General features: G+C 41.0%; 1 protein-coding gene and 1 long non-coding RNA gene across 4 annotated transcripts; both read left to right on the forward strand.

Annotated features, from left to right (window-relative positions):
- The first annotated feature begins 6033 nt into the window (after window positions 1-6033).
- LOC149451104 (transducin-like enhancer protein 4) lies at window positions 6034-230429 on the forward strand. Of its 3 annotated transcripts, none has more exons than XM_089691104.1 (21): window positions 6034-6745; window positions 9697-9794; window positions 11362-11425; window positions 11617-11661; window positions 64004-64066; window positions 81322-81396; window positions 116219-116423; window positions 116548-116564; window positions 175590-175709; window positions 178129-178182; window positions 178317-178469; window positions 180415-180544; window positions 183576-183766; window positions 187941-188017; window positions 192823-193072; window positions 195280-195527; window positions 214796-214943; window positions 216107-216257; window positions 217467-217543; window positions 222106-222566; window positions 229684-230429. In XM_089691104.1, the coding sequence occupies exons 1-20, from the start codon at window positions 6701-6703 to the stop codon at window positions 222211-222213; spliced, it is 2319 nt and encodes a 772-aa protein (XP_089547230.1). In that variant the 5' UTR covers window positions 6034-6700; the 3' UTR covers window positions 222214-222566; window positions 229684-230429. The 3 variants fall into 3 exon arrangements, with proteins under 3 accessions (XP_089547230.1, XP_089547231.1, XP_089547232.1); XM_089691105.1 differs by having other exon boundaries at window positions 116222-116423; XM_089691106.1 differs by lacking the exon at window positions 81322-81396.
- LOC149451105 (uncharacterized) lies at window positions 17952-19287 on the forward strand. Its single transcript, XR_016315159.1, has 2 exons — window positions 17952-18201; window positions 19073-19287. It is a non-coding gene; the product is annotated as an uncharacterized LOC149451105 (long non-coding RNA).
- Window positions 230430-288358: the final 57929 nt, after the last annotated feature.

Consider the following 288358-nt stretch of genomic DNA (forward strand, 5'->3'; position numbering starts at 1 on the left):
AAAAAAAGCTACATTCCTAGCACACCAGGAATGTAATTGTCACATTTTGTTCTGCTGGAAACCAAACTGTCAATTCGCCAAATGGCTGGTGTCATAACTGATCACATGTGCAGCACCAAGGCAGTTGCAAATCAAGCAGAGGTTAAGTTTAGGGTTGCCACCTCATCCCTTTAAAACCGAACACATATTAATAAAACAGGGTCTGTGGCTGAACTAATTCAGATAAGGCACCATGTGAGTTTAATAAGGGATGAGGTGGCAACCCTGCTTGCTTATACATCCCGTATGGCAAACAGATATTCTGACAAGTCTGCAGGAGACCTACATGGCATCAGCAATCTACTGATCACTGGTGTAATGCTTTCCAGGCTCCTTTGGACAAAAATAACATTTTTTTTACCTGCAAAAAAATGTGCATTTATTACTTTTGTCCAAAAGGTGAACTTATCCTTTAACTGGTTCCGCGCTGCCCTATAGCAGAAATACTACTACAGGGTAGCACAGGTGCACAAAATCAAGTATATATATGTGATTTTGCAGTTCCGGGTAGGGAGTGCGCATGCCCTACCCGCGCCGCCATTTTCGGCCTTGGCTGTCAATCACCGGGTCCCGGCTGGTGATTCCATGCCGGCACCTGGTGATCGCCGGGTGTCTCCGACGGGGGAGAGACCTGCGTATAAACACAGATCTCTACCCTGTCAGCTCCATTACATTGCTTTGTATGTCTCTGCTTAGCAGAGCTATACAAAGCAGGGTGCTTACAGTGAAACACACACACAGCCCCCTTAAGCAGGCCATACATGGGTCGAATTCCGAACAATTTTTCGATCGAAAATCAAAAACATTGTTCGTTCTGTAATTCGATGGTGCCCCCAATGATTTCGAAAATCGGTTGTTTTTCACAAATTTTCCAGCATGCCTGATAAACGAAACCATGAAAATTTGCCAGTAACATTGCCCCACCAAAAATCGGCCGATTATTCTTAGGTCTGATTTTTGAACGAAAAATTGTTCGAAAATCGACCCATGTATGGCCAGCTATAGTGAAACAGCACACAGTTAACCCTTTGATTGTCCCACATGTTAACCCCTTCCTGCCCAGTCTCCTTAGTACAGTGTCAGTGCGTTTTATTAGCACTGATCACTGTATTGGTGTCACTGGGGATGTCAGTAACACCAAATCAGTTCCCTCCAGTGTCAGAATGCCCACCGCAGTCCCGCTATAAGTCGCTGATCGCGGTCATGAATAGCAAAAAAAAAATAGAAAATAAAATTTCAGCATCTATACCGCCATTTGTAAACGCTATAACGTTCATGTAAACCAATTAGTTTACACATATTGGGATTTTTTTTTTTTTTAAAGACATGTAGCAGAATACATTTTGCCCTAAATTTATAACAAAATTTTATTTTTACATTTTTTTTACTGGACATGTTTAATAGCAAAAAGTCAAAAATATTGTTTTTTTTTCAAAATTGTCGATCTTTTTTATGTTTATAGCAAAAAAAAATAAAAAAACGCACAGGTGATCAAATCTCACCAAAACAAAGCTTTATTCGTGAGAAAAAAAAAAAGGACGTATATTTCATTTGGGTGCAGCATTGCATTACCGTGCAATTGTCAGTTAAAGTAACGCAGCGCCGTATCGTAAAAAAAAAAAAAAAATGGCCTGGTCAGGAAGAGGAGTAAATCCTCCGGAAAAGAAAGACATACATTTCATTTGGGTGCAGCGTTGCATGACTGCGCAATCGTCAGTTAAAGTAATGCAGCGCCATATTGCAAATAAAAAAAAAATGGCCTTGTCAGGAAGGGGGGTAAATACTCTGGGAAAAAAAGGACATACATTTCATTTGGGTGCAGCGTTGCATGACCGCGCAAATGTCAGTTACAGTAACGCAGTGCCGTATCGCAAAAAAAAAAATAAGCTGATCAGGAAGGGAACTAAATCATCTGGAAAAAAAAAAAAAAGGATGTACATTTAATTTGTGTACAGCGTTGCATGACCGGACAATCGTCAGTAAAAGTAACACAGAGGCGTATCGCAAAAAAAAATGGCCTGGTCATGAATGGGGGTAATTCCTCTGGAAAAAAAAGAACGTACATTTAATTTGGGTGCAGCGTTGCATGACCCCGCATATGTCAGTTACATTTACACAGTCCCTAACCCTCAAGGGGTGTACAATCTAAGGTCCCTAACTTACATTCATTCATACACATACTAGGGACAATTTAGACAGGAGCCAATTCACCTACCAGCATGTCTTTGGAGTGCGCGGTCAGCGTTGCATGACCGCGCAATCGTCAGTTAAAGTAATGCAGCGCCATATTGCAAATAAAAAAAAAATGGCCTGGTCAGGAAGGGCAGTAAATCCTCTGGAAAAAAAGGACGTACATTTCATTTGGGTGCAGCGTTGCATGACCGCGCAAATGTCAGTTAAAGTAACGCAGTGCCGTATTGCAAAAAATTGGCCTGGTCAGGAAGGGGGGTGGTAGATCCTCTGGAAAAAAAAAGGACGTACATTTCATTTGGGTGCAGCATTGCATGACCGTGCAATTGTCAGTTAAAGTAACGCAGTGCTGTATCACAAAAAAATGGCCTGGTCAGGAAGGGAAGTAAATCCTCTGGAAAAAAAAAAAGGATGTATATTTCATTTGGGGGCAGTGTTGCATGACTGTGCAATTGTCAGTTATTTATTTCAGGTGCTTATATAGCCCTGTCCAGGGGCGGACTGACAACTCATGGGGCCCCCGGGCAATAGGGGGCCCCTGTGTCCTTGCCCAAACTCACAAAAGCCTATGAAAAAGGTACCAGGGGCATCTCATGGGGCCCGCTACTGACCCTGGGCCCTCAGGCAGTGCCTGAGTTTCCAAATGGTCAGTCCGGCCCTGGCCCTGTCAATTTACACAGCACTTTACATATATATATTGTACATTTACATCAGTCCCTAACCCTCAAGGGGTGTACAATCTAAGGTCCCTAACTCACATTCATACATACACATACTAGGGCCAATTTAGACAGGATCCAATTAACCTACCGGCATGTCTTTGGGGTGTGGGGGGAGTCTGGGGTGCCTGGGGGGGGCCATGCGAGCATGGGGAGAGTATGCAAGCTCTAGGCGGGTGGTGCCGTGGTTGGGATTTAGAACCCATGACCCTAGTACTACCCCAAAGTAATGCAGTGCTGTATCGCAAAAAAAAGGCCTGGTTAGGAAGGGGAGGTAAATCCTCTGGAAAAAAAAAGGATGTACATTTCATTTGGGTGCAGCATTGCATGACCGCGCAAATGTCAGTTAAAGTAACGCAGTGCCGTATTGCAAACAAATTGGCTTGGTCAGGAGGAGGGGGGGGGGGGGGGGGGGAGTAGATCCTCTGGGGAAAAAAGACGCACATTTAATTTGGGTGCAGCATTGCATGACCGTGCAAATGTCAGTTAAAGTAACGCAGTGCCGTATCGCAAAAAAAAAAAAAAATGGCCTGGTCAGGAAGGGGGGTAAATCCTCTGGAAAAAAAAAAAAAGGTTGTACATTTCATTTGTGTGCAGTGTTGCATGACTGCACAATTGTCAGTTATTTATTTCAGGTACTTATATAGTGCTGTCAAGGGGCGTACAATCTAAGGTCCCTAACTCACATTCGTACATACACATACTAGGGCCAATTTAGACAGGATCCAATTCACCTACTAGCATGTCTTTGGAGTGTAGGAGGAAACCGGAGTACCTGGAGGAAACCCATGTAGGCACAGGGAGAGCATGCAAACTCCAAGCAGGTGGTGCTGTGGTTGGGATTTGACCCAACGACCTTGGTACTGCCAGGCGGGAGAGCTAACCATTTAGCCACCGTGCTGCCCCAAAGTAATGCAGTGCTGTATCACAAGAAAAAAAAAAAAAGGCCTGGTCAGGAAGGGGGGCAAATCCTCTGGGAAAAAAAAGGATGTACATTTAATTTGTGTGCAGTGTTGCATGACTGCACAATTGTCAGTTATTTATTTATTTCAGGTGCTTATATAGTGCTGTCAATTTACGCAGAGCTTTACATATATATATATTGTACATTCACATCAGTCCCTAACCCTCAAGGGGCGTACAATCTAAGGTCCCTAACTCACATTCATTCATACACATACTAGGGCCAATTTAGACAGAATCCAATTCACCTACCAGCATGTCTTTGGAGTGTGGCAGGAAACCGGAGTACACAGAGGAATCCCACGCAGGAGTACCTGGAGGAAGCCCATGCAGGCACAGGGAGAACATGCAAACTCCAGGCAGGTGGTGCTATGGTTTGGATTTTACCCAACGAACCTAGTGCTGCTAGGAGGAAGAGCTAACCATTTAGCCACTGTGCTGCCCCAAAGTAATGCAGCGCTGTATCACAAAAAAAAAAAATGGCCTGGTCAGGAAGGGGAGTAAATCCTCTGGACAAAAAAGGATGTACATTTAATTTGGGTGCAGTGTTGCATGACTGCACAATTGTCAGTTAAAGTAACACAGTGCCATATTGCAAAAAAAATGGCCTGGTCAGGAAGGGGAGTAAATCCTATGGGAAAAAAAAGGATGTACATTTAATTTGGGTGCAGTGTTGCATGACCGTGCAAATGTCAGTTAAAGTAACGCAGTGCCGTATTGCAAAAAATGGCCTGGTCAGGAAGGGGAGTAAATCCTCTGGGAAAAAAAAAGGAAGTACATTTCATTTGGGTGCAGTGTTGCATGACCGTGCAAATGTCAGTTAAAGTAACGCAGCGCTGTATTGCAGAAAAAAAATGGCCTGGTCAGGAAGGGGGGTAAATCCTCTGGAGGGTAAGTGGTTAAGATGGCGACTTCCTTGGCTGAAAAGGAGAAGCAGGTTTAGTTCAGCTTTTAGCACTGAAAATGAAAGCTAGAAGCTGATTGGTTACTGCGCAGAGCTGCTCCACATTTAGTAAGATTGCCCTCATTGTATTTTCAATCATCAGCAAGCGTGTCGCGGTCGTTTGATATTTGAATGGCCGGTGAACGGATGGTTTGCGATGACATAACAGGTGTACGGTAGACTAGGCAGTATGTAGACGGTTGTAGAAGGCAATCATAGCACGCAGGGCGCAGCAATCCAATTGGGGTGGGTTAGGGGCTCAGCCATCCGAGCAGCATGTTGGCTCTGTAAATAGCACAGAACAGCTTCTCCCTCCAGCCAGCCCCCTCTTTTTTTTCACATGAAAATGATGCCAGCTCCAGTGGTGCGTAAAATTGGTATGAGCCAAGGGAAGTAGGTTATGGCTGATCCCTCCTCTCTGTCTTCACTTAGCATGGATTTTTCAGCACGTTGCACAAGGCTAGTCTTGTCTCTTTAAGGAGACACTGGAATCTAATTAGCCAACATTCCTTGATGTGGGTGATAGCTAACATAGGACAAGGGAGCAAGAGGAGGGAGGAGGAGGACGTGCGGTGATGTAGGAGTACAAGCACCCCTCCCTCCTAACTCCTCATGCCTCCATGCTTGTTTTCACCACAGATTGCCACACAGAGCAGCAGCAGCTCATCCACAGACTAGCAGCGAGCAGGCGACCCCACGTTACTTTGATTGACAGCCGGACAAATGTTTCCCCTGTTCGACTGCTCGTTATGAGAAAACCCCGCCCCCGCCCTCCCTCATTACACCGCCCGGGGCGGGCTTACGAGCGCCCTCCGCCGCCGATTGGATGACAGCGGGAGGACAAAGAGGACGAGAAGGAATCGGATACGTCCGCCCCCACGTGGGTGCTAGCCAGTGACACAGGCTCCTCCGGCGTAGCTTATTGGCCGAATGCGAAATGATAGGCAGTCATAGGAGAGTGGCGATTAACGTTCCTATGCTTCCTATTGGTTAGAGGGTCCTCGTCGTAGGGTTCTCGGGCGGGATCGAAAGTCGAGGGGGTTTCTGGAAGCTGTAGTTTTCTGTTCCACCAACGCCCGCTAAGGGAAGCTAACAGGTCCTGGCCGAGGACTACATTTCCCGGCAGCGCGCCGTGTTTTCCCTTCAATGTTGTGAATATGTATCAGAATGTTAATGATTTGCTGCTGCTAAATTTGGTCATAGAAGTCACCTACACAGAGCGTGTTGTTGGAGCTGCTGAGAGCGGTAGCCTGGGTTGTGTGGGATTTTCTCCCCTCCTCCTTCCTACCGTCAGTTTTTTTTCCTCTTTTTACCCCCGACGTGTGAGTGCATGTGTGGCTGCTTCGCCGAGGAAGAAGAAAGGGAGATTTCCTGCCATGGGATTTAAGGGTTGATTGGAAAGAGCAGACGGGGCTACAACAACAACAACACCAGCAGCAGTACAGAGCGGAGCTACTACCTCTCCGGGAGGAAATTACTACACCCCGGGACAGACGGACGGAGCGCCTTCCTTCTCAAACTTCTGTCCCCGTGTGGTGTCACCTGTACCGTGGATGTAGACGGGTGGCACACAATGAGAGCGGGGCCCTGACACATCCGTCTTGCCCCCACCCCGTGGAATGTGGAACGTTTCGCTCGGGGGATCACACAGACCCGCAGGCTGGCCAGCAGCAGCATTAGCATTGCTATTAACAGTGGGACCCCGGGGGCAGCAGTGTCATTAGCCGGATCACACGCTCTGCCTCCTCCTCCTCCCCTGCTCACTGGGGGATCCCCCCCTCTCCTCTCCGACAATTAGTCCATGAACCTTCCTGCTCCTGGGAGAGGCACCTAACCAGCGGCTTGGATGATTCGAGACCTGAGCAAGATGTACCCCCAGTCCAGGCACCCGGTGAGTACAGTGCCGGCCCAGGACGGGAGCACACTCCTCTCCTCACGGCTCTTTGTTCCAGCCGGGAATGGTGGCCGAGTGTGCAGACACCCCACACCTCCTCTGCTTCGCTCCCTCTCCCCCGGTCTGTCCCCCCGTGTTTCCTTCTCACACACACTGCCCCCCGTCCAAGTGTCCTATGTCAACTCTTCTCCCCAGCTTTTCTGTCTACCCCCCCAGTCTCTGACACCCCCATCTCTGTCTCTATCTGGTGGGTGTCACTCACGCCCTCTGTCTCTCTCACATACTCTTCCTCCAGTCTCCCCCCCCCCCCCATCCTGTGTCTCCTTCTATCACCCCCCCTCCCCCTCTCTCTACCCCTCCCGCACTTTTGCCCCTTTCTCTCTCACACACTCCTCCCGTGTGTCTCCTTTCTCTGTTCCCCTTAACCTCCCCCCCCCTCCAGTATCTCACACTGTTTCTGTGTGTGTGTCTCTGCTCCCCATGTCCCTCACCTCCCTCACACTCTCTCTATCTCTCACATTTTAACCCCCCCAACCCCAGTATCTCCAGTATCTTTTTCTTACCCCCCAGTATCTCTCCCTCACACTCTCTCATATTTCTGCCCCCCCCCCATTTCTCTGTTCTCCCCCCAGTATCTCTCCCTCACACTCTCTCATATTTCTGCCCCCCCCCCCCATTTCTCTGTTCTCCCCCCAGTATCTCTCCCTCACTCTCTATTTTAGTCTGTCTCACTCTTTTTGCCTTTCTCTGGTGTGTGTGTATGTCACTCTGTCCTCCTTCCTCCAGTTTCTCTCTCTCTCACTCCCCCCTATCCTGTATCCCTCCTTCTCCCCCCTCCAGTATCTCACTCTCTCTCTCTCACTGGTGTGTCTTTCTCTGTCCTCTTCACCCTGTCTATCTCTCCTGTATCTCGCCCTCTCACTCTGTTGTGTGTCCTCTTTCCCCAGTGTGTGTGTGTGTGTGTCTCTTTCTCTCTCTTCCCTCTCTGTGTGTCTCTTTCTCTCTCTTCCCTCTCTGTGTGTCTCTCTCTTCCCTGTCTATTTCTCTCTCTCTCTCTCTCTCTCTCTCTCTCTCTCTGATCGCAGTGTGGTCCTCTGTGCATTCCTGACCTCTCCCCTAATGCTAAGCTTCCCATGTCCCTCATCTGGAGCCTTCAATTGTACTTTCTCTTTTTTTTATAGCTTTTATAATCTCTCAAGACACAAATGAGTCAAATGTTTGTATTCTGGGTTACAATGTGACAATTGTTATGTAAAATCAGGGAGGGAGGAAAAAAAAAAGAAGCAGTCTTCACTGAATGAGATTTGATGGTTGCAAATGGGACAGTTGAGGCTGGAGCTGAATAAGCCATTATGTCAATGGGTGAGACTCCCCCACATGGAGTGAGCTGTAACATTTGGTCTTTGGAAGTCACCCCATTCGCCCCCCCCTTTTTCTGCTTATATTGGACAGTGCTGTTCTCCATCCCTCCCTCCCCAGCCCTTGCTTTGCTTATCTTGGATTGTGTGCTTTCCTCCTGGCATAATACACTGTGAGGTCTTTCTCATCTTTGACCTGTGTTCATCTTGCCATCTTAGCTTTCCCCCATTTTGTCTTGTGTTTTGTTTGTTTAGCTAATTGCAGAAACATTAAATCCACTTTGGCATTTATGCTCCATCATAAAATGTATTGATCAGGGGTTGGATGCTTTAATCTTTAGCCGCCAGAAAGAACGTAGGGATGTTGCCTGACAAACTAATGATGTGGCTAAAGCTCTTTCAAGTGACAGCTACCTTTCTTGATTGGGGGGGGGGGGGGGGTTACCCTGTGTGGCTGCAGGAAAACAGAAAGTAGACATTCTAGCTTCATTTCTTCTTTAAGAAGCTTAAGTGTGTCGTCTGAATCCTTATTCAGGTTGGAGAGACTAATAATTATTAAAACCCCTTTAAGGCTTTGTAGCCTGCGTTCGAACAAGTTAGGTCTCCTCGCATTTCCGGCTATTAACTCAAATGTAATTGGAACATACAGTGATCCTTTAATACACTATTGTGTAGACAGAATAGGCTGATAGGAGATTGACTCTCCCCCCCTCCCCAAGTGATCTGATCTTCTCTCTCCAGCAAATGACCTTAGTAAAGAGAAATATGCTCATGATGGGGCCATTTCCTTCTGCACTCAGACAAAACTAATCTTCAGAGGCCCTGCAATAAGAGAAGCATGATCACCCTTCTGTTTTTTTTTTTTTTTTTTCTCTGACATAAAAGTACTGCTCCTTAATGGGGACATTATATCCTGCAGCCCTGGAGGCAGTGGTGCCACATGAATCTCTGCTCACATAAATCGTCCAACACAAAAACACTTTTAATACGTGGTCTGTTAGAAAATTACTGACTGCTTTATTTGCAGCTGAATATGGAGAAAAAAAAATATACACGTGTGTAATATAAAATAAAGATATATTATTTTTGAAATATTAGCACATTGTGATAATCCTATAGTTTGGTAACAAACTGGGTAGATGTTTATATATTTACACAAGAGTGGAAGTGTTTTGTGTTGGCTTATTCTTTTAGTGTGGAATAAAGTAAAAAATCTAATTTTTAGCCTGTAGCATCCCCTCCCCTAAGGTCACTATGTAACCAGCACACACATACCTGTCTGGAGCCTGCTAAGTGTATTCAGTCCTATCTCTCACTGTACTAGACTTGGGGGCAAAGTTGAGAAATGACTTTCTAAAACCGGTCTGCTCCAAAACACCTGTGTGTGCTACAGATGGCCTTTTATTCATTTATTACCTGGTTATGATTGAGAAGCATAGCTTTTTGTCTTTTAATCTCTTTACACTTCTTGGACTTTGGTTTTGTGTTTAGATTATAATCCTTTCCTTTTTTTATAGGGCATACCCACGCCTTTCTGGCAAAGAAGACAGCCTGGCCTGATAATTTCCTAATTAATTTTTATTGTTTTAGGCTCCGCATCAGCCAGCTCAGCCCTTCAAATTCACCATATCCGAATCGTGTGATCGGATTAAGGAGGAGTTTCAGTTTTTACAGGCTCAGTACCACAGGTAATACTGTTTACTCTAGCTGATCCTTCTATTTGCTTAGCCCTTGTTGTCAGTCTATTTTTTTTCTTTGTGTACATAAGGTGTTAACTGTTGAAAGGGTTTGGCCTTTTCCTATAGGAAATACGAGTTAAAACACCTTCACTTCTCAGAGCCAAGTATGTGGCAGAGTACACCCATTATCTAGGATTGCAAGCATGTGCTTTTCTAAACTGCTGAACTGTTGCAACAATGGTACATAGGCACTGCTGAAGTTTACCTTGGGGTGATGTCACCTGTGTGTGAATTACCTCCTCTAGTGCTTTAGATCACAGGTGAGCAGTCCACAATGTTTGTTGCCTCTGCATGGGAAGACACTATTAACAAGCCTTTGTAAGCTCTACAGGCAGGGGGGCAATTGACATACTGCTGAGGATAAAGAAATATTTGGCCTGCATAACTGAAATATCTTACTGACTGGAATAAATGAATAAATGTAAAATTGCATGCCATTCGTATTACTTTGTACATGTGCTATACTTCAATGCATCTTTTATTCCATGTGTGTCCGCTTCATTTATATACATAGGTCACGTGCATTATGACTGCTGCGCACAAAAAAAGCTAGAATTGGCATAGTGAGAAATCCAGAATTGCAGAGGATTTGTGGTCTTGAAATCTTTCATTCTTGTGTGTGTTAACGATGTCTCCTTGCACCATTTAACCCATTTTTATTTGAGTGACATGCAGCGCATGACGTTTTGGTGGTGAATGGATGAAATGAATTGGGATGTGTTTTTACAGGAATGCATTCAGACTGGATGTGTTTTAGTATATCAAGCTCATGGTAGTTGAGAGAGAGAGAGAGAGAGAGAGAGAGAGAGAGTGTGTATATGTGTGTATGTTCCCAGGATTTGTCCAGTGTTTGCATGATTCTGTGTGTGTGATTTATTTGTGTGTGTGCTCAGCCTCTTAATGGAACTTTCAGTTATTTATAGGTGTTGTGTGTTAATGGAAATCTGGTTTATGTTGGCCTTTTATTAGGGCAAAGTACTGCAACCCAGAGCAAATAATGGGTTGTCACCCCTCACTGTGATTGTTATTCTAATCTATAGTGGTGAAAGATGAAATGTGGTTGCTATGGGTTAACGTGGACCATTGCTCTTTGCTCTTTTTGCCATACTCTTAGCTTCTTCTTTTTGTAGATTTTTTTTTTTTTTGTATCCTTTAAAAGACTGTAAAGACATCAGAAAGTGTAGTTTGTGTGTGTAAGCAGGACATTTATTGTGGCAATAGCTTCTGTAAATAAGGGTACCATTCTCATACTGCTGCATCACTAATCTGCCACTAGTGCCAGCAGATGTTAAGCGTGCATGAGTGACTTCTTCCAGACGTTAAAGTGTTAAGTCTATTCTGTTGTCAGAGGCTAGAGTTTAAGATGTTTGGAGCCAATAGGACAAGCTACCTCCATAAGTGCTTCACAGGAACATAAACCAGTCCTAATTCTGTCTTCTTGATGACTGCGTTCAGATGGCTGTGGTAAAAGTCAGTGCAGTGTAAATATGACCATTTTTGTCATTGCTTTGTGCAGCTTGAAACTGGAATGTGAGAAATTGGCCAGCGAGAAGACAGAGATGCAGCGGCATTATGTCATGGTAAGAAAGCCATACAGCCAGCTAAAAATGTCTTTTTGCATTTCTCTTTATAGTCTTTTACATAGCAGACTTGTGTTGCTGGAGGCAGCAGCTAGATTATAGGTTAAAGCATTGGATGTGCCGCTGTCATATGATAAAGCTTCTTGATGCTTGAAGGCTATCTAATGGCTTTTCTATTTTATTTTCTCTAGTACTATGAGATGTCATATGGGCTGAATATTGAAATGCACAAGCAGGTAAGTTAAACACTATTTTTCCTTTTGAAGCAATCCTTTCCTTGAACTCCTTTTTTTTATTTTTTATTACCTATAGTTTAAGATTTTCATTGCTTTGTATGAAGAAAGATATATTTTGCTTTTGTTAAGACTTGTGTATGTGGCATCTTGTTTTTTTTTTTTATGGTTGACTCTTAACTCCACAGCGGTTCATGTGTCTGTGATCGTTTTTATAGACAGTTGTTGTTTGTTGGGTTGTTGTGTTTTTTATTTATTTTTTTTTTGTTTTTTACCTGGAATATGAAAAATGTTTTCCCATTTATGTGTGAATCATGTGATATGAGAAATAAGCATAATGCTGTTTTTATTTGCTCTGTTAGGAGTGGTGTTGAATGTAAGCAGGTCTTTGTATGTAGGTTATATTAGACACCAATATGGTCATTTTTCTGATTTTGTGAGTATGTAATGGAGTAATTCCTTCTGTGTTGGTGAGATATAAAAGGTTTTTATGTTTGGACTATGGGATTGGCCGCTTTTTATAATGCGGTTGAGATAATGTGTGCTATGAATGATGCATGGGTTGTAAGGACTACAAACATAATTCCTCTTATAAAATACTAATTGTGCTAAAATCAAAGCAATCACACTCCCTGGTTGATTACAAATTCAAGAGATAAATGACATTTTAATTCCAAACATTGTAAGAACAATTATGTTAAGGGTTGTGCTTACACTTTAATGGGAAGTTGTATGTGTAATTATGATTGGAATAGAGGATTACTGAGGATTAAGTTTAATTAGAATATAATTTTCCATTACTGTCATTTTTGTTCAAATTAGTAATGTAAACAACCTAGTAATACTTATGGACTTCATCAATTCCTGATGGCCCCAGTGAATTGGCGCATCAGACCTGCTTTGTAATTATCAGCGTTTAAATGTGATATGAGCTCTAAATTTTGTATGTCACTGTTTTCAGCTGGAAAATTAATTAGTCGCTTTAAAGAGTTTAATGATTTAAGATTTAGTGCTTAATGTCATGTTGAATCTTGTTTTTGAAAATATGTCCGATAGATTTCTGCAGCACAGTTTCCCCATATTTATTTATATCTGTCCGCATTTTTAGAAGGGAATTTGCTGAATTTTATGAGTAAGATTATGCTGTCATATTTCCACCCAGTCCTCTAAATTCGTCTTGAGTTTTACAGCTTAAAAGAGAACCTTGGTAATCTCCCTTCGACTTCAAAATTGATCTTTATACAGCCTTCCTTAAATGCAATCTTACACAAAATCCTGCAGGCTGTTTATCGCATTAGGAACTACAGACAGCCCTGCAAAAACCACCTACTTATATATTTCCTTTTAATCTCTGCTTCCTCCTCTTTTTCACCAGAGCAGAAGAGGGAAGGGAGGGGACGAAGGGGGGGGGGGGGGGTGGCATATCCGTCTTTGTTTTCATCCACTAGACAGACGGCCTTGGTTCCTCTCAGGCGCTCATCCAGATGTACTTACTCGATACCCTTGTAATAGAAAGCAGGTTAGAATTCTGTGAAGTTGCCCTGCGGCATAATTGGACAGAGTGCTACAGATCGGGTTAGGCTTATTAGATTTATGCCTTTCAGGGTTCAAGAGCAGGGATCTCCAGAGACCATGGAAGTACCCCTAGTAATTGGCCGCCCTGCTATTTTAAACCTTCTGCGTGTTTGAAATGATTTTTTTTTTCCGTGTGAATTCTATCTTGTTTTCTTGGCCCCTTTTAGGCGTACACATATAATATTCTTTTCTTTTTTTTTTTTTTTTTTTTTTTTTTTTTGTGGGATATTATTTGATTGGAATAGAAAATGAAGGCTGTGATTGAAGCAGAACTCTGTGACTTGGCAAATTGATGAAAGGATAAACATGCTCTGCTGTAGCGATGTGGGGTCGATGTTTCCAGCCCAGCCCTTCCCTTGTTTTGATGCTCATCATCAGTCATCCAGTGTTGATTTTGATAGAAGACTATTAAAGCGAAACCTATGGGGAATTTGTCATTCTGAAAGGAAAGCTAATGTAATTAGTACCAATTAAAGTACATTTAGTAAATTGGATTTAATCTTAATTAAGCCTGTGTAATGTTGCCAATTTTTAACAATTATGTTTGAGAACATAATTAATTCAAATTTTGGTAACTGAGTAAATAGCTAGAGTCTTGATGCTCCATGAATGTATTATATATATATATTATTTATTTCTTTCTATAAAAATTCTCTTTTTTTTTTTTTTTGGAAGTTACCGAATGTCAGTGGCCAGGAGTAATAACAATGTGCATTCTTCCTGTGGTGTGTGTGTGTGTGTATACCAAAAAAAAATATATATATGTGTATATGAGAGAGTGCCACCCCCTCCTGGAGTGTAAGTCCAGCTGTGGTAAATACCTAATGTCGAACCACTAAGCATTGTTCATTATGCTGGAAATGTCATAGCTTTTTTTTTTTTCACGCGATGTGCATTGAGCCCTAGGCTGCAGAAAAGGGGTTAAATACAGCCGTGCCGACTGCAAACGAATCTGTTGCTCTTGCCATGTAAATTTTATTGCTAGACCTGGGCAACAGCCATTTTGAAGTGCTGCTGAAATATTAATTGAGCAGACATGAAAGGACTCGGCAGCCTGATAGGATGTCATAATTGTAGATGCAGCAGTCGATGGCAAATGATGATAAATGGCATTAGAATCCTTTTAGCAAACTGTAATAACTTGAAGGAGGGAGGCCGTATGGATTAGCTTTATATCTGATACCCTCTAGTACCAAGTGGATTGCCAATACTGCTTGTTTAGCATTTTCTAAGGGCTATAGGATATTGATTTTTGACTTACAAGGAATAGCTCTATTTTCACCATTGAAAAGTATTGCAGGTTGTTAAGAAGAAATTGACTTGAAGAGGGCTGACTACTGCCCATCATGGAGCAAATAAAGCAAAACTGCCGAAGCATGGTGAAGCAGCGAGCTGGGCCCTCAGCAATTTGTTGCTATTAATTTACCGTGCTCGACAGCAAATCAATCGGCATCTACTTCATCTGCTGGAGAAAATGCTGTCCAGGGCAGATAAAAGGGCCTGCGTGTTACAGTGAATAGACTAGATTTTCCAAAAGGAGGCTGAAGTTAATGTGTAAATAAGCGAAATCAAAGCCGCTGCTGCAGAAGAAGCTGTTTTTAATTAGGTTGGGCCTTTTAGCGAAGGGTCTTTTTTATTCAAAAAAAAATTCAGAGCCTTGCCGTGTAAAAGATTTTAAAGCTAATAAAGTGCAACTTTCTCACTGAAAATGTTGCGTTGCATTGCATTCTTTTCTAATAGTTGTATCTATTTTGTGCCAAGAAAGGTATCTAGCCCACTGTTGATCTGTGACAGGTTGGACGACGTGTAGAAAGAAAATAAAAATGGGATGTCAGCTCTAACTGACTGACACTTGTAATGTGGTATCTCATCAACTTTCAATTGGATCTAACAGCATGTCTCATTCATGCTGGAAGCAGTCTAATACTAACAAATTCAGGTAGATGTAATAAGCTTGGGAAATTGAAACCTAAAAAAAGTGACGCACATCTAAACATAGTAATCTTTTATCCAAAGTACCTTTTATGGGGGTTATGGTTCTTTTCATATTGACATTGTACCTATTGTAATAGCCTCTTTATCTGATTAGCATTTCTGTAAGGGCTTGCTTACACTTCAAAATGTGGCATTGGACATGCTTTTTTTTTTTTTTTTTTTTTTTTTTAAAACACTCTGGCAATCAAAACATCTGTCACTACATAAAATGGTCACCTTCCAGTCCTATTCAGATGTAGAGTTTGCTTTGCTTCCAAAATTATCCCCCATGTTGCTTTCTTGGTGCTTTATAGTGCCTCAAAAGCCTCCATAGAAGTCTATGACAAAGCTTGCTTACAACACCTGAAGCTTTTGAGGGGCTTTAATTCAGTGTTTGTTTTGGAGGTATTTCAAGTATGAGAAACCCCAGGATGCACTGGGAAACCAACAAGCGAACCGGAAAGATGTCATGCATTTATTTTTATTTATTATAGGTACTTGTATAGCGCCATCAATTCATGCAGTGCTTTACGTGTGTGTGTGTGTGTGTGTGTGTGTGTGTGTGTGTATATATAAAATATATATATATATATATATATTTGTTTTTTACTTTATATTCACATCAGTCCCTAACCCTCGAGGAGCATACAATCGAAGTTCCCTAACTCACATTCGTACATACTGGAGCTAGTTTAGACAGGGACCAATTAACATATCAGGAGGAAACCCACGCAGGCACAGGGAGAACATGCAAATTCCTGGCAGGTGGTGCTGTGGTTGGAATTCGAACCAACAACCCTAGTACTGCCAGGAGAAAGTGCTAACCATTTAGCCACTGTGCAGCAGTCGCTTCCAGTTCATGTGTATATATTCTGGAAGTGTATGGTGCAGACATCACGTGGAGCAGCAAAAAGATAAGCAGGGTCTGGACCAGATGTTCCGCTAGCAGACGGAACATGTGGTGTGCAACATGAGAACGCTATAGCAAAAGGTGTGTGGCGAAGGATCAGCAGAGCTGTGGGACCAGTGCAGGAGAAACTAGATGTCACGTGGTAAGCAGCGTTGGAGGTGAGCAGGAAATGGAGAGAGAACAAACCAGAAGATCAGCAGAACCTGGGGATTACTACTGTTTGGGGATCAGCAGAGTTGAGGGTTTCTACTGAGCAGGGGATCAGTAAAACTGGGGGTACTACTGAGCACGGGATCTGCTGAATGAGGGTACTAATATGCTTGGGAAACTGCTGAGTGGGGGTATTGCTAAGCAGAGATTCTACTGGGTCCCTTTACAACAAATAGAAAATCAACACATACAGGGCATTTGCCATTCTTCATTCAAGCTTCAAAAAAAGCATCACAGAAGAATAATAAAACACATCAAAAAAGCATGTTGAAGTGGTAGGTGCTTTAATGTGTGTCAAAGCAAGTGTACAGTAAATGAGCCCTAAAGGTATTAGTTGCTAGCAGTGTCATTTAAAGGGTGCTAGGTGAAGATGGCCATTATTTTAATATCGAGACTCCAGACATGAAATCCAAAGTCGTTTCCTTGTCAATTAATTGGAAGTACACTGACAGCAGAGGGCAAGCCTTCAAGAGTGCATTCCCTTTTCTTGGGTTCCTAGGCTCTGCTATTCTGTTTCTTATGATTAGACAGTCCCAGAAATTCAGTAAAATATCATGGTTCCTAGTATAAATTTGAAGTTGCATTTGATATTGACCTCCTTGTAAATTCTTCAACTGAACTGAAAAAATGGGAACCAATCAAGTGTACTACATGTAGTTCTGCAAATAAGTGGAGATTGAACTTCTCTATTTGTCATGTTTATTGTTCTCACCGAGAGTGAAATTGTGGGTAGTTGCCATAACAGGAATAGAGGGGGAATCTTCAAATGGGGACATTCGTTCTGGTGACAACCAGAGCTACCTTCACCTTGGAGGGATTTCCTCTTTCTGTTGTGGCTATGGGACAGGAAGTGAAGTTCCCTGGATGGGACACCGATGGCAAAAGTAGAACTGACAGGGGGTTAACTCTTCCTTACACTATCTAATATGAAAGAAAATGCCTTTTTAGTTCTACCTTAAGTTTCCTCTTCAGCCAAACTCGGACTGGGAGATGGAGGGACAAAATAGAAGCTGGTCATGTAAACCCAATACGCTTCTACTGAGAAAACTGACAAAACATTTGTTAAAAGGAGGACAGAGAAGAGTCATAACCTCATCAGCCTGCTGCTGCTCCTTCACGGTCAGTCACAGGCTGAGTTTTGGTAGCTGACCAGTATTGATTAACTGCAGTAGAGAAAGATCAGGTCATCAGTCTAGTTGTATTGTCTATAGGATTTCTGAATTCGGACACCCTTTGCCATTGAAAAATTGTTATCTATACATGCAAATTCATGTCCTAAAGGGAAAAAAAAAATAGACACACTTTAAAATAAATGCCACCATAGAAGTTTTACGACTACGCTTTGCTTCTTTCAAGCAAGGCTGTTTGGAGGGCGCAGTTCAGGTAGTCTCTCCTTGCACTGAGCTGTTAAATGAAACTACTATGATGGCTTTTATTCTGGATTGAGATTACTTTATCTTTCTAAATTTGCATCTGATATGGCAAGCAAACCAACAACCAGGTGGTGAGTTAAGCAGGACATGAGTTGAAAAATGAACAAAATTCACGTTGATCGTCAGATCCTTCGTTTTTTTTCATCATTAGTGTGTCAGCTGTGACTATCAATTTTCGTGCCACAATCAAAAGTGCCTGATCCAACAATCGTGTGAGCTATTTTCATTTTTTTACTTGTCTATGGCCCACTTAAGTATATATTTAGCGGATCACTGTATTTTCTATTTACAGGTACATATGCTAGATGCACACGTAATGGAAACTCTTCAGGCATATAGGTCAAAAATTGTTGAAGACTGCCAATCCGTAGTTAATATTGCAACTGCCAAAATGATCTGTGTCTTGTATATTTGCTGTCAGAACATATGTCTGTTGACAAGGTCAGTTGGGAGCTTCTACTGCCTGTTGGAAAGTGCTGTTAAAATCTTTTCAGTATTGTTTTCCTTGTAGGCCTCATCTTCTCACATTGTGCATAATAGTTGCCTACCTGTGAGCTTACCACAGAGCTTCTTATTTCCTTTCCTTACCAGTAGGAAAGTTGAAAGAGCCCTTCCCAAAACACAGTACATAATCTCATCTTGTATGTATGACATATATTAAAGTGTGAATATAAAGTTAAATACTGATGTCTAACTAAAAATATGTAGCTGTCTTTCCTATGGAGGGACGCTAATGTACTACCTGATTAATTTATGTTATCACAAGAGTGGTGTGTGTGTTTTGGTCCTTCTGTAACTAGTAACCACAGTGTTGTTTGCTTCTTAACATGTAGTGGGGAAACCAATATTTTGTCAGGAAAAGTGTGAGACTTCCTACTCCCTATTCCACAGTTGGCTCTCCTGTTGTTAAGTTATTTAATGAAAGGCATTCGGCAGATTGTGCCAGTCTGCACCAGAAAAAAATAACATACTGTTTGTCTGTCTTTCTGCAAGTGATGATGTGTAGGCCATGTGAGGAGAATAGCTGTACTGTATTAAAGCACAAAACCTCCTCTCTACACCATTGCAGCGCTGTAGAATGTACATGGGTGGCAAAGAAGTCAGTCGAAGTTTCACTTCTGTTAGTGCTTCAGAAATGTTCAGATCAGTATTTCCTGGAAAATAGGAGAAATGAAAATTGCTTATGTTAGCTGTGGTTTTGCGTTAAAGAAAATGTCAATAAAGTAGTCTGTTCCTAAATCCAGTTAAATGCAGTTTATTGCCGAGATAGCCATATCTTTTTAATGCCAATATTTGCTTTTACTTTTGGCAGGGAGAAGTGATCCCTTAATGAACCAGCACCATGCAATCTAAGCTACTGTCTTAGAAAACAGCCATGAGGGATCATATGTGGAGCTCTCATTTTATATAAATAAATGTGGAACATCAATATCACAAGTGTGAAAGTACTCATACACAGAGTCACATTGTTGCATTTTACTGATTCTTAATGTAAGTCAGTCTAATAAAAACAATCATGCAATGAAAGTTCTTGCAGTGTCGTACGCGTCTGGACATTTGGGATCATTTGTGCCCTAATGTCAGTTGTTTCCTGGGGATGATGCATAGATGATAATGCATGGTTACCAAACCTTCTCCTTACTGATGGGATTTCATACCTGTACTGAACCGCGGAAAAGAGACCTTTTTGTGAGTCTTTTTTCACATGATTGATCTTGTGCATCATCCTTTTAAAGCGTATCTAAACCCAAGGACATATAAAAGTAGTAGTTTGCAGCTTACCAGTATCTGTTTTTTTAATTCCATTTTTGTTTATCACCTAGTGATATTGCAAGTAACACACTTTCTATCCTAGGATGACAACACTCACAGTACTGTATCTATGGAGAAGCATCATTTTCACCCTAGTTCAGGAAGCATGTTAGGATCACAGAACACCCTCCACTTTTCTCCATAACAGGGTATACATTTTGTAGTTCATAGGGGTGTACTTGTTAGGGCTGATAACATTGTATAGTGCTTAAGAGCTTGCCAGCCTACTTGATTTCTCGTAGGATCAACAGGTAACTACTGAAATGTCAATTGCATTTCAGTCATTTCTATGCACTGCAGCATGTGTACAGTATTTATTTGTTTTTTCACTCTGCACTGATCGGCATCCAGGGCTCTGTTGCAGTGTGAACAGAGCACATTGATAACCATTATTAGAGACCTGCGTTATTTTTCTCATGCAGGAAAATGCAGGTCCTTGCAAAAGTGTGTGAACCTTAATGTGTTTATCCAGTTTGGTCTTTTAACAAACAAGTGTAATCTAATAGTTTGTCCATGGTCTGTTAACTGCTGTCAAGAGTTGAGTACACATTTATATAAGACAAGACCTCATTGCTGTTCTGATTTTTTTTTTTTGCACTTATTAAGCTGGCTTATCACACAAGCAGTACCTAAGCAAAGGAATTGGATTGTCCCACAATGTCATGAGTTCTCTTCACTATAATGATCATTAAAGCAAACTTGTGGAAACAACAAAATTAAGCTAGCCATAGACAAGTCAAAACCAAATGTTCTGACTATCGAAAGATGAAAAATGGTGCATGTAATTGTGCCATCGTTTTTGTTTCATTTTTCTTAAAAAAAAAAAACGAAAAAAAAAAAAAAACATTTATGTTGGATCAGGCACTTTCGATTGTGGCATGAAAATTGCATGTTGCAGCTGGCACACTCAGAGGTGTGGAAATTTTTAAAAACTACTTGTCTAGGGACTAAATTGGGGTCCCAATCTAATTGTCCTCATGACAATGTACTTGTCCTGGGGCAAAAAAAATTTAACCAAAACCGTATGTGGTGTTTTTTTTTTTTTTTTTTTGTAATACCTTTTTATATTCAGGGGTCAAGTAAAATACAAACATTGATCATGAACATACGGTCACTGCAGTAATAGTCTCAACTGAGTAAGCTAGGCCAAGACTGTTAGATCAATACTCCAGTATCCATACGTATCAAAGAACAGGCACCACAGCTAGTCATACGAATATTTCACTATAATGAATGACAAATACAGTAGAGGTAGCATACTCTGTGGAAATTGGTGCAGTCATCTGCCATTGAAAACAGACAAAAGAATAGTGATGACAAAAGAATAGATGAGTGATGTTGCCAGTAATTGGAAATTCTAGATAATTAGGAAATAAAGATGTGAATTAGCTGAGGCAAAAGTAATTAGGGATGGGGAGGGGAGTGTGGAATGGTGGAGTGGGAACCCAGAGTTGCCCCTCTCCCGCAAAAGGGTAGGGAAGGCAGGGCTTCACTTGGAGTTGGGCAGTTCATTGAGGTAAGAATCAGTAAAAACAGAGTAGTTCCAGGGTCTCCAGGATTCAGTACAAAATTCTTCTGTCTTTAACGCAGCGTGGTGGTAAGGTCCTCCATATCCCGGAGGTCATTGACTCTAGCAAACCAGAGAGCCTTCATGGGAGGGTGGGCACTCCAACAGATCGGAATACAGGCCTTAGCAGGATTTAAGAGTTGGATCATAAGGGAGGTTTTGTATTTTTTTTTTTTTTTTTTTGATGGGTCTCTGTGTCAAGTGCAACTTACATTACGTGTCCCCATCAGAGTGCCCCTTTACATCAGGCATCCCCATCACATTGCCACCTTACATCAGGTATTCCCTTATACTCCAAAATACTCCTTGACATCATATTCCCTGTCAGAGTGCCCCCTTGACATTGCATGGGCCCGTCAGAGTGCCCCCTTGACATAAAATAAGGGGCTTGCTGATGGGCACATTCTATGTTGTGCCCATAAGAGTGCCCCTTAACATTCAGGGTGCTCCTGTAAGACTACACCCTAGCTTGAGGGCAGACAGGAGCTGTGCTGGGATCCTTGCTGGACGCTTGTGCACAGGCAGGGAGTGGGAGCTGAAAGGAGCGGGGCGCACACGTGATGTCATGTTGCTTTGACGACGGCCCTGCTCAGTGGTGGATCTTTTATGGTGGGCTGGCAGTCTGGGTGGCAGCACTGCTGGGGCTGTTCATGGACCGTGGTCCACCATTTAGTGATTGCTGCACTAGGGGATGGATGATGTCTCTGATATTAATGGCAGAAGACTTCACTTGTGTAAATGCCTAAAAAGGTAGTCAAATGTTGCTTAATGCTAAAAACTAGAAAAACAATTGTATAAAACTTTTTATAGCATTTAATTATCTTCTCATTGTTCTCTACTTCTGGGCTGACCAGAAAGAGATGACATATTTTTTTTGCTTGTTGCAGTGGGTCATCTGTATAGCTGTGCACCTGTGTATGAACAAAATCCCCATTAGAGCTACCCTGTGCTGATGTTGTAAATGTAGCTCACTTTACCCTTGGGCTGGATATGCATACGTGGAAATCTTAAAACCCGTTTAGCTGTTTCCCATATAACAGTAGGGATACTTGTAGATGGAGACGAATTAATAAAAATGATAAATGCCTGAAGTATTCTAAATAAAAATAAAAGCCTTCCATTCGTTATTTCACAATCTACTTCAAATTTTACCTGAAACTTCTAGTTCTGTTTTGCATGATAGATGGCTGCATATATCACGTGTTGGCTTCTAATTTGTCTTGGAAGTTAGAAAAAATCCTTGTTTTCCCCAACTATCATAATGGGAAAATGGATTCTCTGTAACGTACTTAGAATGTGGTTTAGCACCATTTCTGCAGGTCTGAGTGCTTTCAATTTAAAGGCACAGAATATGCCTAAACATATATGCAGGCATTGGTTTTCAGAAAAAAATGAGGAAGGGTTGTAACAGCGCAAACACTGCAAAGTCCTGGGAAATAGTAGTATGGGGTGATGGTGGTATTAGTGGCTACTGTATGAAGAGCGTAGGATTCCGTGTGGCACTGAGAGCAAGGCTTCCAAATCAGCTATAGCAACCTCTGTAGATGAGAAAAGGAGAGAAGCGCCTCTAAGTGCAATAAGTCTTTTAATTCAAGTCTAAATGTAGAAACACTCACATGTGTGAAGTAATCATAAGCATAAAAACCGTGGTTAACAATAGTTAACGGTGGGGTGGTAACCCGGGTGAAGAGCCGTCATCTTACTGCGATGTGGGGAGGTCAGCTCTCGGCTGGAACAGCGTGGTGGCTGGAGGGGAACAGTGGTGAGTCCGGCGTGCACGTCCTCCCTCAGAGCTGGATGGAACGCAGCGTGGCCGTGATGACGTCAGATCCCAGGGTGCACTGCGACGTGTTTCGGAGCATGCGCTGGCCGTGGAGGGCGGAAGTGCGCTCCCTGTACACAGGCCGGTCACGCCACACAAGCCGGCCAGATCACTCCGCTCACGCCAATAACATAGCAGCCTGCCTCTGAGGGAGGACGTGCACGCCGGCCGGCCTCACTGCTGTTCCCCTCCAGCCACCACGCTCTTCCAGCCGAGAGCTGACCTCCCCACATCGCAGTAAGATGACGGCTCTTCACCCGGGTTACCACCCCACCATTAACTATTGTTAACCACGGTTTTTAAGCTTATGATTACTTCACACATGTGAGTGTTTCTACATTTAGACTTCAATAAAAAGACTTATTGCACTTAGAGGCGCTTCTCTCCTTTTTTCATTGGTTTTCAGAAAGTTTGCATTTGTGAAGGATATTCTTTGTCTCAATCAAATGTCAAGAAGTACAGCTGGAAACATTATGGTGCCTTTTGTGTACTGCTGTAATGATACTTGCTTGGTGCAAACCTGTGAGCCTGATGAAGGGGATAAACCTGTCTGTTTATTTCCATAGAACTTCTGTACCTCCTAAAGTACAGGGACCAGACTGCTGATGGTCATACTATAGCCTGCCTCTTCTCACTGCACTCTCCTTCCTATTAGCGATGCATGCACCATACTTTGTAGACAATAGTGCCTGGTAAACACATTAAAACGGAACTTCACTGCATCTGAGTACCACAAGTTAAGTGTTATTTAATTCATTGTTAATATTCAAAGCAAACTTGCCAGTACATCCATGTCTCCATGCTTTATTTTGCTGATAATTAATTTTGAAAAACACCCCCTAGCATTTCTGGCAGTGGCCTTCTTGAGTAGGGGGAAGAGGATTCATGTAGAATTTACTTCATGGAATCCATGTGCCCTTAGCTCAGGGATTGGTTAAACTGAGAACCTTCCCTCCCCTCCTGAAGACTTAAACTAAAGTGTGTATAAAAAAAAAAGTTAAAACAAGTAAATATGATATACTTTTCTATCTGTTTACTAATGCTAGCAGCCTAATGGTTCAAAAGAGTCCATGATGATTGAGAGTGAAGTTCTGCTTTTTTAAGGTGTGTTTTTTTTTTTTTGTTTTTTTTTTTGTTCAGCTCGGAGGGCTGAACAAAAAAAACGAGGAGGTCTCTGGACTAACTACAGTGGGGCAAAAAAGTATTTAGTCAGCCACCAATTGTGCAAGTTCTCCCACTTAAAAAGATGAGAGGCCTGTAATTGGCATCATAGGTAGACCTCAACTATGAGAGTCAAAATGAGAAAAAAAATCCAGACAATCACATTGGCTGATTTGTAAAGAATTTATTTGCAAATTATGGTGGAAAATAAGTATTTGGTCAATATCAAAAGTTCATCTCAATACTTTGTTATATATCCTTTGTTGGCAATGACAGAGGTCAAACGTTTCCTGTAAGTCTTCACAAGGTTGGCACACACTGTTGCTGGTATGTTGGCCCATTCCTCCATGCAGATCTCCTCTAGAGCAGTGATGTTTTGGGGCTGTCGCTGGGCAACACGAACTTTCAACTCCCTCCAAAGGTTTTCTATGGGGTTGAGATCTGGAGACTAGCTAGGCCACTCCAGGACCTTGAAATGCTTCTTACGAAGCCACTCCTTCGTTGCCTGGGCGGTATGTTTGGGATCATTGTCATGTTGGAAGACCCAGCCACGTTTCATCTTCAATGCCCTTGCTGATGGAAGGAGGTTTGCACTAAAAATCTCACGATACATGGCCCCATTCATTCTGTCCTGTACATGGATCAGTCATCCTGGTCCCTTTGTGGAGAAACAGCCCCAAAGCATGATGTTGCCACCCCCATGCTTCACAGTAGGTATGGTGTTCTTTGGATGCAACTCAGCATTCTCTCTCCTTCAAACAAGACGAGTTGTGTTTCTACCAAACCGTTCTATTTTGGTTTCATCTGACCATATGACATTCTCCCAATCCTCTTCTGGATCATCCAAATGCTCTCTAGCAAACTTCAGACATGTACTGGCTTAAGCAGGGGGACACGTCTGGCACTGCAGGATCTGAGTCCCTGACGGCGTATTGTGTTACTGATGGAAGCCTTTGTTACGTTGGTCTCAGCTCTCTGCAGGTTATTTACTAGCCCCCCCCCCCCCCGTGTGGTCCTGGGATTTCTGCTTACCATTCTTGTGATCATTTTGACCCCACGGGGTGAGATCTTGCGTGGAGCCCCAGATCGAGGGAGATTATCGGTGGTCTTGTATGTCTTCTATTTTCTAATTATTGCTCCCACAGTTGATTTGTTCACACCAAGCTGCTTGCCTATTGCAGATTCAGTCTTCCCAGCCTGGTGCAGGTCTACAATTTTGTTTCTGGTGTCCTTCGACAGCTCTTTGGTCTTCACCATAGTGGAGTTTGGAGTGTGACTGTTTGAGGTTGTGGACAGGTGTCTTTTATACTGGTAACAAGTTCAAACAGGTGCCATTGATCCAGGTAATGAGTGCAGGACAGAGGAGCCTCTTAAAGAAGAAGGTACAGGTCTGTGAGAGCCAGAAATCTTGCTTGTTTGTAGGTGACCAAATACTTATTTTCCACCATAATTTGCAAATAAATTCTTTCCAAATCAGCCAATGTGATTGTCTGGATTTTTTTTTCTCATTTTGTCTCTCGTAGTTGAGGTCTACCTATGATGCCAATTACAGGCCTCTCATCTTTTTAAGTGGGAGAACTTGTACAATTGGTGGCTGACTAAATACGTTTTTGCCCCACTGTATGTGAAGTTAGTACAGCGATCTCCCCACTGTGCTATGGTGTTCTGACATGCTCTTTGGCTTTTGGTTCAACAGTGTGAACATTTGACAGAAGACAGTTGTGAGATTGGCTTCTGTCAGACAAGCAGCTGTACATAGGGGCCGAAAGTCGGCCCTCTCCTACTGCACTGGTTAATTTTCAACCAGTATTCAGCCTGTGTGTATGGGGCTTAGAAAGGAGTATATATCAGAAAGGTAGGCCACTGCCCAACCATGCGGGTCTGATTTCTGTGTGCCTTGTAGTGTACCCAGGATTTTAGGTGTACAGGGGCTCCCTGGAAATAAACGAATTGTGCCTACATCACTGCATTATGATTTTGGTGGCTGGTTTACCCTTTGTCTGAACAACATGTCCACTTCAGGTAAAGGCACTTCAGCTATCATAATTATTGATATGCACCACATTAAACTGTGTATTTATGTTGTTTTCTTTTCTGGGTGGTGAGGGTTATTGAAGATATGACAAGTTAAGCTAGTCAGTTGTGGCCTTTCAATCTGTGTGGAGATCTTTAAATAGACCTGTGCTATGTTAATTTGCATTGGTTTAAGGATGAGTGCACACAGTTGGTAAGCCATAAAGACTGTGCATTTGGCCCAGTGTTTACTCAGATATTTGAGGTAGGTTTGGTCTTGTAGTCTGTTCTGGGATTCTGACTTGGGCTGCTGTAACCACAGAGGAACATTAACTACAAACTACTGCTCGTTCCCAGAACTGCTGTAACCATGAGGCATGGCAACCATGCAGATATAACACGTCTGTCATCACTTATTAATTTAACCCTTTTTTTTTTTTTTTTTATCCCTTGAGTGAAATCGAGACACTGAATTAAAACATTTTGTAACCAGGTGTGTGGGGTTTTTTTTTTGTGTTTATTCCTAAATAGAAGTATATTCACAGACCAAATGTAAATAGCAAGCTGCGATTATCTTGAAACAACTTTGTAAATGAGTAGTTCACCAAGTGTGCTACTCAGTCATTGATATGCTGGCAAGTGTCTTGGGTAAACATAATAGCTGTAATCTGTCTCTAATTGTCCAGCTACAAGCTATAATATTGTCAGAAAAATTATACATTGTCGCTCTCCTGAAATGAGAGGGCACTTTCATCTATCACTTGGATCTCTGACAATATCTGCTTTTTTTTTTTTTTTTTTTTTTTTTTTTTTTTTTCTTCTTTCAGTTTTGAGAAGTCTGGAAAATTTAAGAGACCCAGACAAGACTGTTTACTGCATTTTGGTAAACCAAAGTACTACTCGGTGGCTTTGAGCCACATCCATTAAACTGTGCAGAACTGTGGTTTTGCAGTCTTCAGCAACCAAGCAAAACATGTAGCATCTTCAGATCTTGCTTTCTGTTCCTGCTTTTTATTTATTTTTATATTTTCAAGCCTAGTTTTTAGCTTAGAAACCTGCAGAAGGTGAAATTTTGTTTGATATATGGTATGTAAATAAAGATGTGTTTTTGGATTGTGAGCTTTATTTCCTCTTAACTTCTGTAAAAAAAAAAAGTAGTTTTATACATAAATAAATTCAGTTACATGACTCCTTCCACACATGCATGGCCACAGGATGAGCAGTTTATATAGGTCACACGCTTCAATTTGAAACCTAGAAAGTTGTTTGCATAAGATGTGACCCTAATTCGAGTGTTTTTGCCTTCTATCACACACTGGGGGAGATTTACTAAAAGTGGTGCACACAGCGTATGGTGCAGCTGTGCATAGTAACCAGTCTGCTTCCAGGGCTTTTGTCAATGTTTCACTGAAAAAGCTGAAGTTAGAAGCTGATTGGTTACCATGCACAGCTGCACCACATTCCGTGTGCACCAGTTTAAGAAAATCTCCCCCAAAGTGTTTTTGTACAAACATTTTTTAAATGACTGGGGCATCAACGTGCCTCTGCTGGCTTATGCTAGTAAGATCGATAAATCAGTATTAAGCCCTGCAGTATATTTCTAATCGTAAGAGGGAACAAGTCTACTCCTATGGATAAATAGCTCAAATGGTTAATTTTAACCTACCATATTTTGTAAATTGTAAATAGGCACCAAAGTTTTTATCAAATGCCTTTTTCAATGTGGTATTTTTTTCTAATCGTGCCACTGTTTAATGTAGCCTTTCTCAACCAGGGTTCCTCCAGAGCTTTCTAGGGGTTCCTCTTGGGAATTCTCACCAGTAACCACAAATGTAAGGAGCATTCTTCCTAGTAAACATCACACTAATGTACTGTGAGCTGTAGATATAGTGATTATTAGTAGAGGTTCCATGAGCCCAGACAGTTATTTCAAGGGTTCACCCATGTTGTAAAGATTGAGAGAGGGTGCTGTAAATGCTTCAAAGCGCAAATACCCACTGTTGTCTAAAGTTGTTTTAATCAGAAAAGCTGGCCCAGTAATTACTACAGCTGCTTTCATTTGAGGTCAGTCACAAAATCCTATCCTGGTGGGGTTTTTGCGGACTGGCATTGAGTAATGAAGGTATATATTTTGGTGGGTTTAGTGTTAAAGTTGGATTCATATTTTAGGGGTAAATTGATGTAAGGTGTCAATATGTAAATACTTTTAGCTTTGCTCAATTTCTCAGGTGTATTATGTAGCTATTATTTATTTTATACTGAAGGTTTAAGTGATACCCTTTATGACAAACTTAAGTTTTTAAAGATGTATTCTTTTGGGGCGTCTTAGATCTTTTTTAAGCTTTATACACATTCTCTGCAATAATCAACGTCTAAATTGGTACAATGATCAACTACCATCATTTGTGGCACAGTAGTTTCAGCATTTTAGCAGAAAGCCAATTTTCAGAAACCTGAACCTAATATACACTATATTGCCAAACGTATTGGGATGCCTGCCTTTACACGCATGAACTTTAATGGCATCCCAATCTTTGTCCGTAGGGTTCAATATTGAGTTGACCCATCTTTTGCAGCTATAAACAACTTCAACTCTTCTGGGAAGGCTGTCCACAAGGTTTAGGAGCCTGTCCATGGGAATGTTTGACCATTCTTCCAGAAGCGCATTTGTGAGGCCAGGCACTGATGTCAGATGAGAAGGCCTGGCTCACACTCTCCGCTGTAATTCATCCCAAAGGTGTTCTGTCGGGTAGAGGTCAGGACTCTGTGCAGGCCAGTCAAGTTCCTCCACTCCAAACTTGCTCATCCATGTCTTTTATGGACCTTACTTTGTGCACTGGTCATGTTGGAACAGGAAGGAACCATCCCTAAACATGAAATTGTCCAAAATGTCTGTCTATGCTGAAGCCTTAAGAGTTCCCTTCACTGTCACTAAGGGGCCAAGCCCAACCCCTGTAAAACAACCTACATCATAACCCCCCCTCCTCCAAACATTACATTGGCACTATGCAGTCAGGCACAATGCATCACGGTACCACACTTGAATTCACTGAGCTCCTGAGAGTGACCCATTGTTTCACAAATGTTTGTAGAAGCAGTCTGCATGCCTAGGTGCTTGATTTTATATACCTGTGGCCATGGAGGCGATTGAACACCTGAATCCAATGATTTGGAGGGGTGTCCCAATACTTTATGGCAATATAGTGTAGCTTTGAAATGCAGAGGCAGCAATATACCTATTGCCATTTCTAAACCCTCTGATAATAGTGAGCTTCTATCTCTTATGAAACGGAAAGGAGAGGCAGGCAGCATTCCATCCCATTCGGTCACTTTTTCAGTAGGTCTCATTCAGACAGATGGATGGTCTGTTACGATTCAGATGCTGATAAATGCTGCATTTTGAAGGCAGCAGCACTCTGTGCTTTTGGCTGCATACAGACTGGGAGACCTCGGCCTTGGATCCAAACTGTCTACATCTAGGACAGGTCAGCATTCCTAATCTGATATTATTGCTTGGATGAGCTCTTACAAGTGAATCATGCCAGCCATTGATTTGTAAAAAGTTTTACACCTGGCAGTGCAACTGCTGGCTGCAGCTTACTGCGCATGCATGGGGGAGAGATTCTCAGCTGGCTGTTAGAGAGGCTAAATACCTGTGTGAATTCTCTAACTTCAGTATTGATGTGTAGTTGACTAGGAGGAGCGGAACCAGCCTTATGTGTTGTTAGGTTGCAGTCTTATACTAAAGATGTTACATGACTGAGTTTCCTAGATAGCATGTTTAAACAAACTGCATTCTGAAAATGAAGCTGCTATAAAAACAAGTCTGGGGCCATATGCTGGTGAAGCACCAGCTGTGTTTGGGTTATTTAAAAAGAAAAAAAAAACTGTCCCAAATCTTGAAGAGCCCCTGGGCAACCATTTTATCTCTCATAAATTAGGACACAACCCAGACCCTGCTTAAAGAAGGCCGTCCACCATACTTGGTGGCAAGTTAAGATGGTCACCACACACACCCCGGGTAAAATAAGTATTGAGCAGATCACCACTTTTTCTCAGTAAATATATTTCTAACTGTGCTATTGACATGACTGTAACAACCCCATGCAATCCATATACAGAAAGAAACCAAAACAAATACGTTCAGAAATTAAGTTTTGTGTAATAACATGGAAAGATACAGTGAAAAGGAATTGAACATGCTAACTGGCACTTATTTATACTTTGTACAAAATTTTGTTGGTAATGAGCACTTCATGATGCCTTCTGTTTGGAGAAACTAGTCACGTGCATTTCTCAGATGTGATTTTGGCCAATTCTTCCCCACAAACAGTCTTCAAGTCTTGAAGTTTCCGTGGGCCTCTTCTGACTGTGAGCGCTGACCTATTAGTTCTTTCTATAGAATTTTCCATTGGATTCAAATCAGGTGATTGGCTGCGCCATTCTAGCTACTTTGTCTTTCTTTGTAACCAATTGAGAGTTTCCTTGGCTTTGAGTTTTAGGATCATTGTCTTGCTGAAATGTTCACCCTCGTTTCATCTTCATCATCCTGGTAGATGGCAGAAGATTTTGTATCAAGAATGTCTTGGTACATTTTTCCATTCATCCTTCCTTCAATGATTTGCCAGTACAGTATGCTGAAAAACAGCCCCACACCATAATGTTCCCACCTCCAAAATTCACTGGTGGTATGGTGATTTTGGGGCGATGTGCAGTGCTATTTGACCTCCAAACATTTTGTGTATTATGGCATCCAAAGAGTTCAGTTTTGGTCTCATCTGACCAGTCTATATTCTCCCGGTATTTCACAGGCTTGTCTAAATTATTGTGTAGCAAACTTTAAACGATCTTCAACATACTTTCTTCAGCATTGGAGTCTTGCATGGTGAGCTTTCATAGAGGCCATGGCAATTGAATGCATTACTTGTTTTATTTGAAACAATTGTACTTAATTGCAGGTCTTTCTAAAGCTTTCCACAAGTGGTCCTTGGCTTTTGATAATTCTTTTCACTCCTGTCAGAAATATTGTGAGGAGCACCTGGTCATGGCCAGTTTATGGTAAAATGGTCTTCTTTCCACTTCCGGATTATGGCCCCAACAGTGCTCACTGGAACATTCAAAAGTTTAGAAATAATTCTGTATCCAATGCCATTATTAGTGTGTTTTGCAACAGTAAGGTTGCGAAGATCTTGAGAGAGCTCTTTGCTTTTACCCATCATGAGATGTCTCTTGTGTGGCACCTTGGTAATGAGACACTTTTTTTTTTATAGGCCAACCGTTGAGACCGAACCGGCTGATATTATTTTGCATTGACAAGGGGCTTTCTAATTACTGATAGATTTTAGCTGGTGTCTTACCTTTCCATGCTTTTCTGCACCTCCCCGTCACGTTTTCAATACTTCTTTTTTTTTCCCCTGTCATTCCATTTTATTACACATAGCTTAACCATTTGCCCTCCAGAGGATTTACCCCCCTCAATGACCAGGCCTCTTTACTACTCTGCTCTGCACTAATTCAGCTGATAATTGCGCGGTCATGCAATGCTGTACTCAAACAAAATTTTACATCCTTTTTTTCACACAAATAGAGCTTTTCTTTCGGTGGTATTTGATCACCTGTGTGCTTTTTATTTTTTGTGCTATAAACAAAAAAAAAAGACCGAAAATTTTGAAGAAAAACAATATTTTTACTTTCAGCTATAAAAAAAATAAATAAATGGTAAACTCAAAGTTGGTTATAAATTTAGACCAAAATGTATTCTGCTACATGTTTTTGGTAAAAACAAATCCCAATAAGTGTATATTGATTGCTTTGTGTGAAAGTTATAGCGTCTACAAACTATGGTATAGATACTGCAATTTACACCATTTTTTTGCTGTACAGCACTGCACTAGTTTAACTGACAATTGCGCGATCATGCAACACGGTACATAAATGAAATTTATTTCCTTTTTTTCACACAAATAGAGCTTTTTTTTTTTTTTAGTGGTGTTTTGATCACCTGTGCGCTTTTTTATTTTTGGCGCTATAAACAAAATATTTTTGAGGGGAAAAAAAATGTTTTTGAGAAATTTTCTCATTTCTGTCATAAATTTAAAAAAAAAAAAAAAAAAAATTGTCAAAGTTAGGCCAAAATGTATTCTGCTACATGTTTTTGGTTTAAAAACATCCCAATAAGTGTATATTGATTGCTTTGTGTGAAAGCTTTTTATAGCGTCTACAAACTATGGTATAGATAATGGAATTTACACAGCTTTTACTTTCTGACTGCTCATCGCATTTCTTGAGATGCTAAAATACCAGGACCGTAAAACACCACCCTTTTCGGAAAGTAGACGCCCTAAGCTATCTGCTGAGAGGCATATTGAGTCCATGGAAGATTTTTTTTTTTTTTTTTTTACACAAAGTTGTCATTTTAATTTGATATATATTTCTTGCACAAACCATGGGTATATGTGGAATTACACACAAAAATACATTCTGCTACTTCTACCAAGTATGGGGATGCCACATGTGAGACTTTTTGGAAGCCTAGCCACATACAGGAGCCTGAAATCCAATGACCACTTTGAAAGTCTGAAGGTCCGTAACATCCTCATTTTTACTTCCTCACTACCCATCACAGTTTCGAAGGCCCTGAAATACCAGGATAGCACATCTCATTTTTTTTCTCACAAGGTTTTGAAATATTAAAAAAAAAACTTGTGGCAACAAACGAGATCTGCAGAATACTCACCATGCTTCTTATCAAATTCCTTGGGGTGTCTACTTTTCCAAAAAGGCGTCATTTGGGGGGGGGGGGGGGTTTGGTGCTATCATGTCATTTCAGGGCCTCCGAAACTGTGATAGGTAGTCAGGAAGTGTAATGAGGAAATAAAGCCCTTTTTAAAAGCCTGAAGGTGCTTATTGGATTTTGGGGTCCTGTGCTTGGCTAGACTGCCAAGTTCATGTGTTACCCCATACTCAGGAGAAGTAGCAGAATGTATTTTGGTAAGTAATTCTACTTATTCCCATGGCATGCATGAGCAATCAATTAAGTGCCAATTTTGTGTGTGTTTAAAAAAAAAAAAAAAAAAATTTTGTTTTGTCATATTCCAAAAACTTGTGGTAAAAAAATAAATTCTTCTATTGATTCAATATGCCTCTCAGCAAATAGTTTGGGGTGTCTATTTTCCAAAAAAGGGGTCGTTTTGGGGGGTGGGAGCATTTTATGCCCAGCATTAGAAGTCTATGCCACACATCACTCGCTCTTCTAACCACCTGAAGATCAAGCCTTTTCTGACACTTTTTGTTCACATGAAAAAAATCTGTATATTTTGCTAGGAAATTAATTTAAACCCCCAAATATTATATATATTTTTTTAAAGCAAACACCCTAGTGAATAAAATGGTGTGTGCTGCAATTTTTTATGTCACATAGTACTCGCGCAGTGATTTTTCAAACGCAATTTAAAAAAAAAAACACTTTTTTTTACTTTTAATGCACAAAAACACAATATATTGGCCAATTATTTGGTAACATATAAAAGATGGTATGCCGAATAAATAGATACCAAACATGACATGCTTTAAAACTGTGCATGCCCCGTGCATTGGCGACAAACTGCATACGTTTTCAATATCCATAGGCAACGCTTTAAAAGCCTTTACAAGCTACCATTTTAGATTTATAGAGGTGTTAGAATTACTGCCCTTGATATGACGATCACGGGGATACCTCATATGCATGGTGCACCCACTGTTTACATATGATCACAGGGTCAACGCTTGTGCACAAAGGTGTGTGCATGCGCGTGGGTAGGGGGGATGATTTTTTTTTTTCTCATTTTTATTTTTTTTGATCACTTTTAATACTATCACAGGGAATGAAAATAGCCCCTATAACTTTAATGGGCATTGCCATATATTCTTTTTTGAGAAATCTGGGGTCTATCAGGCTCTAGATATCTCCTCTGCCCTTACATTATCTAATCTCACCAAGGTCGGTGTGATCAGATGCTTTCCCATTTTACAAATGGTGCTTTTTATATCCTGCAAAACTGAAGTGATGAAATGCTTATAGCTTTTGATTTCTTAGGTTATAGAGATGATTGGCACCATTCCGCTCTCCAATCTGCTCTATGGTCTGCTGGCAGAAACACCGGCTGCATTCTCAGGTTCCCCCAATGGCACGGGACTGCCTGAGAAGGCTGTGGAAGGCTGCGGGGGAGGGGGCATCAGCTCCCACTGCTTGTAAAGGCAATCCTGCAGCTAATTGGCCACTAGGATTGCTTTTACATGAAAGCTGATCGCCGGCTGAAAAAAATTATACCAAGATACCTGCAGCTGTAGGCATCATCCTGGTATAACCATTCAAAGTCCAGTGATGTACCAGTACATTGCTGGTCCTTGTTGGGTATATGTGCTATGTGTGTGTAATTTTTTTTTTTTTGTATGCAGCCTGTGGGCTGAATGCAAAAGGGAAGAAATCTCTGCCAGAAAAAGTGTGTGTGGTATTGGACAATTGTGTGTGGTGGGCCCATTAGAATATACCACCCTCCATCCGCCCACTTCTAATGGTGGGCACACATTAGGTTGCACAGTGCCATATGCGCCAATTCCAAGATTGTACAAATGTCTAAATAGTTGCACGCTTGAATAAAAATTGTCCACTTATAAGTGGTACCCCATATGGAAAAAGGATGACACCAAGTCCCAAACTATCTTGCCACTACTCCCCATGTAGTCTGGGCATCCGGGGGGCTCCACATGACTATCTTTTCCCTCGTAAATCTGAAACTTATATGTATAGCCTGTTGCCCTCTCACAGATCTTCTACATCTTGACCCCATATCTGGCACACTTGCTGAGGAGAAATTATTTGAATGCAAGGCGGCCAGAAAAATTATTGAGGGACTCAACGCAGATTTTTTGCTGGGGAATATAGACATCTGCAAATTTTTGGTTAATGTGATTTTACATGGGCTGAATTTTGTGGAGCCGGTCAAATTCAGGGTCACCTCGAGGACGACCGTGTATTGTCATTGAAATGCATAAAACACATTATACTCTCATATCCTATGCCTGGGTATGGCAGCAGAGAACATGGACATATGATGAATTGGATCTGTGGACCAATACATCCGCAATTTAATTTTTTTTTTAGTAATGCCCATGTTGAGGGTAAGGTCCAAAAAAAAATTTAAATTTGGAAACCTTAATGGGTTTCCATGTGAATGGTCTGGCAAGGTTTGAATTTGGGTTGGCGGTGATAAATTTGTTGTGCATATAAATTGTTTTGATCCACAATCAATGCATACAGATATTCCGTGAAAAACGGCTCCAAAAAATCAAGGGGAGTAGTTAAATTTGCTGTTTCCACCTGAATTCTGGGTTGGGCAGTGAATGGGGGAAGTACGGGTACTGCAGAATTTGTGGGCTGCCAATCGGGATTTGCAAGCACATCTGGAAGGATACTTGGGGCTCTACGGGCCTGTGTACGAATTCTTGGTGGTTGAGGGACAATACTTGTACGCCACCGCACCAGCTTGTACTGCACTTATGGGACTCTCCACGTCTCCAAGTGATACGTGAAAGACCAGGATGTACTAGGCCACTGGTGCTTGCCAGTTCACCAAAAGGTAGCGTGGCACTAGTACTGGCACTCTGCTGCATATGAGAGTCATCAAAATTTACCGGCAAGAGAGATCAGGCCTGATTCTGTAAACACTGCGGTTTTGTGTGCAATGTATCAAGTGACAGTGACCTACTGACACTGCACTTGCTGTGGGAGAAGGGGGGGGTAATCGTAGGGGTAAACGCAGGTGCCATGGCTGATCCTGCTAATGCTGCATTTTTAGTGCTGATCTGATCAAATATATTGATCCATTCAGACACTATACTAGCAATGGAGGTCTATTGTGCATGAGTGTGCTCCTGGCAATCAAGGGGTTAAATGTGAGGACTGGTGTACTGACGGGCAATCTGACGCTATCTGATAGGGGCGTGAAAACCATGGGAGCGCAAATCACATGTGTGTGTGTGTGTGTGTGTATGTATATGTATGTGTGTGTATGTGTATATATGTGTGTGTGTATATATATATATATATATATATATATATATATATATATATATATATATATATATATATATATATATATATATATATATATATATACAGTGGGGATCGAAAGTTTGGGCACCCCAGCTAAAAATTTGTATTAATGTGCATAAAGAAGCCAAGAAAAGATGGAAAAATCTCCAAAAGGCATCAAATTACAGATTAGACATTCTTATAATATGTCAACAAAAGTTAGATTTTATTTCCATCATTTACACTTTCAAAATAACAGAAAACAAAAAAATGGCGTCTGCAAAAGTTTGGGCACCCTGCAGAATTTATAGCATGCACTGCCCCCTTTGCCAAGCTGAGACCTGCCAGTGTCATGGATTGTTCTCAATCATCATCTGGGAAGACCAGGTGATGTCAATCTCAAAGGTTTTAAATGCCCAGACTCATCTGACCTTGCCCCAACAATCAGCACCATGGGTTCTTCTAAGCAGTTGTCTAGAAAACTGAAACGGAAAATAGTTGACTCTCACAAAGCAGGAGCAGGCTATAAGAAGATAGCAAAGCGTTTTCAGATGTCAATATCCTCTGTTTGGAATGTAATTAAGAATTGGCAGTCATCAGGAACAGTGGAAGTTAAAACAAGATCTGGAAGACCAAGAAAAATATCAGACAGAACAGCTCGCAGGATTGTGAGAAAAACAATTCAAAACCCACGTTTGACTGCACGATCCCTCCAGAAAGATCTGGCAGACACTGGAGTTGTGGTACACTATTCCACTATAAAGAGATACTTGTACAAATATGGTCTTCATGGAAGAGTCATCAGAAGAAAACCTCTTCTACGTCCTCACCACAAAAATCATCGTTTGAACTTTGCAAATGAACATATAGACAAGCCTGATGTATTTTGGAAACAAGTTCTGTGGACCGATGAGGTTAAAATTTAACTTTTTGGCCGGAATGAGCAAAGGTACGTTTGGAGAAGAAGGGGCACAGAATTTTAATGAAAAGAACCTCTGTCCAACTGTTAAGCATGGGGTTAGATCAATCATGCTTTGGGGTTGTGTTGCAGCCAGTGGCACAGGGAACATCTCACGAGTAGAAGGAAAAATGGATTCAATAAAATTTCAGCAAATTTTGGATGGTAACTTGATGCCATCTGTGAAAAAGCTGAAGTTAAAGAGAGGATGGCTTCTACAAATGGATAATGATCCTAAACACACCTCGAAATCCACGGGGGATTACATCAAGAGGTGTAAACTGAAGGTTTTGCCATGGCCTTCACAATCTCCTGACCTCAACATAATTGAAAATCTATGGATAGACCTTAAAAGAGCAGTGCGTGACAGACAGCCCAGAAATCTCAAAGAACTGGAAGACTTTTGTAAGGAAGAATGGGCAAAGATACCTCAAACAAGAATTGAAAGACTCTTGGCTGGCTACAAAAAGTGTTTACAAGCTGTGATACATGCCAAAGGGGGCAGTACAAGATATTAACTCTGCAGGGTGCCCAAACTTTTGCAGACGCCATTTTTTTATTTTCTGTTATTTTGAAAGTGTAAATGATGGAAATAAAATCTAACTTTTGTTGACATATTATAAGAATGTCTAATCTGTAATTTGATGCCTTTTGGAGATTTTTCCATCTTTCCTTGGCTTCTTTATGCACATTAATACAAATTTTTAGCTGGGGTGCCCAAACTTTCGATCCCCACTGTGTATGTATGTATGTATTTTTATGTGTGATTTTTTTTGCGCACCTGTGCCACCCTGTAGCAGTATTTCTGCTATAGGGCGGCCAGAAAGTGCGATCACGCAACGCTGCACCAAAATTAAATTTCCGCCTTCTTTCTTTTTTTTATAGAAAAAAAAAACCTGACAATTTTGAGAAAAAAAACAGTATTTTGCAGTTTTTGCTATAAAATTATGTCCAGTGAAAAAAATGTAAAAATCAAATTTCATCATAAATTTACTGCGGCAGACATTCTGACACTGGAGGGGAACTGACTTGGGGTCACTGACATCCCCAGAGACACCAATACAGTGATTAGTGCAAAAAAAAAAAAAGCACTGACACTGTACTGATGGCACTGGGGAGTAAGGCAAGCAAAGAGTTAACTGTGAGGGGAGTGTTTTACTAGGGGGCGGAGGGGGATGTGTTCATCACTGTTACACACTGATCTGGAAGGCTGTGATCAGCAATCTGGAACAGTGTGCTGAAAACTGACAGGGAGGAGAGCTCCATTGAAAACAATGCAGCCTTCCTCCCCGTCAGTGTTTGCCGGCAATCGCTGGGCTTCGGCGGGTAATCACCGGCTGGGACCCAGTGATTGACACAGGCAGCCGCGATTGGTGCCAAGGGTTGGGCGGTTGTGCGCCCTCTACCCAGAAATGCAGGATCACGTTTATATACGTTATCCTGCACACAGGGGCTGCCTTGTAGCAGTATATGTACTGTGGGTGGTCCCCTAGTGGTTAATTTGTTAAAACTTGTTTGTTTTAGTTTCTTTGTATGTATGGATTGCATGAGTTACTGACATGAACATTTTTTAATGTCAATAGCACCTTTATAGAAATCTATTTACTGAGAAAAATAGAGACGTGTTCAATATTTATTTTACCTGCTCTGTTTGTTGGACAAAATTATGGAAATACCAGGTAAAAACAAAATTGTTACCCAATATGGTGTTGGACCGCCTTTGGCATCCAAGATGTTCTGCTTCTTCTGGGAATTGACGAATGCAAGTCTTTGATGGTGGATAATGGAATTTGATACCACCTTTCATGCAAGAATCATTTTGGTTCTCCAAAATTGACCATAGTGGCTCTATGATATTGAGGTTCGGCAACTGCTATGCCCACAGAAAATGGGAGACTTTGTCTGCATGCTCATCTAAACCACGATTTCACAACACCAGCTGTATGCATTGCAGCATTATCGTCCTGGTAAATGGCGCTGTCTTCTGGAAACCATGTCTGCATCATGTGGTGCACATGGTCTGCCAAAATTTTGTGCATGGTCTCTGGCAGTGACTCTACCTTTCAAAGTAATGACGGGGCCTGCAGAATACCAAGGTATGGCTGCCCAAACCATGATTGCACTGCCACCATGCATTACCGTTGGCACAAGACAGTCCTGGTTGTAAGTTTGGGATGGTGTTTGCTACATGTAAACCTGTCCGATGGTTGGGAACAGTGTGAAGCTCGATTCATCGGACCATATTACAGTCTTCCATTGATCGATAGCCCACGATTTATGGGTGTTGCACCACTCTCTCCTCGTTTGGGCATTAATATCAGTCACTAGTGATTTGTCAATTGCAAATGTTTTGCTTTTGGAGTTCCCTCCGCACAGTTTTTTTGAGGATTGAGATTAAGCTCTGCAGTCACTTTTTGCAGCAATGTTCTTATTCCGGGTCACAATCCTCCACAAAGTCCTTTTTTGTCTCTTTCGGTCAGTTGACCATGTCGTCCATGCTTATGCTTATTAGGCGATGTTTTCCCAGAAACTGTATGCTGTCATAATCTTTGATACTGTAGCTCACGACACAGCAAATAAATTGGCAACTTCAATCACAGAGGCAACAGCTAAGTGGGCACCAACAATTTGCCCTCTTTTGAAGCTCTGTAAGCTCTGATACCACTCTGTATTACTAGCAGCGCATGCCGTGAATGACTAAAGCGAGGCTTCCCACCTGTTAGCTAGGTGTCATCACACAGCGAAAGCAAAAGTGTGGTACATCACTTCCGCTTTCAGTGCAAAACATGCCATCATTTTCACACCTGCAAATCATGTAGTTTCCATATTTTTGTCCAACCCCTGTATATTATATGTGTATTTATTTTAATACAGGTGAAAAAGTTGGTTTTGACAGAAATGGTTGTCAAAATGGTCTTGGTGTATTATGCGATAAGCATGGCACAAGTCTTTTCCTGTGTCTTCATGATATGACAAGGCATTCCTGGCCATTCCCTTGTAGTGATTTGCAGCTTTGCCAGAGGGATATCTCCATGTTTTGCATAGGTGGAGGAAACATAAATCTAAATGTGACAGGTTCAGCTAGTCCCTGTTTTTTGTTGCATTAGCTACATCAGTGCACTGCAGGCAAATCTGATAGCAGAGAAATTAATGAAGTGTAACGCTTTTTATTTATTTTCAAGGTGACAGGACAAGCCATTTGCTGTTGCCATTTTACACAGCTGCAAACAGATCTTTATTATGCATGTGATAAGGCTGCCTGCTTCCTGGTTGCATTATTAGAGTCTTCTCTCGTTCTAGTCCTCATGCACACTAGGCATTTTTACAGCTGCTATTTTTGCCAGAAAACTCCCCAGCATGTTATCCTATGTGTCCATGTACACATAGACTGTAATCAGCGTTCTTTGACAGGGGCGTTTTTTGGATGCAACCCCCTCCCGAATTAGTGGGTTTCTAGAGGAGTTTTTTAGATGTAAAAATGTTCTAACGCTGAAAAACGCAGTAAATTGCGGCAAACTACATTTTTGGACTTTTTTTGACCAAAAAAAAAAAAATATTTTTTGATCAAATAAAACTTTAAAAGACACAAACACGAAAAAATCCAGCTAAATGCTAATACAAAAACACTAAAACTCACATTTTTATTGTGATTTTACACAACTAATGTTACCAGCATTATTGAAACGCCCAGTGTGCATGGAGTCTTTGTTTAGCTGTGGATGAGGTTTCAGAATATCCTTTTTGTTGCTCTTTTGGTTCAGTTGCACCTGCAAAATGCTTGTTTCTATAGGGTTAAAGTAGTAGTAGTCAGCATGCCCTTGTTTTTTAGGCTTCACTTGTTTTTATTGCTGCACTTAGATGGCGCTGCTTCTCTTCTTTTTTATATTCCTATAAGGGCACTCCTGTGTGCTGGATCCTGAGCTGTGCTGACTCTATCCATAGTGTGGTTTGGCCCTGCCCCCTGTTCCCTCATCACAGAATTTGATTGATAGTAACAGGAGCCAATGGCTCACACTGCTTCCTGTCTGTCTTGTAAGAAGAGAGAGATGCTGCTCTCGGGCAACACGCTGGTTTGAGGTCAGACTCAGGTAAGTATAAGAGGGCTGGGGGGAGCTGCAATCTGAAGGGTTTTTTTTACCTTAATGCAGAGCATGCATTAAGGTAAAACAAAAACTTTTAAAGGCGGAAAAAAATAAGTCAGCAGCTACAAAAACTGCTTCTGCTTCCCATCACCTAGGTGGTTGCAGTGGAAGTGGGAGAGGGTGCCTGGGTAAAAAACGGGTACCCGCTCCCCAAAGGTGCCAATTCCTCACAGGGAGCGGGTACCCATTACTTAAAACAGAACTTCTCCTTTTGGGTGGAGCTGTACTTTAAGCCTTTAGGACCACTTTAATATTCAGCCAGTTTGACCTTGTATTAGCAAAGATAGTCCAACATTCTATAGTCCTTAACATTGATAATGTCTTATATTAGGCGCTCAGTCATGCTTGATCTATTGTAACACTGTTAGGTCTTTTTCTGCACCTGCAGTTTAAAGGATGTATTATAATAAAAATAAGATGCAGCAAATGAAAAAGGTACTTTTACTCTAAATTGTATAGGTATATAAAGACTTCTGGCATTTGGCGTGCTGAGTATACTCTTGTAAGTTGGAGGCATGAAGATTTGGATTTTTTTCCCTGCACTGATTACAAGCGCTAAAGTATTTTCATTAAGTCTAAATTTGACATTTCTATTGAAATACAATGGGGAAAATAATTACTTGATCCCCTTCAGATTTTGTAAGTTTGATCACTTACAAAGAAATGAAGGGTCTATAATTTTTATCATAGGTGTATTTTAAATGATAGACAGAATATCAACCAAAAAGCCAGAAAAAAAACATGATACAAATGTTATAAACTGAGTTGCAGTTCAGTGAGCAAAAGGTATTTGATCCCCAAGCAAAACTTGACTTAGTACTTGATGGAGAAAGCGTTGCAGGCAAGCACAGAGGTAAGATGTTTCTTGTAGTTGGTTACCAGGTTTGCACACATCTCAGGAGGGATTTTGGTCCACTCTTTGTACAGACCTTCTCTAAATCCTTAAGGTTTTTTGGCTGTCAGTTGGCAGCTTGAAGTTTCAGCTCCTTCCACAAATTTTCGATAGGATTAAGGTCTGGAGGTTTGTTAGACCACTCCATGACCTTAATGTGCTTCTTCTTGAGCCACTCCTTTGTTGCCTTGGTGGTATGTTTTGAGTCATTGTCATGCTAGAACACCCATCTTCAGTGTTCTGGCTGAGGTAAAAAGGTTCTCGTCCAAGATTTTACAATACATGGCCACGTCCACTGGCCCCTCAATGCTGCAAAGTTGGCCTGTACCTTTTAGCAGAGAAACGGCCCCAAAGCATAATGTTTCCACCTCTGTGTTTGACTGTAGGTATGTTCTTTAAGGTCATAGTCAGCATTTTGCTTCCTCCAGACATGGAGAGTCGAGTTATGCGGGCCATAGACTGGTCGTTTATCGGCCGAATTTTCGTCCGCACGAATAATCGGCCGATATTCACGCCGTTAGTGGGGCCAGCCCGTCGGCTGGTTTTTCGTGGATCTTTTCGTTTAGTTTTATCGGTCATGCTGGAAAATCCACAAAAAACATGGACATGGGTGGCAGCATCGGCAACGGGGCCGACCGATTGTTCATTTATCGGCTGAAAATTCGGCCGATAAACGCCCGTTTATGGCCTGCCTTAATGCCAAAGAGCTCAATTTTGGTCTCCTGACCACAGCACTTTCTCCCAATCCTTCTCTGAATCATTAAGATGTTCATTGGCAAACTTCCGATGGGCGTGTACACGTGCCTTCTTGTGGATGGGGACCTTGCGGGTTCTGCAGGTATCAATCCATGGTAGCGTATTGTGTTACCAATGGTTTGTTTGGTGACCGTGGTCTCATCTGCCTCGAGATCATTCACAAGCTCCTCCCACATAGTTCTTGGCTGATCCCTCGCTTTTCTCGTGATCATCTGTACCCCATGAGTTGAAATCTTGCATGGAGCTACAGACCGAGGGCGATCGATAGTTAGTTATTTTGTATTTCTTCCATTTGTGAATAATCACTCCAACAGTTGTCTCCTTCTCACCAAGATTCTTGTTGATGGTCTTGTAACCTATCCCAGCCTTGTGGAGATCTACAATCATGTCCCTGACGTTTTTTTACAGCTTTTTGGTCTTGCCCATGATGGAGATTCTGAGGACCGGAGTGTGTTGTGTGTGTTGTGTGTGTGTGTGTGTGTGTGTGTGTGTGTGTGTTTTTTTTTATTAAATACACATAACGATTGTCGTTAGGAGCGCCTCTTTAAATTGACAGGACTAATCTGTGTTCCACATGAGCCAGAATAACTGTTGGTTGGTAGGGGATCAAATACTTATTTTACTCACTGAACTGCAACTCAATTTATAACATTTGTATTGTGTTTTTTTTTTTTTTTTTTTTTTTTTTTTTTTGATATTCTGTCTCTATCATTTAAAATACACCTATGCTAAAAAATATAGACCCTTCATTTCTTGGTAAGTGGGCAAACTTACAAAAGGGATCAAATAATTTTCCCCACAGTATATTCAGAATGGTCTGGTAAAATTTCCCTCTTCTAAGCTGTACTGGGCAGACAATACGACTAACTGGTGAATCTCTCACTGAGAAATAGCAGTGAAAGGTCTGCCCGTTCTTGTCACAGGCTGCCAGGACCTTCCACTTTAGTCTCTCTGACTTGGCAGACGAATGCTTCTGGGACAAGTGTGGAGAGAGGTTCTGAATGATCTGACGGGAATTCTGTGTGTGATAGCAATTGCTTCTGACTCTTGAAGAGCTTGTTATCACTTTGTTAACTCCTGCAAGCCTGATTATTTCAAGTGTTGCTCAATCTTGTAGCAGTCTCGGTATGTTCCTCAACAGCAAGGATGGTCTCTCAAAGCCTAGTAAATCTAATCGATCTTACTTTTTTTCCTTGGGTAAACAGTGTTAGATGACTTGTGGTAGTGTGATATGGGCTCTATTTGGTGATAGTAAAGCGTTGAAATAATGCTGATTAACAGTCACAAGATCTCAACAGTTATAAAAAAAAAACTAAAACAAAAACCTGTGTTGAGAGAAATATGAGGCTGCCAGCGCTGACCTACTGAAAATGCTACTTGCCTGGGTGTCAGTCTTCGATAGTTTGTCGCTGGACTGCAACAAGCATTTGGTAAGTCAGACATGCTTGTTCTTGGTCTGTGACTTCAAGTTTTTTGAAGCTTTTAAATATGAAGACAAGAGTGTGAAATTTTTGAAAAAACTACTTGTCCAGGGACTAAATCGGTGCCCCAATCTACTTGTCCCTCATGACAATCTACTTGTCCTGATAAAAAAAATTTTTTTTTAACCAAAAACATATTTAAATCTGCTTTAAGGAATGTCTGGGGCTTTTAAAAACAAAAGAGGCGTTATGGCGACTTAAACATTTAATATTTTTAACATTGCACTGTTTATCTCCTCCTCCCCTCCCTGCCTGTCTCCAGCACCGCACCTGGGGACTAGCAGGAAGGGAGAGGCCTTGCAGTGTAATGAGCACCGATTGGCTGCTCCTCAGTAAAGGGGAGTGCCTGGCTTATCCTTTATCCCTTTCGCTGCCAGAGCCGTTTTTGCATTGTTTGCACACATTTAAAAAATCATTTAAGGCCTGAAGAATACACAAAACACCGAACATTATATATATTTTCTGAAATCCGAGACCCTAGAGCTGTGTAGAGGGTGTCCAAACTATGGCTCTCCAGGTGTTGAGGAACTGCAAGCCCTATGAGGCCTTGCAAGACTGACAACCAGAGACAGGGGCATGATGGGACTTCTAGTACTTCAACAACTGGAGGGCCATATTTTCGAGATCCTTTCCCTAGAGAATAAACATGCGGTAGTTCCAATTTTTCTATGTCACACGATATCACAAAGGTCTAGGAAACACAACATTTCAGTAAAAAATACACTTAAGTTAATTTTAGGGCATAAAAAGCAATAAATTATCCAATTTTTTTTTATTCTTTTGTAAAACATAAGAGGAGGTTGCATTGAGTAAATATATATCCAACATGTCAAACTTTAAACTTGTGCGCGCACTCGTGAAATGGCAACAAATTTTAGTACCCTATATTTTCTATAGATGACACTATTAAAACCCCTTACAGGTCATCAGAATAGCGATACGGAAGAGGTCTGGTGCTAGAATTATTGCTTTCATTCTGCATGTGCGGCGATATGCAACGTGTATCGCAATTGGGGATGCACCGAAATATCACCCCTTTCAGCCATTGGCTGAAATGGGGAAAAAAAAAGCACCGATACAAGTACCGAAAAAACCTCGCCGCCGTTGCCTTTTGGCTGCTGCCACCACACTGGCTGCCGCTCGGTAGTTCAGCCTTACCTGAGAAATCTCTGATCCCGGCGCTGGGCATAGAGATGAGTGAAGGAAAGATGGCCGCCACACAACTCTATGCCCTTGGAGGACCGGAGTAATGTCCCTTCCCGTTCCGGGCTTTTTTTTTTTTTTTTTTTCGATCTAATGCTTTACATTACAGAGGAGAGATGTGAGATCTTATTGACCCCATATCTCTCCATAAAGAGGACCTGTCACTAATTTATTCTTATCACAAGAAATGCATGCATCCCTTGTGATAGAAATAAAGTGATTTTTTTTTTTTTTTTTTTTTTTTTAAGGAACAGTGCAAAAAAAAAAAAAAATTAAATACATGTGTTTAAAAAAAGTTTTAAGTGCCTCCGTCCCCCCGTGCTCGCATATAGTGGTGAACGCATACGTAGGCCATGCTCACATATTTAAACTGTGTTCAAACCACACACGTGAGGTATCTCCACAAAGGTCAGACCAAGAGCAATAATTCTAGCACTAGACCTCCTCTGTAACTTTATATTGTTAACCTGTAGAAACTTTTAAAGCATCACCTATGGAGATTTTTAAGTACCGCAGTTTCACGCCATTCCATGAGTGTGCACAATTTTTAAAGCGTGACATGTTAGGTATCTATTTACGCGCTGTAACATCCTATTTCATATTTTTACAAAAAAATTGGGATATTTTTTTTTCTTTTTTTAATCAAAAATAAAAAATATATTTTCATTTTTAAAACTGCACATTTTGGATTTTGGCCAAGTGCATTTTGAATTTTCGGTTTCGGCAACAGAATTTTCATTTCGGTGCACCACTAATCGCTTTTGTCGTTTTCCATGCGTCCGCGCCCATGTATGCGTACATACATGGGGGTGGGGGACCTTGGTACATTTTTGGGGGGTTATGTGCTTGGGTGCAAATTTAATATTTTTAGTTGGGGGACAAAGTCCCCTATGTGATGATTTTTGGTGACCGGTTCTTCCCCCCCCCCCCCCCCCCCCCCCAACATCCAAGGCTTGCTGCTTGCTATGGGGGCACTCGTCAGGGTGGGGGAACCCAGAAGAGAAGGATCAGGGCTGCTCTGAGCAAAACAATTATAACAACATGTTTGTAAAAGGAGTTTTTTTTTTTTTTTTTTTTACCAAACACTTTAAATGATTGAATTGAGTTAACCGTAACATATCACTTCAAGGTTTTTTTATTTTAAACATCATTTTGCTCTTTTACCTCTTAGTGAGCTGAATTGTTTGTTTAAGCAAATTGCTGACCTTGTATTTTTATTGCTTTTCTTATGACATTGGGATAAATGTTGATTTTATGTAATTTTTAACTGAACTTTATGACTTGCAAATAACTGTTCATATAAGCATTGACAAAAGTTACTTGGCTTGCGTGTTCAGTTTACTTCAGCTTATCAGCCTTTTATGGTATGTTAATCTTGTGCGATTAAAGGTATGTTTTTTTTTTGTTTTTTTTTTTTCCTCCTTGGACATTGATTGACTCATAAGTAAACAAAGACAAAAGCACTTGAACACTCTTAGTTTAATCAGTTTGCTCAAGCACTCTAACAAGCTGTCAGATTAGAAAGTTAAGTTCAACCATTTGCCCTTCACTTTCCCATGTAGTTGGATCCTTCATGACACACTGTCATGCAAGTGAATATGAGAGTTTACACATTTTTACATGCGTGGATTAATCAGTAGGCCATAAGCAATATTATTCTTGCATGCAGGACAGGCATTTTTACTCTGAAACATACTAAAAAGAAAATGAATGAAAATTGTGAACTACCTAATACCCCAGATGGACCTCATCTCTGCCACTTAGTTGTGGCAGGTAGCTGACAGCATGAACTGCAAAACCTGGCCCTGTCAGCACCCTCCCACCCATGTTATCCATGATGTTCTATGATTGTTAAACTCATGATTTTATCAATCATGTTTACATTGTGTTTTGTTGTTCCCCTGATGAGAGGGTAGTTTTTTTTGTTTTTTTTTTCTGACCCCTAAAAAGCATTGGCTGTTTCTTAATACAAACTAATACATTAAATAAACTTGACCTTTTTTTTTTTTTTTATATTTGATAATCTGTTGGGGTACCAACTTAAGGGTAGCCTTGTCTGTTGTGAACAGCTTAACCTGATCCAATGAGCTCTTATATTGTTGCCCTCTCAATCCTTTGAATGATGACCTCAAAATCCCAATGCCTCTTTGATGCTTTCTCCCCATGGGAGCACCCTTCCACCCAACGTTCTTTAACTAAAAAAAAACAAAAAACTGAAGGCCCAAGAAGAAAATTATCAGACAAACAGTAGACTGTCAGATACAGGCCCTTTTTTTTTTGGAGGGGGAGGGGGGGGGGTTTATCTTGACAGCTGCTGGCGCCAGCTGTCAGATTACAGTATCCACAGAGGGAGATTCATCTATTTTGTGCTGTTTAGCAAAGATGGAGGAATCTGATTTTTTTTTCAGCAAATCTGTGTGTGTGGTCGGCTCTTCTGTTGATTGGGTAGCTTCAGCCTATTTGTCCAGATTCCACAGTACATACAGTGCTTGGTGACTGAGGTTCCTTTCATCCAGCTCAAACCTTGTCATATAGAACAAATTCCAATTCTTATGCAAATTGCAGTATTTAAAGGCCACTCTACTTGCATATCTAATTCATAAGGCTGTGGGAGCACTTAGAGACTTTGCAACAACCTCAAACTGTTTGTGTCTGTGTCCCATTTAGGGCGATCCCATTTGGGGCTATCCAACATGATCTGTACTGAAACACACTCCAGACTACAGTAGACCAATCTTAAGGGTTCACACATATTATATAGTTTTGGTAAATTTAAAGGAGATTGTACAGAGACTGTAAAATCAGATTGTATAGTATATGGCCACCTGTATACACCTAAAATGAACTAGTTGCACTTTTGTTGCAATTAACCCTTTTGCTGCCAGAGCCGTTTTTTTATTTTTTTTGCAAATGTGTTAAAGAAATAATTTCAGGCCTGAAGATTACATAAAACTCCCAAACAGTATATATTTTCTGAAAGCAGAGACCATAGAAAATAAAATAGTGCTAGTTCCAATTTTTGTCACGATATTATTGCAAAAGTTAGGAAATGCAAAATCTCAGTAAAAAACATACTAAAGTGAATTTTAGAGCAAACAAATTCAATAAGTGAGATGTCTTGGGAAGAAAAGACATTAGAAAAGGCTTCTATTTATTATGAAAGTGAAATTCTGCCTGAAAAGGTGAACTTTAGCCTTCAAAATTTGCTTGAGTGACAGAAAATCAGTTACCCTTTCACACTGAATGTTTAATGTGTACAAGTATACGAAAGTAAAGGTGTTTTACAGAAAATATTGTAATTTTACATTTTTATATATTATAATGCCATTCTTTAGCAAAAGTTTTTTCCAGGCTCATTTTTATAGAGTAATTCTGTCTACATATAGATTTTTTTTTTTTTTTCTTCTTTTTTTTTTTTTTTTTTTTTTTTTTGCTGGTTCACAATATTTATTATTTCTATGGTGGCCCTTTCTGTAAATAACTACATTTTGCTGCTCTGTGCCGATGAATGGCACTTGGAATCCTTAGGCTACGTTCACACTAGCCTTGTTAGCAAGCGGCAGACAGGCGTTTGGGAAGCGTTTTTACCGTTTCCCAAACGCCTGGAAAAATTCTGCACATTGCAGCACATAGTGCTGTTCAAACGGGAGCGTTAGCATTGCAGCAAAACGGACGCCTCTGGTCGAGTCAGGAGGAGTTGAAGCCTCCTATTCATGTCTATGGTGCCGCTCCGCAAACGCCTTGCTTGTGCGGTTGCGGGGTGTTTGTGGAGCGTTAACACCATTCAAACTTCATTATAGGTGTTTGTAGGGCGTTTTTAACGCTTGGCAAACACCTAGCAACCACGTTAAAACCACGTAAAAACGCTCCGCAAACGCCGGACCAATGCTTGTCAAACACTATAGGGGTGTTTGGCAAGAGTTGGAAAAACAGTCAAGTGTGAACGAGCCCTTAGCTAGTTAAAAATACATGACTTGTTTGGTTTTAGGAAAATAAAAATGTAGGCGGTATCTTTCATGTAGCTAACTGGATATATTTTGTGGTGCAAGCTTTTGGAAACACCTTAGTTTCCTTCTTCAGACATAGATTTCAATTCTTTTTTTTTTTGTCAATATTAGAAGGTGGGAAGGCCTCTGTCAGGAATGTACCCAAGGCTATACTTTTTAGTTTCTAACTTTGTATTAAACCTACCTCTGGTATTGGACTACACAACCTGGCATGGCCTTTGCACATTAGGATGAGTACAGACAAATAGGACTTGCGGGTGTTGCTGAAAACTGTAACTAATGTATCTGGTGATAAATCTTGAAAGGAGATTCTTGCCTTTGCTCGCAGATTTATAATATACCAAAGGTATGCAATATATTGAGGAGCAAAATTTAACAGATCGAAATAGTCCTCACAATTACCTTATTTAATATAACGTCCATGAAGTATATACCCAGAAGTTCTTAAAACATAGCAGAAATAATAAATTGTGCATCATGCAGGCAATGCAATATTGTAGATGCAAGTCCACAGTTACGCAGTTGGTTGCATTCTGAAGCTCTAATTGACACTGCCACAGACCTCAAAGGGAAAGCTCATTTGCCACTTGTGAGTGCCTTCTGCAGCGTCTTCAAGATCCTGTTGGCATGAAGCTGTGGCAGGTGTCTGTGCCTTTACCACAGGCCTTGTTCACACCTATGCCTGTTTTTTTTGTTTTGCAAAAACGCACTGCAGTCCATTTAACATGGTTACCCATGGGACACGTTTACATCTATGCTTTTTTTCAGCTGCTGCATTTTTGGAAAAGGTCAGGGACTTTTTTTTTTTTAATGCAAAACAGTGCGTTGTTTTTTTTTTTTGTTTTTTTTGCTTCAATAGACTTCAATGCAGATACTGCAGAAAAGCTTTTTTGACATGGGCAGATTAAAGAAAAAAAAAAATCAAAAAACACAAAAAAAAAACCAACAGCAAATTGTCCAAAGAAAAAACATAAATGCGCAAAACACATGGAAAAATTAGTGTGCTGAAACGGATCAAAAGCAAACTGCATAGGTGTGAACCAAGGCTAGGCGCGACCACACTACTCTGCCCACTACTCCTCTGAGCATTACATATACTATGATTCTTTTAGGTGCTGAACTCCTTATTCGACATTTTGCTTAATTTTATTCACTGGTGGCATAAAATGAAAAATTTGAAATATGAATGAAAAAAGGAAAAGATTGTTTGCGCTAAATACCAAAATTCTGAAATTGCTAATCATATATTGTTTTATATATACACAGATCAACCATAGCTTTATGACCACCCACCTTATATTGAGTAGGTTTCCCTTTTGCCACCAAAACAGCCTTTATTGCCATTATAACAATCCTGACCCATCAAGACATGGATATCACTAGACCTCTGAAGGTATGCTGTGCTCTTTGGCACTAAACCATCAGTAACAGGTCATTTTTTTAAGTCCTGTAAGTTGCAAGGTGAGGCCTCATGGAACATCAATGTTTTTCTAGCACATCCCACAGATGTGCAATTGGATTTGAGATCTAGAGAATTTGGGGACAAAGTCAACACCTCAAACTCATGTGTTCCTCAAACCGTTCTGAACCATACAGTCAGGTCCATAAATATTGGGACATCGACACAATTCTAACATTTTGGCTCTATACACCACCACAAGGAATTACAACAGTTTGCATATGTGCCTCCCACTTGTTAAGGGACCAAAAGTAATGTGACAGAATAATCATAAATCAAACTTTTTCACTTTTTAATACTTGGTTGCAAATCCTTTGCAGTCAATTACAGCCTGAAGTCTGGAATGCATAGACATCACCAGACGCTGGGTTTCATCCCTGGGGATGCTCTGCCAGGCCTCTACTGCAACTGTCTTCAGTTCCTGCTTGTTCTTGGGGCATTTTCCCTTCAGTTTTGTCTTCAGCAAGTGAAATGCATGCTCAATCGGATTCAGGTCAGGTGATTGACTTGGCCATTGCATAACATTCCACTTTTTTCCCTTAAACTCTTTGGTTGCTTTTGCAGTATGCTTTGGGTCATTGTCCATCTGCACTGTGAAGCGGCTTCCAATGAGTTCTGAAGCATTTGGCTGAATATGAGCAGATAATATTGTCCGAAACACTTCAGAATTCATCCTGCTGCTTTTGTCAGCAGTCACATCATCAATAAATACAAGAGAACCAGTTCCATTGGCAGCCATACATGCCCACGCCATGACACTACCACCACCATGCTTCACTGATGAAGTGGTATGCTTAGGATCATGAGCAGTTCCTTTCCTTCTCCATACTCTTCTCTTCCCATCACTCTGGTACAAGTTGATCTTGGTCTCATCTGTCCATAGGATGTTGTTCCAGAACTGTGAAGGCTTTTTTAGATGTCGTTTGGCAAACTCTAATCTGGCCTTCCTGTTTTTGAGGCTCACCAATGGTTTCCATCTTGTGGTGAGCCCTCTGTATTCACTCTGGTGAAGTCTTCTCTTGATTGTTGACTTTGACACACATACACCTACCTCCTGGAGAGTGTTCTTGATCTGGCCAACTGTTGTGAAGGGTGTTTTCTTCACCAGGGAAAGAATTCTTCGGTCATCCACCACGGTTGTTTTCCGTGGTCTTTTGGTGTTGCTGAGCTTACCGGTGCGTTCCTTCTTTTTAAGAACGTTCCAAAGAGTTGTTTTGGCCACGCCTAATGTTTTTGCTATCTCTCTGATGGGTTTGTTTTGTTTTTTCAGCCTAATGATGGCTTGCTTCACTGATAGTGACAGCTCTTTGGATCTCATCTTGAGAGTTGACAGCAATAGATTCCATATGCAAAAAGCACACATGAAATGAACTCTGGACCTTTTATCTGCTCATTGTAATTGGGATAATGAGGGAATAACACACACCTGGCCATGGAACAGCTGAGAAGCCAATTGTCCCATTACTTTTGATCCCTTAACAAGTGGGAGGCACATATGCAAACTGTTGTAATTCCAACACCGTTCACCTGATTTGGATGTAAATACCCTCAAATTAAAGCTGACAGTCTGCAGTTAAAGCACCTCTTGTTCGTTTCATTTCAAATCCATTCTGGTGGTGTATAGAGGCAAAAATGTTAGAATTGTGTCGATGTCTTAATATTTATGGACCTGAAAGTAGTTGCCGTGCATCAGTACACATTGGCCTGTTGAAAGGGGCACCAGCCATCAATGAATACAGTTTCCATGAAATGGTGTACGGTCAGGAACTAGGTAGGTGGAACGTCTCAAGTAATATCTCCATGAATGACGGGAACCAGAGTTTCCGCGCAGAACACTGCCCAAAGCATCAAACTCCCTCCACCAGGTTGCCTTCTTCATATAGTGCTTCCTGACACCATCACTTCCCCTAGTAAGCAATACACATGCACCTGGCCATCCACATGATGTAAAAGGGAGTTTGATTTATCAGACCAGGCCACCTTCTTCCATTGCACCATGGTTTACTTCTGGTGCTTAATATATCCCATCCACTTTCAGATGCCATTGCAATGAGAGAGTCAATATTATTCACTTTACGGCTGATTGGTGTACATATTTTGCATCTTCTCATTTTGCCGGAAAGCTGGTGTGCACCATTTTGAGCAATTACAAATGCTAACAAAAGCCAGGAGAATTCTTACATAGACGGTGCTAGATTTTGTACTGTAATCTGTTAGTCTTTCATGTGTGTTTCGTAATATAGGTCTGCATTCACTACAGAGTGAAAAATTAACAGATGTCCACACTGGGTGTGTGGTTTGCATTCATGTTTAACTGTTCAGCATGCTTTCAGGGCAGGTTTCTGACATTGATCAAGCTATACCTCTTCCCTGCAACCTAGTATTATTTCATGTAGCCGCCCCCCCCTCACCGACTACATTTGGTGTGCCTGTCGCCTCTTAATTTGGACTGTGCATCATATTAACCTGATAGCTTTGTGCACGTACATTGAATAAAGTATTTACAGAGGTATTGCTGAAAGCTTGTCAGATCCTTGTAGTCCACTAGGGACAAAAAGACAGAGGGACCATTAATCTGTGTACTTGTGATAAGCTGGAAAGCATGCTTTGTTTCAGGTTCTCTTCAGCCTCTTAGTGACAAGCCAGCAGAAACACTACTTGTTGAATGAAGATGGTCCTTATCGATTTGACCCATGCTGTTCTCATCCTTTGTCACATTTAGAGGTGTGAGGACCAGGGTCTGGATGGCTTCAGTAGTATGTGTAACAGTATTGTCATTTCCACCTATTGATTTCTTCCTCGACTACCCTTTATACACATGATTTGGTATTATGTTTTCTTCTTTGGAATGATGTATTGATTGAGCTGTTGACAGTGCTTTAATTTGGCTTTCCTTACTCCATTTTCAGGTTTTAATATGTCTGATGAAATATCATGGAATTCGCAATCTATTTTTACTTCTGGCATTAAATGATCGTATCGTTTTATCTTAATTTTTTTTTTTTATTGAAGTACGGTATATTTTTGCTTTTCTAGCCACTAGCCAGTGTGTTTATTGACCAATAAAAATATATTTTCAGAAATGATCACTTGTCAGTATGTCAGAACATCATTAGTCCGTGTTGGCAGTAGTAATTAAGTCCACTTTCCAGTTTTTGCTTACAACTCCCTGTTCCCTACATTTAGAGAGAATTGGGTAAGATGTCACTGCTGACCTCCTTCTGTAAAAGTGGGGGTCACAAGCCTAGTTTTTTGTGGATTATTGCATTAAAATTGTGGATAGCTATCCTCGGACTTTGGATGACCGTCTTTTTTTTTTTTTTTTACGCAACCTGTGAGGGATTGGGATGGGCCACTAGTTTAAAGGCACTGAAGATATGTTCGTAGTTCATGACTTTGGGTGAGGATGGGTTTTGTGTAAGTCAATAACTGGGGCCTGTTGGTTTAGCCAACAGAAAAGTTAGGGTAATGGGTCATCAGTCTGGAGGGGTGAGTGCTTTTTAGTTTTGGCTAATTTTTCTGTTCCACTTTTGTTGTGAATTCAGGGGGCCTTTGTGCACATAATTGGAACAGAAGAGTGGGTGGTACAGATTCCCGGTAACGTACTGCTCTTTATATTCCTTGAAGTCCAGTAGACTAAGGGTAAGGTGACTCTGTTATTCATGTGATGTGCTGTTTTATTCTTTAGGAGGGGGTGACAAGGTAGATACATATTGTTAATGGGTGTATATTTGTGGGCATGAACTGCTGTTTGAGATGTGGAAATGTAAGAGGTTGCTTGCCCTCCCCCTTCCTTACATATACTTTAAACCCATGCTGAAGATAGATGAAAGTCCTTACCTTGTAAAACAACCCATTCAGCTTAAAATGGAAATTAAAGGCAAAACATTTTGTGTGTGTATAAATATAAAAAAAAGTATAAACAATATAAAAAAAAAAAATGTATAAACACACTGGTCATCTAGTGAATGGCTGTGCATGGAGGGGAGGGGGGTTCAGGACAAGTCAGATCATTCGAGGAGAGCAGGCTGAGTTTCCAGCACAGCTAGAGAACTGGACACTGTGCTCTTCTGCCTAGTGTGGTCAGTTAAATAGGAAAGCAGGGGACTGGCATGAACACCAGGGATTTCACACAAAGGAAGCAATACAATGAGAACAGGGTGCTTCTTCAAACAAGTACATGGTACAGCAGGCACATATCAGGAATATGAAGTATTGGGTTCACATATTTAACTGTATCTCTTCAGATTTTTATAGCTTCTATTGCCAAAAAAAAAAAAAAGCACCAACTTGAAAATATGATCTCTATTGCATAGGATGGTACTGGCTTTTGAAAAATAATGGGAACAACAGTGAACATGAAAGGCTTTTAGCGTATTAAATAGCATTATAACTTGTAGTGAGGCCTAATAGCTTTTTGAAATGTGTGGCGGTATAAACAGACTCTTCATAAATGTATGTGTTCATGGATGCATGACCCACATAACCTACAAATTTGATTGGGTTGGCATCGACTGATGGATAGCAGATTAGACGTCCGCAGTTTTCTGGCTACAAATTCGTTGTCAAGCAAGATTTATCAGATGCAATCAGAATTTCAAGTGGTTGGATAAAAATTCCAAAACTCACAACCCCCCCTCAATTTCCTCCTGATTTTTCATTCCCTCCAAAATTTAGTTGTAAAGCTTTGTTTAAGGGTGGGAGAAAAGCGAGAAAATATATGTATATGTGATGAATCTTCCCCTCTCCCTAAAGCTGCCTGTCTGTTATTCATCAGAAAGCAGGTCGCAGTTCAGTGAGCAGAAGAAAAGATTTTAATAGAAGTTGTGCCAAGGGCTGTAATGCATCATTTTAGGGCCCTAATTACATTACAATGACAAATATCAATGGTGACAACAGCAATAACCTACATCCTTTAATGGCTGTGCTGGAAAAGGAGTTTGGGCTGTGCGCCATTAGTTCAGACTCACTTTCAAAACATAGACTATTAGGAACGTGTTTCCATAGACTTATTGTGCAATAACTGAAGCCTGGTAGTGAGACCTGTGAACGCCTTTCAAAAGCTTGCTCTCCTGGGATCAACGAGCCAAACTTGATGAGCCATAAGAAAGTCTGTTGCTAAGGCAACATTTACTGTCACTTTAAGAGCATTAAATGATAAAGGGCCCATAGACACATATCAAATAAAAATTGATGCAGGCTGGATGGTCACAGACATGACCATTTCATACCTTGGCATTTGGGGCAGAGTTGCTTCCTTTTGATTTGAAAAAAAGAAAAGCCAACAAAAGTTACAAAGTGCATCTTGCAAGGAAATAATGCTTATTATTATTATTATACAGTATTTATAAAGCGCCGATAGTTCACTCAGCGCTGTACATTACAAAGGGGGACAGAACATGTGACAGAACAATACCAATACAATGCAAAACATGAGGGGATCGAGGGCCCTGCTCTTTCGAGCTTACAATCTAGAAGGGATGGGATAGTGGTACAGGAGGAGATAGCTGTGGGGGATGGAGTGGTAGGAAGAGTGGAGGAGAACGGCAATTAGCAGGGGGTGGGGTAGGCTTCCCTGAAGAGATGGGTTTTCAGGATGCGCCTAAAGGAGAGGAGAGTAGGTGATAATCTGATGGGTTTGGGCAGGGAGTTCCAGAGGATGGGTGACACCCTGGAGAAGTCCTGGAGGCGGGCATGGGAGGAGGAGACCAGGGAACTAGAGAGAAGGAGGTCTTGTGAGGAGCGGAGTGTGCGTGCTGGGCGGTACTTGGATATTAGGTCGGTGATGTAGTTCGGGGCAGTGTGGTGGACGGCTTTGTAAGTCAGTGTTAGGATTTTGAATTTGATCCGTTGCGCAATCGGAAGCCAGTGGAGGGATTGGCAGAGGGGGGTGACGGAGATGGAGTGGCTGGAAAGGTGAATGAGTCTGGCTGCCGTATTAGTATCGACTGAAGCTGGGATAGCCAGCGGCGAGGCAGGCCAGTGAGGAGGGAGTTGCAGTAATCGAGTCGTGATATGATGAGGGAGTGGATGAGCTGTTTAGTGGTTTCTGGGGTTAGGAACGTGCGGATTTTGGCGATGTTGCAGAGGTGGAGTCTGCATGAGTTTAAGGATTGGACTTGTGGCTGGAAGGATAGGTTGGAGTCCAGAATCACACCAAGTACTCTGGCCTGCGGGGCGGGTTTGATGGTAGCGTTGTTGGATGTGATGGAGAAGTCAATGGGGGGTGGGGTCCGGGCTGGGGGGAAGACAAGAAACTCGGTCTTGGAGAGGTTCAGTTTAAGGAAGTGGAGCGACATCCAGTCTGATATGTCGCTCAGTAGGTGTGTGATTCGGGCAGAGACCGAGGGGGTGAGGTGGGGGGCTGAGAGATAGATTTGTGTGTCGTCGGCATAGAGGTGGTAGTTGAAGCTGTGAGAGTGTATGAGTTGGCCAAGGGAGGAGGTGTAGATGGAGAAGAGAAGGGGCCCGAGGACGGAGCCTTGAGGGACCCCAAGAGAGGGGGAGTGAGGGGGAGGTGGTAGCATTATAAGTAACGCTGAAAGAGCCATGTTGACTGGCCCTAGCCCTTTAAAAGAACTGTATTGAGATGACATTAGTCCTGTAAAAAGAAAACTGGCCCAACAGTTGTATGTTTTTGTTGATATCTCAAGAGATTCAGTTTGCGAAGACACTGTATCAATACCAATTACTATTTGTAAATAAAATACTTGCATACGTTACATTTTTTTTCTAGTTTTGTTTCATTTTAGTGCTGCTGATTTCTTGTATTTGTAGCCACTTCCTGTCTATATGCACACATGGCTGCATGGCATTTTTCTGGGCTGGTTTCTTGATGGTGATAACAGTGAACTATAATACTGGTGAAATAGAACATTTAGCTTTCTTTGAAGGCCTGAGTGACAGGGTGACAATGCAGGAACACATTGGGAGTCAGGGTGTTGTCACCCACCCATAACATAAAGTGCCTGAATATTTGACCTGCATGGATTACTTGGCGTTCTTATAATGAAGCGAATGATTTTAAGATTATTGGATTAGTTTCTATTTTACATTAAAAAATTTTCAGGAATTAAAAAAAAAAAACAAAAAAAACCTACACTCTACCTAGGTGGATGCAGCATCAGTCCCCCGCCGCTGCTAAGACTGAGAACGAAGTAATCTCCTCTCTGCTCTACCCCTCCAGCACTCACTAGACCGCCAGGCTGTGGAGGGGCGGGAGTAGCTGGCTCCGGTTCTCAGCGGCGTGCTGAAAGGGTGAGCCAGCTGCCACTTGGACATCTGGGTAGATCCTGACATTAAAGTCAGGATCTTTCCAGAGTTTGGACTGTCTGTGACATCAGCCAACAGTGGGCTTTAGCTCGCTGTCAGCAGAAAAAGGGTCACAGGAGTACAGAATGAAGTGCACTTCTGTGATCCACAGGAGACCTATAGCCAAAATTTAGCTTTGGCTATACTTGCGCTTTAAAGGATAAGTTCATCTTTCAAAACCTGTTACATGTTGGTGTCGGTTCATATATATGCGGATTGAATGTGGCATCCAAACCGCATGACCTGTGAAATAACACTGCTTTACATATGCTCGGTGCACTGGTGGTGTGGATTCAGTGCAGTTTGAAAGAGTCCTGTCTGATTTCTGAGCAGTGCCTTCAGGCTCAGGTGCAGATTATAGGCTGGTGACTTCTAAACCACATGTGTGAACAGGATAAAATTCTACCCTAATCCTGTCCTGAACCTGATGTATACCTGACCTGAACTACTGTATCAATTAGCTGTGCAACCTAAGCTTCAATCTGCGCCTCACGTGTGAATCCGCTCTTACACCCATATTCGGGGTGTAACATGTTATGAATGCACTGGCCTCCGCTCCCCCACTTTGACAGCTAATGGGGGATCTTCTCCCCCCTCCCTAGCTGTCAAATGTAAAAAAAAAAGCGACCATGCAGGGCTTTGCCCACTCCGGCCGCGTCACTCATTCACTATGTTGTATGAATGAGAACCTACAAGTCATGACAGCCTTAGCAGCCTGCACCATGGTAGTTCGAGTCTTCCTGTCAGTATATCCACTTGCTTGTATCTCCTATGGGAAAGCAAATATACTGACAGGTCTGCAGGAGACCTGCATGGTACCAGCGATCTGCTGATGCAATGCTTAAAGACTTCAGCAACAAATAATAATAATAAATGCACTTTTTTTTTACTTTCAAAAAATGTGCATTTGTTTTTTTTTAAGGAGAACTTATCCTTTTTAACATGTTAGGAGATTTTAGTAAATGGGTTTACATCTGCTTTAAGAGATTGATGCAACCAAATTTTCAAACTGTATACCTTTTACATTCCAATAGGTGTTGAGTTGTTTACCCTCGCCAGGACTCCAGTTTGGGTTCCCATAATGGTTACTGCAGTCCTTTGGTTGTTGGATTGCATTGAAGCCTAATATATATTTTTTGTGGTATCAGAACTGGCTAAAGACCCTTGTGGTCTGTTTGGGGTATTTGCTTGTGAAAGGTTGATTAACAATGGTCTTTGCAAAAGCATTAACGTGGTTGTAAACCTCAGGCATGAAATATTAACGCAAATCCCTCTATAGTGTGTACTTGTCTCAATTAACCACTTGCCCTCCTGAGAATTTACCCCCCTTCCTGACCAGGCTATTGTTTGCATTACTGCGTTACTTTAACTGACCGTTGCGTGGTCATGCAACGCTGCACCCAAATTAAATTTATGTCCTTTTTTTTTTCACATGAATTGAGCTTTCTTTCAGGGGTATTTGATCGCCTGTGTGGTTTTTATTTTTTGCGCTATAAAAAAAGACTACCAATTTTGAGATAAAAACAATATTTTTGACTTTCTGCTATTTAAACATGTCCAGTAAAAAAAATGTACACAATCAAATTTCGTCATAAATTTAGGCCAAAATGTATTCTGCGACATGTCCTTGCTAAAAAAAAAAAAAATCCCAATACGTGTAAATTAATTGGTTTACGTGAAAATTATAGCGTTTAAAATGGCGGTGTGTATATATACTGTGTGGGTTTTTTTTTTTTTTTTTGTAGCTTTTATTTTTACTAGTAATGGCAGTGATCAGCGACTTATAGCGGGACTGCGGCGGGCATTCTGACACTGGGGGGGGGGGTACTGACTTGGTGTCACTGACATCCCCAGTGACACCAATACAGTGATCAGTGCTTAAAAAAAAAAAAAAAAAAAAAAAAAAAAAGGCACTGACACTGTACTAATGACACTGGGCAGGAAGGGGTTGACATGAGGGGTTAACACAGCCATCCAGAGCAGTGTGCCCAAGCCGAAAAGGGAGGAGGACTGTTAGTAACCAAAGCAGCCCTCCTCTCCAACGGAGATCCTCGGTAATCACTGACCGGGACCCGGTGATTGACGGCCACAAATGGTGGTGCAGGTAGGGCTCCCGCGTACGCCCCCTACCCGGAAATACAAAATCACGTGTATATATATTATTTGTGATTTTGCGCAACCCTGCTGCCCTGTAGCAGTATATCTGCAAAAGGAGGTCAGGATGTGGTTAAGAACCCTGTCATTTGTCTGCTGCTTTTGTTTCTTTTGCTATCAGCAAGAATCACTTCTGACAAGTTTTCCTGTCACCAAGAGAAAAATGGTGATGGGAGGGAGCGCCAGCACACCTCTTGTGACTGACAGCCTCAGCTCTGTTCCTGTGTGCTGTGTGAAGGTGTGGGTGGGGGGGTCCCTTCCCTTCCGTCAGCTGTCGGAGCTCTCCTCCCTGAGCTCTGCAGTATGTAATTTCAGATCTCTGCCCCCTGTTTTCTGACAGCTAGGACAATCTTTATGAATTCTGGACTTTGAACGGATGTAGAGAACAGAAAACTGCAGATAAACAAGTACAACCTATGTAGGAGCATTTGCTTGATCTTTGTATCACCTGAGGCCAGTCATTTTACTTGGTATGTGTAAGGGTTTTATAAAGCTACACAGCCTCATTTGGATGCTGTAAGCACTGTGGTTTTTTTTTTCTTTTTGCTAAGCACAGCTACCTTTTTAGCACTTTACTTTTGGGTTTTGTCATATAGTGAGTGTCTTTGGAAGAAGAATTTACGCTTTGTGCTTTGCATGCTTCTGAAATGTTTCAGAGGTGTTTGTGGGCAAGTGACATACTGCGTGGTTAGCTGTAAGCTGTACGTTCTGTTTGGCTGTTAGGCCTCTGGTCTGACAAATTTAATGTTAAAGGCAGGTTATGGTTTCCCTTTAGTCTTTGTCGTCGTCAGTTTCTAGCAGATTTTTAGGCCCCTTTCACACTGATGCAGTGCACTTTGACGGCACTGCGGGTGAAGCGCAGTATATTCTCGGGTTTGGTGCGGATTTAGCTGCTCTTTCCTGATTACTTCTATTATCTTCTGTCGTTTTGGTATACATTCAGAAGGCACCCTAAAATTGCAGGAGATAATAGATGTCAATGGGAAGGCACAGATAACCTGCACCAAACCCTCGGGTACACTGCTCTTCACCCGCAGTGCCACCAAACCGCACCTCTTCAGTGTGAAAGACTAAAGAAGTTAAAAGATCAGATTTAAGAAAATGTGCATGTTACCGTTTCATTCTTCTGTTGTGCCCTGGTAATTTAATTCAGACAGATTTGGGGAGCAACAATGTATGTGTGCCACTTTTTTTTTTTTTCTTTAGGGCTTGTTCACACTTGACTTCTTCCCAAACGCCCCTATAGCGTTAGGTGTTTTACAAGCGTTAAAAACGCTTCCCAAACACACTATGTATGGTTTTGAAGTGTCTTATAGGAGTTTTACAAGCGTTAAAACCGCACCACAAACGTCTAGAATTAACTTAATAAATTAACACCCCGCATACATCTGCCAGGCGTTTTGAGGAGCTTCACCATAGACTTGAATGGGAGGCGTTGAAAGACTTCAACTCCTCCTGACTGGACATGAGGCGTTAATTTTGACACGAATGCTTCAGTGTGAACAGAACTGTGTGCTGTCATTTTCATAGGCTTTTGAGGGGCGGTTTCAATGCCCCTCAAACACCATTCAACGCTAGTGTGAACTGAGCCTATGAGTAGTTGGTTCTAATCTAAAATGCTTGAATACAATAATACACGCCTCCAAAGGCAGCATATATTCTTTGGTTCCTTTTAAAAACGACCACTGAAGTGTACCTGTGGTCAGACTATGTAAATTAGGGCTGAAATTAGGGCTGAAAATTCTGAATCGGCCTTCTGCATGCTGTTATATACCCTTACATCTGTTTAGCAAATTTGCTCAAAAACAGGGATTTTTGGTTCACATACATTGCAATACATATTCAAGCTGGTCAGCTGCATCAAATGCTTAATTCTTGCTTATAGCATACTTCAGTGGATTTAATGCCATTGGCTACCACTGCCGTCAGTCACAGCCATTGTGGAGGCAGTGGTGATGAGCATCGCTCTGTGTCTTATGGATATACAGAACCAGCTTCGGAGTAAACACACATGAGTGCCCTCATTGCAAGTGGCTATGCTATTGATGAGCACTTGGCAGTGGGGAAGAAGATTGGGCCTGCTCTGTGCTAAACCATTGCACTGAGCATGTATGTATGACATTTGTTATTTTGAAAACATAAAAGTTAAACCTTTACAATCACCAAATAGTAGTTCTAAAGACTGAAGGTTTTTACCTTCATGCATTCTATACTTACCCAATACTTACCAGAGCCCTGTGGCAATCCAGCAATGTGCACGAGAGCCTTCTTCCTCTTCATTGGAGAGAGGGCGGGGCCACGGCTCCATGTGTGAATGGACATGTAGAGCAGTGGCTCTGGAGTGAGCCTGTTTGGGTGTCCCCATAGTAAACAGTTTGCTCTGGGGGCACTTGGCTGTAGGGAGGTGTGTGTGTGATATAGATAGATACATATAGATCAGTGGTTCTTAACCTGGGTTCGATCGAAGGTGAAGACCCACGACTCATATGATTCGTGCAGTAAATATTCATTATTATGTTTTTGTGTGAAAATCATGTTTTAATGGTTTTGTTCTTAATGGTTTTGTTCATTTTGTGCACCTATGTATAAATATATACCTATGTTTTGAATTTGAAAAATCATATTTTATTTTTCCAATTAAGAAGGGTTCGGTGAATGCGCATATGAAACTGGTGGGGGTCAGTACCTCCAACAAGGTTAAGAACCACTGATATAGATAGATAAATAAATATATATATATATATATATATATATATATATATATATACACACATACACTCACGTTGTATACATTTTATCTGTGTGGTGTTTTTTTTTTTGTTTTGTTTTTGCTATTACATTCTAATGCCCTTGTTTCTTTATGCATGATAAATATGCTGCTAATGGATTAAGTGGTTCAGTATTATGGTGGCATTGTTTATTTTGCCCATGTGTTTTAAGAGCTCATACATGTGTGCAATCTACTAGCTACATGCTTGATCAGCTATAGATACTTGAGCAGTTAACTCATTAGATGGTGTCAAATGCCAAGCGGATATGCTCATTAATGAGTCACTGTCAAATTTCAAGGCTGCCTTGGCAAAGTCTGCAAGTTTCAATGGTCTACTGATCTAGCTGTAAAGACTTTAAAAAATGCAGATTCTGAATGGAAATTTTGGCTGCGCTTTTCATCATGACAAAAACTTTTGCGAACTGGCTTTATTAACATACTGCTGAGCTGAATGTTTTGGATGCGAGCCACTTACCTACTGCAGATTTGTGGTTCCCCTGCAGATTAGGGCCCTCTTGCCTTTATTCTCTAGTTGTTTATTTAGAGACTAGGTACTTGGTATACATAATTCAATATATCAAATGTTAATACATTCCGTCTCTGGGTAAAAAGGTGTTTTGCTTAATAAATGCTCCTATATTTCTTTTCTTTTCTCTGCAGGCAGAAATTGTCAAGAGACTGAATGCTATCTGTGCACAAGTCATTCCCTTTTTGTCCCAAGAGGTAAGGTTGCTTCATTTGTAGTCACCTAGCTAAGTAATGCCATTTAAATGAGACATGTAAGGTATTAAAACATTTTTTCACTTCTCGATTCATTTTCCTTTTTTTTTTTTTTTCTTCTCTTTGCTGCTCTGCTCATTTTTACCTCCGCATCTTATTAAATTTCCAAGCAATATAATTTAAATGCACTTATATAGTTGAAAATGTTATAATGCGCTAAGCGTAATGCAGCTGTTTTCCTGTCATGTACGCTCAGTGTTGCTAAGAATTATGATTGTTTGTCAGAATGGCATCTAATAGAGTAGATTGAAAAATTGCCAGAATAGGCATAGAATAGCACTTCTCTTGATGATAGGCATTAAATGCTAGCAGAAGTGTGGTTAGGCATATCAAACACAAGTACTGCCGAAAGTAAACAAAATGAATGCAATTGAGTAAACCATTTCTGGGATGCTATTTAGGAGGGCTGCAGTGTGATGCTGACCATAGGCAAGATCAAGACAGGAGTAGAATGGATGGTGATGTATGTAAATGATTAGTGTACATGGAAGGGTTAGAACAGGGGTCCTCAAACTTTTTAAACAGGGGGCCAGTTCACGGACCTTCGCACTGTTGGGGCGCCGGACTATAGTTTGAAAAGAATATGAACAAATTCCTATGCACACCGCACATATCTTATTTGTTGTGCAAGATAACAGGAAAAACAATACAATATTTAAAATGCACTGTACACAGCCACGCACTGTACCTGGTGTGCTCTCCTCCTCTCCTGTTGATTCTTTGGCTGCAGCAGATGAAATCCAGGGCTTCCAGGCTGCCTAGCTATTTGCTGGCTGCCACTGTTTGTCCCCCCACCCCCCGACCGGCCCGGTGGGCCGGATAAATGTGTTTAGTGGGCCGTATTCGGCCCATGGACCATAATTTGAGGACCCCTGGGTTAGAACCTCAGTCAGGTTTTGGTGCAGTGTCCTTGCTGGAAAGAGGCACCCTCTCTATTTATCCTGGTGACCACTGTTCAACTGTCTTTGGGACAAAGTATTGGGAAAAGTATTGAGTTGTTACAGGAACTGGAGTTGACGAGAAATCAGAAAACGGAAAAAGGCCGCACATCTGCTACACTTTTTTTTTTTTTTTTTTTTTTTTTAATTTAAATTGAAGGGCTCATGTACACAGGGCATTTGGAAAACTCTTCTGAACAGTGGAAACTGCTAGAAGACATAGGTTAAAGAAACATCAGGCACGTTTGTTTGCATACCACATTTATGCGAGTTTTATGCACGTTTGCGTTTAGAAGTGTTTTTTTAAAAGATAACCTCAGGAGACCCTCCCAAATGCCCAGAATGCACTGAAAAATAGTAAATAACTATTTCAGACATTTTGAGAGAAATAGAGCAGAAGCAGGGAGAGCAGTATGTTTTGAGATGACCTGTCATTTCTGGTTGTATTCACTATGGATCCCTTCATGAGCATAATGCAGCACGTTCTACCATTTTTTTTTTCCTTCACGCAAAACCTGAAATGACCTAGCAGTCCATTTGAATACATGGAAAACATGCATTTTTTAAGAAGAAAAAAGGCCCTGGACAGCATCTGGATTTGGACCTGCCAAAAAATGCGTCTAAACGTAAACACGGTTAACCGCGTTTACAAGAGTTTGGCTTTTGAAACTCCGGTAAAATCTACTCCTGACTGCAATTTTGGTGCATTCAAGAAAACGACTGCTGTAAACGACAGTGTACATGGACACATAGGAAAATATAAAGGAGAGTTCAGGGGCTGCTGAAAAAAAAACGCTCAACAGCTTCTGAACGTCAGCTTAGCAGCTGCAGGATACATGAGCCCTAAAACCCTTTTTATTACATTTCTAAAAAAACAAAATCCAACTGAAGTACATCACTCTCCACCTGGCCCCTAACTGCTACTCCTCTGACATGGTTTTCAGCCCCCCCAGTAGGAGCTTGGTTCTCTGTTTATACAAAAAAAAATATATATATATATATATAACAAAAAGCTTGACAGTATGTCCACTTTCAAGTACTCTGAAACGTGGCAGTTTTAACATATGAAGCCTTTTAGAATAGCTTGTCAGCTCAATTAATACACACATATCTGTTGTGTTTTTTTTTGTAAAATGGAAACCAGGTATCTCTCAGTAGTCTCCTTTTTTTTATTCTTGTAAGCTGGTTGTAAAGTGCTGCTAGGTTTATTTATGTCTATTATATGCTTAGTTGTGCCTGTGATCTTTGCATTATATTTTCTTCCCTAATTGAAAACTACATCTTGCAGTTATGGCGTGCTAAATGTAATTTTTGGATTGTCAATAAAACACAGGTCAAAGTCAATTCAGAACCACCTTGTAACCTGCATATGACCTCCTCCTAAGCTGTTTATGTATTCCCGTTGGCTTGAGCAGGAGAGAAGCTGTTCTTTCTTTAACAAGTTAATCGACATGGGCCCGAATAATGACACTGTAGGAATTGCATTGTGGGAATCTACCCTAATTGTATGCCAATGACTTTAATTTTCTATGAGATCTGTTTACTCTCAAATGTGAAGATAAAGGGGGTGGTGTTCTACCTTCACTTTATGGAAGGCAAAAAAGGAACTGAAGCACAACTTGGCAATGAAGAGAGAAGATATTGATGTTTTTTTTGTTTTGTTTTTTTTTTATATGTAATCATCCTTTTAAACTTTGCTTTATAGATTTAGAGACTTTTTTCAGTTCCCCAGGGAAGGAGTAATAGGCAAATTACTGCACCCTGAGACATTGCCTGTAACAATTTTTACTGTCCCATTTCAGAACAAGCCTGCTTTTTCTGATGCACATTGTATACTGGTAGTCAGCAACCTGTTGATCGTGATCTACCAGTAGATCGCAGCCAGGTGACTAGTAGGTCGCTGTCCGGGCTTGCTGACCCGCTATCCCAGAGCATCAAACAGAGTGTAATGCAGAGGGGCTACTTGTAAAGCTGGAGCTATAGTAAGGAGCAAGAGCCGCATAAGCCAATGCCTCCACTGTAGTGCTGGCTCCTGTCCCATGCAGAGTGATACCAACTGCACTCCACCTCTTATCCCAGCTAGTGGTCTCCAGAGTGGTGCCAGCAGCAGGGAAGAAGAGATCTTCAGATCAGTGTGAAGCGATACACTGGGCATATTAGTATAGGGTTGCTTTCACATTGATGTGCTGCGGTTGACCTAAGGGCTCATTCACAAGTGAAGCAGGCACTGCTCCTCCTCTGAACAGCGATCAGAGTATGCTTGATAAATGGTGAGGAGGGGATTTGTTGCCTCCTCACAACCTGATTTAATGATTGCCATGTAATGCATACTTTCGCGGCATGGTAATATGGCAATTAGAGGTTTAAATCAGGTGTGAGGAAGCGACACTGTGCCCGATGATCTTTGACTTCTCCCATGTTGTTCAGGTAGATCTCCTCCTCTTTAAGATGGCCTACTCCTGTTCTGTACTATGTTGCTGTTTATCTGGTGTGTTCTGTAATAAACTCTCCTTCTTTGTCAGATAACAGGCCTAGGTGTGCACGTGTCCAGTTATTGAGTGTTACTAATTATTTTTCCATTGACCAGTTTAATCGTTTATCTGGTCAGCCTTTGCACATAAGCTAAATATATAAACATACAATACAGTCTATCTTTTCAGTCAGATCGTGGGAGCAGTTTTGCTTCTTGCATCTGTAATTAGTTTACCCACTAATTTACCTGTGCCCATGGGAGTGCTGTCTTGTTAATCAGCAGGAGTGCCTTACATTTGCAGGCCTAGAAAAGTGAATGATGTATAGAGATTAAACCTGTTAAGATGGCAATCAATCCTTTAAGACATCTAGCGGTGTTTGGTTGCTTGTGGCAAGCAATGAAGGTGCTGGAAAGACATTGGAAAATACTGGTCTATTACAGGGCCCATAGGCATCAAATGATGAACGTAACCTTCAATATTTGGCAGGATGAGGTGACAGAAGAGGCAAACATGTGTTTTTGTGTCTGTCTGGAGTGACATCTTTCATTGGTTAGATCATTTGGAAACCCCTTTTTCCATCTGCATTTCTTTATAATTTTAGTTAAAGTACTCCTATCCATTCAAAGTGAGCTCTAATGAGGAATAATAGACTTTCTTCTTTGCAATAAACACAGCAGCCAGCAGCAAATTTCCATTGGTTAGAGGGCAGTTATTATAGACATCATAATATAAACTCAAACAGAAAGGTGATGTGTAAAATGTAGTAATTAGGAGCAGATAGCAGAGTCACATTCGCTGTTCTGAGTGTTTTCTCTAAGATGGTGACATTTCATATGCTGTAGGTAGCTGTACTTTGCTTTAGCACTGTTTTTTTTTCTTTCTGCCTTTTTAAAAAGAGCTGTGTCCATTGTTTAGCTGTAATGGTGTGACTCTGTTGCCACAGTATATAACATGTGCATAGCAGTTTTATCACTTGATCATTGGGGTTTCCAGGAATATGTAAAATATACATTCAGGGAATAAGGCTCAAGTAAGGATAGAGTCCCCCCACCCACTGAAACTATACTTGAAGTGTTACTAAACCCAAAACCGTAAAATCAGTCTGTATATGCAGTAAAGCATACTTGTTTTACGCACTGTGGAACCTAAGGGGTTACTCCTCTGCATTGTGTAAAAAGGCTATTTGATCCATTCTTCTCTGTTCCTCCCCTTTTTCAAGTGACTACCACTTATCACCAGACTGACCCGTAGGCATGCACATGCTCAGTTTGGTGTATAGTGGTTTTATTTCTTGAGAGAGTGCAAGTGATCAGCAGAGGGCAAATCAGCACTGTCCAGACTTGGGTCAGGGGATTTCCATCCTCCTATCTTCTCTGATTCTCCCCTTCTTCCACAGTCCCCAATCCGTCTGCTGATTGTACAGAGCCCTAGAAGGCACTCTGCACATGCTCTGTATAGTGTGTATTGCTAGAGTGTTTTTTTTTTTTTGGGGGGGGGGTGCATGGGATCTGCAGAGGGCCTATCTGCACTGTCAAGACAGAAGGTCAGAGGTCATGCAGCTTCATAAGACAGAGGAGAATGAAAACTCCTCTGACAAGCTTTAACCAGTGCTCAGCTGGACACTGATAGAAGTCACAAGGCTGCTATATACTGGTGATGAGAAAAGGTATTTAGCAGTTTTTACATTTGCATTTCCATGTTCTGTATGCTGTGGAAGACTGGATATAGTGAATGCAGGATCATGGGCTTAGGAACACTTTAAAGTTGCCATTATAAAAAAAAAGGCCTGCTCTGTCATTCAGGAGTAAGATTGCATCAGTAAGGGGCATCAAGCTTGTGGCAGACCATAGGCAGTGATACTGGTAATATCAAGTAACTTTATTAAGAAAACATAAGGGTGCAACAATAAATGAATCAGGCTTACATGACTCCTTGTACCCCTACATAAGGAAGTGGTGGAGGTTGTGGAAACTACTCATTTCCCAGTCCTGGCACTAGAGGGATGATGTGAGCTGGTGTCTCCCAGTGATGGATTGACTGGTGTAGGCTCGTTCCGGGTTCCGTCCGCTGGTGGGACACCGGAATTGACCTGAAGGAGCATAACCTGAAACGCCTTGTCATAGCAACAGTTTACATCCTCTCTCCCATTCTGCAAGAGGTAGCTATCCTAGTGGAGCATCTGGCAGCAGCTCTTCTCTAGTTCCAGGCTGGGCACCACATCACTTCCGGTGTCTCACCAGCAGCCAGAACCTGGAACAAGCCGACACCAGAGCAAGTCATCCTGTAGTGCCGACACTGGGAGCTGAGCTGTTTCCACAACCAGAAACATTTCTATGCTGCGTGTGTAATGTGATTTTTGCACTTCCGAGTATGGGGCGCGCGTGTGCCGCCATTCCCGACCTCGGCTGTCGATCACTGGGTCCCGGATGGTGATTCCCTGCCAGCACCCGGTGATCACCAAGTAGCGCTGACACCATAAATCGCTGATTGCTGCCATTACTAGTGAAAAAAAAAAAATCTATCTCACCATTTGTAAACGCTATAACTTTCACGTAAACCAAGTATTGGGGTGTTTTTTTTTTTTTTGTTTTTTTTGTTTTTTTTTTTTATTAAAGACATGTATCAGAATACATTTTGACCTAAATTTAAATTTATAATTTTTCTTTTTTTTTTTTCTTTTTTTACTGGACAGGTTTAATTGCGTAAAAAAGTCAAAAATATAGTTTTTTTTTTTTTTTCCACAAAATTGTCGGTCTTGTTTTTATAACGCAAAAAATAAAAAATGCAGAGGCAATCAAATACCACCGAAAGAAAGCTCTATTTGTGGGGGAAAAGTGTTTGGGTACAGTGTTGCATGACTGTGTAATTGTCCGTTAAATGAATGCAGTGCCGTATTGCAAAAAATGGCCTGGTCAGGAAGGGGGGGGGGCATAAATCCTCTGAAGGGCAAGTGGTTAGAGAATCATGGAAAATCCATCAACACACAGTTGTGTTGGATTTTTGATTTTTTGATTTTTAAGCTGTTCTGAAAGCAAAGGGTGGCTCATATTACTATGTCCTTTATGGGGACACGTCAGTCTCACTTCTTCCTTGCCATTAGCTTAACGTAAAGTTTTCAAATAAGGAAAACATTTGGGCTACAATCGCGGACCTTTTTTAGAATATACAGGCAGGTCATTGGTGATTGCTGGGCTACTCCCCCTTTTTTTTTTTTTTTTTTTTCTCCCCTCCTAAACTTGACAAGTTTATTTTAAGATTTCAAGTTAAAACGGAGGTCTGATTTCTTACATTGTTTTTTTCCCATTTCTCAATTTCCCAAATAAACAAACTTTTGTTCATTATGAATTAGGCCTCATGCACACTGGACGTTTTCTTTAAGGGGCCCATTCACACCAGAAACTGCACATAACTGCGCATTTTTGACTGCATGTTTACATACATTTAAATTGTTTTTGATGTGCGTTTTGCATGCATTTTTCACTGCATTTATCCTGCAGTTGCAAGGCGTTTTTTCTATGCATTTCATGCTTGGCTTTTTTTTATTTCCTTTGAGGTCCCTATTTCTTTGTAGTTTGTAAAGAGAAACCTGTCCCATCATTGGTACATGCAGAAGAATGGTCCATATGATCACTGGGGGTCCATGCAATCGCTGTACTTTGTTCTGGAAGACTTTGACTGATATGGCTATCCTGACAAACACATGTAGTAATCAGCTTACCAGTGTTCTCCTTTCTGTCTGTTCATTTCTTATAATGTGGGTAAATCCTTGCTGTCATTTTTCTCCCAGATCTGCCTTTTTCTTCTGTTGTCCTTTTTATAATGCTTATGTCTGTGGTCATGGAGCACAGAGTACTCCAGGACCATTGTGATTATGTCCTCTGCATTTGTGGGTGACCTGTATGCCATTATGGCTATACACTGCTCTGCACACACACCACATGCACAGATCCAGGAAGTGGAATGGGGAGACAGGTTATAATATGTAAAATAATTTTAAAGGGGAACAGTGCGGTGGAGTGCAGTGCATTTGTAGTGCAGAAAAATGCAGCATGTCCTACTTTTTTTTTTTTTTTTTTTTAACTGCACTGCAATGATGTGAACTATGCCTATAGGATTACATTGACTATGACTGTCTATGCAGTTGGAGTGCAGTCAAAAATGCAGCCAACTGCATCCTACTCTATTGGATGTGAAAGGGCCCTTACTCTCCTAGAAGCTTTCCTCCTGGCAGCAGCGTTTTGGCAGAAATAAAACCACCTGACACTTGCAAAAGTGTGTAACTTGGTTAACCGCATTTAATTGCGTCAATCATTTGGGCTTTAAGTCATTTCATTGGTCAGAATAAATAGTTTATTCTAACCATTGAAATTAATGAACCTTCAAGCTCTAAATGCACCTAGTGTTAACGTGCGGTTAGACACGTTTACACACCAAATGTTTTTTCTGCCAAAATCTGCTGCTCCTGAACGCACTGGCAGTAGTGTTTGTTTTTTTTTTTTTCCTGCCAATAAATGCCTCTGAAAATTTGTGTGCATGGACACATGGGCTAACATGCTGGGGAGTTTTGAGGCAGGAGGAAAAAAATACCAGACTTCCCTAGCTGTAAAAACCGTTCAGGGTGCATAAGGCCTTATGGATAAAAATAATGTTCACATTAATAATGGTAACTTTTCTGGTGTCCCCAAGTATGGGAAATTTAGGTGGCCTGGTGAACAACCCCTGATTAGCTGTGACCCCTGCAGATTATAAAGAAACTAGAGCTGGGTGCTACTTTAAGTGAAACTTGCTGAAGTGTGTCCCCTCTTATACTTTGATGCATTATTGGGCCCTTTAATGGAATATACCCTGCTTTTGGACATCATTTATCATTACCTCTATAGATCAAGACTTTCTTAACTTATTTTCTGAAAATACCATCTTAAAGTGATTTGTAAATTCTCACCTTGTAAAATAGAAATGAAAGGCAAAACATATTTATGCATACATATACACTCATACACTCTCACGGCTTCAACTACCACCTCTATGCCGACGACACACAAATCTATCTCTCAACCCCCCACCTCACCCCCTTGGTCTCAGCCCGAATCACACACCTACTGAGCGACATATCAGACTGGATGTCGCTCCACTTCCTTAAATTGAACCTCTCCAAAACCGAGTTTCTTGCCTTCCCCCCCAGCCCGGACACCACCCTCCATTGATTTCTCCATCACATCCAACAACGCTACCATCAAACCCGCCCTGCAGGCCAGAGTACTGGGTGTCATTCTGGACTCCAACCTATCCTTCCAGCCCCAAGTCCAATCTTTAACAAACTCATGCAGACTCCACCTCCGCAACATCGCCAAAATCCGCACGTTCCTAACCCCAGAAACCACTAAACAGCTCATCCACTCCCTCATCATATCACGACTCGATTACTGCAACTCCCGCCTCACTGGCCTGCCTCGCCGCTGGCTATCCCCTCTTCAGTCCATCCTGAACACGGCTGCCAGACTCATTCACCTTTCCAACCGCACTGTCTCCGCCACCCCCCTCTGCCAATCCCTCCACTGGCTTCCGATTGCGCAACGGATCAAATTCAAAATCCTAACGCTGACGTACAAAGCTGTCCACCATACTGCCCCGAACTACATCACTGACCTAATATCCAAGTACCGCCCAGCACGCACACTCCGCTCCTCACAAGACCTCCTTCTCTCTAGTTCCCTGGTCTCCTCCTCCCATGCCCGCCTCCAGGACTTCTCCAGGGTGTCACCCATCCTCTGGAACTCCCTGCCCCAACCCATCAGATTATCACCTACTCTCCTCTCCTTTAGGCGCACCCTGAAAACCCATCTCTTCAGGGAAGCCTACCCCACCCCCTGCTAACTTGCCGACCTCCTCCACTCTTCCTACCACTCCATCCCCCACAGCTATCTCCTCCTGTGCCACCACCCCCTCCCTCCTAGATTGTAAGCTCGAAAGAGCAGGGCCCTTGATCCCCTCATGTTTTGCATTGTATTGGTATTGTTCTGTCACATGTTCTGTCTCCCTTTTGTAATGTACAGCGCTGAGCGAACTATTGGCGCTTTATAAATACTGTATAATAATAATAATAATAATACATATAAAAATTATAAATATATAAACCAAAATAAGGTCAGTGCTAATCCAGAAAATCTGAAAGTGAAAAATATGATGTGTAGCTGAATGCAATGGATACCGATATACCAACATCCTAGAAGTACTAAAAAGGGAAGTTGACGCGTTAAACACAAAAATATTGAATAATGTCAATAAATAAATACCATCAAGTGCAAAAAAATAAAATTTACACAAAACAAAAAATAATATATATAAATCCAATGGTGTTCAAATCAGTGATGTGGACTGTGATAAACTGAATCGAATAGTCCCAATGTCCACTGTATAATAAATCTTCACCCAGAGATCCGGGAACAGACGTGTCACCTCCACCAATGGCTACAATGAAAACTCGCCAGAAGATGTTGCTGTTTAGAAGAACAGCAATAGTGCTTGTATGATAAATTCCCAAGGTACGATCCTTCAGTGTACTATCGATAGTCCTACTCATATCCCGCTCCACCAGATGTCACTTGCATGCACTTTCATCCTCCAAAAACCACGAACTGTTCTTAGTGTAGTAGTTTTAATAAAGTGCATATATGCACCGATAAAATAGCTAATTAAAAACAAACCGCTGTGTGTTCACTTGCATAAGGGGCCGCCAGACACTCGGAATGGCAGCACGTCCTCCAGCAATAACGCCTAACAAGTCAACGCTGTTTTGTGCGACAGCGCGTCCTCAGGGGTTGAACCCCAGCAGGAACATATTAAAGAATATTTAAACCCCACATTTCATATTCCTAAGTGCCATACAGTGCCTTTAGGCCCCATTCATACTTGTGAATGGGCTGTTTGCGATTATACGCAGGAGACTCTGCAGGATTCTCTGTGATTAGCTGCCGTCGGGAAGCCCTATTGAAATGTAGTCGTTCATGCCGCAATTACCTGTGGATTATGGGCCCTGGATGCAGACTGTTTAGGTGGTCATAAATGGAGCGCAACATGCTTGGATAATCTGCAGGTGAGTGTATTGTTTTGCTATATTTTTGTTTTCTATTTTTTGTAAAATGTACTGTTAAAATGACAATTTTAAAAGAAAATAACAAAAAAAAAAATACTGCCAATCTATTAGTGTTGTTTAGTAGATGAACGCTGTTGTTCACTTGGATAAGTACTTGCAGTAACAAGCTTCCCTATTTGGATGTGCACAGTATGGAGTTGTGCTATTATTGCTGTTCATCTTCTGGCAAGCACTCTATATCAGATTTCGACAGCAGACTCTTTTAGTGGGTGTCTGACAGTTAAGCTGCCATTGATGGGTGTGGCTTGACAGCCTATGTGTCTGTAAACACCCACTGTGTTGACAAGGGAGTATTATAGACATGTGAGGAATCCTACAGCTAGGTCATCTGTCTGTACAGAGCAAGCAAGCAAGCTTGTCCTATGACTTGTTTTTTTTTTTGTTTTTTTTTAAATATGTATTATTGATTGTTAGATGCTAAGCTGTGTGTTTTTGTTCCTTTCTTCTTTGTGTGTGTATTTTTTTGTATTTCACTGAACAGATTGTACCATAATTCTCCTAATTGGCCCATGCTGACTTTAATTCCGCCTCATTAACCAATACTTCAATCCCGTTGCTTCCAACTCTGATATGCTTGCAAAGCAGATAGCCTTGCAATGAGAAAAAGACACCTAATTAGAATGACAGCAAATGTGTTATTTTTATTTTATTATTTTTCCTTTACTGGCTAGAATCTCCTATGTTCTCATTTTGTGGAAAGCTTTCAGGCAGGCTGCTGTCTGTATTAATAATATATTAAAATGTCACTGTCGGGTTCTCCCCACCCTGTACAAACATGTTTGACATGCATCGCCCGCATGCTCCTTGCTGCAATGGCCAGTTATAGATTGAGGTGGTTGCCATTTGTTTGTACTGTTGGTTAATTGGTGAGGGATGCATTAAATACCTTCACTGCAATTGTGCCCTTGCTGGGTGTCCAGTGTGCCCCTGTACCTTTTTTTATGAAGGGGTTGGCTTCCTCTAGGCATACCTGCCCTTAATCTATTTATTGTTATACAGGTGAAACTCGAAAAATTAGAATATCGTGCAAAAGTTCATTTATTTCATTAATGCAACTTAACCACTTCAAGTCCAGACACATTCAACCCCTTCCTGTCCAGTCCAATTTTCAGCTTTCAGCACTATCACACTTTGAAAGACAATTGCACGGTCATGCAACACTGTACCCATATGAATTTTTTTAGCATTTCTTTGAGACAGATAAAGCTTTATTTTGGTGGTATTTATTCACCACTAGGATTTTTATTTTTTGTTTTGCTATGTAAATGAAAAAGTCCAAAAATTTTGGAAAAAAGTTTTTCTTATAAAATTTTGCAAATAAATAGTATTTTATCATAAATCTTGGCCAAAATTGATTCCATTATCTTTTTAGTAAAAAAAAAAAACTACTACTTGTGGGGGGTGATGAAGATTTTTTTTTTTTTTTTTACACTGATTGCTTTTACACCCAGGGCGCGCGCACAGCTAGAAAATGCGGGTGCCGTTTATGAATGGCAACCCGCTCCTGGAGTGCCACCGTCCTGCCATTTATAAACAGCAGGCAGACGGCAAGTGGTTAAAAGGTGAAACTAATATATGAGATAGACTCATTACATGCAAAGCAAGATAGTTCAAGCTGTGATTTGTCATAATTGTGATGATTATGGCTTACAGCTCATGAAAACCCCAAATCCACAATCTCAGAAAATTAGAATATTACATGCAATCAATAAAACAAGGATTGTACATAGAACAATATCGGACCTCTGAAAAGTAGAAGCATGCATATGTACTCAGTACTTGGTTTGGGCCCCTTTTGCAGCAATTACTGCCTCAGTGCGGCGTGGCATGGAAGCTATCAGCCTGTGGCACTGCTGAGTTGTTATGGAAGACCAGGATGCTTCAATAGCGGCCTTCAGCTCTTCTGCATTGTTCGGTCTCATGTCTCTCATTTTTCTCTTGGCAATGCCCCATAGATTCTCTATGGGGTTCATGTCAGGCAAGTTTGCTGGCCAATCAAGCACAGTAATCCCACGGTCATTGAACCAGGTTTTGGTGCTTTTGGCAGTGTGGGCAGGTGCCAAGTCCTGCTGGAAAATGAAGTCCGCATCCCCAAAAAGCTCTTCTGCGGAAGGAAGCATGAAGTGCTCCAAAATCTCCTGGTAGATGGCTGCGTTGACCCTGGACTTAATGAAGCACAGTGGACTATCACCAGCAGATGAGATGGCTCCCCAAATCAACACAGACTGTGGAAACTTCACACTGGACTTCAAGTATCTTGCAGTGTGTGCCTCTCCATTCTTCCTCCATACTCTGGGTCCTTGGTTTCCAAATGAGATGCAAAAGTTGCTCTCATCAGAAAAGAGGACTTTGGACTACTGAGCAACAGACCAGGTCTGTTTTTCTTTAGCCCAGGTAAGACGCTTCTGACGTTGTTTGTTGTTCAGGAGTGGCTTGACAAGAGGAATACGACATTTGAAGCCCATGTCCAGGATCCGTCTGTGTGTGTGTGGTGGCTCTTGATGCACTGACTCCAGCCTCAGTCCACTCCTTGTGAAAGTCCCCAACACTTTTGAATGGCCTTTTCCTGACAATCCTCTCCAGGCTGCGGTCATCCCTGCTGCTTGTGCACCTTTTTCTTCCACTTTTCCCTTCCACATAACTTTCTATTAATGTGCTTTGATACAGCACTTTGGGCACATCCAACTTGTTTTGCAATTACCTTTTGAAGCTTTCCCTCATTATGGAGGGTGTCAGTGATGGTTTTCTGCACAATTGTCAGGTCATCAGTCTTTCCCATGATTGTGATTCCTACTGAACCAGACTGAGAGACAATTTAAAGGCTCAGGAACCCTTTGCAGGTGTTATGGCTTAATTAGCTGATTAGAGTGGGACACTTTGAGCCTAGAATATTGAACCTTTTCACAATATTCTAATTTTCTGAGATTGTGGATTTAGGGTTTTCATGAGCTGTAAACCATAATCATCACAATTATAACAAATCACGGCTTGAACTATCTTGCTTTGCATGTAATGAGTCTATCTCATATATTAGTTTCACCTTTTAAGTTGCATTACTGAAATAAATGAACTTTTGCACGATATTCTAATTTTTTGAGTTTCACCAGTATGTGCTCCAACTTTGGAGCCTCTCAGAGTTTGAGTTAGGACTGCAGTACACTAGGGTGCCATGAAGTGGCCTTGCAGCTTACACATGTATTTTCAAAGGTGTGCAAACTAAGCCCCTGGTTGTAATGTGAACTGTGACAGGACAATTTGGTTTGTTGCAGGCTGTCTGGTAAGCAAGCTGGGCATTTTTCTTTGTTGTCTCATCACCTTGTGCGTGTTCTTATGGACAGATACAGCATATATCTGTAAATTGACTTTGCTGCATATCTGTGTAGCTTTGTGGAACACTGAACTCAGATGAAGTTTGGAGGCTGGCAGACCTTTATCCCCTTGCCCAAATATTCATATGGGCTTACAGCCCTGCATGCGGATGTACAATTATCCTATAGTGAACAGAAACATTTAAATATGTATTATCTTCCCTCTTCCCATAGTTCTATTTTCCACTACCTAGCTGGAGCACAGATGCCCCCTGGAAAGGCTATGTCACCAATACCTTCCCTCTTATCCTAACTGTGAGCTGCAAAGGGGGTGAAAATGTCATTTTGTATTGTGCATGACATCATCCTTGTTTCTCATATGCGCTGAATAACATTACAGTAGTCTGGGAAAAAATCCTCACACTGGCAGCTACTACAATAATTCATTCTTAGACAAATGTAGTAGCTGTCTTTTTCTCTCCTCTCCAGCTGCAGTCATTCACAACCCAAGCCACCAGCTGCTACTGTAGTACTCTGCTCTGAACTAGCTGGTGTCTGTGAGAAGAAGTGGACTCCATGTTTTATTGGTACAATGGGACCAGAGGAGGCACAGCAAGAAGTACTACAGATGTTCCATCTAGCAGCATTCAGAGTAGGCAGGGGCTGTGCAAGCTCTGTGCGCTCTGTTTGCCATTGTGGTCAGATAACAGGAAGACAGTGAGCTATCCGACCATGCTGCTCAGCAGCCATAGCACAAATTTTACCAGGGACATGTGTTCTACTCTACTGGATCCCTGGAGGATTTAACAAGTCTTTTTTTTAATTTCTAGTGAGACTTCTTTAAAGTTCACAAGAGGAACTGAAACAACTTCTTTCCCAACTACATTCTGTTGAATGCAGGATCTTGGCAGCTTGCCAGCGCTCTAATGTACACACACACAGCAGTGTTTCTGTGCTGACTGAAGCTGACCTTCGCATCCCTGTTTTAAACCTTAAAGATAAATTGCTTCACACAGCATGTAGCTAGGGAGGTCAGTGATGGCCTGTTTATAAAGCTTTTTTTTTTTTTTATGCTTGTAAAGCATACACAGTGGAATTGCATGCGTGGGAACGGTTTTGCTAATTTGTATTTCTGAGCAGCTAATCCTGTGATCAAGGCATCCATGGATAGCCAGGTTGGCGACCTGTGTTTTCTCTATTTCCTTAAAGGATCAACCAGTTCCTAGCCTGTGGTTGGATACAGGAGAAGCATCACACCAGTAGGGTCACCACCACCACTCTGCTCTCCTTTTTTGCAAACATGTTCATACTGTCAAGGCACCTCTATGTAAAGTAGTAGATCCTGATTAGCTCAGAGTGCTGTTCCTCCCTCTTTCAGCCTGAAATCTGCTTTGAGATTACAGCAAGCTGATAAGACAGTCTTGTATTTATGTGAATTCTGTTTTTTTGTAAATTAGACTTTTCAATAAATAGTTGCATTAAACTTTTTTTGACATGTTCCTGGAGATCAAACGTATTATAATATTAACCGCTTCCCCTATACCCGATAGCAGAAATACTGTACAGGGAAGCATGGGTGCACAAAATCACGTGTGTGTGTGTGTGTGTGTGTGTGTGTGTATATATATGTATGTATGTATATATATATATATATATATATATATATATGTATATATATATATATATATACATGATTTTGCATTTGCGGGTAGGGGGCACGTGCACGCCTTACCCACGCTGCCATTCACGGCTATCAATCACCGGGCCCCGGCTGGTGATTACTCGCCGGCACCCGGTGATTTCCAGTGACCCTGACGGGGAGAACTGTTTTGTTTACGAACAGTTTTTTCCTTTCAGCTCGGGCACACTGCTTTGGATGGCACAAGCACACCCCCCCCCCCCCCCCCAGTAAAACACTCCTATCACACAGTTAACCTTTTGATCGCTCCTCATGTTAACCCCTTCCTGCCCGGTGCCATTAGTTTAGTGTCAGTGCTTTTTATTAGCACTGATCACTGTATTCGTGTCACGGGGGATGTCAGTGACACCAAGTCAGTTCCCTCCAGTGTCAGAATGCCCACTGTAAATCGCTGATCGCCGCTATTACTAGTAAAAAAAAAAAAGAAGAAAAGAAGAAAATTCCAGAATCTATACCGCCATTTGTAAACACTAAAACCTTCAAGTAAATTTACACTTAATTTACACGTATTGGGATTTTTTTTTTTTTAACAAAGACATACATTTTTTGGCCTAAATTTGACAATTTGATTTTTTTAAAGTGTTTTTTTTTTTTTTACTGGACATGTTTAATAGCAAAAAGTCAAAAATATTGTTTTTCTCTTCTCCAAATTGTTGGTCTTTTTTTTTTTTTATAGCGCAAAAAATAAAAAAACACGGGTGATCAAATACCACCCAAACAAATGGATGTAAATTTCATTTCGGTGCAGTGTTCCATGACCGTGCAGTTGTCAAAGTAACGCAGCACGATACCGCAAAAAATGGCCTGGTCAGGAAGGGGGCACATCCTCAGGAGGGCACGTGGTTAAAGAAGTTGTGACTGCTGCTCATGCCCAGAACAGTTAATAAATAGAACCTTTGCAGCTGTAGACAAGGAATCTGTCTCAGTGCCAGTTGGCTTTGAAATTTTGGGACAGCCTATAAAGAAAATGATTATCAACAGAGAAAGTCTGGACTCTTGAACAACTTTTCGTGCAAATAATTGGCCCTAGTATGGGAACTCCAGCATCAGTGACCTGCTTTAGTTTTTGCTTGTAGATCAGTATGTCTAAAAATGCCTTGCAAATATTCCCCAGAAATCACAAGGCAGGGAGCAATTAAACCATTTAGTCTCTTCCCTGCTGATCTGTGGTAAACCACTTCTGGCTCTGCTATTTGATGAGGTCATGAAGGAAATTGTCCATGTGGGGACAGGTATGTTGAGCATAGTGATACAGCAGCAGGAGGATGTTTACTTTGGGTTACTAGTTAGAGGAAAGGCTGAGGTTAATGCTGATTAAAGTTCTATAATTTCCTTACAGCGAGATCTCTCCCCACACCTTGTTAACTTCAGTGAATCGTGCAGTGAAAGTGTAAAGCAGCAAACGGACATTAGTTTGTTTACACATTTCAAGGAGGAATTTTATGGAAAATGCTGCAGACGCACATACAGAGGCTGCAGTGTTTCCCATTTCCAGCAGAGTCTTTCAGATAGCCTGCAGCTGAAATGATGTTGATATATTTGACATATTTTAAGATGTATTAAAGAAGTATTCTAAAATACAGGGCAAACGTATCAACAAATAACTTTTTTTTTTTTTCATTTTAGCACCAACAGCAAGTAGTACAGGCTGTAGAACGTGCCAAACAAGTGACCATGGCGGAGCTGAATGCAATTATTGGGGTATGTTATCTTTCCTTCAAGTAAAAAATTTTTTTTTTTTTTTAATAAACTATTAATTTTACAAGTGCACATTAAATACAAGGTGGATCCATTATTTATTCTACAATTTATGGTTTACCTATATTGTACATTCACATCACTAGTTTATTACTTTCAAACCAAGGCCAATTCTGACATTTCTCACATACATGTAAAAATCTGCATTTTTGTGCTTGAAAAATACTTAGAACCTCTTTTTCTCACCCTGTAGAAGTGATCGTGTGGCTGTAGATCCATTTGGATCACTTCTACAGGAAAATCTATTGCCAGCTCTAACAATTATACCAGGATCATGGCTGCCTCTGTAGCCATGGTCCTGGTATCACGTCTTTCCAACAAGGATGTATATATGCTATTGGGAAGCAGTTAAGAGCTTAAAATCTATGGTCCCTGTCTCACATGCATATACAGTACATTCTCATACTAGTGCCAAATTAGACAGGAGCCAACTGACCTACCAGCATGCCTTTGGAAGGGAGGAAATTGGAGTACCCGGAGGAACCTGACTTAAACACAGGGAAGACCTGCAAAGTCAATGCGGGTAGTGTCCTGGCTGGGATTCAAACTGAAAATCCTAGTGCTGCAAGGCATAAGTCCTGTCCCCTTTCATGATACTTCGTTTGCAGAAAATACTGTGCTTTCTATTGGTAGTGCGTTCTTCTAAAAATCCATATCTGTTTATATGAACTAGAGACACAGACGGGTGTGTACCTTCAAGTGTGTGTGTGTATGTGTGTGTAGAGAACCAGACAGCAGGAAATCCAAGCTATTCTATTCACATTATAGTGGTAAAGTAACTGAGCAAATGTGTAAAAGACTGCCTTTAATGTAACACCTGCTAGTGCCAAAAAATATGCACACAAAATATAAAATTTATACAAAAGCACTGTAAACTCCTTTTTAAAATCTACTTTATATTTTCTTAGTCTTTAAAAAAAGAAAAAAAAATTGTAATGGAAATCCAAAATGGTATTTAAAGAAAATAAGAACATGAAATGTCCAGGTATACCAGTGCTGGGTGGTCAAGCAGACAGGCCCAAGCATTGTTACATAGGGGTGGAAGGGAAAAATCTTAACTCTTTGTTACTGTGACCTAGAACTTGGTTTTTATTTTCAAGCTCCAGCAGTGAAACAAGAAAAAATATTTATCAGCAATGAAGGGGAAGGCCGAAGGCCTATTAAACAAACATTTTTATTCTTTGTAACCCCCTTTGCCTTGTGCATGCAAATGTGATAATAAGAAAAAAAATGAGTTTCCTTCGTAGTCTGCTGCTTCTCCTTCATTGTCCAATCACTGTTGGGAAGAAGATGTACTGCCTATAGTAATACTATAGTTCTTTCTTTTTGTTTGTTTTGTTTTTTTTTAGTAAGATAGAGAGGTTTATATGTACCTGCTCTGTGCAACGATATTGCACAGGGTGATCCCTTTCCTCTTCTGTAGTGTCTCCTGCCGACACTGTCTGCATCTTCTTCTTGAGGGTGCCCCCATCACAAGCTGTATGCTATGGGGACACCTGTGCATGCACACTTCCAAGCCAGGCTGTGTGCGTCCATACACACAAATAATGTAGCTTGGCCACGCCCTCCACTTTTTCCTCACAGGATTTGACTGACAGTCAGTGGCTCCCACTGCTGCCTAAGTCTCCTTTTGATACTAAGAAGTGAAGGGAGAAGACCTACAGCTGGGCACAGTGCTGGATCAATCAGAGGAGACAGGTAAGTGTTTAGGGCCAAAGGGTAGAAAGGGTAGCTAAAAGGTTTTTTACCTTAACACAGGGAATGCATTAAGTGGTTGTAAACCTTCGACATGAAATATGAACAAAGTATATGCCTCTATAGTGTGTACTTGTCTCAATTAAGAGCACTAACTCTTGTTTCTGTCTGCTTCTTTGTTCCTCTGCTATCAGCATGAGTCACTTCTGACACATTTTCCTGACACCAACAGAAAAATGGAGACAGGAGAGGGACCTCCTTCAGAGTGACAGTCTCAGCTCTGTTCTTGTGTGTTCCCCTCCGCTCTCAGAGCTCTCTTCCCTGAGCTCTTCAAAATGTAATTTCAGCTCTCTGCACCTTTTTTTTTTTTTTTTTTTTTTTCTGAACTCTCAGACAAGCTTTTTAAATTCACTTTGATCAGGTGTAGATAAGAGGAGTCTGCAGACAGGTACAACTGTAGGAGAATTTGTTTCATCTCTATGTATCATGTGAGGCCAGTCACTTTACTGGGTATATGTAAGGGTTTACAACCACTTTAAGGTAAAAAATGTTTAGACTGTAGAACAAAGTCAGCAGCCTACTGTGCTGCATGGAAGATGTAAAACTTAAGCTGGCTATACATTGAGTGAATGTTGGCCAGTTTGTGATAAACCAGCTGAAACTAGCTCCATGTTTGGTTCTCTCGACCACCTCACACCCTCCATCCCTTAAACTGAAGGAGCCGAGTATACATTTGTCAGCTGAACAGCGCCCACATCCAATCTGATGCAGATACTGTTGGGGTATTTTGACAGGCAGCAAGGCCAGCCATGAGAATGCAATGGCTGCAGCAGGAGATTCATCACGGATATGAATCTGGAAAGACATTTGTTTTGACTGTATATTTAGCGGTTTGCATAAAGATCAGTCTTGCTTTTTGGGTAAAGTGTGGGGTGATGTCATAACTTGACATAAGTGGATGTTTTCTCAGTTAACTAAAAGCAGACAACCATTGATGAGCTTATTTGTTCCACTCTTGCCTCTTCTATGAAAAAAAAAATGAAGAAACATAACAGCATGGTCTCCCCAACAAAAGCGGCTTTTAATGGAAGCCATGCTCACATTCTGTCAGACTGTGGATCTGGCCAGTCATTTTGTTTACATTTCTGATTCAAAGTAAAGCAACAATGAAATATTGTCTGTTTCACATCACAATGCAGAGGTGAAAAATCAAGATTTAATAACACATTATTCAATCCGTAATTATACAGCTGGTGCAAGCCGCTAAGTTATTCTAATGAAGGCACTACAACTGTACTTTTCTTCTTCGCCCCCTCCCAAATGCTTTTTCTTTTGTGTATAGATTATACATAAAAGTCTTTTCCTCTTTTATTCAGTGTATCAAACACACTTTGAAATGCTAATTATTCCATTTACTTTCATTAAAATTCAAATTGCTGAGTGAAGATGTGGATAAGGGTCGCAGAATAATCAATCTGAAGTGAAGATATTGCCTCAATTATGCCTCTGTCTTTAACAAGGAAATCAGCACTCTCTGATCCTTGCTGACGGAGGTAGAGTGCAATGTTCTGATTGTGGCCTGCATTTAATGGGCTATTTCTTATTCTGTTTTGTGCCCCTTTGACCACAGGAGAATACTGGTAGTCAATTAAGGGTTATAAATGGAGAAAGAGTAACCTTTTATTTCCTGTGAAGTTCCCCAATAAAAATGACAAATCTGAGGAAGCTGTGTTCAGCCATGAATAACATTTGCTGCAAGCTCTTAGCGCACAAGTAGGCAGTGAGGAGGCTGTTGCTCTTTATATATACTGCATATATACATATGCATGCGTTCATACATGCATATGTACTTGGTAAAGAGGGAGATGGAAATAATCACGATTTCATATGTATTCTTAGATTAATTTTCTAAACTGCATTGAAAGAATAGGCTGTGGCTGAGAGAGGTATGAGTACCCTCTAATGACTGAACAGGCAACGTTAGGCCTCACTTAAGGAGAACATGCACCCGAGTACTAAAATGGAGCAGTTCAGTCTACAAAAGACTTACATGGTGAAGCTGAGTACATCTCTGGAATACTTGCAAATGTTGCCATGTTTTATATCTCGAACGCATTAAAAGTTCAGGAAAGTAACTTTTGTTGCACAGGAAATATAGTGTATTCCAGCCATCCTCTCTGACATGACAACACAGCTCTCAGTTCCTAGGCATGTTGTCAGCTCTGCCTACTTCATTTTTGAATTACTACAAAGAACACCTGCCCTCCAACCTTTTTTTTTTCTTTATAACCCCTCTTTGTGCACAGACAGAGAGCACTGGAAATAATCAGCTCACAGGATTTGTGACAAAATCAACAACTATTTTTTTTTTTTTTTTTTTGATTTATCGAATCAACATAACTTAACACTTTCAATTGTAGATTTAGCAGATTAAAAGGGAGCAAATATGAGAAGCTAGTTGTTGGGGTTTACATACCCTTTTAAAGCTGAACTCCGGAGAAAATACAAATCCTCCCTTTTACTGCCTCCCAAACAATGCAAGGGTCAAATGCACATTTTTGCCTAGGATACAAGTAAGAAGGCCTTTTTCTTGAAAGAATGTTTACTAAAAGTATAAAGACAAACAAGGAACACAATGACAGCAAACAGTCATCCTATATGACAGACACAGTAGTTACATCAATTAATCAAATATTCAGTGCAGTATTCATACAAAAGGGTACGGAAAGGAGCACTGAAATATACATCTCAAGAGGTTATACTGTTAGTATTAGAGTACAAACAAACTGGGCCACCATATAAATATTCAAATAAAAGTGGGAGTGCAGGGTAGATATTAGCAGGGAAGAGGGTTATGACTAGCAAAACGAGTCACATATCTAATAGGTAAGGAACTCTTGGAACATGAGTATTACAGTATTCATATGCTCTGTAGACAGTACCACAATTTTAGATCAAACAGTCAGTCCTTAAGCATAAACCCAACCGTTCCATACTTTGTCAAATCTTTAGGGCAATTCTGGACATTTTAAGTGATTTTATACAGAGGGAGTACTTTTATTTTTTGCAGTTTTCCACCCTTGTCCTGAGGGAATGGAGTAGATTACCACTTTATGGTGTACATATTTCATTAGTAACTCGATATACTCCTTGTGCTCACTGAAAATTCACTATATTGTCTCTTTTAACTAAGTTTTTATGCATTTTTATACTTCAGATTATGTACTTGAAATAACATAAGATCAAAGCTTTCTTATTTGCTACTTCCTTTCAACATGCTTCTACCTGGGAGAAAAACATAGGAAGTGTGCATCAAGCTTTGTTCTGTTCTGTCTGGGGGGGAAAAAAGCTCTCCCATTTTTTTTCTCTACAGCTCCAGAGCTGTTCCTGTGCACAACAGTAGAGGAGCTGGCCTCAGGTAGGTCATAGACTGTGTGCATGGTTCAGAACAGTCCATGGGAGCTCAGAGCACCTTACTACATGTTGTTTTTCTTGCTCTTCCTCCTTTGGTGACAAAATCCTGTTCTCGTACTTTTCCAGTTGTGAGGTCTATGAAGTGAATCTTCTCTATCCACTCCCTTCCTTCTGAAGGTTCCATACAGTGTTTCAGAGACACAGGAGATTTAAAAAGAGAGGCACAGGCTTTATAATGTCTGTACCACTCTTCTAAGTTGAGAACACAAAGCCGGTGATGCCTCTAATTGATAAACAGGAATGTTATTGATTAATACTCCCTTCCTTTGGTGATCTTGCTTTACCCCCTGTATTTTCTCCCATTTTTTAAAATTTCTCCATCTTCTTTCCATCTTTTATCTGGATTATATTTCCATTCTTGAAGATGGATCAATACTATATTGGTTTACATTTTATGGCTCCCGTTGATCTAAGCAGCTATTGAGCCACGCATTGCGAACATGTTTATATTCATTACTATGCATTTTTTCCTTCTTCTTGAGCCTGCAATTGGAACAGATTGCATGTTCTGCACTGTTGATTCTCATACTGCAGATCTTAAACAACAATTTGTTTGCTGGTGGTGAACAGGTTTAAAAACAGAATGTTTTCCCGAAACCTGTAAAGATTTGGCTTTTTTTTTTTTTTTTTTATAATAAACAATGCCATATCAGTACTGTAAATTATTTTTATTGCATCTTCATAATTTCAGGTAACCATTTTGGCAAAGCAAATTAGATTTGTAAAACAAATAGACCACCTTTTAAGTTATGTTAAAACAACACTCTAGGCCCATCAAGTTTTGGTGAACGGGGGGGGGGGAATATTATATTTACATATTATATTATTAATATACAGGATTTACATAGCACCAACAGTTTGCTCAGCGCTTTACAATATAACAGGAGACAATACATCAACAATACAGTTCAATTCAAGAGGGATATGAGGGCCCTGCTCCTTGGAGCTTACACATCATTGGATTCAGGTGTTTCAGTTACCTCCATAGCCATAGGTGTATAAAATCAAGCACCTAGGCATGCAGACTGCTTCTACAAACATTTTTGAAAGAATGGGTCGATCTCAGGAGCAAGTGAATTCAAGTGTGGTACTGTGATAGGTTGCCACCTATCAATAAGTCAAATTCATGAAATTTCTTTGCTAGTAAGGCTCCATGCACACTGGGCATTTTAACCATTTCAATACCGGGCAATTTTACACCTTCCTGCCCAGGCCATTTTTCACGTTTCAGCGCTCTCACACTTTGAATGACAATTGCGCGGTCATACAACATTGTACCCAAAGTAAAATTTTATCATTTTCTTCACACAACTAGAGCTTTCTTTTGGTGGTATTTAATCACCGCTGGGGTTTTTATTTTTTGCTAAATTAACAAAAAAAGACCGAAAATTTTGAAAAAAAACCCACGTTTTTCTTTGTTTCTGTTATAAAAGTTTGTAAATAAATAATTGTTCTTCATAAATTTAGGCCAAGATGTATTCTGCTACATGTCTTTGGTGAAAATAACCCAAATTAGGATGTATTATTTAGTTTGTAGGAAAGTTATAGAGTTCACAAACTATGGTATAGATCTGAAAAATTGATCAATCCTGAAGTACTGACCGCCAATCTAATTTCTTGAGGTCCAAGAATGTCAGAACAGTACAGATATCCCCAAATGACCCCTTTTTTGCAAAGTAGACAGTCTGACGTACTTCATAAGAGGCATGGCGCGTTTTTTGAAGTTGTTTTTTTTGTCATAATTTTTTGGAAAATTAAAAAAAATATTTTCACTATTTTTTTTTCTACATACTGTCACCAGTGCAGTACAGCGTCATCGTATAACTGGCATGGCGGTGAACAGGGACACTGACTGGTGACAGTATGAAAAAAAAATATATATATATTTTTCTTTTTTTATTTTTGTATTTTTTAAATTTTTTGTTACTTTTTTTAATTTTTTTTTCATATTTTATGACCAAAGTAGTACAGTGTTACCATAGTAACATTGTACTACTTAGGGGAAGTGATCAGTATTTTTTTTTTTTTTTTTTTTTTTTTTACACACAATTTGCTTATAGCAAAGAATTACTTTGCTATAAGCAAGCATTTACCAGAATGAAATCGATTCATTCAGGTTTTTTTTTTTTTTTTTGTGCTTAGCTGTGATTTGGCCACAGCTAATCACATGACATGTACATGTGACCTGCTGTGACCATTCACAGCTAGGCACTAGTATACAATGGATGGCATGAATGAAGCCACCCATTGTATACAACTGTCATGTGAGCTGCTGTGATTGGTCACATGGTACCGGCAACGGGGGTCGGTACTCAGATCTGTCATCGGCCATGTCCGAGGTACACGGCCGGTGACAGATTGCGTCGCTGTGCGGCTCTGCAACCGCGCATGTGCGGGAGCACGCCAAATGGCGTGCACCCGGAAAGGTGAAGCATTGTTGCTGCGGCCAAACGGCTATAGGCCGGGCGGCTAATGGTTAATAATGCTGGTAACATTAGCTGCGTAAAGTCACGTTTAAAAACTTTTTTACATTTTTGAATTTTGTTTTGCCACGTTTATTCACATTTGCATTTTTAGCTTTTATTTACCAAAAAACTTTCTATTTTTTTTTTGGCTAAAAAAAAACCCATCCAAAAACGCTGGTTTGCTGCGATTTACCATGTTTTTCAGCGTTAGAGCGTTTTTACAGCCAAAAAACCCCTCCAGAAACCCACTAGTACTGGGCTTTTTTTCCCCAGCCAAAAAACATTGATTACAGTCTGTGTGCATAGGATAACATGCTGGGGAGGTTACTGGCTGTAGAAAAAAAGTCAAAAGCCAAAAACAGCAGCTATAAAAACGTCCCTTGTGCATGATTTAATATTCCACGGTCAACTGTTAGTGGTATTCTAACAAAGTGGAAGAAACTGGGAACAGCAACTCTGTCACGAAGTGGTAGGCCACATAAAAAGACAGAGCGGGTTACGCACATGCTGAAGTGCACAGTGCGCAGAAGTTAAGTCTGCAGAGTCCATAGCTAAAGACCTCCAAACTTTGTGTGGCCTTCAGATTAGCACAAGAAGGTGCATAGAGAGCTTCATGGAATGGGCTTGCATGGCCGAGCAGCTGCATCCAAGCCTTAACTCACAAAGTGCAATGCAAAGCGCCGAATGCAGTGGTGTAAAGCACACCACCAATGGGACTCTAGAGCAGTGGAGACCTGTTCTCCGTAGTTATGAATCAAGCTTCTCTGTATGGCAATCTGATGGATGTGTCTGTGTTTGGAGGTTGCCAGGGAACAGAACTTGTCTGACTGCATTATGCCAAGTGTTGCTTGGCCCCCTAGTTCCCATGCAGGGAACACTTAAGGCGTGAGCATGCCAAGACATTTTGGACAATTTCATGCTCCAAACTTTGTGGGAACAGTTTGGGGATTTCCCCTTCCTATTCCAACATGACTGTGCATCAGTGCACAAAGCAAGATCCATAAAGACATGGATGGGCGAGTTTGGGGTGGAGGAACTTGACTGGCCTGCTGCAGATTCCCGACCTCAACCTGATAGAACACCTTTGGGATGGAAGAATGGTCAAACATTCACATAGACACACTCCTAAACCTTGTGGACAACCTTCCCAGAAGAGTTGTGGGCAAACTCAATATTGAAACCCTACGGACTGAGATTGGGATGCCATTAACCTCTTTGCGCCGGCACCTCCCGGCCCTTTAAGAGTTTCTGAAGCTGGGAGGCGGGCGGGAATTAGGGTCATGTGACCACGGTGATTCGCTGTCACGGCGGTCACATGATCGGCAAAGGTCCCGATCGCAAGAGATCGGGACCTTTCCGTGAGGCAAGGACATATGTGCTGGAGGCGTGCGCTCTCAGCACATATGTATTTTCTAATGGCACGCAAATATGTGGCCGCTCGGCTTCAAGGCCCAGACGCCAAGAGGCCGCATATTTGCGTGCGCTCAGCATCTAAGGGCTAAAGTTCATGTGCATATAAAGGCAGCTGTCCCAATACCTTTGAAAACCCATCTCAATGGGGAAAAATATCATGCTGGATATCTATACTGACAGACTGGGTAATGTGTTAGGAACATAAGGATGCCTCATCATTTGATGGAAATGCAAATTATCAACTTGGAGGACTGAATTCAAAGACACCCTGAAAATCAAAGTGAAAAGATGATGCAGCAGGCTTGTCCATTTTGCTGAAATTTCATTTTCGCAACTCAAAATGGTACTTTGTAGCTTGTATGGCCCCCCACGTGCTCGTATGCATGCCTGGGCATGCTCCTAATGAGGTAACGAATGGTGTCCTAGGGCAGTGGTGGGCAACCTTTTTTTTCAACTGAGCCAAATCTCGCCAAAACCACGATTGAAATTTATTTTGAGAGCCACATTTTTAAAACTGAAAATACATAGGATGGTACACTGTTTTTAGTTTCAATAAGTTTTTATAGTAATTCATCCCCCATATAGTAATTCATCCCCCATATAGTAATTCATCCCCCATATAGTAATTCATCCCCCATAGTAATTAATCCCCCATGTAGTAATTAATCCCCCATAGTAATTCATCCCCCATATAGTAATTCATCCCCCATAGTAATTCATCCCCCATATTAATTCATCCCTCATATAGTAGTAGTAAGTAAGTAGCAAGTAGTAAGCCAAGTCCCCCCTGTGTCAATTCACTTACCTTTGCTCCGCGCGTTCCTCTTGCCGTGTCCCGCGCCGTTCCGGTCCTCAGGGCGGACTGTGAGAGGAGCCTAGCTCCTCTCACGTTCGTCACGCTGCCCCGCCTACACACATCCTGACAGCCAATCACTGGCTATCAGGATGTGAGTGGCAGCAGAGTGGCCAATCATTGCATTTGAGCGCGCTGCCCTGGCTGTTTTTTTTTTGGATCACGCTGCAGAGTCCCTGCCGCCCGAGAGGAGGGAGGGGAGCGGGCGCCCGGCACACAAGAGCCGCATTAAAGCGTGTAAAGAGCTGCATGTGGCTCGCGAGCCGCGGCTTGCCGACCACTGTCCTAGGGTATTTCCTCCTTGACCTGGGCCAGGGCATCACTGAGCTCCTGAAAAGTCTGAGGTGCAAACTGGTGGCATTGGGTGGACTGAAACATGATATCTCAGAGGTGTTGTATTCGATTTAGGTCAGGTGAGCGTAGGGGCCATTCAATGGTATCAATTCCTTCATCCACCTGCATACTCTCGCTACATGAGGCTGGACATTGTCGTGCACCAGGAGGAACCCAGGACCCACTGCACCAGCGTAGAGTCTGACAATGGGTGCAAGGATTTCATCCCAATACCTAATGGCAGTCAGGATGCATTGTCTTGCTTGTAGAGGTCTGTGTGTCCCTCCTTGGATATGCATCCCCAGACCATCACTGACCCACCACCAAAACGGTCATGCTGAATGATGTTACAGGCAGCATAACATTCTTCACGGCTTCTCCAGACCCTTTCACGTCTGTCACATGTGCTCAGGGTGAACCTGCTCTCACCTGTGAAAAGCATAGGGGGCCAGAGGTGGACCTGCCAATTCTGATGTTCAATGGAGAATGCCAATCGAGCTGTATGGTGCCAGGCTGTGAGCACAGGGATCACTAGAGGAAGTCGGGCCCTCAGTCCACCCTCATGAAGTCGGTTTCTGATTGGTCAGAGACATTCACACGAGTGGCCTGCTGGAGGTCATTTTGTAGGGCTCTGGCAATACTAATCTTGTTCCTTCTTGCACAAAGCAGCAGATACCGGTCCTGCTGATGGGTTAAGGACCTTCTGTGGCCCTGTCCAGCTCTCCTAGAGTAACTGCCTGTCTCCTGGAATCTCCTCCATGCTCTTGAGAATGTGATGTGAAACACAGCAAACCTTCTGGCAGTGGTACATATTGATGTGCCATCCTGGAGGAGTTGGACTGCCTGTGCAACCTCTGTAGGGTCCAGGTATCGCCTTATGCTACCAGTAGTGACACTGACCCTAGCCAAATGCAAAACTAGTGAAAAACAGTCAGAAAAGATAAGTAGGGAAAAAAATGTCATTGGCCTCCTTCTGTAAAACTATTCCTGTTTTGGGGGTTGTCTCATTGTTACCCATCTAGTGCACCTGTTAATTGTATTAACACCAAATCAGCTGAAACTGATTAACAAACCCCCTCTGCTACTTAACTGGCCAGATCAATATCCCAGGAGTTTGACTTGACGCTATACTCTGATTAAAAACAGTGTTTCTTTAATTTTTTTTGAGCAGTGTATATACATACATAGCATTTTTTCAGTGGGAACATGGGGGAACGCAGTTCTGGCACCTCCAGCATGGAATGTATGTAATGGCTAGAAATGCTGGCGTGTGCTGGAAGGTCTGTTCTGCTGGCTGCTGGGGGATCTGTTGTCACTGGAGGAGATTCATTTTTGTGTGGCAGTCTGTTGCTGAGGGGTCAGTTGTTGCTGGAGGGGATCTACTGCTGTGGGAGGGATCTAGTTTTGCTTGCTGCTGGAGAGTCTATTGATGATGCTGGCTGATGGAGATCTGCTGTTGCTGGGGTGGTATTTTGTTGTGGATGTCCATTGTTGCTGGTGGACTCTACTGTTGCTGGGGGGGTATTGCTTTTATTATCATTAAGAAATTCCATACAAGTTACTTAGTGCCACAAAATGATACTTGGCTCTGGATTCTCTATAAGGAGCAGTACTGGGAGGTGGGCAAGGGGTGGAACCACTAGACTGCTCGAAGGTGGGTAGGGGCCAGAGACGTGAAGTGACTCGGAAGGGGGGAGTTCCTGCACCTATTCTCTGAGGGGAACAAAAGCCCTGTGTGTGTGTGTGTGTGTGTGTGTGTGTGTGTGTGTGTGTGTATATATATGTAATATAATTTTTTTTTTTTTAACTCCTGCGTGCATTTTTTACAACACACAAAGAGACCTCTCAGGAGTCTGACATAGTAATGCTACTGCTTCTAACCCAGCAGGAAATTATTTAGAAAAATTTGTGGAGAGTGTACACCAGAGTTGAACCAAGACCTGCCGTTCACAGTGGAGACCAGTCTATCAAAGACAGTGATGAAGGCCTAGAGGGGGGAAACTCTGCTTTGCTCCACCCAAGATGAAAAAAAAATAGCTCTTTGGAGACTGATAGAATTCAGGTTTTCAAGATCAGGGGACCTTTTTCCATTGACAAGACTAATCAACATGGTACCGATCCTCTTTGCTTTGCACTACCTTAGTGCTTAGCTTCTCAATGCATAAGTGATCTTATCTCTGCATTCAATGTGAATTATTTCAGATTCTAACATTTTTCTGTTAGCCATATGAAGTATTTAATATTTTTGTCCTTTTCAACCAGCATATAATGCTGTAGGCTTTTTTTCACTCAGCTCAGTAGCTCAAGCTGAAATGTACACAGAAATCAGAGCACGGCAGACTGTATATATAATATTTATTTCCCAATCAAGTAGTTTCCCATTAGTAATGTAGATCTTATTAGCCAATGACTGACTTGTCAATGTGTTTTAAAACCATTTCTGGTTTTATTCAGCATTATTTCATTTATGATGCAGCTGCTTTTACCATTCACCTGAATCCTTTTGTTTTTGCCATAATTGGCAAATGCTGAATATGACCTGCTGGATCTGGTTTATTAGACTCAACAGATGTTGGCTATGCACATTACTTTACTTTTCTTTTTCTTCTTGGACAACAACTGAAATAAATCGCCTACAAACATATCTTAAATACCAGGGAAAGTATTGTCATTGCATTCATCAATCAATGATGTGCGCTACTTCCTTTTCTAATTCCACACTACTTTCTCCATGTTTGTAGAAGACCTCAGTGCTTTATACAGCTAAAATATTCAGGAACAGATGTTTGCTTTTAAAATGCCTCTCAAAACACAAACTGTGCTAATAATGATAATTTTATATGAGCGCCTTTTTCATTTGTAACCATTGCCATTTCCAAGCATGTTTCTTCAATCTGCCTTTGTTCATAAAGATGAGGGCAGCTTTCCAAATCTTAACTATGGGTGAATGGGCCTTTGTCATTTTTTTCTCCCTGTAATATCAGAATTGTGTTGGTTTTCCAGGACTGAGCTAATGTCTCAGAGTATTTTATATACATTGAATAGACTGGAACAGGCCTAAATTAATCAGGCACGTATTATTTTATAGCAGAAACTAGTAATGTTATTAGATATATACTTGTGGAGTATCTCTTCTACTCTCAATATGTTTAATCTGGAGAACTTGCTTTTCCAGGGGTACAAATACAGCTTCAACAGTCTTCAAAATACAAATCATAGTATGTAATCCCACTGTTTCCATTTTTTTTTTTTTTATAAATTTTGAAGAATAGTGGCATACATGTAAATCGACTTTCTTGCCCAGTTAGATATGTGTTGTAGTGTCTTTATAAATAAATTAAACCTAGTGAGCAGTACAAAATAAGCTCTTACACAATCTCTAACCAATATGTTCTTCTACCACTCATTGAAAGCTTCTCACACATTACACATACTCATATTAATGTGCTATATAATGAAAATTCTAAATCTGTGCCATGCTTTCTCCTTAAAATACTGAAATACCCAAACCAATATGTGTCATTAAATTACCACGTGACTGTGTATATCCTCTGTTCAATATCACATGGATAATGAAAAAGTGAACATTTAAATAAACTAATGCTTTAAACCAAAAAGTGTCCCATGAAAATGGTGTAGTCCTTATTAATATTTCTCCAGTCAATATAGTGAGCCACCAGTCCGCTAGAAAACTAACCATGCTATGCTCTCCTGCCTAGTGTGGTTAGTTTTTAATTGCAACGTAGAGGGACTAGCAGGAACACCAGGGATTTCACACAAAGAAAGCAATACAAAAAGAGCGGGATACTTTTACATATAAGTTCATGGTACAGCAGGGACATATCAAAGAATATATAAATCCAACATTTCATATTCCTAACAACCTATATCACAAGAAGCAGCAGTCCTTCTCAGGAAGGCAGTACAGTCCATGACAGCCAGCCTTTCTTTTAAGGCACTGTAACGTGTGTGTACCCTTAACATTGAGTAAAAAATAAAAAGTGGATAATTTAACTGCGTTTTTGATGTATATTAGGCAAGGAGACTTTCGGACTGGTATTCTCTAGATTAGCCTCTATTTCTTTGAAATTATTCATGCAGCAATCACTCGGTTTTGTTTGTGCACATCAGCATTCACTGTAACGTGTTATTTTTGTCCACTGTTTTAAAAGACTCCCCTGTAGTTTAGCTCCTATTTGTTATGTTTCTTTGTGGGTATTGGTGCCGTGTAGGTCCAAAGCTTTATGCACTCTTCCTTGCATGGTGTGTGCTCTTGAATGCCTATTACAAGTTAAGTCCTCACAGTTGAGATAACAGATTCTGTCACGCCTACCTCATGAAAAAAGAAGGAAAAAAAAAACAACCTGGCCTACACTGGCCAATAAAATGATTGCAAAAAGCATTTTGGTTATATTTGCTATTTGTCTCTTGGCGCAAAAAAGCCTTTCACAAAAGGCATGCTGTCCAGGTGGGGAAGAAAGGCGTTTTAGCAACCCGCATGCTGCACCTCCATTTTTAGCAGTGACATTTTAATGATAGGAAGCCTGCAAAATTATTTGCCATCAATTGTGAAGGCAATAACAAGCCTTGGTGGTTTTTCATACTCTGTGTTAAGTGCTTTCAAAATGACAGCGTAAACTGTGTCAGAGAACTCCAAGGAAGTAAAACTGATTAAAATGTTCATGCTTGAATGCTGCTGATGGAATAGTTCATTTGGACTTTCCATACCTCCTGCAGCTCAAGCTGAAATATTAAAATTCAGTGGATTTAAATCTCTCTCTCTCTTTCTCTCTCCCCCCTCATCTCAGGAAAAAAACATTACATTTTAATAGGTTTTAAACTCATAATTCATTGGTTTGAAGCAGCACATATTAAATCTATTTAAATATTACTTAGGTGGTGACTTAAATGAATTTTGCCTCTTAATATTCCTTGTGCCACAATATAACAGAATTTGTTTACATGGAATTTTTAAAAGGGGGTGGGGAGGCTTTCAAAATCTTGTTTCAGCTTTCACAGATGGCTGTATTTTTTTTTTTTTTACCTTTTTTTTTTAATTGTGTAATACTCCATATTTTTATGCTATGGATATGTGTTTATACAGCTTTGTCTGAAATCTGCTGGAAAGTACCAACCATAGCCTGTAAGTCACCTTGCACATACAGTATCTCACAGAAGTGAGTACACCCCTCATATTTTTGTAAATATCTTTTCATGTGACAACAATGAAGAAATGACCTTTTGTTACAATGTAAAGTAGTAAGTGCACAGCTTGTATAACAGTGTAAGTTTGCTGTCCCCTCAAAATAACTCAACACACAGCCATTAATGTCTAAACCGCTGGCAACAAAAGTGAGTACACTCTTAAGTGAAAATGTCCAAATTGGGCCCAAAGTGTCAATATTTTGTGTGGCCACCATTATTTTCCAGCATTGCCTTAACCCTCTTGGGCATGGAGTTCACCAGAGCTTCACAGGTTGCTACTGGAGTCCTCTTCCACAATGATGACATCACAGAGCTGGTGGATGTTAGAGACATTGCGCGTCTTCACCTTCAGTTTGAGGATGCCCCACAGATGCTCAATAGGGTTTAGGTCTGGAGACATGCTTGGCCAGTCCAACACCTTTACCCTCAGCTTCTTAGGAAGGCAGTGGTCATCTTGGAGGTGTATTTGGGGTTACCATGTTGGAATACTGCCCTGTGGCCAAGTCTCTGAAGGGAAGGGGATCATGCTCTGCTTTAGTGTGCCACAGTACATGTTGGCATTCATGGTTCCCTCAATGAACGGTAGCTCCCTAGTGCAGCAGCACTCATGCAGCCCCAGATCCTGACACTCCCACCACCATGCTTGACTGTACTCCTCACATGGTTGCCGCCACACACACTTGACACCAACTGAACCGAATAAGATTATCTTGGTCTCACCAGACCACAGGACATGGTTCCAGTAATCAATGTCCTTAGTCTGCTTGACTTCAGAAAACTGTTTGCGGGCTTTCTTGTGCATCATCTTTAGAAGAGGATTCCTTCTGGGACAACAGCCATGCAAACTAATTTGATGCAGTGTGTGGCGTATGGTCTGAGCACTGACAGGCTGACCCCCCCACCCCTTCAACCTCTGCAGAAATGCTGGCAGCACTCATACGTCTATTTCCCAAAGACAACCTCTGGATATTACGATGAGCATGTGCACTCAACTTCTTTGGTCAACCATGGTGAGGCCTGTTCTGAGTGGAACCTGTCCTGTTAAACCATTGTATGGTCTTGGCCACCATGCTGCAGCTCAGTTTCAGGGTCTTGGCAATCTTCTTATAGACTGAGCCATCTTTATGTAGAGCAAAAATTCTTTTTTCCAGATCCTCAGAGCTGTTTGCCATGAGGTGCCATGTTGAACTTCCAGTGACCAGTATGAGGGAGTGAGAGCAATAACACCAAATTTAACACACCTGCACCCCTTTCACACCTGAGACCTTGTAACACTAATGAGTCACATGACACTGGGGAGGGAAAATGGCTAATTGGGCCCAATTTGGACATTTTCACTTAGGGGTGTACTCACTTTTGTTGCCAGCGGTTTAGACATTCATGGCTGTATGTTGAGTTATTTTTACTTTACATTGTAGCAAAGTGTCATTTCTTCAGTGTTGTCACATGAAAAGATGCAATAAAATATTTACAAAAATGTGAGGGGTGTACTTCTGTGATATACTGTAGGCTTTATAGATTCTGTATTCTTCATTGAAATGACGGTTTATAATCTTGAAGCATCAACTTCACTATACAGTAAGATGTACTGTAGCTGTACAGATCATCTGTTGCTCTGGCCATACACTTGTGGGTAGGAGGAGTCTTCACTGTGGCTGTTGTGTTTAGACAGCTGCTGCACCAGCGGATGTCTGAATACTCAGTGAATGCCTCTAATTACATGCAGTCGCTGTTCAGCCAACAATTTACAAATTGTGCATGGCTAACCTTAGTCCTTGTGCAATGGTCCTTTAAAAGTGGAGTTAAATGGAAAGCCCTTCAGTGAACTTCGGCTAAACTGGCACACAAGCCGTTTGCCACTAGCTCTGTTTTTTTTTTTTTTTTTTGTATTTGTAATGTTCCTAACTTGAAAATACTTGCACCTTAAAGGGAATGTGTAAACTTCTTTTAGTATTTTTTTTAGACCAATGTATGCACCGGTTCTCTTGCCTAATTGGTATGGTGACAATAGCATAGAATGTAGGTAGGCGTTCTAAATTTGGCTTTTAATCTTCAGTTGTGATTTGGTCATGCTTGCATAAACACTTTTAAAACGCCTAAACTGTATATAAACCCAGCCAATTAACTTCTTTAATTTGCTCACTTTTGGCTATTAAATATATATATATATATATATATATATATATATATATATATATACAGTCATGGCCGAAATTGTTGGCACCCTTGATATTTTTCCTGAAAATCAAGTATTTCACACAAAAAAGGTATTGCATTAACACATGTTTTGCTATACACATGTTTATTCCCTTTGTATGTATTGGAACAAATATAAAACAGAGGCAGAAAAGCAAATATGACATAATGTCACACAAAACCCCAAAAATGGGCTGGACAAAAGTATTGGCACCCTTAACTTAATATTTGGTTGCACACCCTTTGGAAAACATAACTGAAATCAGTCGCTTCCTATAACCATCAATAAGCTTCTGACACCTCTCACCCGGAATTTTGGACCACTCTTCCTTTGCAAACAGCTCCAGGTCTCTCTTATTGGAAGGACACCTTTTCCCAACAGCAATTTTAAGATCTCTCCACAGGTGTTCAATGGGATTTAGATCTGGGCTCATTGCTGGCCACTTCAGAACTCTCCAGCGCTTCTTTGCCATCCATTTCTGAGTGATTTTTGACGTATGTTTGGGGTCATTGTCCTGCTGGAAGACCCAGGATCTTGGACGCAAACCCAGCTTTCTGACACTGGGCCCTACAGTGCGACCCAAAATCCTTTGGTAATCCTCAGATTTCATGATGCCTTGCACACAGTCAAGGCACCCAGTGCCAGAGGCAGCAAAACAACCCCAAAACATCATTGAACCTCCACCATATTTTACCGTAGGTACTGTGTTTTGTTCTTTGTAGGCCTCATTCCGTTTTCGGTAAACAGTAGAATGATGTGCTTTACCGAAAAGCTCTATCTTGGTCTCATCTGTCCACAAGACGTTTTCCCAGAAGGCTTTTGGCTTACTCAAGTACATTTTGGCAAACTGTAGTCTTGCTTTTTTATGTCTCTGTGTCAGCAGTGGGGTCCTCCTGGGTCTCCTGCCATAGCGTTTCATTTCATTTAAATGTCGACGGATAGTTCGCGCTGACACTGATGCTCCCTGAGCCTGCAGGACAGCTTGAATGTCTTTGGAACATGTTTGGGGCTGCTTATCCACCATCCGGACTATTCTGCGTTGCAATCTTTCATCAATTTTCCTCATCCGTCCACGACCAGGGAGATTAGCTACAGTGCCATGGGTTGCAAACTTCTTGATAATGTTGCGCACTGTGGACAAAGGCAAATCTAGTTCTCTGGAGATGGACTTGTAACCTTGAGATTGTTGATATTTTGCCACAATTTTGGTTCTCAGGTCCTCAGACAGTTCTCGTCTCCTCTTTCTGTTGTCCATGCTTAGTGTGGCACAGACAGACACACAATGCAAAGGTTAAGTGAACGTCTCTCCTTTTTATCTGCTTTCAGGTGTGATTTCTATATTGCCCACACCTGTTACTTGCCCCAGGTGAGTTTACAGGAGCATCACATGCTTGTAACATTCTTATTTATCCGCAGTTGTGAAAGGGTGCCAATACTTTTGTCCAGCCCATTTTTGGAGGTTTGTGTGACATTATGTCGAATTTGCTTTCTTTCCTCCCTTTTTTTGTTTTGTCCCAATACACACAAAGGGAATAAACATGTGTATAGCAAAACATGTGTTAATGCAATACGTTTCGTGAGAAATACATGATTTCCTGGAGAAATATCAAGGGTGCCAACAATTTCGGCCATGACTGTATATATATATATATATATATATAAATATATATATAAATTTTTCGTTATCTAAATGTGAAAAAAAAAAGTTTTTTTCCAGAAATCGTGATTTCTTGTTCTCCTCTGTCTATTCACAACAAGTGGTTATGGAGATGAGGAGAGGTCTGTGGTGTTGTAATAAATCAAAAATGAAGTAGGCTGGTCTGGCAACATGTCAGTTATGTCTGGGGATTTTATTTGGAGTTATCTGTTCAAAGCTGAGGCAGTCTTTGCAAGTTACTGTTGTGAGTTCCTAGCCGGTTTATGTTGGGTTGAGGTTCCTTATTTTAACCACTTGCCCTCCAGAGGATTTACCCTCCTACCTGACCAGGCCATTTTTTTTGTGTTATGGCGCTCCATTTCTTTAACTGACAATTGCATGGTCATGCAACACTGCACCCAAATGAAAATTTGTCTTTTCCCCCCACGAATAGAGCTTTCTTTCGGTGATATTTGATTGCCTGTGCAGTTTTAAATTTTTTGCTCTATTAAAAAAAAAAAAAAAAGACTGACAATTTTGAGAGAAAAACAAGTATTTTTGACTTTTTGCTATTAAACATGTCCAGTAAAAAATCTAATTTCATCATAAATTTACACAAAAATGTATTCTGCTACATGTCTTTGCTAAAAAAAAAAAAAAAAAAAAAAAAAAAAGAAATTCCTGATGTGTAAATTGGTTTATGTGAAAGTAGTAGCATTTACAAATGGTGTATATATACTGGGATTTTTAAATTTTTTTACTTTAGTAATGGTGGTGATCAGCGACTTACAGTGGGACTGCGATGGACATTCTGACACTGGGGGGAACTGACTTGGTGTCACTGACATCCCCAGTGACACCAATGCTGTGATCAGTGCTAAAAAAATAAAAATAAAGCACTGACACTGTACTAATGGAACTGTTCAGGAAGGGGTTAACATGAGGGGCGATCAAAGGGTTAACTCTGTGCTGGGAGTGTTTTACTAGGGGGCTGTGTCAGTGTGCTTCCCTGTAATCACACTGCACAGCCATCCAAAGCAGTGTGCTTGAGCCGACAGGGAGGAGCACTGTTAGTAAACAAAACAGTTCTCCCCGTCGGAGATCCTCAGAAATCACCGGGCGCCAGTGAGTAATCACCGGCCGGGACCCAGTGATTTACCGCCACGGCTGCGAATGGTGGCGCGGGTAGGGCTCGCGCAGGCCCCCTAACCGGAAATGCAAAATCACGTGTGTCTACATATACGTGATTTTGCGTACCCGTGCCGCCCTGTTGCAATATTTCTGCTATAGGGTGGTCGGGAAGCAGTTAAAGTGGTTCTAAAGCAAATTGTTTTTTGTTTTTTTTTACCCTAATGCACTCCCTTCAAGAAGCTAAAATGTATTTTACATGTTGCTGTCCTCCCTGCCTCCCTTAAATACTTAAGTCCTCAATCAGTCCAGTGCTGTACATGACGGGATCTCTTCTCTCCTCTTCCTTTTCACACAGGGATTCTGGCAGGAGCCATTGGCCCCTGCTGCTCTCAGTGAAATTCTGTGAGAAGGCAGCTGGGGCCAGGACCAGGTTGCACTGTGTGTCTATGGAACACACAGCTCGGGAGTGAGCACACTTGCTGCTTGCAGTGGGGGCATGTGGAGAAGAGGAGTAGCAAAGATCACAGGCAGAGGACCTCCGAAGAGAAGGTTTGGGGCCGCTGTGTGCAGTACCATTGCACTTTAAGGCAAATGTTTCTGTTTTTACTTTCCTGCCAACTCCTCCTCCCTGACTGCGGATGCAACTTTAATTTTGAGAGGACACAGGTTTCCATATTCTGGAAGATTAAGATGAATGTCAGCCTATTGGGCTGCAGAGTCATCATGGGTACAAGGTTAATGCAAAGGACTTGCTTAGTCATCGAAAGTGTTGTCTCTTAATCAACATGGTGGTACTTTGTGATTTGGATGTTTGATGTGTTAAGCCATCCTGCTGAAAGGTCCTTAGATCTCGATTTAGGCAGACCAGCATTCATGGTCTTAAGATTTTGGTTTCTTTTCCGAAAAGCACACTTTAGTAGACTTGTGACTGTTTTCTTGGTTTTTTTTTTCAACATCATGCAACTTTTTCCAAATTGCAAGGCTACCACCTGGTTTTTTCCTTTTTTTTTTGTTTTCAAATTTATACCAGCTGAATATTCAGTTTCCTCTGATGCCAAACGTTGGGTCCTTGATATGGCTGTTTAGGAATAGTCTGCAGCTCTACCTCAGTTTTTTCTTTTTTTTTTCCTTGAGCCTGTTGGCCTTTTGTTGCTATGCTGCTCACCCCTTTGTTAGGCAGCATTTGGAAGACTTGCGTGCCCCCCCCCCCTTTCCCTGAAAGAGACATGGTGGATCAGTACCAGTATGCAAAAGTGTATTTACTTTGGAAGAATAAATCACCTCTAATATTCGGTGTCCTACTTGTGTGGATGTTGCTACGTTATGTACAAATTTAGTATAGTTTAATTCTTTTACACTTTTGAATGGGGTGCCTAGAGATTGTGCAGAATATTATGGGGTGCCCTGACTGAAAAAAGATTGATAAACACTGATCTAGGCTACCTGTGATAATACAGCACACTGATATACTGCAAAGATTGGACTCTATTCCTTTTTGTATATGAAATACAAACTTCAGAAAACATAATTTAGTGTCAATTATAATCTGCTTAGCTCCTTTAGATCTACAGGGCAGCTTTATATGACAGTGTATATGTGAATATACACTATGTATATATTTATTAAAATAAACACATAAATACAATTCAGCTGTGTCATGTCAGAACTACTACCAGAGTATTTTTTTGGAGCATGACCAGTCTGCCTCTTGAAGTATAGTTAGTATTAGAGGGCACTTTAATGCCTTTTCCTGCAATTCACAATATTGACAACTCAAAGGCCAGTTGAGGTCTTGTAAAGATCAGAACAGAGAAAATACTTATTAGATTCTGCAGTCTCCTGCACTAAAGATGCATTTATTCAAGTTAAACCTATTGAAACACACTGACTTGTTTTTATATAAAAATAGACCCAGTCTAATTGAATTATGGGTATTAAAAATTTCTGAATACCATGAACTTTTCTTGCAAAGACACTTATATGCAAGTTCCCTAGCTAATGCTCACATTATGGCAAACATAATGTAAGCACATGATTTAAATGGCAGTTTGAGGCATGTCACCATATAAAACAAGTTATTTGCAGAATTGTATGGGCAAAATAGAAAAAACAAACTTAATTTCCACAGAACATGCACATTTTTCATGTTTTATCCCTGTAAACATTCTCTACAGGTGAAACTCAAAAAAATTTGAATATCGTGCAAAAGTTCATTTATTTCAGTAATGCAACTTAAAAGGTGAAACGAATATATGAGATAGACTCATTACATGCAAAGCAAGATAGTTCAAGCCGTGATTTGTCATAATTGTGATGATTATGGCTTACAGCTCATGAAAAGCCCAAATCCACAACCTCAGAAAATTAGAATATTGTGAAAAGGTGCAATATTCTAGGTTCAAAGTGTCACACTCTAATCAGCTAATTAAGCCATAACACCTGCAAAGGGTTTCTGAGCCTTTAAATGGTCTCTCAGTCTGGTTCAGTAGGAATCACTATCATGGGAAAGACTGCTAGGTCCCCAACACTTTTGAATGGCCTTTTCCTGACTATCCTCTCCAGGCTGTGGTCATCCCTGCTGCTTGTGCACCTTTTTTCTTCCACATGTTTCCCTTCCACATAACTTTCTATTAATGTGCTTTGATACAGCACTTTGGGAACATCCAACTTCTTTTGCAATTACCTTTTGAGGCTTTCCCTCCTTATGGAGGGTGTCAATGATGGTTTTCTGCACAACTGTAAGGTCGACAGTCCAGAATCTATGGGGCATTGCCAAGAGAAAGATGAGAGACATGAGACTGAACAATGCAGAAGAGCTGAAGGCCGCTATTGAAGCATCCTGGTCTTCCATAACACCTCAGCAGTGCCACAGGCTGATAGCTTCCATGCCACGCCGTATTGAGGCAGTAATTGCTGCAAAATGGGCCCAAACCAAGTACTGAGTACATATGCATGCTTCTACTTTTCAGAGGTCCGATATTGTTCTATGTACAATCCTTGTTTTATTGATTGCGTGTAATATTCTAATTTTCTGAGATTGTGGATTTGGGGTTTTCATGAGCTATAAGCCATAATCATCACAATTATGACAAATCACAGCTTGAACGATCTTGCTTTGCATGTAATGAGTCTATCTCATATATTAGTTTCACCTTTTAAGTTGCATTACTGAAATAAATGAACTTTTGCACGATATTCTAATTTTTTTGAGTTTCACCTGTATATACAGTATCTCACACCCCTCACATTTTTGTAAATTTTTTATTATATCTTCATGTGACAACACTGAAGAAATGACACTTTGCTACAATGTAAAGTAGTGAGTGTATAGCCGTGTAAATTTGCTGTCCCCTCATAATAACTCAACACATAGCCATGAATGTCTAAACCGCTGGCAACAAAAGGTGAGTACACCCCTAAGTGAAAATGTTCAAACTGGGCCCAATTAGACATTTTACCTCCCTGGTGTTATGTGACTCATTAGTGTTACAAGGTCTCAGGTGTGAATGGGGAGCAGGGGTGTTAAATTTGGTGTTATCGCTCTCACTCTCTCATACTGCTCACTGGAAGTTCAACATGGCACCTCATGGCAAAGAACTCTCTGAGGATCTGAAAAACAGAATTTTTTCTCCACATAAAGATGGCCTAGGCCAGGGGTGGCCAACCTGCGGCTCTCCAGCTGCTGCAGGACTACAAGTTCCATCATGCCTCTGCAAGTCAGTAACTTCCCATCTTTGCAATGCCTCATGGGAAATGTAGTTCCACAACAGCTGGAGAGCCACAGGTTAGCCACCCCTGTCCTAGGCTATAAGAAGATTGCCAAGACCCTGAAACTGAGCTGCAGCACGGTGGCCAAGACCATACAGCGGTTTAACAGGACAGGTTCCACTCAGAACATGCCTCACCATGGTTGACCAAAGAAGTTGAGTGCACATGCTCACCGTAATATCTATTGGGAAATAGATGTATGAGTGCTGCCAGCATTTCTGCAGAGGTTGAAGGGGTGGGGGGGTGGGAGGGGCAGCCTGTCAGTGCTCAGACCATACGCCACACACTGCATCAAATTAGTTTGCATGACTGTCGTCCCAGAAGGAATCCTCTTCTAAAGATGATGCACAGGAAAGCCTGCAAACAGTTTGAAGACAAGAAGACTAAGGACATGGATTACTGGAACCATGTTCTGTGGTCTGATGAGACCAAGATAAACTTATTTGGTTCAGATGGTGTCAAGTGTGTGTGGCGTAGAAAGACAAGTGTGTCTTGTCTACAGTCAAGCATGGTGGTGGGAGTGTCAGGGTCTGGGGCTGCATGAGTGCTGCTGGCACTGGGGGGGGGGGGGGGGGGGGGGGCTACAATTCATTGAGGGAACCATGAATGCCACCATGTACTGTGACATACTGAAGCAGAGCATGATCCCCTCCCTTCAAAGACTGGGCCGCAGGGCAGTATTCCAACATGACGACCCCAAACACACCTCTAAGACAACCACTTCCTTCCTAAGAAGCTGAGGGTAAAGGTGATGGACTGGCCAAGCATGTCTCCAGACCTAAACCCTATTGAGCATCTGTGGGACATTCTCAAACAGAAAGTGGACGAGCGCAAGGTCTCTAACATCCACCACCTCCGTGATGTCATCATGGTGGAAGAGGACTCCAGTGGCAACCTGTGAAGCTCTGGTGAACTCCATGCCCAAGAGGGTCAAGGCAGTGCTGGAAAATAATGGTGGCCACACAAAATATGGACATTTTGGGCCCAATTTGGACATTTTCACTTAGGGGTGTACTCACCTTTTTGTTGCCAGCAGTTTAGGCATTATTGGCTGTGTGTTGCGTTATTTTGAGTGGACAGCACATTTACACTGTTATACAAGCTGTACACTCATTACTTTACATTGTAGCAAAGTGTCATTTCATCAGTGTTGTCACATGAAAATACATAATAAAACTGGGCAGCACAGTGGCTAAATGGTTAGCACTTCCGCCTGGCAGTACTATGGTCATTGGTTCGAATCCCAATCACGGCACCACCTGCCTGGAGTTTGCATGTTCTCCCTTTGCCTGCGTGGGTTTCCTCCGGGTGCTCCGGTTTCCTCCTACACTCCAAAGACATGCTGGTAGGTGAATTGGATCCTGTCTAAATTGGCCCTAGTATGTGTATGTATGAATGTGAGTTAGGGACCTTAGATTGTACGCCCCTTGAGGGTTAGGGACTGATGTGAATGTACAATATATATGTAAAGCGCTGTGTAAATTGACAAATTGACGGCGCTATAGAAGTACCTGAAATAAAATATTTACAAAAAATGTGAGGGGTGTACTCACTTCTGTGAGATACTGTATGCAGAAACATACCTGGTGATCCTGACAGAAGACAGGCGAGCTCCTGAATTCTTGCTCTGGGCTGACAAAGCATTCTTTTATTTCACTGATATACCAACCTGTATTTTTAGCAATTCATGAGTTCTCCCCTGCTGGACTATAGAGCTCTGCATATCCCCTGCCCCTCTTGGTATATCTGTAAGAGCTCTTTCACCCTTGCTCTATAGTGCTGTGCCCCTTTTGAAGAGCGATATGCATTTAGATCACATTTTACAGGGTATTTGGCTGGCGGTAAGGAGGTGTTGGAAATCTTCTTAACACCATATTTAACCTTATGCTGCACTATCACTCTGCAACTGCATGTAATGGGCATATTTGACAAGCTGTACCGCTTTTGAAACTCTGGACTCCCAGTTACAAATGGCGTGGCCACAGCATGTGAACAGCCATTTCCAGTTGTTTTACAGTTCGTGTGGGTGACAAAACTGTGGCTCAGCTGTACCCATTTTTGCCATGCCCCTATCTGAAAGAGCTTTTGCATTCATTATTATAATTCTTATTATTTATATATTTATTTATTTTTTGCCAGTAAAACAGACTACTGCCCAAACTGTCAATAGTCTACCCACATATTTTGTGTAAGGAAAGGGTATATGGGATATGTAGCTTTGGAGGCATGTTTTGGGGACATTTTTTTTTCTTAAATGATAGGATTCCCTTTTTTAGTTAGTATTACTAAACCCACAACCGTAAAATCAGTCGGAGTACAACAAGCATGCTTTACTGCATATACACTGTGGAACCTAAGAGGTTAATCCTATGCATTGCATGAAACGGCTGTTTGATCCTGTTTTCTCTGCTCCTCCTCTTGTTCAAATGTCAATGTCTCTTCTCCTGATAAGACACACTGAACCCGTAGCCACATGCACATGCTCAGTTTAGTGTGTATTGCTAGAGAGGTTTTTTTTTTCTTGGGAGAATGCATGTGATCAGCACTGTCCAGACAGTGGGTCAGGGGTTTTGCATCCTCCTAGAGCAGAAAGAAAACTCCTCCTACAAGCTGCAATCAGTGCTTTGCTGAAGTCACAAGACTGCTCTAACTGCTGATGAGAAAAGGTATTTAGCAGTTTATATTTACTAAAATAATTGCATTTCCATGTTCTGTGTACCGTAGGATACCAGATATAGTGATTGCAGGGTCCTGGGTTTAGTAACACTTGAAGCAATTGCTCCCCAGAATGAATGACAGGAAGTTTAAAAGTCATGGCCTTGTACAGACATTTTGCAAATGTAGAAAAAAAAAATACATCCACGGGTTTAGAGAAATGTAGAGACATTTTCTCTTCTCTACCATGTAGATGCATTTTTATCATTCATTCATTCTTCTCTCATGTTTCATACAAGGAAATGATTTGTCTGCTTCTTGAGTTTCAATCATGTCATTGTGCTAAGTGTCATGTGTCAGTGCCTGATAGCCAGCCTAGGAAAACAAAGCCTACTCTTTGTTCTAATCGACCTGCAGAGGCACATTTTTATTGTGTTTTTTTTTTTTTTTTTTTTTTTTATTGCTGTCAAGAAAAAAAGTCATCGCTAACATTTATAATAAGGAATCCTGTCAGCAAGATACAAACCTATTCAGTGACATGTAGTATATAAATGAAATACTGAGGTGTATAAAATAAAGCAGCAGAAAGGGCATGGTGGTGTGCAAAGTTCTATATTCATTAGTAACCAGTAGATTACACCAGTCATTGGTTTGGTTCTCAACCTGAGGCCATTTGGCATAGTAGTCTGTGTATACCGCCATCTTTACTCAGGCCATGGGTCAAAATTAAGAAACTTTTTTCCAACAATTAATTGGTGTGTGTGTATATGTGTGTATATATGTATGTGTGTATATATATATATATATATATATATATATATATATATATATATATAAAAAATTTTTCACATTGAAAACTGTCCATACACTGAGATATATAGATATATATTTTTTTAAACTGTCCATACACTGAGATATATAGATATATATTTTTTTTCTGATAATACACAAACAGTGGCTGCATCTGAATGGAATTTACACCTAGCTCCTCCATTGTGGTTTCGTTTTATTTTTGTTTTGTTTTTATAATCTGAGAATGTTGGGCAGGAAGCTGCCAGGAGGGCCACCCTTGAAGCAAATTTTGGCCAGTTTATCTGGATCCAACCAAATGTTCTTGTAGGCAATGTTTTCCCCCTCTTATCATTTGTATTGGATCTTGCTGATACAAATGTATATGGCACAGGAATTTTTTTTTTTTCCTTAAGTCACAGCTGTGGATGCATTTGTTTCTTAAATGGCTGCAATAGCAGTAACTCCATTATCTCTCATCTCTCTTTCAGCATGTCCAGTCCCTGACCATCTCTTGTTTTATGTATGCGGATTCTGACCGCTTTTTGTAGCAGAACATTCATTGAATATTTACAGCAATCCTTTGATGTTAGAGACCTCAATTTAGGCCACTTTTATCACATTTAGAGCGTTAAAGATGCCATTCATTATCTTTGTGACTTAGACACTATGCACAGAGCGGTTTTCCTTACAGCTGAACTCTAGACCAGCGTTTCTTAACCAGGGCGCTGTTCTATATTTTTTCACAAGGTCATGTGTTTTCATGGTGTTGGCGGGCTAGCTGTCAGCACAGTGGAAATGCATGATGCCAATCCAGGGCAGGCAGGATTCAAAGCCACCCCTGCATTCTTCAGAGAGAAGTTTGCTTCCACCTAGAACTGCTCTGCCTCCTTCCCATTGCTATGCCTCCAAAGCCAGTTTGTGGTGTAAGTTGTATGGTAGTGCCCAAATGTAAAAGGGAGGATGAGGACTCTGTGAAAGGGGAGGAACTGAGGACACTGATTTAAAAGGCAAGGGGGTGGGGGCTGAAGAGGCTGATGTGAAAGGGAAGACTCTGATGTAAAGGTGGACCCCATTTTAGATTGGAATACCTTTTTAAGATTTTTCAAAAACTGTTTGGAACCATTGCTCTAGGCCAGTTGTCTCCAAACTGCAGCCTGATGGCTGGATGTGGCCCTTTGCTTGCCTTTATCTGGCCCTTGGGGCACTATTCCACCGACGGACACTATTCCTTCCACTAACATCATCAATGGCACCATTCTCCCCATTGATACCAACAATGGGGCCTTATTCCTCTATTAAAACCAATGATGGTATACTGTTTTTTTCCTTCTGATGCCGGGGCATTTTCTACTCCCACTAGCCACAGTCCAGTTGTTGTCATCCCTCTGAAAATGCTAAATGACTGGCTATTAGCTCTACCAGTAGTTTTATTTTTTTATTTTATTTTTTTTTTCTGTGTCTCTGATGTGGACAAATATGTAGGTTAGAAAAGTGGGAGATGTCAGAAGGCCATGCATTCCTAGTCAGTGAAGCATGAGAGATGGCACGGCAATCTGTTAAGCAAGCGATCTTTGAATTGTCAGACTGTGTTTCACTTATGATAGATTTCTATTAAAATTGCCTAATTGTTTTTCCTCATTATGTAGTATATACTTAAGAGGAAACCTGGCTGGCGCGTGACTGGTGACTCGTTTTTCAGATGTTGTATCTGTATAATCTCCTTTCTATAGGTAGAGATATTGATCGAGAAACACTTGTAAAACTTCAGGATTGTGTGAAGAGTAATCAATGTTTTAGCAATCACAAGGACTATTTTCAAGATCATTACTCCATGCCCTTGAATAAACTGTTGCAGGCTGTTCTAACAATACTTCAAATTTACACATGATGATTGCAGATGGTGAAGATATTTGTGAAAGCTCTGTTTTTTTTATCAATGTTAGTAGTAGCCACTTCATTTCCTGATAACACACCATGGTCCATGGCTGCCAGGAAAATACTGCCATCTAGGGGCTTATTTATTAAGATCAGCACAATTATTGCTTTTTATATCACATCATCTTGCAGTACCCTTTTAGTTCCTACATGTGTCTGTTTATAGAAGTTTGCAGTACTTGATGATAAAAGTTGCTTTTTTAGCTTGATGATGATGATAGTTTGAACCTTTTTTAAACTGGTGAAGTTATAATAGACTTAAAGTTTTTTTTAGTCTACAATATGAGGAATTGCCTCTGTTGTGAACTTTAAAGATTGATTTCCCCATTCTGCCTTTCAGCTACAGAGGTAATTGAGGTTTTGTTTTAGGCCAGGTGAGGCTTAGGACGCACTGAGGTGTGTTTGGCAACGCATTCAGAAACAAAAAAAAAATGCATGTTATCTTGTTAATTAGCATGTGTGCACCCAGAACTAAGTATTTACATCATCTCAATATGCAGTAAAAGCACTTTTATGTGTATGATCTGGGCATGGTTTCACTTTAACTATTCACTACATTAGTGGTGTTTATGTATAGGTTAAAGATCAAATATGCTGATGGTTCATGGCTCTAGAGTGTCAGATGCAGTGTTCAGGATATGCTGAAACCCAGCTTCCCTAAATCTGGCAACAGACTTTAGACAGTGGGTGTCCGTGCATGCACAACTAAGTTGCACCTATGGAGGAAGGGGGAGGAGTGCTGCTGACCCAGTCTCAGCAGACGTGTTAGTGATCTGCCAGGAGAATCCATCTTGGCCATTCAACTTTTTCTTGACTCTGCTTGGCCAGAGAGCTTCAAGCTTTACAGAGGGAGCAAACAAATGTTCCTTGGTTAATCATAAATGGTCATATTGGACAAATCTTGTCTGTCTGTAGACACCTTTTAGCTGCTGAGAATATTTATGTAGTGTGTGTGTGTTTGTGTATGTTTGACGATCCAGATCCAAAATCTGCTTTCTCTAAGGATTCCTCGGAGTGCAGGATCCGTGCACCTTTTGCATTTCTGTAATCTGTAAAATCACCTCCAAAGTAACCTAAAAAGTCTAAATGTAGTTCTTTGAATAAAAGTATTACAGTCTATCTGGATATTGTGTTTCAGCCTTTTACCATGCATTTCTCAAGTCTACTGAAAGTGGCATCCATAACAGATTTAAATATAACCATATCAGCAGAAAAATATAACAGAAAAATCATTGTGTGTGTGTGTATAGTGTGTGTGTGTATATATATGTATGTGTATATATATATATATATATATATATATATATATATATATATATATATATATATATATATATATATATATATATATACACAGTCAGGTCCATAAATATTGGGACATCTACACAATTCTAACATTTTTGGCTCTATACACCACCACAATGGATTTGAAATGAAACAAACAAGATGTGCTTTAACTGCAGACTGTCAGCTTTAATGTGAGGGTATTTACATCCAAGTCAGGTGAACGGTGTAGGAATTACAACAGTTTGCATATGTGCCTCCCACTTTTTAAGGGACCAAAAGTAATGGGACAATTTGCTTCTCAGCTGTTCCATGGCCAGGTGTGTGTTATTCCCTCATTATCCCAATTACAATGAGCAGATAAAAGGTCCAGAGTTCATTTCAAGTGTGCTATTTGCATTTGGAATCTGTTGCTGTCAACTCTCAAGATGAGATCCAAAGAGCTGTCACTATCAGTGAAGCAAGCCATCATTAGGCTGAAAAAACAAAACAAACCCATCAGAGAGATAGCAAAAACATTAGGCGTAGCCAAAACAACTGTTTGGAACATTCTTATAAAAAAAGAACGCACCGGTGAGCTCAGCAACACCAAAAGACCCGGAAGACCACGGAAAACAACTGTGGCAGATGACCGAAGAATTCTTTCCCTGGTGAAGAAAACACCCTTCACAACAGTTGGCCAGATCAAGAACACTCTCCAGGAGGTAGGTGTATGTGTGTCAAAGTCAACAATCAAGAGAAGACTTCACCAGAGTGAATACAGAGGGCTCACCACAAGATGGAAACCATTGGTGAGCCTCAAAAACAGGAAGGCCAGATTAGAGTTTGCCAAACAACATCTAAAGAAGCCTTCACAGTTCTGGGACAACATCCTATGGACAGATGAGACCAAGATCAACTTGTACCAGAGTGATGGGAAGAGAAGAGTATGGAGAAGGAAAGGAACTGCTCATGATCCTAAGCATACCACCTCATCAGTGAAGCATGGTGGTGGTAGTGTCATGGCGTGGGCATGTATGGCTGCCAATGGAACTGGTTCTCTTGTATTTATTGATGATGTGACTGCTGACAAAAGCAGCCGAATGAATTGTGAAGTGTTTCGGGCAATATTATCCGCTCATATTCAGCCAAATGCTTCACAACTCATTGGACGCCGCTTCACAGCGCAGATGGACAATGACCCAAAGCAGACTGCAAAAGCAACCAAAGAGTTTTTTAAGGGAAAGAAGTGGAATGTTATGCAATGGCCAAGTCAATCACCTGACCTGAATCCGATTGAGCATGCTTTTCACTTGCTGAAGACAAAACTGAAGGGAAAATGCCCCAAGAACAAGCAGGAACTGAAGACAGTTGCAGTAGAGGCCTGGCAGAGCATCAGCAGGGATGAAACCCAGCGTCTGGTGATGTCTATGCGTTCCAGACTTCAGGCTGTAATTGACTGCAAAGGATTTGCAACCAAGTATTAAAAAATGAAAGTTTGATTTATGATTATTATTCTGTCCCATTACTTTTGGTCCCTTGACAAGTGGGAGGCACATATGAAAACTGTTGTAATTCCTACACTGTTCACCTGATTTGGATGTAAATACCCTCAAATTAAAGCTGACAGTCTGCAGTTAAATCACATCCTGTTTGCTTCATTTCAAATCTATTGTGGTGGTGTATATAGCCAAAAATGTTAGAATTGTGTCAATGTCCCAACATTTATGGACCTGACTGTGTGTGTGTATGTATGTATGTATGTATGTATGTATATATATATATATATATATATATATATATATATATTATGCATGCAGTGTGTGCAGCCTTTACTAAGGTCAAGCAATACTCTGTGTTGCCAATGCGCTGGTAAAAATGACTTTAACTTGTCAGCACAGTTACTGGTGCATGCATCACAGTCCCACTCAAATAAACCTGTCACAACACAGAGTCAGCAGCAAGAGAAGAGTACAAGGGCAGGCCTCTAGCTTTTCATTCGAGCATCACTAAACGTGCACAGAGTGCCCAATTATTTCAGCATTATTGAGCAAGCCTACAGGAGAACCCATGCCTTGCTACATTAGATTTTCTTTAGTAATTTGCTCAAGTACCACTGAGGACACTTATAGAGCTTAAAACGGTGGCTGCAACCAGTTCCCTTTCTGAGTTGTTAATTCAGGTTTTTGCTTTCAAATTAACTCTCTCTGCATGCTGTGTTAAAGGCCCAAAACTGTTCAGCATTAATTTGCTCAATATATCTATACTTTCTTTTTCATTGCTGCGTCTGCTACACACATTTTCTTTACACTACAGACTTTCAATTTGTTTTTGTTGGAAATCTCAGTCCTTTTGATATGATTTTATTTTTAATAATTCTTCCACGGCAAGACTTATTTTTTTCATCTGAAAAAAATGATGTATCTGAGAGACTTGCAGGTAAAGGGAATCTACTAGTTCTGACATGTTTCATTAATGCATGTGTCCCAAAATTATATACATCTGAATTACCTATTTGTCATACATTTAATTGTTCTCCTCTTATATAATAGAACATCTTGATAGAGTGCAGATCCTCTTTCACTGAATTCCCTGTCATGGAGTGCTGTTTGCCTGAAGTATAAAAGTATATCATGTATATTTTTTGCACTGACCTAGTTAGTGTTGCATATTGGCTCATATATACAATGTTACTGTAGCTTATCATAACAGAACAGTCCTTTTTAGCACTTTATTTCATTTTAGGGTGGTTTTGATGGCAATATTTTTTGGGAAGTTAAGGCAAATCTAGATGTTAAGGGTTGATCTAGCATCAAGAGAAGGTTAGGGTTAGTCAACATGTGCTTAGCTCATGCAGGGCCAAGCAACAGGTTCACTCCTGAGTTAGAGTTAGGGTTCAGGGTTTTTCAACATTTTTTTGTTTTTTTTAATATAACATCTATTTTTTTCTTTGTTGTAAACACTTTCATATACACTGTGCAGTGACTAGCCTCAGGTGATGCACACAAATGAAACAAATCCTGCTACATATATGTTGTACCAGTTTATTTGCAATCCTCTTTTCTATAGCTGTTGAAAGTGCAGAACATATACGGCATGTTTGAGCTTTCAGAAAAAGGGGGGTGGGTAGTTGAAGTTACGCTCTCTAGAGCTCAATGAGAGCTGATTGGAAGGGAGGGACCCCCCTTCACACTGCGCACAGGAACAGAGCTGAGGCTGTCAGTCACAGTCAGTGTGCTAGAGCTCCCTCACCTGTCACCTTTTTGACTCTTGGTGTCAGAAAAACTTGTCAGAAGATGCTCAAGCTGATAGCAGAGGAATGAGGCATGCTTCATTCATATTTCATGTCAGAGGTTTGCAACCAGTTTAAAGAAGTGACCACAAACCCTCAGTTGCATAAGGGGCTTGGAGAGGTTGAGGTGGAGACTGCCTCGTCATCAGGAGGCAGAGACAGCAGTACATTGATCTTCCCAATGAGGAGCCATGCGGGGGGGGGGGGGGAGAGTACGAATCTGACCATTGGAGTACAGGCAGGCAGTTCTCCTAATTAAAATACAAAGAAGAAAACTGACCATGGTGGTAGAATGTATGTTCTTCAATACCTAGCTTGGTCAATTTGAACTGGTAAAGCAGCGGGACTGGCAGGAAAACCAGGTATTTCACACAAAGGGAACAAGTATATACAAGTAAATGGTAGCACAGTCACATATCAGGAATATGAAATGTTAGGGTAATGTGCAGTTTAAGCCCAAGTCCTGATAAAGGGGAATTTCTTGGCCCCCAAAAAAGATTTGGGGCTTTTGAGAAAATTTGTGCTCTTCTTTTTTTTTTTTTTTTTTTTTTTTAATTTTAGGCTTAATGTCACTCAAGTTTGTGCGCTGCACTTTATTTTCTGTCATTCATTTTTCTCATACTGAGCAAGTTCAAGATCTATATTTAATTTCTCACAGCAGCAACAACTCCAAGCTCAGCATCTGTCTCATGGTCATGGACTCCCGGTGCCTCTGACACCTCATCCCTCCGGCCTGCAACCGCCTGCCATCCCACCAATCAGCAGCAGTGCAGGACTGTTGGCTCTTTCCAGTGCCCTTTCTGGACAGTCTCATCTTCCAATCAAAGATGAAAAAAAGCACCATGACAGTGATCATCAAAGAGGTCAGCAGAAGTAAAATGATAAAATTGATGTTGTAATCATTTTAAATATTGTGTTTTAACCAAGTTTTCTCTTTCTTTTTTTATTTTTTTTATTATTTTTTGTTGTTGGATGACTGCCTTGCAGACAGAGATTCCATAAAGGTAAGGCTTGTTTTAGTTTACCTATTTTGCTGTATTGTATGAGCAAAGCTAGTACAAGGAGTATTCATATAACAATGTGTTGACTGGATTATTTCTAAATTCAGGAAGAAAGATATGTTTTTGTAGTGTTTTTTTTTTTTTTTTGCTCATTTGCACTTAGCATATTTTGCAAAACCTGTTAGCCAACTGTAAAATTAGGATGTTCAATGTGTAATGTTACTTATGTATTTCAAGAATTGATCCTTGTCCTCTCCTCTTATCAAATTCCTACTTCAGAGCCAAATCAACTATGTCTGTATGAAAACACTTATTGGTTATGGGGTCTGCATGGTTCTAACAGTACCTGAAATGCAAAAACATTCAGTTTTGCAACATATCTGTGGGGCTCACTCTCCTTCACAGCACATCACTACAGGCAGCTCTGAGCCATACATTGCTTACCTAGAAACACAAATCTCTTTTTTTTAGCATCTAAGTGGCACTTTGTATATATCAGCTCAGATCTGCGTCTCAACTACATTTTAACTGCTAAAGAAACGTGAATATGGAAATTACTTGGTGTATCTGGGGTGAAAACATTAAATCTTAGATGTTGTTTAGCAAATTAGTGTGGTTGTTGATTTTTACCAAGTGGGCAACTTCCTCTTTCATAGCGGCTACGTTTCTCTCCTCCTCAGAACTGGCACTCTCCACCATCAGATAGGTGACAGGTATACATGGCTACACAGCTGGAGTGTCTTACTCCACCATAATGCATCACTTCCAACTTCACCCATAGCCAATATTGTTTAGGATGATCCTACTTATTATTCAGACAACAAAGGCTGCTGTGAAGTGTAGTTTTGAGGTGCCAGCAACACTGCACAGTGATCTAATTTTTTCTTTCTACACTGCAGCGAATGCTTGCAGACCGGAAATGGAGGAGAAAGTGGTAGATAGGGCTCTAATTATAAAGTGAGAGTAAGGGGCTTTTCGAGCTGTTCTCACTTGAATTTGTACCTGTCCTATGCAGCATATTGATGTACAGTATTTGAGCTTGTTAGGTGACTACAGGAGTTAAATTGTTCCTTTTAGCTCTCTTCCTTTCCCTTAATGTAGGCTGGTGTTGATTTTTGACTCCTGCTCCAAACCTTTCTCAGGATGTTCTGCTTAGCTTTAATCCTTGCCTTTGCTAATTAAATTTGATATAATGTGTAATCAAATTATCTTGGTCATATCAATGCAGAAGTCTAATGTCAAGAGCATCTACTGGCCTCCCAAGGTCCTGGCACTTGACTCTTAATGGGGTTTGAGTCCCTGTGCACTGCCTAGATCTAGCATTTGACTGCAATGGGACACCAAAACTGATTTAAAGGTTACATCAGTACTTGTATATGGGGTGTATATTATTATTATTATACAGTATTTATATAGCGCTAAAAGGTTTGCTCAGCGCTGTACATTATAGAATATAATGTTTGCACATGTTTTCTGGGAGGGCGGATTATCTTTAAACCTGTATTGTAAAATAATTAAAAGGAAATTGCTACCACCCATTGCAGATTTTTCAATATGCTTATAATGTTTCAGCTAAAAAGAAAAAACAGCTGAAAACGAGATAGGTGTAACCAAAGATAAGAACTCTGCAGAGTAACCAGTGTGCTGCAGTTAATTTTGTGTTGTGTTGCTATAAATGGATAGAAGCTTCCCTTTTAGTTGATGCAGATACATGTGGTGATTAAGAAATTGTGGTTTGACAGATTTTTCTGCTGTGTATTGTCTTTAAACTGTGAGTGGGGTTGTGTCAACATCCGAGGCTGCCTGCCAGCCTTACAAGGTGAAAGCGTTTGCTAATTTCCTTAAATGTTTGCAGCAATGCCCAGAGTAGCAGTTAGCTGCTTGTCCTATTGATCTGCCCATCCTTAGTGTGTCCTTGTTAAGAGGATTCTCCAGTTCTCAAATTGTCTAGTGAATCTGCCTCTGTCTGGGGTCCTTCCTTCTGTTCCCTCTTATAAAGCATCATTTATTCATGTAGGAGTTTGCTCCTTATCATTTAGCAGGTAATAAACCTGGCATAAATTTCCGTCTTTTAATTTTTGCCTCTCCTCCGCTCCTAACGTGCAAAGCACACAGTTTTGATATTCTAAATAATAAGTAATTTTTGGCCATCTGTCAAAAGGAAATTTCAATACAAATTTAAATTAATGGTGCCTGAAATTTTTTCACTGCTCCTCTAAAAGCCTCTAATGCGCAGAAAATTCCAAATCGGCTTCTTGTAATTAGTGTTGCATGTAATGAGAATATGGGCACTGTTCTGCGGGCCCCCGTGTAACATTTTGTTATGGTAGCAAAATCTTGATTTATACAAGACATCGAACAGGTTTAATTGTCGGAAGCACTTGGAATGTGTTTTCTTGACAACGTAGATTATTAAATAGGGCGGTTTTTAGAAGCGCTTGTAAAATGTAAATTTAAACTCCCTGGATGACTTGGGTAATTAAGCTGCATTGCTTATTGGCATAAAGGGTGCATTGCCTCTGAGCGAAGCAGAACTACTCACCTGTTTTTATAGCCTTGATTTCTTTCTGTGGAAATTGATTGCTTTTCAGTAATGTTGTTAATAAAGATTTTTTTTTTCCCCTGCTGTGTGGTTTGCATCTTAGCTATCGACATCTCTGCATATCTTTTGGTTTTGCTTGTGATTTCCGGAGAGTGGATGCCTAGCAGGGTCATGAGTACTTATTTGTGGCTAGAAGAGGAAGTGGTATCTTGTGCTCATGTCGACTGGTTGCAGTTGTAGACACGCTGTCACAACCTTCTACCACCTTCCCCAAGTCCCAAGCGTGATTTCCGCTTAAAGCACCATTCGCTTTTTTTTTTTTTTCTCCCCCCCCCCCCCCCCCCCCAGTTTATTTTGCAATATATTCTGGTGGGTTATCACATTTTAAGTTAGCATAACCTAGTCGTCCTTACTCAGTGATTCTTTAGTGTGTATTACAACATTCTAGTTACAGTAGTGGATACCAACTCGGATGGTGGCTAAAAGCAAAAAATTACTAAATTACTAGTGTTTTTACCGGAAGATACAACACCACAGATAGTAACAGATACTGTATATTCCAACAGCAGGCATCTGTGGGCTAAGATGCATACAGTATATTGTTACATAGTACATGATTTTGGCATTCAGCAGTGAAGAGTGGTAATTTTTTTGGGGGTATTCCTATTTAAATATTGGATTGCCTTACTTTATTCACAGAAAAAAGCAGCTCATATACAAAATGTTGGCATTGCGTGTTTTGCTGCAATTTTTGTGTATTTTGTCACCCGTCAGTCCTGGCAAAATCATACTGTGGATGGGGTGGCATTAGGAAATAATTACACTGCAAGCGTGTCGTACATGTTGCTGTGATTCTCAAATTTTCGATACGAGAAAGTGTGAACGGGAGCTTACTTATAGCATCATTACCTATGATGGACCACTGCCTAAGGCAGTACGGAGGAAGAGGAGGAAGGGATTTCAGCACCAAAGGATGCAATTTATAACAGGCATTTGACTTTTCTCAACACTTGTCTCTCCAACAGACCAAGAGAAGAGTTTTAAGACTTTGGGATCAATTCACTAAAGGATTTTGCATGCGATATGAAGGTCACTTGACCCACATTTCAGAAATATCGCATGAAATAAGTCAATTCATCAAAGTAAAAATATTAAAAGTAAGGTAAATACTGAAAGAAAAGGGATAAATTAAAGTTGATTCACTAAAGAACCCATAGATTTGTTATTTATGCCAGTAGACAGCATTTTAGCAGTGTACAAAATAACAATGGGGAGGACTCTGCACTGTCCAGTAAGTAAAAAGTACACAATGTACAGTGGATATAAAAAGTCTATACACCCCTGTTAAAATGTCAGGTTTCTGTGATGTTCTGAAATGATTTATCTTTGTCTCATTTTTTTTACGGTTTTCACCTTTAATGTAACCTATAAACTTTTTGGGTATGAGTCTATCAGCATGGCTCATCTTGACTTGGCAATATTTGCCCACTCTTCCTTGCAAAAACCCTATAAATCTGTCAGATTGCAAGGCCATCTCCTGTGCACAGCCCTCTTCAGATCACCGACAGATTTTCAGTCGGATTCAGATCTGGGCTTTTGCTGGGCCATTCCAAAACTTTAATCTTCTTCTGGTGAAGCCATTCCTTTTTTGATTTGGATGTATGCTTTGGGTTGTTGTCATGCTGAAAGATGAAGTTCCTCTTCATGTTCAGCTTTCTAGCAGAAACCTGAAGGTTTTGTACCAATATTGACTGGTGTTTAGAACTGTTCATAGTTCCCTCTATCTTGACTAAGGCCCCAGTTCCAGCTGAAGAAAAACAGCCCCAAAGCATGATGCTGCCACCACCATGCTTCACGGTGGGTATGGTGTTCTTTTGGTGATGTGCAGTGTTTTTGCGCCAAACATATCTTTTGGAATTATGGCCAAAAAGTTTAGCCTTGGTTTCATCAGATCATAACACATTTTCCCACATGCTTTTGGGAGACTTCAGATGTGTTTTTGCAAAATTTAGCCTGGCTTGGATGTTTTTCTTCAGAAGAAAAGGCTTCCATCTTGCCACTCTACCGCATAGCCCAGACATACGAAGAATACGGGAGATTATCACATGTACCACACAGCCAGTACTTGCCAGATATTCCTGCATCTCCTTTTAATGTTGCTGTAGGCCTTTTGGCAGCCTCGTAGACCAGTTTTCGTCTTGTCTTTTCATCAGTTTTGGAGGGACGTCCAGTTCTTGGTAATGTCACTGTTGCGCCATATTTTTTCTCCACTAGATGATGCCCGTCTTCACTGTTCCATGGTATAGCTGATGCCTTGGAAATTCTTTTTTTACCCTTCTCCTGACTGATACCTTTTAACAATGAGATCCCTCTGATGCTTTGGAAGCTCTTTGTGGACCATGGCTTTTGCGGACTAAGAAAAAGTCAGGAAAGACCTACTATAATAGCTGAACTTTATTTTGGGGTTTATCAGAGGCACTTTGTATGATGGCAGGTGTGTACTGACTCCTATTTAACATGATTTTAAGTCCTCCTGCACATTGGACATTTTTATAGCTGTTGCTTTTGGCTTTTGACATTTTTTATTTCTCCAGCTAGTAAACACCCCAGCATGTTATCCTAGGTGTCCATGCACACACAGACTGTAATCAACGTATTTTTTTTGGCAGGGACGTTTTTTGGCTGGAAAAAAAACCCAGGACTAGTGGGTTTCTAGAGGAGTTTTTTAGCTGTAAAAACTAACGCTGAAAAACGCGGTAAAATGGCACAAACTGTCATTTTTGGACTTTTTTTTTTTTAAAAAAATCTAATGCAAAAACACTAAAAAAAAAACTGAAAACCTCACATTTTTAAAGTGACTTTTCACAGCTAACGTTACCAGCGTTCTCAAAACACCCAGTGTGCTTGGAGCCTGAATGTGATTACTTAATTCTCAACATGACTACATCCCCAGTTATAAGAGGGTGTATGTACACACTTATGCAACCATATTATTGTTTTAGTTTTTTAGTTTTACTTCCCTCCACCTAAAAGATTTGTTTGTAGTTTAACTGAGTTGTACAGTTTATAGGTCACATTAAAGGTGGAAAAAGTTCTGAAATGATTTATCTTTGTCTAATTTTTTTACATCACAGAACACTGACATTTTAAGAGGGGTGTGTAAACTTTTTATAACTACTTTATCAGTGTAGAAATGTTCTATTAGCTCAGGAATGAAAATAAATTGTAACATTTCTCCAGAGAGATCGTTCTGTGAATGAAAGCATACTGGAATGTTTTTACCGTTTTTTTATATTTCTGCATGCATTTTATTTCTTTCTCTGGTGCAGTGTTGGCATGTGAAAAAAAATTTTGTGAAAAAACACCAAAAATTTTGAAAGCACAAACACTTAAAGCAGAAACACACTGCATCTATGCACCACAAACCAAAAATGTTATTCAATTTTAATATTCAACGCAAACACCCCCTTCCATCCATGTCTCCATACTTTATTTTGCTAAGAAATCACTTTGAAAAATACCCCCTAGCATTTCTAGCCTTCTGGGATGTATGACATAATTTGCCTTGGCCTTTAAAATGGGTTGTAGCTGAAAAAATATAAAAAATATGTTTGAAACAAATATGATATGCTTTTCTATCTATTTGTTAATGCCAGCAGCATAAGGAATAAAAATAGTCAATGTCAATTGAGAGTCAAGTTCCGCTTTAAGTGATAAATATCACAAAACATACGTTTTTAACACATTCAGTAAATAATGCATGTTTTTTAGTGTATTGACTAATTTTGAGATAAAATTCATGTGGCATTTATGTGAATTGACCCCGTTGTTGCTTATCTTGTTTTTGGCAAGTTTTGTTAGGTTGTATTGGATTTATAGTCACCATGCAATCACTAACTGCCAAATTGTTTGCTAAATTAAAAGCCTTTGAAAAAAATTTGCTTCGAAAGCCCTACACATCGACATCTTGTAACAGACATTTTTATAAACTTCTCTCCACAAATGCAAATAAATGCTCAAATGGGAAAAAGCTATAATTCATACCCTGAATATGGAGGAATGGGAAGACATGTGGGATAATGTTAACAAAATGTTCATATGTATCCTTGATAAAGAGAAGTAATAATAAAATTCATTCTCTGGTACCCCACTCCTGAACTTACACTTTACCCAGCATTACCCTTAACCTGTTGGAGATGTATTGTCTCATGTACTGTCTCCCACTATAATGTACAGCGCTGAGCTAACTTTTTGGCGCTATATAAATACTGTATAATAATCTATATATTTATGTGCATATATGTAAAACATGAGAAAAGCATGAAAATGTGAAGTAACAACATGAACATCATTTTACAGTATTGAAATGTGAAAGGCTCTTTAGAAGGGAATCTTGATTTTGAAGTTCATTTGTTGCTAACACACCCTGGAAGATTCACTAAAGTGGTGCACACAGAATCTGGTGCACCTGTGCATAGTAACCAATCAGTTTCTAACTTCAGCCTGTTCAATTAAACTTTGACAAAACCTGGAAGCTGATTGGTTACTATGCACAGCTGCACCAGGTTCTTTGTGCACTACTTTTAGTGAATCTCCCCCTTTTGTGTGTTTATCTCCACTATATTCTCTCTGAAATCAGTCTGGTTCAGAATACATAATCTATAATTGTGAGACTTCTTGTCACTCCCTGTAGACTCCGTAAAAGGAAAGGTATTATTTAGTGAAGTAGAGCCACATTAGAGGTTCCTCTGGGAAGCATCTTGTGTGCTACGGTTATAAGCAAGAGCTTGGGTTTGTTTGCGTTTTAACCTATTGTTTGCTTTTGGAAGAAGTTCAGTGATAATTTGGGTTGAACAAATTCCCAGTTTAGGCTTTGATGCTTAGTTATTTGTTTAATTTTTTTTTTCTTTCCTTACCGATACTGTGGGTAATTACAAAAAAGTAATCAGAATTGGGAGATCTTCTTGTGGGTTTCATGTTTTTTGTTTTTTTTGTTTTGTAATTTTTTAATGCAATAATTGAGCTCTGCTGTATAAATGACATTCCACTGGATGCTTTCTGATTATTTGAACAGTTGATAAATACCTTCCAAGACATGTCGGATTTCAGACCATTGTCATAAATCATGTAACAAAATGACACACTTTGTTTAGTTACTGTGTATAAAAGGGGGAAAAAATCCCAAATGGAAAACTTTGGGAGTGTGGTAGACATTGTTTTATTTTGCATAACAATCTACTTTTGTATTAATTTCTGATTGCACAATACAAATACAACATAGCTGATCTCTTGCGATCCTAAAGCTGGGTACACACAGACCAAAAATCAGCTGAAAGTCGGCCAAAAACGGTCTGTTTGGCAGGAACTGGATGAGTTTTGGTCCATGTACACCTCCTCGTGCACCAGAAGCTGGTCTCTAAAACTGGCTTCTGTCAAACGGGCATGCTGCAAAACTAGATATTGTATGTACTCTCCAGCACCTCAGGAAATGCACAGCCAAAAGGGAAGCCAAGGGAACCAGGACAGCGACAACCAAAGGAAATGCTTCAGGGGTGCAGCGCTCCTCAGACGGGGAGACCAGGCACTAGATAGAGAATAAACAGGAGGCTTGCACACACCTAGTGCATTATCCAAGGTTTATTGAAAGGTATGAAAAGTAAAAATATACAGACGAAGCAAGTATCTAAAAAGCATTTGCATAATGACGATGGCCACAACGGCAAGCAAGGTGTTCCACTGTCAGTTGCCTCACCAGCAAGGCTCCCATCATCCATCTACTACACATCTGCACCAGAGACTGGTCCGTAGCTCTCAGGAAAGGGATTCGTCCCCAAAACACGTCAGCCATTTGACCGCACTGACAGTTGGAACACCTTGCTTGCCATTGTGGCCATCGTCCTTATACAAATGCTTTTTAGATACTTGCTTCGTCTGTGAGTATGTTTTTACTTTTCATACCTTTCAATAAACCTTGAATAATGCACTAGGTGTGTGCGCCACCTGTTTATTCTCATGCTGCAAAACCAGCATCCGAGCCATTAGCTGCCAGCACTGAGCAGTGTGTTCTGGCGGAGAAGCAGTCCCCCTGTTGGAACGCAATAGCTCAGTAGGAAGATCACCACACTGACATTTGTTAGTATTGCAATCTGTATGTTGTTTGTTTTTTTCCTGTTCAGTCCACTGGGTTAAACGAAATAAAAAAAAAAACTTGCTGTGTGTACCCAGCAAAGAAGCCTGTGTCCCATTGGAGAGATTTACCTTCACTTCCTGTCCCATAGCCAAAACAGGAAGTGAGAGGAAATCCTTGTAAATTAAAGTAAAGAACTGGTGTCTCCATTGGAAGATATCACCTCTATTACTTTTCTGGGAACAACCCAAAATTTGGGATTTTCATTTACTTTCACTTTTAATGATAATGGTAAACAGGAAAAATGGAGAGGGTGAATCTCATTAACGGGGGGGGGGGGGCGGGGCGGGGCATAGACAGAAGTAAAAACCTAACAGGTGTTCTAATCCCTCTCCACTCCACACTAAAGTTTTGCCTTTAGTTCTACTTAATAGTATTTTCCTCTGCCATAATTATCACTTGACCGTTCTGAACTTTGCATGGTGCAATGATGATCATCATCATCTAATCTCTATTGGTACCTCACAGCAAAACTGTTAGGGCAGAACTGTAGCTACTGTCATTGCTGACTTGTTTTTAAAACATTTTAGGCTGTTATCCTAATCCTAGCTTTCCTACCCAGTGCATCTTGGGCCTCAAACAAGTATGAAGGATGGTAGTTTATACGTTTTGGACTTCAGACTACATGCTTGTTTAGGATAGAATGATTTGCAGTGGTAGTTCCTATACTTCTATCACCACAGGTTCACTTTATGTAAAGGAAGGGTGTGGTTGCCAGCCAAAAAGCTGAACTGAAGGTAACTATATTAAAAGTGTAGTTCCAATTTTGTAGCCAAATGGGATAACACCTGCTTTTAGATTTGTTTTCATTCGCCTAGTAGAACATTTATTATTTTTTTAATTTTAGTATTTCTTCACTCACCGGCCACTTTATTAGGTACACCTGTTCAATTGCTTGGTAACACAAATTGCTAATCAGTCAGTCACATGGCAGCAACTCAATGCATTTAGGTATGTAGACGTGAAGGTGACTTGTTGAAGTTCAAACTGAGCATCAAGATGGGGAAGAAAGGGGACTTAAGTGACTTTGAACATGGCATGGATGTTGGTGCCAGATGGGCTGGTCTGAGTATTTAAAAAAACTGCTGATCTACTGGGATTTTCATGCACAACCACATCTAGGGTTTACAGAGAATGGTCCGAAAAAGAGAAAATGTCCAGAAAGCGGCAGTTGTGTGGATGAAAATGCTTTGTTGATGTCAGAGGTCAGAAGAGAATGGGCAGACTGATTGCTGCAACATTCAGAGGGTAGGGTCAGAATTTGGTGTAAACATGAAAGCATGGATCCATCCTGCCTTTGTATCAGTGGTTCAGGCTGGTGATGGTGGTGTAATGGTGTGGGTTTTTTTTTTCTTGGCACTAGCAAGGTGTAACAAATTAAGTGGCCGGTGAATTTATGTATGCAGTGTTATTGGGAAAACACAAAAAAATATAGTGGGGTTCTCAAATGTGAAAGTGTAAGTTCATCTTTTCAAAATAAAGGGTTAATGAACACTGTACACCCTCCCCATCCCCCTAGTCCATTGGTCCCTGCTGTACTTGCCTTTGTCGATGATGAGCTATCAATGCTCAAGAATGTGAAATCCCTATTCTTCTCTCTTCTTTCTGCAGCACTTCTGGGACAGGTCAGAATAATGGCTCCAGCACAGAACTTGACACTGATCTGTTTCAGAAGCCTTACAGAAATGAGAGAAGAGTCAGGATTTCATATCCCGCATACAGTAAAGAGGTGTAGCTAATATCCACAGCACCCATGTGGGACTTAAAGTAAAGTCCACTAACTCACTGAAATGCAGTGTAGATCAAGTGTCTAGATAAACTGTATACAAAAGAGAACTTGAAAACAGCGATACGTAACCAGATCCAAGTAGTTTGACTTGGTTAATTTATTGAAAAATATGCAATAAAATGAATTAGAAAAGCTAAAGAGCATAAGCTAAAATTGCAAAAGACCTCCACCCAACACCAACAGTGGCAATGACAATGTTTCATTGCCCCCAGCTTGCTACACCAGGTGCGTGGGCACTGTCAGCTTGTCACTCATGAAGGTTGACAGCTCATTACCCACGGAAGCAAGTACCTCTGGTTTTTTTTCTGATAAAAGGTGCAATATTGTTTTGAAAAAGAGGAAAAACACCCCTTTTAGTCCAACATAATTTAATTTTGTTTTTAAATACTTCCAAGTGACACTTTGTATTATTCCTCTTCTCTTTTTCCCCAGCATCTGCATAAAAAGTTATTTAGAGAGGTGAAGGGTGAGATAAAGGAGCTGGGCCAGCACAGAGTAATTAGACACTCCCAGTAGAGGTGAGAGCTAGGATATGCAAGCAGGGAAGGGTCTGCAAGGAAATTGATTCTTCCTGAAGTAGTCTCGCTTTAACTAATTCAAAGGTATATTGCAAGTTTATAAGAAGGAAGAAACACTGCAAGCATAAGTAAGCATTTTAAATGCTTGATTTTTACATGCAATTTTTTAAGCTGTATCTTTTAAGTGTTACTAAGCCCACAACAGTAAAATCTGTCTGTATATGCAGTAAAGCATGCTTGTTATACGCACTGTGGACCCTAAGGGGCTAATCCTCCGCATTGTGTAAAAAAGGATGTTTGATCCTGTCTTCTCTGATCCTCTCCTTCTTCTACTGTCCCTTATCCATCTGCTGATGGCACAAAGCCTTTGGGGGAATGCTCAGTTTGGTGTGTATTGCTAGAGGTTTTTTTTGTTTTTTTGTTTTTTTTTTTCTTGGGAGAGTGCATGTGATCAGCACACGGCCAATCAGCATTGTCCAGGCAGGGAGTCAGAGATTATGCAGTCTCATAGGACATGTATTCATACAATTTGTGGAGAGCACAAAACCACATCTTCGTTCTTGGTCACGTGAGCATGCCTGTGCTACAAATGGTCATTGTACCTTGCAGTACAGCCGTGTCTGTATGAAAAAACATGGAACTGAATTAGTTGGCTGTTTAGATTTGAGCCTTAAAATGCATAAAGGGAGCACAAAGTATAAACTCCTTTTAAATGTTGAACCCCTGACCCCCTGTAATCCATTATCATGTTTTTTTTCCCATTATCTTGTGAAGCAAAGTATACTCTTTAAATACTGCTATCCTGGTCACTCCCCAGCCCTTTTCCGGGTGCAGAAACCACTAATCCACCCCTTGCAAATGTACCCATGCCAGTTGGTCCCTTTGCACTTGATCTAAAGAGGACCCTGCTGCTGGACAGCCAAAAGGAAATGTCTACATCACACAAGCAGTGATGTAGATATCCATAGATGGACCCCACCTCCTTATGAATAAAGAATGGAAGGGAAGACTCGGGACTGGAGCCTTGTTTGACTCTTGATTTAATTAAGCAAAAACTGCATTTAGATGGGACTTTTTTTAACTGCTGGCAATCAGATGGGAGTAGAAGGGCTAAGAGGGCATTCTTGTTTTGCCCAGAGTTAGGCTTTTAGAAAAGTTGTGACTGCAGTGCACCAAGGGCCAGGCCTGTTTACCCAAATCTCCTACTTAGCTGCTGAAACTTGCAGATCAGTAACTGACTTGCTGCATACTAGTTTCAGGTCAGCCGTTCAATGAGTAATAGTATAATGATGGCCATGTCAGGACCTGTAGAGGGAAATTGGTAGTTCTATGTTGGCTTTTTATCTGGAATTTTTTTTCTCATTGATGAGTTACATCTCAGGTAATTTGCACATGAGAGATGATTGCTTTTAAACATTTGAACAAAAAGACCTAATCCTACGCATTAAACCCTAATTTACCCATTTGAGCCCGATTTTACATTAATTGTAATATATCCATTTATGAGTCATTTACTTTAAAGCACGTTCATGTTCCCTCCCGTGTGATTGATATTAGTCATGATTTTCACTCTATGGGTGAAATAAAAGTTTCAAATCTATTGGTAAAAAAAAATGAAATGGCCTGTTGAAAACCACAGATAGCTTGGTGCTTTTCCTCTGCTGTCCTCATTTGAATAGCTAGGTAAATTTCAGACTTGGTTATGCAAAGTATTCCACTGTTTGAAGTGGTGTGTTTTTTTTATGGAAAGAACACACAAGCTAAGTACAAGGGGGAGAGCTAGACTTTTCTGTTTGAACAGCGCTAACCACATTGATCCAAAGCCGAGGCTTGCTCAGTCAAGTCTAACCAGAAACCATTCATAAGGAACACTTTTTGCAGATCACTTAATTGATTTAGATATACTGCAAACTTTGTTTGTATTACAATCTGAAAAGTTCTCTCCCCCCTCCTTCTCCTAACTCAAAGCTGTTCGGCTTACTGAATAGCAAAATAAAATTGGAAATGTTAATGTGTGGCAGGCAACTGGGAGAGAATGAAGTCACCATGGCAACAAAGCTACTTTCTTGATGCTTTGCTAAGATATAGCTGAACTGGAAGCAGATGTCTGATCTGAGTATTTTGCCTCCTTCAATGTAAACAAATAACTTGTAGGCAGGTGTTAGAAATAATATGGAAATCCTATTAAGAGGCACTGGGTTCCTGTCAGCCAGGAAGCCCCAACCACAAAGGGAACTGTTGTCTGAATGAGCAGCAAGTCATTTCTCATTAGTGCTCTATCTTTTCCCAGGAAATGGCTGCCTCTCTCTGTGTGTTCATTCTCCCGCAGTCTGAATGGAAGACGTTATTCATTCTGCTGTCATTTCCCCCACCTCCATTCTTCAGTGTCTTTAAAAAAAAAAGCCTTTAAGGATCAAAACGTATTTAAGAAAAAAGTTTGTGCTTTTTTATTTTAAACATCTGATTTCCATTTGGTGTACTGTTACAGGAAAAATGTAACAATGGATTTACTCAAAGGATAAGAGCAATTTTAGAACAGAGCTCCTCTAAAAAAAAAAAAAAAAAAAAAAAAAGTGTAATACCCTCCTGTATGCTCCAGCCTGCCTATGACTCTGCAGTAATTCTCCATAATTTCTCATATCGTGCATGTGTGTTGCCTCCCTGCTGTAAAGTACAATGGGCTCCTACCTCCCTGTGGATCTTCAGTTAGTTGGGCAGTTCATTATGCACAACACAGCTCCTAAAATGGTGAATTGTTGGCCCAGAAGGAGTGAAATATGACTGATCTGATGTCTGATGATATAATCAAGACTAGGCCAAGGGAAAGGCAGAGGAGGTGCAGTCTTGAGCGCTTCAATAAGAGTATAGCACAAGAAGGACAGAACCAGCAATCCTGTGCTGCTAAAGTAGTTCTCGTGGGGCAAATGCCTTTTCACCTTTTGGTGTTGAGGCACCTGTCCTGACACTGGTCATAATAGTGTGAAGGTTAACCTCTCTGAAATGCCATCTGCATGAAGATGCACCCTCGGTTGTAGAAGTTGTAATTGTGCATCAGGATAGGTCATTGAGTAATTTATCTCTCAGGCCCTTGAGTGCAGAGTATTTTCACTTTAGCCCACAGCCTATCCCCCCAATCTTGGCACCTTTTTCAGTTTTTCCCTCATTATCCCTCTCATGCTGTTGCACAAAACCTTGCATCCCTGCCCATTTCTTTTGGATTCCCCATATCCTGGGCCTCCCCTTGCCCATGTTTAAGTGGGGATATACAGTTGCAAGAAAAAGTATGTGAACCCCTTGGGATTACGTGGAGTTTTGCATGAATTGGGCATAAAATGTGCTCTGAACGTCATCTAAGTCACAACAATAGAAGAACACAGTCTGCTGAACATAATACTACACAAACATTAGATGTTGCCATGGTTTAATTGCACATAACATGTAAACATTCACAGTGCAGGGAGGAAAAAGTATGTGAGGCCCTAGCGTAATGACTTCTCCCAGAGCTAATTGGAGCCAGGAGTGAGCCAACCTTGACTCCAATCAGTGTGATGATATTGGATGTGTTGCTGACAGCTGTCCTGCCCTTAAAAAACACACACCTGTTTTGGGTTTACTGGTTTCAAGAAGCACTGTCTGATGTGAACCATGCCTCGCAGAAAAGAGCTCTCAGAAGCCCTACGATCAAGAATTGTTGACTTGCATGAAGCTGGAAAGGGTTACAAAGGTATTTCCAAAAGCCTTGATGTTCATGTGTCCACGGTAAGACAGACTGTCTACAAATGGAGAAAGTTTAGCACTGTTGCTACTCTCCCTAGGCTTGGTCGTCCTGTAAAAATGACTGCAAGAGCACAGCGCAGAATGCTGCATGAGGTAAAGAAGAATCCCAGAGTGTCAGCTAAAGACCTACAGAAATCTCTGGCACATGCTAACATTTTTGTTGACACATCTACAATAAGGAAAACATTAAACAAGAATGGAGTGCATGGGAGGACACCACGGAGGAAGCCATTGCTGTCCAAAAAGAATATTGCAGCACGTTTGAAGTTTGCAAAAGAGCACCTGGATGTTCCACAGCACTACTGGCAAAATATACTGTGGACAGATGAAACCGAGATTGAGTTGTTTGGGAAGAACACACAACACTATGTGTGGAGAAAAAAAAGGCACAGCACACCAACATCAAAACCTCATCCCCACTGTAAAACATGGCGGAGGGAGCATCATGGTTTGGGGCTGCTTTGCTGCCTCAGGACCTGGACAGATTGTTGTCATTGATGGGAAAATGAATTCCAGAGTTTATCAAGACATTTTGCAGGAAAACGTACGACCATCTGTCCGCCAACTGAAGCTCCGCAGAGGATGGGTGATGCAACAGGACAATGACCCAAAGCATACAAGTAATTCAACAAAACAATGGCTGCAACAGCACAGAATACACCTTCTGGAGTGGCCCAGTCAGAGTCCTGACCTCAACCCGATTGAAATGCTGTGGCGTGACCTTAAGAGAGCGATTCATACCAGACATCCCAAGAATATTGCTACACTGAAACCGTTTTGTGAAGAGGAGTGGTCCAAAATTACTCCAGATCGTTGTGCAGGTCTAATCTGCAACTACAGGAAAAGTTTGGTTGAGGTTATTGCTGCCAAAGGAGGGTCAACCAGTTAAGTCCAAAGGTTCACATACTTTTTCCTCCCTGCACTGTGAATGTTTACATGTTATGTGCAATTAAACCATGGCAACATCTAATGTTTGTGTAGTATTATGTTCAGCAGACTGTTCTTCTATTGTTGTGACTTTGATGACGTTCAGAGCACATTTTATGCCCAATTCATGCAAAACTCCACGTAATCCCAAGGGGTTCACATACTTTTTGTTGCAACTGTAGGTGTTGGAGTTGCTCCCTATCAGGACATTTTGTTCCATTCTCAGAAGGATCCCCTGCACTTTGGTTCTGTGCAACCCTTCATGGTACATGGTGACCTTCAGCATTTCTCCTTCTAGTGCAAAGGGCCAGTTTATTGTTCTTTAGACTTTAGGGACTGTGGCCAGCAAGAGTGTAAATTTGTCTGGCACCAGTGGAAGTAAACATCACCAAATTTGCTATTAGGTGGAGGAATAGTGCCCTATAATAGGTATCATTGAGAGGAATAATGCAGCATTGTTGTTGTTGTCAATGAGAGAATTGTCCTATTATTGTGACGAGTGTTGCTAGAATAGTGTCTTGTATCAGTGGGAGGATACATGGGGCTGAATAAGGCAAGCAAAAGGGTTGGATCTGGCCCCCGGGTCACAGTTTGGAGACCACTGTTCTAAAGGGACTTTTTGACCTGCAAGATGAGCTGAGACCAGCTTTTCCTGTTCCTGCCAAAACTATGACCTGTCCCTTTAACATATGTCAGAGAAGTTTATCATGTTCCAAACCATTGGATCTTTGTTTCATGCTAGTGCCTTTTTATGGCACCCCCATTGTGGGATGCCTAGAAAACTTCCTTTAAAGAGTCCGTTTTTAGCACTCTTACATTCAGAATTCTTCTGAAGAACTGAAAACTTGTAAGGTTTGGCAGGATTGAGCCTCAGAGGTGTCTGGTGCAGGTAGTTACAGTGAAGGAAATGTGTATTTGATCCCCTGCTGATTTTGAATGTTTGCCCACTCACAAAGAAATGATCAGTCTAAAAATCGAATGGTAGGTATATTGTAACACTGAGAGACAGAATAGTAAAAAAAATTCAGAAGAAATGCATGTCTAACAAAGAGATCTGTTGATCTCTGTTGTGGTAGTTAGGTGGTTGTTCTGGCTAGCTTTGGTGGGTTGTTGGTTCTCCTCCTCCCTCCAGATGGTGCAGGCACAGTGTTGTTCAGGTGGATACATTCTGCTGGCAGTGATCTCCTTGTCCTACGCTTCATCCTCTGTGATCTTTCCTTGGCTATAGGCAGTTTACCCAGTTTTTGTGGTTTGTTTTTTTTTTTGCTCTGCCTTTTGGTACGCTTTAGTGAGACTTTACTCAGCAGAGGACACTAGCAAAAACTGAGGTGTGCTGGATAAAGGAGGGGCTGTATGGAGTCTTGCATCTTCCTTTTGGATGGTACTATAACTACAGCATCTGAATTCCTGTGTCCCTCAATAAACTCCATGATAGATTTCATAGTAAGTGTGCAAATCCTATTTTTCTCATATTGCTTTAATTTTTATTCACTCCACTGTGTCCAAGACATTTCTACTGAGAAGTTCTAATAATTCCCTTCAGAGCTGTCCCTTCTCTATTACGGGAGCAAAAGTTCAATTACTGTCATTAATTTTCATTTTGATATCTTGCACAGAATTTTGAGCATGGAGGATGGTCTAACATTGCGACTGCGTACATCAAAATAAAACTGTTTTGTCTATCATTTTACAAACTTGGATCTTTTTTTTTTTCTTCTTTCTTGCAAGCATATCTTGTACTAAAGGGTTAACTATTCACAATCACAAGACATGGATAGCAAAAGCGTCAACATTGTAATTCAGTGCTTCTCTGCCTATGGCCCCTGAGACTTACTTTATAAAGCTAATAATGCTCTCGCTGGTGGTCTCCTGTTACCCTGGCAACAGACCATAGGGCACAAGGTATGTGAAATGCATGAACATCTGTGATTTTTTTTTTTTTTTTTTTTTTCTCTCCCTCAAACATTTTTATTTCTTGGCACTGATTGGGCCACTCTGGCTTGTGCCTGTGACATTGCGTGAGCAGGGATAAACTGAAGAGCTCCCCAGGGCCCTGCCCTAAGTGGTTGGCAGAATAGAAAGTGAAGTGAGATTTATCCAGGCAGCGCTTTCAGTGGTTGAGGGATTTGGCCTGACATTACTCTCGGTGGGATGTTACTAGCTCACATCTGATACACAAGGATATGAATAAAAAATGATCTGGTAAATCTAGGAATGATTGGGTTTATTGGTGTGCCGCAGAATAAATGATCTAGGGGGAAAATAGAAGCAATTGCATGCAAGTCCCATGTAATTTTATGGTCATTAGTTAGGCTTCTTTGGCTCCCATTGGATATCTTTAGATGTGCTAAGCTATCTGAAGTGTATCACTCATTATGGAAACAGGCGTGTCTGACACATGCATGAGGATCTCTTATTACAAACTTGAAGATGCTGCTTTGGATAGTATAAATGACGCAATCATGGCACAGCATAAGAAAATCTGCAAAACTATACTATCCGAGGGGATTTCTTTTTAACTTGGCACTTCTTAGACCAGTGCATGGACTACTGCATCCGCAGTACCTTTTTAGGTCCAGGTTTGCATCTGAACCACCGCCTACACTACCGCTTGCATGAAAACTAGCATTGCTCCTATAGATCAGGATGCACAGCAGTTCTGGGTGCACAAGAGTTTTAACTCCTCACTAAATTCCTCACCCACATAACTCCCATCACACCCAGATTAACCTGTGCTAATCTGCAAACTGTAAATTGACCTTTAAATACAATCTTTAAGCTCAACCCAACCCCTTGGCCTTTTTTTTTTTTTTTTATTTCCCTGGACACCTTGCTTCAGAAGAGGAAAAAGCAGCATTATAAACGCACTAAGGCACATCAAGCACTTGGGTAATAATTCTGGCCACTGAAATGAATAAATGTTAATGCGTCTAGCGTTTTAAGCACATGTAGGTATGTCAAGCGTTTTTTACGCTGAAACGTTGCTCTCTTGGTTGCGTTGGCCCTGTGTGGCTTTTTTTCCCCCTCCTACCTCTAATCACCTCTTTGTGCATGGGCTCATAGGTCAACATAGAGGGGCACCCTTAAAAGTGGGGTTTTTGACATCCAGTGTGCATAATGGAAAAGAAGGGTTTTATAGTAAAACACCAGTAGGGCCTCTTTTGTCATTGCTGTTTGCTTTTTAAATTTTTTTTAAATTAATTTTCTTAACTTAATTGTAACTTTTTTTTTTATTGATAAAAAGCCCTTATTAGATGGCATTGGGCACGTGAAGGGTACTTTTTATGGAGAGGTAGTCTGTTAGACTCCTTTATGTCTCCTCTGCCTTCTGCTCAGCTACATCTGGCTTCACATACAGCAGAGGAGATTGAGAAATGGATGTCCCCGTTCTCCTCCCGCTCACCATCCTGACTTAATTATCTGGGGTCCCAAGAATAGTGTGGAGAGCCAAAGAACCCCAGACAGGAAGGCCTGCTAGTAATGTGAAGTGATCAGATGACCTATGGCCGGCAGAACAAAACATATACAAGCTCACAGCCACTACTGCAGCCATAAGCTTGTTTTAAACTCTTCGGCCTCTGGATGTGCTACACACGACCAAAGAGCTGAAGTAGTTAAAACCCAAGATTATTGTGTGTGTGTGTGCATGCGTGTGTGTGTGTGTGTGTGTGTGTATATATATATATATATATATATATATATATATATATATATATATATGTATATATACAGTCATGGCCGAAATTGTTGGCACCCTTGATATTTCTCCAGGAAATCATGTATTTCTCACGAAACGTATTGCATTAACACATGTTTTGCTATACACATGTTTATTCCCTTTGTGTGTATTGGGACAAAACAAAAAAAGGGAGGAAAGAAAGCAAATTCGACATAATGTCACACAAACCTCCAAAAATGGGCTGGACAAAAGTATTGGCACCCTTTCACAACTGCGGATAAATAAGAATGTTACAAGCATGTGATGCTCCTGTAAACTCACCTGGGGCAAGTAACAGGTGTGGGCAATATAGAAATCACACCTGAAAGCAGATAAAAAGGAGAGACGTTCACTTAACCTTTGCATTGTGTGTCTGTCTGTGCCACACTAAGCATGGACAACAGAAAGAGGAGACGAGAACTGTCTGAGGACCTGAGAACCAAAATTGTGGCAAAATATCAACAATCTCAAGGTTACAAGTCCATCTCCAGAGAACTAGATTTGCCTTTGTCCACAGTGCGCAACATTATCAAGAAGTTTGCAACCCATGGCACTGTAGCTAATCTCCCTGGTCGTGGACGGATGAGGAAAATTGATGAAAGATTGCAACGCAGAATAGTCCGGATGGTGGATAAGCAGCCCCAAACATGTTCCAAAGACATTCAAGCTGTCCTGCAGGCTCAGGGAGCATCAGTGTCAGCGCGAACTATCCGTCGACATTTAAATGAAATGAAACGCTATGGCAGGAGACCCAGGAGGACCCCACTGCTGACACAGAGACATAAAAAAGCAAGACTACAGTTTGCCAAAATGTACTTGAGTAAGCCAAAAGCCTTCTGGGAAAACGTCTTGTGGACAGATGAGACCAAGATTGAGCTTTTCGGTAAAGCACATCATTCTACTGTTTACCGAAAACGGAATGAGGCCTACAAAGAACAAAACACAGTACCTACGGTAAAATATGGTGGAGGTTCAATGATGTTTTGGGGTTGTTTTGCTGCCTCTGGCACTGGGTGCCTTGACTGTGTGCAAGGCATCATGAAATCTGAGGATTACCAAAGGATTTTGGGTCGCACTGTAGGGCCCAGTGTCAGAAAGCTGGGTTTGCGTCCAAGATCCTGGGTCTTCCAGCAGGACAATGACCCCAAACATACGTCAAAAAGCACTCAGAAATGGATGGCAAAGAAGCGCTGGAGAGTTCTGAAGTGGCCAGCAATGAGCCCAGATCTAAATCCCATTGAACACCTGTGGAGAGATCTTAAAATTGCTGTTGGGAAAAGGTGTCCTTCCAATAAGAGAGACCTGGAGCTGTTTGCAAAGGAAGAGTGGTCCAAAATTCCGGGTGAGAGGTGTCAGAAGCTTATTGATGGTTATAGGAAGCGACTGATTTCAGTTATGTTTTCCAAAGGGTGTGCAACCAAATATTAAGTTAAGGGTGCCAATACTTTTGTCCAGCCCATTTTTGGGGTTTTGTGTGACATTATGTCATATTTGCTTTTCTGCCTCTGTTTTATATTTGTTCCAATACATACAAAGGGAATAAACATGTGTATAGCAAAACATGTGTTAATGCAATACCTTTTTTGTGTGAAATACTTGATTTTCAGGAAAAATATCAAGGGTGCCAACAATTTCGGCCATGACTGTATATATATATGTATATGTATGTATGTATATGTATGTATGTATATGTATATATATATATGTGTATATATATATATATATGTATATATGTATATATGTGTATATATATATATATAAAATATAATTTTTTCACATCACTATCGCTGAATGTTTAACCACTTGCCGCCCGTCCACAGTACACATTTAGTGTGAGTGGGTGGCACAGCAGCGTACCCGTACATCGCAGTGCACTCCATAGTTTTTGGGTGCACATGCACACACCCCCAGGTAACATGTGCTGTAGTTGGACACTGCTCAAGTTTGTCAGCTGGTTGCAGCCAATGATTTTGTCTCTATACCTGCTGATCAGCTGTGGCCAATCATAGAACAGAGTTCTGTGTTTACAAACACACAGAACTCTGTACACAGCGATGTAGCGGTTTCTTCACCCTGTAATAAAAAAAGCCAGATCTGTAAGTAGAAGCACACGTTACACTTGTTAGTCACACAGTTAACCCCTTTGTTGCCCCTCCATGATAACCCCTTCCCAGCCCGTGTCATTAGTACAGTGGTCACTGTATTGGTGTCACTAGCGATTTCAGTGTCAGTCAGTTACCACCCAGTGTCCGTAACTATCAGCTTGCCCACCACACTAATTCTGATGCAGCTCTGCATGGCAGCCAGTTCTAACTTCAGCTTATTCAATTAAGCTTTGACCAAAAAAACAACTGGAAGCCGACTGGTTTCTATGCACATCTGCACCAGATTTTGCACTGTCCAGTTTTAGTAAATCAACCCCAATAAATCACTGATCACTGCCATTACTAGTATAGCGTCTACAGCGGCGTAAATTCCAGTATCCATACCATAGTTTGTACACACAAACCACTTATTATACACTTAATGGGATATTTTTCCAAAGACATGTATCAAAATAAATGTTTGCCTAAATTTTATGAAGAAATGTGATTTTTATTGGATATGTTTTATAACAAAATAAAAAAATATTGTTTAAGTTTTTTTTTGTTTATCTTTTATATGATAGAAACAAAAGACCCAGGGGTGATCAAATACCACCAAAAGAAAGCTCTGATTGTGTGAAAAAAATATACATTTCAATTGGGTACAGTATTGCATGACTGAGCAAACTGCCAGTTAAAATAAGACAGTGCTAAATGGCAAAAAAGCTATTTTTGGAGTGGTAGACAAATGTGCTTGTAAACAGCAAGTCAGTAAACACATATGAACAGCTACTGTGCCCTTAAACCACCTCCCGCCCGCCATATAGTACAATGACGGGCGCAAGGCGGTTCTCTCGTTCTGGGAGGACGTCGTATGATGTCCTGCCATTCTAAACGCGCATGCGCGGCTCCAGGTGCGTGTAGTGCGGCGATCGGCAGTGCGCTGTGTCCCTCGGACACAGCGGATCACCGATCAACAGAGCCGAAGATGTCGGCTCGGTCATGTGATCAGCTGTGTCCAATCACAGCCGATTGCATTTAAATAGGGAAATGCCGGTTATCGGCTTTTCTCTCCTCACGAGCTGTCACGCTGACAGCTCGAGAGGAGAGCCGGTAATCGGCATCCCACCAAGGGGACATGTGCACTGATGATCAGTGTGCTCTGATGATCTGTGTAGCCCCAGCAGTGCCACCTGTCAGTGTCCATCAGTGCCAGCTGTCAGTGCTCATCCATGCCACCTGCTAGTGCCCATCAGTGCCACATTTCAGTGCACATCAATGTCACATCGGTGCCCATCTGAGCTGCCTTTCAGTGCCAACCATCAGTGCCGCCTGTCAGTACTGCCTATCTGTGCCGCCGTTTAAGAAAAAATAAAAAACCCAGAGGTGATTAAATCCCACCAAAATAAAGCTCTATCTGTCACAAAAAAATGATAAAACTTTCATATGGGTACAGTGTTGCATGACCGTGCAATTGTCATTCAAAGTGTGACAGCGCTGAAAGCTGGAAATTGGCCTGGGCAGGAAGGGGGTATAAGTGCCTTGTAGGCTAGTGGTTAATTACTGATCAGAGCTGTCATTGGATGGCATCAAAGGTGTAAATACACCAGAAGAAAGCTATATTCTGTATCAAAAAATTATACAGAATGTATTTAGTTTTATTTTTGCATGACAGAGTAAGACAGTTCATAGGGGGAAAGAAAATCGCTTGATTCCCCCATCAAGCCTGCCTTCCGCAGCACTATTATGTTCTGGCGGTGGGGTGCAGGGAACCTTTCCTGGCCGGCAGAATACAATGATTACTGCTAGCAACTATAGCCACTGGCAGGAATTATAGGTGAAAAAATCTGACAGGCTGGCGAAACCCAATTTCAATCCACATATGGCTGACTTTATTGTTGAACAATCACAGAACTGAAAAATGGCTTGGTAGTGAGGGGGTATTACAGGCTGGTACTCAAATGTGGGGCAGCACAGTGGCTAAATGGTTAGCATTTCCGCCTGGCAGTACTAGGGTTGTTGGTTCGAATCCCAACCCCGGCACCACCTGCCTGGAGTTTGCATGTTCTCCCTGTGCCTGCGTGGATTTCCTTTGGGTACTCCGGTTTCCTCCCACCTCCAAAGACATGCTGGTAGGTGAATTGGATCCTGTCCAAATTGGCCCTAGTATGTGTACGTATCAATGTTAGTTAGGGACCTTAGATTGTACGTCCCTTGAGGGTTAGGGACTGATGTGAATGTATAATATATATGTAAAGCGCTGTGTAAATTGACAGCGCTATATAAGTACCTGAAATAAATAAATAAAATGGTTAAACAGACACTGTCAGCATCCAAAACAATTGCAGGTAAAAACACAGAAAAATGGAGAATTGTAAATGTTTATTTGGAATTTTATTTTCATAAATTATTTTTTTTATCGACTTGCCTACTACTGTGCCTTTTGCCTGCTATAGAAAACGTGACTACTCCCAGGAAAGTCCATTCCTTAGCATAGCCTCTTCCATCCTTGCATGTCATAGAACTCTCTTCTTCTGGGAGTGTCTAATTAGTTTCTGTGCTTGCTTAACCCCTTTGCCCCTCCCTTCACCTCACTGTATAATCTTCTATGTAGCTGCTAGGGGAGGAGTAAAGGTTAATACTATAGTGTCCCTTTGAGTGACAGCTCTGAGTTTGCTGAGCTGCACTGCTGAAATCACACCCAAAATGGCAGCACCCAGTAGCTGTCTCAGGGCTTATTAGGTGTCTACAAAAGGAAGGCTTTGTTCTGGTTGCAACACTCACCACTTTTCTACTGCTGGAAGTCCTCTTCCAGGTTGAATAATGACCAGCATCATTCCACTCACTTCTTATGAGCCCAGGGTATCAGGGATGGTCGACCAGACTACATGGCTGCACACTCTGCAGCATTCAGGACCTGTGCAGTGGTGGAAAATGATGAGGAAGAGAAAACCCCTGATGTCATGAAACCAGACTGAAGAACTTCTGAAAAGTAAAAAGTTAAAAGAAAAAAAAACCCTGCAGTGTTCTCTAATTGCAGAAGTGCATGAACTTGGACAATAGTGGTGGGACTGGATACTGACACAGCATGACCTCCAATTTTTTTAAAACAGGGCAGGCACAAAAATCAACACAGTATTGCCTCCTTGTTTACAGATTTAGCAAAATTCATAATTTTAGCCCCCTCTACTTAAAAACCAGTGTTCTTATTAGGTGTTACATAAAAACATAGTTTGCTTTGGCAGAGCAGTTTAAAAGCTTTGTGTACAATCAAGATTCCAAGCTGAACACTGGGCAGAAAATATTTCACTTGTATGTTCCTAAATGGTCACAAAATATAAATCCACTTTGTGCACACTAAACCCAGTTATGGCCTTTTGTAAAGTAGGATTGACATCATCACTGTGCTGTACATGGTCTGTGCAGAGAGCAGAGCTGTAGGAGGAGGGACCCAGAACACCCGCTATAGATTGCCTGTAGAAAACTACAAGAGGGGCAGATAGAATACCAGTCTCCCTGCACAAGGAGAGGGAGCAGCAGTGACCAATCTTTATTACAGAAGACTCCCGCATACAGGTACAATGCAGTTTTGTACTGACACTGCACATCTGGAAGAAGTACACGGCACCAAGATTTAACCACTTTAGGCCCGCATTGCACTGTGAATGGGTGGCTCCTACAGGCATAGTGACATACCTGTACATCTCTGCCGGTTTCTGGGTTCAGGGCATTCCTGCACAACAGGGAGAAATGGCAAATCTATTTTCAGTAAAAAAAAAAAAAAAAAAACGGCACATAATACACACATTATTACTTAATAGGCACACATGTAACCCCTTGATTACCCCAAAATGTTAACCCCTTCCCAGCTATTGTCATTTAGTACAGTGACATTGTATAGTATTAGCACTGACCACTATATAATGTCACTGGTGATGTCAGTGTTAGTTCCCACCCAGTGTTGGTTACTGTCAGATTGCCTGCTGCACAGTCCCACCATAAGTTGCTGATCAGCTCCTCTACTAGTATAAACAAATATATATATTTACACATTCCAGTATATATACCATAGCTTGTAGATGCTATACCTTTCACACAAACCAATCAATATACACTTACTGGGATTTTTTTTTTTTTTTTTGACCAAAGACATATAACCGAATACAATTTGGCCTAAATCTATGAAGAAATTAGACTTTTTTTTTTTTTGTTGGATATGTTTTCTAACAAAGTAAAAAATATAATTTTTTTTCAAAACTTTTGGTCTTTTATATAATATAAAGAAAAAACCCAGTGGTGATGAAATACCACCAATACTTATTTTTTTCTCTCTCTCCGTCTCTATTTTGGCACAGTGTTGCATGACTGTTCAATTGCAAGTCAAGTAGTGCAAAATAAAAATGGCCTTGTTATGAAGGGGGTAAAACCTTTCAGAGCTCAAGAGGCTAAATAAAAATGCACATGGCTCTTTCAGAGGCATTTAGCCTTAAAGCTAAACTCCAGTCAGATATAAAAGATACAAATTAAACTCTACTCATTTAATACATTGCTACAAATACAGTGTGTTTTTAATGTCCTTATTTTTTTCTTTTGCATTTCACCAGCAAGAATGGTGTGTATTTTAGAATGATTTGTAGTTTTACGAATTCTGTTGCGCTTGCTTAATACGTGCAAGTTAATTAAAATCAGTTTCAAAATTCTATAAAAACAAAGCCTTTAACTATACTCCCTTACTTTTTTTGTATGTGTGTGTTCATATTTTCCTCTTTACGGTTTTAGTTTCAATATCAAACAAAAAAAAGTTATTGATTGGTGCTGTAGGACGTTGGGGAGAGAAATCTATCTTCCTGAAGTACTTATCGCTGAGCTTTCATACTGTGTCCTCGTCTCGTAGTAATCTTGGATTGTCAGGGTTTCTTCTTGTCCATGTAACTGTAACTAAGCTATAGGCATCAGCTGCTCTGCTAAAATGAGTAGGATATTGGTGGTTTCATTGGGTTTTGTTAAATTTGGAAGCATATCATATTATTTCCTCTGTGCATTGTCTATCCGGCAGTGTCTGATTAACCTTGTGATGATCTCCACTAACCACAGTGAGGTCATTAGCTGATTATTTACTCTTTATTGATTCTGCAGACAGGGATATGGTGTTCATTGATATGTCAATGAAGTAATCTTCAAATATTGTGGGAACACAAGTGTACCAGGCTTAGTGCTTCAGATGTGGCTCTAAAAGGGCACTCCACAAAAAGAGGAACAAAAATTATAAAGCTAATCATAAAAGAAAAAAAATTTCTGAATGTTCCTTTGATTTTTCTGTAGGTTAGTAGGGTCAAAATGACATTCATTTTTGATAATGGTGATGAAAAAACGTAAAGGTGGAGGATGGAAATTTTCTTTGAATGAAATTCTAACTGCGAATGTGGTTTTCATTTGGGAGAAATCTTGCATGTCGAAATTTTTCAAACAAAAGCTGAGTCCGCAAGAAAGAACTTTCCAAGAATTTGCTGATTAATTTTCGTACAAATGTTCATATGAAATTGAACTAGTGTACTATGGCTAGCATATCTGTTCTACAGACATTAGTGAATGTTTGAATCTGTCACCATCAGCAATGGCTAACGTGCACTTATATACAGTCAGGTCCATAAATATTGGGACATTGACACAATTATAACATTTTTGGCTCTATACACCACCACAATGAAATTGAAATGAAATGTAACTAACAGGATCTGCTTTAACTGCAGACTGTCAGCTTTAATTTGAGGGTATTTACATCCAAATCAGGTGTAGGAATTACAACAGTTTGCATATGTGCCTCCCACTTGTTAAGGGACGAAAAGTAATGGGACAATTGGCTTCTCAGCTGTTCCATGGCCAGGTGTGTGTTATTCCCTCATTATCCCAATTACAATGAGCAGATAAAAGGTCCAAAGTTAATTTCAAATGTGCTATTTGCATTTGGAATCTGTTGCTGTCAACTCTCAAGATGAGATCCAAAGAGCTGTCACTATCAGTGAAGTAAGTCATCATTAGGCTGAAAAAACAAAAACCCATCAGAGAGATGGCAAAAACATTAGGTGTGGCCAAAACACCTGTTTGGAACATTCTTAAAAAGAAGGAACACACCGGTGAGCTCAGCAACACCAAAAGATCCGGGCCCAGAGGAAGTCACGAGTATTAGTGACGTAACGCGTAGGCACGCTAGCACGCCAAACTTCCGGTACGCGGTGACGCACTTCCGGTGCCAACCGCCATCTTGGTATACCCAGGAAGTCCTTCTAATTACATGCAGTACACCCACATGTCGAGTCAAGAGGAATGAAAAAACATGTGAGTGGCTATATGTCTGTCTAAACACTGTCATTAAAGTGTCGTTTGGCTCTAAAAATACTGCACTTAGAGGATCTCTTTCTTTCTTGCTCACTGGATGGTGAGTAATTATCCTATAGAAGCTTCTGAGTGGGGGTAATGGAAATACCCTCAAAGTGATCCAGGACGGCAGGAGAAGTGCTGATCTCCAGGAGATAAGGATCCAGAGAGATCCTGAATGCTGTGTGGCCCTTAGGGGTCGATTTAAGGAGGTGAGGAGGCAATTTAGCCGTAGGAGGGGAAGAATTGCACTGCTGTGGAACAAGGACACATTTGTTTTGCACAATTTCTAGCATTTTTTTGGCACCTTTTTCACTTTTTGCATGTGTTTGCCACTATTTTTATGGACAATTTTTTTTTTTTTTTGTTTTTTTTTTTTTTGTTTTGATTTTTTGAGGATAAATTTGATTGAATGTGGTTATATCACCACACTTGGAGCACTTTATAAATTATTTTAAAAAATTTATCTTTTAGTTAAGGTTTTTTATATATGTGTTTTTCATATTTATGCATTTGATATCTATGCGCTCTTACACGTTGTGTATATATATGCGTTTTTCATATACTTATATGATTATGTGGACACCTTAGATCATCATTAAGTGGCACTTGTTATTTAGGTTATTTCACTATATGTGTGTCACCATTGCATGTGAGCACAGTTCTTTATATAGGTTAGTTTTTGAGCGCTGCACTATTTATGTAATTTTGGTATTCTGTCCCATTACTTTTGGTCCCTTAACAAGTGGGAGGCACATATGCAAACTGTTGTAATTCCTACACCGTTCACCTGATTTGGATGTAAATACCCTCAATTTAAAGCTGACAGTCTGCAGTTAAAGCACATCTTGTTTATTTCATTTCAAATCCATTGTGGTGGTGTATAGAGCCAAAAATGTTAGAATTGTGTCCATGTCCCAATATTTATGGACCTGACTGTACGTGTACTTGGCTACAATCATCCTAGGACATTCTCTTCTTGAATGTCAGAGGTGCTAAGGAACTATACAGATTTGTAGTGTGCATGTATTTTATTTAAAGTATTAAATCCTCATTAATTGTGTATGTGCATGGCACCATACCTCTTTTGTTCCTCTCCCCTTTCTTTGCAGCCTGTGTTTGCAGCACAATCTTTAAACAAATTCTTTGCGTTTTGGTATATCCATCTGTAGGGTGGCTCCATTGCCATACAGGGTCTCCCTGTAGCTGCCCTGTCATGCATGATCCCAGCCAGGACTATGGAGGCTGTGAGAAGATACCTCTATTAGAGCTGGCATGCATGCATGTGTGTAGTATTGAGTGGATGCAAGGACCCAGGAGCCCTCTGATGCTGATAGAGCATGCACACATGCTCATTTTTAGGTTGGGTTGGAATATTCATGGGACATTTAGTCTAAATATAGGAGACCACCTGAAACTGTTAGGCGGGCACTCATGTGCTGAGACAAGCAGGGCAAGGGTAACCTTAAGATATGTAGTCCTAAAGTAGTAAATCAGCTGACACTACAGTGAGCGCTCCCTGATCTAGAAGTTCAGGGAAGCGGCGCAAAGCAATCTAGTCACCGACATTGAGGAGTGCAAAATGTAAGTGACTGCGAGCATACATACATGCTGTAAATAATGTACCAAGGAATGTTTCACAAGCTGGTTAAAGCGGAACTGTATTAGAGCGTCACAAACTGAAAATGCTGTTTTTCATTTTCAACCACTTGCCTTTCTCTCATACATGTAATTTTTTACAGCAGAGAATAGAATGATGGGTGTTGCAACTTTCTCACACTGTATTTGTGCAGTGGTTTTTCAAATGCAAATTTTTTGGAAAAAAATACACTTTAATGAATTGTAGTGAACACAAACACAATATAATACCCCCCTCACCACTTTTTTTTGGTTAAGATATAAATGATAGGCCGCGTAAATAGATGCCAAACATGTCTCACTTTAAAAATTGCACAGGCCTGTGGAATGGCGACACTGTACACTAAATTATCCATAGACAACATTTTAAATGTCGTTTACAGGTTACCAGTTTAGAGTTACATAGGTCTGGTGCTAGAATTATTGCTCTGGCGTTTGCAGCCATACCTCACATGTCAGATCACAGTTTACAAATGCGTGCGGGACCTATGTGTGCGTTGGCATTTGTGCATGGAGAAGGGATTCTTTAATGTATTCTACTACTACTACTACTTTCGGGCCGCCCACCCGCACTGTACTGCGGACGGACGGCAGCTAAAGGACCAGCAACGTCGCTGGTCTTTTGCCAACATGGGGACGCACAACCTTACACCCCGTTTGAGGTCACATGATCACAATAACAACAAAGCTTTATGAATCAATCTGATTCATAAAAGCTTTACTTCTGTTCCTGGAGAGCTGTGAATGGTCCACAGCTCTTACATGACACATGGGGCCAATCACACTGCACCTGTACCATGTGACCAGCTGGAGCCAATTACAGATCAATATTTTGAGCTGTCATGAATTTAACACATGATCTTCATTGCTCATGCAATGCGAAGTGTAAAAAAAGAGAAATCTGCTCTCCCAGCAGTACAATGTTACCATTGCAGAACTCTGATGAAAGGTGTGTGTGTGTGTCTTTTTTTTTTTTTTTTTTTTTTTTCTTTCATTTACTTGCCACACACCAACAATGTATGGGCGAGCAGCGTCTCTGGGCAAAGCAACGTAATCTTACTGCGCTTTCTATTTCATCATATGCCCATGTTCTCTGCTGTTACATATATGCCCAACCTGGACCAGCTATGTGCTGGTACGTCACTAACATTTAAGTAGTTATACCGGGGTGATGCCTGCAGCTACAGGCACTATCCTGGTATCGTTTTTTTTCAGGTGGCGGTTGGCTTTCATGTAAAAACAATCCTAGCCGCTACTGAGCTTCTGGATCTTTTAGAAGCAGCGGGAAGGGATTCTCCCACCACTCCCACCACCTTCCAAGGTTTTCTTCGGCTCTCCCATCCCACCGGGGAACCCAAAAATGTAGCCACGCTGGCTCACAGTAGAGCTGATCGGAGACTGGAATATCTCCAATCAACTCTATAGTCTAAGAGTTCGGAAGCTACAGGCGTTTCATCATTTGTTTCTCTCGACATAAACCGCACCATTTTAAAATTTTAAAAGCACCTGATAACAAGAGGTCGAGGAGAAATGTAGAGTCTAACAGACCCCAGATTTCTCAGAAAAGAATACCTGTCACTGCCTATTGCTATCACAGGGGAAATATACACTCGCGGTGATAAGTAATGTACAGCGCTGAGCGAACTATTGGCGCTTTATAAATACTGTATAATAATAAGTGAATGGAAAAAAAAATGAAAGGTACAGTGTGAAAAATAAAAAAATTCACCCCCATCCCTGTGCTCGCGCGCAAAAGGCAAAGGCAAGCGGAGGTGTGTTAACAGAGATTGCACCATGTATGTAAGGTATCACTGCGAACATCAGATCAAGGGCTGTAATTCTAACACTAGACTGCCTGTGTAAATCTAAAGTGGTGACCTGTAAAGGCTTTTAAAAAATTGCCTGTGGATATTACAAAATATCCACGGACGTGCACAATTTTAAAGCATGTCATGTTTGGTTTCTATTTACTCTACGTAACATCTTTTATATTTTTATCAAACAGTTGAACAATATATTGTGTTTTTGTGCATTTAAATTCTAAAGTGTATTTTTTCAAAAGAATTTGCGTTTGAAAAATCACTGTGCAAATACTACATAAACATAAAAAAATTTCAACACCTGTCGTTTTATTCTCTAGGGCCTCTGCTTTAAAAAAAAAAAAAAAAAAAAAAAAAATAAAATATATATATATATATATATATATATATATTATGTTTGAGGGTTCAAAGTAATTTTCTGGGAAACAAAATGTTCTTTCAAGTAAACAAAATGTGTTTGTAAAGGCTTGGCCTTCAAGTGGCTAAGGAAGGTAAATCTTCCAGAGGACAAGTGGTTAGAGAGGATGGTGTTTGGCAATAAGCTTCTAATGTTGGCCCTGAAATTCCAGGATAGTAGAAGAACCCCCCCCCCCCCCCCATTAACCCATTTTTGGAAAGTAGACACTACAAGGTATTTGCTAAGGGGCATGGTAAGCATTTTGCAGATCTCATTTGTTGCCACAAGTTTTTGGAAAGCGAAGAAAAGAAATAAAAATGTATTTTTGTTTTTTTCTTTTCTTTATTTCAGGTACTTGTATAGTGCCATCAATTTACGCAGCGCTTTACATATATATTGTACATTCACATAAGTCCCCAACCCAAGGGCCGTACAATCTAAGGTCCCTACCTTACATTCATACATGCACATACTAGGGCCACTTTAGACATGAGCCAATTAACCTACCAGCATGTCTTTGGAGTGTGGGAGGAAACCCGAGTACCTAGAGGAAACCCACGCAGGCACAGGGAGAACATGCAAACTCCAGGCAGGTGGTGTCGTGGTTGAGATTAGAACCAACGACTCTAGTACTGACAGGTGAAATGCTAAACATTTAGCCTCTGTGCTATTCTTTTTCAAAACCCTGAGAAAAAAATTATATCTGTAAAATACGCACCATGCCTCTTATAAAATTCCTTGGGTTGTCTACTTTCCAAAAAGGGTCATTTGGGGGTGGGGAGTGTTTGTACTATCCTGGCTTTTTAGGGCCTCTGAAACGGTGATGGTTAGTGAGGAAGTGATATGAGGAAATATGCCCCTTGAAAGACTGGAGGTGGTCATTGGATTTTGGGGGAGTGTATGCGGCTAGGCTGCCATAAAGTCTCACATGTGGTATCCCCATACTCTGGAGGAGTAGCTGAATGTGTTTTGGGTTGTTATTCCACATATACCCATGTCATGCATGCGAAATACATCATTTAACTGACAACTGTAAAAAAAAAAAAAAAAAATTGTAATTTTCCAAAAATTTGTGGCAAAAAATATAATGTTCCATGGGCTCAACATGCCTCTCAGCAAATTCCTTTGGCTGCCTACTTTCCCAAAAAGGGTCAATTGGGAAGGAGGAGGAGGAGGGGGGGTTGTACTGCACTGACATTTTAGTACCTCAAGAAATGTGATAGACAGTCAAAGTAAAAGCTGCTTAAATTCTAATATGTATACAGGTTTTAGACGTGATACCTTTCACATAAACCAGTTAAAACGTGTCTTGGGATTTACTATATATTTTAGATGACCAAAGGTAAAAAATATATATATATTTTTTTCTAAATTTTCAGTTTTTTTTTTTTTCATTTATATCACAAAAAATAAAAAACCCATTGGTGATCAAAGACCATCAAAAGAAAGCACCATTTGTGTGAAAAAAAGTACATACATTTTGTTTGCATACAGCATTGCATGAGCATGCAATTACCAGTTGAAATAGCGCAGTGCCGAATAGCAAAATATGGCCTTGTCATTAAGGGGGGTGAATCTTCCGGAGGGCAAGTGGTTAATAATTTTTTTTTTTTTCCTGTACCTTTACAACCCTTTTGATGGCATTGGCTGTGACGGGTCCTCTTTTTGGAGAGACCCCCATATCTCTTCTCTGGCCTCCAAATCCCGATCCTAGTTTGATCAGACGCTTTCACAAGCTGGTAAAGATTGTTTACAAGAAACCGGAAGTGACAAAATCCTCAATGCTTTCAGTTTCTGACATCACATTGTGGGAGAAACATCCGTTCCTCTCAATGTGGCTGGGGAAGCCAATGCTGCCGGCCCAATCTTTACTGGGCTCCCCAACAGGATGGGAGAAGCCTGGAAAAAGCTATGGTTGGACCCCCTGCCTCTGCCTGTAAAAGTGATCCAGGGGCTATTTATCCGCTAGGATTATTTTCAACTGTTAGGGCTCGTTCACACTAGGCTGTTTTGCCAACGCTTGCCAAACGCCCCTATAGCGTTTGGCAAGCGTTGGTCCGGCGTTTGCAGAGCGTTATTAACGCTCGGCAAACGCTCCGCAAACGCCGCATGCGCGGTTTAGCGGAGGTTGCTAGGCGTTTGCCGAGCGTTAATAACGCCCCACAAACGCCTATAATGCAGTTTGAGTGGTGTTACCGCTCCGCAAACGCCCCGCAACCGCGTCGCAACCGCACCGCAAACGCCGGCCGGGCGTTTGCGGAGCGGCACCATAGACAAGAATAGGAGGCTTCAAAGCCTCCTGACTCGTCCAGAGGCGTCCGTTTTGCCGCAACGCGACGCGACGCAAACGCTCCCGTTAGAACAGCACCATGTGCTGTAATGTGCAGAATTGGCAGAGGCGTTTGGGAAGCGGTAAAAACGCTTACCAAACGCCTCTCTGCCGCCTGCACACAAGGCTAGTGTGAACGTAGCCTTAGGGATTAGGCTGCTGGCATCGTTCTGGTATAACTACTTCATTCTGATGATGACCTATGACATCCTAAGAGTAGGAAGTGGTTAATATTCAAAGCAAGCTCACCCATGTCTCCATGCTTGATTTTGTTGAGAAATCACTTTGAAAATCACTCTCCTCTAGCCACAGCCATCTTGAATAAGGGCGGATGATTCATTTAACATCTTGGAATCCATCTGCACTTAATGCAGGCAGGAGGGTGTGCATAGCTGAGAGAACCCATCCTCCAGTTGAAAGAAAAAAAAAATTCCAGACGTTTTCATAGACCTATGACCTATTTGCCCTAGGAATTATAGAAACATCAGGTAAAAGAACAAAATGGTTACCTTGTATGTTGTTGGACCACCTTTTGGCATCCAAGACAGCCTGAATTTTCCTGGGAATTGACAAATATAAGTCTTGGATGGTGGATTATGGAATCTAATGCCACTCGTCATGCAAAAATCTTTCCAGAAACTTGTTCTCCAAAATTGACCATAGTCATCATATCATCGTCATACAGGATTTATATAGTGCCAACAGTTTGCGAAGCACTTTACAAAATGAAGGTAGACATTACAGTTACAATCCAATTTGATACAAGAGGAAACAGAGGGCCCTGCTCGTTAGAGCTTACAATCTAGGAGTGGCTCTGATACTGAGGTCTGGCGATTGTAGCACCCAAGGAAGATGCAAGACTTCCTCTGCAAGCTTGTCAAACCACAATTTGACAACAGCTGTGTGAATCACAGCATTGTTGTTTTGGTAAATAGTGCTGTCTTTGGGAAACCATGTCTGTACTATGGGGTGCATATGGTTGGCCAACATTTGTACTTAGTTGCTGGCAGTGACTCTACCTTTCAAGATGATGATGGGGCCTGCAGAATACCAAGATATGGCTGCCCAAACTGATTGCTTTGCTACAATGCTTTACAGTTTCTATAAGACTGTCCGAGTCCTAAGCGTGAGGTGGTGTTCGCCACATTTAAATGCCTCCTCTGGGTTGGGAACAGTGTGAAGCTTGATTCATACTAGTCTTCCACTACTCGATAGTCCATGATTTATGGATGTTGCACTACTCTCTCCTCTTCTCAGCAGTAATATTGGTCGCTAGTGGTTTGGCTAATTGCAGCTCACGAGTGAATGTTTTGTTTATGGAGTTCCCTCTGCACACTTTGTGGACATGGGCTTTGGAGGACTGACACTGAGCTCTGCAATCAATTTTGCAGCAGTTGTTTTCTTATTCTGGGTCAAAATCCTGCACAGTGTCCTTTTTGTCTTTTTCGGTCAGTTGACCACGTCGACCACGCTTATGGTTATCCTACGTTTACCTGAAAACTGTATATACCGTCATAACCTTTTGATACTGTACCTTGCGACATGGCAAATAAATTGGCAACATCAGTCACAGAGGCACCAGCTAAGCGAGCATCAACAATTTGTCCTCTTTGAAGCTCTGACACCACTCCATATTACTAGCAGCACACGCAGTAAATGATGAAAGTGAGGCTTCCCATCTGTAATGTTTGGTACACACTACTTGTTTTTTCTTTTGTTCAACCCAGCGAAACCAAAAAAAAAGACAGCTCAGGAGGAGCTTCTGTACGAACTATCTGATGTTAGTATGGTGATCTCCCCTGCTGTGCTATTGTGTTCTGACAAGGGGGACTGCCCTCCTGTTAGAACACTCCGGTCAGCTTTGGTCAAACTGGCTATGGTACACACGGGCCGATTGTCTGCCGGTTTCTATTGAACTGGCCGATGCCACCCGGCATTCAGCCAGTGTGTACTAAGCTTTAGTGTCTCATCACACAGTGGAAGCAAAAGAGTGTTGCATCACTTCCGCTTTCAATGTGAAACATGTCATTTTCACTCACGCCTGCAAATCATGTAATGTTTCCATATTTTTGCACAACCTATTATTTTCTCCCCCCAGGTTTTTCACTGCTTGCCAGTGATCCCTGACACGTAGCACCTACATTTCTGCTTACAGTAAATCTTCTGAACTAAAACAGTTTTAATATTACTTAGAGTTGGTTTTAAAGCTCTCTGGTGGCACAGCACTTAGTAAATTCATCTGCCAAAATTGCCTTGTGTCCAGCTCTGTAAAATTTACTTTTTTGCACTGAATGACCATTTTATTAACCCCTTATTCCAGTCTGACTATATTACCTGTGTTGAAGGAATGTGCTTTTTAAGGTATTTTTTTTTTCTTTCCTTTCAGGAAGGGTGGCTACATTAAGTAGGGCTATTATATCTAAGAAGGGGATCATAGAATCCAACCTCCATAGACAAATTTGTAGAATGGTCATTTTTGCATATATGCTGTGCACCGAAGAGCTTACTATCGACAGGAAAGGTCAATAAGTGGTTGTGGATATCTGCAGAAGTGAGATTACCTCGAGACTTTCAGTCTGACTATAGTTTGCTGGATTTGTCAGTGATATGGCTGCCGTAAAATGGTTAGATTGATATATCAATATACTATAGATCCCTTGCTCACATTGTATTAGCAAAGTTGTCTTTTCTGCTACTGAATTCTTTGAATGCCATAAGAGAATACTAGGCAGGACTTTGGGCCAGATGTATCCACGGGACTAAACCTTCCTGTCTGTAGACACTACATTGGTTGAAGGGGGGGGGGGCTGGAGAACTCCCAGCATTGCACTGTCTAATGGTTTCAGAGCACTATCTATCTCAATGCAGCCAACATGTTTTTAGCCTTGTGCTTATCCTCCTCACCCTCTTAACCTTGTCAGTGAGGAGTTTGAACAGACATTGAGCAGCTGGAATGTGAGTGAGCAGTTCACACTCTCACCAGTCTGTTTGTAGTGGGTTGTTTGCTTTTGATTCTTGTTGAGCTGTTGACAAAGGCTTTAGGTACAAATGGGAACAAGCTGAAATGATGCTGTGCCAGCAAGGCCTGACGATAGTGGCCTTCATTCATTTCCCAACTGTTGAAAAGAAAACTCATTGAAAGAGAGCATCTTGTCTTCACAAGGCTTCCTTATCTTCCTCTTCACTGGATATGATAAATTCACCATGCCCAGCCAGGCTCTGCTTAATGTACAAAGTGTAATTAATCCTTTTACAGGCTCCAAGCTGCCAGGGTGATTGGGGTATAAAAATACCATGCCTAGAGCACTGGGGAAAATAAGCATTCAATGTATTTACTAATCAATATTTCCTTTTGCTACTGAAAATTTTTAGTTTTTGTCATGTAAGCTGTATTAAAATATTGAGCCGTGATGTCATTCATGAGTACGTCTGCTATACCAAAAATATTGTTGCAGGCTAGAACTGGCGTCACGGCAGGAAAAAAAGACTTTTAAGTTAACTAAGAAAGGCAGATATAAGCATCATTTTAAATATCAGGTTGTACATTTCATTAAGGGAAATGTTCTCTAATTAACTTAACTAGAATAAAGATGGCTTTCCTGGGCAAAAAATAGTATAGGCAGTTGTCAAAGTAATGAGTGACTAAGGATTAAATGAAATTGTATACCCTGAAATAGAATAGCCATTTGAATTAGAAGTCATTTACTGGAACATAATTTAATTTGCATTAAAGAAACTGTTTTTGTACAATAAACGCAGAAAGCCTTAGCTGTTAGGAAACAAAAAGGGAGGTGGGGGGTGGGAGAGCTTTTATTTGTGGATGAAAAAGTGCCTAGCGTTTGCTAATTGTCTCCAGCAATTAAAACATGACTTTTCATTATGAAGTCAAGGAAAGGGCACATCCTTCACTGAGCATTAAAGGCTAAGCCCTTATATGCGTATGCACATATAAATGAATATTATACAAAGGTAAAAAGGTATTAAAGGTACATCCACTTAAACCTATACATCAGTTTTGAGTGGATGCCAGTGGTTTTAATCACTCATAAGCTATGTTTCTAGATTATTCAATAAGACTGTGTAGTCGGTAAAGGCCAAAGAATAGTATCTATAGCAACCGGACAGAACTAAGCTGGTATATGCTTTTAGTAAAATGAGTAATATTGGTTGCTGTGGGTTACTGCACTTTGTTCATTGTGTGGTTTGCCAAACAATATCCTTATTCTCCAAAAATGATCCACATACATCTATTACCTAATGTAGTCTATTTTATGAAGTTATTTTTCTTACTGTGTTTTTCTGCCTCCCGAACCTCTCCTCTTCCCCCTCCATTTTGTTTTGAACATGCAGTGAACAGTATTTGGGGTCATGTTGTTGCTTCATGCACATTACACATCCAATAGTCCCCAGTTCATTGTTCCTGCAGCAGTTGGGACCATGAAGAACAAACGCAGCCACCCTGTAACCAAAAGTCAGATCACAGCAGCAAAAAAAAAAAGGTTTGGAGATTTGACTAAAACTGAGAGCGTATATATATATATATATATATATATATATATATATATATATATATATTCATTCCTAGATTGTAAGCTCAAAAGAGCAGGGCCCTCGAACCCCTCGTGTATCACATTGTATTGTTATTGTACTGTCGCATGTTCTGTCTCCCATTGTAATGTACAGTGCTGAGCGAACTGTTGGCGCTTTATAAATACTGTATAATAATAAATAAATATATATATATTGCATAGTTTGGAATACCTAATGACGACATGGCCAGTTGGATTGTGCACATACAACTGCTTTCTCATGTATATAGGCACCAGAAGTCCTTATTCTCTCTTCTTCCTCTCTAAGCTCAGCTTTTGATTTGACATCATGTTCATCCTTTGACTGTATCAAATAAAGGCTGGAATCATGGTTTAGCCCACTGGTGTATCCAAAGCTGTCCAACCATATTGGTTTTCTTTTTCTCTTTGTGTGTGTGTATTTATTAATTGTATGCGTGCTTATTTATTACCATAGGTTCCTTGTGTTTATAATTACAAGAATTCTGACACCTTTCATGGGCAGCAAACAAATTCTGATTACTTGCTAAGGAATTGGACCCAGCACATTTTTTTTGTTTCTAATAAGTTATTAGTGATAACAGATATGTTCATTAGGATGTTCCGATATCTTAAATACAAGTCACTTATGTTTCCTAGTGTTTATGTAAATACAATGGTGGAGGTTGCCAAGGAATGTGAATATTGCCTTGATTCCAATCAATGTATATTCGGCAGGTGCTGTTTGTACTTGCATGCCTCAATTTATATGTAGGTCTGAGTTACGTGGTCTCTTTCACCATATGTGCTGCAGTTGTTGGCGTGACACTGTATAGCTCATTTGTTGTTGTACAGAGCCAGAGATAATAGCAGCAAAGCTGCTTCTTTAATTTCACTAAAATACTTGCGCATATATCATTATAGCCAGAACAAAGCTCTCGACAGAATGGCTCATAGGAGCAGTGTCAGTTTAGTGTGTTGCCACAGGGGAACAGAGTGTGTCCTGACATGTCTGGATAACATGGAAGAGCGGCTCATTGTAATGTGATAGGCTTAGCTTTGTTCGTGTTTTTGAGTGTCCTTTTGACACCGCTAATGAGTGAGAATATAAAACGATACCATATTGACAAGCTTGGTCTACTCTCCGAGTAAATTGCAAAAGTTATTTGAGACGGTTGGATAATTCCTCCCCCAGTGTTTAATTGCTAGTATGAAAATTTGTATTCATTTTGTAGGCTGCTCTGGGTCTGAGGCATAGATTGCACACACTAGACTTGCAATGTGCCCATCCTCCCAGCTAACGCGTCTGTTGACTAAGTGGATGTTCCTGAATTACAGCCCTTCAGTCTCAGATTGCCACCCACATCTCTTATTGAAAGGGTGAAGGTTTTAGGGAGTGTTACAAGCTGCCAGTTATAGAGTGATGCAATCTCTCGTGTACATTGTATAGATTGGAACCGGCTGCCTCGGAATAATCAAGCAATTAATGTATTGTAGAACAGCCTGCAGTGGGATTGCTTTACTTTTTTTTTTTTTTTTTCCCTGCAGACACAGAAGTTGTCAGACATAAATACTAAGTCGTTTTTCACCACAGCATGTCATAAAAATTGTTCCCTCTACTGTAAGCCAAAATAAATGTTAAAAGTTTGTAATTTGCATACTTACTGAGCAGGCACTGATTGTAGAAACTCTGTGTATATTATCATAAATCTATATACTGTATGTCTCACAGTCAGGGGAAATAAAGAGCCCAGTTGTACTATAACACTACAAAGGTAAAACAAACCTTAAAGTGTAGGTTCACTTTTTTACAAAAATTAAAAAGGTGAACGAACATCATACACCCTTACCAATCCCAAACTATCGAGCCCCTGGTCTCCCAATGTACTTAAGTCTGTGGATAATTTGCTTTCACCACCCAAGCAGCCGGTGCAGGGTCTGGGATTTTAAGCCACAGCCTTCTTCCCCTTCCTCCTTAGGGATGCTGGAAAGAATCTGCTTTTTTGATTTGGTCAAATTGATAAGGTGCCAGGGCATGAGCAATCAGAATTGCTCCGATTTTTGTCCTGGTAGAAAGCGAGATTCAAATCTCCAGACCGTTGCATCTGGCCAGTATCGCTCTTCCTGTATTGGGGTGCCCCCACTTTGGATGATGGATCACAAAGGACACATTTTAGACAGCAACATTTTTAATCTGGGGGGGAGGGTTAGTATTAGATGTATTTGTAGGTTTAGATACACTAACAGATTGAAGCTAAACTCCAGCAAACATGTTATAATCGGTTGCAGCAACAGATGTTTCCTTTTGGAATAATGGTTTTACATAAAATCATTGTAAGCACCCCTGTCAGTAGTAAATGGTTTGTTCACCCACTGTAACTGCTTCATCTGTAGATCAGCCCCTTTTGTTGAGAAAAGATGTACTGGCTGGATCCCCAGGTGAAAATAAAAGAAAGCATTAAAAGAAAGCGAATGCAGCCACCACACCTAATTGGTAAGCTGCAATTTAATGCTTGCTTTTGAGTTTATGGTGAAGTTCCGCTTAAAATTTTCAGGCAGTGGAGCAGTAACTAGGGCTTAACTAGCGTTAACTTGCTTTGAAACTAGGAGCCAGCTAAAACAGTTAGGAGTCAGTCCATGGGACACGTCCTGGCTTTGAAGTCCATGGGACGCAGTGTGCGAACCCAGGCACCAGGACACAATTTCTGGTTGCCATGGCGACCTGGCGCCTGGGATTTGTCAAGCCCTGAACTAGGGGGGTTGCTTTAGGCTACGCTCATACTTGAACTGAGTGTCTGGTTGTTTTGCGGGCTTTTTTTTTTTTTTGTTTATTTAAGCATTTGCACATGTGTGTTTGCATGCATCTGAAGCTTAGTTTCTTCTCAGGTGTGAATGGGCACAGTTGAAAGCTAGGGTTTTGGATGTTAAATGTTTGGGAGCTTCACGCAATAAGGCATATATAGTGCCTTAGTGCAGGGGATAATATACTTGCCAGCTACTCTGTTCACACTGGTTCTCAGTTTTTGACAAGTACTTTATTAAAACAAGAAAAAAGCAATGTGGCCCAAAGTAGATCCAGCATCAATCACAATGAACTGAAAAAAAGAGCTCTACACTCATCATTTAACCCCTCCGCTGCTAAATAAAACTAAGGGGCGGGGTCACACGGTAATGTCGCTGGGTGAGCCTGCCCCCTTGTGACATCAACTGGGGCATGCTGGGTTGATGGCATCACAAGAGCGTGGGGTCACGCGGTGGCCCCCCACTGTTTCAGTTTATTTAGCAGTGACACTTTTTTGGAAGAATGAGTAGGGGTACAGTTTACCCCATACTCATTCACATGGGGGGGGGGAAGATTTGGATCTTGTTAAAGGGGCTTCCAGATTCTGATAAGCCCACCACCTGAAGACTTACACAACCACCGCCCAGGGTTGTTGGGAAGAGGAGGTGCCCCTCCCCCCTTCCTGGCCTGCCAGGCTGCATTCTTGGATAAGAGTCATCAGAGTCCCCTTAAAATAAATAAAAATTGCTGGTAATTCTTTTGTTTACTGTCAGCGGGGAAACCTGCTGACAGCTGATTAGTCATCAGCTATTAAGGATGTGGCGGCCAGCCTGCTGGCCCACTCCTGGCTGCACGCAAGTAGAAAAATGCTAATATTGAGTTTTTTTTTGTTTTTTTTTAATTTTCTGAGCTCATAGTCTGCATAGAGTCCTAGAAGTCCATCCATTGACACCTCACATACTTTCATATTTTGAAAACACACAAGATCAGTGTTTTGGCACCATGTCATAAAATGTTTTGGCCATTACGGCTTTGATATCCTTGTCAGTGCAGAGATGTTCAAATAAGATATTGAATAGGTTCATTGTGAGACTTTTTGTTTAAAAGGGACTAACATTTCAGGATGGTGCATTTGAATGCTTTGGAAATGGAAAGTAATGAAGTATCACATTCAAAGCCTCTCAACGAGTAAACTATATAGAAGTTACACATTTGCATGTCATGACTAAAAACTGTTCAACAAATGGAGGCCTAGAAGCAGTTAGTACTTTGTACAGTATGTTCAATCCATTCCTTAAGTCTCACTACAATGTGCATACATTGCTTTGTCTTTCATCTTCAGGAAGAGCTCTGCCTGTTTATCACTAACTTTTTTTTTTTTTTTTGTGTGTAATGTTTCGCTTCTTAATCGCGTATCAATGGATGTAACCCATGTCTGTGTGTTTATATTCTTTACAGTTCTTTACTTCATTTTGTATTACAATTTCTAAAGACTTATTTTTTTTTAAGTACAGTGGTTAAATGTACTTATTCAGCCTGATCTCTTTACATTAAACTTAATAGCCCTCTTAATGCGGAAGTGCAGCTTGCATTGAAATTTCAAGTATTGATATTGCTGTCCCGCTGGCTCAGGCAAAATGTAATAATCTGTTCTCCCGGGCTTTTCCAGCATGAGGGCTGTGTTAACCATGTAATGGCATAGTGCTCTAAGATCTTGTCACTTAATTGAATTAAAACTTGCACTGCTAATTTATGGAAAATGAATTTTCCATTCTTTTAAAGAGGAAGTGGTTCTAAGCTTTGCCTGTCCTCAAATTGTTATACAATCTGTCCACCTTCTAAACCAGCTCCAGATGTTGCCTCGGCTTCTGCTCTCAACTTGTATGGTGTTTTTTTTGGCATACGCAAAGTCCAAGGTTTGTTCCTTCTCACTGAAATTAAAAAGCACAGTCACATAAACTTTAAAACATGCTTCATTTGAAATTCTGCAAATCGTTCGCTAAACCTGTACAATCTAAAGGATAGAGTGGCCACCATCATATGTAAGGATAAGTTGTCCGTAAGTGCAGCAGTCTTAATCTTCAGCCTGCTTGCAGGAGGGCTAAATTTTGAACAGGTGCCCAAGTAAGACATTTTTAAAAAGTGCATTTATGCACACATTATTTGGCAAATTACTTAAAGCTGAACTCTTTCCTGTCACTTTTAAAGTGATTGTTTGGTCCAAGCTGGTCAAAGCAAACAATTCCGTCACTAACTGCTGCAGTGGTTCTATGAGTTGTATGTACTGTATATAGCTTCAGCTACATACAGTACACGGTTCTGGGTTCCAGCTGTGAGACAGACTTCCCTTCTCACACTCGGAACAAAACCGTGTCGGGCTGAGTAGTGCTCAGCCATTCATAGGCTGCTTTGTATTCTGTGAATGAATACAAAGCTTCCTCTGATTGTATGAGGCAGAGATTGTAATACAATCAGTCCGCCTCAGGCAATCGAGAGATCACCAAAAGAGCAAGAAACGCGTCGAGGTTTGACACAACATCCTCTGATGTCACATCTGGCCTATGGAATGCACGCCGCTCTGCAGCTTCCACCCAATAATAAGGCTGTGTACTCCAGTGTTTCTTTACTTATCCTTTAATAAAACATCGTACGGTTTTACACTATGGATACCCCTTCTTGCTCTTTGTGATGAGTCCATCTCAAACTTGCGGTGATCTGGAGAGAACCAACTTCATTGGGTTATGCCCCACAAGTGTAGTAGACCACTCTAGAAACAGATGGTCATCAGCTAAGGGTGAGTTTTAGTCCCCATTTGGGACTTTTATAACAGCAATTTATGTTGTATATTACTGTAATGTTTGAGTCGTATGCACATGATTATATGTATAATATTAGTGCGCTGTCCGCCTAGACCTTCACCTCCGTACATGGAATATCCCATACTTCCTGGTTCCCACTAGTATCTGGCATCCTCTGCCTTTTAACGCGTTTTATCACATGGACTTTCTCAGGAGATGGTCTTGAATGTGGCAAAGTGAATTATGAAAGATCTGTTTCGATTGATTGCCAAACTAAATGGATTTTGTCTCATTGAATTTGGTTCATAGCCCTTTATTTTTTAAGGCATAAACATTTGATAGTAGCCTAGCAAATATTTTTTATTTGATTACAATAAATTGTATTTCCTGAATGAGATTGCTTGTGTTGTGTTTTAATCTATACATAATTCACAGGAAATATTGAAGATTAAATATTTTAGATATATTGTAAAGACATCTTTGTTTTTCTTCTATTTCAGGTTGTTAAGTTACTTTTTCAACAATATACCATTTCTTATCTCCTACTGTCATATTAACCTGCACAATATGAAGTGTTTTGTTTATAAACTTGGCAGCTTGGTGCTATATTGAGCACCATTTTGTGTCTTTCTGTTCTCCTGGAAATGTGTTTTATTCCCCTTACCTGAGTCTATGGTTTTCTGCTGTTCTCTGGAGAAAAAACATTTGTTAATCCAGTGTGCCATGCATACCAATTAGTCTTGAGCTATGATTATGCTGTCTGAATGGCACCAAGCATCTTCTTCTCTTTCCTTTACCTTCGCACTATGCCGCTTATTTGGAGATCGGGAACTGACGTTCTCTGAGATCTATTTCTCCTTTTGATTCATAAGTGTCCCCAGGCTCATTCTGACATATTATTTTTCTAGCTGCTCAAATCTTTTTTTGGAACTTGTGTGGAAGCTTTAGATAACTCATCATTGAATAATATAAGTTGTTCCACTCTTCCTGCCCACAACAGCCAAGTTTAAAAGCAGGAATAGCTTACCTCAGGGATGTTATATTGTAGATTGCCTTTAGAAAGCCTTTTAAATCTTTGCATCTGGCCTAGGGAGGCTAAACAGTGGCTTAGAGGCCCGACCAACATTTCGAAATCTACAGGCAATACACCAAAATGAACAATAAATATATAAATGAAAAGTTCTTTAGCAGTGTCCTTTAGTAATTGCACTCTTTAGAAGAGGTTTCTTAAGCAGTCGGATCTATAAGAAGAACCTGAAGCATATAGGCAGCAATGTCTTGCTTTTTTGTGGCCTTTGTTCAGCGGTTAGGTATAGTGTACTTCCATCCAGTAAAAGCTTCCACTTTGTCCACTAAATACTCGATTATCAACATATCTTTACTTGTAAGCATTTTCTTTAATTTAGTGCATTGGAATAATAAAAAAAAAGAAATGCACAGTGGTGGTATACACGCAGTTTTACTATTCCAAGACCAGATCAAGCCTCATTCTGACATGTTTTACCAAATTGGGCCTCAATTTTAAACCTGAACTCTAGGGTTCTCATAATTTATTTTTTTTTTTTTTCAGATCCTCTCATCAGCTGCTATAAAACCATTGATACAGTTTAAATCAATACGCTTTTTTTTTAATCCTGTAATTCCGGGGCCCTGTGACATCATCATGCAGGAGATAAAAATCCTTGTTTCCATGCTGCGAGAGGAGACTTACTTCATTGTCATAGGTGACATCCATTTGGGTATTGTTGTTATTATACAGGATTTATATAGCGCCAACAGTTTGCTCAGCACTTTACAATATAACGGGAGACAATACAGCAACAATACAGTTCAATACAAAAGGGATAGGAGGGCCCTGCTCCTTGGAGGTTACAATCTAGGAGGGAGGGGCTAGTGATACAAAAGGTAGTAACTGTGGGGGATACCAGGGTATAAAGAACTGTGTGTCCCATGATGCTATAGAAAAAGCAGGAAGTGGTGGGAGTGTGTTTTGGGTGGAGGTTGGGCTGAGCTGAGAGCAGATCTGGAGTTGAGAGAAGAGCAGAGCTGGGTTCTGACTCTTATCAATGGGTAGTACAGACTGGGATTCTGACTCCCAAGACCTGTTTACTACACTCACCCAGAACTATAATGGCGAAGCTACTAGACTGGTGGCTGTGGGAGTGCATAATGGCAACAAGTCTTACAAAATGGAAATAACAGGGAATGAAGCCTGCAGTTTAAATAATGCACATTCTTTTTCTCTGAAACTATTGACTGAGGAAACGGAGTACATATCTGCTCAAGGTAGGGAAGAACCAGCAACAGCATGGAAAAAGGTTTCTGCCTGGAGTTCAGATTTAAAGTGATATTTTGCACAGAGCAGCCCAGATCCTCCTTTTCTCGGATCACCCACTGGTGCTTCTGCTAGAGCAAGCAGCTTACTTCTTTGGAGCACCGGAGCAGGCTTGCTCTCGAGCCACTGCTCTGTGTTCATTCACACATGGAGCATCGGGGCCCCCCTGCCCTTATTGGCTCACTATCTGTTATTGACAGTAGTGGGAGCCAATGGCTACCGCTGCTTTCTCAGCCAATGAGGAGGGAGAGATCTGGGAGAGCTGAGGCTCTCGTGCACATTTCTGGATCAAGATCTGGCTCAGATAAGTTTTAGGGGGGCTGAGGGGGCTGCTGCACACAGGTTTTTTACCTTCATGCATAGAATGCGTGAAGGTAAAAAAAACCTTGAGCCTTTACAACCACTTTACGCTGTTCATACATTTAAGCTGACCAAACACTAGCAGATTTCTCCATCCACACAAACGAGGCGTCGTTATATAGCATTGGAGGAGGCAGCAACTAAGTAAAGGTATTCCAAAGAGAAAGTTTTACAAATTAAAAATGGCTATTTTAGTACAGGAATTCTCATTTTTGGACCATACTAGACTAGTAGGCAAAGTCATTTCTGTAAATCAGGGCTGTGAGTCCCCAGTGCACAGACTTCTGTAAAACTGAAGAAGAGGGACTGTGGAGTTACTACCTAGAGCAACAATTCAGCTTTCCTTACGCAGTTACTTGTATAACTCCAAAATCATGGCTTTTTCCTGAAGACACTTCTCCACTGTTATGTTATTCCATTGCTTATTTTAATGTGGTGTTTGTTTTTTGCTTGTTCTTGTACCTTTTTTTTTTTTTTCTTCTTTTTTATCAACCTTTGACTTAAGGTCTGAATTGGATAAATGCTTCTTATTTTAGTTTTTTTTTTTTTTTTTTTTTTTTTTTTTTTAACTGTGTGCTCTGCTATACTTAATGGAGTGGTGCATATATTGTTTAACAAATTGGAAGTGGTCATTCTCAGCGTGTTATTTTATCATGTTAAATGGAGCAGAGAGACTTCTCTCTAACATGTCAGTTTCGCAGTTTCTCCAGTGGAACAATTTGACATCTTTTTCAGTCCATTATGAATAATGTTCCCTGCTGAATTATGTCACCAATACTGCACTTCATTAGACTTCAGAATTCTTTTATCAGTTCTGCAGCTTGTAGAGGAAAAGTGACAGATCGAAACTGTTAGTTTTCCATCAGCAATAGTCACTAAGGAGCACCGAATAGAATAACTTTACACATGGGGCTATTTATTAAGCAGTGAATGTGACATTCGCCAGACATTCTCTGGTGGAGTAACAGTCCCTGTCATTTGAAACATAAGGATCTGATGTATACACTTGAACAGAATGTTTGAGGAATATCAGATTCATTACTTAATAAACAGAGATGAGCTTGGATTCAGTCTGAATGTGGAAATTAGCCGTATTGGTGGGTCAATGAGCTGTGAGTGGGAGATTTTCCACCCCACATCTGCACATATGCAAAGGTGTGGGGTGCTTGTGACATTAACCACTTGCCCTCCAGAAGATTTAACCCCCCCCCCCCCCCCCCGCCGACGAGGACATTTTTTGCTATTCAGCACTGCACTATTTCAACTGGTAATTGTGCGTGGTCATGCAACGCTGTACTGAAAAAAACATTTGTTTTTATTTTTTTCACACAAATAGAACTTTCTTTTGGTGGTATTTGATCACCACTAGGTTTTTTATTTTTTGTGATAAGACCAAAAACTTTGACGGAAAAAAAAAAGATATTTTCTACTTGTGTTTGTACAAAAAAATCCAATAAACTCAATCATAAATTTAGGCCATAATGTATTCTGCTACATGTCTTTAGTAAGCAAAAAACAAAACAAAATTCCAATACGTGTATATTAATTGGTTTGTGTGAAAGCTATAGCGTCTACAAACTAAGGTATACAGTTAGGTCCATATCTATTTGGACATAGGCACAATTTTAGTTTTTTCAGATATTTACCAAAACATATTCAAGCTCTTAAGAGCAGACATCCCCCCTTTTTCAAGGGACCAAAAGTAATTGGACAATTGATTCAAAAGCTGTTTCTTGACCAGGTGTGGGCTACTCCTTCATTATTTCTTCATCAATTAAGCACGTAAAAGGTCTGGAGTTGATTCTAAGTGTGGTATTTGCATTTGGAATCTATTGCTGTGAAACTACATCATGCGTTCAGAGGAGCTGTCCATGCAAGTGAAACAGGCCATTGTAAGGCTTCAAAAACGAAACAATTCCATCAGAGAGCAGCAACTTTAGGAGTGGCCAAATCAACAGTTTGGTACATTCTGAGGAAAGAAGAATGCACTGGTGAGCTCAGCAACATAAAAAGGCATGGACGTCCATGGAAGAAAACAGTGGTGGATGATCGCAGGATCCTCTCTATGGTGAAGAAAAACCCATTCACAACATCCAGACAAGTGAAGGACACTCTCCAGGAGGTGGGTGTGTCATTGTCAAAGTCTACAATCAAGAGAAGACTTAACGAAAGCAAATACAGCGGGTTCAACACAAGGTGCAAAACATTCATAAGCCTGAAGAATAGAAAAGCCAGATTAAACTTTGCCAAAGAAAAAATTTTAAAAAAGCCAGATCAGTTCTGGAAAAGCAATCTTTGGATGGATGAAACTGTGATTAATCTGTATCAGAATGATGGGAAGAAAAAAGGGTGGAGCAGGCTTGGAACCAGGGGCGGACTGACAACTCATGGGGCCCCTGAGCAAAAGGGGATCATGGGGCCCCTGTGTCCTTGCTCAAAATCAAAAAAAGCCTATGAAAAAGGTACCAGGGGCATCTCATGGGGGCCCCTACTGACCCCGGGCCCTCAGGCAGTGCCCGGGTTTCTAAATGGTCAGTACGCCCCTGCTTGGAACAGCTCATGATCCAAAGCACACAACATCATTTTGTAAAACATGATGGAAGCAGTGTGATGGCATGGGCATGCATGGCTTCCAGTGGCACTGGGTCATTGGTGTTTATTGATGATGTGACAGAAGACAGAAGCAGCTGAATGAATTCTGCAGTATTTAGAGCTTAATCAGCCCAGATTAAGCCAAATGCAGCATAGTTGATCGAAAGGCACTTCACACTACAGATGGACAATGATCCAAAACACACTGCAAAGGCAACCCAGCAACATTAAAAGTTGAGCATTCTGCAATGGCCAAGTCAATCACCTGATCTCAACCCAATTGAGCATGCATTTCACTCGCTGAAGGCAAAACTAAAGGCAGAAAGACCCACAAACTAAGAATTACTGAAGACCGCTGTAGTTAGAGCCTGGGAAAGCATCAGAAAGGCGGTAATGTCCATGGGTTCCAGGCAGTCATTGCCAGCAAAGGATTATTAACAAAATATTAAAAATGAACTTTTTATTTATGATTTTATTAATTTGTCCAATTACATTTGAGCCCCTGAAAATGGAGGGACTGTGTATAAAAATGGTTGCAGTTCCTAAAATGTATACTTGATATTAATGTTCAACCCCTTTGAATTAAAGCTTAAAGTCTGCACTTCAAAGTCATTTAGATTGTTTTGTTTTAATTTATTCTGCTGGCATACAGAGAGCCAAAAGTGTGAAAATTGTGCCTGTGTCCAAATATATATATATATATATATATATATATATATATATATATATATATATATATATATATATATATATATGTGTATGTGTATATATATATATATATATATATATGTGTGTGTGTGTGTGTGTGTGTGTGTGTGTGTGTGTGTGTGTGTGTGTGTGTGTGTGTGTGTGTGTATATATATATATATATATATATATATATATATATATATATATATGTATATATGGGCCTAACTGTATATATTGGAATTGTGCTGGTTTCTCACACCGCATTTCAATCGCACTGCCCTTGCAATCTGCAGTGGGTGTCAGTGCAAACTTAATGACACCCCAGATGCAAGTTGCAAACATGGGCTTCAAATGTCGTATTCCTCTTGTCAAGCCGCTCCTGAACAACAAACAACATCAGAAGAGTCTTACCTGGGCTAAAGAAAAACAGACCTGGTCTGTTGCTCAGTGGTCCAAAGTCCTCTTTTCTGATGAGAGCAACTTTTGCATCTCATTTGGAAACCAAGGACCCAGAGTATGGAGGAAGAATGGAGCAAGATGCTTGAAGCCCAGTGTGAAGTTTCAGTGTTGATTTGGGGAGCCATGTCATCTGCTGGTGTTAGTCCACTGTGCTTCATTAAGTTCAGGGTCAACGCAGCCGTCTACCAGGAGATTTTGGAGCACTTAATACTTCCTTCCGCAGACGAGCTTTACGGGGATGCTGACTTCATTTTCCAGCAGGACTTGGCACCTGCCCACATTGCCAAAAGCACCAAAACCTGGTTCAATGACCATGGGATTACTGTGCTTGATTGGCCAGCAAACTCGCCTGACCTGAGAGAATCTATGGGGCATTGCCAAGAGAAAGATGAGACCGAACAATGCAGAAGAGCTGAAGGCCGCTATTGAAGCATCTTGGTCTTCATAACACCTCAGCAGTGCCACAGGCTGATAGCTTCCATGCCAAGCCGCATTGAGGCAGTAATTGCTGCAAAAGGGGCCCAGACCAAGTACTGAGTACATATGCATGCTTATACTTTTCAGAGGTCTGATATTGTTCTATGTACAATCCTTGTTTTATTGATTGCATGTAATATTCTAATTTTCTGAGATTGTGGATTTGAGGTTTTCATGAGCTGTAAGCCATAATCATCACAATTATGACAAATCACAGCTTGAACTATCTTGCTTTGCATGTAATGAGTCTATCTCATATATTAGTTTCACCTTTTAAGTTGCATTACTGAAATAAATGAACTTCTGCACGATATTCTAATTTTTCGAGTTTCACCTGTAGCTGCTTGTAAAAACAATCGGCTGCTAATTAGCTGCTAGGATTGCTTTTTCATGAAATCCGTCCGCAAACTAAAAAAAAAGAGATACCAGAATGATGCCTGTTACTTCAGGCATTATCCCAGTAGAACTACTCAAAGTCCAGAGATGTACCAGTATGTTGCTGGTCCTTGTTGGACATATATGTAACAGCAGAGAATATCTTAGATTGTAAGCTCCAAGGAGCAGGGCCCTCCTAACCCTCTTGTATTGAACTGTATTGTTGCTGTATTGTCTCCCTTTATATTGTAAAGCGCTGAGCAAACTGTTGGTGCTGTATAAATGCTGTATAATAATAGGTATATGATAAATCTGGTCTGTGGACCAATATGACCGCAACACATTCTTTTTTGTAATGCACATGTTGAGGGTTAGGCCCCAAAAAGTTTTAATTTCAGAAACTGAAATAAAAATGGGGGGGTAGTGGTTTTCTGGAATCTGCCTATTTATGAGAATTATGTACTATGTTGTCGGTCCCTATAATTAGTATATATATATATATATCCAAGCTCTGACAATATTGATGGACGTAATATACTGCAATATTAGCTATAATTCCCCCTTTGTAATGTACAGCGCTGAGCGAACTATTGGCGCTTTATAAATACTGTATAATAATAATAACAAACACAATGCTCAAAGGTCTTTTTCATTTACAAAGGAAGTAAAACACTAACAGAGAAATCTAAACCAGTTTTACAGAGTATATAGAAATAAAGGCAAAAATGATCCGTTACGTGCGTTCGTGCTCAAAGTTGAGTATCCTTTAGCTCAGTCCTGGATAGAAAGAGGACAGACAGAAGCAAGCATGGCCGGACCTGCATTTAAAAGCACTCTGACTCATTAGGAAGTGTAGTTCTACCCCAGTCATCCTCCCGGAATTATGTCATTGTCTCCACCAGGGGACACTGCTATATTGCCAAAATGCTATGACCCAGGTCAACATTTCAGTCCACATCTGGTTTCTTCTTTCTGGCTAGAAGCCATGTAACCTGTCCTTTTTAATCTTTGTCACCTGGAAATCTGGGCTGAGGCTCTCTTATCTCCATGCCCCACTGCTGGGGGTCCGTGTGAACTCCCAGGACAAGGATTTTGGTATGCAGCCTTTTGTTACACATGCCCTGTTGTAAACTCCTATTATACTGACACTCAAAGATGACATCCAACAGGCCAAATGGTTCTTTGATAACCAGGCAGTAAGAATCCATAAATAACTGGAAAAAAAAAATATATATATATATATATAAATATATTCTATATAGAGATAGAAACATGTTGGTTTCCATGCGGATTGGTTGGCAAGAGCTGAATTTGGGTGGGCAGCGATGTATTGCTGTGCATATAAATTGCTTTGGCCGGCAATCAATTTCTGAGGACAATATACTAAGGAGGCACTAGTGCATAGTTCTGTAACTATATATAATATATATACACACACACTATACCAGTAATGGCTGTGATCAATGACCTATAGTGTGCAGGCAATCTCATGCTAGCTGACCCTGGCTGGGAAGGGTGCTAACTGACCCCAACACTATCTGATGTCACTAGTGGCATACAGTGATCATCATAGCTCACCAGGAAAAGAAGCAAAGCTGTTATGAATCAGATTGATTCATAACAGCTTTGCTAACCTTTTGATCATGTGTTTGCATAGCGTTCACATGATCACTGGTTCCCGTTCACCTGGATCTTCATTCCGCTGTGTCCAGAGGACACAGTGGTCGCAGGTGGGGAGCGCTGCTCTTCCCTATGTTAGTACAGCCAGAGCGACATACCCGTAGGTCGCTTTGCCTGTAGCTGCTGCCCATGTGCAGTACATTGTGGGCAGTAAGCAGTTAAATTAATTTAGCCACATGTTCCCTCAGTCTTTCTCTTAGGCGTCTTGTGGTACGCCCTACATACTGCAAGTTGCAAGGGCATTGTAGTAGGTATACCACATGTATACTGGTACAGGTAATAAAATCCTCTATCTTATAGGTATTGCCATTTACCATAGAGCTGAAACAGTCATACTTCTTGGTAAATCTACTACATAGGCAGATTACGCATTTTTTACAGGGATGGAATCCTTTCATATTTGAAAAGAGCATTGATATTTTCAGGAGGGTCGATACTATTAGGAGCTATCTTATTTCTGAGTGGCATAGCTTTTCTAAATGCAGTCTCTGGTTTTTCTGGTAAAATTTGACTCAAAACTGGGTCGGATTTCAAAATTTTCCAATTATTGTTGATGACCTTAGTGATGGCCTTATGTTGAATTGAATAATTAGTAACAAACGGGCAGACCCTCTTTGGTTTTTGTATAACTTTGTTGTTTAACCCCTTTGCGCCGGCCGCACACAAATGTGTGGCCGCCCGGCGTCTGGGCCTAGACGCCGAGCGGCCGCACATTTGCGTCCATGTAACTAAATACATATGTGCTGAGAGCGCGCCCCCTGCGCGCTCCCAGCACACGTGTGGTACTCACGGAAAGGTCCCGGTCCGCTCTTTCGAACGGGACCTTTCCCGATCATGTGACCGCCGTGACACGTCATCACGGCGGTCACATGATTCCTAAGCCACGCCCCAACCGCCCCGCCTCCCGGCGGCTGAATCTCTTAAAGGGCCGGGAGGCATCGGCGGGAAGGGGTTAACATAGTCTCTCTATTGGAGTTACCTATGTCTACCATAACCTGGTTCAGCATGGGCCTATCATACCCTTTTTCCAGGAATTTAGCTTTTATAATAGAGGCTCATATTTTATAAATTTTTATCTAATTTATTTATTACCTAATGATTAACTCTTGCACCTATATTTAAACATATAAACACAGGGGAGATCGTGATCTTAGTATACAAAGTGTCTTCTTTGTTCACAAAGGTTAGGCACTAATGTTTTCCAACTTATCCCCGTAGTCAAATCTTCAGCCTTTTTTCACAAATAAACATTATGGTGCACTGAGATATATAGCAGCTGAACTGTCTCACTAATCTGCGCTAACTGCCAATAAAATGGCGCCGCTGTGCACGCATATCTGCCAAAGACATAGGGACATAATTGCTATTCCCGGTCTACGATAAAATGGCGCGCGGCATATCGCGCATTCGCGAAGAGTTGGCAAAATGGCAAGCGCCATTTTCAAACATAAATAGAAGGGAAAGGACGTCCCCTGCTGTAAGCCCGCACCCTATGACTAAGTGTTTCGCACAAAGCGCGTCTTGGGGGCTACAGCAGCCTAGACGTCACGCCACCGCTGGTGGCCATCCTGAATACTATTGGTCAGTGTGTTTTTTACATTTATATGTATTACTCGTTTTCTGTGGAATAAATATCACCCCTTATGCAGTATCACGCTATGTGGTGTCCTTCATTGGGCTCTCCCTGTAAGTGCCGTCATTTGCAGAGCCCATTTTAGTGATGACCCAACGCGGTGATACATACTAAGGGACCCCAGAGAACCTTGCACAGACTCGACCAGACACTGTGTTACCTGCCTAAGGACCCTAAGGGTCTATTGGAACCTGGCCTAATCCGGGAGCAGATGACCTTGAGTATACCCGATGAGACAAGATAATATCTCAAATGTGTATTTATAGAGCACTTCTGGTGAGTGCGCATTTTGTTTATTCAGTCACTTCATCTGGCACCCTTGAATCAGTTACCCATACACGTTGATTGTGATCTTGAAAGGATCCTCACGCCTTTTTTTTTGGGACAATTTATCACCATTAATTTATCACCTGTGGGTGACATACCTAGCACAGCACAATATATTCTTTATTTATTCTTTTTACAATATTTCATATGTTTATGATGATCACTTTGCACTTTATTATGGATATTGTTTTGTCTTAGCGCTGCACCTTATTTTAACAAATGCACTGTACTTGGTTAGTTACCTCAAATCCTGTCACTGCATTGTCTTGGTAACACCTTCCAATTTAAAAAAAAAAAAAAAAGAGGCAGGCACATGTTAAACCCATATCTATTGTACCCATTCAAGTAGATCTAGTTTATTTTTGTGATTGGGAGCACCTAAAAATAAGCTGTTAATCCCATGGTTTTTATCACCCCCTTAAGAACTGAAAAGAAAGCTGGACAAGGTTGAACACATGCTGCCCCTGTGATACTCTGCTTTGCTGCTGCTGCAGCAAAAATTATAAGCGTTTGGTGAACAGTACCAAAAACTAGATTTACTTGGCATCCTATGCTAGGGAAGGTGCTACAGTTATATCTACATGTTTGACCCTGGTCTCTAGAGTCGGCATATATCCACCCACAGAAGCTGGTTGTTCACATTATCCTGATCCTTGCGTAGTACCACCTATAGTGAAAAAGGAGTACCACCAGCTGAACACTCCATATTTTGCTGTAGGCCATCACGTTTGCATCCAGCAACTGGTATATACAATGGAATGTAACATACGAGTGACATAAAGTACCTTTTATATGAAAGGTTTGCGAATTTGAAATAAGCCATCTTAAGATCAGGGTTTAGGATAAATTAGGACATTAGTCCTAATTACTTTTGCACTGTTCTGTTAATTTTTGCATTCCTCTTTCTTTCTTGTACTTGGAGCTGACATGAGTACAGTGGTTTGAAGGAGTCCCAATTCAGTGTGGGTGTTTTTATTTCCAAACCATGTTTATGATCCACACATGTGAACAGCTTCTTCTGTTGAAGAATTTGTAATTCTGTACAATCACTTTTGTGATTTGTATCCACATTTGCCTGAAAAGAGCAGCTAAACTCTGATATGTTATCTGCTTTGCCCACTCTGCTCTTTCCTCCTGTTTGCATTTTCCAGGTCAACACATGTGCAAAAAGCAGAAACTGACTGGCTTCTAGTGCTGCCTCTCCCTCTCCTAGTCTGAGTGCCTGCATATATTTTTATGTACAATGAAGTGTTTTTATCACAACTTTCCTCTGGCTTTAAAGGAGAAACACAGCCAAAGCTAGTTTGGCTATACTTCTGTGGATCAAAGGAGTGCAGTTCATTCTGCACTCCTGTGACCCCTTTCAGCTGACAGTGGACTAAAGTCTGCTGCCGGCTGACGTCACTTATCCGGTCCAGGCTGGGTGGAGGAAAGGCCAGATGTCTTGATCAGCCCCTGGCTAAGCTTTTCCCTCGCGCCCTTCACAGCCCAGCACTCCGGTGAGCACTGGAAGGGGGGGTTGTTCAGATCAGATAGCAGTTCTCAGGGAGAACTTGGCGATCAGCCATGTCTGATCACTCAGTTCTCATCCTTAGAGCTGGCGAGGGACAGATGCAGCATCGGATCAATGCTGCATCCACCTAGGTCAGTGGTGGGCAACCTTTTTTTTCAACTGAGCCAAATCTCGCCAAAACCACGATTGAAATTTATTTTGAGAGCCACATTTTTAAAACTGAAAATACATCCTCCATATAGTAATTCATCCCCCATAGTAATTCATTCCCCATATAGTAATTCATTCCCCATATAGTAATTCATCCCCCATATAGTAATTTATCCCCCATATAGTAATTCATCCCCCATATAGTAATTCATCCCCCCTATAGTAATTCATCCCCCCTATAGTAATTCATCCCCCCTATAGTAATTCATTCCCCATATTGTGTCAATTCACTTACCTTTGCTCCGCGCGTTCCTCTCGCCGTGTTTTCGCGCCGTTCCGGGCTTCAGGGCGGACTGTGAGAGGAGAGGAGTTCGTCACGCTGCCCCGCCTACATCCTGACAGCCAATGTTTGCCACGCTCCGCGGGCCGGATTAAAAGGTCCGCCGGGCCGTAGTTTGCCCATTGCTGGGCTAGCTGCAGAGTCCTGACTTTTGGGGCGGCCGCCCGAGAGGAGGGAGGGGAGCGGGCGCCCGGCACACAGAAGAGCCGCATTAAAGTGTTTAAAGAGCCGCGGCTTGCCGACCACTGACCTAGGTAAATATGATTAAAAAAAAAAAAATTCTCTTTTAAAATTAAAGGCTCAGGCTTGATTTACTCCTGCGTTGCAAGATCACTTTTCAGAGAAAGACCGGTGTGACTGACAAGCACTCAGGGGGCAATAATGCCTCCTCCTGAGTGCCTGTTTCTTTGTGTGTTTAATTTTTATTTTTTTACAGCCAAGCAGGGCTTTTCATGGGGAATACTGCATTGCAACTGTGAGTTTAGTGTTTGGCTTGCTTTTGATTGGCAGTACCACTGCCACACAGGATGGGGCATAATTTTTGCTGTCCTGCAAAGCATTGTGGCAACCCTTTCTGGTTGCCTTTGCGGCCTAAGGGGAGCAGTTAAATGCGAAGTTCATTTTTAGTAAAAAGTAAAGTGTGCATTTATTATTTTTTATTTTTACACTGGAGCTCGCAAAGCCCCAGTAGATTGTGGTTGCACTGTCAGGCTCCTTCAGACACTGTTCAAGGTTCTCTGCCTGTACCTCTGTATGAGCAGTTACTGAGCTCCAGGAATTGTCAATGGACTGCTAGGACGCTGAGCAGTGTAGCAGGTGGGACTTGGTTTACTCAATCACGGTGTGGAGGTGGAGCCCACAACCATGCCAGTTTTATATGTGACATTGGCTGCAAGGACCCCTGCCAGCTACAATATGGGTGTAACATGTTGGTAAAGGTGAACCTGTTCTTTAAATTGTGGCTCAGTGGCCTATTTTTATCACCCCTCCCCCGACCACAAGTGTAAACAAGCTATTAGCCCTTACAGTTATGCTCTGAACTGTGCCATCACCTGGTTTGTACAGGCTTTTCCATATTTTTTGTATAAACGTTAAACATTAATTGTGCTTGTAATAACAAGGACCTTAAAATGATCACGCCTTATTTTATTGCAGCCTCCTCTTAGATATGTAATTGTTCTATTGTTCTTGTATGATGTTGTGCTTTGCAAACACAGTAGCTATCAATAGATTTTACAGTGTCATTTTGGCAGCGTGAGTAAAGTTATTGAGCAGTGAATGCAGAATTGTAAACCTGACCTTAGATGTCTTTCTTGGGTTTGTGTGCATTCTTCAATGAACAGTTTAACCTAAACTACATACACAAAAAAAAAAAAGTCACCTACTTTTGTCTTTAGTTCCACATTAGAGTGGGAAGGGATTAGAACACCTGTCAGGGGTTGTGTTGTTTTGTTTTCCTTACTTTCTGTCTCTCACTACCCCCCTTAGGGATATTTTACCCTCTCTGTTTGTCTTGGTTACCATTATCATTGATAGTGAAAGTAAAAGAAAATTACACATATTGGGTTGTCCCCAGAACAGCAATGAAGGGAAAATCTTCCAATGGGAACAGTAGTTCACTTGACCCTGGTGACAGTCAGGGATTCCCTCACTTTGGAAGGATTTCCACTCCCTTTTTAAGCTATGGAACAGAAAAAGTGAAATCTCCCTAATGGGTCACACGTGAAAAAAAAAAAAAAAACTAAGAGGGGTTGTACTCTCCCTTACTCTTCACAAAATAGTCAAGAAAAGTTTTGCCCTTAGTTGTACTTTACATTTTCTCTTTTTTTTTAGCCTTATTAATAGATTTGGGTGCACTTTACCTTTCAGAGCTCATCTGTGTCTCCATCTGCAAGTTTCAGAGCAGCAGAGAAGCACAGAAATTCCGCAGACTATTCTTCAGACAGCAAAAAGCAAAAGACTGAAGAAAAAGATATAGCAGCTCGTTACGTAAGTACATGAAGATAGCTGACGCCGTATTCATGGTAACAGAAGTACAAAGTAAAGTAACCTCACACCTATTACAGTAATCCTGTGTTATATTTGTGTGTTTGTTTCCTTTGTGTGTTGTATTTAAGGTTCCTGGTTGAACGTGACTGGTGACCATACATCTTATCGCTGAGAAGCAAATATGCTTTAAGGATCATAAAGAAGCATAAATATTTCCTAAGGGTGTATTTGGTTAGACTAGATGTAGTCAGGTGTTTGTTTAGTGAGATGTTAGTAAAGTTCATGTGGGTTATCTGTTTACTTTGTCATCAATATGTTGTGTGGAACATTTGTTACCTTGAACACTTTTTTTTTTTTTTTTTTTTTTTTTTTTAACTGCAGGATTTCTTTACATCAATTGAGCTGCAAAAATATTCTGTTTATTAATTGCTTTAATTTCATTTAATGAAACAAATAGAAGTGTTTATTTTGGGTCACTGCACTTCATCGACATTAATGTATCTGTTGTTTCATGCCTCAGAGAGGGTGTTAAAGTGAACTCACAGATTAGGATAATGGTTAATGCACATGAAAAAAGGACATTTATATGACTAGCATAAATCTTCATGCACTTTCCTGTGGTCGGGAAGCCGCACATGCATAAAAAGTGGCTGTATGCGACTTACTCTGTAAATGCCCATGCTTTATTGCACAGGCATTTTCCCGAGCATCCACTGTATTTCAAGAGTGCAATATATTACAAGAGTTCGGCCTCATACAGCAATCCACTTGTATGGCAGGCTGCATGTGGTACGTGTGGCTGTCTGGGCACAGGAAAGCATCGGGATGTTTTACAGTAGGCTTATAAATGCCTATTTTATTTTGTGTGCATCATGAACCTTAATTTACACTGAGCGATTGATATCACAAAATTCATAATGTAAAAAGGCAAAATGTTGGATCCAGGCTTGCTATGTTTCTAAAGTACAAAATATAATTGGCTATTGATATTAACAAATAATACTGTAAAATGTTGATCAGTGGAGGGTATTCAATTTGTCATAGAGGATCAGAAAGAATTTTTCTCCTGTTGAACCATTTGGGTCACTCACATTTTTCGTCTTCTTCTGGGTCAACTACAGCTTTAGGGTTCTGAGAATGCCATTTTTCCCTTTATTCATTTTTGTCTTTTGGTAGAACTTGATAGAAATGTGTAATCTTTTTCAACACAATGTTCTATCTAGACAGCTGATGTTGTATGCAAATCACTACTATTCCAGCAAACATTTGGGGAGACCTCTCCCAAACACATTCGCCCATCTCCTTCTAAAGTGATCAGTTGCTTCAATTGCCAGTAGGGTCAGACGTTGGCATCAGAATTTAAAAAAAAAAAATAGTTGTGACTTTTATACAACTTCAGCTGTCTTTGTGTATCTGCTGATCATTTTGACAAGAAGGTAGCTTCTGCCCATGTATATTTTGCCATGAATTTAGGTTGTATTGCCCAGGTTTGTGGGAGGTTTAATTAAACGCCTGGGATAATAAGTCTGTAGCCACAGGTGCTGGATATGCTTCCAAGTCTTCTGCATATGTATTTTAAGCCTTATGCTCCGGCAGTATGCAATTATACTTGACTGTTATTCCAATGTAAGCAATCCTTCAAGTGTAGAAAGGCTGTTGGTATAGCTATGAGCAGTCCAGCCTTCTAAATACCTGAAGAGCATGCTTAAACCATTGTGACACCCAGTGGATGTGCAGCAATGTCTGTGCTTGCATAGCTGCCCTTAAGTTTTGGCAAGTCATTAAGCAATCAAACATATTCCCAGAGATTTGAGACTTCAACAAATATGGCCCCCATTCTCATAGGAGCTTAAAATATTCCTTTTAGCAGTTTGCAGCATATAGACATCTATATACAGATTGTGCTTTGTACAGCAGGCACATGTGCATTCTTGTTTTGAAACCAGTTCTTCTTTTGCCATGTGGATACATATGCACATAAATGATGGCTTTGCAAACCTTTCCATTGTCTTCTCTCACAGTGTACAGTACTGTGCATCTTTCACAGTCAATAACAGAACATAACTATGATTGCAGCCCAGCTGTTGATCACCTTGGACAGGGAATGACCCTCTGTGTTTTGTCCGAATACCATTGTGATATTCAAATCCATCTCTGTTTGTCTATTTAGCAAATAGGTCAGCAGGGCTTCAGAGCACTTTGCAGTACTAAAATGGGATTAAAAATGACAAATCACAAAGACCTAAATAACCCTGGTCATATGAAATAGTTGGTATGCCTTGAGAGACTGATTTTTAGCTAGATTTGTCTGTCTAGAGGCATTTAAATTTTTTATTCAGTTACTAAACGTTTGCATAAACTTTGACTAGCCTCCCCTTTTGTAACAGTGCGTTTTACAAGTGTTTTCTTCTCTGTGCAGGACAGTGATGGTGAAAAGAGTGATGACAACCTGGTGGTGGATGTTTCCAATGAGGTGTGCATTCTACTTTGGTTTTGTTAGTGTATATTTCAGAGTTCATAGCCATTCTTGTGTTTAGAACTTTACACAGACCTTATACTCCTTTACATAGTAGTGTACTTAAATCATTTTTGTTTTAAACATTGAAGGACCCCTCTTCTCCCAGAGGGAGCCCAGCACATTCTCCGAGGGAAAATGGTTTGGATAAAGCTCGGCTTTTAAAGAAAGACCCTCCAATCAGTCCAGCATCTATTGCATCCTCAAGCAGTACTCCCTCATCGAAGTCCAAAGAACTCAGCCTGGTAAGACAAGATTTATGTAAAGCCTGTCTGTTAGGTGTTCTGTATGGCTTGGCTAAAATGTTTTTGTTGTATGACCACCCGGCACCACGCTGACCAGCTTCCCTGTCCCTGCTGAAGAAGAGCATCTCCACAACATGATGCTGCCCCCACCATGTTTCATGGTGGGGATGGTGTGTTCAGGGTGATGCGCAGCATTAGTTTTCCGCAAACTGTAAATGGGACTTCTTATGGCTTTCTTTCAACAATGGCTTTCTTCTTGTCACTCTTCCATAAAGGCCAGATTTGTGGAGTACACAACTAATAGTTGTCCCGTGGACAGATTCTCCCACCTAAGCTGTGGATCTCTGCAGCTCCTCCAGGGTTAGCATGAGCCTCTTGGCTGCTTCTCTTATTAATATTCTCCTTGCCCGGCCTGTCAATTTAGATGGACGGCCATGTTTTGGTTGGTTTGCAGTTGTGCCATATTCTTTCCATTTTCGGATGATGGATTGGACAGTGGTCCATGTGATGTTCAACGATTTGGATATTTTTTTATAACGTAACCCTGCTTTAAAGTTCTCCACAACCTTATCCCTGACCTGTCTGGTGTGTTCTTTGGCCTTCATGATGCTGTTTGTTCACTAATGTTCTCTTAACAAACCTCTGAGGGCTTCACAGAACAGCTGCATTTATACTGAAATTAAATTGCACACAGGTGAACTCTATTTTGAATTAGATGACTTCTGAAGACAATTGGTTCCACTAGATATTAGTTAGGGGTATCGGAGTAAAGGGGGCTGAATACAAATGCACACCACACTTTTCAGATATTTATTTGTAAAACATTTTGAAAACATCTATCTACTTCCATCCACTTCACAATTATGTGCTACTTTGTGTTGGTCTATCACATAAAATCCCAATAAAATACATTTACGTTTTTGGTTGTAACATGACAAAATGTGGAAAATTTCAAGGGGGTATGAATACTTTTTTCAAGGCACTGTATCTTCCTTCCCATTATACTTCAATGAACTACAGCACACTTTCCCTCATGTTATGGAGGGTGGGGATGTGTTACGTAGTTAAAACATACTTCCTTCCTAGGGTGGCATCACTGCTTCCTCCATAGATACTTTACGGTTAGTGAGTGTTGAGTGTAGCCATAAGGTAGAAAATATTTTACTGGTAGGATCAGCAAGTGAATATAAAGGAAACCTAGCTTGAAGAAAAAAAAAAAAAACAAATGCAGCCAGCCACCTCCTCTATGGACTGGTAAGTTGCATATTACATTTTGTTCTTGGGTTTAGAAACAATTTAAGGAGTGGAAAAGGTTATATTTGCAAAGTGGGCATTTTAGAATGAGATTTGTAACTATTAGCTATTTTTACAGTGATGCATATTTTCATTCAATAAGAGTATGTAGCCCATAACCATATTTATTGTAATTGGGTGCATGAGATAATATTTGTATATAAATAACGGGGTCCAGAAATAATTGGAATATTGAAACCTGGTAGAAATGTTCTCCTTAAACATTGTAGCAAGCTTTGTTCCACTGCACAGCTTATTCCTTACAGGCGTGTTTCCATTCATGCTGCTCTGGTTACATAGGTCTGCTGTACACTCCTATGTTATGAATAGATACTTGAAAGATATGACTGTGAAAGCACATATGTTATGACTCTTCCATTAGGGATGTTGACTTTAGCAGGGTGACTATTTGAGGTTTGCTGTAGAGTAAACCATAGAGTCAATAAGCTGTTTACTTTTGGAAGGATTCAAGTCATTTAGCATGTTGTATCCTTTCGTTCAGCTAGAGATTCATTTTGCTGGTGCCTGTGTGGAGCTGATGTAACTCTTACATGTTTTTATTATGCAAAGACAAGCATGTTTGTAGACAGGAATTTGGATTGATTTATCTATTTTACCCTTCTTATTTCACCTTTCATTCACCTCCTGGAAGAATGAGAAGTCCACAACTCCTGTTTCCAAATCTAACACGCCCACTCCGCGAACTGATGCACCCACACCTGGCAGCAATTCGACTGGACTGCGGCCTGTTCCTGGCAAGCCTCCGGGTGTCGATCCATTAAGTAAGATGCACCCCATTTATGCTTTGTCAAAATGTTCTTTACTATGCTGATGATGAATTGACGTCACAAAAGTGTAAAGTTGTCTCCTAAATATGGGATTCCTAGAATGCATAGTCCATCTAAAACTGATCTTAACATAGCATGGTTATCTAACTGTTTAGCGTTGGCACAGTAAAAGGTGTTCATGCAAAAATGTTCCTGAATGGTTTTCAAGCTGTAGGATAAAAATTTACGGGGTTCTAAAGGCTCATTTGCATGGCCAATGACGGATGTATATCTCCATGATTGCCATATTTCTACATTGGGTATGGGAAGGGGTTTCCAATCAATTGTGGACTGGAAATCTGTACAAATCAATGACAATCTGCTGCTGTTTGCATGTAATTGCACCTATGAGTGATAACCTGAAACTAGGGATGGATGTCCACCCCTGTACCTAGCTGTCTGTGTCCATGGGCACACATCTATCTTAACTGTAGGTAATCACTCCATGTGGGATTACATGTGAACCACTGCGGACAGTAGCAGCCTGTCACTGATTTGTACAGGCTTTCTGTCCATAGCTGAATATACATGCCTGGCCATACCTACAGCAGAAATACTTTTGCATGGGTGGTGAATGGCCCAAATGCACTGTGTGCATGAGCCCTAACTGAAGGTCCAACTTAAATATTAGAACTCTCAATTACAAAAATTTGCCTATGGGATTTTAGAGAGACTGCACTACTTAATCAACACCGAGTCAAAAAAAAATTCTAAAAAAACTAATTTTTATTCATATACAAATATAATTAAAAACATATTACCAAAAGGCACATCAAAATATGATGGCTAGTTGCATGATAGTGTATACACATAACAGGCTAGACAAACGATATCCTGACACTCGACTCAGGAGACCGTGATCTTCCATGGGATATCAAACCAGATACAGACTGTATAAATCGAATTCAAACATTCTTTTGTGACAAACCATTGAAATGCAATGGAGAAAATGACATGAGGCACACTCAGTCTGGGAGTTGTACAGAGAGCAGGGAGACACAAAACAAGCAAATAAAAATGGCCACCTCCCCAAGTCTATAACTGGCTTATGAAACAAGGACACATAAACAGGCATCACATAGTGAATAAAGGGGAGAGAACAATGTTCTTGGACAACTTGCCAGCCAGCTTGCTAACAACCGAATTAACCTGTCTAACAGTATACGTTTATAACAGGGGTCTAGTTAGCACACGTTTACAAATACATACGTAAGCCACAGAGCCACGTCACAGCACCCTGATAATCTGTGGTCCTAACTCTACAATTTGAGAGTCCCCATAGTAGAGGCACATGCATTTAATGGATAGATCACAAGGGCCACACTTCTGGAAAATTGGGACGAGTTGTCAGGTATGTAATAGATGTCTGGAATAGACATAAACTTCTATAGTCTGGCCTCAAAGATCCACCGTGTACACAGCCCCTGCTCAGTAAGAGGAGTTGAGAGGCTTAAATATTACTCATTTTTTATAATACATAGGTAATAACGGATTGGGTGCATTTTTCCGGTTCTCCTAAAGATATCTATAAAATGTGCTATCCTTATGAAAGCTCATTTTTTAATTTTAGGAAGCTAGTTAATATAACAAATACATGTTGAAAATACAATCTAAACAATAAGGCCGGTATACTGTATCTAATGACCTTTCTTCTACTTTACGTTCAGAGAAATATTAAAGTGTTACTAAACCCACAACAGTAAAATCAGTCTGTATATGGAGTAAAGCATGCTTGTTATACTCACTGTGGAACCTAAGCGGTTAATCCTCTGCATTGTGTTAAAAGGCTGTTTGATCCTGACTTTTTTCTTAGTTCCTCTCCTTTTTAAAGCAACCACCTCTTATCTCCTGATAAGACAGACTGAACCGTAGGTATTTGCACATGCTCAGTTTGGTGTGTATGGCTAGAGAGGGTTTTTTTTTTTTTTGCCAAAGTGTGCATGTGATCAGCACAGGGCCAATCGGCACTGGTCAGACAGAGGTCAGGGGTTTTGCATCTTTCTAGAGCAAAAAGAAATCCCCTACAAGCTTTAGCTAGTTCTGGGCTGGACATTGATAGAAGTCACAAGCGAAAGGTAAAGAGAAAAGTATTTAGCAGTTTATATTTACTGAAATAATTGCACTTCCATGTTCTGTGTACTGTGGGAGACCAGATATAATGGATGCAGGGTCCCATAGTTAAAAAAAAGTGTAACAATACATTTGTGCATAAATGAAACATTAGCGAAGGGATTTAGATGCTGCCATTTCTGATTTCTTCTGAAAATGCCTGGCCTGCTGGCTAAGCCAGTGGATTCCATACTTCAATCTTCTGATTCGGAACAGGTGCACAGATCTGACCTCTTTCTATGTGCTTAGTTTGAGCTTGCCCCTCAAAATAATGACGCTAAGGCCAGCCAGGTGACCAGCATTTTCAAAAGGAAGCCAGCCATTGCAAGCTATATACTGTATTTCTCCTTGTTATATTTCATTTAGTTTTGCTTACTGAATCTCATGTTTTAATATACTTTGTCACCAATGAGCCTTTTACATGTCATAGGAAGTGTACACAAGCAGTGAGTGTTCCTGCTGAAGTTCCTGGTCTTTGCCACTCCTCCTGCTGCACAGTCTGTAATGTAAAATAAAATAAAGAAGCTAGTCTGACCTTTTTAAAATAGTCACAGCAGGTTGGTGAAGCAAAGATCTCGTTTGGAAAGCAATGCTGCCAGAAACCTGTACAGCTTTGGAAAACTGGGGTGCTACTATTACACCAGCTTTTCTTACATTGCTGACACATTGATTTTGAGAGAGATACATCTTTAAAATCCATATTTATATTATAATAAAATAGTAAAATTAAAAAGGTGTAATAAAGTATTCAAGTAAACAAGTATTTAGATAAATCTGTTTAAGGTTTTAAAAACATAATGATCTGGAATAAATATGTCCTTTTTTGTTGGTACGTCACTGTTCTAATGTATTCCATTTTCGTTTCTATTTATTGCAGCTGGCCTTAGGGCCCCCATGGCAGTCCCATGTCCTTATCCAACACCATTTGGAATAGTGCCACATGCTGGTATGAATGGGGAGCTGACAAGTCCAGGAGCAGCTTATGCCAGTCTTCACAACATCTCCCCGCAGATGAGTGCGGCAGCTGCGGCAGCTGCAGCAGCCGCAGCTTATGGACGATCCCCAGTGGTAAGAGCCTTGTATGCTGCTAGTATTAGCACTTCTTCCTGTACCTTGCAATTAGTATATTAAATGTCAAATGTGGTGTTTACAAGTACAGCATTTGCTCTACAGTTTCTAATATAAAAATATTGTGAATGATTAAAACATTTTGTTTTATGTGAACATCAGATGTCTGTCTAATGTTGTAACATACAAATACTTTTTTTCCCCCCTTGCATTAGGTTGCTTCTTTACTCCATGTGGTCTGTTGTACACCTATAGTAGATCTACCTGACTAAACCATTTTTAAAGTTACTTTTTCATTTTTAATAACAATTTAACTTAAAAATTAAGGAAATAATTCTTGCTTCATTCTTTTCAAAATTCACAGTAAAGTGAGCACAGATGAAATCTGTATGAAATGTTGCACTTGAATATCTAACGTTAATACCAGATACAATTGCCCAATAGAAGTGTATCTTCATAAACCTTTTGGGTTATCTTTTTTGCTTGGGAGCACCTGATTAGCTAGTAAGCATTTTGCCTGGGCACTATGTCAGATCCATAAGGAACTGAGCAGCTGTCCAAGTGCTTGTATGCTACACTTGTGCTCCTGGTTTACTATAAATCAAAAGAATGCTCTTTACATGTGTCCATACGTTGAAGAATGTGCTAGTTTACTAAAGAATGTTTGATGCATTGAAAAGTAATATTTTTTTTCTATGACAAAAAAAAGACTGTGTGCATCAGGATAGTTCCCATACACTGACAACATTAGCTGCATTGTGATTTGTTTCTTTCCAGATGCAAAGTAAAAGGTGATCTGATGAGAAACAAGTTATATTTGCAAGAGTTAGGCCGGCCACAGATTACGCAGTTTTCTTTCCTTCCACCATGGGTGAAAGGAAGTCTTCCCTGTCGGCAGAACATGATTAAGCTGGTTGTAAAGGCTCAAGATTTTTTACCTTCATGTTTTATGCATGAAGGAAAAAAAATATTCTCTGTGCAGCATCCCCCCCAGCCACCCTAATACTCACCCAAGCCCCCTCTCGATCCAGCGATGTGCACTGGAGTCTCGGCAATCCCAGGACTCCCTCTCATTGGCAGAGACAGCAGCAAGAGCCATTGGCATTGAGCCAATGAGAAGAGAGAAGGTGGGGCTGAGCTGCAGCTCTGTGTGTGAAAGGACACACACAGCTGCATGCTGTGGGGGCACCCGACAGGAGTGGGGAGCCTGGAACGCTGGTGGGGGACACCGGAAGAGGAGGATCTAGGCTGCAGAGAGCAGGTAAGTATGAAGTGTTTGTTTTTTTTAATAAAAAAAAAATTAAGCCTTTAATATCACTTTAATGTTGCTGGCGTAGCCAGTGGTACTAATAGCTTGGGCAAAAACCCAACGTGTTGATAGTACACAAGTTGATTGATTGACTTGTGTACAACCAGAGTGCCCATACATGGATCGAAATTTGTCCGGTCCCTGCTGAACCAGCCAAATGTTATTTATTTTTTGTTTTTTGGACCTGATCGGACTCGGAGTTAGGCGGGTAGAATCTGACACAACTGGAAAGCTATGAAAGGTGTTACTAAGAACAGCAACACTAAAATAGAGGCTAGAAAATTCAGTAGTCCACTAATTCACTGATTAGCAGTGTGGGTCAGGTACCCAAACAAAATAGATGAAAAATACCTAGGAAAGAAACCTAGAAAACGAAGGAATTATCAACGATCCAAGTAGTGTGACTAAAAATGATTCTTTATTAGTACATGATACAGCTTTGAAAAAATACAACATTACACGGCATATTAAAAGATAAGCCAAGTAGAATAATCTCTACCCAATACCTTAAAAAGTAATGACAATCTTGTCAGCGATGAAAGCAAAAAGTCCGGACAGGAAATGACTGCACAACGTAGCTCAAAAGTTACTGTTGGTAAAATTAGTCGGTGAGAGCTCCCCCACCCCAGCATAGGGGGTATTCAACAATAACCAGAATACATTTACACCTTCCTGTCCATAGCGCTCGGGACCATTGACCTTCTGATCTGGTCCAACTGAAAAATGGACAGGCTGACCTAATCGAAATGCCTGTGTGAATGGAGCCTTACGCATTTCCGTAAAATGTTAATGTTCACTTTGATTCAAGGTGCCTTTTTTAATTTTTGAAAAGAGCTGATGTTGCTATATTCACTGCATTGTTTCAGTCCATTGTCATATTCAAAGAGAACCTCTATTGTGGAAGTTGTGCCCAAAAAAGGCAAGTAGAGGATAAACTAGTTACTGGTATTGCTTCTGGCCCACTTGCAGCTGATCTTTTCCCCATTACTGATTTGCCATGTCTCATTCCATACGGTTTCTCTGTGCAGAGGTGACTATCTTGGTATTAAAGCATGGCTTTGCAGTGTTTTCCTTGCAGTGTGTATTTTTAAAGTGTGACAGGTATTTTCAGATCAGAATAAATGACTTCCAAATTACATAATTTGCCCATGCATATATAAGGTTCCTGTCCTATCTCATAACGTTATATTTGGTAACCCATCCTTGTTAAAACAATGTCTTTTCATTGCAAACATGAATTTTTCAATCCCTCCTGATCACTCATTAACTTTTGTGCTGAAAATCTTGTCCAGATGTTATGAGATTTTTGCATAAACTTATCGGGGTGTATAGTTTTCTATGGCATATTATTTCTTTAGGTATGGTCATCAAGAGAGGGCAGAGACCAAATGGATTTGTTATAATGACTGGATTTCCCAAAATTCTAACATCCCATCTCTGTTTACTGTCCCTCAGATTAAAGTGATTCTAAAGGCATATTTTTTAATAGAAAAAATAACAAACATGTCTATACTTACCTGCTCAAAAACATGTCTGTACTTACCTGCTCAGGGCAGTGGTTTTGTACAGAGCAGCCCGGATCCTCCTCTTCCGGTGTCCCCCACCAACGCTCCAGGCTCTTCCCTCCTGTTGGATGCCTCCACAGCAAGCAGCTTACAATGGGGGCGTACGCTGCTTTGGGTGTCAATTTACATATGGAGTCGCAGCTCAGCCCCACCCCCCTCTCTTCTCATTGGCTCACTGGCTGTGATTGGCAGCAGTGGGAACCAATGGCTCCCGCTTCTGTCTCAGCCAATGTGCAGAGGGAGTCCTGGGATAGCCGAGACTCCAGTGCACATCACTGGATGAAGAGGGGGCTTAGGTGACTATGGGGGGGGGGAGGGGATGCTGAACACAGATGGCTTTTTATAGAATGCATGAAAGTAAAATCCTTAAACCTTTAGAACCACTTTAGGTTTAGAATGCAGGCATCCGCAGCAATGTCTTCACTTTGTCAAAATGCTTTTAGGTCTTTAAAGGAATGCTACTTTATGCAGAGTTTTATCAGAGAACCTTATATAATTATAGTTGGCAGCCCCCCTGACCCCCCCCCCCTCATAAAATGTCCCCATAATATTGGTTTTCGGTTTGACCGCTTCCCCTCAGCCCTATAGCAGAAGTACGTAAACTGATAATTTACATGTATTGGGATTTTTTATTTTAGCAAAAACATGTAGCAGAATATATTTTTGCCTAAATTTATGACTAAATTTGATTAAAAAAAAAATAAAAAAATTACTAGATCTGTTTTATAGCAAAAAGTCAAAAATATTTTTTTTTTCAAAACTATCAGTCTTTTTTTTGTTTATAGCGCAAAAAATAAAAAATGCACAGGTGATCAAATACTACCAAAAGAAAGCTCTATATATGGGGAAAAAAGGACATAAATTTCATTTATGTACAGTGTTGTCTGATCACACAATTGTCAGTTAAAGTAACGCAGCACTGTATTGCAAAAAATGGCCTGGTGAGGAAAGGGGGGGTAAATCCTCTGGAGGGCAAGCGGTTAAAATTGAAAGTTTAATGTTGGAGGCATAGTACAGTGATGGCCGACTAGAACGCAGGCCATACAGACTGTACAAAGGTATATTGTTTGTTTTGGGGGTTTTTTTTTTTTTTGGTTTTTTTTGTTTTGTTTTTTTTGTATTTTTGACAACAGAATAACTTGGACACTAGCTACATTTGTTAAGGCATAACACTACCCGACATCTGCTATTTGTCCAACCCAGCAGAGTACTGTGTTGTAGGTCAATCACAGATACGCATAATTGTTTTGAAATTTGTGTTTTCTGTCAAGGTAATTCTTTATTTTCACTAAATGTCTAGGTTGGCTTTGATCCACATCACCATATGCGGGTTCCAGGAATTCCTCCAAATCTGACAGGCATCCCAGGTGGAAAACCGTAAGTAGTTTTCAGTTACCTCTCCGCTTATATTGTATTCCCTATTTCCTTTTGTAAGTTTAATTGAAAATATTGTATTCACTATAATTTCTTTTGTAAATAAAATTTAAAATAAAATGCTCAAAATGGATTTTTGAATGCAACTATTTTTGGTTGAGCGGTTTTAGATCCGTCTGCCTAGAGAAGGAAGTGTGTGTGTACAGTGGATATGAAGTCTATCAAAATGTCAGGTTTCTGTGATGTAAAAAAATGAGACACAGATAAATCATTTCAGAACTCTTTCCACCTTTAATGTGACCTATAAACTCTACAACTCAATTGAAAAACTGAAATTTTTTTTTGGGGGGGGGGGGGGGTAAACATATAATGCGGTTGCATAAGTTTGCACACCCTCTTATAACTGGGGATGTAGCTGTGTTCAGAGTTAAGCAATCACATTCAAAATCATGTTAGATAGAGGCACTTTAAATGATGGCAGATGTGTGCAGACTCCTGATTAACCCCAAATAAAGGGCAGCTGTTCTAGTAGATCTTTTCTGACATTTTCTTAGTCGCATCCTACAGCAAAAGCCATGGTCTGCAGAAAACTTCCAAAGCATCAGAAGGATATTATTTTTAAAAGCTATCAGTGAGGAGAAGGGTACAAAAGAATTTCCAAGGCATTAGATATACCATGGAACACAGTGAAGACAGTCATCATCAAGTGACATTACCAAGAACTGGACGTCCCTCCAAAATTGGTGAAAAGACTAGAAGAAAACTGGTCTGGGAGGCTGCCAAGAGGTCTACAGCAACATTAAAGGAGCTGCAGGACTGTTTGTTGTCACATGTACCACACAGCCAGTACTTGCCAATCTCCTGTATTCTTCGTATGTCTGTGCTATGGTGTAGAGTGGCAAGACGGAAGCCTTTTCTTGTGAAGAAAAACATCCAAGCCCGGCTAAATTTTGCAAAAACACATCTTGGAAAATGTGTTATGGTCTGATGAAACCAAGCTTGAACTTTTTGGCCATAATTCCAAAAGATATGTTTGGCGCATAAACAACACTGCACATCACCAAAAGAACACCATACCCACCGTGAAGCATGGTGGTGGCAGCATCATGCTAGGGGCTGTTTTTCTTCAGTTGGAACTGGGGCCTTAGTCAAGGTAGAGGGAATTATGAACAGTTCCAAATAACAGTCAATATTGGCATAAAACCTTCAGGCTTCTGCTAGAAAGCATAATATTTTAGTTTTTTATTTTTACTTCCCTCCACCTAAAAGACTTCAGTTTGAGTACAACTGAGTTGTACAGTTTGTAGGTTACATTAAAGGTGCAAAAAGTTCTGAAATGATTTATCAGTCTAATTTTTTTACATCACAGAAACCTGACTTTTTAACAGGGGTGTGTAGACTTTTTATATCGTGTGTGCGTGTGCGCATGTGCGCATGTGTGTCGTTGATACCAACACTTGCTGGCACCTGTTTTGTTTACACTTCAGCTATCAGCATGGGAACCATGGACCAGAGCATTTTTTACATTTATGCTATGGACCTGTTTATTTGGCAATAATATATATAATATTTTTTTTTTTGTGAATATTGTCTTGTAACAATGGCATTTTTTTCACAATACTTAAATAATGTTAGTGCACATAAAAAGTGCACATTTTATTATATAATTTGTCCTGTTTAAAATGACACTAAAGTCATGATTCTGGTACAAAACATTGAAAAATTGTTTACAAATGAAAATTTTTTTTTTTTTCAATCTTGCGCTTTTTTTCAATGCGAAACGTGTAAATGTATGTTAAAGCTGTAAAAAGATTAATAAACAAAGCAAACAAAAAAAAAGTTTTAATCTTTTTAGAAAATAGAGATAAACAAAAAAAAAAAACTTCAGGAAAGTAATTAAATGGAGGTAGAATAAGGAGTTAATTAGGGTTGATTAGAATATATTAAGTGTTAATAAGTTAACAGCAGAACATTTAATTGGAAAAAATAAAACTAACATAAAAACCTTTTTACTTGACATGTTGCTTTTAACTGACTTTATCTGCAGAGAAGTTCGTCCCTTTGATTTGTAGATAAACAGATACAAAATGAAACAACATTTCTTTCTATCTTTCAGTTTTAGAAGCTGAGCAATGTTGATGAAGGTAGTCAGGCTGCTTTTTTTTTTTTTTTTCTGTTTTCTTTTACAGCTCCAATTGCCAACATGTTTACACTTCAGATGTCATCAGGGAAACCCCTCTGACAGCTAAATTAGTCATTGGTTGTTAAGGACGCAGCGGCCCCACTCCTTCACAACCAGGAATTGCCAGCTTCTTTTAAATTTACATTTCGGCTGTCAGCAGGATTCTCCCGCTAACAGCTGAAATGTACATTTTAAAAAATGCGTCAGTTACTGGTTGAAGAAAGACGGCAGTTACTGGTATCTGTACAATCTTAATATATAAATATAAAACTATATAGAGAGATATATAGATATAATTTTTTAATTTTAGCGCTCTTAAAATGTGTTCTTGGTTTAGGGAAGCTTTAATTTGTTTCTTTTATGATGTGCCTTGTTTAAAGAATAATTGCTGTGGTAAACACCGATGAATTGCTTATAAATCAAAACAAGAGCTGCTGTAAATGCTCAAGAGGGTCATGATGGTTAAAATATGATTAGGTAGGAATATATCATGAAAATATGAGGAGCTGTAATGAAGCACTGCTTCCTTATGAGAGCTTACAAAGGGGAAATGACAGTCAGAAAATCAATGATTTTTTTCTTTTTGCTGGACCTATTGGATATTGTCAATGGACATTCTGGCAGATTGCATATACTCATTTGGTAAATTTCAAAATAACTGGGGATACAAATTTGATCTAAATTATGGATAATATGATCATTTTCTAGTTTGTCAGAGCTTTTTCGTTGTGGAATTGTAGAAGGAGGCGCCTAAGTGCAGACAGTTTTGCAGCAGTCTAAATGTTGAGTCTCTTTGCATCACTAAACACGCTGAAAGTCAGCTGTACCAGGAGCATTGGAATCATTTGGTTGCCATTAGCTCTGCAAATATCCCAAAATAGGTGTTTACCTATGTTCCTACAAGAAACGGAAAAGAATTGCTTTTCAAGGACACTTGCTAAAATGATTATAATTAGCCTCTGGATTGCTTTTCCCACTGCCTTCCGATGCCTCGCCGGGTTCTCCCATACCACTGGGGAGCCTGGGACTAAAGCCCGCAGTTCCGCCGGCATACTATAGAGATAATCCAGTACTGGAACATCCTCAATCATCTCTCTCATTCTGTGCATGAAGATAAAAAACCTGTGTGAAGCAATGCCCCCAGCCCCCTCAATATTTACCTGAGCCCCATCGCGAACCAGAGATGTGCATGACAGCCTTGGCTGTTCCGGGTCTCTGCCTTCTCATTAGCTGAGACAGCAAGCAGAAGCCATTGGCTCATTCTGCTGTCAATCACAGCCAGTCAGTCAATGAGAAGAGAGGGGGCGGGCCAAGTCACAACTCCGTGTGTGTGTGTGTGTGAATGGACACACAGGGCAGTGGGTTCCCCATAGCCCGCTGCTTGCTGTGGGGCAATCCGACAGGAAGGAGGGACCAGGATAGCCTGCGGGAGACCTGAGAAGAGGATCCAGGCTGCTCTGTGCAAAACCACTGCACACAGTAGGAAAGTATAGACACGTTTGTTGTTTTCCAATAAAAAAAAAAAAAACCTTTTTTAGATTCGCTTAAAAAAATAAAGACAGTATAAAAATAAAACATTTTAAGGCTCCCTGTTCCCCTGTGCTTGCACACAAAAGTGAACATATACATGGCTCACATATGCATATGTAAACTGTGTGCATACCACACATGAGGTATCGCTGTGAATATTATAGCAAGGGCAATAATTCTAGCACCAGACCTCCTGTGTAACTCTAAACTGGTAGCCTGTAAAGGCTTTTAAGGCGTTGCCTGTGGAGATTTTAAGTACCGTAGTTTGTCACTATTCCACAAGCAGTCGCAATTTTAATTAGGAGTCTATTTACTTGGCGTAACATCATCTTTTATATCTTACCCAACAATTGGACGTTCTATTGTGTTTTTGTGCATTAAAATTCATTAAGCTGTATTTTTGCAAAAAAAAAAAAAAAAAATTAATTTTGAAAAACCGCTGCGCAAATACTGTGTGACATAAAACATTGAAGCATCCACCATTTTATTCTCTAGGGCCTCTGTTTAAAAAAAATTATGTTTGGGGGTTAGAAGTAATTTTCTAGCAAAAAATGCTGATTTAGTTCATGTAGGAGAGACGTATCGGAAAAGGCTTGGAACTGAAGTGCCACCTTTTGTCTTTTTGGTGGAAGTAGGATATATAAATATCATTTGTCCCCAATTACATAGTTTGTAAGGTTGAATAAAGACACTGGTCTATCCAGTTCACCTGTGGGTGTGTGTTTATGTATCTCTTGCTGCCCAAGTCTATGAGCAGATCTGTCTCTGGTTATCTTGCTGTAGGCTTGCTTTGAAGAGATCTTCTTGTCTGTGCAGAATTCTGTCGACTTCTGTCCTTAGACTGCAAGACACTCAGTCCAGTATAATTAAATGAAGATGTGTGCTGGAATGGACCTTGAAATTCAGGGTCAGGGTGTGGTGGTAATACTTGGCACATGCATTTCTCTTAAGTGCCATTCTATCTTAAGACTTCTCCTTTATTTTTGTTTTTTTCTTTAACTATCTACTTGCAATATAGTAGTAGCGTTGGTACAAAGTTTTACCTGCCTAATAATAATACACTGTTATACATTAAACATATATTTTTTATTTTTAGAGCGTACTCATTCCATGTAAGTGCTGATGGGCAGATGCAGCCGGTCCCATTCCCTCCTGATGCTCTCATTGGCCCAGGAATCCCTCGACATGCACGGCAAATTAACACATTAAATCATGGGGAAGTGGTCTGTGCTGTAACAATCAGCAACCCCACAAGACACGTTTACACTGGTGGAAAGGGATGTGTCAAGGTCTGGGACATTAGTCACCCTGGAAATAAAAGCCCTGTTTCTCAGCTGGACTGCTTGGTAAGTGGAAAGAGGGTAAATGGTAAAGCTTGGTTTGCAGTAGGTTTTCTTTATGCATGTTAAGATGTTTTAAACTCAGGTCATTGTTTGTTGCTACATAGTTCTTAAAAATGTCTCTAGCAGTTGATCTGAATCCTGTTGTGATGTCCTTGACATAGACCTTCATGTATACTGTATGGTTACTGCCCAGCCTGGTACAGACAGCCATGGTAGGAATCAATGTGTTGGTAGATGCATGCCTTCACTGGTGTTGACTGTCATGTGCCTTCCCCTCTCCCCCTCCCTCCTCGCTCTCCCTCCCTCCTCTCTCTCTCCCCCCCCTCCTTTCTCCCCCCCCTCCTCTCTCTCCCCCCCCTCCTCTCTCCCCCCCCCCTCCTCTCTCTCTCCCCCCCTCCTCTCTCTCTCTCCCTCCCTCCTCTCTCTCTCCCCCCTCCCTCCTCTCTCTCTCTCCCCCCCTCCTCTCTCTCTCTCCCTCCCTCCTCTCTCTCTCCCCCCTCCCTCCTCTCTCTCTCCCCCCTCCCTCCTCTCTCTGTCTCCCTCCCCCCTCTCTCTCCCCCTCCCTCCTCTCTCTCCCTCCCTCCTTCCTCTCCCCCCCCCCCTCTCTCTCTCCCCCCCCCTCTCTCTCTCTCCTCTCTCTCTCCCTCCCCAGTAGGCAACATAGGAGAAATGAGCCGCTTCTAATTTAATTTTTACCAAAACCAGATACTTTAGATATTTTATTGGCAACACTAATAGGGGCACTAGAATTGACAGTAAAATATAATTCCCATTGCACACAGAGGCAAAATTCTGTCTGCTGAAGCCTCCTTTTCCTGCTGCCTACCCATCATCTTATCCTGTTGGGACAACCTGACCACCACGGGAATATTTCAATCATCACAGTAACTTCATTTTTTTTCAGCCTCTTTCTCCTTTAAGTTACTTTTTCCAAGCTTCAATATTTTAGTTTTATTTTAGAGACCCTGTTGCCAGACCATTTAAACAACAATCTCTCTGCTTGTTGTTATAATAATAATACAGGATTGATATAGCGCCAACAGTTTGCGGAGCTTTTTACAATATAAAGGGGGGCAGTGCCATTACAATAGTTATGAATATGATATATGATTACATGTGCATTGAATGCATTTTAGGTATGTTGTTTATCTGTAAAAGCCTTCCTTGTTTAGATATCCAGAAGGCCTGAGACAGCTGCTACGCTCCACTATCTTGTAATAATGATGTCCTCTTGGACGCAGAGCTGTCATCCAAGTGACTCTGTAGTTTTCCCCTGCACTCTTTCCTGGCAACTACTTAAAAGTTATGTATGGAGGTCATGGAAGGAGCAGAGGAGCTGGGCCAGCACAAAGAGTAATTAGAACTTTCCAAAAGAGGAGAGGGCTTTGGCATGCAAGGAGGGAGGGGGCGTGCTAGGTAAGTGGCTGTCCTTAGTCAGGTTTTCTAGCTAGTTTAAGGACACATTGCAAGTGAATAAAACAATTATGGAATAAAAATGCTGCAAGTAAGCATTTACAATACTTCATTTGTCTGTGCTGTAGCCAACAATTCTTTAAGTTGCTTTTTTTAAGCAAATATCTGAACAGATGTTTTCATTTTCTAACCTGCACTAGTAAATGATTACCTGGAGACTGGTTGCTGTGGGCCTTGCCTTCGTTATTTTTTGCCTTCTGGTTTTTACAGATTGTCCCAGAATATCCTATATTTTCTCACTTGGTATTAGTCATTCTGTCTTCCCCTCTGAACTGTTCGTCTTGCAAACAAGTTGTACAGTTGAGCTCTAAAAACTTTGGGTTGACATTATAACTTCACATTTTGATGCTAATTAAGATGAATTATCTCACAACACTAAATTTTCTAGATCCACTTTAAGTACTTGTCTAATGTCATGTAATTTTCTGGCATTACTTCACTTTATCATTGTCATAACTGCAAATGGCTCATTAAAATCAGGAGGGAATGTTTGTGCTTTTTAGAGCTTTCCAGTGTAGTGTTTAACCCATCACCCGTGAGAATCTTTAGCTGCAGCTTGTTTTTCTGGAAGTGCAAAGGATATTTTGAAATCTTCTTGCTCTTTTACAACTCATGTTTAGTCAAGTAAATCCATAAAACACTTGTATGTGAAAGTGACGACAGGCTTTGTAAATGCTGCTTATATAGTTTTTAACTAAAGTACCGATTTCACGTCTCGGTGCCTTTTGTCTCTGCAGAACAGAGATAACTACATCCGCTCCTGCAGATTACTCCCTGATGGGCGCACTCTCATTGTCGGAGGGGAAGCCAGCACCTTATCCATATGGGACCTGGCAGCTCCCACCCCGCGTATAAAAGCAGAGCTGACATCATCTGCTCCTGCTTGCTATGCTCTGGCTATCAGCCCTGACTCCAAGGTCTGCTTCTCCTGCTGTAGTGATGGCAACATTGCAGTGTGGGACTTACATAATCAGACTCTTGTAAGGTATGTACATCATTGCTCCATAAACTTTTAAAGGGGACAAACAAAGTTTGTTGAAGCATATCTTTTGAGTTTATAATTTAGATTTTTTTTCTTGAACATTATGTATTTTTATGTTTGATATGTTTTCCTATTTAATATTTTCATAACCTATGGCTTTGTAGAGTCTCTGATGGCTACATTTATACCAGGAAGTGAGTTAGCTTTCCTGCTACAAGACTGCTGAGATGCATTAAGCAGCATAGAAACTTTGTTTGCAGGCAGTGTGAAGAGAATATAGGTTTACAATGAAAGGGAAAAACCATAAACAGAATCCCTGTGGAGAACTACTAAGCAGGATATACAGCCATCATTTGTAATGAAAAAATATGGCTGTCCATATATGCTGTACTTGCATGATTATAAAATATACATCAAAGCATGCACATTTGTTAACATTTATATTTGTTGATCTTTTGCAAATGCATTGTAAGTAAATGGAGGCACACCAACCTTGTGCAGTACCATAAAAACGCTTTAAAAAGTAATAAAATGCCAATGTATTCGCAAAGGTACACAACATAGTGCATGTAACAGAACCAATCCCAGCACAGGAAACACATCCATCTTTAGGGGTACATCTGACACGTTTCAAGGGCAGAGCCATCTTCTTCAAAATAGGTCTTTCACATGCATACCAAAGAACTAAATTCTAAAACTAGATCTAGGCATTCCGTTTAAAATGAGTATTTGACTTGCCTTAACCACTTGCTGCCCAGCAGTTGAAAGTTTACTGCTGGCTGGCGGCTCCGCCGTTCCTCTGCAGTGTACCTGTACATTGTGGGAGAACTTCCGGGTTTACAGGCGCCCACCCCCTTCAGCTCGTACTGTGATTGGACACAGCACAAGTTTTTCAGCAGGCTTACAGCCAATGATTTTGGCTGTGAACCTGCTGACAGCTGTGGCCAACCACAGCACAGAGATCAGTGTGTCAATAAACATAGATCTGGCTGGTTCTGCTCTCTGATCATACTTACTGTTCAGCGCTGAGATCATGGGGAAAAGCCAGTCAGTCTTTGAGTAAAATCAGCACACATACATTTGTTAGACACACAGTTAACCCCTTGATTATTCTGATCACCTCTGTCACCCAGCCAGTGTCATTAGTACAGTGTTCTCACTGAATTAGTGTCACTAGCGACGTCAGTTAATGTGCCTCCCAGCCAGTGTCAGTTAGCACCAGTCCCTGCCACACTATCAGTCACACTGTAAGTCGCTGACCACCACCATTCCTAGAATAGTGTATGTTCAGATCAGTATCATAGTCATGGTCCGAACTATACTAGTGTTCCCAAAAACAGTGCTAAATGTGGAGGTTTTTTTATTTTTACCAAAGACCTGTATCAGAATACATTTTGGCCTAATATTTTGTAAAGAAATTACATTTTATTTGATGCTTTTTAAAATTAAGTAGAAAATATATATATTTTTTTTTTTTCAGTTTATATAATATAAAATAAAAAAACCCAGTGATGATCAAAGTCCACCAAATGAAAGCTCTGTTTGTATGAAAAAGATTATATACATTTCATTTAGGTACAGCGTTGCATGACTGAGCAATTGCCAGTTAATGTAGAACAGTGCTGGATAGCAAAAAATGGCTTGGTCATGAAGGGTGTAAAACCTGGAGGTCAGGTGGTTAATGTGAGCCACTCTGATCCTAAAACCTGTTTAGTAGTTTGACAATTGGCAATCAGTGTTAGTTTGTTATTTGCATGTACCTGTGTTCATCTTTATTTCCGTTTTATGTGCACCTGAAAAGGCCCCTAGATCAGTAGTGGTCAACTTGAATATTATAGAGTGCCTCCTGTGCAGCTACCAACATGTCAAAAGGCTACATGATAGCGGACCACCAACACTTTAGAGGGCTGCACAATAGCAGTGTGTTTTTTATGTGTTGAGGTGCATTGCGTGTAGTATGGCAGCCCCTTCAAAATGAATGAGCAGCAGTGCAATTCATTGCCTGAAAATTTTAGTCCTGCTGCATTTTTTTCAGCCTGAAATAGTGCACATTGTAGAAAAAAGTTGGGAGTAAAGTAAGCACCATCATTGGCTTCAGTAATCAAAAAAAATAACCCACAGCAGTCATGCCAGTGACCACAATAATAACCCCCAGCTTTGCTGTCAGTGGCAGTATAGTTAACCCCACACCCACCCACACTCTGGTTAGTAACAGTTAAGTTAACCCACTCTGCACCGATGCTCACTGGCAAGGTTATTTAGCTCCTGTGCTATAGTGCAGCTGCACAGTGTGCAGTGATAGTGTTTTTTACTTATGGATTCTCCATCCTAACCATTTCCTGAACATCTGCAATCTGTTGTTGGCAAGCTTAGGAGTTTGTTTTGTGAGATAATTTACCTGGGCCTATGTATAGTGTATTGGCTTTACCTGTAATGTACTTGTGCAAGTTTCATTCTGTGATATGCATTCTGTCATACTAAACTAACAATGACATGAATGTCTTCTCTCTGTGCAGCAGCACTGCCTTTCAATGTGTGCATTGTGATCCATCTATAAAACATGTCACTGTGTTGTGGTGCTCTATTCAGTCTTTTTTTTTTTTTCCCTTTATATCTCAGGGCCAATGTATCAAGCATTATCTTCAAAGTACCTTGTGCTTCTATCTTGTGACCTCAATGGCAGCAGTAACTTATCTAAAGTCTACAACATTTCCGGCCTTTTTTTATATATTTTTTTTTTCCTCCTATGCTTTGCAGGCTGGAGGCAATATCTATCTGAAATCTATCAATGAACTTGATAACTATTGTTTGTGTCAGTTGTCATTGGTTTTGAGCAGTTATCTTGAAAGAAGTATATTCACTGTAAATGAGTTTGGACACAGATTCCAACATGGAAAAAGATCTTGCTTGTCATGTAGTGGGTTTCAATTCTTGATAAAAGCAGTTAAAGGCATTTGTCTCTTGGACACTCCAGCCTCTTCCTTCTGTCCTGCTCTTCTCAGTAGTTGACAGTCTTTCATTTCTAATTCTAAGTAGCACTTGGACGCAATGTACCCAATAGGGGAATGCATTTAATTTTTTAAAAGATAATATTTTTACTATAGATAAACGTAGTTTGATTTTTCTTTATATCAGCGCATTCCAACATTATTTTTTTTAAATTGGTAATGTACTTTAATGGCTAAGTTCACCTTTTGAAAAAAATAAATGCACATTTTTTTGCACGTATCGCAGAGCCCAGCACGGCTGTGCTGTTTTCAAATTGTGACAGCGGGTATGGGCGAAGGATCCCCCATCCACTGTAATGGGGGGTGGGGGGAATGGGGAGGGGGAAATCTGCAGAAGTGTAGGAAACACAACATTTCGGTAAACAATACACTAAAGTTAATTGGTGTACACAGATGCAATAAATTACCCAATTTTTTGGCAAACTATAAAAGATGTTGCACCGAATAAATAGATACCCAACATGTCAAACCTTAAATTTGCATGCTCCTGTGAAATGGTGACAAACTTAAATACCCTATATTTTTCATAGGTGACACATTAAAAGGCCCCGATAGGTCATCAGTTTAGCTTTATGAAGGAGGTCTGGTGCTAGAAATACTGCTCTCTCACTGGTGGGTGTGGCAGGAAGTCAGCTTGTCAGATTCACACACAAACCTGGTGGCTGCAGCCAAGAGTGTGTGTAAACCCCCCCATGTTGGGTTTTCAAAGTTTTTCTTTTGTTACTTTCAAAAGCAGCTACATCCTGAGCAGAAAAGCCTGTTGTTCCCTGCTAGTATGTGAAAGAAAGGACCTTTGCTCTCTGTGTGTAAACTGTGTTCTCTCTGTTGAGGTTTGACATGCCCTCTACTGAGTCAGACCTAGAGTTCCCCAGTCAATGGGGAGCATGAACTTTGCTAATGGGAAAGCTATGACTCAGCAGGAGGGGATGTAAGACCTTTGCAACTACTTCCCAGAGAGCAAGAGTCCTTCTCTGTACCATGCTGGCAGGCTTTTTTTTTATTCAGGCTGTGGCTGCTTCCTGAATAAAATGAACTGTAAGACATTGCACACCTTTTTTTATTTTTAATGTACCTGGAATGTATGCAGCTGCTTTAATCTGAAAGTCCAGTTGGGCTTTAAAGAAGAAATCTCACAAACAATTTTATAGTTTAAATTATTTACTGTAACCCTAAACTCAGGTTTAAAAAAAAAAATTTGTTCAAATATGCATTCTTGACTCAGAATTAGTTTTTATTGCTTTACTTCATACCTTTACTTCTCAGCTTAGTCCTTGACCTGATCATGTATGAGGGAGGTTATAGTGGCCTGTTAGGATCTCCCCTGGATGGTGCCCTACAGCTTAGCGCCTGAGGGGGGTCACAGGCTTTTTTATATCATTATATTATCATTATACCCTGCTCTGGACTACGTGTTCTATATATGACTATATGTTCAGGAGCAGCTGTTGTTGTGATCTTTATGTTTTGGTGTTTAGTGTATGAGGGAAGTTTTGTTACTTTCCATGCATCCATCCCTGTATTACACTAATACTTTCATCATTCTCATTGTATGATTGGTCTGGTGCTGGTTTAATCCTGGCGCTTATGCCTGGTCAAGTCTGGGTATAGGAGTTTTTTGTTATTTATGCATTTTTTTCTTGCCTAGAACATGTTATAGCTTACCAATGAGTCATCCATACAGTTATCTTTCAACTAATGAGTTTTCCCCAGATGGGGATTTACCTACTTGGGGCCTGTGGCGTGTGGTACTATTTTTTGTGTTTTTGTTTTATACTGTTAATTTTGTCTGTGTTCATAAAGACGTTTTCATTCGCCATTGATCACCCTCTCCTTTTGTGTGAATTATTTCTCTTGAGTATTTACAAATTCCCCATTCTGGTTGAGTCCAAAACTAGTCGTTTTTTCTGTTAGTTTCACGTTGTTATTGCTTCCAACCATCTCCAAATCTTCATATTTATGGGGGGTTTTTTCGGCTGCTGTGATCTGTCTTCCTCTTAGTGTGGCTATGTTCATTCTCCATGGTCTCACTTTATATAAAAACATACAGCGAGATGGACTAGGGATAATGGGATTTTTATTGTGTATAGAGACAGTGCACACTACCACAACTAGAGTGCCTTGCTTGTTCCAAACAAAGAAGTATCGGGGAAAAAGTAGACGTATGGGAACTCGCAGAGAACATTAGGAGTCAGAAAAGCACAGTAAGAACTATTTCTAGAAAAATGGATAACAAGACCATAAAGTAGTGGATGTGTGTAGATTCCTTTTGGAGAATAAGGATATTGTTTAGTGCCACTTTAGTTCCGTAGGGACCAAGTGCATTTAGCACTTAGTCCTGTTCAGATACATTTACCCATTGCTAAACAGCCTGGTAGGACAGTTTGCCCTCCTTTGTCCAACAGCTCTGCTTGAAAGGAGATGAATTTGAATGACAGTGCTGGTCTGTGGCAACATGGACCAGTCAAGTGCCAGTGCTGCCATTCACCACACATCAAACAGCCTGTGGTGCAGTATGTTTGTGGCTGCTTGTAAACATACACTGCCCTGGCCAATGTATTGCACAGCTCACAATACTGAGTGTTCTTTCAGTTCTGTGGAACTGTCATACTCTTCACCAGCCTGACAGCACTGTTTGTTCATTCATAAAAGTGACACATCACTTGGTGCCTCAGCACTGTATGATCCATCTGCATAAACTGTGTATTTACAGGCAGCCACAGATAAATCACATGATTTTTTACTATTAGGAATGCAAATCTGTGCTATCAGGGCAGTGCTGATTGTTCATTCATAATGGTAAAAGAACAGTCACCTTAGAGATGGGGTGAGGGCACAGTGCTGGCTGTGTCTCCCCTACAGGCTTACCCATAAATTGGGCTGCAGAGTGGGGCAGAACTAATACCAGCAAAAGAGATTTTAATCTGCAACATGGCTAATGATTAGAATGGGACCAAATGCAATATGCATTTGGTCTCTTGGGGGAATAAAATACAAGGAAAAATGTTTCTTCAAGTATATCATGTTACTACTTTGCTCCAGTAATTGGTGTGCCCCATATTCTTTAGATTTAAAATTTATAGTTTGAATTTCAAATTGTGATGTTTTCCAGATAACACTGGATGTTTTCAGTATATAATTGCATTGTTAAAATAACACATTTTAGAAATATTTAAGTTTTCTGGAGGCAGCATGTATAATGTACATACCCATTCTACTTGGTTGATCTCTCTAGGTAAAACCTTTTTTTTGTCTCTGGAACAGGGCTCCCAATTCTATTCAAACATACTGTACATACAGTTTAACTGTAGTGGCATTTTAGATAAGTCTTAAACACATTTTTAATGCTACTGAAAGATCATTAACCAGTGAACTTGAATGGGAAAATGCAAGTTGTTGGACCAATAGAAAATGATGAGTTATTACATCCCTAAATGTTACACTTGAAAAAAAGAGAAGAAATCCCCAATGGGACTTTATTGGCACCAATACATAGGTTAAAATGTTCATATCGATCTTTATTAAATCTTAATAAAGATTGATGTGAACATTTTAACCTATGTATTGGTGCCAATAAAGTCCCATTGTGGGGTTCTTCTCTTTTTTTTAAGTGTTACTGGACCAATAATACATTAGGCACTACATTTTCTAATAAGCACCACTGCCCAGTGCATCATATACACAAGTATTCTTAGAAGAGCTATTTCTGCATTGAAGACTCAGAAGAATGTAGACTTAGGTGTAAACTAGCCTTGCTCTGAATAGGTCTTTTACATCATATTAAAAGTGAAGGGGGGGGGGGGTAAACTAATGTATGCTTTTCTAGCAAGTTCTCTGAGTTTCTCTTGGCACCCAGAGCAGTTTTTTTTAGGAGTTTTGAGAACTGCTTTGAGGTGATCTCCGTGTAGAATATTATTGCAGATCAGATGTCATTATATTATAAATTGAATGCAGTGAAGCACTAAGGACTGAAGAGGTCAAGGGGAAAAATGGGAATATTTTTCCTCTGAAAGAGGTGTTATGCAGGCATGCATTCATAGTATGATTGGTATGATGCTTAGTTTGTGCTTCAGTCAGTTTTTGTACAGAAAATCCACAGAATGTGAAAGGTCCCAAAATCAATATGTAACCTCATTAGTTCCTATACACTGATCCCATGGGTTTATCATCGGTAAATAGATGCATGTCCTGAAAATCTTGCTCCAGTTCAGAAGCAGTAACTGTCCACAATAGATGCTTATTCCCCAGGAAAGTACACTTGCTCAGCAGGGCATAAGCTTGGGATAACATACTATAATTTTAATAATTTTAATAACACGTATCCGTGCTCAGCCATCCATAACTGTCTCATCTTGACAGTCTTGTCAATAGATTGGTTTGGTTTGTGCTTTTCTGCTCCCACCTTCAGTGCATTTTTTGACTGTCTTGTCTGTAATCTTGAGTGTTGCAAATCAATGAACATCACAATAATTTCTTGCATGCAGGCATTTCAGAAACCAAAAAAGTGTCAGCAGATGAAATGGCTGATTTGTCTTTCTTTTTCGTGGAATGATTGCCCTTACTGAACCGTAATACCAGAGAAGGGGAAATTACATGGTGCCTGATTAGTAAAGATTTCTCTCTATGCGCAGGTTAATACTGATGGATCAGGCACTTTGCTGCTTTGGTTTAAAGTGGTTCAGAGTCAAAAATTGCAGACCTAAAAAGGATATGACTTTATATAGATCATTTTCAGTAAGTGTGTTCAGATCTTACAACTGTCATATCTTAATATATGCAGCAATACACTATACCAGTATACCATACATTTAAAAAAAGACATTTATATTAGCCATCGAGCTGTATAGCCAATGTCTTTAATAGGAAGGTGATTGTAAGGCTTGTATTTTTTTCCTAGAGAAGGTGGTAACCTTACAATGCTGTTCTAATTTATCATCCTGCCATTAGTTCTTAGTTGTAATCAAAAAGTGCCATTCGGAACTAAGACAAAACACGACTTTTGGCATAACAGCTAAAAGCGCACATTTTAAAGGGTAACTTCACTTTCATGGAAAAATAGCAAATATAGCATATACAATTGCTACACAAGTCACAATATAATTGAATGTTTTTGAAAACTACCTTTCCTTTTTAATCTGCAGCACTGAAATTTTCTATAAAATACAATGTAAAATGGCTACCGGGAGGCATTCTATACAGAGATGGTGTAAAGAACACCCCCCAAACATTTAATTTCCAGCTTGTGTGATTGTGCAAATCGGTGAGCCAAAGATACAAGTCACACTTTGGGCATCCTCTGCAACAAAAATGTAATTTTTGGTGAGATTCCCCCTAAAGGGAAATCACGTCTAAAGAGATGCACACCCTGCCACTCTCCTCATTAGAACTTTGCAAGTGCAGCAGCTGATAATTATAAATCACTCCCATTCACATTCACTCTGCACATGGACACAGGCAAACAGCTGTTTATTAAGAATAGCAAAAGGTAGGAATCTGAAACCGAGTATGTTGAAATGCCTGAAATGTACATTGATTGCCCAGAGGGGAAATGTTTTTTTTTCTCAACAAAAGTTAAGGTTAACTCTTCATACCAGGGGTGCTCAACCTGTGGCCTTTCACCTCAAACCAGGAAAGTGCACTTCTATTATATCCTGTGGGTTTGGTGTGCTTTCTGAAAGAAACAAAAAAAACAACCGCAAGGTATAATAGACTTCTAACTTGCAGGATAGCCGCAGGTGCACGGTGCAAGTAAAACTGCAGCACCTCCGTGTGAAAACAGCCTTATAGGGGGCTCATGACAGGGTTTGTTTAAATTTGTGGTTTGGGGGGGGGGGGGGGGTGGGTGGTTAAACCCCATAGTTGAGACATGTTTTTATTACACGTCCCCAACCACTGATGTATTGGCAGGGGCCACAATGGCGATCCTTCTCCATGCGCCGAGGGGCCCACATGGCTTCCTTTTTAACATTCTTTTTAAATGTGGATAGGAGGGGTAGCATATACAGGAACTGATCCTCTCCATTTTCATTCTGCAATTGCCGTCTTCTCCTCCTCTGCCTCCCGTTGGCATTCAGCAGCTGCAAGAGGAAAATGTTCATTATGCTATTTTTAAAGTAAAAAATTCAAAATTCGGAACCATTTATTTCATTATGGCCCACAAGTGGTTGCCAAATCACTTAAGAGGCCCTCACTCTTCAAAAGGTTGGGCACCCCTGCTTTACACATTAGAAATGATCCTAGTTCATCATAGACTTTAATGCAGCCTCTTTTAAAATCCAGGTGCATTAGGACACCCCGGGGTCCACTGGCCCAGTGCTCATGCATTGTTCTGTGCAGAGTCTGGTGCTACGTTTATTGTTTCTCCAAGCATGATGGAACAGACATGCAAGAAATAGTTAAATTGAATTCAGTGTAACAGACATGCTGAGAGATTTATGACGCTGGGAGGCTAACATGTTTTGAAATGGCTAATCCCACTAGCTTCTGGATGTTCTAGGTCAGCACAAACCTGTTTCTATTGCTTCCTCATCATATGATGTCCTAGTTGATAATAAGGAAGAAAAACTGGTTTTCTGTTATTGCTGAAAAATAAGCTAATATGACAGGAGCATATTACGGCTAGCTTGTTTTCTTTGAAATATGGTGGGTGTGGAATGTTTTGTATTTTTTGTAAATAATCTTAGTAGCATTAAAGTTTTAAAAGTCTAACTGTTGACCTGTATTGCAAATCATTAAAGTGTTACTAAACCCAGGACCCTGCATATACTATATTTGGTCTCCTACAGGACACAGAACATGGCAATGCAATTATTTTAGTAAATATAAACTGCTAAATACATTTTCTGATCAGCAGTTAGAGCAGTCTTGTGACTTCTGTCCGTGTCCAGCTGAGCACTGGTTAAAGCTTGTAAGCGGAGTTTTCATTTTGCTCTAGGAGGATGCAGGACCCCTGACCTCTGTCTGGACAGTGCTGATTGGCCTTGTGCTGATCACATGCACTCTCCCAAGAAAAAAAAAAAACCTCTCTAGCAATACACACTAAACTGAGCATGTGCAGAGTGACTCCATACAATATTTATTTCTTATCAGGAGATAAGAGGGGGGCACTGAAAGAAGGGGAGGATCAGAGAAGACAGGTTCAAACAGCCTTTTTACACAATGCAGAGGATTAACCTCTTAGGTTCCAAAGTGAGTATACCAAGCATGCTTTACTGCATATACAGATGGATTTTACAGTTGTGGGTTTAGTAATGCTTTAAGCTGACTCAGTCTATATAGACAATTCTAGACATTATGTTAAAGTACTGTACTGCTTGCTTCAGGTTTTTGGAAGCCTGGTGTAGGGTACATTAAGGGAATGCTTCAATAGAAGCTTTTGCCTGCTATGTGAAATCATGGGTGCTGCCATTGTTAACCTTTTTATTATAAAAATGCTAGTTAAGCAGTTGTCCTGCTGATCTTCTTGATTAAAGTCAAAAGTGTGTGCTAGGGCAAAACCAAAAAAACAAATACAGTATATCTCTAACATACATGTACATTTTTTTCTGCAAGTACAGAAACATTTCTGCTGATTTGTCAGAAATGCACTAGGAGGGCTACTTGAGATAACATGTGTACTCTAGACACCTGACCGCTACTAGTTGCTGACATGATCAACAGGCATTTCTTTTGCATTTATCAAGCAATTATAACAAAACCTTTAACTTCTGAGAAAGGGAGCAAATAAGAGCAGTTCATTGTTAGGGGTGTACTTTAAATACTTTTTTGTCACTGTACAGTAACTGTAGATTTTCTTGATCTAGTTCCTTGTTTTGGATCATACTCGGGTATTAAAGCCAGTGGGTCAGAAACTACAGGGAGCTAGTTTTTAAGTAGAAAGATGGCATCTTCTTTGTTTCCCTTCCGAAAGTTTTACTAGTTCCCTGGCTAGTGTTTGCATCTGGGTCACATTTTTCTTTTTTACAGATTTCTTATTTAAAGTGGTTGTAAAGGCTGAAGGTTTTTTACCTTCATGCATGCTATGCATGATGGGAAAAAATCTTCAGTATGCAGCGCCCCCCTCAACCACCGCCCCCCTCAACCACCGCCCCCCCCCCCCCAATACTTACCTGAGCTTGATGACGATACAGCACTGTACACGAGAGCTGCGTCTCTCCTGGGTCTCTCCTCATTGGCTGAGACACAACAGCAGGAGCCATTGGCTCTTGTTGGTTTAAGTCGCAGTCAGTGAGGAGGAAGCGGTGTAGGGGGACCAAGCCGCGCTCTGTATGTCTTATGGACATACAGGACTGGCTCAGGAGCATACATGCACATGTGACCCCAGAGCAAGCAGCTTGCTCTGGGGGCACTTTGCAGGGGGGAGGGGCCAGGAGCACCAGCAGAGGGCCCAAAAAGAGGATCAGAGCTGCGCTGTGAAAAACCATTGCACAGAGCAGATAAGTATCTTTTTTTTTTTTTTTTTTTTTTTGTTATTTAAAAAAACACAAAGCTTTACAACCACTTTAATCTTTTCCATTTACTGGAAGACCACCTGCTGCTTACTTACTGTGTTTTCTACAGCTGACAGAGTAAAGATCTGGTCAGAAATTAAGCATTTAGCCCATGGGACACCTGTTATGAGACTCATAAATGCTGCTTGCTTCCTAATATAAATAGAAAAATTCCATAGATCATCTGGACCACAAGGATGGCATTAAACAGAAACCTTGGAGATCAGTCACAGGGATTTGGCAAGTTTTAGCCTCACATAAAGGTAATACTGTACAGTACAGTACAGGCTCTCCATGTCTGGTGACCAGTGTCATTGCGACAGAAAGTGATGGTAAATTTAAAATTTTGAGTTGTCTCCAGAACAAGAAGAAATTTTTCCAGTGACAGCTGAGAACAACTTCCTCACGTTGTAGAGATTTGTTCTAATTTCCTGTTGCATACCTGGAAAAAGAAGTGGAAGGGAAATGGAACACAGACGGCTTACAATGAACTGAGTGAGGTTTTTACCTTACATACTTTATCTAAAACTGTTTTTACACACTTAGAATTTTGCTTCAGAAACAAAAAGCTGTTTAAATTTCAAACTACCCCTCACCCATAAAGATGATCCTCATTGTTTCCAAATAGGATTTGCTTTATTTATAAAGAAGCCATTGCTGATATTTTATTTCTTAAATTCCCTTTTGTGAGTGAAGGGGTTAACTTGGAATGCACCATGAAGCTATACTGTGATAAAGACCACCTGCATCCCTCATAACTGTGACATTCATTGTTTTAATTGTTGCAGTTGTATATTTACATATTTCATGCCTCAGTAGTTAGATTTTGCATGGTTACATTATGTTCAGGAATTCCCCTGCAGTCATTTCTGTTTATCGCCTGACACTCCAGTGCTATAAACTGGCAGGATTGTGAGTAGGTGTGTGTGTGTGTGTGTGTGTGTGTGTGTGTGTGTGTGTGTGTGTGTGTGCGCGCGCAGCTTACGGTATTTTTGTCAAGTGTAAGTGTTGATAAATGGCTAAATACATACATGTGCATATATAGACAGGTAAGGCATCTATTGTCTTACCTGTCAAAAAAATGTATACTTTTGTTTAGTAAGCTTTACGATTTACAGCTTTTCTCAACTGCAGCTTAAACAATACAGTGATAGTGATTGGATACTACAAGAACATCGGTTTTTTCTCTCCTCCAATCGGCAAGCTTCATTTGTGTATAGGTCCACTTAAAGGATAAGTTCACCTTTTTACAAAAAATAATACATGCACATTTTTTGCAAGTAAAAAAACTGCATTTATTGTGTTTTGTTTCTGGATCAGCAGATCGCTGGTGCCATGCATGTCTCCTGCAGACCTGGCAGTATATCTGCCTGCCCATAGGGGATGTACAGGCAAGTAGATATACTGACAGAAAGAATCAATGAACTATCACGGTATTATACAACGCTGTGGTAGTTCATTGAAAACTATAAGCTGACAGCCGCAAAGGCTGTCAGGACTTATAGTTCACTCATTCACATAACACAATGAATGACAGGGCCGGGCGGCTGGAGCCACGCAGGGCCGCATTTTTTAAAAAATTGTGACAGCTAGCAGGGAGGAGAAGATCCCCTGCTAGCTGTCACAACAGGGGAGTGGGAGCCGGTCCATTCATAACATGTTGGGAAAGGTGAACTTATCTGGTAAAGCATATGTAAACCGTAACCATGAGTATTATTTGCCCCCCTTTTGACCTGTTAAGCATACCATTGAAAGTAATGTGTTTCATATCTGTTCGATAAATTAAAAAATACCTTTTCCTGCCTGAAGTGTAGCAAGCTGATTACTTCCTGTGAACTTTGCTGCAGTGTTCTCCTTGTTCCCAGCTGTGCGGCCTGCAAAACACCTGTCATCTGTGTTATGGCGAAAAGAAGGGGAGGTTCTGTAGTGCCTTCTGAGGGTGACAACACTGCTCTTTCATAGGCACAGTTCAGTGTGTATTGTCACTTGTCTACCAGAGATATATATATTGGCAGGTAGCCTAAATACACCAAAATGCATTTCTAGTGAATATATATTAATAGTCTAAAACTAATGTTTTTATGGTCATGATTATGTCTACATTTCTCTGTGTAAATGAATTGCTCATACAGAGTAGTAAAACAGCTTTATTTTTAGCATAACTTTTGCTGTATCATTCCAGTTCACATTATGTAATTAATAAACTACTTTTCTTTTTTTTCTTTTTTTTTTTTTTTAATAGGCCTGTACAGTTGTACATCTGCCGTACTCACAAAAAGCAATATAAATTCAAGTACACTCTGCAGTTGGAGGGAAAATCTCAAAATGGCATTTTTTTTCTTTTGATTGCACGATCATTTCTTTATTAGGGCCCATTCACTATGTGCAGTCAGAACTGCAATGCCACAATTGGAACAGTTTTCTGGGTGTCATGTTTCACTGCATTCCAAAGCAGTGTGATTTAATGTAACATGTTCCCACATGCAACTGCACAAAAGTGCAGCTCAGTGCTGCTGTGCATTGACATGAATGAAGTGTCATAAGGTACATAACCATGTTTGTTTAGAAGAAAAAGAAAAAAAGGAAGCTGTGTGATGCATCACATCGCCCGTTTCCACGAGGCTCCACAGTCCAGAATGCTGCAGTTGCACATGGAATGATTATCTGCTGTTAAGGACAGATAATCACCTCTGAATCATCTGTCCCCATCAACAGGTATTCATTCCATGTGCAATTACACGCAAACAGCCATGGATGGTTGTCGGCCATTTATTGCTCTGTACAGGATTAGCAGTAGCAACTGTCCTCAACCACCTCTGAATTCAGCTGCGGGAATGTTTTCTTGCCACAGCTGGCACTAATCACATGTGTAAATGATTTATTTTAATTTTATATGGTCAGCAGCAATGAAATTCTTTTTGTGATTTTTATTGAACCACTGGGTTACACAGAGCGCTATGATGCAAGGATGCACTGCTTGTCCATATGTAGGTGTGATCAGTGTGCTACAGAGTAGCCAATCTGTGAAATGGTATTTTGGCACCAATGGTCTAATTATATCTGTAGTCTTATTTTCATAAACTGGCACTACAGTTGGTAATATTGTTTTTTTTAACCCCATCTCTGATGATTATTGCATATTTTCAACTGTCAGAGATGTAATTTTTAACAGTGTGACTTGACACTCAATGGTGCCAACTTCCCAATATATGGAGAGAAATAATCATGGGTGTGCAGGACTTTAGCAGCACCACTTTTTATTATTATTATTACATTGAGTTTATATAGCGCCAAAGGGTTTACTCAGCGCTGTACAATAGAGGGGGGGACAATACAAGAAACAGAACAGCAACAACAACAGTACATGAGGGGTTACAGGGCCCTACTCTTTCGAGCTTACAATCTAGGAGGGAGGGGGTAGTAGCACAGGAGGAAGTGGCTGTGGGGGATGGAGTGGTAGGAGGAATGAAGGAGAAGGGCTGTTAGGTGAGGGAGGGGTAGGCTTCCCTGAAGAGGTGGGTTTTCAGGGAGCGCCTGAGGGTGAGGAGGGAAGGTGACAGTCTGATGGATTGGGGTAGTGAGTTCCAGAGGATGGGGGAGGACCTGGAGAAGTCTTGCAGTCGTGCGTGGGAGGAGGAGACCAGAGAGCAAGATAGAAGGAGGTCCTGTGAGGAGCGAAGAGTACGGGTAGGGTGGTACTTGGGAATCAGGTTGGTGAGGTAGTTAGGGGCAGTATTGTGAATGGCTTTGTAGGTCAGGGTTAGTAGTTTGAATTTGATGCGTTGGGCAATCGAGAGCCAGTGGAGGGATAGGCAGAGGGGGGTGGCAGAGGTGGAGTGGTTGGTGAGGTGAATGAGTCTGGCCACTGTGTTCAGGATGGTCTGGAGCGGGGAGAGCCTGCACTGGGGTAGGCCGGTGAGAAGAGAGTTGCAGTAGTCAAGGCATGAGATAATCAGGGAGTGTACGAGTAGTTTAGTGGTGTCTGGGGTAAGGAAGTTACGTATCTTGGCGATGTTCCGGAGGTGGAGCCTGCACATGTTTGTAAGTGATTTGACATGAGGTTGGAAGGAATGGTTAGAGTCCAGAATGACGCCAAGGACTTTGGCTTGCGGGGCGGGATTGATGGTGGTGTTGTTGGTAGTGATGGACAAACAACCAAGTGTTTAAAATTAACACATCTTTATTATTACGTCAAAACAAATCCATAAACGACACAGGCTGAACATCTATCAAAAGGCTCTGATACTCTCATTGATAATATGTATTCGCATATGCTGTCCTAGGTGCCCTGGCCATGCATAATACTATGTTAAACATATGTGGACATACAACTTATTGATGATCAAGCAGTATTATCAAACACATCATTTATGAGAGTATCTGAGCCTCTTGATAGCTGTTCAGCCTGTGTCTTCTTATATTGATTTGTTTTACGCAGGCTGAACATCTATCAAGAGGCTCAGATACTCTCATAAATGATGTGTTTTTATCAAAGCAGTATTATCTACTGCTTGAATATCATTAATTTGTATGTCCACATAGATTTAACATAGTATTATGCATGGCCAGGGCACCTAGGAAAGCATATGTGAATAAATGTTATCATTGAGAGTATCAGAGCCTTTTGATAATATTCAGCCTGTGTATTCTTTTTATTATTTTTTTTTTTAACTTGATAATAAAGATGTGTTTTAATTACTTGGTTGTTTGTGATAAGTGGTGCTGCTAAAGTTCCTCACACCCACGATTACTTCTTTTTGCAACAGTATCAGTCTGTTCCGTATATCCTAGGTTTTTCTTAGGTGTTCCAGAAAAGTTTTTGTGTAGCTGTCAGTTTTGATTGACATATACTTAGTTCCTGTAGAAAAATATGTAATATGGAAATGTGTATCTCTAATGTTCCAGAGTTTTCCTGGACTCCTGAAGCTGGGGTTCTCAATATGAAAATCCCATCTTTCCCGAGAAAACCTGATCCTCTGACAAACTCCCCTTATAGTAAGAGTGTAAAGATAGGAAGGTTACAGCATTTCTTTAAGGAATGCTAGGGGCTCTGGGGGTCTGCTTTTACAACTATGTTTTCATTTTATATATGGGTTTTATAGTAGACGTATGAGAATTCACTACAGTAATTTGTTTCTGTCACCTAACACGAGCCTGTAGTGAAGCTGTCTTGCAGCTAGACTCCCCAATAATGTGCTATTCTTTATTATAGAGCACAGCACAGTTATTTTTCTTCTCATTGTAGTAGGACTGCAGCTAGTGAATGAGAGAAGAAAGCAATAAGCACACACAAGGTGACATGGCTGTTATAAATTAAATCAAAATCATTTTAACAGTCTTTATCATTTTAGTGATATTGGCAGACAAATTGATTAGAAAATTGCTGCTTTAAGGTTCTCAGTGTGTTGTGGGGCTAAAGCACAACCCTTTTGTGAGGAGAGAAAGAACATATCGATTATATGTGGACTTGACTGATCAGGTGAACACTGAGAGTAGTTTAGCTCGGCAGCCTAGTTGTAGAATTCATAAGTCACACTGGCAAAGCTATGCAGTTTTGTGTTTTGGAAATGCTGTGTGCAAGTGCGCGTATAGGATTCTGTATCATTTTAAGTATGTGACATAACCAGATGCTATCACTTAAGTAGACAAAAGCTTCAGGGTGTTTGGCGCCGCCAGCTCTTTTGTCTGAAGGTTTTATTATAACCACATGCTGTAAATGTGGGGAGGTATGATCATAGTAGGACTGAATAATGGATATACATAAAGTGTATGTAGCCCTTATCAGCTAAACAAGTGCATGTCCTAGGGAAAAGACACCTGAAGTTTGGTTGCCATGAACAATGCATTGTTGCCTCCAGACAAACCGCTTCTTTGTGCTCAATAACTGGCTTAAAGACATTTCAGTTTAGCTTTACTATTACATATGTATTCATGCTACCTGGAGGTAACAAATGTAATTCAGATTGTATGTCCCTGATCTACCCAAAAGAGTATTTATTGCTGAAAAAAAGTATATTACAAATACCAGTTGAAATGTCTTAAAGTGGAACTACAACCTCCTGTCCTTTACAGCCAAGGAAGGTGCCAACTGAACCTTTGTTTGATCTGCAGTTGCCAATATGATCAGCTATGACACCATCCATCTGAGGGATTGAAAATTTCAGCAATAACTAACATAAGCACACTAGCAGCTGTGACTGTTATCACGGGAGGCATGCCTTGACCTTCACTGTTTTGGGAAAATGTTATATCAATGGATTTAGTTTCACTTTAATTGCGTTGGTATTTTGGTATCCCCTTTTGTCTTGAATCCCAGAAAAAAAAAACTCTGGGTCAACTAACTGCATTCAGGAGTCTCATAATTAATTGGAGTTCACCAGTGTGTAGTTATTTCTGACTTCAAAATAAATGCATCTATTTCTATAAGGCACTGAATTGAGTTTGAATATATCTAAACATGCAACATAGTGAAGATGAAAGATATATGAAAATAAATCTATGTAAAAAGTGCAGCCAATTAGAGCTCGATTATGAAATAAATTTTTTTCCCTGGAATATTGTTAAATCCACTATGGGGAATGGACAGGGTATGCCTCTGCCTAGAGCAGACTGTCCACTAGAACTCTGTGACCTGGTAAGGAGGGTTTTAGAGGAACAGCCAAGAGGTTCTTAGTAACTACAAAGAAGCAGCAAATATCCACAGCTAAGATAGAAGATATCATCCATTGCACAATGATAGTCACATGCCACATAGTTTTATGAAAAAGTAGTAATAAGACACCTATATAAAATTCTGTTTGCCAAAGGAGATGCCAAAAAAAAAGGTTCTCTGGTCTGAGATCTAAGGCAAAAACGGTAGTTTACTCTCTAAAAGACAGTGACTCTCTACAAGACCGTGACCCTAAGTAAGTTTACAAAGCTATTTAAATCAATACTCAGCTTAGTATAGCATAGTCAAACCCAAGACTGGGGTTTTAAAATTGCTGTTTAGGAATTGTCTGGATCCTATCTGACAGAACTAGAGAAATTGGACAGGAAGAATGGGCAAACATTACAGGATCCATATGTGCAAAAATTGTAGGAACTTACTGCAAAAGACTTGCAGTTGTAATTGCAGATGATGGTGGTTTTAAGAACTACATGGGGAACATAAGCAAAGCATTGTGTATTCCACTATTTTGCACTGTATTATTGCACGTACTCTTATTTTGTTTATTTTATACATTTATGTAGAGCAGATACATTTTTCAAGTGTACTCTGTGCTCATACACACACAGTTTGGTCAGAAAACTATTACCCTGCTGGTTCTTCTTGGGCTACGGGTGGAATCTGGAGCAACCACATAACATACAGACTCCATGCAAATAGCATCCCTGATGGGAATTGTTTTCTGGACAGCAGTGCTATCTACTAAACCACCACGCTATACCACTATACTCGCTATGGTTTTGCTGCAGTGATATGATAGTTTAGTATACATATAAATTGCAGTCTCCAAATAAGGGTCATGTTGATACTGATCTGCAGAAAAAAAAAAATCAAAGACTAAGAAAGCAGCTCATTATGGGAGACGCATGTTTATGTATGAATGCACAATTCTACTTCTCAGACATCACATCATCTGTTATGACAAGCCTTCAACAGCAAGATTGTTTGTTGTTTGTGAAAGTAGCTTTAATAATACAAATCATTGTATGTTGTGGCATATGTCTGTATATTTACATTGGAGCATTTGTGTATTGTTTCATTTTGGTAAAAAATGTCTGTTCATTTTAGGCAATTCCAGGGCCACACAGATGGAGCCAGCTGTATTGACATTTCTAATGATGGTACCAAGCTGTGGACAGGAGGTTTGGACAATACAGTGCGATCCTGGGACTTGCGTGAAGGACGACAGCTACAACAACATGACTTCACATCACAGGTATAATGAAAACAATATATGTTCCTACTACTGCTATTACAAATGTACACATAAGTCAGGGTTTTCAAGGATTTTGAAAAGCACCCAAATATATCATTTATTTTCATGCCTACTAGAAGAGCTTTAGGTCTTATTTACAGCTGTAGTGGTACCACAGGTGACTCCAGCCTTTATTTTAGTTAGGGCAACATCAGACAGCATTTTCTTTTTCTTTTTCTTCTGATAATTAAGACAATCAATGTTGAACACATTTTGTGTGGCCATGTCCCAGGTCTCACTGTAGTTTGAAGCATTTTATACGCTCCATGGGATGGAGCCAAGGTTATTCCCATTTATTGAAGAAAATCTCAAGTGAGAAAAATGTGTAGGCTGACATGGCTCACTGCCTTCTAAAATTACTATTTGCCTGGCTGTCTATGGCTTAAGTGCATTCTGAGTCACCGACCTGGAATAGATGAGCAGAAAATGAAGTCAGAACTGCCAGATCTTCATCCATGTCATTGACTCGGTATTAAAGAGACTCCATTTGCCCACTAAGAGTGGTTGTCCGAAAACCCCAACCACTAATACCACCCCCATGTTGTTCTGTTTGAGCATGATGTCTAAACACTTGTTCCATCCTTGTTGGGGCCTGAGCACTGCATTTTGGGAGGTGGTCACCAGGTATTTTCCAAAGTCTCCAGCAGTGGTGGGGGTAGTGTGTGTGAGGTGAATGGGCAGAATGGCAGATTATCTTTAAATCAATTGGATCTGCACAACTGAAGGAAAATCGGCATTTTCAAAAAAGAAAGATCAGCAATGGCAACCTACATAGTCCTATCGGTACAATTTTCTTTTAACGTCATAGTGTCTTTTCCTAGCGTAAGAACATTCTGTGTACAGATGGTGCTTGCACAATCTTTTACGAAACCAAAAATGTCAAAATGCTTGTGCACCACTGTGTGTGTGCATTGATAAAAAGAATATTCCATGTCAGTCATCTGGAAATTGAATATATTGTATTGTGATCATTTAGTCATTGTTTTATTTAGACTTCATATGCGACCATGAGATCTCTGTTGATGGATTTGTTAAATTAAAGAAAAGTGTTTCATGATCATCCAGGTGTTTCATTATCCTGTAATACTATTAAATAGGCTGATGCTTTTTATTTTTGCCCACAGATCTTTTCCCTTGGATACTGTCCAACTGGTGAATGGCTGGCAGTGGGCATGGAGAACAGCAACGTGGAGGTGTTGCATGTCACCAAGCCAGATAAATACCAGCTCCATCTTCATGAAAGCTGTGTACTCTCCCTCAAGTTTGCTCATTGTGGTAAGTATTTATTTGCTTCTTTTGTTTGTAGATCTCATCGGTTTCAGTATGCGGCTCTTCCCTGGTGTAGACTACCAATGCCAAAGTGTTGATTTCTTACTCATGAATCTTTCAGATGATTACAAAGGATAAGGTGGCTCAGTGTGGAGTCACTGTAATGCAAGTGAGCTGTAACCTTAAAGAGCCTTTTTAACACTTTGTTGTTCCATTTATAAAATTCTTATGTAACACCATAATGAAAACCCAAATGAAAATACATTTTTGGTATGTATGGCTCGGTTGCTGTCTTTGGGTGCCACTGTCTCCTTATTAGTGCAATTTGCTTCCAGTTCAGTGACCCTATATGTAAAGAGCCTCATATGCAATAGCATTTGGAACTTTCTTTATGAAACCAAGTGCAAAAGAAAAATTTTCCATATGGCTGTTTAGTTACCACCACCTTTTCTGGCTGGTTGCTGGCACACCGCTTTAATCCATTGAATTTATCTTCTTTCAATCACGGAGCTTCGGCTTCACTTGTGGGCACTACCTAGGGCAGTCTGTATGGAATTTCAGCCTCTCTAGGAATTCCCACTGCTGCTGCCTGGCATCTACCCTTCAGTGTATTTTAACATTTTCATAATCCCTCCCAAGAGCCAGCCCACTGTTTGCATTAGGGTTGAGGACATTTGAAAGGGGTACTACGGCAGGATGCTGCAATGTGTTTAGAAAGCTATGGATAACACCCTGCTGGCCTGTTGCACCAGCCATTATCTGTCTGTATTTCACAAAGAAGTATAGAGGCCTAGTCATGCAGCTGAGTTTAAAATAAGGTATGCATTGAAAACTGATTTTATTTAAAGATTTTATTGGCATGTTGATGCAGGGGTGAAGGTTGAGGGGGTGCAAGGAAGGCAAAATATTAGCAGACTAAACTTCAATTCTTCCACAAAATAAAATGGTCTGTTTGCCATTTCTTGTTGAGTTACTGTGCTCTTTTTATCTGGCTTCTTTCTGCTTGGATATGGAACAACTTTAAACAGTATAAACTGATAAATCAAAGATCAGTACATTGAGTTGAGTTTAACTTTGTAGATCTGGACTTGTGCTTTCACTGGGGCTGGTTGATATGTCTCTCTGATTTTCTCCAGCTGTTTTTCCACTTGCACACTGTGCAAAGGTCAAGTCTTTGCAAGAAATTCTTGTATCACTATTATCTATTTGTTTTAGGTAAATGGTTTGTGAGCACTGGAAAGGACAACCTTCTTAATGCCTGGAGAACACCTTATGGAGCCAGTATATTCCAGGTAAAGTTTATTTGTTATCATTGTTTAGATGTCGCTGTGCAGTTTTCTGTACAGTTTGTAGCTTTATATACACCACACACCTGTGGATTTATGGTTTTACATTCACCAGCAAAATCAAGAATGTCATTATTCATAGCTGCACAAATACCATGTGTCCGATTAATCCATATCCTAAACTTCCAAGTGACCAGATTTAGGTCAATTTTTAATTATTCAGTTCTTTATGAAGAAACAAAAAAAGGGAGCAATCGTGAAATGGTTGTAGAGATTTCTCTGAAAGTGATATGGAACACTTTTGATAGCTCCTTGTTATCACTTTTTTATTTTATTCTACATAACTGAACTGTCATAGTCAGTGCTTGACTTGGTTGGATAACATAAAAAAAAAACTGGGTCATGTACAAGGAATTGTATAAATGGAATGATTGATAGCCATTACTAATGCCATTTTAATACATATCATAGATCTGTAGCCACTGATAAGTCACCTCTTCATAATTAAAAGTCAGAAGGACAAAGAAAAAATATTACCAATTTAAATTCAGCTCCTGATTACTTTCTTACGATTTTTCATAAACGTGCGAGCTTATGAAATCAATTTTAAGTAATATCCGCTTTTCTGAGATATGCTCAGCTAGAAGTCCATTGATGGGAACGGTACTTTTTCCTCACTTCTAGATAAAGCTTGTATGTGTTTAAGCTAAGCGCTTCACTGGAAAACCATTGTCACTGGATATATGCTATTTATAAATTACATTGTGCTGTGGTGAGCAAGAAGATCTAGAAATGTAATACTTTAGAGCCCCACTAAGACGTCACTCAGAATGCTTTACTCCTTGTCAGTGAGAACAGAGGCACTGGTTTAATGCCATACAGCAAATCCAAGCTCTTGTAATGATTAGTCATGTTACGCTGTCAGAGTGAGTGTGTATATGTGTTAATAAATATATACTGTGATATTGGGGATGTCTGATTCATAGATAATCATGGTTTTAAATACATTTCAGACTTTATAAAATACCCAAGTAAATTTCTTTCTTTTAAATGGCATTAAAACCTTTTAATGGAAACCATAATGGTTTTTAGATGCATTTGTTTTAATTTGTTTTGAAGTTTAGTTGTTTTTAAAATCATCTCCAAATTCAAACATTAGTGCCATCCAGTGAGGGAATAACTACTTCTCTTGCTCATTCACCTTTGTAGATTTCAGCTAGAGCTGTTCTCTGTGAACAGGCATTTTTACCTAGGAGCTAAGTGGAGCCTGGAAACCATGTAAAATGAGGCCAAGGGACACTCCTGCTGGCTATGTATAAAATATATTATTTCAAATCTACATATTACCAATGTTTTAAAAACTTTATTTGTTTTAGTCCTGATCATGAGACTCAAAAGAAAAGATAAAAAGGCATTATATGTCACTTAAAACAAATAAGCACACCTTCTGTGCCTTCCAAAAACACCTAATACTATGTATTAACAGTAAGAAAACACATTGGTAACCTGTATGTACTAAACAGAATGTGGTGGTTTGGAGGCTAAACAACCTTCTTATATTCTTTTCTATGTGATCTGCTGAGGAATGTAATAACTATGAAAAAAATTATATAATGGAGGAAATAATGTAGTTACATGACTAAATAAAAGCATAAGGCTGCAGGCTAAGTGCTGTTACACAAATCATGTAACTCTGAGGTGACCTACAACATCTTCATCATACTTCAGGCGACATATCAATGTGCGAAATATTTCTATATGAGACAAGGCTTCTTAAGTCTAAAGCCAGGCTTGTACCTAGCCGTTTGATTTTCATACAAAAAATAAATGTTCTTACAAACACTATTGACTATCTTCCATGAAAAATCATACATTTGAAAAATGGATACATGAGTGTAACATATTGAACTAGTGCTTGCAGGTAGAGGAAACCGCCACAACTGAATGCTGAGGTTGATTGATTAAAGAAGTGCAAGAAATTTAAACCTCCCCCCCCCCCCCCCCCCACCCACCCAAAAAAACCTAAATAAACCTACATACTCATCTATATGGCTGCAGCTGTCCCTGAAAAACCAGCTGATCCCTGAATCTCTCCAAAACCGAGTTTCTTGTCTTCCCCCCAGCCCGGACACCACCCCCTATTGACTTCTCCATCACATCCAACAACGCCAATATCAAACCCGCCCTGCAGGCCAGAGTACTTGGTGTCATTCTGGACTCCAACCTATCCTTCCAGCCCCAAGTACAATCTTTAACAAACTCGTGCAGACTCCACCTCCACAACATCGCCAAAATCCGCACGTTCCTAACCCCAGAAACCACTAAACAGCTCATCCACTCCCTCATCATATCACGACTCGACTACTGCAACTCCCTCCTCACTGGCCTGCCTCGCCGCTGGCTATCCCCGCTTCAGTCGATCCTGAATACGGCTGCCAGACTCATTCACCTTTCCAACCGCTCCGTTTCTGCCACCCCCCTCTGCCAATCCCTCCACTGGCTTCCGATTGCGCAACGGATCAAATTTAAAATCCTAACACTGACGTACAAAGCTGTCCACCATACTGCCCCATACTACATCACTGACCTAATATCCAAGTACCGCCCAGCACGCACACTCCGCTCCTCACAAGACCTCCTTCTCTCTAGTTCCCTAGTCTCCTCCTCCCATGCCCGCCTCCAGGACTTCTCCAGGGTGTCACCCATCCTCTGGAACTCCCTGCCCCAACCCATCAGATTATCACCTACTCTCCTCTCCTTTAGGCTACCCCCTGCTAACTTGACCGACCTCCTCCACTCTTCCTACCACTCCATCCCCCACAGCTATCTCCTCCTGTGCCACCATCCCCTCCCTCCTAGATTGTAAGCTCGAAAGAGCAGGGCCCTCAATCCCCTCATGTTTTGCATTGTATTGGTATTCTGTCACATGTTCTGTCCCCCTTTGTAATGTACAGCGCTGAGTGAACTATTGGCGCTTTATAAATACTGTATAATAATAATGACCACTGTTCACTCAGTTCTGAGTCTTCAATGAGCAGAAAGCGGTGACTCTCCAAAGCTTTGGCCATAATACTTTTAAATTTAGGCTGCCAAAGAAGACATGGTTAAGATTGTTTATGGTTAAAACATTTCAATACCACATATCAAATTTTCTGATGCCATATGTCTCTACAAAATATTGCTGTACTAAAATGTACACTGAATTTCTTAGACTAGCCAATTTATGTGGAACTGAACATTTCCTAAGAATGCCATTTTTAGGCCCAGTTCACACCATGCTCGCACATGAATTGCACGGGAATGCGCTGTGCAAATCATATGCGGTGTGATTTCAGCCCATTCATTTTGAAAGGGCTAAAAGCACTCCACACCAAAAGTAGTGAATGTACTACTTTTTGTAACTCATTGCAGCCGGATCACATGGTACAAAAATACCATGCGATCTGGTGCGGGCAAATGCACTGCGTTTGCGACCTGCGTTTGGGATGTTAACTTTGTATTAACACCTGCTGCAGATAACAAATGGAGTGCATTTTGCTTGCGGTTTGAATCGCACAGGACTGTGAAGCGTGTTCCTGTGTGATTCATGTGCACGCATGAGGTGAACTGGCCCCTTATATCAATGGGTAGCTTAGCACTACGGCTGCACAAATTTTAGTAGCTTAATCATGGTTTGAGTTAGTGATTATTCTCCTGTAATCGTGTTAGTTGCATTGCAGGGACTATGAGCAAATCTTCTTTCCTTTCCTCCATAGAGTTCAATGAGAGTAGAAAATGAATATCTCAACAATCACTCTCTTTCCATTTAAATATAACCCATGGGGCTAATTTTGTGATCACCTAGTAATTGCTCAATAATTTTCTTCATTCGCCCAACAGAGCAATTTTTTTGTTTAGTCTCTCAGGTTAGGGCCCACGTACTCTTGTGCAGTAACATAAATTGGTGCAATGTCATGCCACTCAATGGCATCCCAGTGCACCTGCATTAAATCAATTTGCATCAGGGCACTACTATGTGTTGTGTTGTGCGCTGCATTATACAGAATATTGCAGGTCCCTTTTTCTGTGACCTCTGGGTATGTTGCTATGCAATTCAAATCAATAAGTTCCATGAACACAATGGCCCAGGGAGAATGAATCCTTAAAACTGCCTGTGTATCAGAGCCTTGCTAACTTCATAGAATAATCCTATCATACTTTGTATAAGAAGTTATGCACAAGATTATCATTGTATTGGTTATCATACACTACTTTTAAAACTCACAGGTTCAGGGAAAAAAAAATCCCAAAAAATCCCATACATATATATATTTATTACACACACATCCGCATCACCGCTATTAACTTGATTATACACTTCTGCCAGTTTTCAGGAAGCATGTATTGTGTGAAAGTCAAAATCTACTTTTCTTAAAGTCTGACAGTGTTTACCTGAGCTAAACAAATCTGAAAATGTGGAGAAGTGACCTGTTTTAGAAACTGACATCTCGGCCTGTTCATTGTCTTGTTACTTTTTTTTTTGGAGAGAACCTCTCATCTCACTGTTCATTGTTTATTATTTCCCACAGTCCAAAGAATCTTCATCTGTGCTGAGCTGCGACATCTCTGCAGATGATAAATACATTGTCACTGGATCAGGGGACAAGAAGGCTACAGTGTATGAAGTTATTTATTAGAATCAAATTCAGACTGCCATCAGGATGCTTTCTAGTAGCACTTTTCTGTAAAATCACACCTTTTTTGGAACCAAGGACCTGATCTACCTACCATACAAAGTTCCTGCTCTTTCTTTCTTTGCCAAATGCGTTCCTCATTTTCCTATCTTGCTGTAAATACTTCTACTAGGAACTTGAAACCAAATCTTCACATAAACGTGTGGAAGACACACAGGAAGAGTATACTTATTCTATACATCGGGCTAAAATTCTTGGATTCTGTATTATAGTTGTAACATATTTATTTTGTGTAAAGAAGACTTTCTAAAATATGGACTTTAGAAAAGTGGCCTGTTCTGTCTGCACAAATGAAGGTGAGTCTGTTTTACTATAGACTATTTACTATTTACTATTTACTATTATTCTGAATTTGAACACACAAAAAAAATCATGTCTGCAGTGTCTATGCTCACCAGAGTAATTGTAGTTGCCATGCTTTTTTTTTTTTTTTTTTTTTTTGTATCACAACACCCTGGAGTCACATGGTAACAGGCTAAATCAAACTTGATACTGCTTGTGTCTTCATTGTGTCTTGTGTGAAGAATACCTTAATTTGTAGGATGGTGTGAAGTTGTACTGCCAATACTGGTGGCCGTGGGTGTAGACAGTTGGCATCCAAGGGTCGTTATTCTAACATTGATTTTGTACAGGAGGCCGCCTGCAGCTCTACGTAAACGCCTGTAATTCCCAGGCACACAAATTGCTCTCCTTTATAAGCTGTATGGCTGTTTGGCCCTCTCTTGAAATGTGAGTGAGGCCTCAAAGGAATGCTGTGTATTTACATCAAGCATATTTCAAGTTGTGATTGCAGTGTTTTATCTAAAATATTTGTTGATGTGAGTTTCCCATTTTACATACCTCTACTCCTCCCTTATTTCTATTATTGTAATGTTGAGATCAGCAAATCCAAATCAGAGTAGAATAGTCACTGTGTTATGCTAACTCACTGCTTAAAATCAACCGGTAGGCAAAATAGGAAAGGCAAAGCCTGCTATTGTATAATTGTAAGTATAGTGCCTCGAAAAAGTATTTGTACCCCTTGAAATTTTCCACATTTTGTCATGTTACAACCAAAAATGTAAATGTATTTTATTGGGATGTTATGTGATAGACCAACACAAAGTGGAAGGAAAATGATAAATGGTTTTTAAAGTTTTTTTCAAATATCTGAAAAGTGTGGTGTGCATTTCTATTCATCCCCCATGAATCAATACTTTGTAGAACCACCTTTCACTGCAATTACAGCTGCAAGTCTTTTTGGGTATGTCTCTACCAGCTTTGCACATCTAGTATGAAATTTTTGCCCATTTTGTTTTTTTTTCTTTTTTTTTAGCAAAATCGCTCAAGCTCTCTGATTGGATGGAGAGCATCTGTGAACAGCAATTTTCAAGTCTTATCACAGATTCTCAATTGGATTTAGGTCTGGACTTTGACTGGGCCATTCTAACACATGAATATGCCTGCATACTCTCGCCACATGAGGCCGGGCATTGTCATACACCAGGAGGAACCCAGGACCTACTGCACTAGTGTAGAGTCTGACAATGGGTCCAAGGATTTCATCCAATACCCAGTGGCAGTCAGGGTGCCATTGTCTAGCCTGTAGAGGTCTGTGTGTCCCTCCATAGATATTCCTCACCAGACCATCACTGACCCACCACCAAAACGGTCATGCTGAAAGATGTTACAGGCAGCATAACATTCTCCCCGGTTTCTCCAGACCCTTTCACATCTGTCACGTGCTCAGGGTGAACCTGCTCTCATCTGTGAAAAGCACAGGGCACCAGTGGCGGACATGCCAATTCTGGTGTTCAATGGCAAATGCTAATCGAGCTCTATGGGACTGTGCTGCGAGCACAGTGCCCACTAGAGGACATCGGGCCCTAAGGACACCCTCATGTAGTCTTTCTGATTGTTTGTTCAAACATTCACACCAATGGCCTGCTGGAGGTCATTTTGTAGGGCTCTGGCAGTGCTCATCCTGTTCCTCCTTGCACAAAGGAGCAGATACCGGTCCTGCTGATGGGTTAAGGACCTTCTATGGCCCTGTCCAGCTTTCCTAGAGTAACTGCCTGTCTCCTGGAATCTCCTCCATGCTCTTGAGATTGTGCTGGGAGACACAGCAAACTTTCTGGCAATAGCACATATTAATGCGCCATCCTGAAGGAGTTGGACTGTTTTATACAACTTCTGCAGGGTCCAGGTATCACCTCATGCTACCAGTAGTGACACTGACCCTAGCCAAATGCAAAACTAGTGAAAAACAGAAAAGATGTGTAGGGAAAAAATGTCAATGGCCTCCACCTGTTAAACCATTCCTGTTTTGGGAGTCTTGCCCATCTAGTGCACCTGTTGTTCATTTCATTAACACCAAAGCGGCTGAAACTGATTAACAACCCCCTCTGCTACTTAACTGACCAGATCAATATCCCAGGAGTTTAATTGACTTGATGCTATACTCTGATTAAAAAGTGTTCCTTTAATTGTTTTTGTGCAGTGTATATATTTTAGAATGCTGAATTTAGCGGTATCGGTAGATGATTTTGATTATCCAAATTCACTTGTGTCCCTTTTGTGTTCTGGAAGCAATGAGTTAATGAATCCCTGGCACCAGCTTGATGTTTTTACAGCCTTGACAGGCATTCTGCAGCTAAAAGTTTTAGTTTTGTTTTTAAACAGATGCTCAAAGTTGTTGATAATTTATTCAGCTGGCGCCAACCTTATTAGAAAGAAATGAGAGAGAATTAAACATCAAAGTTATATTAGTTCATTTCTACCATTACAGTTAGCTTAAAGTATATTACTGTCCTTGTTAAAAGCTTGGAACATAGCACACTGCTTTCCTAGAACATACGTAATAGTGCATAGATTTTCTTTTTTTTTTTTTTTTTCTTTTTGGTAAAAACAATTTTTGTATAGGAAAAAAAAAAAATCATTAATGAATCTGATAACACAGGACAATGTGTAGCTTTAGAGGGCCAAGCAACCAAACCATTAGTGGGCCTTTTTGTGTATCCAACCTTTATTTTTTAAGGGGTTACTGTTTCGAAGGGATTTGGCAATGGTTTCAGCTTCACTGTCCTAGAACAAGTGTGTGACACGTGAATTAATGGATGACTGCATTCATCACCAATAATGCCAGCCTTTTGTTTGATAAAATTGCTTTAAATTGAATTTGTGGTGAAAAATACTGACAATTTCATGGTACATTTACACCACTGCCGATTCACTGCAGAGCACACTACGCACAAATCTGGCATGTTTTGTAGCAAGTGGCATTTTAGACTTTTTATTCCACAGGAAATACCTCTGAAACCTGTATCGTTCAAGAACAGAAATACTGCATCAGAGAACTGATAGAAGTACCTGAACTATAGACGTGCTTACTTTCTTATAAATTTGTCGATTATTTTACTGTAGATTTCCCTTCAGCAGTTGCATTGTGTGCTACAGCTATAATTGGGCTTATTTCAGTACTATGGAATTATAAAAGAACCTATTTATCATGCTTCTGTCAGACCTGCATACTTACAAAAATTAAAATGAACCAATAAAAATTTTAGCTTAAGTAAAAGCTGAATTGCCTCATAGTATTATAATCTCTTTAAACCAATCATGGGAATTGTCAGTCAATGGATATACCCTATGTGTACTGATCTAGCCAAGGGTACTATTTTGTCGAGTAAGATTTTTAGACGCATACAGAGTAAACAAGCACTTTGCTGATAAAGATTGTCTTAATCATTTATGTTTACAGCACCCTAATATATCAATGTGAACATCTGAAAACACAACTATAAAGTCAGTCAGATTTTCACTCCTTATATATGATCATCATACAACTACAGCTATTTTTGCCATCATGAATGTAATCATCACTGGAACACTGCTGTTGCAAAGTCCAACCTCACAAACCAGCAGCATGGCTAAACAGTTATAAGGGTTACACAACAAAATCTGGTTTTACCAAATTGGGGTTTTGGTATCCATTTTTTAAAGTTTTATCTAAACAGCTGGCCGCAATTGGTTATTTCTGTTTAGGATATTAAACCAGTAAGTTAGTTACTGGCTTTTTAAGGTTGTAATAGGTAACATCAAGTAGTTAAACTGTGCATGTCACCTAAAAGTAACTCTCAGAATAATGCTAGGATTAGATAGGAGGCCAGAAACCATTTTAAGAACTTTAACCACATCATATGCCACATTCTGTTGCTGTGCACTAGTGAGGAGCCAACACAAAATAGGCTGTATATATTCGGTCCTGGAGCAGCTTTCTGCTGGTCTCTGTATGTCTGTCAAGCATATTGCAACAAGCCTCTACTCAATCTTTTATTTGTCTTTAAAGAATAAGTTCACCTTTCTAAAAAATAAAAAAAAAATAAAAAAATCCAGAAACTGCCTAGAGAACTCGCTAGTACCCTGGCAGTTCATTGAGAGCTACAAGCCATCATCTGCAGAGGCTGTTGGTACTTGTAGTTCACATATTCACAGAGGCTGCAGGAGCAGACCAGGCCACCTTCTTCCACTGCTCTGTTTTCCAGTTCTGATGCTCACATGCCGTTGTAGGTGCTTTTGGCTGTGCACATGGGTCAGCATGGGCAACCTGATCAGTTTGTGGCTTGGCAGCCCTATGCACACCAAACTATGATGCATTGTGTGTTCTGACACTGTTCTATTGGAACCAGCATTAACCTTTTCAGTAATTAGAGCTACAGTAGATCTTCTATTGATTGGACTACACCTGCCAGTCTTTGCTCCGATGAGCCTTGGCCACCCATGACCCTGTCAACTCTTTTCCTTCCTTAAACCACTTTTGGTAGATCCTGACCACTGCAAACTGATAAGAGCTGCAGTTTTTAAATTGCTCTGACCCAGTCATCTAGCCTTTATAATATGGCCCTTGTCAGTCGCTCAAATCCTTACACTTGTCCATTCTATTTATTTTTTTGTTTCCAACACATCAACCTCAGGGACAACCTGTACACTTGTTACCTAATATATCCCTCTGGCTTAGGTGCCATTGTCACAAGATAGCCAATTTCCATTTGCTCTAATACATAACATTGCTATTCAAATCTTTGCCATCACTATATAGTTTTAGAGTGAGAAGCTTACATTTTACTGAACTGACTTCTGTTAGTTTACCATGTTGGTCTGAAGGCCCTGTTATAATTGGAGCTAACTGATTGCTGTTTAAAATATTGAGTGGCTCAGTTTTTCTGCCCAAAACCTCTTGAAGGTTTTCTTCCTTCATCAGAGTTCTCTATATGTGACCTGCTTGTAGGAAGATCCTTTGCAGGAATCATATTCTTACTTTTGAAGGTCTTTAAAAGCATAACACTTGAACCACTAATTCTTAGTGGGCATAATAGCAAGCAAAACTAAGACTAATTTGAACTGTCTAAAATGTTTAGCACACAAGCCTAGAAAATAAAAGGATTATATTTGTATCAGAGAATAGTTCCAGCTCCTGACCTCTCTCCTCTCGACTAACCACCACAAATTCCCCTCTGGCCCATTCAGTGTGCAGCTGGAAAACCACTGCTGTGATGAAAGATTCTCATACTGGTTATTACAGAGGATTAGAGGCCAGTAGGGGCAGCTCTAGCACAAAGGCCACATTTCAGCCATGCCACGCTTGTCAGATGGTTACTGTGTTATGCTGTATTTCCAAAACAAGACAAGAGCTCTAGGCTACAATTATGTAAATATGCAGTCTTCATGATATGTAATCATTTTTTACCTTGTGTCAAAATATATTTGCATGCCCACAGAATTACCATAACTAACTAGGAATAACTTTGAACTAGGCATTATTGCAGAACAGTCCATGGACTTGGTAGGGTTTGTTTTTTTACTTTTTTATTTTTTTTTTCCCCATTTTTTTTAAAGCATTAAAGAAAGTGAATCTATGAAGATGAAGCCACATTTTAGAATTTAGTTAAAAAGAAAATCTATCCCAAACTAATTACCTAGTTGTGGGGAACATTGCCTATTATTAGGTTCTTGAACCCAAGGAAAAAAAAAAAAAATCTTCCACTGTTGATCAAGATCTGAATGGCAACCATCAGGTATAAAACTAGGCTGTTAACCATTGCTATATCAAGAGTTTTAGTTGCAATGAGATCATCCAGCTTCTGTTCCCTTATAGCTTGTTAATTAATCAACTTTCCTTGGCCATCTCTTCTACATGCCACTCATGCTGCCTCTGCCTGTCAAAATTATAGGTGAACATACGCATCATAGGTGGGCGATCACTGAAAACCATATATAGCAAGTCCTCTTCCATCCTTAACCAACTGCAGTGTTGTATGGAAGTCAGTTGACAATTAGCCATTTTTGTTATCTCTGAAAATATATCTAAATTCCAACTGTTTTTGTTTTGGCTAGAGTAGTAAGCAGTTAGAATCCCTGTAAGGTTTTTATTGCAGTTTTGTGTCTGTTTGGGAGATTCGCTCACTCTGTTTACTCCTAGAGAGTATTGTCACGGGGATTGAAAGTGAGGAAAAATCCCAAATTTTTGTCTCCAGAACAGGAACAGAGGAGAAATTATTCAATAGGCACTTGTCCAAGAGGGCATTTCTGCAAAAATGACCAAAAAATGTACAGGTTTCAAGCACTCCCTATTCCATTTATTTTGTTTTGTTTTTGTTATTAAAACAATGCATGGATTGGTTACCATCAAAACTGGATTTACCATTGCGTTAATTTAATTTCTTTGTGGTACAAGGCCTTCAGTAAATTCTACATTTTTGTATTGCCTTTGCTGACTGGTAGGGATATTTATTGTAAGTTCAGACAGGGACTGGAATGGCCTTTCTACAGTGTAGTGTAGTTCTACAGAGTATAGTTGGCCACTAACATGAATGAATGAATGAAAGATCAGAAAAGCAGAACTGTAGGCAAAATCTTATTGTCAGAATTCTGTTTGCCCCACTTATGTCATACCTTACCATCATAAAAAATGCAAGCATTGGACACAGTTAAATAGAAGTCACATTACTGAAAATAAGATTCTTATACTGGTGTGTTAACTTTGTGAATTGAGCCTTCATCATTCTTCTCCTGTTGCCAGCTGATTGGAAAATTAAGTGGCAGTACATTGACGGTGTCATTCTAGTTATCTCAGATCCTGTAAGAATCTCCTTAAGACAACCATAGATGGTTTAAATGTCGGCTGGTTCAGCAGGGACCGACTGAGATTTGAGCCATATAAGGGCAGGATTATTGTACCCAATTCTATTGTTTTACTTGGATACAACCAGCCTGTCTGATTTTGCCTGCAATGATGGCCAATGGCTATAGCCGCTAGCAATAATCAGGGTGTTCTCCCAGGTAGTAGTACAATTTTATGTGCAGTATAAATGTTAAATCAAATGCAACCATAGCGATTTGTTGCTTTAAATAAAATTGTTTCTCATTATTTTGCAGACAAAGACAGACCTACACCCCAAGTAATTCAGCATTTTCCCTCCTGGATAGTTTTACAGCATGGCCATTTTCCACAGGAATTCTGTTGTACTCTTGTCATTACTGGTTTACTGAATGAGAGGCACCAGAGCAGTCTCAGAGGGATCATTCTCACCACTTTTCCACCATCACCACCACCAGATGATACATACGGAGATGCAAGTGAATGTAACACTTCCATGGAGGGGATCTACATTTCCGGCCTTCTCGTCCAATATTAGAGACACACTGAGCCACCATGCCTCAGACAATACTTTAACTTTTTATGTCATTGTTGCTGTTTAATTAATATGTGATTCTTTTTGTATTTTTACTTTTTTGTTATTTTAAATGCTTTAAAATTCTTAAAGTCTGTGGATCTGCTGATGTACAGTGCCTTTGCTGCTATGGATCAAAATCAAAAGGACATTGTAGATAAATTTTACCGTATATGTAGAAATGAGTTTATTTCCTACTAGAAATGAATCAATACTGAAAGTCGGACTGTTCTACTGAACTTGCAAAATGTGGTAGCAAAAAATGGTGTTTTCAGTACACAGTGTTTGATGTCATTAACAGTTTCGTAATAATCTACAGTGTAGAAAGATTTTGATACTAAATTGTGTCATTGTACATAATTATATTACATTGTTGACCACAAGTACATATATTATACTAGATTGTTTGTGCATTCAGACTTTTAAGCATTAAACTTAAGTAACTTCTAATATTTCTGTGAATTTGTGTTTGTTAACAAAATTCATTCTATAATTAACCTTCTTCAATTAATTAGTCATTATACGGTATCTTTTGGACACTTAACAGCTCTGGAAGATTCACCCATAAATCCTCCACTAATTGCACTTTTTTTTTTTCCCTTTGACATTATCTGGAACATCTCCCAGAGAAATTTTGGTCTTAATTTTTTTAATTAGGCTTCATCATTAGAGTCCATCTGGACACTGCAAAACCCAGTCATTTGTAATTTTTGAATTGGTTTAAAGCACTCAGTGACAGAAGGCATACGTCAAAATAAAACTTGAATCCCAGTCTTTTATACAATACAGTTTATTTTCCCTGTTAATGTATTTATAGAGATGCTGTTATCACGTTATGCTTACAGATCATGTATGTCATGAAAAGACCCTAGCACTGTATGAAGGAGTCCCCGTTTCCCCCCCCCCCCCCCCAAATCCATGCCAGACCATTATCTGTGCATGCGGCCCGGCTGGCTGTGAAAGGGGGAGGGACACGCACATGTACCTTACCCCCCCACACATACCAGGTTACATGTCACATTTGGGGTCCCCTGACAAAACACCTTGACCCTATGCTGATGAGGACCAGGATTTCCTCTCCACATCCCTGTTCCAGTGGATGTGGGGTTCTTCCAGGCGGCCTAGCAGGAATTTGGAAGTCCCAGGGCTTGACAAATCCCAGGCGCCAGGTCACCACGGCAACTAGAAATTGCTTCTTGGTGCCCATTCACTGTTGATCTGAATAATGTGTCCACCTGAAACCTGGACAAATTATTTAGACATGAATGTGGCTCGGAGCAGGGCCTGGCAGGAGGGTGAGGGGAACTGATGCGGCGGTGGTGGCACCCGACCTGTGAAGTCCAGGGCGGAATGGGCTGGGGGGCAGGACAGCAGCTGAGCATGGCACGAGAGGACTCTCCTCACTGAGCTTCCACTGCCGATCATTTGAGTTCTCGTTTCCGCAACCACATTACTGTCTGCATCGGCTCCTGTTTCCACCCACAGCAGCCTGTGTCCCTGCACAGCCCTCCAGCAGAACAGAGAGGAAGGAGCAGGACCCAGTGTCCAACATGACATTGACACAGAGAACCCCACAAGGTGATGAGAAAAAGGACTACTGTGTCCTTACAGTAGTGAACTGGGCAATCCTACAAAGGAGCCAGCCAGGGAGGGACATGTTGCTTTATGCACACAAGCTGCCCTCTGTGTCCACTCTGCTCCCACACTACTGGGGAGGATGCATTGAACATGCAGGAGGACACAAGGGCAGTGGGGGTTTGCATTGCTGTCCTACACCCCATGTCCTGCTTTCTGCACCCCCTGTTCTGCTTTCTCCACCCTTCTGCACCCATGCTGTGTGTTCTGCACCCTTCTCTTGCACCCCTTGTCCTGCATTCTGCACCCTTTTCTTGCACCCTATGTCCTGTGTTCTGTACCCATCTCCTGCACCCCATGTTTTGCATTCTGTGCCCTTCTCCTGCACTGCTTGTCCTGCGTTCTGCACCCCATGTCCTGCACTCTGCCCCCTTCTGCACCCCATGTCCTGCTTTGACCTGCACCCCATGTCCTGTGTTCTGCACCTGCACCCAATGTCCTTCCAGTGACCTGTCCCCTTCTCCGGTACCCTTCACCACATGTCCTGCGTTCTGCACCCCATGTCCTACAAATTTGTCAAGCCCTGGAAAGCCCCCTTTAAAATAAGGGGGCTTCACCAATATCTACCCCCTCCATGTGAATGAGTAAGGGGTACACTGTTATTCATTCACAAAAAAGCAAAAGGGTAAAGACACATTGTACATTAATTATTAATATGTCTAAAAAGTAATGACCTATGATGTCCAAAAAAAGGTTCCATGGAGGTCTAAAACAAATGTCCCATGATCTTCTGCCAATTCTCTCAACAGCAAAGCTTCAGTGCTGTCTCGCAGTGAGATAGTGGTTAGCCTCCTAGCAACCAATGACTCATCCCTGGACCTATTCACTGCTGGCCAGTGGAAAACAGGCCATCATCAAGACATTTTTAATTGGGGTAATGGGCCTAACAGTTTTATTCTCAGCTTTTATTACATCCCAAAAAGCCACCTTTTTTTTCAAGAGAAGCCTTGCAGCGAAAAAAATAATCAGTTTAACCTAACATAAGGCCCTATCAACATAAAATAAAAATATATCCACCCAAAATAATAGCCCACCACCACACTGCACCACCTGAAACAAAATACTGTATTTTTTAAAGGGGGAAAAAAGGTTGCTATGAACAGAACAACATGCTTGATGTACCTGTTGACCTCCAATAACCTAATTAAAAAAAAACACACAAACTAGAAAGTATTGATTGACCAAGGATCTAGCAATCAGAATGAAAGTTTCCTAACTGACATTAAAGCTCTTCCTATGCAGTTTGATAGCTTTCTCTATTCTTTTCCTGCTACAACTTCTAGTACATTGCCACTAGGACTGCTTCCTGCCCCCTACCCCCATAATGAGTATGTTGGCACATCCCTAGTGAGCAGGGGTAAAATTGTCCCTTCCCCTGCTCTCACCCCCTTTCCCAGCACAAATTCCTTCTCAAAGCTCCAATCTTATCCAAATAAAAACAACCTTTTCCTCCCAATAGAAAACACCCTCCCCAGTACAAATCCACTACCCCCAAGCTGAAATCACCCCCAGAACAAATTCTGGACAAACTGACAGACTACAGATGTCATGTGACACTTCAGAGCTGGGGAGGAGCCTAGGATTTCCCTCAACTCTGATGTACACATTGGCTCGGAGAACTGAAAGGTGGCGGGTGGATGGAAGCAGGCTGCTGGAAAAAAATAAAATAGGCAAATCGCATCCCTGGGATCCAAGGCAACAAAGAGTTGTAGGTTCTGGCACTAGCAATTACCCATGGCTTCTGCAAGTAGTACAGATATATATGATTCTGGGGTATGGGGCAATACATTATCTAATAGACAGGAAAACAGCAACTCACTGGTGGGATGGGTACGGTACAGTCGTATTTTCTGGAGTGCAGATCTCTCCATTGAAGGTTAATAGGAAGCTTTCTGTGCTGGAGTTCAAATCTCACTAGTGGCATAAATACCAGGGAGTGACATTTGTGTACTGGCACTCAGATCTTACGAGGTCTGGATACCAGAAAGTAATCCATGTGAGATGGAGAGCAGATCTCACTGGTGTTGGGAATACTGGTGATATGGATACTAAGGAGAGGAGACGGTGAGTTGTATGTGCTGAAGTGCAGATTTTATGGATGGATGCTGGAGTGAAACGTGTGCTGGTGTGCAGATCCTACTGGTGGTATGTATACTGGGGTGTAAGGTTAGTTTACTGTAGTGTAGATCTCACTGGTGGTCTGAAACTTGGGAAGGATGAGGGGTGGAGGTTAATGTGCTGGAGTGCAGATCTTCCTGGTGACATGGATACTTAAGATGTCATGGATCTTAGTGGCTTTTCTGTATATACTTTTCTTTCTGTATTGTGACCTCACTTCACATCCTGTATGTACAGGAAATTGGTTATTATGTATTATGACTGATTTACACCAGATATCATTTAGAACCCATTGAAGCAGAAATCCAGAAAATTCCTGAACTTTTGCAAATGCTATTTCACGGCTTGCTACATTTGCTAGGAATATGGAATGTCAATAACTGAGTGATCTACACTCAAATGCAACCTAAACGTTTATGTACCAAATCTTCTGCATTTTTTAATTAAAAGTTTTGTTTTTTTTCTTGTTCTTTTAACACCATTCAAGAATATTCAAGATAAAAAGTGGATTCTTTACAAAGGCATTGAGAGCTAGTTTCACTTGAAAGAGTTCTCTGGTCACAGCATACGCTTTCATTTTATAACATGAGCATTGTAATATCAAGAGAGACAAGTGTTATTAAAGTAGAACTAGAGGCAAAACTTTTTTCCTTTTCAATTTGGATAGAGCACAGGAGGGTTATAGCACCTGTCAGATCCCCCCCCCCCCCCCCCATTGCAGAGATTTCCCTTCACTTCCTGTCCCTTAGCCAAACAGTGAGAGGAAATCCCTGCAAATAAAAGGAATTCCTTGGGGACCCTCATGTCACCAGGACTAGTGTCCCCCTTGTAAGATTTCTTTTCTATTATTTTTCTGGGGACAACCTAAAATGTAGAATTTTCTTTCACTTTCAATGATGATGATAAACATGACAAATGGAGAGGATGAATCTCCCTAACGTGGGCACAGACTGCAATAAAATCTGACATGGGGTTCTAAGTTTTATTTTTTAATGATAAAACAGTGTAAACTTATTTAAATAATCTCTGTTCTTGGATGCTACTTGTCTTCTGGTCATCCCTTTCCTCAAATTTCATGCATTCTTTTTAAATTCTTCTCTGGTGTTCACATTCATTTTGTAAGGACTACATATCCCATGGTACCTTGCTGCCTGTGTTTAATGATCCCTGTACTAATTGTGTGTCCTGAAATTCCTCCCCTCAGAACCTCTAGTTCAGAAGGCAGGCTCTGTGAAATGTGTGACACAGCAGTGCCTACTCATAGGACATAGTGAATAAGGGTCGCAGAATTCAAGGAAGTAAATGTGTGGGGATGCTCAAAAAGTTTAGAAACTTTGCTTTATTATGATTATTAGGAATGGGCTAGAAATAATTGAAATACAACATAGAAATGAATATACTGTATGGATGTATTCGCAAAAAAACATAGATAAATCCTCCTGCGCTCCACACTTCACAAACCCCTATTCACCGTGCCAGCTGCTATCACCTATTCCCTATACCACAGGATACATCAAAATAGCCAACAAATGGTGAAGCGCTAAGCATATGTAGATGTCCAAAGTGCAATATAAATAAATGCTTATTACATAACAAACTATAAATAAATACTGTACTAAAAACCAAAATCCATATAATCTTAAAAACATGCAATGTAGAATAAATAATACTAATTTAAATAAAATAAAACACTCCAGTGATTAATAAGATATTTAATAAAACCACGAACATTGTAACTTGTGGTCTTACGAATATAACAAACCAGGAAATCAATCCCCTCTTTTCATTCAGTTACATAAAGCTTTCTAAGGCCCCTTTCACACAGGGAGGACTCCCACTGTGATCTGCTTGCTCAGCAGGGGCTCTGACAGCTGATCCCCCCCCCCCCTACCCCCTGAGCAGGCGGATGACAGATAAGTGTCCGCTCCGCTTTTGCAGCCCACTCTCTGGATGTACATGAACTGGCTGTCCAATCCACTAGAGCAAGGGGTGTAAAACTCAATTTCATCATAGGCTGTATCAGCATTATGATTGGTGTCAAAAGGCCGGTTGCATCTGTAAGATTATATAATGTATCTACTCTTTATTATATTAAATAATTGCCTCTGCGTTCAATTATTACTGGTTTTAGTAATAACTTAAGAAGTAAGCTGTCAAGGGCAGATGCAAACCGGCGCAAAGACAAGCCTCTCCATGACTGTACACCAAATCACAGGATCTGGAGGAGGAGTTCTGTCCTCTGCTGCCAACTGCTGAAACAAGGTGAGGTGGAGATTAGAAAGTGCCATGCTTGCAGGAGAGGTGCAAGGTCCATGTGTTTGACACATGGGGGTTTATTTACTTAAGCTGGAGAGTCCAAAATCAGACTCCCTTCTGCATAGAAACCAATCAGCTTCTAACCTCAGCTTGTTCAATGAAGCTTTGGCAATGAAACCTGGAAGCTGATTGGTTTCTATGCAGAAGGGAGTCTGATTTTGGACTCTCCAGCTTTAGTAAATAAACCCCATTGGCTCTAGACAGAAGGGAAACAGATCCTTATCCATCTGTTTTTAGCAAATCAAATTGGATGTTGACAGGTGTAAACACCCGCCGCTCCATAGAGGAAAATAGAGGTTCCAATTGGGTCCGCCTGGTAAATGGACAGGCGGACCCGAACGGAAAGTTTATGTGAAAGCGGCCTTATGGAGAGAGTCGTGCTCAGGCAGGAGAGCTAAACTAAACGCTTTGGGGTTGGGTATTCTTTGCTACAAGCACTAAACTCTGCTGCAAATTGCCTTGCAAAGTGTAACTTCCCCTGCAAAGTAAACAGTTTATTTGCATTTAGTAAATCAGCCCCATTGAGTAGCCATTGGGAGTACAGTTTTCTATTTTTCAAATGTCAGCTGCCGTCCTCTTGCATACACTGCTCAAATAAATTAAAGGAACACTTTTTAATCCGAGTATAGCATCAAGCCAATTAAGCTCCTGGGATATTGATGTGCCCATTAAGTAGCAGAGGGGGTTGTTAATCAGTTTCAGCTGCTTTGGTGTTAAAGAAATTAACAACAGGTGCACTAGATGGGCAACAATGAGATGATCCCCCAAAACAGGAATAGTTTAACAGGTGGAGGCCGCTGACATTTTTTTTTTCACTAATCTTTTCTGACTGTTCTTCACTAGTTTTGCATTTGGCTAGGGTCAGTGTTACTACTGGTAGCATGAGGTGATATCTTGCTATTGCACACCGGAATTGGCAGGTCCACCTCTGGCCCCGTATGCTTTTCACAGATGAGAGCAGGTTCACCCTGAGCACATGTGACAGACATGAAAGGCTCTGGAGAAGCCATGGATAATGTTATGCTGCCTGTAACATCATTCAGCATGACTGTTTTGGTGGTGGGTGGTTTTGATGGTCTAGGGAGACATATCCATGGAGATGTGCACAGACCTCTACAGGCTAGACAATGGCACCCTGACTGCCATTAGGTATCAGCATGAAATCCTTGGACCCATTGTCAGTCCCTATGCTGATGCAGTGGGTCCAAGGTTTCTCCTGGTGCACAACAATGCCCGGCCTCATGTAGAGAGATTATGCAGGCAGTTCCTGGAGGATAAAGGAATTGATACCATTGAATGGCCCCCACGCTTGCCTGACCTAAATCCAATAGAACACCTCTGGGATATCATGTTTTGGTCTATCCGACGCCACTAGGTTGCACCTCAGACTGTCCAGGAGCTCAGTGATGCCCTGGTCCAGATCTGGGAGGAAATACCCCAGGACACCATCCGTCGTCTCATTAGGAGCATGCCCCAATGTTGTCAGGCATGCATACAAGCACGTGGGGGCCATACACATTACTGAGTACCATTTTGAGTTGTTGCAATTAAATTTCAGCATAATGGACTAGCCTGCTGCATCTTTTTTTCACTTTGATTTTTGGGGTGTCTTTGATTTCAGTCCTCTGTAGGTTGATAGTTTTAATTTCCATCAAACGTTGCATCCTTACGTTCCTAACACATTACCCAGTCCATATCAGTATAGATGTCCAGCATTATATTTTTCCTCATTGAAATCTGGTGTGTTTTCAAAGTGTTTTTTTTTTTTTTTTTTTGTGTTGTATAATGGTTTTATTGTGAGAGTTTAAAATGCATACCTTCTCCTTAAAATGAATCTACATCAGATAAGGCAGTGTTTAGTTTTAGAGCAAGCTCACACACCTCAGAAAACCATTTTAACTTTTAAAATTCATGCTTACATAATGATCAGCAGTATGAAAATCAATAATGTTGGCATATTTTACTTGAAAGCCTGTCAGCTGCATGGAGGCTGTACAGTATCATTCAACATGCTGTAGCAGAACCCAGAATGAATGTGTTATCACAGCCAGACTCAATTAGTACAACTGTGCATGTCAAAGACGGTTTAATGTAATCAAATAAGCGTATGAAATTATATATATACACTATATATATATATATATATATATATATATATATATATATTTTTTTTTTTTTTTTTCCTCTTTACCTTCATAATTCATTAACTAATCATGAAGTACAGCCAAAATATAATGTCTGCCCGTTTAACATTGTATTTTCTGTGTAATTTGTTTTTGAAAGTTATCCAGTAAATGTTTTTTTTTTTGTTTTGTTTTTTTAATAGGGGGTAGTGTAAATGCTTTGGCCAAGCTGCCCTGTAGTTGTAAATCTATTATGTGCAAGATTTGGTCCTAACGTCTTACTGGTTATTTATACATAATATGCAGTAATTGCGTGTCTTATGTTCCAAATACATTTGCCAAGCTCTCCTTCACACCTCCGCTTCAAGTCGCTGACATGCTTGCTCTGCAGAACCATTTTGGATATATTGCACTGGGCAGAGTTAGTGATATCACTCACAGCAGCCCATACTCATACCATCTCAGCTTTCTTACTGGTATACAAAATTATTAAAAGTGGTAATGGTTTCAAATGTCAGTAATGGTCGGTAAAGTCATCTTAGCATATCTCAGCTCACAGATTCATGGCAGACATTATGATTCTAAACCATGGGTCACTTATAGCTGCAATCTTGTTTCTTGTAGTGCTATTGTGACTTTGCTCAGGGCCAGGTTTCTTCACAGCCATGGCTTAGGGTGAAAGGAGCACCACACAGCCAACCACACCAGAACAGTCTTTTGGATTGTCCCAGGATTTCAGAATACTCACATTGTCCCATGACATTGTCCTGGATTCCTAGAGTTGGAACTCTTTGCACAAACTATCTCCCACTTGACAGTAGGTGAAGAGTGCCATCAGCAAGAAGAGACAGCAGAGCAATAACAGAAGCATAAGACATAGGACACAGGTCGCAGTGCAAGGTAAGTCTAGTCAAGCATACTTTATCACCAATGCTCCCCAACTACACATGTCTCCTCACCCACAATAAGGATCACCAATGCCCCTCAACCAACAGTACTGAGCACCAGTGCCTCCTGTCCACCCCCACCCCTCCCACACCAATGCTTTTTTTTTTTTTTTACCCTTTACCGACCATGGATTTGTAGGGTATTCTTTTTCCCATGGACACTGATTCCAGGCATTATTTTTCCCACTGACCACTAACAGGTTTAATTTGTTCTTCCCACTGAAACTGGACTTTTTCTCCCCTCTCTGACACCAGGCATTTTTTTTAACCTCCTACTGACCACTGATGCTGAGCATTTTTTTTCCCTCCCTGTGACTGGCATTTTTCCCATTGACTGCAGATGCCAAGTATTTTTCCTTCCATTGACCATCGAGAGTAAGCATTTTTTCCTCTGGCTGACCACTGATGCCAGGCATTTTTATTAACATTTATGCTAGACATTTTTCTTCCCACTAACTACCAATGCCAGGCTTTTTTTTTTTTTTAACTTCTTTTGATGCCTGCTGACCCCAAAAAGAGAAGACTTTAGACAATAATGAAATCTTTAATCTCAGTAATGCGTCTCTTACTGACAATGAATTGAACCTGCTGAATAAAGGATTAAAATTTGCCCCGAATAAAAAACTTGACAAATTCCATACCTATATTTAGATGTACATAAGTACACCCGTAAATTAGCTCTCGAGATATTTACGCAATACTCCCCTTACACATGATTTGATTAGTGGTACACGTGGAGACATAAAAGTCTCCAATTTTAAGAATGCTTCGTTGTTCAATCCACCTGCACATTCACACATTAATATTTTTAAGAATATGGTTTTAAACTATTTAGAGAAGATAAAAGTAAGAGACTGGAATAATCAGCATTTGATTAATAAAGGCATTAAACCACTTTTGGCTAATAAAGACCTTGTTATCCGCCCGGCGGACAAAGGGGGTGGGGTTGTTGTAATGGACAAAAAGGACTATATGATCCGAGTCCATAAAATTCTGGGCGATACAGACATGTATAAACCACTTTAAAAAAATCCCTCATCCCGTATAAAAAAGAACTCAAGAAATTGATCAAAAAAGGATTTGATGAGGGATTGATTAACAAGAAAGAAAAGGCTTTTTTGTGTCCGGCAGCCCCAAGATTACCTGTTTTATACTGCCTCCCCAAGATCCATAAGGATCCTGTCTGTCCTCCTGGAAGGCCAATTATTAGTGGTATTCGGTCGCTTTTTTTCCTGTATCGGAGAATATATATCGACTTCTTCCTGCAACCCCTGGTCATTACTACACCTGTGTATTTGAGAGATACAAAACAAATACTCACTGACCTGAAAGATTTTAAGGTCACTTAAGACATAGACATATTTAGTCACGGCTGATGTTTCTGTCCTGTACAGTAATATTAAACATGAGGACGGGATGGAAGCAGTTACATTCTACTTTGATATGGCTACAGATATACCCATGCGACAAAAAACGTTTATTTTAGAATTACTCAATTTTGCTATGCATCGCAACTACTTCTGGTTTGATCATGCCTTTTATCTTCAAATCACGGGGGTCGCGATGGGAGCCAAATTTGCTCCCAGCCTAGCAAATTTGTTCATGGCAAGGTGGGAGGAGGATCTCATTTACTCCCGTGATTGGCCCTCTCTTTTATTTTACCGCCGGTACATAGATGACATCTTTCTTTTATGGCAAGGTGATGAGTTCTCATCGCTTAATTTTTTTACAACTCTTAGTTTCAATGATCTTAACATTAAATTATCTTTTCAGTATGATTTTGAGATCAATTTCCTTGACTTGGTTTTAATTAATGATGGCGCTAATATTATCACCAAAACCTATTTTAAAAGCACTGATACGAATAGTTTTTTACCTACAGATAGTTGCCACCATCTGGTATGGCTAAACAATATACCAAAGGGACAATTTCTCAGACTCTGGAGAAACTGTGCTAATTTAACTGATTATCATCATCAAGCAGGTATTCTCAAAACCAGGTTTTAAGAAAAATATACAGTACTGATGTTTTTAATAACACTATTGCAGAGATTGGAGCCTTAAACAGATCAAATCTACTCACGTCAGAGAGAAAAGTCAGGTCTGAACGTGTTTGTCCATTCATTACAAATTTCTCTACTCAATATAAGGATGTAGTTAAGATTATCAAAAAGAACTGGGCAATGTTAAAAAATGACCAAATTTTGGGTGAAATTTTACCTGACCGCCCAGAAATTACCTTCCGTAAAGCCCCCTCCCTGAGACACACACTGGCACCCAACGTGGTAGATCCCCCTAGAAGCCTGACATCATTTGGATTGAAAGGCTTCTTTCCATGTAACAGGTGTTTGGCCTGCCAGTATAACGGCTCCCACAAGACTGTAGAGTTTAAATCTAACATCACGTGTAAGACTTATAAAATTAACCCACTCATCACGTGCAATAGCACCCATGTAGTTTATCTCCTAGAATGTCCTTGCAACAAACAGTACGTTGGTAGAACTACTAGGAGAGTAAGAGACAGACTTAGGGAGCATTACTATAACATCAGGAAGGGCTACTAAGAGCATTCACTCTCTAAACACTTCCGAGACCATAACAGTAGAGACCCTACTCATTTGAAGTTTACAAGCATTGATCTCATCAAGCCGCAATGGAGAGGGGGACATACAGTGGGGCAAAAAAGTATTTAGTCAGCCACCAATTGTGCAAGTTCTCCCACTTAAAAAGATGAGAGAGGCCTGTAATTGGCATCATAGGTAGACCTCAACTATGAGAGACAAAATGAGAAAAAAAATCCAGACAATCACATTGGCTGATTTGGAAAGAATTTATTTGCAAATTATGGTGGAAAATAAGTACCCGTGGGGTCAAAATGATCACAAGAACAGTAAGCAAAAATCCCAGGACCACACGGGGGGACCTAGTGAATGACCTGCAGAGAGCTGGACCAACGTAACAAAGGCTACCATCTGTAACACACTACGCCGCCAGGGACTCAGATCCTGCAGTGCCAGACGTGTCCCCCTGCTTAAGCCAGTACATGTCCGGGCCCATCTGAAGTTTGCTAGAGAGCATTTGGATGATCCAGAAGAGGATTGGGAGAATGTCATATGGTCAGATGAAACCAAAATATAACTGTTTAGTAGAAACACAACTCGTCGTGTTTGGAGGAGAGAGAATGCTGAGTTGCATCCAAAGAACACCATACCTACTGTGAAGCATGGGGGTGGCAACATCATGCTTTGGGGCTGTTTCTCCGCAAAGGGACCAGGACGACTGATCCATGTACAGGACAGAATTAATGGGGCCATGTATCGTGAGATTTTTAGTGCAAACCTCCTTCCATCAGCAAGGGCATTGAAGAAGACGTGGCTGGATCTTCCAACATGACAATGATCCCAAACATACTGCTCGGGAAACAAAGGAGTGGCTTTGTAAGAAGAATTTCAAGGTCCTGGAGTGGCCTAGCCAGTCTCCAGATCTCAACCCCATAAAAAACCTTTGAAGGGAGTTGAAAGTCCATGTTGTCAAGCGACAGCCCCAAAACATCACTGCTCTATTGGAGATCTGCATGGAGGAATGGGCCAACATACCAGCAACAGTGTGTGCCAACCTTGTGTAGACTTACAGGAAATGTTTGACCTCTGTCATTGCAAACAAAGGATATATAACAAAGTATTGAGATGAACTTTTGATATTGACCAAACACTTATTTTCCACCATAATTTGGAAATAAATACTTTCCAAATCAGCCAATGTGATTGTCTGGATTTTTTTTCTCATTTTGTCTCTCATAGTTGAGGTCTACCTATGATGCCAATTACAGGCCTCTCTCATCTTTTTAAGTGGGAGAACTTGCACAATTGGTGGCTGACTAAATACTTTTTTGCTCCACTGTAAAAGGAGGGCTGTATCCCAATTAAAAACGAAGTGGATTATTGAACTTAAATCCTTATCTCCATACGGCCTTCACATAGATCTAGATATAAATTGTTTTATTGATAATAGTTGATCTTTGTCATTTTTATTTTGAATTTTTATTTTAAATTCTCATCACCTTGCCATATTCACGGTCATACGCACCTTTCACTTTATAATCTATTAATTTTTGTGCATGAGTTGCTTTTATCTTCTCTCATGTATTTAGTTATTGTTTATATTTTATTTTTATTGCTTTATATTTTATATTTCTATTTTTAATTTTTATTCACTTAGTTTATTTGCACTGATATATTGGTCCATTTTAGTCCTTTTTAGTCACCACACTAAAATTGGGCTGTTCTGTTTCTGATTTTAAAGTGATTTATTCATACTTTTTTATAATTTTTATATGGTTAGAAATCCATAATTGTTGATTTAATATCTTTTAAATTCTTGTTTTTATATATGCATTCAGTTGCTGGATCGCCATTTGTGTATTTTTATCTATTTATTCATTTATCCTTTAAACCTACTGGGACCTGTAGTCCACATCAGATACCTAGTACGTTTAGAATTACCCTATGGTCTTCATAAAATGGAGACCGTTCTGCGTGGAGTCCCTTGGGAATTGATAATGTCACATATAGTTGTATACAAGACTGCTGGTCCTCAATAATATGGCGGTGACCGCTTTTATAATCCCAAGGAGTTAGCTATCCAACAGCCTTACCGCTTGTTTCCCTTATTAAAACTGTTTTAATTATTTTTCAATCTGTACCTTTATACTTGGCAATCTAAGCAACTGTTTTTGTATGTACATATTGTGTCCGGAGAACTGGTGACGTAGTGTCCCTTCTCCTGGCTTGTTCCCGCTCACGCATGCTCGTTGCCCTGTCATGACGCACGCTCCCACATGTGCGGGAGGGTTAAGTTCTTGCGTCCTCTGGGTAAGCTCATCCCTTTGATAACGTGCTGGTGCACGAAACGCGTCAGCAAGGAGCCTACCAGGCCACAAGGAAGGCCGTCGGCCATCTTAGTTTACCCTCAATACCACATGTGAGTTTTATTCCCTCATTTACTAGATTTTCGCCTATTATAATAAAAAATACTACACTATTGGCATCCATTTGTCTTTGGCTTATTGATTACGAGCCCCTCAAAGGTGGAGATCTCCCTAAATCTGGAGCTTCTTATTGACTGATGTCTTGGAGCTGTTTCTGGAGGTTATGTGAGCAGAGTGTGACCTGTGTGTGAGCAGCATCATCTTGTGTGTCCACATTGCGCTTGATGACTCCGCAGCCCCTGTCCAGACCTAGATGACCCCTTAAAGGATACATCATTTACATGTGCATTTTTTATGCGCTTCTGGTAAGTGCATAATTTTACTGGTCCTCGTCATTGAAGTTCACCAGCAGGAAGCACCGATCACCATTTCGTCTGGACCTGCATAACATTTTTGAATGAACTATTCACTTTTGTCACATTATTTGCCCATTAAGTCCTTTGTGTATTGATACGTCACCATAAGACGTTCTTATCACATCATCACCGTATACGTGCCTTAGCAACACTCACTTTGTTCTTATGACTTTTTATCATAATTTATTGTGAATTACTATTTAGCGCTGCATATATTTATTAAAATCTATTTTTTCAGAGGTGTAGAGGTTTACACTTTTTATGCGGGCTGCTTATGTTTTTATGCGCTCGCAATTACCCACATTTTATATTAATGCCTGCTGATGGCCTGACGAAGGAGCATGTATGTTCCGAATGCTTGCCACACCTACTGCTAGTGTACTTGGAGCTGACCTCACTCTCGCCTGCCCTGAGGATCCACACCAACCAGGAATTACTGGGAACCACCAGCACAGCCAAGGACAGTGCTTTGGAAACTTGCCTGCAGCTGGACCAGCCAGGACTTGCGCAGCGGTTGACATCAGTTTGATAAGCGCTCATTTGACTACTACTATCGTGAGTTGCCAATTTTGTGGAATAAATTATTTGCCTATATTGCTGCACTTAGATGGCACTGCTTCTCTATCTTTTACCTGTCAGAAGTTCAAGGTTTCTGCACAGCCAACATATACCATGGCTTAGGGTGACAGGAGCACCACACAGCCAGCCACACATGAACAGTCCTTGGGATTGTCCCAGGACTTCAGAACAATCACATTGTCCCATAACATTGTCCTGGATTCCTAGAGCTGGAACTCTTTGCACAAACTATCTCCCACTTGACAGTAGGTGCGCAGTGCCTTTAGTAGCGCATCTCCCCTACTAAAATCTTCTTTCTGATTTGACCAATGGATGGCTGCCTCTCTGTGTTTTCTGAATGGAAACTAGTTAGCTCCAAGGAGCAGGGCCCTCCTATCCCTCTTGTATTGAACTGTATTGTTGCTGTATTGTCTCCCGTTATATTGTAAAGCGCTGAACAAACTGTTGGCGCTATATAAATCCTGTATAATAATAATAGTTATACATTTTTTTCTGTTCAATAACAATTGTCTAAAGCAAGCCATTGATGATTTGATTTTCTTTCCTTATACCACAGGGTGGAAGGAAAACAAATCGCTTAATTCCCCCATCAGTGTTGATGGGAATTCCTCCCGCAGTGCTGTTGTTTTGTCCTGGTAGGGAGCCTTCCTGTCCAGCAGAACACAATGTTTACCGCTATAAGCTATAGCCACCGGCAGTAATCGCATGTAAAAAATCCAACAGGCTGGTTGTACTCAAGTTGTTGATGGATTGACTTAGGTACAACCAGCCTGGTCATAGATGACTCAAATCTCGACTCATCCCAGCTGAACCCATCTGCTGGCTTTATACAATCATCAGATAACACCAATCTGCACAGTTCATTGGTCATAAGTGTACCCATCTGGATGCCTGCAATCAGATTTACCCAATGCATTTTTTACACCATGAGTGGAAGGCAAAAAAATATCTCTTGATTCCTCCATCAACAAAGTCAGTGTTGATGGAAATCCCTCCGGCAGTGCTATTGGTTTCTCCTGGTGGGGAGCCTTCCTGTCCGACATAACACAATGATTACCGCTAGGTGGCTGGCTTACCACAATCATCAGATAAAATCAACCTGCATAGTTCATTGGTCATAAGTGTACCCATCTGGGTGCCTGCAATCAGATTTACCCAATCCATTGCCTAACTTACTTCATCCTGAAGCAACTGCAATTCTTAATGGCACCATGTTGTACAGGTCATGAATTTGGAGCTGACCACTTATTTTAAATTAATCTTAAGTGTTTTTTAGCACATTTTATTTATTTATGATCAGTATTAGAACATTTTTCTTTTTGATATAATCAGGTAACTATAAAATATTACACATTAATGTTTTCTTTTTTTTTTACCATTCCCAGCCAATAGGCAAAGCTCTTTTCAAGTAAATTCTTCTGTGAGGTCTCTTTCTTTCAAGAAGCTATTGTGTTAAAAAGAGCTTCTTGCAGGGGCTTGCCCTTTCTTTGCTAGCAAAGTCTTTATCAAGGAATTAAAACTAAAAACTAAAATAGAAATAATAAAAGTTAAGAATGTAACTTTTAGTAAATGTTAATGTGTCAAATATTTTGTATAAATAATGAAAAAAAGTTAAACAAGAAACATTAAAGTTTTTTTTTTTGTTGATGGATCATTACATAAATTCTAAGCTTGTGTTAGGATCATGGTGTTTAAGAACAGGCACTGTACTGCCATGTAAATCCATCAACTCTCGGACTAGTGTCCATTAATTTTTTTATTGATTTATGACTGTAAATAAAGAGATATTTTATGTTTGCAGCCCAAAAACAGGCCACAGACTGTATCTATGAGACACTACAACTTTACAATTGAATGCAGTACCATTTCAGCCCAAAAACAGGCCACAGACTGTATCTATGAGACACTACAACTTTACAATTGAATGCAGTACCATTACAGCCCACAAAGAGGCCACAGATTTTATCTATGAGATACTTGAACTTTACAGTTGATTGTAGGTGCTATAGCAGTCCACAACCAGGATTACATAACATACCATATTTTTATAATGTATTAAAATAAGACTAAAACATCATAAACAAAAAATTATTTATGTGTGTACATAAAGTTCTTCAGACTGTTGAGATGATCACAGACATACAGGTTACATGGTCCAAAGGGGCATTGCAGGACTGATCTGGTTTCTAAGGACTAGTATCTATTTTCAAACAGAGGCTGGGAGTGGACATTCTGGAAATATTCCTGTGCATATATGCAATATATATGAAATTTATATAGTATGGAATAGTCTGATTTTAATGTATTGTAACAAATGTTTTTATTTAAAACTGTGTGCTGCAATCAGTTGTAATGTTGAAGTATCTAATAAATACCAATGTTGGTACTAAGGGTGGCAGTGTTTGCATTGCGCTTACCCAAGTGAGCTCCCTTTTAACCACTACATTGAGAGTGCTCCATAGCTATGGTTTGAATGGCTGTAAAGAATGTTGATGTGCCAAGAACGTAGTTAAATAGGATCTTCATGCTAGAAAGAAAAAATAAAAGCTAACAGCTACAAATACTGTAGCTGCTGACATTTAATAAGAGGACACTTACCTGTCCAAAGATCCAGCACTGCCCTCACCCTTGCCAGTTCTTTGCCAATTTTCAAGTCCCCCCACACCAGAACGTTTACTAAGAGAAGCTGGCTGTGACTCCTTGCTGTTTTGCTTGGTGTCTAGTAAAAGTTACTTTGTGCTATAAGCAAGGAAACATAGACCTCTGTAGTATATTAATATGCTTTTACTAATTGAAAATGCTGTACATAGACACAATTACAATTATAGGAATACAATGCAAGACTGACAGATATACCTATAACAAGGAAAATGCTACCTACTACCTAGAAAAAAATCTATGTTCTATACACGATAGTAATATGCGAAAAAGGTTACTTAACTCAGGTTATAGTAGGTTCATGATCTCCATAGGCAACTTGAGGACCCAGCTTACTCTACAGCAATTGCAAGAGATCGGGTGAAAAACATCTTCTGTCAGAGATCTTCCTTGGTGTTAAGTCATCTTAGAGTACTCCTAATCAGTTTCTGTTGTTGACTTTTATTTAGTAAGCATAGATAGCCAATCCCACATGGTTCTGGTCCCTTTTTGTTTGCCTAATTTACGCTGTTATATATATATATATATATATATATATATATATAAATACATTCTCCAATTCGGCCTCAAAATGGCACTGTTGTATCATACACGCCATAGGTCATTATATGTTAGAAGGTCAAGCTGTGTTTCACCATGGCTACAGAACAATAGCCAACTGTCAACTGAAATACAACAATGGTATCTATGTTACCATTTTATCCAGTGGCATTTGTTTGAGACCCCTCAAACAAACACCAAAAAACTTGTCTGTCTTCCTATAAACACAGTAAATCTGAGAATAAAATCAGGAAACACGCACACACACAATCACCTCCATGGCCACAGATGTATAAACTCAAGCACCTAGGCATGCAGATTGCTTCTACAAACATTTGTGAATCAATGGGTCGCTCTCAGGAGTTCAGTGAATTCAAGCATGGTACTGTGATAGGTTGTCACCTGTGCAATAAGTCCATCTGTGAAATTTCCTTGCTACTAAACATTCCACGGTCAACTGTCAGTGGTTTTATAAAAAAGTAGAAACAACTGGGAACAACAGCAACTCAGCCACAAAAGTGGTAGGCCATGTAAAACAGTGGGGTCAGCGCATACTGAAGCACACAGTGCACAGAAGTCACCAACTGTCTGCAGAGTCAATAGCTAAAGACCTCCAAACTTCATGCGTCCATCAGATTAGCACAACAGTGCGTAGAGTGCTTCATGGAATGGTTTTCCATGGCTGAGGTGCTGCATCCAAGCCTTACATCACCAAGTGCAATGCAAAGTGTCAGATGCAGTGGTGTAAAGTACGCCACCACTGGACTCTAGAGCAGTGGAGATGTGTTCTCTGGAGTGATGAATCACACTTCTCTGTCTGGCAATCCGATTGACATGGCTGGGTTTGGTGGTTTTCAGGAGAACGGTACTTGCCTGACTGCATTGTGTAAAGTTTGGTGGAGGAGGGATTATTGTGTGGGGCTGTTTTTCAGGGATTGGGTTTGGCTCCTTAGTTCCAGTGAAGGGAACTCTTAAGGCATCAGCATACCAAGGCATTTTGAACAAGTTCATGCTCCCAGCTTTGTGGGAACAGTTTGGAGATGGTCCCTTCTTGTTCCAACATGACTGCACACCAGTGCACAAAGCAAGGTCCATAAAGACATGGATGAGCAAGTTTGGGGTGGAGGAACTTGATTGGCCTGACCTTAACCCGATAGAACACCTTTGGGATGAATTAGAGCGGAGACCTGTGACGTGTCCCAGAAGGCTGTGATCAAAGATGAGTTGCAAATTTCTACTTAGATCACTAGGTTATCTAAGTAGAAGTGGGAGCGGGTAGCTGTCAAAACCAGGTACTCGCTCCAAAAAAAAAAATGATGTGCCAAATGTGGTAGAGGATGTGTGGGGGGAGGAAGACATAAAGCACAATTTCCCCTTAAGATGAAGTTCTGCTTTAACTGTTTTTGTATGTTAGCTATGGTAAAATATGAAGAAAACAGGCACATGCTACTTGCACCATGCTAAAAGGCTACATTGCTATATTTTTTGGAGATCCGTTAGGAACTGATACTTATCTGACGTCCACTAAAGAAACACTTGTTGTGAGCACCCTTCAGAAGCATACATGCTGATTAAGATTCTAACACAAGTGTTGGAGCTTTCTGTTCTTGTGTGAAATTGGCAGAAAATTTGCACTTGGCACATAATGACAATCACTTTCTTTTGCTGCCCTCTGCCCTGCCTCACTTATAAATACCCACAGTAACATTATAATATATTACTCATTAGGTGACCACTAGAATTCCAAAACCATCACATTTCCAAGCTGACAGGTTAGTTTATATTTAATGAGACATCTGGTAGTCTTATCATAAAGGAAATGTACCTGAAATTATGTCAAATAGCTATCCTCTTTTTAGGTGATCCTTCCCAATCTCGATCTGTGTGCATTTATTGCTTTATGTATACTTTATTACATTCTTGTAAAGCATGCAGCATATTGATGGATCTAAATAAATAATGCACCCATAAATTCTAGTTTTGTAATGGTATGAAACATTAGACATCAGAAAAACTGTTCAATCCCCATAAATATTGCATGAAATAAAAAAAAAAATGTGCTAAACATTGCAGTGGGAAACAGTTTAATAAATGCTCACACTTACAGCAAGCACTTATTCTAGAACAGTGAACTGTTGGAGATCATCCTTGACAAGCTCTTAAATAATGTACCTGCACTGTCTGTTTCCTGACCCAAGAGCTAGTGAACACAACCTCAGAGATTTCCTGTTTCTTCTGCTATTTGGCATACAACACTTCCACCTCACAACCACTATTATCTCAGAATTATATGTCAGAACTGTCAAAGCTGAACTCCAGGCAAGCTGTTAAATGCACAGCCTGAAATACAAATGCAGTACATGAACAATCTGACCTGCCAAATTTGAATTGCATTCAGCCAGCCTTGTGACGTAAGCACTCCTGCCAAACAGTATAGTGACTTCACATTTATCTTCTACCATTAGACATTGCAGCTAGGTCACCAATCTGCCACTGCTGTAATTTCATAATGATTTAGAATCAGCACAGGGATGTACAGTATGTGTTCAGGTATTTACTTATTTAAAAATAGCTTTAATGCAACTCTTTCACAAGTTTAAGAAATAACTACTATGTATAAAATGTAGGCACCTAAAAATGATTGCAGGCCCTAATCAGCACCCTTTTGTCCAAACACCAGGTTTATTTTATAGGCGAAGCGCTGACAATCCCATAGCTTGCCCAGTCCCTGCAAGCTCCCACAGGTTTCTTTTGATGCATTGCTTTATTGAGCTACCTCACTGGCTGAAGGAAATGTGTGGTGAGTGGGCAAGGTTCAACTCTACTAGGAAGTGTCAAAATCTGTCCACTAGAACTGCTTGGTATTTACGAGCATCATTGGTGCTTGGAGCATTGGCGGACTGACAACTCATGGAGCCCATGGGCAATAGGGGATCATGGGGCCCCTGTGTCCTCGCCCACACTCAAATCACACCCATAAAAGCCTATGAAAGGTACCAGGGGCATCTTTTGGGGCCCCCTACTGACCCTGGGCCCTCAGGCAGTGCCCGAGTTCCCAAATGGTCAGTCTGCCCCTGGCTTGGAGCCTACTGCTAGAGGCTTGCATATTACCTCAATACCTAAAATGTATTTTGTAAATACTAGGGACAAATTTTCTTTAATGAATACATAGCTAGATTCAGTTGTTTTTTTTCCACTAGGTATTAAACAATACATACTGTACTTCACATCTAACATTCACAGCAAATGTCTGCAAAACTTTGAACATTGGCTTGAAAGGAAACAGTCTGCTGGGCAGAGGTAACAATTCTCTTCAATTAAAGCCTAACTGCAGCCAAAACTAACTTTTTATTTGCTTCGGAGAGTGGAAGGCTTAGAAGAACTGACTGGTTTTAAACATTTCTCTTTCTGTAGGGTTTCTGTAGGGTTGATTTCCTCATATTTCCTACTCCTCCTGCCACCTAGTAAATTGACATTAAATAAAGGTAAATCTCTCCAGTGCAGACACTAAGAGAAATTAACAAAGGTTCACCAACCAGAGCAATCATAGTTTTTATTTCTGTGCTCCTGTTGGAGACATTTTCTAACATCCAAAAAACTAAATAAAATCTTGACAATGTTTGAAACACTTCTCCACACTATCTGAAACTTGTCATAAGCTTTATAATCTTAACAATATATAAAAAGTATTTCTCTGTTTCGGTCATAAAGCAGAGTTTTGATTTTTGTTTTGTAATTTAGAGATAACTGAACTGTTTGCATCAAGATCTTTGTGCCGTTTTCAATTCCATAATTACTGTACATAGTTACATAGTTAGTCTGGCTGAAAAAAGACAAAAGTCCATCCAGTTCAACCATTAAAAAAAAAAAAAAAGTTATAATCCTATACACACAGTTGATCCAGCCGAAGGCAAAAAAACCCCAGCAAAGCATGATCCAATTTGCTCATGCAGGGAAAAAAAATCCTTCCTGATCCCCAGAGAAGCAATCTGATATTCCCTGGATCAACTTTACCTATAAATGTTAGTATCCAGTTATATTCTGTGTATCCAAGAAAGAATCCAGGCTTTTTTTAAAGCAATCCACTGAGCTGGCCAGAACCAGCTCTTGTGGGAGTTTATTCCACATTTTTACAGCTCTCACTGTGAAGAAATCTTTCTGTGTTTGGAGATTACATTTCTTTTCCTCCAGACGTAAAGAGTGTCCCCTTGTCCTCTGTGATGACCTCAGGGTGAATAGCTCTACACCGAGTTCACTATATGAACCACTGATGTATTTAAACATGTTGATCATATCCCCCCTTAATCTCCTCTTCTCAAGAGAGAATAAATTCAGTTCCTCTAATCTTTCCTCATAGCTCTTCCATGCCTCTTATCAGTTTGGTAGCTGGGACCACAGTCACCAAGAAAACAATTGGTAACACACTAGGCCGACAAGTATTGAAATCCGGCAGTGCCTGCAAGGTCCCTCTGCTGAAGAAAGCACATGTCCAGTCCCGTCTGAAGTTTGTCCCTGAACATCTGAATGATGCAGAGGAGAACTTGTTGAAAGTGTTGTGGTCAGATGAGACCAAAATCAAGCTCTTTGGCATCAACTCAACTCGCCGTGTTTGGAGGAGGAAGAATGCTGCCTATGACCCCAAGAATACCATCCCGACTGTTAAACATGGTGGTGGAAACATTCTGCTTTGGGGGTGTTTTTCTGCTAAGGGGACAGGACAACTACATTGCATCAAAGGGATGATGGACGGGGCAATGTAACGTCAAATCTTGGGTGAGAACCTTCTTCCCTCAGCCAGGGCATTGAAAATGGGTCGTGGATGGATGTTCTAGCACGAAAATGAGCCAAAACACATGGCCAAGGCAACAAAGGAGTGGCTCAAGTAGAAGCACATTAAGGTCCTTAATCCGACTGCAAATCTGTGGAGGGAAATGAAAGTTCGAGTTGCCAAACGTCAGCCACCAACCCTTAATGACGTGGAGAGGATCTGCCAAGAGGAGTGGGCCAAAATCCCTCCTGAGATGTGTGCAAACCTGGTGGCTAACTACAGGAAATGTCTGACCTCTGTGATTTCCAATAAGGGATTTGCCAACAAGTACTAAGCCCTGTTTTGTGAAGGGGATCAAATACTTATTTCCCTCATGAACATGCAAATCAGTGCATAATTTGTTAGACATGCATTTCTTTTTAATTTTTTGTTGCTATTCTGTCTCTCAGTGTTACAATACACCTACCATTTTTAGACTGATCATTTCTTTGTGAGTAGGCAAACATTCAAAATCAGCAGGGGATCAAATAGTTATTTCCTTCACTGTATTTATGATTGCACATTTTCTATTTTCTCACATTATTTATTTTGAGAGTGCACAAATAAGGAAAACATGGTTGAAACCTTAGAGTTTTTCTTCTTATAACAGAACCTAGGCCAGTTAGAACAGCTTTAAGACCCCTGATATCTATAAGAATCTTCTAAATAACAACTGCATTGTTGGGTGAGAGAACACTCTATTTCTTCAATTATTTGAAGAAATAAAGAATGGGATTCCTTTTGTATCTATTATTTTCCATTTCTATACCTTATTTGTCAGTTTGTTAAAGGTTTACTTTTTATCTTTCTTACCCCGTTATATTCTGCTTATAATTTCCCAATAGTTGTAGCAACATGCATAGTGTTTCATGTTTATTTGTATTTGTTTTTTGTGTTTCCTATAATAATTTATATAATAAAAAAGAAAAATAATAAATAAAAAAGGATAAATATGACAGAAGTTTTTACTTTTCCCAAGTCTATCCAAAGCTAAAAAGAGTTGGGTTTTAGACACTGTTAGGATCAGTCACAAAGAGAGTGCATTGTTTTCAAAGGGTCAACCAATCCATGAACTTTACATTAGTAAAAGAAGAAGAAAAAAAGCACATTATTGTAAATAGAAAGTAGTGATTGAAGTACTCACCGGCCACTTTATTAGGTACACCTGTTCAATTACTTGGTAACACAAATTGTTCATCAGCCAATCACATGACAGCAACTCAATGCATTTAGGCATCTAGATGTGGTGAAGACAACTTGCTGAAATTCAAACTGTGCTGTTGTATGTATGAAAATGCCTTGTTGATGTCCGAGGAGAATGAGCAGACTTGTTTGAGATGATAGAAAGGCAACAGTAACTCATGTCAATATGGATAAAAGTCTCTGAGGAATCTTTCCAACACCTTGTTGAATCTATACCATGAAGAATCCAGGCAGTTCTGAAGGCAAGAGGGGGTCCAACTTGATATTAGCAAGGTGTACCCAATAAAGTTTTTTTTCCGACACTAGCAAGCATTGATAATATTTTTGTAAAGCTGCCCACTTTTCCATGTGTGCAAAAAAAAAAAGAAAAGAAAAGACTGTACAGTTCCTTTAGTTGTAACGGGAGAACCAAGCATCCATTGCCTCTACTATCTTAGAAGCTCAAACTTGTCCTACTGAGATGTCTTTTAACACAAAAGACCTTTAGAGTGATGGAGTATAAAGGTGATTTCTAGACAGATCCCATTTTACAGACAGCAAACAAAAAGGCCTAAATCTGTCTTGATATCATCCGCCTGAGAACAGTGAGCAAAGATGACGACTTATCAGTTTGCTGCTGCGTCTGCTCCTTCATTGTCCAATTAGCAGTCAGGAGGTGGGAGGTTATTTTATCCATTAAAAAGGAACAGAACTGTAGAAGCTGTACCCAAAAAAAGACAGGCAAAAATAGAAGGACTAGTAACCAGTGTTGTCTGTGGTCTTCCTGCCACTGATTCTTTATCTCCATGATTGAATCACTATTCCTGTCTCTGTGTGTGAAGCGGACCATCTTGATAGAGGCAGAACTTTGCCTCATGTCAGAGCTGCTCTGTTGATGATGTGTGATCTAATGGCTGGTGCAGGTATAATCAATAATCTGCAGAAAAGGTTCAGAAAGCACATATCTACAGAATGATAAAAATTGAAGCAAGAATATCCTTACATTATAACTTTCTCTCCAGCACCAAATCACACTAGAAATCTCATGAACCTAGCAGTCAGAGGAAGCAGTGCCTTAGATCTTACACTGCAGATACACAACATGAGACTAAAGATATAGGAGTGTCTGGCAAAGGGAGAACTTTGTTATTTTTCAGTAATACTTAAAGACAAAATTTAGATTTTTCAGGATACTTCTTAGACACATTACATTTTTAAACACTGTATTCCCTATAATATTAGCAAATCTTCACTTTCTTAGTTCAGGTCTTCTTTAACTGTACCAGAAAAATGGTTGTTACCCTCTGGGCTGTGTGGTCTGGCAGAGGTGAATAAATCACAAAGGTGTTTGTACAAAATTATACATTTTTAGCAGAAATGGCAGTGCACATGTGTACAGTATGTATATTTTAACTGTGTATTAAGGTGTTTGCCTGGAACTGAGCTTTAATAAAGGAAGACCACCAGAAAATGTAGGATTGCTGGGGACTGGAGAGACTTGGAATAAAATCTCGGAAATTAAAGTGGTTGTACAGGCTCAAGGTTTTTTACCTTCAAGTATACTATGCATGAAGGTAAAAAAAAACCTTCTGTGTGCAGCCCCCTCAATACTTATCTGAGCCTCTTCAAGATCCAGCAATGTGAATGACAGCGTCGGCTGTCCTGGGTCTCTGCCTTCTCATTGGCTGAGACAGTAATCAGGAGTCATTAGCTTTCGCTGCCAGTCAGCCAATGAGGAGAGAGAGGGTGGCGAGGCCAAGCTGCTGCTCTGTGTGTGAATGAACACATGGAGCAGAGGGTGCCCCCATAGCAAGCTGCTTGCTGTGGGGGCACCCGACAGGAGGGAGGGGTCAGGAAAACCTGCAGGGGACCTGAGAAGAGGAGGATCCGGTCTGCTCTGTGCAAAACCATTGCATACAGTAGGTAAGTAAAGACATGTTTGTTATTTTACAAAAAATAAATAAATTAACCTTTACAATCACTTTAATGTCAGACAAAATCAGAGAATACTGTATAAAAATATAAAGAAAAATAGAATACAGAAAATAGTGCTAAAACCTTAATTGCAATATTTTCTGATAATTTTAAAGTTCCATTTATTTCTGGGTTTGACTTGTAATGTTGTGAGGAATGTTGGTACCAGTTTCTGTGGCTCCTGCAATCTTTACTATTTCTTGGTAATGTTCATTAGTTTATTATCCTCCAGAACAGACATAAAATTCAGGAAGGGTTGCCAGTGATCCAAAAATAGGACACTGTTAAATATGGACATCTGCTATTGTTCTTGTTACTTTAAATATTGCACTCTCAGGTTGGATTTTTTTAATCCCTTTAAGTGTGAATGCTCTAAATTCTGTTTTTAAATTTGCTTGGTTTTCCATGGTATTCTAATAATCTATTCACCAATTTTTCATAGGTTCTAACAAGAGTATACTGCAAGAGTAGATCAATAGGTGAGATAATGTAGGTTAAATTGTGATATAAAGCCTTTGTACAAAGCTATGCTGTCAGGAGGAATTAAGTTTTAACTATGAGTTTTTGACATACATTTGATATGAAATATAACCGTGCAATGTATAGGAAAGTTAATGTCTTGTTAGAACATTAAAATGCAAAAATACATTGATGTGCTTTTGACACTGCTGCCTTGTGTTGTGAAGCTCACACTTAGCATGATAATGGAAATAGGTTACATTAAAATGAGTCTTTTTCTGCAAACAAGTTTTTACTCATCACTTTACACTAATTGGCTTTGTAAGCTACAGAAATATGTAGGGCAAATACATTACAAAACCATGGATGGATTATTAATTGTACAATGTATGCTTAACCGAAATTCAAAGTATAATAGCTTGAGTACAGGTGACAGACAGGGCTATCTTAATAACTTTGTGGGCCCCTGGGCAAAGTAATGTACTGGGGCCTCTTCCAGCCTGCCCCAATTTATACACCTACTCTTAAGAATTACAGTATAAATAGTTGATAGAATGAAACATACTGTATATTTATTAGTACTTTAAATAAAATAGATTTTAAACAATAAGAACACATGCAACAAATCAAAGATTAATCAACACAAAGGGCACAGTGCAAGGGGAGGGGGAGGCAGAAGGGCACAGTACAGGGGTAGTCAGGAGGGCACAGTATAGATTCAGGAAAACTGGTCAGGCCATCTTGGGACAGCTTAGTAAAATGTGTGACTGTCCCAATAAATCTGGGACACTTGGCAAGTATGATGTTATGCAAGATTATCATGGGACCCCTATGCACCTGGAGCCCCTGGGTGCTGCCAATGCATTAAGACAGCCCTGGTGACAGATCATACAGGCATAAATATTACTAAAAGCTTTGGCAGTAAACAGTTTTTATTTTAAAGATGGCCCAACTGTGCCAAAACCCAGCAGGTTGACCTGCTGATCTTACTGCCAAATTATTTGTTTGCACTTAAGATGCCCATAAATGTAATGAAGTAATATTATAGGGCGACCAGAATAATAGATTGGCATTGCCACTCCAACAATAAAGATTGGGCAAAACTAGAACGCTCCTGGGTCATGCTACCTACCTTGGACACAACCCTCAAATTACCCACTAACAGCCAAACAACATCCATTAATTAATGCAACACCTGATATTTTTCATAAAATCCCCAGTACCCATAAACTCTCTACTACATCTAGTCCTTTATTGTCAATTGTAAATAACTTAGATTTCCCACCCAGTCTTCAAAACAAAGCTGCCCCCTACACAGATCACGATATGTCTTTACTTGCCTTCCACTGTTTTCATAGAGGCAAAATTAAATCCTTTGAAGCCCAACAAACATAACACAAAGTAACACTTCTCAATTACTGGTTTTATACGCATGCAAAAATTTTTTAAAATTCTCACACAATATATTACACCGTTTAAAGTTAAGAGCTGGTCCTCCTCTGCTTCTGACCTATGCTGGCGATGCCATTTAGAAAAAGGCACATTCTTACATATATGGTGAACATGCCCCCCATTTCACAATTTTGGCACCATATTCAGAAATAGATCCTTCATATCACAAACACTAAATTAGAACTAGACCCAGCCTGCTGCTTGCTACATATAAACTCATATTCATACAAAAGATACAAAAATGTACTAAATGGAGCAAAATCACTTATTCTATATTATTGAAAATCAACATATGTACTGACTATCAAAGATTGGTTATCAAAGGTAAAAACCATCTACTACATGGAAGTAAACCTGAGCCATGCAAAAAGAAACCACTACCCACTTCCATAAATTGTGGAGAGCCTGGAATATCTTTTCCTTTTCCGATGAACTCACAGGTTCCTGATTTACCCAAATGTCCAGAGACATTATCATACTATCTGAAGGTAATATAGTAAATATAATTAAAATAACAAAGGTACCCCCTCAGATATACAGTTAGGTCCATATATATTTGGACACAGGCACAATTTTCATACTTTTGGCTCTGTATGCCACCAGAATAAATTAATATGAAACAATCCAAATGAATTTGAAGTGGAAACTTTCAGCTTTAATTCAAGGAGTTGATCATAAATATCATGTACAAATTTTAAGAACTGCAACCATTTTTATACACAGTCCCTCCATTTTCAGGGGCTCAAATGTAATTGGACAAATGAATATAATCATAAATAAAAGTTTATATTTAATATTTGGTTGAGAATCCTTTACTGGCAATGACAGTCTGAAGTCTGGAACTCATGGACATTACCAGAGACTGGGTTACCTCCTTTCTGATGCTTTGCCAGGAACTAGCTGCATCTGTCTTCATTTGTTGTTTGTGGGTCTTTTTGCCTTTAGTTTTACCTTCAGCAAGTGAAATGCATGCTCAATTGGGTTGAGATTAGGTGATTGGCTCAGCCATTGCAGAATATTTTACTTCTTTTCCTTCAACAGCTCCTGGGTTGCTTTTGCAGTGTGTTTTGGAGCATTGTCCATCTGTACTGTGAAGCGCCGTCCAATCAGCTTTGCTGCATTTGTCTGACTCTGGGCTGACAGTATATCTCTAAGCACTGCAGAATTCACCTGGCTGCTTCTGTCTTCTGTCACATCATCAATAAACACCAATGAACCAATGCCACTGGAAGCCATGCATGCCCATGACATCATACTGCCTCCACCATGTTTTACAGATGACGTTGAGTGCTTGGATCATGAGCTGTTCCAAGCCTTTTCCACACTTTTTTTATTCCTGTCATTCTGGTGCAGATTAATCTTACGTTCATCCATCCAAAGAATGCCTTTCCTGAATTAGTCTGGCTTTTTTAGATGTTTTTTGGCAAAGTCTAATCTAGTTTTTTTCTTCTTTAGGCTTATGAATGGTTTGCACCTTGTGGTGAAACCTCTGTATTTGCTCTTGTGAAGTCTTCTCTTGATTGCAGACTTTGACAATGATACGCTCACCTCCTGGAGAGTGTCCTTCACTTGTCTGGATGTTGTGAATGGGTTTTTCTTTACCATAGAGAGGATCCTGTGATCATCCACCACTGTTGTCTTCTGTGGATGTCCATGCTTTTTTATGTTGCTGAGCTCACCAGTGTGTTCTTTCTTCAGAATGTACCAAACTGTTGATTTCGCCACTCCTAATGTTGCTGCTGTCTCTCTGATAGATTTGTTTCATTTTTGAAGCCTTGCATGGACAGCTCCTTTGAACGCATGATGTAGGTTCACAGCAATAGATTCCAAATGCAAATTCCACACTTAGAATCAACTCCAGACCTTTTACCTGCTTAATCGATGAAGAAATAACGAATGAGTCGCCCACACATGGCCATGAAACAGATTTTGATTCAATTGTTCAATTACTTTTGGTACCTTGAAAAAGGGGGGATGGCTACTCTTAAGATCTGTAATTCCTAAACTCTTCCTCCAATTTGGATGCACATATCCTCAAATTAAACCTGAGAGCCTTTCATCCCATATCCATTATATAACTATAACTTGAATAAGTTCTGGTAAATAACTGAAAAAAACTGAAATTGTGCCTGTGTCCAAATATATATGGACCTAACTGTACATCCAGACCTTTTATATATATATATTGTAACAAGGTTAGCTCGGCAGCGGGTGTGTGTGACCCCCTGGATGGGTGCACAACACAAAAAGATAGGCACAGCACAACAATAGTGGAGGTGAAAACAAACAGGTGCAATTTATTTACAATATTTACAGAAAAAATGATAAACCAAAAAGAAACATCAAAATAAATCCTGGCCAACTTGGCTACTTACTGCAACAACAGCTTTTCCCTAGCTACCCACTAGGTACAGCCAGCTGCTATACCTAGTTGCTAGTACTGGGAGGTTAGCCACACAGGCTTTGGTCTCTCTGCACACAGATAACAGGTCAGCTCCCCAGACAGTTGAGGCACAGATCTGGTTCCAGGGTGGAGCAACTCCCTAAGCACTCTGGGAAGCTTTATACAGGTGTTAATGAGCCCACTACCTTCAGCTGGGCTCATTATCTCAGTGCTGAAGGACTCAGCACTTCCCTCTAGTGGTACAAATCCCCATAAACCCTGAACCTCGGACAAATATATCGTCCATCCAGGACGCACCAGGTGATTTCACCTGCCTACTGTCACAATATATACAGTGGGGATCTAAAGTTTGTGCATAAAGAAGCCAAGGAAAGATGGAAAAATTTCCAAAAGGCATCAAATTACAGATTAGACATTCTTATAATATGTCAACAAAAGTTAGATTTTATTTCCATCATTTACACTTTCAAAATAACAGAAAACAAAAAAATGGCGTCTGCAAAAGTTTGGGCACCCTGCAGAATTTATAGCATGCACTGCCCCCTTTGCAAAGCTGAGACCTGCCAGTGTCATGGATTGTTCTCTATCATCGTCTGGGAAGACCAGGTGATGTCAAGCTCAAAGGTTTTAAATGCCCAGACTCATCTGACCTTGCCCCAACAATTAGCACCATGGGTTCTTCTAAGCAGTTGTCTAGAAAACTGAAACTGAAAATAGTTGACGCTCACAAAGCTGGAGAAGGCTATAAGAAGATAGCAAAGCATTTTCAGATGTCAATATCCTCTGTTTGGAATGTAATTAAGAAATGGCAGTCATCAGGAACAGTGGAAGTTAAAGCAAGATCTGGAAGACCAAGAAAAATATCGGACAGAACAGCTCGCAGGATTGTGAGAAAAACAATTCAAAACCCATGTTTGACTGCACGATCCCTCCAGAAAGATCTGGCAGACACTGGAGTTGTGGTACACTATTCCACTATAAAGAGATACTTGTACAAATATGGTCTTCATGGAAGAGTCATCAGAAGAAAACCTCTTCTACGTCCTCACTAGAGATGAGCGAAGTATTCAAAAATTCGATTCGACTGATTCGGCGAATTCGTGGAAAAATTTCGATTCGAGTCGAATATATTCGCTGTGAATTTAACTTAAAAAAGGGTGTTTCTAGGCTTCAGAGAGACTTAATATTAGTGCAGAACACTGTACCTTTAATTTAAATGCCCTTGGAGTCTGCTGGGGAAGAGAAATAATACTGTCAGTCAGTATGACATGCAGATGAGTGCCGTCGATCTTAGAATCACCGCACACTTCACTCATTTGGGCAGTCACGGGGCCAAAACCAGAGTGTGGAGCCACAGTGTGGCGGTGGAGGCAGCAGCAATGGGAGGCCATACAGCACCCTATGACAAAAATGGAAACCACCAGCAGTGTGAGGAGACCTGAAAGTGGCACATGGCAGAGTGTGGCGATAGAGACAGCAGCAATGGGAGGCCGTACAGGGAACCATGACACACTCTGGACCTGGCAGCAGCATGAGGAGGCGGTACAGGGGCCCATGACAGATTACGGGCCTGGCAGCAGCATGAGGAGTCGGTACGGGGGCCCATGGCAGATTACGGGCCTGGCAGCAGCAATGGGAGGCCGTACAGGGACCCATGACACACTCTGGACCTGGCAGCAGCATGGGGAGGCGGTACAGGGGCCCATGACAGATTACGGGCCTGGCAGCAGCATGAGGAGTCGGTACGGGGGCCCATGACACACTCTGGACCTGGGAGCAGCATGAGCAGGCGGTACAGGGGCGCATGACAGATTACGAGCCTGGCAGCAGCAACTTGGAAAGGAGGACGTTCAGCTTCTGCACCGTCGGGTGCGTGCTCGCAAACTGTTGTCTCTTGGAAACGGATTCCAAGAAAGACTGCTGACGGAATCCGTGAAGAGGAGTAGCAGGAGAAGGAGCATCTGAACGAGCGGAATATGCCAACAAGCGACAACAGGGGCCCATGACAGATTACGGGCCTGGCAGCAGCATGAGGAGTCGGTACGGGGGCCCATGGCAGATTAGGGGCCTGGCAGCAGCTATGGGAGGCCCGTAATCTGCCAGCACCCTATGACAAAAAATGGAACACACCAGCAGTGTGAGGAGACCTGAAAGTGGCACATGGCAGAGTGTGGCGATGGAGACAGCAGCAATGGGAGGCCGTACAGGGACCCATGAGAGACTCTGGACCTGGCAGCAGCATGAGGAGGCGGTATATAGGGGCCCATGGCAGATTAGGGGCCTGGCAGCAGCTATGGGAGGCCCGTAATCTGCCAGCACCCTATGTCAAAAAATTCAACACACCAGCAGTGTGTGAGGAGACCTGAAAGTGGCACATGGCAGAGTGTGGCGATGGAGACAGCAGCAATGGGAGGCCGTACAGGGACCCATGAGAGACTCTGGACTTGGCAGCAGCATGAGGAGGCGGTATATAGGGGCCTATGGCAGATTAGGGGCCTGGCAGCAGCTATAGGAGGCCCGTAATCTGCCAGCACCCTATGTCAAAAAATTCAACACACCAGCAGTGTGAGGAGACCTGAAAGTGGCACATGGCAGAGTGTGGCGATGGAGACAGCAGCAATGGGAGGCCGTACAGGGACCCATGAGAGACTCTGGACCTGGCAGCAGCATGAGGAGGCGGTATATAGGGGCCTATGGCAGATTAGGGGCCTGGCAGCAGCTATAGGAAGCCCGTAATCTGCCAGCACCCTATGTCAAAAAATTCAACACACCAGCAGTGTGAGGAGACCTGAAAGTGGCACATGGCAGAGTGTGGCGATGGAGACAGCAGCAATGGGAGGCCGTACAGGGACCCATGAGAGACTCTGGACTTGGCAGCAGCATGAGGAGGCGGTATAGGGGCCCATGGCAGATTAGGGGCCTGGCAGCAGCTATGGGAGGCCCGTAATCTGCCAGCACCCTATGACAAAAAATGGAACACACGAGCAGTGTGAGGAGACCTGAAAGTGGCACATGTTTGGGGCATGATTCATGGCGGATTTAGTCAGTTGTGTCAGGAACTGGTGGTTTGAAATCCAGACTAATCCACGCCTGATTCATTTTCACAAACGTGAGTCTCTCCACACTTTGGGTGGACAGTCGTGTCCTCCGCGGAGTTGCAATACCTCCTGCCGCACTAAACACGCGCTCCGATGCCACGCTACTGGCCGGGCATGACAGCCTTTCAAGGGCAAATTCAGCTAGTTGGGGCCAAAGGTCAAGTTTCGTTGCCCAGTAGTCAAGGGGATTGTCTACCTCGGTTGGCAGGGTGCTGTCCAAGTAGGCCTAAGCCTGTTGTTTGAGGTCCTGCTCCAGGTCCACCTGATGCTGCTGCTGCTGCTGCTGCGGCTGGTTAGTAGTTTCCTCACTGCGCTGGTGAAGAAAGCTACTCATCATCGACTGCAGACTGAGGCAGCCGCTGCTGGTGGAGCTGCCACTGCTCCTACTACCCCACCCCTCCCCTGCTGCCATGGCAGCGGAACGCGAGCACACAGGGCCCACAGTGTCTGAGGATGGACGTTGGCGCAGACAGGCAGAGACCAGCTGACTACATAGGTGGTTTTTATAGTACGTTATTTTGGCCTCCCTCTCAGCAGGTGTGAAAAAGGCCACCATTTTTGAACGGTAGCGAGGGTCCAACAAGGTGGACAGCCAAAAGTCATCCCTCTGTCTGATGGTTATTATTCGGCTGTCGCTACGCAAGCAAGCGAGCCTGCTATGGGCCATTTGTGCCAAGGAATGCGAGGGACTCCCTGCCTCCATCTCCACAGCATACTGCCACGGTGCGTCTGGGTCCTCTGTCTCCTCTTCCTCCTCCTCTACCAGATGCTCCTGCTCCTCCACTCCTGTCCGCTGAGTGGAAAAACCACCCATTTCACTCAATAATTCCTGAGCACCAATGTCCTCCTCTACCTCCTCCTCTTCTTCCTGTCCTGCCCCCACAGGGGTCATGTGGCGTTGAGATCTGTGGGCCACGTCTACCGCACCCTGACCAGCCATTGTTAACAGCATTTGTTCCAGGACGTGCAACAGAGGAATGACGTCGTTCATCCCATAGTCCTGCCGACTCACGAATAGCGTGGCCTCCTCAAAGGGCCTGAGCAAGCGCAGGTGTCACGCATGAGCTGCCAATGGCTGACATCTAAGTTACACAGGGAGTACCTTTATCCGCTTTTAACATCAGGAAATCTGTGATGGCCTTTTGCTGTTCGTAAAGGCGGTCTAACATATGTAGGGTTGAATTCCACCTTGTTGCAACGTCACAGCATGAGGAGTCGGTATAGGGGCCCATGGCAGATTAGGGGCCTGGCAGCAGCTATGGGAGGCCCGTAATCTGCCAGCACCCTATGTCAAAAAATTCAACACACCAGCAGTGTGAGGAGACCTGAAAGTGGCACATGGCAGAGTGTGGCGATGGAGACAGCAGCAATGGGAGGCCGTACAGGGACCCATGAGAGACTCTGGACCTGGCAGCAGCATGAGGAGGCGGTATATAGGGGCCTATGGCAGATTAGGGGCCTGGCAGCAGCTATAGGAGGCCCGTAATCTGCCAGCACCCTATGTCAAAAAATTCAACACACCAGCAGTGTGAGGAGACCTGAAAGTGGCACATGGCAGAGTGTGGCGATGGAGACAGCAGCAATGGGAGGCCGTACAGGGACCCATGACAGACTCTGGACTTGGCAGCAGCATGAGGAGGCGGTATATAGGGGCCCATGGCAGATTAGGGGCCTGGCAGCAGCTATGGGAGGCCCGTAATCTGCCAGCACCCTATGTCAAAAAATTCAACACACCAGCAGTGTGTGAGGAGACCTGAAAGTGGCACATGGCAGAGTGTGGCGATGGAGACAGCAGCAATGGGAGGCCGTACAGGGACCCATGAGAGACTCTGGACTTGGCAGCAGCATGAGGAGGCGGTATATAGGGGCCTATGGCAGATTAGGGGCCTGGCAGCAGCTATAGGAGGCCCGTAATCTGCCAGCACCCTATGTCAAAAAATTCAACACACCAGCAGTGTGAGGAGACCTGAAAGTGGCACATGGCAGAGTGTGGCGATGGAGACAGCAGCAATAGGAGGCCGTACAGGGACCCATGAGAGACTCTGGACCTGGCAGCAGCATGAGGAGGCGGTATATAGGGGCCTATGGCAGATTAGGGGCCTGGCAGCAGCTATAGGAGGCCCGTAATCTGCCAGCACCCTATGTCAAAAAATTCAACACACCAACAGTGTGAGGAGACCTGAAAGTGGCACATGGCAGAGTGTGGCGATGGAGACAGCAGCAATGGGAGGCCGTACAGGGACCCATGACAGACTCTGGACTTGGCAGCAGCATGAGGAGGCGGTATATAGGGGCCCATGGCAGATTAGGGGCCTGGCAGCAGCTATGGGAGGCCCGTAATCTGCCAGCACCCTATGTCAAAAAATTCAACACACCAGCAGTGTGTGAGGAGACCTGAAAGTGGCACATGGCAGAGTGTGGCGATGGAGACAGCAGCAATGGGAGGCCGTACAGGGACCCATGAGAGACTCTGGACCTGGCAGCAGCATGAGGAGGCGGTATATAGGGGCCTATGGCAGATTAGGGGCCTGGCAGCAGCTATAGGAGGCCCGTAATCTGCCAGCACCCTATGTCAAAAAATTCAACACACCAGCAGTGTGAGGAGACCTGAAAGTGGCACATAGCAGAGTGTGGCGATGGAGACAGCAGCAATGGGAGGCCGTACAGGGACCCATGAGAGACTCTGGACCTGGCAGCAGCATGAGGAGGCGGTATATAGGGGCCTATGGCAGATTAGGGGCCTGGCAGCAGCTATAGGAGGCCCGTAATCTGCCAGCACCCTATGTCAAAAAATTCAACACACCAGCAGTGTGTGAGGAGACCTGAAAGTGGCACATGGCAGAGTGTGGCGATGGAGACAGCAGCAATGGGAGGCCGTACAGGGACCCATGAGAGACTCTGGACCTGGCAGCAGCATGAGGAGGCGGTATATAGGGGCCTATGGCAGATTAGGGGCCTGGCAGCAGCTATAGGAGGCCCGTAATCTGCCAGCACCCTATGTCAAAAAATTCAACACACCAGCAGTGTGAGGAGACCTGAAAGTGGCACATGGCAGAGTGTGGCGATGGAGACAGCAGCAATGGGAGGCCGTACAGGGACCCATGAGAGACTCTGGACCTGGCAGCAGCATGAGGAGGCGGTATATAGGGGCCTATGGCAGATTAGGGGCCTGGCAGCAGCTATAGGAGGCCCGTAATCTGCCAGCACCCTATGTCAAAAAATTCAACACACCAGCAGTGTGAGGAGACCTGAAAGTGGCACATGGCAGAGTGTGGCGATGGAGACAGCAGCAATGGGAGGCCGTACAGGGACCCATGAGAGACTCTGGACTTGGCAGCAGCATGAGGAGGCGGTATATAGGGGCCCATGGCAGATTAGGGGCCTGGCAGCAGCTATGGGAGGCCCGTAATCTGCCAGCACCCTATGTCAAAAAATTCAACACACCAGCAGTGTGTGAGGAGACCTGAAAGTGGCACATGGCAGAGTGTGGCAATGGAGACAGCAGCAATGGGAGGCCGTACAGGGACCCATGACAGACTCTGGACTTGGCAGCAGCATGAGGAGGCGGTATATAGGGGCCCATGGCAGATTAGGGGCCTGGCAGCAGCTATGGGAGGCCCGTAATCTGCCAGCACCCTATGACAAAAAATGGAACACACCAGCAGTGTGTGAGGAGACCTGAAAGTGGCACATGTTTGAGGCATGATTCATGGCGGATTTAGTCAGTTGTGTCAGGAACTGGTGGTTTGAAATCCAGACTAATCCACGCCTGATTCATTTTCACAAACGTGAGTCTCTCCACACTTTGGGTGGACAGTCGTGTCCTCCGCGGAGTTACAATACCTCCTGCCGCACTAAACACGCGCTCCGATGCCACGCTACTGGCCGGGCATGACAGCCTTTCAAGGGCAAATTCAGCTAGTTGGGGCCAAAGGTCAAGTTTCGTTGCCCAGTAGTCAAGGGGATTGTCTACCTCGGTTGGCAGGGTGCTGTCCAAGTAGGCCCAAGCCTGTTGTTTGAGGTCCTGCTCCAGGTCCACCTGATGCTGCTGCTGCTGCTGCTGCGGCTGGTTAGTAGTTTCCTCACTGCGCTGGTGAAGAAAGCTACTCATCATCGACTGCAGACTGAGGCAGCCGCTGCTGGTGGAGCTGCCACTGCTCCTACCACCCCACCCCTCCCCTGCTGCCATGGCAGCGGAACGCGAGCGCACAGGGCCCACAGTGTCTGAGGATGGACGTTGGCGCACAAAGGCAGAGACCAACTGACTACATAGGTGGTTTTTATAGTACGTTATTTTGGCCTCCCTCTCAGCAGGTGTGAAAAAGGCCACCATTTTTGAACGGTAGCGAGGGTCCAACAAGGTGGACAGCCAAAAGTCATCCCTCTGTCTGATGGTTATTATTCGGCTGTCGCTACGCAAGCAAGCGAGCATGCTATGGGCCATTTGTGCCAAGGAATGCGAGGGACTCCCTGCCTCCATCTCCACAGCATACTGCCACGGTGCGTCTGGGTCCTCTGTCTCCTCCTCCTCCTCCTCCTCTACCAGATGCTCCTGCTCCTCCACTCCTGTCCGCTGAGTGGAAAAACCACCCATTTCACTCAATAATTCCTGAGCACAAATGTCCTCCTCTACCTCCTCCTCTTCTTCCTGTCCTGCCCCCACAGGGGTCATGTGGCGTTGAGATCTGTGCGCCACGTCTACCGCACCCTGACCAGCCATTGTTAACAGCATTTGTTCCAGGACGTGCAACAGAGGAATGACGTCGTTCATCCCATAGTCCTGCCGACTCACGAATAGCGTGGCCTCCTCAAAGGGCCTGAGCAAGCGGCAGGTGTCACGCATGAGCTGCCAATGGCTGACATCAAAGTTACACAGGGGAGTACCTTTATCCGCTTGTAACATCAGGAAATCGGTGATGGCCTTTTGCTGTTCGTAAAGGCGGTCTAACATGTGTAGGGTTGAATTCCACCTTGTTGCAACGTCGCAGATCAGGCGATGCTGTGCAATTCCGTTCTGCCGCTGCAGCTCAAGGAGGGTGTGCTTTGCGGTGTAGGAATGGCTGAAATGCATGCAAAGTTTACGTGACATTTTAAGGATGTCTTGCAGTGGGATGGTGGATTTTAGGAACCGCTTGACAACCAGATTGAACACGTGAGCCATGCATGGCGCATGGCACAACCTTCCTTGACGCAGAGCAGACAACATGTTCTTTCCGTTGTCGGTCAACATGGTTCCGATTTTGAGTTTGCGCGGAGACAGCCATCTGTCGATTTCTCTGTTCATTACACTGAGAAGTTCCTCCCCTGTGTGACTACGTTCGCCAAGGCATACCAGGTGCAGCACAGCGTGACACCGTTGCGCCCTGCACATGTGATATGCCGGTCGGGTAATGGGACTTGGCACGGGGGTGGCGGCTGAGGACACGGCGGAAGAAGAGGTGGTAGAGGCGGACATCTTTGCCGGACCAAGGACGTGCAAACGTGGAGGCAAAAGCGGCGTGACCTGTCCAAGTTGCTGGTGCGGCTGTGACGGCACCACGTTCACCCAGTGGGCCGTAAATGACATGTACTGTCCCTGACCGTAGTTACAGCTCCACACGTCGGCGCTGCCGTGCACTTTGGCAGAGACCGACATGCTCAAAGACTGGCCCACCATCTCTTCTACATGTGAATGCAGGGCTGGCACTGCCTTTTTGGCGAAGAAATGACGGCTTGGCACTCTCCACCGCGGCGCGGCACAAGCCATCATTTCTCGGAAAGGTGCTGAGTCCACCACTTGGAAAGGGAGGGACTGCAGCACCAGCAACTTGGACAGGAGGACGTTCAGCTTTTGCACCGTCGGGTGCGTGCTCGCAAACTGTTGTCTCTTGGAAACGGATTCCAAGAAAGACTGCTGACGGAATCCGTGAAGAGGAGTAGCAGGAGAAGGAGCATCTGAACGAGCGGAAGATGCCAATGAGCGACAACTCCCCTCAGCAGAGGTGTTGGAGCCTTGACTGGCTGATGGAGGGCGATTGACGTCAGGTGACGGAGCAAGTAACGGAGCGGGTGATGGAGCGGGGGCTGGGGCGGGCAGAACCGCCGTATCTTTATCACGGTTTTCCCAGGCCACCAAATGGCGATGCTGCATATGCTGCCGCAACGCTGTAGTCCCAACATGGGCCCCCTGGCCACGCTTGACTTTCTGGCCACATAGTCGACATACGGCTACGTTTACTTCCTCGGGCGGCTCGACAAAAAATTGCCACACCGCCGAGTAGGAAACTTTGCCCCCGATACTCCTCACTGGCTGACTGCTGCTTCCTCCGTGCACACCGGCACCACTACTGGCCGTGGTGGTAGGCTGCAGTGGAGCTGGTGCTCTACTCCGTGGCCGTTTGGCTCCACTGACACTGCTGCGACCCTGCTGCTGTCTCCTGGGCAACCCACCGACTGTTTTGCTCGCTGCCAAGCTGCCACCCTCTTCTCCTGATGATGCGGAAGAAATTGCCTGATGACGACGAGGCTGCCAAGTGCGATCAACCTCCTCATCATCAAGTAGGGTCTCCGCCTCACTACTAGCCCCCTTGGCTGCGTCTGGGTCAGGAGACAGACCTGTCTCTAGACCGGCTACCGAGCCACTCTCCTCGCCACTACTTCTTCGCTTGGCTGCTGAAAAGGCGGATGTCTCCCCCCGTTCCTGACCGCCCTCTGTTAGCTCTTCCTCACTGTACAGTGGGGCTGAGCCCACAGCATGCGATACTTCGCTTGGTGAGGGAACACCAAAGGACAGGGGCAGGTAGAGGACACGTGATTTCAGTGGGCTTGGTCCCGGGCCATGCCAACTAACGGTTGTGTCTGACGTACCCACCGACCATTGGCTGTAGGTGTCAGAGGTGACCTGGGAAGAGGAAGACGACCGAGCCAACCAATCGACGACGGGAGGGTTGTCGGTAGAGACACGACCGCTGGATGACACCGGGAGCACTGGCCTCTGGCTGCGAATAGTGCTGCCTCGACCCCTTCCTCTGCTGCCACGTCTGCTCGCTCCTAAAACATTGCCTCCTCTGCCACTCCTCTGCATGTTGTCTGACATACTCTTTAATTCAACGATTTTGTGTCCCTGAGTAACAATTCTGTGTCCCTGAGTAACAATTCTGTGTCTGTCCCTGAGTAACAATTCTGTGGCCCTAAGTAACAGTTCTGTGGCCCTCAGTAACAATTCTGTGTCCCTCAGTAACAATTCTGTGTCTGTCCCTGAGTAACAATTATGTGGCCCTAAGTAACGGTTCTGTGGCCCTCAGTAACAATTCTGTGTCCCTGATTAACGTTTATGTGGCCCTAAGTAACGGTTCTGTGGCCCTCAGTAACAATTCTGTGTCCCTGAGTAACAATTCTGTGTCTGTCCGAGTAACAATTCTGTGGCCCCAAGTAACAGTTCTGTGGCCCTCAGTAACAATTCTGTGTCCCTGAGTAACCTTTCTGTGGCCCTAAGTAACAGTTCTGTGGCCCTCAGTAACAATTCTGTGTCCCTGAGTAACAATTCTGTGGCCCTAAGTAACAGTTCTGTGGCCCTCAGTAACAATTCTGTGTCCCTGAGTAACAATTCTGTGGCCCTAAGTAACGGTTCTGTGGCCCTCAGTAACAATTCTGTATCCCTGAGTAACAATTCTGTGTCTGTCCGAGTAACAATTCTGTGGCCCTAAGTAACAGTTCTGTGGCCCTCAGTAACAATTCTGTGTCCCTAAGTAACAAATCTGTGGCCCTAAGTAACGGTTCTGTGGCCCTCAGTAACAATTCTGTGTCCCTAAGTAACAATTCTGTGGCCCTAAGTAACGGTTCTGTGGCCCTCAGTAACAATTCTGTGTCCCTAAGTAACAATTCTGTGGCCCTAAGTAACGGTTCTGTGGCCCTCAGTAACAATTCTGTGTCCCTCAGTAACAATTCTGTGTCCCTCAGTAACAATTCTGTGTCTGTCCCTGATTAACGTTTACGTGGCCCTAAGTAACGGTTCTGTGGCCCTCAGTAACAATTCTGTGTCCCTGATTAACGTTTATGTGGCCCTCAGTAACAATTCTGTGTCCATGAGTAACAATTCTGTGTCTGTCCGAGTAACAATTCTGTGGCCCTAAGTAACAGTTCTGTGGCCCTCAGTAACAATTCTGTGTCCCTGAGTAACCTTTCTGTGGCCCTAAGTAACAGTTCTGTGGCCCTCAGTAACAATTCTGTGTCCCTGAGTAACAATTCTGTGGCCCTAAGTAACAGTTCTGTGGCCCTCAGTAACAATTCTGTGTCCCTGAGTAACAATTCTGTGGCCCTAAGTAACGGTTCTGTGGCCCTCAGTAACAATTCTGTATCCCTGAGTAACAATTCTGTGTCTGTCCGAGTAACAATTCTGTGGCCCTAAGTAACAGTTCTGTGGCCCTCAGTAACAATTCTGTGTCCCTGATTAACGTTTCTGTGGCCCTAAGTAACGGTTCTGTGTCCCTGAGTAACAATTCTGTGTCCCTGAGTAACAATTCTGTGTCTGTCCCTGAGTAACAATTCTGTGGCCCTAAGTAACAGTTCTGTGGCCCTCAGTAACAATTCTGTGTCCCTCAGTAACAATTCTGTGTCTGTCCCTGAGTAACAATTATGTGGCCCTAAGTAACGGTTCTGTGGCCCTCAGTAACAATTCTGTGTCCCTGATTAACGTTTATGTGGCCCTAAGTAACGGTTCTGTGGCCCTCAGTAACAATTCTGTGTCCCTGAGTAACAATTCTGTGTCTGTCCGAGTAACAATTCTGTGGCCCCAAGTAACAGTTCTGTGGCCCTCAGTAACAATTCTGTGTCCCTGAGTAACCTTTCTGTGGCCCTAAGTAACAGTTCTGTGGCCCTCAGTAACAATTCTGTGTCCCTGAGTAACAATTCTGTGGCCCTAAGTAACAGTTCTGTGGCCCTCAGTAACAATTCTGTGTCCCTGAGTAACAATTCTGTGGCCCTAAGTAACGGTTCTGTGGCCCTCAGTAACAATTCTGTATCCCTGAGTAACAATTCTGTGTCTGTCCGAGTAACAATTCTGTGGCCCTAAGTAACAGTTCTGTGGCCCTCAGTAACAATTCTGTGTCCCTAAGTAACAAATCTGTGGCCCTAAGTAACGGTTCTGTGGCCCTCAGTAACAATTCTGTGTCCCTAAGTAACAATTCTGTGGCCCTAAGTAACGGTTCTGTGGCCCTCAGTAACAATTCTGTGTCCCTAAGTAACAATTCTGTGGCCCTAAGTAACGGTTCTGTGGCCCTCAGTAACAATTCTGTGTCCCTCAGTAACAATTCTGTGTCCCTCAGTAACAATTCTGTGTCTGTCCCTGATTAACGTTTACGTGGCCCTAAGTAACGGTTCTGTGGCCCTCAGTAACAATTCTGTGTCCCTGATTAACGTTTATGTGGCCCTCAGTAACAATTCTGTGTCCATGAGTAACAATTCTGTGTCTGTCCGAGTAACAATTCTGTGGCCCTAAGTAACAGTTCTGTGGCCCTCAGTAACAATTCTGTGTCCCTGAGTAACCTTTCTGTGGCCCTAAGTAACAGTTCTGTGGCCCTCAGTAACAATTCTGTGTCCCTGAGTAACAATTCTGTGGCCCTAAGTAACAGTTCTGTGGCCCTCAGTAACAATTCTGTGTCCCTGAGTAACAATTCTGTGGCCCTAAGTAACGGTTCTGTGGCCCTCAGTAACAATTCTGTATCCCTGAGTAACAATTCTGTGTCTGTCCGAGTAACAATTCTGTGGCCCTAAGTAACAGTTCTGTGGCCCTCAGTAACAATTCTGTGTCCCTGATTAACGTTTCTGTGGCCCTAAGTAACGGTTCTGTGGCCCTCAGTAACAATTCTGTGTCCCTAAGTAACAATTCTGTGGCCCTAAGTAACGGTTCTGTGGCCCTCAGTAACAATTCTGTGTCCCTAAGTAACAATTCTGTGGCCCTAAGTAACGGTTCTGTAGCCCTCAGTAACAATTCTGTGTCCCTCAGTAACAATTCTGTGTTCCTCAGTAACAATTCTGTGTCTGTCCCTGATTAACGTTTACGTGGCCCTAAGTAACGGTTCTGTGGCCCTCAGTAACAATTCTGTGTCCCTGATTAACGTTTCTGTGGCCCTAAGTAACGGTTCTGTGGCCCTCAGTAACAATTCTGTGTCCCTCAAGAAACAATTCTGTGTCTGTCCGTGAGTAACAATTCTGTGGCCCTAAGTAACGGTTCTGTGGCCCTCAGTAACAATTCTGTGTCCCTGATTAACGTTTATGTGGCCCTAAGTAACGGTTCTGTGGCCCTCAGTAACAATTCTGTGTCCCTGATTAATGTTTCTGTGGCCCTCAGTAACAATTCTGTGTCCCTCAGTAACAATTCTGTGTCTGTCCCTGAGTAACAATTATGTGGCCCTAAGTAACGGTTCTGTGGCCCTCAGTAACAATTCTGTGTCCCTGAGTAACAATTCTGTGGCCCTAAGTAACGGTTCTGTGGCCCCCAGTAACAATTCTGTGTCCCTGAGTAACAATTCTGTGGCCCTAAGTAACGGTTGTGGCCCTCAGTAACAATTCTGTGTCCCTCAGTAACAATTCTGTGTCTGTCCCTGAGTAACAATTATGTGGCCCTAAGTAACGGTTATGTGGCCCTCAGTAACAATTCTGTGTCCCTGAGTAACGTTTCTGTGGCCCTAAGTAACGGTTCTGTGGCCCTCAGTAACAATTCTGTGTCCCTGAGTAACAATTCTGTGTCTGTCCCTGAGTAACAATTCTGTGGCCCTAAGTAACGGTTCTGTGGCCCTCAGTAACAATTCTGTGTCCCTGAGTAACGTTTCTGTGGCCCTAAGTAACAATTCTGTGGCCCTCAGTAACAATTCTGTGTCTGTCCCTGAGTAACAATTCTGTGGCCCTAACTAACGTTTCTGTGGCCCTAAGTAACAGTTCTGTGGCCCTCAGTAACAATTCTGTGTCCCTGAGTAACGTTTCTGTGGCCCTAAGTAACAATTCTCTGGCACTCAGTAACAATTCTGTCTGTCCCTGAGTAACAATTCTGTGGCCCTAAGTAACAATTCTGTGGCCCTCAGTAACAATTCTGTGTCTGTCCCTGAGTAACAATTCTGTGGCCCTAACTAACGTTTCTGTGGCCCTAAGTAACAGTTCTGTGGCCCTCAGTAACAATTCTGTGTCTGTCCCTGAGTAACAATTCTGTGGCCCTAACTAACGTTTCTGTGGCCCTCAGTAACAGTTCTGTGGCCCTCAGTAACAATTCTGTGTCTGTCCCTGAGTAACAATTCTGTGGCCCTAACTAACGTTTCTGTGGCCCTAAGTAACAATTCTCTGGCACTCAGTAACAATTCTGTCTGTCCCTGAGTAACAATTCTGTGGCCCTAATAACGTTTCTGTGGCCCTAAGTAACAGTTCTGTGGCCCTCAGTAACAATTCTGTGTCTGTCCCTGAGTAACAATTCTGTGGCCCTAACTAACGTTTCTGTGGCCCTAAGTAACAATTCTCTGGCACTCAGTAACAATTCTGTCTGTCCCTGAGTAACAATTCTGTGGCCCTAACTAGCGTTTCTTTGGCCCTAAGTAACGATTCTGTGGCCCTCATTAACAATTCTGTGTCCCTGAGTAATGCTTCTCTGTCCCTAAGTAACGTTTCTCTGTCCCCAAGTAACGTTTCTGTGGCCCTAACTCTGTCCCTAATACAGAGCGGTCTGCCTCTCTTGAATGACTGGAGGCAAATGAAGAATTCTAAAATGGCCGCTATTTATAGCTCGACCATTACACAGTGCTGGCTGCCTGGCTGCTGATTGGCTAATGCGATCACATGTCATTAAGGAATGCATTATGGGTCAGCGCGCCTTGTCTGCGCGCCTTCCCAGACATCCCCGCTCCGTCGCCGCCCATGTCCGCCGCCATTTTAGGAAAAATTTCGATTCGCGCGTCCGAAGTAGGCTATTTTTCGGATTCGGCGCGAATCGAAAATTTTCCAATATTCGACTCGAATTCCACTTCGCCTACTTCGATTCGCTCATCTCTAGTCCTCACCACAAAAATCATCGTTTGAACTTTGCAAATGAACATATAGACAAGCCTGATGCATTTTGGAAACAAGTTCTGTGGACCGATGAGGTTAAAATTGAACTTTTTGGCCGGAATGAGCAAAGGTACGTTTGGAGAAGAAGGGGCACAGAATTTAATGAAAAGAACCTCTGTCCAACTGTTTAGTATGGGGTTGGATCAATCATGCTTTGGGGTTGTGTTGCAGCCAGTGGCACAGGAAACATCTCACGAGTAGAAGGAAAAATGGATTCAATAAAATTTCAGCAAATTTTGGATGGTAACTTGATGCCATCTGTGAAAAAGCTGAAGTTAAAGAGAGGATGGCTTCTACAAATGGATAATGATCCTAAACACACCTCGAAATCCACGGGGGATTACATCAAGAGGCGTAAACTGAAGGTTTTGCCATGGCCTTCACAATCTCCTGACCTCAACATAATTGAAAATCTATGGATAGACCTTAAAAGAGCAGTGCGTGACAGACAGCCCAGAAATCTCAAAGAACTGGAAGACTTTTGTAAGGAAGAATGGGAAAAGATACCTCAAACAAGAATTGAAAGACACTTGGCTGGCTACCAAAAGCGTTTACAAGCTGTGATACTTGCCAAAGGGGGCAGTACAAGATATTAACTCTGCAGGGTGCCCAAACTTTTGCAGACGCCATTTTTTAGTTTTCGGTTATTTTGAAAGTGTAAATGATGGAAATAAAATCTAACTTCTGTTGACATATTATAAGAATGTCTAATCTGTAATTTGATGCCTTTTGGAGATTTTTCCATCTTTCCTTGGCTTCTTTATGTACATTAATACAAATTTTTAGCTGTGGTGCCCGAACTTTTGATCCCCACTGTATATATATATTAATTACACCAAACTGAGCCCTCCTAGGGCTCTGTACTATCAGCAGATGGACTGGGGACTGTGGAAGAAGAGAGAATCAATGAAGACAGGATGATACAATACTTTTACACAATGTGGAGGATTAACCCCTTAGATTCCACAGTGAGTATAACAAGCATGTTTTACTGCATATACAGACTGATTTTACTGTTGTGGGTTTAGTAACACTTTAGCATACACACTTACGCATTATTCTAATGGCACTATGTGAATATATGTGTTAAGTACACAAAACTAAAACCTTTTTAGACTTCCATACAGCCAAAATGCACACCACCTCAGTGTGACAACCTCAGTGTGACAAGAGGGGTGCTTACCAGAGTAAAATTACTTCCAATTAAGGATGGTCTAATTGTGCTCTTTACACTACCCAAGTAGAAGATAATGAGTTTATGTGAAATCTCCTTTAACAACTGTAGATATTATTGTAATTATGAATATATTTCAGAAAGAGCTGTTTCAGTGTGGGTGTGTAATATGTCTTCTAATAAATCCCTGTTCTACAGATAGTTGGGGATAGTTTAAGATGCCAGAAAGAATATTCTATTCATTACAATTTCTTTACTGTGTACCAGAAGTCTTGACACTCCTCATCTGAGAGTTCAGTGCCAGAGGTTGTTTATCTAACAATGGAACCACCTGTTGGCTTTTACAAATATACACTTCAAAGAGTCCCTCATTTATATATTGTATGTCCATCCAGTGTAACCATTGGATGGTAGAAAAATCAACCACATTTCATTAGGCCCAAACCTATAACCAACACTTTTTGAACATCCAACCATATTCACAGGTATTTAATAGTTCACAGTTTAATGTTCAAGAACTGTTGGTTATAGGTTTAGGCTTAATGAAATGTGGTTGATTTTCTACCATCTAATGGTTACACTGGACCACGCAGAAGAGTTTTGATTTGCTGTGCTGTGTGATTTACATGTCATAACAAAGTAGTCCTCAATCTGAGAAGCCAATCTCCTGGTATGTTTCCTGGTCTAAACCAGTGGTGATCTGCATTCCTAAAGGATCCTTCAAACCAGCATGCTTCAAACCAGCATCAATTCTTTTAGGTACACACAGTGCTTGTGCGCATAGTTTTAGAAGGAACTTGGCAGGTAAGTTGTTCCAAACATCCTGGAGAGCTAACCACAGATCTTTTGCGGATGTAGGCTGCCTCAAATCCTTCTGTCTCATCATGTAATCCCAGACAGACTTGATGATGTTCAGATCAGGACTCTGTGGGGACCAAACAATCACTTCTTCATTACACTGAAGATAGTTCATAATGACATTGTCTGTGTGTTTGGGGTTGTTGTCCTGTTGCAGAATAAATTTGGGGCCAATCACATGCCTCCATGATGATATGGCATGATGGATAAGTATCTTAACAGGTATTTCTATTGTACTTGCAAGGTCTATAATCATGTAAAACACAGGGGAATATAAAAAGGTAATATAGATATGAACTGCATTTTTTTAAATTTTGTCTTGACATTTAATGAGGCAAAAGTATATACAGCTCATAGTTGTATGGAATCATTCTGAAGACTGTAGTTGGTCTAAATAAAAAGTGTGGCCCTAGTCTTTATTCAGTCATTGAATATGTTAGGTATTTTCCTTATTTTTTCCATATCCTGAATTTGAGCCACATAGGATTGAATCACACAAGATCTGTTTTTTGGTCCTGACACATGCAATGTTTATTGGAAGATCTGAAAAATGAAATAACTGATAAAACAATTTCTTACGTGACCCTAGTGATACACAGACAAATTTCTGGCGGATTGATTTTAAGACAGTATAATCTGCTCTCTTTATATCTTAATGCTTAAGGTGATTGTAAAGGCTGAAGGTTTTTTACCTTAATGCATTCTTTGCATTAAAGTAAAAAACCTTCTGTGTTTAGCTCCCCTCCAGCACCCCTAAATACTTACCCCAGCCTGATCTTGATCCACTGCTGTGCCAGAGAGCAGTGTCTCTCTCCTCACTGGACATGGAGGTAGCAGCAGGAGCTATTGGTTCCTGCTGTTGTCAATAACAGCCTGTGAGGAGAGAGTGGGGACGGGGCAGCACCACACATATATGTCAATGGACACAGAGCCTGGCTAGGGATCAAGCCCGCGTGAGTGCCCCCATAGCAAGCAGTCAGGAGCACCATCAGGGGACCCAAGAAGAGGAGAATCAGGGCTGCTCTGTGAAAATCCTTTGCACAGGGCAGATAAGTATAACATATTGATTATTTAAAAAAATACCTTTACACTCACTTTAAACACATTTAAATGTAGAGTCTAACATCATTTTCAATTATAATATTTGCATAAAATCTGTCTGGACCTTCTAAAGATAGTCCTAGACATGCAGGCTTCTAATAAAGAATGACAGAAGAGGAAACAACTGCCCATCCTTTGTAGTACCAGGACCAGCCACTACATCGAGCCAACAGATCCAGTAATCAGAAACTTTTTTGTCTCATGTTATGGGCTAATAACTGCATTTTTATGGGCTGTGTGTTGTCATCCTTGCCCCGTGTGTTTTGCTAAATTGTTTACCCATGTTTTCCCTCAGATCTCGACAAAAGTCTAATTAACTGGAATTGCAATCTACCCCTAGATTACAATTATATGGCAGGTAGATTGGAACCCCACCATGCCATCAGCTCTTGCACTCACCCAGCACTTCTCAGATCAGAAAAGCAGTCAGCAATATAGCCAGACCCCAGGAATGAGAGACTTGATGCCAATCAATGAGCAACATGTAAAATGGGATTTTATAAAGTCTGTTTGGGGAGGAAAATCCCCCAGGCTGTTATGTAATCTTTATAGCTAAGGAATAAAGAGAAAAGAGGTCTGGGTCTTCCAGATGTACTGTATGTACTATCAGGCCAATGCATTGATGAGAATTGTAACTTGGAATCTGCGTATTCAAGATAAACTATGCCCGCGTGGAAGAAAAATATATTTTAAATATATTTTAAAAATATTCTCCCCAAATATATTGACATATATTTGAAATACTACAATTTTGGCCGTATTCAATATATTTAAAAAATATATTTCATTATATATATATATATATATATACTGTATGCTGAAATGCATTTTTTATATATTAAAAAATATATGAAAAATATTTTTAAAAATACATTTTCAAATATATGTCTTTGAAAATACATTTAATCTACACTTTTGGAACGCACTTACAAATATATGTAAAAATATGTTAAAATGACTTTTTTATATGTTAAAAAAAAATCTGAAGAACATATTTAAAAAATATATATTTTTAAATATACAGTTGCAAGAAAAAGTATGTGAACCCCTTGGGATTACGTGGAGTTTTGCATGAATTGAGCATAAAATGTGCTCTGAACGTCATCTAAGTCACAACAATAGAAGAACACAGTCTGCTGAACATAATACTACACAAACATTAGATGTTGCCATGGTTTAATTGCACATAACATGTAAACATTCACAGTGCAGGGAGGAAAAAGTATGTGAACCTTTGGACTTAATAACTGGTTGACCCTCCTTTGGTAGCAATAACCTCAACCAAACGTTTCCTGTAGTTGCAGATCAGACCTGCACAACGATCTGGAGTAATTTTGGACCACTCCTCTTCACAAAACTGTTTCAGTGTAGCAATATTCTTGGGATGTCTGGTGTGAATCGCTCTCTTAAGGTCATGCCACAGCATTTCAATCGGGTTGAGGTCAGGACTCTGACTGGGCCACTCCAGAAGGCGTATTCTGTGCTGTTGCAGCCATTGTTTTGTTGAATTACTTGTATGCTTTGGTTCATTGTCCTGTTGCATCACCCATCCTCTGGGGAGCTTCAGTTGGCGGACAGATGGTCGTACGTTTTCCTGCAAAATGTCTTGATAAACTCTGGAATTCATTTTCCCATCAATGACAACAATCCGTCCAGGCCCTGAGGCAGCAAAGCATCCCCAAACCATGATGCTCCCTCCGCCATGTTTTACAGTGGGGATGAGGTTTTGATGTTGGTGTGCTGTGCCTTTTTTTCTCCACACATAGTGTTGTGTGTTCTTCCCAAACAACTCAATCTTGGTTTCATCTGTCCACAGTATATTTTGCCAGTAGTGCTGTGGAACATCCAGGTGCTCTTTTGCAAACTTCAAACGTGCTGCAATATTCTTTTTGGACAGCAATGGCTTCCTCCATGGTGTCCTCCCATGTACTCCATTCTTGTTTAATGTTTTCCTTATTGTAGATGTGTCAACAAAAATGTTAGCATGTGCCAGAGATTTCTGTAGGTCTTTAGCTGACACTCTGGGATTCTTCTTTACCTCATGCAGCATTCTGCGCTGTGCTCTCGCAGTCATTATTACAGGACGACCTCGCCTAGGGAGAGTAGCAACAGTGCTAAACATGTGTAGACAGTCTGTCTTACCTTGGACACATGAACATGAAGGCTTTTGGAGATACTTTTGTAACCCTTTCCAGCTTCATGCAAGTCAACAATTCTTGATCGTAGGTCTTCTGAGAGCTCTTTTCTGTGAGGCATGGTTCACATCAGACAGTGCTTCTTGCAACCAGTAAACCCAAAACAGGTGTGTGTTTTTTAAGGGCAGGACAGCTGTCAGCAACACATCCAATATCATCACACTGATTGGAGTCAATGTAGGCTCACTCCTGGCTCCAATTAGCTCTGGGAGAAGTCATTAAGCTAGGGCCTCACATACTTTTTCCTCCCTGCACTGTGAATATTTACATGTTATGTGCAATTAAACCATGGCAACATCTAATGTTTGTGTAGTATTATGCTGAGCAGACTGTGTTCTTCTATTGTTGTGACTTAGATGACGTTCAGAGCACATTTTATGCCCAATTCATGCAAAACTCCACGTAATCCCAAGGGGTTCACATACTTTTTCTTGCAACTGTATGCCTTTAGAAAATATATTTAAATTAACTTTTTTTTTAGAATACATCTTAAAATATATTAGCGTAGGCCAATATATTGTAAATATATGTCACATGTACAATTTTGTTTTCTAAATATATTGGAAATTTATTTCTCTTCCATGTGGGTGGGTTCCTTTAGAAATGTTAATGTCGGGCCAGAACCTGGCACAAGCCTCCTGGGTTCCCAATAAACATACATAGCCACCTAGCAGATTAAATTTCACCTCTGATACAAGCAATGTTAAAGATCTGGGACCTAGTAAATAAAGAAAGAAGATTAGTACTCTTCCCATTTCTGCTTATATCAATGGGAGGCTTCCCCTGGCCTGCACCCAGGAAAGAGATAGCGCTGGTTAGATATATTATTAATGTTGAGTTAGGATTGTATTTGTGTTATTTCATGTATGATTTTATGCATAGAAAAATAAAAAAATTAAAAAAAAATAATTAACAAGCAGTGTGAGGCAAGGACAAACAAAGAAATGAATATATGATAAAGTGATTACAGGAGGAGCTGAGGGCCTAGGGGAAAGGTCTGCTGCAGAACAGGTTCTTGCGGACTGGAATTTGCAAAAGGAAAGCGGGGATTAGTACCAGCTGTAGTGACACACTACAGTGCCAGGCTGGCAGTGTTATAAGAGGGATTGCCAGTTGTCTGTTGTTTACAGTGCAGATGCAGGTGTATAATTTGACCTGTGACCTACCCCAACACTCTGTGCAATACAACACAGAATATACTCCATATCTCTATATTGTAAGTTGCATACTACTGACCACTGGATTCTCCATTACATGCTACTGATCTCTGCATTAATCCTAATGCCTGCAACCTGCATTTCATACTACTGACCTCTGAACTCAGCTTAACTTACTCTTGATCCCTGACCCCCTCTGAACTCTGTGTTACTTACTCCTGACCCTTGCACTCTGCATTACTACTGACCTCTGAACTCTGCATTACTTACTCCTGATCCCTGCACTCTGTGTTAACAATGACCTCTGAATGCTATGTTACTTACTCCTGACCCCGACACTCTGTGTGAGATGACAATACTTAGTGACTGTACCATATCAGAACAATAGAAACCAGACAGGACTACAGAAATTCCACTCATCTTCCTCATATTAGACATGGGAGGGATACTTTAGTTCTCAGAGATAACTGAGAACAATGCAATTAATGTGAATGCTGCAAAGGCAGACCACAGAGGACATTATCAACTGACAAGATTTCTAGCAAGGTCATTAGATTTTTTTTTCACTTATCAAAACTAATATAACAAAAAGCTTCCAATGGTATATTTAACAGGCCAAAGGGGAGTAAAAAGGAAAAGTTAATTGTTAGCGTTTACATACACTTTATTAACAAATGATGCGTAATTGCTGCCTTTTCTCCATAGTAACAGTTATAAATACTTTCTTGACGTATTGGAGGAAAATATAGTTTATACACAACCCTACAAATTGGGGATCCTATGTGTTTGCTGAAGCTTCATTGTGTAGCACCAACCAAGATTAAAGCAGCCGGTTCATACTAGGAGCAACTTCTGCCTTTATTATCAACAACAGACCTGCCTGTGTATGACCGTCCTTGGACTACCATAATGCTATTTTCTTTGTGTTATAAATTCAAAGGCCCTTCAAATAATCTTTCATGACCGATTTCTGCAATGCAAACCTCTTTATTCTAACTCATACTTCTCGGAGCATGAAGTGTATTTCAATTCATTGAGATTTATTGCAAAGTTTACTTACAAGAGGTTTTCATTTGGAGGTAGTTCCTATTATATAAATATTATGTGAAAGTCAAGGCTCCAGCGATGAAAAAATGAAATAAAAAAAGCTACTTACAAAAGAGCAGGTTTGTTATTGGAAATTAAACAGAGATATTAACCAGACACACAGCACTCTCTTTGCTCCTCTCCGACTTGGAGAGATTATTAAACAGTTTTTTCCGTTACCATAGGAAAATTCACAACTGTTTACACGCAGTGTTTTAGATTCTTTAGAAGATATAAATTGCACATGTGAGCAGGTATTTTAGCTGTTTATTATGCTGAAACACTTGTTTTTATATCAGCAGAATCAGAGCATACACAGTTGGTGTGAAATAATGAACATGTTCGCAGATTGCTTTATCATTTTATGTGGTTACAATCTTTAGTGAATACTGCCCACAGAGAAGCTGTTCATTTAAAATGTAACTGACAAAATGTTTTCAGAGCACTGATGTGATGGATCAAGTTCTAGTAATCATTAGATCAGACTGCAGTATACAGGGAAGTTTGAAATTAAATGCTGGCATTCTTAGTTCAGCATAAGGCTAGTTTCATTGATGGAAAAAACATATTCTGACTATCATCTTTATAGTTTCATCGACTCTGCTCCACCAAGTCCTTTAGTTCCAGTTCATGACTCCACTTCCTCTTTATTACCTACTGTTTTTGTTGTACTGTCCACAGAGTTGGAAGAGTTGATCAATACTAGTCATGAATAGTGATGAGCAATCTGAGCAAACACTGGTTTACTGGAAGTTCTCCAAATATGTTAAAAAAAATCCACAAATCCCAAATCCAGCACCCAAATTCCATTGACATTTTTGGAAACCGAACCTTATACTTTTTTCTGGCCTTTTTAAGGCCAATTTGCAAGCTTTTGATAAAAAAGAGCATGGTGTTAGAGTTTATTGTTAAGGGGTTTCTCTCCATTAATCCCTTCTTATCCATTTCATTGTTACATTTATATTTTATTGCTATTATTCTTTACATGCCTCCTTGCCTTTTACCTATTGATCATGTCCTATGTAAAGGCTACCCAAATTGGTATAGCAATAGCTGGTTGAAATAACCCCTGGTGTCTTATAATTAGAATTAAGATGTCACTCTCCTGTACCTGAAAACCCCGCTATTTGTTTATTGTGTAGTATAAAAAAATCTACTTGGGTACACCATCTTTAGACCTTGTTGTGGGGCACAACTTTTATTTTTAGTGGGGATTTCTTGCAGCTAGCATCCTCCAAAGAAGGTTGTATACTATTTATTTTGCTACCACCCACAGGACTGGGAATGCTGCTGTAACTGTCAGAACTGATGAACCCATGGAAAGGATAACTTACATGATCAACTCACAACCAGTACCTGCTCCTTATCTCCTCCTGACCTTACACTTTTAGGCAACCCATAGTCAGTTTTTTTTCGTTCAACCAGTGGGCTGAATGAAATAAATTGACTCATTTCCCCCATCCACGCACTAAATGTGTATAGGGAAATCCTCCCTGCTGAGCTATTTTATTCTGACAGCGGAGAGACTTCCCCACCATCAGAATGCATTAATCAGCATTGCAGACTATGGCCTACAGTGATGATCGAGCAGGGAAAGTCCAACAGAGTGGTGGTCCCTGCTGAATTGTCTGAAATGAAATATATGTATGGCCAGTTTTAGATAGTGATCTAACTGCTGACTATTTCCTGTGCTAAATCTATTTGGTGTTAACCATTAGCCGCCTGGCCAATGGCTGTTTGGCGGCCGGCAAAATCCTTCTGTGCTCCGTGTGGACGCCATATGGCGTCCTCCCGGACATTCGCAGTTTGTGGGCCTGCAGAGCCGCGCAGCGGAGCGATCTGTTACCGGCCACGTACCTCGGACACGGCCGATGACAGATCTGAATACCGGCCCCGTTGCCGGTACCATGTGACCTGCTGTGACCAATCACAGCAGGTCACATGACAGTTGTATACAGTGGATGGCTTCATTCATGCCATCCATTGTATACTAGTGTGCCTAGCTGTGAATGGTCACAGCGATCACATACACAAGTTGGGCCAATCACAGCCCAGCTGTGTCATGTGATTAGCTGTGGAAAATCACAGCTAAGCACAAAAAAAAAAACCCTGAATGAATCGATGTCATTCAGGTAAATGCTTGCTTATAGCAAAGTAATTCTTTGCTATAAGCAAATTGTGTAAAAAAAAAAAAAAAATACTGATCACTTCCCCAAAGTAGTACAATGATACTATGGTTCAAATTATTCCACATATGAAGGTGAGTTCAGTCACTGGTTGAGTGGAAAGCATACATAGGAACCTTTCCATTGTATTCTGCCTTGGAAAATAAGGCCTGTGATACCACTAGACCCTCAAGTGCCAAGGTGCCAGAGCCCTGAAAGAGCCCAGCCAGCACAGTCTGTGCATAAAGGGAACCAAGAGAGACTTTGGGAAAGATCTAAAAGAGAAAAGGGCCTTGCTGATGTTTGATCCAATGTAATTTTGGGCATAGCCTGATCTATACCACACAATCCTTACTATATCACCATGTGCAATATACCTGTTTTCTATTTTAAAACTAACTATAACTAGAAAAGCTCCAATTTCTGGGGAAATTGTGTGAAGTGTTCTTGCCTCCACCAGTAGTCTACAATGTCAGTGGGTGGCATGAGTTGCAAACAAATGGTCATATTGTGAAACCTATCAGGACTATGGCTTAGCCGTGGACATTTTTAGTGGCAGCAGGGATAGCTGAACATTTTGATATAAGATTTGTGTAGGTGGGCTTGAAAATGAGGGTGTCAGGAATGGACTTGCCAATAGTGGTGGGACTCACCTGCCTTGTGGGCTGCAGTACCAGGGCTGGCCAGCGGGTGCTCTCAACAACCAGAGGCTCACTTCGGCAATTAGCCATCACCTGGGGCTGATTGCAGGTGGTGTATTTAAGGGATGGCCAGACCTGCAGTCTGTGCCTTGTTGTACTGTTTGCTTGGCCCTGGTTTCCTGATCCTGTTTCTGCTGTCCTGACGCTGCCTGAACTCTGCCTGTACTGACCTCGGCTAGTCCTGACCACTCTCCCGCCTGCTCCTGGTACTCCGTTTGCCGTTTGCTACCAACCCGGCCTGCCTGACTACTCTTGTATCGTATGTTTGTTATCTGTTGGAGGTTTGGTTCAGTTTGTTTGTTATGTTTAGTTTTGCACTGCGTTTGTATTGTTAGTCTTAATAAATTATATTATTTACTATAACTGAAGCCTACGTTTCCCTGTGTCAGTCCACACACTTCTGGTCACACTTGCATCCCTGACAGAGGGAGTGATGGCAGTTTAGAAATCATGTCCTGATTTTCAGCTCACACTCTAGGTTTGAACATTCCGCCGTTCATTCCTATGGGACCAATTTCACCACAAAAACACTGATATTTCATGAACCATTCGGCGAAACGTTCAACAAAGTAATAGCACACCAATTGGAAACAATCTGCACGTTTCGGTATATTACTGTCTATGTAGTGTAAAAACTGTGGGAGGAGTTAGGGTGGTAAATTTGGCTATAATAATAAGAATATATATGTGAGATAACAGTAAGTGGTTTTGCCATGCAAGAACACTTAATGATTAGTGTCCATTTTGTACATAGCAAGAGCCAAACCTTAGACTGAATGTCCCTGGGACTTTATTGGCAAGTAAATGTATTTATGACATTCACAATGTAGTCATTGCAAAGCTGAAAATCAATAGTTAGTCATCTATTGAGTCTCATTAGCTATAGTGTTACACTATAGTGTTAAATCTGAACTCAAACAATAACCTGTATTGCATACTCACAGTTGTTCAGCTTGGCACACTGTAAGCATTCACATCTCATCCCTGATGGGCCACTGGGGAAGCTGGAAATCCCTGCAGTAGTCAGCATTACTACAGTGAAAGCCACAATCTTGAGGATCCCACACAGGTTTATGTATTACAGGTTCTTATATAGCGCCATCAGTAACTCACATTCACACATACTATGGCCAATATAGACAGTTTCAAATTACCTACCAGCATGTCTTTGGAGTGAGGGAGGAAACTGGAGTACCCAGAGGAAACCCACACAGGCACAGGGAGAACACAAAAACTCCAGGCGGGTAGTGCTGTGGTTGGGAATTCAAACCAATGACCCTAGTGCTGCCAGGTGGAAGTACTAATCACTTAGCCTCTGTGCTGGTTCTGTGCATGTAGCCTGCACTCTGAACTCTGACCACAGGAGTTTACTCCCTTGGCACACTGCTATTCACAGAGTGCTTTGTAGTTTTTTAAAAACACTGTGTTCTTTGATTGAGCAAGAGGGGGAGGAGGGGCAGTGATATCATGATCTCCACTGTGTCCCATCAAAGAATGACTTGTATTCATTGATAAAAAAAAAGAATAGTTGTGGTGCTGAGCAAGCAGAAGAGAAGCCGTTCACAAAGAACCTGAGCGAGACCCAGAAGACCATGGTTGTCACTGTAGTAATGATGATTACTAAAGTGATTTCCAGCTTCTCCGGCAACCCCACAGGTATGAGAAATGCATACTTTCATTGTGCCAAGCTGGACCAATGAAATTATTAAATACATATAATTCCTGGAGTTCAGGTTTAGGCTAAAAAAAAAATATGTTTTTCAAATACATCAATATAGTGTCCTGCTGTTTCCTCTTAAGTAAGAATGAATCTTGGGTAATGCATAAAGTAGTACACAAATTCAGTACAACAGCAGTCAACAGAATGTTTTTGCATTTCAGAATGGGGAAGGTTGGACCAGGGGTGGACTGACAACTCATGGGGCCCCCGGGCAATAGGGGATCATGGGGCCCCTGTGTCCTTGCCCAAACTCAAAAAAGCCTATGAAAATGGTACCAGGGGCATCTCATGGGGCCCCCTACTGACCACGGGCCCTCGGGCAGTGCCCAAGTTTCCAAATTGTCAGTCCACCACTGGGTTGGACCAAAGGACCCCAGAATAGTTATAAACACAGATTATCATTATTGAGTAACTTCTGCAGGCCTCTGCATTATGGACACCTTTAGAGGATATAGATTGTATCTGATGTTACCTGCAGCCCAGTGGCAGCCTAGTTCTTTTGGTTCCAATTGCACATG

This window comes from Staurois parvus, unplaced genomic scaffold (assembly GCF_062004578.1).
Source record: "Staurois parvus isolate SC_StPar_1 unplaced genomic scaffold, SC_StPar_1.0 ptg000549l, whole genome shotgun sequence".
Taxonomy (NCBI): domain Eukaryota; kingdom Metazoa; phylum Chordata; class Amphibia; order Anura; family Ranidae; genus Staurois; species Staurois parvus.

What these genes read in the sequence shown, in the direction of transcription:
- LOC149451104 (XM_089691104.1), top strand. Translation starts at nt 6,701, where the DNA reads ATGATTCGAGACCTGAGCAAGATGTACCCCCAGTCCAGGCACCCG. An exon ending in ACCCCCAGTCCAGGCACCCG is followed by an intron (nt 6,746 to 9,696) that starts GTGAGTACAGTG and finishes TTATTGTTTTAG; the next exon opens with GCTCCGCATCAGCCAGCTCA. An exon ending in TTACAGGCTCAGTACCACAG is followed by an intron (nt 9,795 to 11,361) that starts GTAATACTGTTT and finishes TGCTTTGTGCAG; the next exon opens with CTTGAAACTGGAATGTGAGA.